This window comes from Poromitra crassiceps, assembly GCF_964638095.1.
Source record: "Poromitra crassiceps genome assembly, chromosome: 1".
NCBI classification, from domain to species: Eukaryota; Metazoa; Chordata; class Actinopteri; order Beryciformes; family Melamphaidae; genus Poromitra; species Poromitra crassiceps.
In genome coordinates this window covers 78,244,452-78,529,451 of record NC_139623.1, presented here as the reverse complement: position 1 = coordinate 78,529,451, position 285,000 = coordinate 78,244,452, and the positions used below count along the sequence as shown (strand labels likewise).

Genomic DNA, 285,000 nt, shown 5'->3' with positions numbered 1-285,000 from the left:
AACGCTCAACCTAAGCTCAACCTACGCTGAACCCACAAGTTTCATTTGTTAACAGGCGAGGCCGTTCACACCACCCACGCGCGTCATGCTGAAGCCACGCTCACACCTTGCTCAAGCGATCGTTCAGGATTCAGTCCTTTTTTCCAAGCGTGACGCGTGAAGCTTGAAGCTGCCATGCATGAAGTGAATGGAGGGGGGAGGGGGCCGGTGGAGCAGCTCCAAGCCCTGAGGAAAGGAGAGTGTCTGGTGTGAACGGTTAGGCTGAGGAAAGGAGAGTGTCTGGTGTGAACGGTTAGGCTGAGGAAAGGAGAGTGTCTGGTGTGAACGGTTAGGCTGAGGAAAGGAGAGTGTCTGGTGTGAACGGTTAGGCTGAGGAAAGGAGAGTGTCTGGTGTGAACGGTTAGGCTGAGGAAAGGAGAGTGTCTGGTGTGAACGGTTAGGCTGAGGAAAGGAGAGTGTCTGGTGTGAACGGTTAGGCTGAGGAAAGGAGAGTATCTGGTGTGAACGGTTAGACCTGAGGTCACGTTCAGCGCGAGTCAAGCGTCAGTTCTGGTGTGAACAAAGGCTTACTCGAACAAAGTTGACTTGCCCACACCTCTGAATATTCTGTGTGTGTGTGTGTGTGTGTGTGTGTGTGTGTGTGTGTGTGTGTGTGTGTGTGTGTGTGTGTGTGCGTGTGTGCGTGCGTGCATGTGTGTGCGTGCGCATGCATTAGATGAGGTGATGTCGACAGACCAGAGCCTGCTGAAGTACATCCTGGAGAACCACATCTTGAAGCTCAAAGTCACACTGAGCGAACTCTACAATGGACAGCTGCTGGAGACGCTGGCTGGCAACCTGCTCAGAGTCTTCATTTATCGCACTGTGAGTTTATATGTGTGTGTGTGTGTGTTCATGTGTGAATGTCTTCCTAATAGGGATGCACCGATATGAAAATTTGGGCCGATACCGATACCGATTAACATTGCTGTTATGGCCGATAACCGCTATTTACAGATGTCGATTATGATCTGTATAAAAACACATTTCTTTGATCATTTGAAAAAGTAATGCATTTCTTTATTTCCCAAAAATGTGGAAAAGCCCATAGATTTGCCACATTGTTTCCTCTCAATCCTCTTACTTCACAGAGTCAAAGAGATATATATATATATATATATATATATATATATATATATATATATATATATATATATATATATATATATATATATATATATATACTGTATATACTATATATATATATAGTCAAGAGGGGACAGATAGAAATAAGGGCTGAGAGAAAGACACTGGAGTGGGTCGGTTTCCATAGAAGTCTGAAAGCCATTAGTGAGCCCCTTACCGAGTAGTTAACATGATTTTGCTGTCTTTCAACTGTAAACAAACACAATAAAAATGCGAATGAGTTCAGTTCTTGGCCAATGCAACGTGTTGCATGTTACAATCAGCTGGGTTTCATCCCCCCCAGAAACGTTTTTTTGTTCCACTCCATTAATCACAATCAAGTGTGTGTGACTGTCCCCCACCCTTCAGCTAAATAGTTGCCAGATTTGTGACAATTAGATCTTTGACTAGAATATGAACGCTCTCCCTTCTCCAGGCTGTGTGCATAGAAAATGCATGTATGGTGCGTGGCAGTAAGGAAGGAAGCAACGGAGCTCTGCATCTCATGAAATCCCTGATAAAACCAGCGCAGCAAACAATCTACGAGATTCTGATGGCCGAAGGACGCTTCAAGTGAGAACTGACATCTTTTTTAAATTTATTTTTCTTTCGTTTAGAATTATTTTTCTGCTATTGCTGTTTTTTTTACATTGCCATTCATTCATTCATTCATTCATTGTTGCTTTCCTGACTGTGAAGTTTTGTGTGATATATTGCATATTGCAAGTTAAAACAATAATAATATAACAATAATAATATAACAATTTACAATATAATATAATACAAGATATTGAATATCAGATAGTCTCCCATTCTGTGATTGTAGAAGTAGCATCAGGGTATCCAATCCCGGACCAGCATACCACATATACGTGTATATATATATATATATATATATATATATATATATATATATATATATATATATTGCTAAGATAATCATGTTTGCTCGTTTCTGTCTCTATGTCACAATCATATATTAATATCTTTCATCCTGTACTGTTTTCGCTGAGGTTTCTCACAAGTTAACATTCCTCCAGTTGTCTTTTTGAAAGTTTAATATCTTAACTTGTAATTATGATAGATGATGATAGAGCACCTATTTTTGAGATTCAAAATTCATATCCAAGTCCGGACACTTACTTTCATCCATCTTGGTATATTCATATACTTGATATTAAGACTTTATTGATCCTTCCTGTACTTTTTTTTCCCCAAATATTTTTTATTGTTTTTTTTCAAACAGACAAAAAACTCACAAAACGTAAACCCCCCTTTCCCACATGGAGAGACAAAAATAAAATAAAATAAAAGACAAAACAAAACAAAACAGCAACATATAACTGATGACCACTACCTCACACAGTTCCCATCACCACCCTATTATAGAAACATAAAAAAGTAGACAGAATATAATTTTACTCTATTGCGACTCAAAATAATTTAAAAATGGTTGCCAGACTTTAAAAAACTTTTGCACAGACCCTCGAATTGAGTATTTCAACTTGTCAAGTTTTAGATGAGTCATCACTTCTCCAACCCATTGTTTCTGTAGGAGGTATAACCTTCCTGTACCTTTACAATGTTATTGATCCTCATAAGAATTGCAGGCTGCACTCAAAGCTGTTATTTTTCAATTGATCAGCCAATATAAATTCTCTACAATAAATAACTGTTGCCCAAAGTGGGGTTTAAGGCTTCCCACTTCTTATTCGTGACTAAGTTCATAACTTGTTCATACAGTGTTTTATGTACTTAAATGTGTATATATATTTATTAAATTTGATACCTAGCTTCTGATATATGTATGAATTTATGTTACTTAACGTTCGGTTAGGAACACAGGAAATGTGAGTGACCGAGTGTCACGGAGTTGAATACAGTGTTGGAATTGGTACTCCTTGAAGCACTTCATGTTGGCTTCATGTCATGTGATTGTTGGTTTTTCTTGTGTTTTTCTAACTGTAGGATCTTCTTGTCCTTGATGGAGAGTGCAGGACTGACTGAGCTGCTGAGGCAGGAAGGCTCCTACACTGTCTTCGCACCAACAGACGATGCCTTTGAGGGCCTCAGTGAAGAGGATTTATCTCTGCTCACCAGTCAGTACTCCACCCCCAAACCCTTTGGCTGCTAAAGGGTTTGGGTGCTAAAGTTCAGCATATTGCCACATTCCTTTCAACTATCTACTTTTAGAAGAACCAGAGAGAAATAATGAATGTTGGCGATTAATATCAAGCAAGTTGCTCTAATATTAAGTGATCTAAAGCAGGGAGGAGAATGGAATAATTGAAGAAGTCAAGCTCTTGTGTAAATGAGGTTTGCCTTGTGTGTTGTCCTTGATAGGTGATGTGAACGCTCTGAGGACCATTTTGCTGTACCACTTTAGCAATGGCATCTTCATCAATGGCGGATTGGAAGGAGGAGTCACCAATTTGCTCAAAACCCTCCAGGGCAACAACCTGCAAGTGATGTCTGTATGTACAATCAGCCATGTGCATTTGAGTGGACAGAGAGATGCCTGCAATTTAGAATTGTTGCATCTTGAGTAGCCTACATGTTGCATCCTGAGTAAGGGGCATGGTCACAATTATAGACACCAATGTTCACAACCCAGTTTGCTAGCTCGTAATATTAATATTAAGTTTAGTTTAGTTTTATTAGGATCCCCATTAGCTGCAGCAAATGAGACAGCTATTCTTACTGGGCTCTGACAAAATGTGCCCACAAGGACACGGTTCTATTGAAAGCAACAAGTTTACAACCCTTCTCTGGAGGTTCTCAATGGGCAATTCAGGAAATTCAGCAAATTACTAAGTGCAGACGAGATGGGGAAAGTGACCAAAAATGGACACCAACAAATAAATTACAACATTTATTATATAAATTATTATAACACCCTAGATTATAACACATCACAAAATAACTCCTGCAATGCTTTAAATCCACACATTAACACAGTAACAGTGTAGGAGACGTTTTTGTTTTCTTGTGTTCAGACATAGGTTTATAGATGTTATTTATTTACCTTGACAGTTTCGACGAGTCAACTCTCGTCTTCTTCAGAAGCAGTCGCACTGACAGCTGGGTATGACATCTATAAACCTATGTCTGAACACAAGAAAACAAAAACGTCTATGTAAAAATTAAGACATGATGAACATCATTGAACTAACAGTGTAGGAGTATGGATTTTAAGAGGATATACTCTATTATATTTATGTATTTTTAAATGCCCAAACATAAACGTGCACGTCTTGAATGCATGCAAAACAGCCTTTTTCTTGGAGCCCCCATAGACCAATATTGTAATCATATTGTAATCAATATTGTTATCATTCCCCACCCTCTCATTTAATCAATAGCATCAAAGAGTCACTGCAAATCTATTTCAATAATGAGAGACTAGTAGAAAGTATAACAAGCTTTAATGATACAAGAAATTAATTTTGGCGTATGACTCCATGATATGATGACGCTCTCCTGAGAGGATGAGAGGGCGTCGTCAGTGAAGAATAGGATAGGAAATCCCCCATAGGGAATTCTTCAATCAGGAGTCATGACGATGGTGGTGGTCAGGGGAGGAGGTGGGGCGAAAACAACTGCTTCAGCGATGATGATCAGCAACTGAGAATGACACATGGCACATACACAGCACATAGCAAACAGAGTACAAAACATGAACCCTGATATACTACGCTGATTAGGTGATTGGGATCAGCTGGAGAGGAATACCTTGGGCTGATTGGTTATTGCCACATGTGTGGTAAACTGTGAATGGGTGAGGAGACAGCATCAGAGAAAGGGGGCGAGCCTAACAATGAATGGGTTATACAACCTCAAAGAAAGGGGGCGCGCACTGTGATATGACGTGAACTGGGCGTTGGCTGTTAAGTAGTCTTCATTATTGAAAATAGTCCAAGACATCATTACTTCTAAGCTGATAGTAAGGCCAAACCTAATTAGACAGCGTTTTGTATCAGGACTCCCTTAATGGGCACAGGAAGGCTGGCTGGAGATTGTATACACTGATATGGAGAGGAAACAGGGCATCTAGGTTTCTATTGGAAGAGGGAGATGACTAGAACAGTGGTTTTCAAAGTGGGGGCCGCCAGGGGGCAGTTATACTTTGTTAATACTACACTATAATAAATAACGAATATAATATATGTCTTATTATATTTTACAACTATATTTAGTGTTGTGTTCAATATAATTGAATCCTTTCCTTACACATAAAAATCATATTTGCCCTGTCCATCTGTCTAATTGCCTGCCAGTCAGTCATCATCACATTCATTGTCATTTCCCCCTGGTGTGGGTACAGTAGTCTGACCCTGGAACAATGTTTATAATGGAAAACAGAAAATAAAGGATTTGAGATACAAACACACGCTGCACACTGCCTCGCTCAGCTGGTTCTGCTTGTGGGCTATCGGCATGGCGGGCTGTCGGCACATAGACGGGGCAACGCCTTGGCATGGAAACGTTTGAAAACCCCTGGACTAGAATACAGTGCTTCATGGAGAAGACATGATGGTGGCAGAAAGTAACGTGGCTGAATCTGGTGGGCGAGAAAAGGGAGGAGGCGGAAAACCCAGGAGGGGGAAAAAACAATCCCTTAATGAGCACGTCCACCTCCAGTGAGCTGCATGCAGACATTCCAATTACAGGAAATTAAATACCATGGATGGAATTCCCAGACTTCACCTCCATCTGGAAACCCTATTTACACCCTCACCTCAAAACTCATCATGTCAAACCATTTTATAAAACGTAAATGCATTGCTTGCCATTGAGTATAATGATTATGATCACGGTCTCGCATATGCAGTTGTTTTCAATAAGCGCTCTTATCAGTGATAAAATCTTCAGACAGTACTGTAGACATCACAGTAAAAAATTGTAAAGTACCCTACATTTCTTGATAAAAATCTGTATTTGTTTTGTGGTCATTCCCAGGTAAACAACTCTATCCATGTGAACTCTGTGGATGTGCCAGATCATGACCGGATGGCGACAAATGGTGTTGTCCATGTGGTGAAGAACATCCTCTATCCTGGGGGTGAGAACAGCATACAGTACCATCCACTTGTGTCATGAAAACACCATGGAAATATTACACTGATTATGGATATTACTTGCAGACCTTCCTGTGGGCCGCCAGAACCTGCTGGTGCTCCTGAAGAAGTTGATTAAGTACATCCAGATAAAGGTAAAGGAAAAGCAAGATATACGATATGGGTGGATAGTAGGGCTGTGAATCTTCACTGGCCTCACGATTCAATTCGATTACGATTCAATCAATCAATCAATCAATCAATCAATCATTTATTTCACTCTAGACCACAATTGTGGTGTGGAGTACATTACATGAAACATAAACAATATTGTTGTGCATGGTAAACAGTTCACAGCAGGGATACAAAACATAATGTGTAAACACAAATGTATACATATACATATAGCTTATAACTTAAGAGGAAACAAAACAAAACAAAAAGGAGACAATTATTTGAAAAGAGGTAATGCAGAAATCAAAAAGGCACCAAGTTTATATAGTAACTTTTGCTTGCATGTTTGGAATAAAAGTATACATTTGGCCATGGATGGGTGGTTAACATAGAATTTAGGCAATAGCTTTTTTCTAGCTTCATCAATAGTTTGGTTTTTACATTAAAAAATTACATGGAATTCGTCTCCTAGGAAGTCTCCAGTACACACATTACAAAACCGTTTGCTCCTCTCTAGACCTTTGTATCTACCTATTATCTTTGGTATTCTGTTGTTGGAGAGTCTAAGGTTACATAACGCTTGACGAGATTTCACATTTTCACAAAATAAGTACTTTTCGAACTTGAAAACCTCCTTAATTTCACAATAAAAGTCACATGAAGACATACTCTGAAGCTCCCAGTGCCAGGTCTGAAGAAACTGGTCTTTTAGCCTCTGCTCGACAAGCGTCTTAAGCCATTTGATATTATCACACTTCTGTTCCAGCCAGATGTAGGAGAGACCGCAATCATGTAGTGTTTGTTGCACAGATGTTATCCATGGTGCAATATATTTGCCCGAAACAGACAGATTAAATAAACAATTGTACATACTCCTACTAAGTTTGGTTTCTTTACCATTTAGGAGGCTCCCCCAGTAGCCAATCATTCTTTTTTTAATGTCAATGTACAGTGGGTATCTTCCCAATTCACCGTAGACCATGTTAGAGCAGGTTGACATTTTGACCTTCAAAGTGTACTTAAGGAATTTCAAGTGTAGCTTTTCCAAAACAGCTACTTTATCAGAACCCCACACTTCACAAGCATACAACATGACCGGTGTGACAAGTCTGTCAAAGAGTTCTAGTCTAATGTCTATTGGCAGGTCAAACTTTCTACATTTGCACATTAGGGCATACATAGCTTTAGACGCCCTTTTATAGAGATCTTCAATGGCTTTTTTAAAAGAACCGTTGTGATTGAACACGACACCTAGATATTTGAAGCTATGGACAGCTTCTAGTTCCTGTCCCTCACAGGAACTAATCGTAGAGGGCTACGATTTGATTTGATTGCGATTATCGATCACTTTTTTCCGCAATACATGATTTATTTTTTCTCACTTTCTTTTTTCTCACTGTGTGGCTACTTTTAAAATAAAAGTGCATTTGGAATTGCATTGTATTATGATCCATAATTAAAATAAACAACTGCATGTACTGTACTTCCATTATATTTTATTTGATTATTAAAAAAATAAAGAATAAAAATAATAATAATCGATTTTTGACATTTGTGAATCGATGCAGAATCGTGCACGTCCGCATCGCGATGCATCTTATAATCGATTATTTTTGACACCCCTAGTGGATAGGATACAGAACAAAAAACTTTCTTCTTTCTTTCTTTCTTTCTTTCTTTCTTTCTTTTTTTTCTGATTGTGCTTTTGTTATCCCAACCTTCCTTCTTCTATAGTTTGTGTCCGGATTTTCTTATGCTGAGATCCCACTCACCTTCATCAGTAAGTGTCCTCACTGCCACTGTCCTCATTTGAGTTTCAAATAGAATATGTGCAAAAAGTTGAATGAAACAAATTGCTTTATTTTACAGAGAGGACCATCACCACCACCACAATCCATCATCATCATATTGTCGAAACAGGTCAGAGCACTATTATTATTTACCTGATAGAAGTCAAGTTCTCTTCATTATATGCTTCATATCTCATCAGACCTCTTTGTCATTAATGGTCATCATTTAGAAGACATGATTAACTGTTGAAAGTAATTGTTCTTTGTTCAATAATGAGGCCGTGGCCCCTTCAGTGAAATCCAACCTGAAGCCACATGCACATTGTATGCATTTTTTTATCACTCTGCGGCATCTCCCAGAGTCCTTCTGCTTTGTTCCTATGATTATGCACTCTCAATTATTGTTTGGGCCCACTTGGCTCCCCGACATTTTTTAATCAGGTCCTTTGGTGATGAGGTAATGACCCTGTCACAGCAGAGCATGGCTCGAGACCACGGAGGACTGTTGGATGCGGTTCGTACGGTTGGGTCTGGTCCAGTGGGCCAAATAAATGGCAGCATGTCTTGAAGTATTGGGTAACATGGGGGAGATGAAGTTCCATTGTTCTGAGGTGATTAGGCACATACACACAGACTGTAAGGCAATGGTTGTCAACCGGCGGGTCTGGAGGATCATTTGGTTCTGCAGGCTGACATTAGCAGGACCTTTTCTCAATTCAAGCGCTTCTTGGTAACCACTGAACATTGTTGAAGAGGCCATTGTTGATGGAAGAGGCTAAAATTAATTGTAGATGTGGTACAGCTATATATACAAATTTCAATTGGAAGAATAAAACCTGAAAATTAGTGATAAATAATTACCCATGTGACCATAAAAGCATATGGCAGCACACACACTCACCTTTTACACATGCATAGACACACATATAAATATCACATCTTTCTTCCAGTTAAGATAATAAAACTGAATAATTAATCATCCAGATCATTAAAGTCCTTGAGGAAATAGTTCAAGTTAAGATAGGAAAAATAGGGGAGAAATGGGGCCAAATTTGAACAAATATATTTTATGCAGTTTTGCAGGCTGAGGTGACACATGATATTCATAACTATATTCAACTACGCAAACAAACCAGCTATCAAGCCTAAATCATCACACCAACATTTCTCATTTACTTCAAATGCCCTGAGAGAGGAACACGAGTCTGGCAGTGATTAGCGGACTAAGGCCACGCGTCTCGAGACCTCAGGCTCTATTCCATACTCTCACACAAGACTAAAAAAGAAAACAAATAATGTCTTTGGCTGAAGTTCTGGCAGGTTACATTTGATTCAGAAGATTTGTATGGTTATCAGGGACAACATTGTATAAAATTGGATACATTCCTGTCCGACAGACTTTGATGCTTCAGAAACAAATGAAGGAGAACATTAAATCTATGCTGTGTGCTCTGGGCTGTGGAGCATAACACCAGCAGTTATTAAAACCTTTCCTTTTCAGTGATAGAATCATTGAACATCGTACACACACATCATTGTTACTTGCTCAGTATGCTTGAAGTTATTTCAACTGGACACCTGCCACCTCCTATTCGGATACGTGAGAGTGTATTAAAACTAATCTTTCTTCATATCGTTCTTACAGGAAGTTTCAGTGGTTTTCTCATGTTACACTTCCCCTCTCCCGCTCAACAGTTCCTGCAATCACAAAGGTGACCAGAGTCATTGAAGGAGAACCAACCATCACCAAGGTAACTAGGGTCATCGAGGCCGAACCCACCATCACCAAGGTGACCAGGGTCATCGAGGGGGAGCCATCCTTCACCACAGTAACAAGAGTCATCGAAACAGAACCAGTAGTCACTAAGGTGGTCATTGAAGGGGAGCCCATCATCACCAAGGTGACCAGAGTCATCGAGGGAGAGCCTTCCATCACCAAGGTGACCAGAGTCATCGAGGGAGAGCCTTCCATCACCAAGGTGACCAGAGTCATCGAGGGAGAGTCTTCCATCACCAAGGTGACCAGAGTCATCGAGGGAGAGCCTTCCATCACCAAGGTGACCAGAGTCATCGAGGGAGAGCCATCCATCACCAAGGTTACAAGAGTTATTGAGAGTAAGTTCATGAACATCTGGACAAAGTCTGACAATTTTGTGTAGAAAAAGTATCCAGTATTTAGAAAGATGGATAAGATCAGTGTTGGGGAAGTTACTGAAGATTAGTAATTAGTTACTAGTTACTTCTGTCACAAAGTAATTAGTTAGATTCCAAGTTTACCGCAAAAAGTAGTGGAATTACAGTAATGCGTTACTTTTGTTTGTTCATGTAGAGCTACAGTGGCAGTTGAGACATCAGCCAGGAAGTGGTATTGTCGTCCAGTTCAATAAGCCTGCTGAATCCATGTGGTGGTTTTAAGATTGGGCACTCATTGAGGATGTGTTCTACAGTCTGTGGTTCCCCGCATTCACAAATAAGAAAATATCAATAGCAGAAGCTCCAATCTTATGTAGATACTGTTGGGTCTTAGCAACTCCTGAGTGAAGTCTGTTGAGGTTGACCCAGGCCAGGCATTCCGTGGTATAGGTTGCTCCCAGGAGGCTTGCTTGTGGGAGAGACCATGTATGCATGTTCTCAGAGTAGATGTTGAGCTGGTGGCGAGCTGGGATGATCGGTGCAGATCTGGTGTAGCTCTGGTTTAGTTGAATTCGTCAGGCTCGTCAAATTCGTAGCAGGGCCACCATGTGGCGTTACTGGATGCTTCAGTTCGGTCTTCTCTTCACGCATACTTGGAAAGAGATTTGATGACATGACATGTCTGTTTATTTATTTATTTATTTAGAAGTTTATTTCAGGGACAACGCACAAAAAACATTAATCTCAGGAGAGAAAAGATGCATTGCACTAGATTATAGCTTTTGCTATTTTACATCTCTATCTATCTTACATTTACTATCTATTACAGCACATGGAGAGTTGGGCGCAGATGCATTTAAGAAGATTGTGGATCAAGGTCAGTATCTATCAACACGTTTATTGAGATAAAGGGCATGGTAGTCTAGATCCAAGCACTTTCATGCGTCTTCTGAGGGGACATTCACACCAAAAGCGTTTTTTTTTCAGTCAGAACGCTATGAAAATCATGTTGAGAGCGCTTCCATTGTGCACAAAACAGCGCACGGAGCGGGTTTTTTTGTACTCCGTTTTGTTTTCCCCTGCAGTCGCGTGCAGTACAGATAGCAGCACAACGACCACAAGGACGGTAGCCAGCTGGTTTTGTCTGTTTGATGTTGTTCAGTGTCAACATGAAAGCCAGATTATTGCCAATTCTGGCAGCAGCGGAGGTCGAGGATCCCTTGGGAGGAGAAAAGGTAGGAGGAGTGGAAAAGACGAGCAGCGCGCTTTTCCTCTAATGTTCAACTTCTTTCAGCTTAAAAACGGCCATAGCGCTCCTCCAAAAACAAAAGACGCCAACAGCGCTAAACGCCAGGTGTGTTCAGTAAAAGAGGAGCACGTTTAGCGCGTCCTTACATAGAGAATGAATTGCAGAAAGACGCTGGCAGCTCCAAAAGCGCTTTGGGTGTGAATGTCCCCTAACGCAGTGGTTCTCAACTGGTGTAGCCTCAGGACCCACTATTTTCCTTGTCATGAAGTCGCGACCCAAATTTCAGATTTTTTTTTAAACCACTCAAATTTATTGCACAAAAAATAGCGCATTAATTTAATACACGATGGGCTCTATTCTCCCACAGGCCATCGGCGCTATTACGGGCCTTAACCGCAAAAAAACGTGCCTTGCGCCTGTTTCGGCAAGATAGCAATAGGCTTTAGGCTGCCAAATGCGCTTTAGGCCGAATGGGCGTGGCGCAGTCCCAAAGTGGGCGTGTCGGCGCTAAATACCAGCCTAGTCATATCTTGGGAGCTGGCCTACATTTAGCGCTTTGCGCTTTTCAAAAGCAGGCCTATTCTTTGCCTTCACTGCTTCTTCTCTGTCACCCTTCTCTCTCTCTCTCTCTGAGTTCCCAGCATGCATTGTGTTTCTTCATTTCGCTACTAAATAGCCACCAAATGAGCCAAAATAGATATAAAAGGTAGTTCTAAATTAATGTGTAATGGTAACACAGCCTGCCATTGTCAACATTTCAATATTGGACCAAATAAAACCTCGAAATGAAAACACCACCCTATGTGAAACATATATGTCCTCCTGGGCATAATATATATACCCCTTGTCGAGTTAACGTGATTTAGAGAAGTAACAGCGGAACGCGCTTCGGAACGCGCTTCTAATGGCATCTGCTATACTGTGATGTCCGTCCAATAACTTGGCCCTATTTCACATTTAGTTTTACAATAAAAACACATTTATGCAATGACTTGACATAATGTAGGGTATATTTATGTGCATCATCCTTCCTGCAGCAGGCGAGAGAAAATGATATCTTTCTGGACAAACTTTCACCAATCTAATAGGCTATATTTTTCTAGCTGATGCATAGAACATTATTTTCACTTTGATCTTGCTATAGTGTAGCGTATTTACATGCTTGCAGTATTGAAACTGCAGTTAGATTGGTTTGAGAAGCATAATAATATGGAATAATAGCCTATAATGCAGACAGACAGGCTGGATGAAGGGAGGGGGGGGGGGGGGGGGGCAGAGCGTTTGGCTTTCGTCTGGTTTTGCGGGATCACTGGAATTGGAGCTAAAAAGGCAAGCGTGCGATTCGTTTATTGCACTTATCCAATGAGCATGACGGTGCATAATTTTACGCCTAAAAGGCGTGGTTGTAATGCTTTGGGCTGCATCTAGCGCCAGCACGACGATATCAAGTGCGCCTTTCCACGCCCACTGCTTTGATCTGCGCCTGCCGCTCGGCCTAGAAACTGCGCCGATGCAACGATAGGGGCCATAGCCTTCATGCACTGTTATAAACCTCAAATGAACAAAAAAGTGCAACAGAAGTGCAACTAGGGCTAAAAACCAATTGAAACAAGGCAGACTTGAATTACAGGCCTATATGTTTTTAAATTTAAACAAGTCAAACTGGTCATGCTCAGAAAGTCTTATTTGAACTGTATGAAATATGAAATAAAAGGCAGACTTCTCTTTAATTACATGCCTATATGTTTTTAAACAAGTTAATAATAATGATAATAATTATAAAACAAGTTAACCTGGTCATGCTAATCCAGTTTCAATAGTCTGAATGTAACTAATATGAAATAAAAAGGAATCACAGACAGGCTATATGCTTTTTAGTTAAACTGGTCATAAATTTTAATTAAACTGGGGCCATGCTAATCCAGTTTCAATCATCTGAATTTAACTAAAATTAAATATGAAATGAAAAGGCAGACTTCTCTTGAATTACAGGCAGAGCATATGCTTCAGATTGTTAAACAAGTAAAACTGGTCAGGCTAATCCAGTTTCAATAATCTGAATTTAACTCAAATGAAATATAAAAAAATAAAAAAATAAAATTGGCCAATGTCCGCGACCCAATCAAAACGGCCCCGCGGTCGCGACCCACCAGTTGAGAAACGCTGCCCTAACGCCTCTTTTAACAATGTTCACCATGGATAATTGAGCGTCCCATTTCACCTCATTTCCTTGGTGATCATCAATCAGTCATCAGACATATCATTTTCATGGTGTGAACCATTTGAGTTGAGGTTTAGCCCTAATTCATTTTCAACGCATTATTAATCAATCTGGTGGACCACTGCAGCTATGACTTCTCATATCCCTTATTGAAATGTTATGTAGCTTTGTTGCACAAAGCACAGAGCAAGTCCAGCACAAAACTGTTCTAGAGATTTCATTCAATACTGGTACATGCCATGTGATTACCAGGATCATTGTTGCACCAGGTCTGTGCATAGGACCGATTGTATAACTCCACATGTTTTTGCGATTCCCTGCAACTCATCATCATACGATCTCTGTTTGATTCCAACCATGTGTGGGTCATACTAGAGGTGACCAAGGTTAAGGAGCTTCTGGAGAGCGAGGTTCAGATTCTCCGGGAGGAGCAGATCAAGCAAATCGTAGAGGGAGGTTGGTTGGCGAAAACAAAATTCAACGAGTTTGAAAATTGAATGGCATGAGCATGCAGCACACCATAAGTTGCCTTGAGCACCCATGACCTCAAATTACTCAAAGGTGCAGCCAATATCATTCATACATTTAGTTTAAGTATTTGAACAATTATTCATTGGTTCGATACATGTTTCCATATTAGCCCATAAAAAAACAAAACAAAAAAAGATACAATAAGACAAATTATGGATGATATTCACCTCACCGCTGGCTGTTGATGACTTGCACGTGTTGGAAACCTTGGATTGAATAAGCAAAGGCAGATTCACCCAAGCAGATCTTCATTAACCTCAATTAGTGCCTGTTTGGACTCATCTAAAGATGAAAAGAAATGTAAAACATCCGAGTTAACCTGAAAGAAATTCTGAATTCCACAAACCATGCCGCAAGGGTGTATCTGCCAATACTGCATCAGACAATTTATTATCTTTACAACCCTGACTGTCCCTTGTTTTTCTCCAAACAGTCAAATGTTATGTCTACCATATTTTCAGCGCACTGCATACATGCCTGCCAGTCAGGTCTATGAAGTAGGATAATGGCAGAAAAACTGCTGCATTAGTGACAATCACAAATCATCAGTAATAACATGCTGTAATAACTGGAGAGTCGGATATGTTTTACACAGAGAGCACACTGTTCCTTGGGTTCATGCAAACTATTAGGACATGTCTTGGCGAACCTCCATTAAAAATATCACAAACTCGTTCTGGTTTACGATGTTTGTACTAGCGCAGTAACTATGCTATGCAGGAAGGAGCTCGATTTTTTACAGTCCAACCTAGACACACATAACTACTGCCCCATATCAGATGACGCCAAGTTGGCAGCTTAAGTTTCTATATGTAGATGTTGTTCTGCCTCGCATGGTGCACCATGAGGATTTGGATGTCTGTACATCTCCCCATTTATTCATCTGCCGTCATCTTTTTGTTCCCCTGTCTAGTTTAGCTCTGAGTGTGTGTGTGTGTGTGTGTGTGTGTGTGTGTAGATGTGTGTGTGTGTGTGTGTGTGTGTGTGTGTGTGTGTGTGTGTGTGTGTGTGTGTGTGTGTGTGTGTGTGTGTGTGTGTGCGCGTGCGTGCAGTGTGCAAATTCTAACGTGGCATTTGGGGGAGCCCAACTCAGCCCAGTGGGTGGATGGCTGGTGTGGGTGCAGGGGCAGTGGGTGGATGGCTGGTGTGGGTGCGGGGGCAGTGGGTGGATGGCTGGTGTGGGTGCGGGGGCAGGTGAGCTTCGCACATCGACGCGTTAACCGACTTGATTTGTGCTCGATGTGTGGGAGAAGGCAAAGAATGCACTCTCTTTTTCTCTCTAGTTGAGCTGAGCACCCCATGCCACACCTGTATTTTGCACCCTGTGCATGTGTGAGTGTGTGTGTACTGTACATCATACTGTATCTGAGCTTGTTTGTGGTGGCGGTGGCGGAGGAGGTGAAGGCGGGGTGTATGTACCTGTCAGTCTGTCCGTCTGTCAGTCAGTACATGTTGCTAAGTCGTTAAATGACTCTCAACGCCCTTCTCCGCTGCCGCTCTAAAGGTGGAGCCGGATTCGCCACGGCGATCGAGCCTCTGGTCATTGAGGGTATGGCCTCCTTACATGAATTCTTTATACCCAGCAGGTATTTGTGTCAAATGTTTCTTTCATTTCCTCCTTGAAATGATCATGTGAACCCTGATGATGAGGTAGAATTACGTTAAACATCCATTCAGATAATTCATTTGAATGGATAGTTCATATTAATGTATGCCAGACAAGTGGTTACTTCAAGGTGGAAAAGACAGAGTGGTGCATTTTCAAAGTGATCTAACTGAAACTCCATACATGGTCAAGTATGTGAGGGTATTTTGTATCTAATTGTTTTGTTTTGCATGTTCAGGGCCAGACTTCTCTAAGATCACCACCATCCATGGTAACCCAAATCTGATTGATGCTGAATCAGAGAGAATCGCCCAACTCATTAAAGGTGAATACTGACTATAGATATTTATGGTTTCTATTTATTTCAAGTTACTTCAATAATTGTTCATCAGCTAAGGATTATGTTGCACATAAAGCAATATTCCACTTAGTTTTAATGCGGGTTATTCAGCACTTGACCCCCATAAAAAACTGAATATGAACTAATCACCAAGATCAGATGCAGCTGGACAATTTTGTAGCATTAAGATTTTTACTTCCCATTAATTTTAATGAGGCCACAAAAAGTAGACTGAAAACAGACACATTGTGAACAGCTTCATTGACAGATCCCACTGCTGTGAGTTTCAGAGTTTCCAATGCTTTTAGAACATAATTTCTTAAAATTGCATGTTTATTGATAATAGGGAACATAGTGGGTTGTAGGCGTGGGCGATATGGCCCTAAAATAATATCACGATATTTCAAGGTATTTCTGCGATAAGGATATCCTTGATTTTGACAAAATACTGAATGATATTTTATTATTAATTTCAAGAACATACAATTGCAACAAAATAAGTGTTTTATATGTTAGCATAAACACAACAGTTTGCCTTCAAATATTACTGTGGTTTGTTGTACATGCTCTTTTGGAATAAACCACTTCCACAATGAAGTCACTCCCCTTTCTGGAATTACCCCCTCCACCATGGAGCTGCTTTCACTTTCAGCCCTGCTTGTTGCTGTGCACAAGTTATGCACATACCGTACATCGCAGTGTAACGGTGTGACATCATTACATCAAGTCGGAATTTTGCCATTATCACAATATGATTTTTTGACAATATGAATATGAATTGTACCGGTATTATCATGAACGATATGATATGGCACACCCCTAGTGAGTTGATACCATTTAGGAGAGAAAGTGGCTGTTTAGGAGACCAGATTAACTTTTATTTTATATATAAAAAAAAAAAGATGTAAACCTAGAATAGAAATGCAAAATAACAACAGCACCCAGGACTGCTTTGTTATGTTAAAAGTGGAATCTGAATCTGTTTAATCTGTTCACAAACGTTTTAAATGTCAGTTTCCAGCATTTCCCCCCCAGGTTGCATCATATCTTGGTGATTAGTTTATATTCTGGTTTTCATGATGATCATTTCAACTAAGTTGAATATTGCTTTAAACTGAAATAAGTACTTCTCTACCCTTTACATTTGCCTCTACTGACAAACCTCCAGGTGTGCAACGGTGTGTGTGTGTGTGTGTGTGCGTGTGTGTGTGTGTGTGTGTGTGTGTGCGTGCGTGTGTGTGTGTGATTGTGTGCGTGTTCAAATAGAGTGACTGAATGTGTCTCTCCTCTTTATTTCACAGAGGGAGGTAGACGTGCCCCAGTCAAGAGAGCTCCAGGTAAGAGCACAGGTGGATGATGACACATTCATCAACGCCGCTGTTGAGACAGCCAAATGAAAACAGCCTGCCAAAAACCACATCATCACTGCCGGAAAATATGCTGCTATAGTCCAAGTCAACTATCTAAACTGCAAACTGTTATCATTGGATTAGCCTTCACTCTCACACGCTCTTTCCATTCTTTGACTCATTCGACATCCTTTACCTTTCTTATGCGTCTCCCTTTTTCCTTAAAGCAGCTACGAGCAAGATTTTCGATTGTTATTAAACAGTCTAAATTTAATATCGATGCATCACATCTTACCTGTAATAGTAGACGAGACCAACGCAGAGTAGTCTCGCTTGAACCCTGAGTGAATCTGCCAGTGTTAGTCTGTCTGTGGCCAGGGCAGATCACGAAGTGAAATGAAACAGTTTGCAGCAGCCACTTCGGCCATAACCACAAAATAACTTCCAAAAAACCTGTTAGAATATAACGAGAGATGTTCGCGAGAGTTCTCCTTGTTTATGGTCTGTTGCTAGGCAGAGCGAAACGGCGGAAGGCAGGCAGCTGCCGTGAACCGTTTCGTTTCACTTCCAGGTTTATCCGGCCTGCCAGTAGACAGATAGAGAGAGAGAGCCCCCTGGTGATGCGAGGTTAGACAGACTCTATAATCATCAAGCGAGCAATCTCCGATTCACACGGCTTTGGTCTCAGCTACTATAAGTAAGATGTGATGCATCAATATTGTAATTATACTGTTTAATAACAATCGAAAATCTTGCTCGTAGCTGCTTTAACTTTCGTATGTATCTACTTCACCGACGATTCCCTTCATTCCCCTTCATCTCCTCTTCCACAGCTGGTATCAGGAGTAGATCAAGGCTGGTGAGGCGCCACAACAAGCGAAAGGAGTGAACCCAAACCGGAGAAAACTGAATGGATCACCAGTTCTCCTGGTAGAGGACTGCATGGAGGATCGGGGAAAAAACTGTGGACCAATTAGGGACAGACAAAACCAATCTAGCTATTTCTTTCTCCAAGTCACCAATAAGAATGAGTGCTTACTATTCCTTCTGGGCCATATGTGATAGGCATGATGTGTGTGTGTGTGTGTGTGTGTGTGTGTGTGTGTGTGTGTGTGTGTGTGTGTGTGTGTGTGTGTGTGTGTGTGTGTGTGTGTGTGTGTGTGTGTGTGTCTTTTTTTAGCATTGCGATGAAATTAGAAGTACCCTATGTAAGTAATGTATGCAAGGAAAATTATGAACTTTTTTACTGTGGTGTAGATGGGGTGAAAGTGTGAGATATATTCTACAATGGAGATTTGTTTTGTTTGTTTGTTTGTTTGTTTGTTTGTTTGTTTGTTTGTTTGTTTGTTTGTTTTTTGATGGCTTGGGAAGATTTCTGTATGCTTTCTATGGTGCTGGCATTCTGTACAACGGATGCATCTTAATGTATAAGACAAAAGAAAAAGAATGTAACAATGTTTTGCTCCCATTAAATACTGTACCTCTCTGTAAATTTTCAAATTATAATTAAAATATACAAACCATTTTTATTAATTTTTCAATAATGGCTTACAGCTTCCATGTTTGTTATTAAGACCAAAATGTGTTGATGATGCTGTTGAATGTGAGCCTGTCCTTGTACAACCATGCCTGACAACCATTATACTTGTTTTTACCTCTATGTTTTAGAGGCAACAAGTGGTCAATAAATGTTCAAGTAAAATGTGTATGGTGCAGTCTGAATACTCTTTTCCTTTACCGCGTTTTCCATGACATAGATCTCACATTGTAGACTCACATTGCTTAACATTGACATTCTAAATCAGCTATACAGTAGGGAATCTAAAGTAAACTCTAAGAACTAACTCTGTAATCAAAAAGTAACATCCTCATCAGTTGTAAAGCGCTGCCACAGAATCTTCTTCAAGTGCCACTTATAGACCTTGGAACCAAACCAAACCCCTGGAAATTCATTATGATTAAAATGTAGAGAGAGAGAGAGAAAAAAATCCAGTGTGCAACATTAACATCTGTTACAGAGCAAAGCATCCACTATCATCTCATATCTCCTCACTTAAGAGCACAAAAGCAGATGCGCTTCAGAGGACATTCAGCCCCATGACATCATCGAACAGATTTTTTCTTTGACCCGAAATTTATTTTTTCCGTATGATCCATGAATCGAAGCACAAATGATGGTCTCGACCTAGTTTCAAGATGAAGACCAGACACGCTGCCTCACGCCACACGTAATCTAGTGACATAGCGACCTCATCATCACATGTAATCCTAGCGTGACGACAAGTGCAGTAATCCCAGCGTGACGTTCGCGTGACGCACTTGCCTAGGTGACGCCGTTAATGTCGTCAGTGCAGTAATCCCAGCGTGACGTCCGCGTGAAGCACTTGCCTAGGTGACGGCGTTAATGTCGTCAGTGGCGAGGCTATGACGCGGCAGTATTTATAGCCACGCCGGGCGCACCACCGTCCTTGTTCCCTGTCCTCTAGCCGCTGCACTAAGCTGATCCAATTCCTTCTCTGGAAGCCGCGTTTCACTTCTCAAGCTGCCCATTCCTCCAGATCCTGCTATCAAGCCATCCGCATTCACGAGACCTTCCTCCAGATTCCGCTACCAAGCCATCCGCATTCACGAGACCACTCTCCTGCATCATGTCGAGCTGCGAAGACGAAGACTTTGAGGCGCAGTACCAATTCGAGCTCGAGGCATCCATCCGACGAGGACTTGCCCGTCGAACCATGCATGCCCGGGCACGGGCTGCAACAGGCAAGCGGACGGCAGCAGGCTTCGGCAGCACCAAACGCATCTCAGACGGGGGACCTCATCGCCAAGAGCAGGCAAGCGGGGCCGGCGCGCAGCAGAGGTAGGGCGCGCGGCCGAGGAAAGAAAGCAATCGGTGCCAAGTCACGAGGACAAGTAACAGCAGCCATGTAATCCTCATTTTCAAGTCTCATCCATCCGCGGCCCTGTTCTTTCGGGCCATCAAGCAACTCAGTCTCCAAGCGTCAGCTGTTCGGATCCTGCTAATCAAGCCATCGTAAAGCGCAGGTCCTGCTCGATCATCGATCATCGTTCTCAGCACGTCCACGCTCGAGGCAGGCGCAGTCCCACGACGCGGTCGGGGAATTCGGCTCCCACGATTAAACGCTATTCCAGCCGGGACGGCTTGCAGCATCGTCAGAGCGCAGGGAACGCCCGCGGAGCGCGTCCCGGACAGCAGTCGAGCGCAACGGTAATGTAATCACCTATTAAATTCATAACAGTGTCATATAATTTTAGCAACCAAATCTTAATTTTAAATCATTTCGGCGTGCTTCAAAAACAATCTAACCATTCCCTGCGGTCCGCACGTCGGGCGCAAAGGAAACGAGCTGGGCATAAGTAGCAATGCATTCATCATAGTGAATGAATGATCTCTCGACAATCTCCATGAACCGGTCGTTATATCCTCGCCTACAGCTAAAGAAAGACGGCGGAGCTACATTAAATGTCTCTTCATCCAATAACGCGAAATTAAATAACCTGGTGCATTCGAGAGCAAAATGAAGAGGCTAAATCTATGGAGAACTACACACATCTCTAACGTGTTAAATAATTAGGCCTAAACAATTCATATTAAATGTATTCACACATCGTGCTCAAATTGCATTTATTGCGACAATTTACAATAGCTAATAGCCAGCCAGAATCATTGCAAATGGATGTTCAAAGCATCAGTTAGCAATAGCAGTCAGTTAATCAATGCCTAATGACAGCCAGATTCCGTTTTAAACTTTAAAAACGTTTCCCTTTCTCCGAGTCGATGCTCCAGTCATCCAGCCAAATTAACAGAAGCCGTGCTGCTCATTGAATATACTCATTAAATGGCAAACCAAGTGAGGTCACAGTAGCCCACGATTTGGATATTTAACCGTGCGGCGGGGCGATGCCCATCATCGGTAGCCTATACGGCTCCACATAATAGGCCTACTCTCATTCCACGGTAACAATGCTGCAAGTTTAAAATATCCGTTCAGCGACTATTGGCGTCCAGGCTTCTCCAGGCATCGCCGGGCCGTCATCACCGTGCGTCACCGCATCCTTGCATCATTCATAATAATAATGCTTGGCGTTGGGGCGTTAGTTCATGCATGCCACAATGGCTAATATTTGAACGTGCTATCCTGCTGGCCAAGATTTCCAGAGTTCAAGTGCTAAATAGCCTAAGCATCATTGATTCATTCCGTCGCGTAAGCAGGACCGGTCACAAGTGGCACTTTAAAAGGCCTACACGGGATCATCCCCCGCTGCTGCGCGGATTTGCCTTTGCCATGCTGCTTAAGGTGGTTGCGTTTTTGGAACGTCCGTTTGAAGACGATGGATTTGGTTCCGGCTTCGTCACCGGCCATGACTCTGCATTCAGCTTAATCAGAGATGTGACTTGATTTCGGCCTAGACAGTGGCAATGGATTTGATTTCCAGTTTCGTCGACAGCGAGACTAAGCATTCAGCTTAGTCAGAGACAATGAATTTAATTTCTACCCCCCTCAGCTGTATTGTGTTGCAAGGACCAGAACTGAATGAGTGGGCAGAGCTAAATGCGAATGCACCATGTGACTAGGTCTGCCCTGAGCTGGATATTACGGGCCAATAATTTGTGGGGATGGTCCCGTGTAGGCCTTTTGAAGTGCCACTTGTGACCGGTCCTGCTTACGCGATGGAATGAATCAATGATGCTTAGGCTATTTAGCACTTGAACTCTGGAAATCTTGGCCAGCAGGATAGCACGTTCAAATATTAGCCAATGTGGCATGCATGAACTAACGCCCCAACGGGGGGGGGTTCTTCCAAAGGCAGTGGTTCGCCGGGGCTTGACCAAAGCAGTTCGCCGGCTTGGATCAGTCCTCCGCTCTGTTCGAGATTTTTCCCATAGTGGTCGCTTGCCACCTGTGGGGACGCTCCTGGGCGAGGAAACGCATAGCCGTCAAATGCGATAACGCGGCGGCAGTGGCCATAGTCAACAAAGGACGCTCCTCCTCCCCCGACATCATGCCTTTCGTCCGGCGGCTGACTTGGCTCGCGGTCACCCATAATTTTATCATCGTTGCTCATCACCTCCCCGGGCACTCTAACATCCTTGCTGACCACCTTTCTCGTTTTAATTTTCAGGCATTCCGCAACCTCCATCCGGCAGCCGACCCGTCTCCAATGCCGCTTCCCCCATTCTCGGCTCTCACCCTCTCATGAGTCCGGACCCACGTCCTAGGCCCCCGGCAATCCCTCACGATCCCCGCCTCACCCAGCTACTCCACGCCGCTCAGTCCTACATCAGGGGGGGGCTGGCCAGCTCCACAGCCAGAGCCTACGACGGCGCCTGGCGGTCGTTTGCTTTTTTCTGTGCCTCGGTCAATCTCCCCGTTCTCCCAATCCTGATCCCCAACGTATGCGCCTTCATAACGTTCTGCGTATCCGTCCGCCACCTCCGTCCCCCCTACGTCCCCCCTACGTCCGTAGCATGGTGGCAGGGATCCAATTCCACGCCAGGCGCTACGACCCTGAATTTCCCAGTCTATTTTCCGTCCCCGTTATAAAAGCTCTGCTAAAGGGCATCGCCAAAGCCTTCCCGACCGCCCCCGACTCTAGGCGTCCCATAACTCTCCCCGTGCTACGGCAGCTTCTAGGGCGCACGAGAGACGGCTGTTTCTCTCCCCTGCAAGATTCACTCCTAGAATGCGTGTTCTTGTTAGCCTTTTACGGGTTCCTCCGCGTCGGCGAGTTCACATGCCCGGCGTCGTTCGACCCCTCCCGGGACGTGACCCGGTCCGACCTAAGCTTTCACCCCGATCATTATAGTCTCTCCCTTAAGCACACCAAGGCGGGCAGAGCCTGCTCCATTATCGTTGCCCACAACGATTCCCCCTTCTGCCCCTTTGTCTCCATGGCCCGCTACATAGAGATTCGACCCCAGACCGGCCCGTGGGCAGAGCTAAATGCGAATGCACCATGTGACTAGGTCTGCCCTGAGCTGGATATTACGGGCCAATAATTTGTGGGGATGATCCCGTGTAGGCCTTTTAAAGTCCTTACGCGACGGAATGAATCAATGGTGCTTAGGCTATTTAGCACTTGAACTCTGGAAATCTTGGCCAGCAGGATAGCACGTTCAAATATTAGCCATTGTGGCATGCATGAACTAACGCCCCAACGCCCCTGGGTGCCGAGCAGCCCGCAGTCAGTTTGGGGGGGGTTCAACGCCGAACTATGCCAACGCCGAATTATGCCGGACTGGTCGATCGTCCCGCGCCCGCGCATCGCGGCGGCCTCGCCCGGTCGATGGTTTCCGTAAGTCGCCGTGCTGCCAAGCCAACCGGTCGGTGACAAGCGTCGCCTTCCGCCCAGCGCCCGCTGTATCGCGAGGCGAGCAGACCGGTTGGCCTTTCAGGTTTCTCTCTTTTTGGGGGGTTCCCTATTCTAGCCCGGGCAGATGCCCTCCCGCCTCAAGAAGAGAGGCATCTTGCCACGGAGTCACTACGCCAAAGAATCAGTTGCCATGCTGCCACGCCATCAGAATTAATGCCATACCGCTTCAGGCCATGAATCTCATCGCCATGCAATACTTTAATAAAGCTTGCTGATTAACCTTACCCTCTGGTCTCTCATGATTGAAATGATGGTCTCGACCTAGTTTCAAGATGAAGACCAGACACGCTGCCACACGCCGGGGGGGGGGTTCAACGGCGAACTATGCCAACGCCGAATTATGCCGGACTGGTCGATCATCCCCCGCCCGCGCATCGCGGCGGCCTCGCCCGGTCGATGGTTTCCGTAAGTCGCCGTGCTGCCGAGCCAACCGGTCGGCGACAAGCGTCGCCTTCCGCCCAGTGCCCGCTGTATCGCGAGGCGAGCAGACCGGTTGGCCTTTCAGGTTTCTCTCTTTTGGGGGGTTCTCTATTCTAGCCCGAGCAGATGCCCTCCCGCCTCAAGAAGAGAGGCATCTTGCCACGGAGTCACTACGCCAAAGAATCAGTTGCCATGCTGCCACGCCATCAGAATTAATGCCATACCGCTTCAGGCCATGAATCTTATCGCCATGCCATACTTTAATAAAGCTTGCTGATTAACCTTACCCTCTGGTCTCTCATGATTGAAATGATGGTCTCGACCTAGTTTCAAGATGAAGACCAGACACGCTGCCTCACGCCACACGTAATCTAGTGACATAGCGACCTCATCATCACATGTAATCCTAGCGTGACGACAAGTGCAGTAATCCCAGCGTGACGTTCGCGTGACGCACTTGCCTAGGTGACGCCGTTAATGTCGTCAGTGCAGTAATCCCAGCGTGACGTCCGTGTGACGCACTTGCCTAGGTGACGGCGTTAATGTCGTCAGTGCCGAGGCTATGACGCGGCAGTATTTATAGCCACGCCGGGCGCACCACCGTCCTTGTTCCCTGTCCTCTAGCCGCTGCACTAAGCTGATCCAATTCCTTCTCTGGAAGCCGCGTTTCACCCCACCCACGTCCCCAGTCCACCACCAATGTATTGACTCCCGAAGAATCCCCTACGGGGGGGGGGGGGTTCTCTATTCTAGCCCGAGCAGATGCCCTCCCGCCTCAAGAAGAGAGGCATCTTGCCACGGAGTCACTACGCCAAAGAATCAGTTGCCATGCTGCCACGCCATCAGAATTAATGCCATACCGCTTCAGGCCATGAATCTTATCGGCATGCCATACTTTAATAAAGCTTGCTGATTAACCTTACCCTCTGGTCTCTCATTGTCACGGTCAGATACAAAATTGGACCCAAAAGCACGACCAAGAGGCAAGGTGTTACAATCCGACTCTTTACTGAAGTCAAACAAAGCAGAGAACAAAACAGGACAGGATAGCTGGATGTGACTGGCATGAACGACAATTACAATCTGGCAGAGAAGCAGTGGAATGGGCCTGTAGATATGCTGGGGAGCTGATTAGGGAATGAGGAGCAGGTGAGTGGGATAATTAACAGCCAGGTGAAACTACTGAGGGGAAGACAGGCAGGTGGGAGTGGCCGGGTCTGAAATGACAGCAGAGTTAGAACAGAAACAATAATAAATGAATGTCTGAATGCAAAACATCATAACAGAAAATAATTATTAATTCCAAAACCATGACACTCATGATTGAAACGGCTATAAATGTGTTTCTGTGTGCTCACAGGAGTTTTCAAAAGTTCCACAGAGTTTTATCAATGTGTTTCTGTGTGCTCAAAAGAGTTTTCAAAAGTTTTTCAGAAGCATTATCAGATTTTATGAGGAATGCATGCTGTAAAAGAGCAGCACAATCTTTATCTCAGATGTAAACCCTCAGCATACTGTATTGTTTACCCTGGGCTATACCTGCTTTATGGTTATTGCATGTTATCCAAACCATAAAGTGTACAAGGACAGGTGAACAGACTGCAAGGCCAAGCAGATGAATCCAGACACTACCTTTCCAACATCAGTATACATGCAGTATTCACCTATATGAGATCCCTCCTCTCATCTCATTAATCTCCTGCTATTTAGCCCAAACCTACTCTTGATCCATTAGCTACTGTAATCACACACGACACACACCTTCAAGAATGTTTCCACAGAGATTTGCTCACCATACTGGAGATTAATTTATTGATTTTATTGACAGTTTCGACAGGTCAGATGTCATTTTAAAGTAAGCATGTTTAAATGTGTATGTAAAAATAGCCAACTTTGAGAGGTTATATAACATGTACAACGCACTATATTTAGTGTAGCACATGTGGCATTTGTTTGTCACTAGACTCCCATATATTTACTGACATGAGATGTTCCTCCCGAGTAGCCAGTGAACATGGGAGAGTGGGCTAGAAATGTTGGGATAGCATTTTGAGTGTGGGTCTGTTCTGTTGCAATATCATTCAAATGATCCACGGCAGCTCATCCAGGGCAGCAGCAGCTGAAGGGAGTAGAACAGTGATATTCAACTTGTGGCCCGCGATGGAATTGCAAAAAAAAATAAAAAATAAAAAAACTTAAACCTACAATCCGCTACAGAAAAATGTATATTGTTTGTTTATTAACTGGCCGTGGCCCCTGGCCTTCTATCATTTCACGAATGTGGCCCCCAGGGAAAGCAAGTTGAGTATCCCTGGAGTAGAAGTTTAACACAAGGAATAACTGCACTAAAGCAGGCTTAACGTCAGAGAGAGCCGCTAACAAGACAAGAGGAGCACGATAGCAAATGTTAGCTCATGTGTGTGGTCAGTCATGCAGGGTAGGAGTAAAAAGTAGATCCAGGGAAGGATGGGGCTGTAGTTCAATATCTCTCTCTCTCCAACACACACACACACACACACACACACACACACACACACACAAAATCATGGATATTAGCAGACACACATCGGTAACACTTTACTTGGATAGTCCGTCTACAGATAGTCTACAGAGTATTAGTAACGTTTCAACAGCTTATTAGTCTACTGTATTACAATAATTTGCAATTACAGTAGCTTATGATGTCGGTCCAAGCTGCTGCTACACACAATACTCTGCATCTCGAGTCATTGAGGTGTTGATTCTTCATGTTGTATTTTTGCTCCTGTCAGTGATACTTAACTCACCCTTTACCTCTTCGCCCGATCCTGAGATTTGTGACAAACATGAGCTGTGGCTATTCACAAGGTTCATGGTGAGACAGCTGGGCGCTTCCATGACACCCTCCCTCCCTGTTTCCAGCTGCCGGGTGCCTGTTTCCGCCCAAGATCGTTCATAGCGAAACTGAAAATAACGTACCAGTATGTCTTGTAATGGAGCCCCCCAGCACAATAATTTCACATGTGCATAATTGTACAACGGAGTGACAATATCTTGAATCTTGAAAGAGAGAGACAGCTAAAGCTCCGTTCAATGACCAAATATAAGAGTTCCGATTTGGACGTTTAGCCTTCAAAATAAAAGCGGCCGCTATGCAACCACATACTATTTGTAACGCCCAGGCCACGGTGTGGCCTGCTATACTATGTGTGTAATTTCTGAGGAGTTAAACTCAGTGGACCTTTAGTAGAGAAAGGAGTTTTGTTATGTTTATTCCTTGTATCTCTGTCTTGTCCCCACCTGTTGTCCATGTTCCCTTGTTAGTCTGCCTTAATTCCTCCCACCTGTTGCCTATGTGTCTCGTTAGTCTGCCCCATTATCTGAGTTCTCCCCAGCAATCAGTTCTCCCGTTTTGCCCCCTGTGTTCCTACCTCACCAGCTGTCCCTCATGTTCCTGATGATTCCTTTGTTTATATATTGTCTCAGTCTGTGTGTTGTCCTTGTCGACTCATTGTCTATCTGTCTCCGGTTTGGTATGTATCACCCTATCCTAGTGCTCTTTGTATTTTGACATTTGGTCCTGAGTATAGCCTAGCCTCTGGCTAGTGGATTTTGTTATTTTGTATTTTTGAAGTTTTCAGTAAAGACTGTTTTGCTCCAACAAAACTTGCCTGCCTTGCCTGCATTACCTTGCCTGCTGCCTTCTCCTCTTCTGCATTTGGGTCCACACACTACACCATCTAACCGAACCTGACACTATTTTTTTAGCAATTTCGGCTAAAATAAGCCCGGGGGTATGTCTCCTGGTCGCTGCACTTGCGCCTCCTCTGGTCAGTCGGGGCGCCTGTTCGGGGTGGAAGGCTGGGAATAGCGTGATCCTCCCATGTGCTACGTCCTACCGGTGAAGCTCCCCGCTGTCATGGGAAACGCAACTGTGCATGTGTCGGAGGAAGTATGGTGCTAGTCTCGGCTCTCCCCAGATCGGCAGAGGGGGGAGCAGCGACGGGGCAGCAGGGGGAAAATGGACGGGGGGCAAGGGCGTCAATTCAGTATGGCAAGATATGGCAGCTGCCATACCTTGGCTTCTGGCCCCAAAAAAATGCACTAATTAATGATCCTCCTGTCCTCTCACCTGACAGCCCCCGACGCAGCACGTCGGTTAAATATGTCATGTCGAGTCCTGAACATGTTTTTATTATGTTATATTATTCATTACCTGTTGTTGGTATTGTGTGGAATGATGTTTTATTATGGAGCAAGCCTCCCGAAGTGATTATTAATGCCTGCGTTTATATTGAGGTTAAGCTAAGATGGTTAACTACAACAGGAAGTGTGGATTTTCACAATAAAAGCCTCGCTAGTAAAACGTGAGTTATAAATGACCAGTAGCTAATATGTTTGTGGAAACATGTTAAGTGAATAGCATTTATTTCTGGCTCTGTAATAGTAAGGGGAGTATAATTGTAGCCATTTGATTTCACCCTGTTATAATTAATGTTATGGATCAGTAATAATGAAGCCTGCGTTAGTTAATTCAAGACATGATGTCATAGGCTACACCCCAGCTGTACCAGCTGACAGCCTGTTTGGTTCATCTTTTAACCATTCTCCAATCAGTCATTCTCACATCAAGGCGGTCCGTTTAAATATGGCAGCCTCTCACTCACTGATCTGTTCTCCACCTTGCTGATCATTTGCGGCTGCTGGCAACGCTTTGCCCCCTCCACCCCAGCCTCCACCTTTTAGATCAAATGCTATCATGTTTTGTAGCTCTGGAGTCTGCATGGCTCAAAAAATGAACATGTTTCCATGTCTTGCTTTTAGGCTCCCTCTTTTACTCTCTATGGCACACATGGGCAAAATACGGCCCGCGGGCCGCATGCGGCCCTCGGGTGCCATCTGTGTGGCCCGCCATGGAATTGATTTTTTTTTTTTTTACAGTGCACCTGAACGCAACACGCAAGATACCCGCTGAATAAGTGTCCAAATGTTCATGTCATTCTGGCCAATACTCCACTTCTGTTATAGCATTTCAGTCTGGAATATGGAATATGTTTCAATAATCTTAAGGCTACATTGAAGTAGAAATTTAAATAATTAAAGGTCCCATTCCGTGCAAAAGCTGTTTTTACTTGTAAATGCATATATACTGCTGTCAGCCCTCCCTGTAATGAGTGGTCACAAGCTCAGAACTGCCACAGTTGGATTTGTCCCTATCCAGCTTCCCCCTGCAGTCTCCTCCAAGCCACACCCCCAAACGCTTCGTTTGCCCAGAGGGGAATTGGGACGTCACGAGCTTCCTCACGCATACTGCGCGGGTCTCTCTCACACAAGCTACCTGCACCATTTTGTCTATAGCCACAAAATTAACACTTCTAGCTGGAGCGACGCCAACTGTACGTGATCCAGCAACTGCGGAGGTGCATTCGGTAAGTCTAGGCATTTTGAGATGTCCTCTTTAGCGTAGCAACGTTAAGTTAACGATAGCGTTAGTTGTAGACACAACCTAGCGTGCTGGTCCACAGACGCTAATCTGATTGGCCGCTGGGAGCCTGGGGCGGGCTCTCCCTCAGCGGCCAATGGGAACTGTTAGTTCTGAATATATTATAGAAACAGAGCATTCTTGGGACGAGGAAGGGACAACTCCGTCACGACAAACGGGGTTGCTATATTTTTGACAAATTAATCCAGAATCATGTTTTATGGACCAGAGACACACGTTTTTAAGAGGTTACAGCTGCACGAATTGGGACCTTTAACTCATTGGTTTTGGATGTATTTAGCTTCAAGAGTGCATTTTTGTTTGTGTGAGAATCCCGGGCCACTTAGCGCGTCATCATTCCGAAACCACGCCCAAGACGGGGGAAAACGGAAACCCCCCCTCCAATCCTGGCGTTCTCCTATGTCACGTGCATGGTCGGGTCTTGCACAGAAAGATCGTATATACAGAAGATGAACACTCCAACTTACTTCATTGACAGCAACATCCACATTTTTCTTCTCGCCAATTCTCAATGGCTTCCTTGTTTTCCTCGGGAGTACAAAAAAACTTTAACTGGCGATTTTAGACAACAAACATGAGGATGTATATTCCAGACGCCGTTGGCGCCAAGTACAATTTATATCTGATCTGTTCTGGTCCAGATGGGTAAAAGAATATCTACCCCTCATGCAAGAGAGGCAGAAATGGAATAGAATCAAACAAAACTTTGTACAAGGAGATATTGTATTAATAGCAGATACAAATGCTCCGCGTGGCTCATGGATAATGGCAAGAGTCACTAACACAACACTAACACACTGACAGAAGAGGAATGGTGAGGAGTGTGAAGCTTCAGACGAGGACGGTGCCACGTCTATGTGCCGACAGGCCGCAGTGCCGACAGGTCGCAATGCCGATAGCCCACAAGCAGAACCAGCTGAGCGAGGCGGCGTGCAGTGTGTCGGTGGAGCTAACCTCTCCCAGCCCCCACGCCAAACCTAACCTCCCCCCATGCCTAAACCTAACCTCCCCCAGACCCTAACCCAAAACCTAACCTCTCCCACCCCCACGCCTAAACCTAAGGTCGGCATTGCGGGTGGTCGGCATAGCGGGTGGACCCCACGAGGACCAATGTCCTAGAGAGGCCTGTCAGCAAGATCTGTCTACTGGTTCCAGCCAGCAACCAAGATCTTGTTTAGATATTCACACCCTCACGCCAGACATGACATTTTCTAGAATTTTTGTTGGCTCTGTTTTTTAAGTTAAATATTGTTATTAGCACAGCCTTTTTTCTTTGTTTAATTAGGCTACCTCACAATGTCACCTGCTACAATATATCATTCGCCATCACCAATTCCATCATCATCTACAAGAAACGACAACAAACTGTGAGTAAACATTTAACGAATAAGAAGAAACGTGTTGGAACATGTTTTAAAGCGTCTAAAACGAAGCAGCATGTGAAGTTGGCTGCTACACTTACCTTCTATTATTACATTCTCCATCTTTCATTATAATATCCATATTCTTTCCTATTACCAGACATCTTTTTAATCATGGCATACTCGGTCTAAGGGCATGGTCCTACCTAGTGAGTCACAAAACCTCCTCCAAAAGTTTCTTTTAACTTACTATATTCCTAACTATAGCCTACTTGCTTTCTTTTATACTCAATTAGATTCAGAAAATTATGTTTTCTTCAATATTTTAAATGCCTTATTTCTACTTTTAATTGCATCAGTGCATTCTTGCGTCCACCATGGAACTATCTTTTTCATTTACTACTGTTTCTTTTCGGTATCGATTTCTGTATTGAGGTCATCAATAGCCTGGTCTATATTTATTTCCTTTAATTTCGCATCAGTTAACAATCACTATTTGTCCCAATCTTCTACACCGTTAAAACTATAAGTTCATTGAGAACCTTTAGGGTTCTTCAGCTCGCCACTGTGGAGGAACATCTTGCTTTGAGGAACCTTCAAGAAAAGGCTCTTCGAAGAACCCATTATTGGGGTTACTTGAGGAACCCTTTGAAGTGCTGTGAGGAACCCTTAGATTTGCTGCTGTAGTAATGAAATAATGGCATTAAATTATAATTATTATTATTATTATTAATTATTATTATTATTATTATAAGAAAAATAAATAAATAATAATGATGATGATGATGAAGATGAAGCAACGGCTATCTTTAAGCAAGGTTGTATTTATTTGTATTGTATCCCCCCAAATTACATAGAGACTTTTGAAAAGTTCAGCAGTAATGATTTGAGGTTGAGCATTTATAATTTTCAAATTCAATAAATATACAGCAATAAATACAATAACAATTATACAACATCAATAAACACATTCCACACCCATCCGCCCAAGCCCCAACCCACACACACTACAAAATGGATGTCACATCCAATATGGCATCCATTGGGGCTGGTTACCAGGCTAGCAGAATAGTCAACAGTTGTTTTCTATAACACACAGAGGCGTCTGGTGTAGAGATGAATCACTCGCCTGCCACCACGGGGCCATGGAGACCCAGATTAAATTCCCAGCAATGGTACTTCCGGATTGATCAGACTTTAGACACAATTGGCCGTGTCTGCGGGTGGGAAGCCGGTGGGGTATGAGTCCTGGTCGCTGCACTGGTGCCTCCTCTGGTTGGTCGGGGCACATACCTGATTTGGCACGCCTCCAATTTGCACCTGTTTTTTTTGCACAGTGAGGGGACGTCTACCCACCGAGACAATTATATCATTTTAAACAGTTACATTTCTGTATAAATTATTACAATATGCTCCGTGAGGTGGGGACAGCGCAAATTGGAACACTTGGAACGCAAATTGACACTTGCGCAAGGCGGACTGCTATCGTCCCTGCAGGGAAGATAGTGTAGTCAAAATCCACTATAGCATAAAAGGCACGTGTTAAAGCCCCATTCAGCAACTTTTCCCAGTTTTGCTATTGGAGAAACTGCGCCCTCTGCGTGCAACAGTATATCGATATCGATATCGCCGTTCAAAGTCAACAAAACACAGCGCCAGAGAGCTCTATGTACATGTTGTGACATCGGGTACTCACCACGTGATGAAATAATAATCCATAGTTACGTGAAACGTCATTTTCTTAGCAAATCCGCATCGAGTTACTTCCTTGTTTCCAGGAACACAACGCTCCCGCTGTACAGCGCATGCGCGCATCTTGCCTCCGGGACGCAGGCACCAAACTGCTTAGTCCCAGGAGAGGCCTTTGGAGGGCGGTGTGTGACCAATAGAGGTGACATTCTCCCTGTTACAAGTCACTCTACCATCCTCAATGACTAAAAAGCTGTTATATTAAGGGGAAAAAGTGACTGATTGGGGCTTTAAGGCAAGCAAACCAGTACGAAAGCACAAAAAAGCAAAAAGCAAAAATCGCTCGTACCAAGATAGGGTCCCATAATATTACATTTATTCTGCCTTTTGTATGCGGCCTTCAAATCTAGTTTGGTGGGACTCTGGCCCCGATCTTGACTTGTGTTTGTCAGGTTTGATATCGGTATGGATATAAATACCCATATCAATGTTGTTGGGGGTGTCTACTCTGTGTGTGTGTGTGTGTGTGTGTGTGTGTGTGTGTGTGTGTGTGTGTGTGTGTGTGTGTGTGTGTGTGTGTGTGTGTGTGTGTGTGTGTGTGTGTGAGTAAAATAGCAACGTTTTTGGACCAACATTGCTTACAATTTCGGCTCCGAAATTGGAAAATGGTAACGTACATTTCTACAGGGGTGGGCGTGGTTTACGGAGATTTTCCGTTTCTAACCCCTCCCCCTACCCTAACCCTAAAATCTCAGAACGTTACCATTTTACAATTTTGGAGCCGGAATTGTAACATAGCAACGTTGGTCCAAAACGTTGCTATTTTACAATTATCTGTGAGACTGTGTTGCTGGACAGACAGCCAGACAGACCCCGCCCGTCCGTCCGCCTATAGGCAATTTTATAATAAGGAGGATAATTTCTGCGAGAATCTCTCTCTCTCTCTCTCTCTCTCTCTGTCGCCCTGTCTCTCAATCAAAATGTGGGACATGGTCTCAATACGTGGGACATGGGAAAAGGCATGAGAACGCTGTGCAGTCTGCTCCAATCCCTCACAAAGTGGGGATCTATCTGGTCAGTAGTCACCCTACCTGCAGCTACCCTGCGTGTGAATCTCAACCCATAGCAGGCAGGCTATTTGTACTGATACTTGTGCTTAAATTAACCCACTCATATTCTGGTTTATTTCAAGAAAAACATTTTGGCTAGTGGAAATTCTAATTGGCAGGTAACTTTAAAATCTAGCAGCCATATTGGCAGGTGGTCAAAAAAGTTAATTTAAAGCCCTGAGAGCAGGTGGTGACATAGGAGTGAGTGAGAAAAGCATCAAATATTGGTGCTTAAGACTGAATAATGACATCACAACTGTTAATTTAAAATTAGTTATTGCTCTAAACCTGGCTTCAAATGCACCAAATTTTTCGCGCTGGCGCCGTTCGGCCCTCAGCAAAACCTGGTAGCGAGGAATTTCTTTTGTGGCCCTCTCTATCATCAAAGTTGCCCATCCATGGGTTACGGCATGACAATATTTGTTCGGCCCCTGGCAACAATCTGGGTTTCTCATGTGGCCCCCCATGAAAAATAGATGCCCACCCCTGCTCTATGGTTTAAATGTATCTGGTGTAGAGGATCGAATTCACAATGATGGACGGTGCCCTTTAACACTGGGTTGTGGGAGGTGGTTATATATAGGAGGAGTTGTACCTGGTGGAGGGTGGTGGCTCAGGTATAGCCAAGCTAAGCTCTGTGTCCTGCACCTCCAAAGTGGTGACCCTGACTGTTTTCGTCGGTTACGAAGACGCTGTAAGCGTAACGCTGTAAAGTGGGCGATCATGCCAGAGGGAGACGAGGCTCCAGCCGTTGTTTATGCGGTGTCGCTCAAGCTGCCAGAGTTTTGGGAGTCCTCAGCTGCAGCATGGTTCGTGCAGGCGGAAGCCCAGTACGCGGTTGGGGCGGTATATGAACAGTGGGTGGGCGGTGCCTGGCAGCCGCTCGCCTTTTTCAGCCGCCAATTGCGTAGTAACGAGAGGAAGTATAGTACTTTCGACAGGGAGCTCCTTGGCCTTTTTCTCGGCATCTGCCACTTCCATTTCCTGTTGGAGGGACGCCGTTTCACTGCATTTGTGGACCACAAGCCACTGACATTTGCCATGGCCAAGGCTGCCGAGCCGTGGTCGGGGCGCCAGCAGCGGCAACTTTCTGCCATTTCGGAATTTACAAAAGACATCCGGCATGTGGCTGGTAAGGACAACCTCGTTGCCGACTGCCTCTCTAGGGCAGTGGTACAGACTGTCCATCTGGGTCTCGACTACGTTGCTATGGCTGCAGACCAGGCCGAGGATAAGGGGGTGCAGGCTTATCGGACAGTGGATACGAGCCTGCAGTTGAAAGATGTGGCGTTCGACGACAGAGGCACAGCGCTACTCTGTGATGTCTCCATGGGTCAAGTCCGGCCTATGGTTCCCAGCAGCTGGCGGCCACGGTGTTCGACGCCATCCTTAGCCTTTCACACCCCGGAGTGGAGGCGTCAACGAGGTTGGTGGGGGCCAAGTTCGTATGGCATGGCCTAAGGAAGGACGTCAGAAGCTGGGCTGCTGCCTGTGTGGCATGCCAGCGCTCGAAAGTGCAACGCCATGTAAAAGCCCCCCTGGCGCCATTCACGGTGCCTGAGAGACGCTTTGATCATGTTAATGTGGATCTGGTGGGCCCTTTACCCCCTTCCCATGGTTTTACTCACCTCCTCACCATGGTGGACAGGACCACCAGGTGGCCGGAAGTCGTTCCACTGTCATCAACAACAACTGCTGATGTGGCCCGAGCATTCATGGGGTCCTGGGTTGCCCGGTTTGGCACGCCATCGGACCTCACCTCAGACCGGGGTGCACAGTTTACGTCTGAGCTGTGGGGCGCGATTGCAGCGGGCCTGGGGGTGAAGCTTCACCGCACAACGGCGTATCACCCGGAGGCTAATGGGACCCGTGGGTCCTGCTGGGCCTGCGGACGGCCCCCAAGGAAGACCTTCAGTCCTCATGATTGACGGTGATGTGTGAAGAGCCCCCATCCATACTGTGTGATTGACACGTGATGTGTGGGATGATGCCACGCCCACACTGTCATTAAATCAACTGATGATGTCACAAATCACTTGCGCACACAGCCATTGTGATACCTGCAGTGATGTCATAAATCCTTAGGCCTACTTATGCACAGAGCAATTGTGACATGTCACCTTGATGACATCACTCACATCAGTGAACATCAGTGACATTTGATTGACAGGTGACATGTGGGAAGAAGCCCCCGTCCACACTGCCCACACAGTATTCCAAAATCACCGATGATGTCACAAATCACTTACCCAGAGAGCCATTGTGATATCATCAGTGATGTCATAAAATCCTTTTCTACTTAATATGCATGATTCTTGCATAATTGACTGCTGATTGACATGGTATTGATGAAGAGAGACGTGCGTCGTAACCGTACAGTGAGTCTGCACACATCAAACCTGACGTACCGAAGTTTATTACAGTAGATCCAACGTTGCACAGTGTGGCCACCAATAAACATAAGATTTCTAAAATCTCACAGTCTGTTGGCGGCTTAAGACTGGTGTCACATTGTGATGTCACATCGTGAGACGCAGATGATGTTAACCTCGCGTCACCAGGCTCTCTCTCTAGGCAGCCTAACCTCGCCAGTCGCTACGAGTAAAAAGCATTGACATACCAAACAAAGTATTCAAAGAAGTAGTTGAAGAAACTTGTCGGATCCATAACATAACGTCTGAACGGAACGCAAGAATTGAGTGGAATATTTCCCTGGAGCACAGCACTTTGGTTCCGGGTCTTCCAACCATAGCCGGAAGACTATCATCATCCAGGCTAGATGATGTCACAATCATTCTTTTCCAAGAAAAGTCGCTATTGGCTGCTCAGAAAGTCGCTAGATGATGTCACACACTTATTTGCATATCAAATTATGCAACAACAACAAAAACACGCCTTGGCGAAGTCGCCGTTATAATCATTGACTGTATGGTCGTAATATTAAAGTCGAGCTGAACCCAAAAATGACTTTTAGTTTATTTTAGTTCAAATACCTGGGTATGCAGTGCACCTATTTAATAATGTATGCAAAGAAAATCACAACAATCAAATTTCTTTAGTTTTTCACACTTTTTCACATCAAAAGTTCATTTTTCAAGATTTCATTGATAACAGTAATTAAATGTACAATTTGCTGACGTCACCTAGTACTATCAAATTTCTACCCCCTTTCAACCAATCATATCACGACATGCAGCTGTCAATCAAATCTTCATTTGCGGATAATTTTCTCTTCCAAATGAAGTAGAAATTGGCGCCTAGTGCCTGTCATCTGGCAGAATTCCTATCCCATAAACTAACTACTAACTTGGCCAATTGTTAGAAACATGAACAAAAAACAAAAACTATAATCTCTAAGAATGCAAAGAAATGTAACTGGCTCGTTAAAACGCGCATTCCAGGTTATATCGTATTTACAGCAGCGATAATGGCGCGCGCATCCGAGAGCTTGGTCGTCAGGGGTCGCACTTCGGAGATTCCAGGCCGACGTGCTGCACTCTCCGCTCGGCAACACGAAGGCAGCTGGCTGCCTGCGGCTGGCTGAGCTCCACTCGGCCACTAACCTCCCGTCAAAAGGCTCTTCTCGAGGGGAGCGCCACAACACACTGAATCCCACTCGATTTGGAGGCGGAACACGCCAGGATTGGCCAAAACCCAATCCAGTCCCCAGAATTGTCAAATAAAATCATCGACATGATACTATGACCCGCCTCTCAACCTGTCGTCTTAGACAAACTATGTTTTCAGTCTGAAACGGACTCATAGCACGTGACGAACGGGTTCAGTTAGACTTTAAGCGCTGACTCCGCCCGCCTGGGCCAGATTCGGCATACGCTGTAAATTACAAGTAGGCTAAACTCTATCCTGCTGCTCTCTCAGTGGAGGGGAGAAGGGAGAGGAGGAGCTGCACTGAAGCGCTCTGTTTATCAGACAGGCAGAGAGAAGGGTAGAGAGAAAGAGAGAAAAACCGGCAGCACACACCCCAATTTATCCACCTTATTTCTAGCTGCCATGATGATGCCTTACGTGAAATATGGGTGCTTCTTCCGGTGTAATCCTCCCAGCCCTCTCCCCCCGTTATGTTGCTGACACCGACACAAGATACTGTAGCCCGTCTGCATCTAATGATGCTTCAAAGCTGCAGGCGAAGGGAGCCAATCACGTCCAGCTTGGCCAAACATCTCAACGATAAATATCCCGAGTTGTTCAAAGAGCAATAGGTTAGCGGATGTGATAGATAGCATTATTACATTCCCTCAAATAAGTCATCAAACGAGTCACTTTGTGACTTCGTTTGATGAGGAAATGCTCTGAGTACGAGCGCCGCAGATCTCTCCCAACAAGTAACGAAGCAGCTGCAACAATCAGTCATGTTCTAGACCGGACCTTGCACCCATAATTATTTTACAACGGGGCATTCAAAAATACGGTGGATAAGCAAAATCTGTTGCGATTCAACTGGAAATAAATAGGATAAAGAAATAAAGTCAACAGGCGTCTGAAAAGTAGCGAAATAATGTTGGTTGGCAACACTGCGTCTATTATTATCTTCAATATTCAAGATTTGTCCGTGAGATAATTTCCATGTAAAATGCCAATGTAAAAGTCCATGTAGATCACTTTACAGATGATGTCACAATGTATATGACATCATCTGTGATATCATAAAGCTGCAGAGGCTATAAGTAGGACCGGTAGTTTGTCTAAATATATTAATATTAATGGCACAAGGGACATGGCACAACAGTGCAGGGCTGCCATTAGGACCTCCGCCGTCTGCAGGTGACTGGGCGATGGACGCAGACCCAATCAAAGTTTTCGGGGGGCTTCCGCCAGATGCAAGTGAAATGGGAGACTGCGGGCACTTGCTACTACTTCACTTGCGCAAACGACGCCGGCTACTCGAGCTACTCGACCAACTCGAGCAACTCCCTGGAGCATGGGACCTGGACAGCATCCGTGAATTGTTGGCACTTACTGATGACATCACTGATGACATCGCAATTGCTAGAGTGAGATCACTGATTACATCAATGTGTGGGTCGTGTGTGTATTGTCGACAACGGTCGCGGCGGCGTTGCCCTATTATAGAGGAGTTGTGGTGTGTGCATCCCTTCGGGTATGGACTAGATGCAAGACACTGATGAGCCATTTTGTCACATAATTAAGCAATATAGCATGAGAGCTAGTGTGTTGTGGCAGGTGTGTTGTGGCAACAACACACCTGCGGCCTCGTGGGATAACAACTGATCAGCGGGATATATGCCACAACACACGCTGCTCGACTGCTATATTGCTTTTATAAAACGGTTTCCAAGTATGATAATATAAATATAATAATAATACTATAAGTCCAACTGGCATGGTATTCTGATCGAGTCAGTTGAAACACTACTGTAAGGCGGGACCTCTAGCAAGAAGATAGACATGCGGGTGATTTGATTGGATCGTTCTGGAGACTGAAGTTGACATTGGCCAATCCTGGCGCTTGCTGAGAAGCTGAGAGCTTTCTGGAAAGCCCGACAGGCAGCTCGAGCGCAGCGCTGCATTCTCAGCGCTTGCTGAGAAGCTGAGTGCTTTCTGCAAAGCCCGACACCAACTAACGTTACGGGGTTAAATGCGGGGTTAACAGCCTTTTTTTTGCAAAGAAGACATTAGCCCGCATCTATTCTTGTACAAAACATAATTTTCTGCGAAGTATTAGTAAAGTTATAAGCAAAGATCGATTCACAAGGATCTGACAGCTGTCTCCGCCATTTGTTTTTTTTGAGGTAACCAAAGGCTTTTTAGTAAGAGAGTTGCCATGGCAACCAATAGGTTATTGGATTTATACAATGGCTGTGAACCAATCAGATTGCTTGATTTGAGAGAGCCGTTTTATAATGGTTTGTAACATTTATTCAATTTCACACAATGCCACAAACAGAAATCAGCAGTGCAGAGCATTGCCCTTTCGACAATAGCCAGTGTTACCTTGGTTATAATCTCGAGACAGACTTTCGACTTGCATCGAAAATCTGTCGGCACGCTCCGTCAAAAGGGGTGCAGCAGCGCACCCACGCATGCTGCGCTTTACCCGATCAAAATGAAGTGAACGTGACCGGTGTGTTGTCAAAACTTACTATTTTCAGTGTATAGCAAGTTGCTACTAGCAACGAGCTAGAGTTGTTATTGTTGTTTCATAGCGATGGACGGATTTGAGAGCGACACGCAGGGAGCGGAAAATATATCCATTAATGAGCAGAGCCGGTTGGAGCCAATGGCAGAGCTTGCAGGAAGCGGAAAGGGATATTCTATAGGCCGACCGTGCCTCTTGAGTTCCTGTTGCACCACATTGAAACGGGGCTGCCCCCAGAGGTTAGAGATAAAAATATATATAATTTTTTTTTGTTTAACCGATGGGTATATTAAGATAAGACCTGACCATAACCATCAATGTTTGCTCCTTTTCGCACTCATTATTAGCAGGTAGAAGCAGTTGTCACGGGCAATGCCCACCTTGGTTAAAGACACTTGAGTAAAAATACTCTTTGATCCCCCAAATGGCACACACACACACACACAACAGGCCGGAGTCAGGTATTTATAAAAAGATATATACTTTATTACAAAAATTAACAATTAGAAACAGCATGATAAATAATACATTCTTATACAGTTTCCCTCCTAAAGAACCCACTGATCAGACACTAGAGTGGTAGCCCCCGCCACTAGGGCACTGTAGTTCAGGTGAGAGTTAACCCCTCCCTCTCCCTATGGCCAAGAGTATTAATGGTGAAAGGCAATCACTGCAAAGGGTCACGGGGTGACAGCACACGGCACACTTATGAAAAACTCACAGCAAGGTCTGCAAAGACCAAAATGTACTCACAGCAAATCTAAGAAAACCACTACAGGGTGGGTAAGGATTTCACACAATACAACTAAGGAAATCACTATGGGAATGTTTCTTCCAAAACACACTGAAAACACACTGGGACTCTATTAGCCTCTATTGATTAAAGGGGAAAACTGCTAATAAAACTGAGCGAGTGCTACTGGCCGGCTGCAATACACATAGAGCTTCACAGTAGAGAGCTGCAAACCCGAGGGTACCCTCGCGGGCCCCTCGGGCCTGCCAATACGGGCCAAGGCCGGGCTCGTTTTTTCTTTTTTTTTTATTAATAGGTCCGGGCCGGGCCGGGGTCGGGCCGTTTTTCAATAATTAAATAAAATAACGTTGTATTACTCGCTTGATTTTACACAGCAGAGCAGTCACACAAAGAGGAGGAGCGCACACTGCACAGACACTCGCCTAGCCACAGCCACACACACACCCTCACCGTGACGTTAGTCTGCCACTCCGTCAGCGTAAAAAACAACAACAAAACAAGCCGCGTGTGTCCGTGTCCGTGTCGTGAGAGAGAAATAAGATCGATGGACATAAAACAAAGTTTGCGAGGGGAGAGTTAAACAGTCCCCACTGCAGTAGGGAAAGCTCATTTCAACCTGTTCAAAATGAACCCATCTACCATACATTGTGAGGACACTAATGTGACGTTATTCAATGCAGCTATAAACGGTAAGTCTGCTGTTTTAATTTCGATATGCTTGAGTGACATAATGTTTCAGTTTGTGGGCATTGTTGCTGTTGGCAATTAAACGATCTAACGTCCTCTTTCTCGAGACGTGTGGATTTTGATAGGCCACGGTAGCATGTGTGAGAGGGGGAGAGAGAGACAGAGAGAAAGCTGCAGTGTTTGTCTTTATAGGCAACACAGTCTAGCAACGTTTTGGACTAACGAGTTCAGCGGCGCGGCAGCATGCACAGAGAGGGAGAGAGAGATGTGTCGTCATATCGTGATATTGATGTCGGGCCTCGCAACGGGCTCGGGCCAATTAATTTCATGACTCATCCGGGCCGGGTCGGGCACGGGCCTGCATGTCACGGGCCGGGGAGGGCTCGGGCCGAGATTTCAGGCCCGCGCAGCTCTCTACTTCACAGTGCTCAAATGGTAGTTGGACTGTACAAGATTAAAGATTTGAGGTCCGCTCTCGGTCGGAGGCGTCCGGCCGAGAGAATTAAAAACGGTTTGTCCACCTCACACCTTCCCAATGGCCACAGTCTGATACAAGCGTTCAGTCCAGCAAAAGCGTCCTTGGTGACGTGAGGTGGGTCCACTGGTCACGGGGGAAGACACTTGGCCTGCGCAGTCCGTTCGATCCGGCTCAGGCACTGACGGGACACAGCAAAGCTTGAATCAATAAAAAAGCACTTTTCAACAGGGGGAACACAAGTAGGCTACTATAGGCAGACGGCCATTCAACTTTCCTTTTCACAGGAAATAGCGAGCGTTGTATGTAGGCTATGTTGGTGGGTCCGATGATCCACAGGTCCGAGTCTGCGGGCTCTCTTGACTCCCAATCAGGCGACGATGACGGGTCCGGGGGCAGCGCGGGTCCAGCTGACGAAACACAACACACAGGTATCAGTGGCTGATTACAATAAGGTAGCAGACTCACTCACACAGCGATGGCAGGCGTCCTACTTTCCTTTATCAGGAAATTAGCGGGCGTTGTATGTTGTGCTCTCGCGGTTCAGCTTCTCTCCACTGGCCGGTCAGGTGTCGATCGGGCCCTCGCCTCGTCCATCTGCCAGAGGTCTGCTCTCTCCCGTCCGTCCAGTGCCTTTCTGCTCGGCCTCTCCAAACACCAGGTTTAAATCCTGCCGTGTCGCCGCCACCAGCCAATCAGCTGGCCAGCTCAGCACACAGCGGGTGTGCCCACTGCAATCAGCTGATGTGCGGCACCTTGCCCACTGCAATCAGCTGACGCGCTGCACCTGGGAACAATCTTGTGACACTCTTTTCCTCCCCCCCCCCCAGTCCTTCCAAACCCAGCCCATGTAAACTCAAGTCACTGCCCACATTACAGGTAAACAATCCCACAGTCAATTCACATCATAAATCAGAATGATAACACAGAAGCAGGAGCCCTATTGGCGACACAGTCAATTACATTTTATTTTTTGGCAACATGTAAAACCACTTTGGTACCTCAAAAAAGTCTCACCTACTTTTTCCAATGAGTGTTCTAGTCGGGAAAGAAGACAAGTTGGCATGCAGGTTCGTCTACTGCAGAGAGATCTGTAGCGTTAGTGTCCTCTGACTCTGCTGCTGCACAAACCACCGGTGTGTTTTTGGCTGCGTCCCCCGCTGTTATTAACGTCATTGTTTCGGCTGCATCATCTTCATCATCGTCTGTCTCTCCACTGTACACCACCAATACAGGTGCGGGAACGGGTGCACTACAAGCCGCACTTGTTGAGGGGGAGGGCGACGAGTCATCTTCTTCCTCGTCAATGCGACGTTTCTTGCCTTTGTGGAAAAAGCTTAAAAGCGAGCTGTTTCATGTCTGCTTGATTTGGCGCTGCGGCTGCATTTGTTTATTGTAGACAGCATAGCTAGTTTCCCATGATGCTCTGGGGCACAGAGGCATAGCAGACAGTCGGACACTTACGCATGACAGGCTGTGCATGACAGCTGATGTGTTTTGCAGACAAAAAACAAGAATTTAATTTAATTTCCCCCCCCCTTTCTTTTTGGGTGTGCCAGCTGCCTGTGTGGGTGGCACTGGCACACCCAGGCACACCCGTAGCTACGCCATTTAGCGCCTAAGGCCAGGGGGAAGATAGAGCCCATGATCTGCTAAAACCAAAAGCATAGCCATAATCATTCTTTAAAGAAATAAGGATAGAGGAGACACTGTGTCAGCAGTATTTCACAAATCCCCATCAGTCACATCATGCTTGTTAGACAGTTTAGCAGATTGATGAGAATGGATGATGCTTTCTCTCTCCAACAGAATTTTGCATCACTGAAGTATGACTATGGTCTCTGAGCCACAACAGACAGCAACACGTGCGGAGCAGACCCGGATTTGTCGTGCGGACCAGTGGATCCATTTGTAGATCTGGCCAGTAGTTCCTCTATAGAGAAAAGCAATTACTGTGATGTGTGTGTCTGCTGTGGAGAGAATGATGTCACGCCTCACAGATGCCCTTTGGGAACCCAAGCCAAAGAGGAAGGCTGTGTGTGTGTGTGTGTGTGTGTGTGTGTGTGTGTGTGTGTGTGTGTGTGTGTGTGTGTGTGTGTGTGTGTGTGTGTGTGTGTGTGTGTGTGTGTGTGTGTGTGTGTGTGTGTGTTGAGTGATGAAAAAGGGGTACATGCTGCAAGTGCATGCATGTTCCGTGAACAGAAGAGGTATGGAGCAACATGTGGCTTTGTACAATGTTTGACTTTCCCTTCACTAAGCTACCAATGTACACACACACACACACACACACACACACACACACACACACACACACACACACACACACACACACACACACACACACACGCATAGACACACACATAAGTCTTAAGATGAAAACACTTTTGATTTTGACATATTTTAGAAAACATTGACTATTTGCTTAGTACTACTTAATATAGCTTATGAACATTTCAGTCTAGTTTGTTTGTTTCTATTCCACTTTTCCAACTTATTCATTTAATAGACTAATATGACCAGCAGTCACTCGATTTACAGCAGCCCTGGTCGCCAAGGCAAACGATGAGTAGACAAAAACAGAGAGCAAATCATTTTCAATAAAGCCCATTACAGCAAAGTCACTAAATAAATCTGTCCAGGATGTGTTTTTACACTGACCCATGACTTGATACAGCCCAGATCCCGGGTCAGTATTGGCTGCAGTTTGTTTCCACTTTTCAGAGTGTTTCTGAGCAAAGACGCCTGACTGAAATTCAAAATTAGAGATGTGATGGAGGGAGACAAGGTTTGCATGCATGTACACTGATATTGATTTGTTCAGGTGGGCGTTGTTTTAGGTGGCTAAATTACATTTTAGTTCATGGCCCCCTGTACTAGAGAGACAGAGCTGTGGAGGCTGTTGCTTCAGAGTGCAGGGTCTCGATAGATGGTGCGCTCAGCGTCCAGAACACTGTATTTCAGTTAGTGTATGGAACTAGCTGATAGGACCCCACTTCAAACAAACCCAACTATCCCTTTAAACAAAACCTAACTGAAATGTCTTTGTTAAGAATGGGAAAGGATATTCTCGTCGTTATCAGTAATACCGTAAATCCTCTAATAGTGGCCTCTATTCCATTAAAGGCCTCTACTCTAATAATGGCCGGGGCCACGGTCTGCATGGGCAAATAAAGGCCTCCCTCCAATACAGGCCTCTCTGATTTGTTTTGTTGCCACAGGGTGTATTTTCACTGTGAGGTCACTGTGAAGCTGAATCTGATTCTTATTGACTGTGCTGAAAACTGGCCAGTCTGCCATTTGTTTTGTTGACATTGGGCACATTTACCCGGCTATGTTGATAATACCTGTGGTATTCCAGTTTACTGATCTGATCGTTATTAAGACAACTTATCGTAACTGTGAAGTAAATTTATTTGCTTTGTGTTTGGTTTTCTGCAATATTTTGCAATAAAAGTCAGGAAATTAAAGGAGTATGTCCATGAGAGTTTAATATTAAGAAATAAATGCCTCTACTCTAATATAGGCCTCGCTCCAACAAAGGCCCGGGGCTCTCTGCGGCTCAGTAAATAAAGGCCCCGGTCACTATTAGCAGGCCTCGTCTGCTCTATGACATCACTGATGACATCATCACGGATTACCTCACTGATGACAATTAGGGCAATCACCTAATTAAATAATCCGGCTCTGTCAGGTCACCTTAGGGCTCCTTAGGGCAATTAATCAACCCTAATCGCATAGATCACACGTAAAACGGCATAGCTGTGGCCAAACACAGAAACAAACAGTGGACAGAGCCCACATACTCAATTTTATATATAGATAGATAGATAGATAGATAGATAGATAGATAGATGAAGGCATGTGCACTATCTCCCTGTAGTCAACCTAGCCTTGACTACTCTCTAACACAGAACATGCACTGTGACATCATCCAACATGCACAGTGATATCATCCAGTACCAGCCGTGATCACAGTCATTTTTCCATCAGCAAAGAATAAGGGGATGCAACATGAGGGAGGGAAGGAGGGATGGGATAGGAGGCCACAAAGGGAGGAAGGCCGCGTGCTTACTGTCACAATTGCTGATACTGCTGACGAGATGGAGACGTTTACAGCACCTGTTTTATGTATCCGTGAGGCTGCTCCTCCAGCGGATGTTGGGGTGTCTGACCCCCGATGTCTGGACTCGTGGATACAATCCTCAGGGCTGAAACCATGTGCAGTCTAGGGAGGGGTGCTGGATGTAACATTTTCGCGGAGAGCAGACCCTGAGAACTAGATGGGTGTCACAGGAGATCAGTGTGTGAGATGCCTTAAGAAGGGTTTTGTTGACTTTCAGAAGTGCACATCTATATTCTGTAGCCAAAGCCAAGGGAACGAAAAGTGTTGTCGTTACAGCACAATGGAAATACTGTGTCAAATGTTGTTAAGTTTGGAAGTGTCCGCAGAAGTAAAACTTAGGGGGGGAAAGAATGTTTTCACGTTGCTATTTCAACAGAAAGACAAAAACAGACGATCGGATTAAAATTAGATCCTTATTTGTGTAAACAGAATGATTTAGATTTATCGGTTTGGCCCGTTTCACTGTGTCATTAAATCACGATTAACACTTCGGAAACTAGTTTTTTCCACTTTTTTCCCCTCCATCCTGGTTCTTGTAACTCATTCTTTTTTCAACTAAGACAACATCGCTGTAGGTCATTGGCCGCCATTTAGTTCAGGCCTTTTCATACTGGTGTAAGGGTCAATTATTAACTTCTTTTACTATTCCCATTTTTCCAGTAACTGGCCAGATGTGCGACTGACCAATTAACAAAATGAATAGACTATACTAGCAAATTACAATGACGAAAAATAGTAGGAACATTGGAGTGGGTGAACTGTGCTGTTTTTCTTGGAATAACTACGGGATAAGTCTCAAATCTTGCCTAACTTACAGTGGCTTTGTTTTCAACACTAAATAAATAAGCATTTCCATCCATTTGAAGCATTGCATCGGTTATTATGTCATGAATGTATATACAAGAAAGTCGATCACTGCTTTCAACAGTTATAACTTGGCAATGACTGCAGGTCTGGAGAACACATTGTGAAAAGAAGGAAGTGTATGAGAGATGAGAACTATAACACTGACCACCGTGGATAATCCTTTATGTAGGCCTATCTACATCTGCTATATACACAATAAAACTGCATTGTGACTGACATAACTGGATGTTTTGATGCGAATGGTGATTACACACATACATACAGTACATACACACATACATGCACGCACACGCACGAACACATGCATGCATGCACAAACACACACACACACACATACACACACACACATGTATATATATATATATATATATATACTGTATAAGAAATAACGTGAATAGAATATAAGTATTTATAGGAGGTCACCACATACAAGACAACCACACACCCACTTCCTTTCTCTTCTCGTTCTTCTTGAATGTTAAACTTAATGCGGTTCCAGGCCTCATAAATCACTTAAGCTCATTCATATCTTGGAACAGTTTCACAGATCTTCTCTCATCATCAGTAAGCTTATGAGTCCCAAGCAGTGTATAACTCCAAATGATAAGTGAAATGTAATTTAGCTTGTAGTTGGATTTACCAGGATAACCTCACTCATCTTATGAATCAAAACCACATGAGCTTAGGCTTTACCAAAGACGGTTTCCAGCCATTGATTGTCTCAAGGCATCTGTTTTGAAACTGGGTTTAATACACAAAACTCTTTCATATCCTCCTATTTTGTGAAATCATAGGTCTTTCCTGCCATTTTTAAGATTTGTGCTCATTAGCATTCATTTTGACTTTAATGATGATACAATGTGGAGCAACATGAATCGAAGGAATAACAAGCAGAAAGTTTCCATACATGTACTCATGACATCTTGATTACTTTTCTATACTGATAGTGGTGATTAAAATAAATAAATAAAAATAATCAAGAAATAAAACATAAAGAAAAAAGGGAAAAAACAAAAAACAAAAACAACAACAACAACAACATTGCATTGTTTTTTGTGAACTACAACAGATTTGCTGCAATCTGGTCTTGTCGTTCACTTCAACAAGCATTATTTTGTATAATAGCATGGCAAGATTCCTGTGAGGGTAAAGGAATTTGGTGGTTATTGTGCTCTCTTATCCAGTGGAAATTCTACCTAATAGCCTCACTAGAAAATGTCAGCTGTGATATTCCAGCTTCCAGCATATCTGGTGCACCATGCAGGTACGTGTTTTACAAGTTACATTTTGGACAGGGGCTTCTGAATCTGGGCAGGAAAAGCTGAAGGGTGTGTGAATTTAACGTAGTGCCATTTTATGCAGAGCCAAGTGACGGGGTCATACAGCATTATTCATCAATTCCAAAGGGTAAGGTGAAAGTTGCAGCCCAAGTCCATAAAGATTTTAGTACTGTGAAGATCTTGATAAATAACACCTAGTTACAATGTTTCTGCTCAAGTGGAGACCAGGATAGTAAACTGTGCAGAAAATCCATCATTACATGAGTGATTGCAACAAAAGACGTGGGGCTCCATCTTCCCAAAAGCGCTAATTTAGCGTTTGCGCTCGTTTAACGCTGTGTGCAATGTAAATTGGGGGCGGACACAAGCGCATGCCTGTGATAATTGTACTGGGCATTGGCTGCCACAAGCCAAAGCAGGCGTTCCAGCGCTAAAATGTGGTGATAGATGGCATTATGCTATCGTCAGCAGCGCGCAATTACTTTGCACTAAGAGCTTTGAAAAGGACCTCTTACGCGCAAATACCTCTCTGCGCTGGGTGCGGTGCACAGAGATTACGGCTGCGCTCCCAGCGCAGAGAGGTATTTGCGCAGTGGAAAGTGGAATTCCGTTTGGATATGTCATTACGCACAGCCTTGCCATGGCAAGACATCAAATTATGCTGCTAAAATTGGGTATTAGCAGATAATTCAGTGAGGCAATCAACTATAACTCACTGAGAAACTTTTATCACATCGCAAAGAGGGAAATTAATTGAGAAAACTTGTTGGACAATGGACATAGGCTATTTACCTTCATAAGCCGGAGGGTCGTTGGCACCACAGACGATCTGTCAATAAGCTCTCTCTGTCCTCGCATGAGTGAGTACACTCTATTTCGCATGGAGAGAATTACAGCATATTGCATGCCTCGCGCAAACAACCATTGCGAGAGGGGAATCTGATTGGTTTTGATTGACGTAATGCCCAGCCTTGCCTGGCCACGCCTGTGAATAATTCTGGTAGTTAAGACCGCCCAAATCCCGTTTGCGCAGGCATTTTGGGGCGCAGATGATTTTGACACAGCTCTAATGTGCGCTTGCGACACCTGCCGTGAACCTTTTCGCATCCCGGCCGAGAATTGCATCCCCAACATATTTCGGGGCTGTTTTAACTTAGAAATCAGGGAGGTCACGTCTACCAGACAATGATATCACTTTTAAACAGTTACATTTCTGTATAAATGATTACAAGTATGCTCCCGTGAGGTGGGGATGCTTTTTTTTGCTGATTGGCGGGGGAGCAAAACTCGGCAGAACACCTGGCGGACGGCGCAAGGCGGAATGCTATCTTCCCTGCCTTAAGGCAAGCGCAAACAGGTGCGCAAGGCGCTATTAGGGGATAGCGCCTGTCGGAAGATAGAGGCCATGGGCTCCATTTAAATAAATCACAATTTATTTGAACTTTGTTCCTACTCCCTAGTGCTACTTTTACCTAAACCTCAGACTGACTTCATGTTCAAGACGGTCGAGGTCGTGGTCATTTCACAAATTTCTGTGAGAAATGACCATGACCTCTTAACACCACATTCCATGGTGGGGTCATGGAATGTGTTAGAATTAAGGGAAAATGTTCCCCCAGCATCTCCAGCACAGACACCAGCTCTTCCTCGTTTGGCTCGCGGCTACTTGCCCGGTTCGGCCCGGTAACGTGTCGGATGTCGCGGTAATGAATCACCGGTGACGTTTAGGCATGCAAGCCGTACAACTTGGTTGGGTTTAGGCAACAAAAGCTACTTTTAGTTGGGTTTAGGCACGTAAAACAATGGCTGGATTTAGGCAACAAAAGCAACTTGGTTGAGCTAGGGTTATGATTTGGGCCGGGTTTCGTAGCTACCAGGTATCTCGTGACGAGAAAGTTGCAAGTCAGGAACACTACGGGCTCTATTCTCCCCATAGCCTTAAATTTGCGGTTATGGTTGCTCGCAGCGCTATTAGTGGGTGTGATCACGCGCATTCCCTAATTTTTCCTTGACGCTAAATGCCAGAATGCGCGGCTCTAACCATTTAACCATGCCTTTTTAAGCGTAGAATTATTCACAAGTGTTGGTTTGGTGATCTCCAGTAAACCAATCACATTCTTCCCTTCCAAGCTCCGATCCATGAACGGAGCGACTCCAGTCCGGTCAGAAAAGCCCTAAAGCCCCCGCGACCAAAGCGCTCTGAGCTCCCCCCCTCCCTCTCTGCCCACTTTCATCCCTGTCTGTCTCGATATGCTCGTGGTACGCTTTACGCCAAGTGTGTTTTTTTGCGTTTAAGGCCAGTTTAGTGCCTAAGGCCAGGGGGAGAATAGAGCCCTAAGAGTCCTCCACTCCCGCTCCTAGTCCTACTTTTACCTAAACCTCAGACTGACTTTACATTCAAGACGGTCCAACAGTCTAGGTCGTGGTCATTTCATAAATTTCTGTGAGATCAGGTTGGTTACACTCGTGAGAATTTTCTTTGACATAAAACTGATTTTGCGCTCCATACTTCTCTTATGTGGATGTGAAATTACAAAATTACAATGGAGGATAATGTTTGGACTGCCTTCATAAATTCAAGGGTATTTTATGACGATTAACATGTCCAGATATATTTTGCATTCTGAAATGGGGGGGACCATGGGACCATGCAGTCCTTGCATTTAACTATGCATTCACACAGCTACACTGAGGTACAGTATAGCATAGCATATGTGGAATTTATTGAGTTTAGCCAATACAAAGGAACATTTTGGCTACCATGATAGTGAGTGACAGTTACTGGAGCATAGCAATATACTGGAGTGAATCTCTTCTTCATTGGGTGACTGATGTGGCTAAATTAGCGTTTAAGGCCTGGTGCAGCGATAATAGTGGGCGTGGTCAGGCGCATTCCCTAATTTGTCCTTGTCGGAAAAGCCGGCGCTAACCATTTAACCGTGCCGATCTGCAGTAAACCAGTCAGTCTTCCCTTTCAAGCTCCGATTCCACGGAGCGATCCAGTCCGGTCAGAAAAGCCCGACCAAAGTGCTCTGAGCTCTCCCCCCCCCCTCTTTCATCCCTGTCTGTCTCCATATGTTCCTCAAACAAATCTCAAATTTTAGTTTAAATACAGCAAGCATGTAAATACGCTACACCAGTGGTTCCCAACCGGTGGTACGCGTACCGTAGGTGGTACTTGCGACCCCTGCTGGTGGTACTTGGAAGGCTCTGTGAAAATTAAAAAAAAAAAAAAAAAAAAAAAAAAAAAAAAATTAAGTTTTTGTGCAAAATCCATGGTGGTCATTAGTAGTAGTTTTCAAACATGTGAAAGTGAAATAATAATAATAATTATTAATATTATTGGCAGTGTTTCTCAAGGTAGGTGGTACTTGCGCCCCCCCTGCTGGTGGTACTTGATCCCTGGAATCCCAATGTTTAAATTATGAAGTGGATCAAAACGGGAGGGAATCGTAAAAGAGCTGTAGTAGAGGAGAGCAGCAACAATGAAGCACAAGGAGGTGAAGACAGCAGTCAACCCAGCACAAGTGCAGCTGCTGCAGGTTGCACATAGGCTGCAGGTTGGAATAAATTTGCCTCCTGCGTGAACTGTGCATAGCTGAATACAGGCCCGTAGCTACCATTGAGGACACCGAGGTCATGACCTCGGTATTTTCCACACCAAATTTTTTTTTTTTTTTTTTTTTTTTTAAATAGCCCTGGTCCCCAGATCTATTAATCTGTCATTGATGTTTTAATGCGACAGTTGATCGGAAATGCAACAATTTGCTTCCTCTCTGTGTGCTATAGAAGAGAGATAACTCACAACATTCAGATTTTGCATTGAGGCTAGATTGGGGCTAGACTTTGGGGACAGTTCTATTGAAGTGAATGGGTAAGTAACTCCCCTGTAAGTGATGTTTGTGTAGATGGGCCATTGTATTTAATTGAGCAGTATTCTGCCATGTGACCTGTATGCAGAATATAAATTATATCATATGGGGAGACATTTATTTTTTGTATCATTTTAAAGCAACAGCACAGTAAAGAGGATATTAATCTAACATGATGTATGTAGTTCTTTATAGATCTAGCCTCTTCATTTTGCTCTCAAAGTGCACCAGATTGAAGCATTTTACTTTAAAATGGACAAAATTTTCTATCCGGGGGTGCACAGCCCCCCCTGGTCCCCCCACGCCGCGCTAAAATGACCTCGGTATTTCTCAAACTCTGGCTACGGGCCTGGCTGAATAGACTGTATTTTAACGTCGGTCATATGGTGGTACTTGGAGAGCCAACTACTTTCTCAGGTGGTACTTGGTGTAAAAAGGTTGGGAACCACTGCGCTACACTATAGCAAGATCAAAGTGAGAAGAATGTTCTAAACGCATCGGCTAGAAAAATATAGCCTATCCCTGGATTTCATGATGAGATTAGATTGGTGAAAGTTTGGACAGAATCATTGCATCGTTTTCTCTCACTGCCTTTTTCTTCTCCCCCACTGCACAGGTAGGATGATGCAACAGCCTCTGAATGACAGGGGCTCAAAACTACGGTATAACAACTTTTTTTTCATGGGTCATTGTGCCTGCCTAGTGCCTACATATAAATTAGTGTGGCCTTTCTTCCAAAATAGTGATGGTTCTGTCATTCTGTGGTGTAGCCTACATTTCAGATTTGATGCTTGCAGTGCAGTGCGCTACAGGGGCAGAAATTGACGTGTGAGAGAGAGGGAGAGAGGGAGTGAGAGAGAGAGAGGGGAGAGAGAGTGAGATAGCGGCAGAAAGAGTGATTGAATAAGGCCGTGGGTGCATCCCCGGGGCCGGCGCATTGAATAAGGCCTGGTTTTGAAAAGTGCTAACCGCAAAATTAACGCCAGTTGGGAAGATCGCTTTAGGCTGGTATTTAAGGCCGAAACGCCCATTCTGGCCTATTCTGGCACTGTGCCACGCCTCTTCAGCGTAAAGCGCATTTCGGGGCCTAAAAACACGACGATTGATGGTCATTTTGTGTTTCTTCCATTTTCAAATAATCGCACCAACAGTTGTCTCCTTCTCACCAAGCTGCTTGCCAATGGTCTTGTAGCCCATTCCAGCCTTGTGCAGGTCTACAATCGTGTCCCTGACGTCCTTAGACAGCTTTTTGGTCTTGCCTATGGTGGAGAGGTTGGAATCTGATTGATTGATTCTGTGGACGGGTGTCTTGCAAAGAAGAGTGGACCAAAATCCCTCCTGAGATGTGTGCAAACCTGGTGACCAACTACAAGAAACATCTGACCTCTGTGCTTTCCAACAAGGGTTTCTCCACCAAGTACTAAGTCATGTTTTGCTAGGGGATCAAATACTTATTTCACACAATCAAATGCAAATCTATTTTTATCTTTTATATAATGTGATTTTTTTTTTTACATATATATTCTGTCTCTCACTGTACGCCCACCATTACAATTCTAGATTGTTCATTTCTTTGTAAGTGGGCAAACTTACAAAATCGGCAAGGGATCGAATAATCAGTTTGTTTAACTTAATTCAGTGTTGTTTGATCTTTCTCTTTCTCTTTCCTCTGCAGCACAGGAGCCTGAACACAGCCAACGTAGAAAGCAGCAGTACAATAACAGCAGTCAGAAACACCAACAATACATCTAAATTGTAGTATGAGTACCACGGCATCCTATAAGCTTCTGTACGCAGGTGAGGAGCCCCTTTATGGCGCATCACATACTCCAACCAGAAGATGGCGTGTTCCATCGGTGGTATTGGCTGGTCCTTGTGCAAACGGGACAATCTTTGCATATTCTGTCTGTAGCTGTCTTGGGTGAGCACTTCTTTCAGACCTTGCTCAAAGCTGTGCCCGTTAACATCAGCTAGCTCTATGATCTTTGCACCTCCTCTCTCCTGCAGGCGTAGAAGGTTGTCATACTGGTCGAAGAACAAGGGTATACCAAGCACTGGGACCCCGTGGTAAATGGCTTCCTGGACCCCATTAGTTCCTCCATGAGCTACAAACACTTTGATCTGTGGGTGGCCCAAAAGGTCCTTCTGGGGCATCCAGTTCACTAACAGGGTGTTGTTTCCCAAAGCAGATGGGCGTTCACCAATGTGCCTCCATATCACCTGTTCAAAAAATTAACACAATCATTGCAAATTTATATATCCACTCCAGCAGATGTGCAATACATGTGCATTGATGTTGTCACCTTAAACATAACTGAAGACAGTAGCTTCAAAGTTAAGCATTCACAGATCGAACCATTTTGAATTTCAGGTTTTGAGTTTTTATGGGTAGAGATGTGGGACATAGCATTTGGAGGAGTTTGATTTGACAGATGAAAAGTGGGCGTGTCTGGGACGACGGACTGACTGTTGAGAGACAAGTCGAGTGCCATGCCCTGCAGTGTCTCAGAGCAGAGGGAGACAGCAGTCCACTAAATGTATTTTATCGGACAAATCTGAAACCTGCAGTCACGTTTCAATAACAGTCTATGTTACAAACACAATATAATGTAAGTAGTGCTGTGGACTGCATGCTCGCTGACTGGCTCACTGTGCCCAGCCAATGGCCCAGCCCCAGAGCAGACGACCGGCCGGCGGTTCCCTCCGGGCAGAGAGGCGCTTCCTAGCCAAGGGAGTCTTAGGCAGGCCACGAGTCATGGTAAACAGCGATATTCCTGGAATGCGAGTTAACAAACCAATTTCATGTCCTTTACATTAAACAAAGGCATTACCGTTTGTTTTGCTAAATTATATTAACATTGAGTGCGTTTACATGCAAACAATAAACGGATAACTGAGAATAATCAGTTTTTGGCAATAATCTGATTTCTGCGTTTACATGCACTTTAATAATCCGACAATAGGAAAAACCCGGGTTTGCTGCCTCTCTCTCCTGCAACGTGTACATGCGCAGATGTATAAACCCGAAAGAAAGCTGGTTATGCTGTATACATGCAGAGAGAAGACCGATTATTGGCCAGAAACCTAGGTGTGTTTATCGGTTTTCTCTTAACCCGTTTATGACTATAAACGGATAAAGCTTATCGGTGTATGCAGTTTACATGACCACTTGAATAATCAGGTAACTCCAGAAATCCGTTAATAAACAGTTTATTGTGTGCATGTAAACGCACTTATGGGCTACCAAGCAACTTTTGCCCATGCAGGCACTGGCAGCCATGTCGCAAGCATTCCTGCTGGGAATCTTCTTCGAGCCATGAAGATTGATTGACAGCTGTCATGACATTATATTATTGGTTGAAATTGGTTAGTACAACCTGGGGCCCCTTTTTTACACATGTTAAAAAGTTGGAGTTTACTGCCATTCCAGAGTAACAGTCTTTCATGCACAGATGGTGGGTTTGGAATGTATCATTCTGTATCATGTAAATTTAGTATAGATTTTTTCTTTTCTTTTCTTCATGGTGACCAATATGTACGTTTTGTGTTGTTTGTTTGTGTTGGTGTTGTTTTTTATGTTTCTGTCACTGGATTGTGCAAGATTTCGTTCTTCTGCATACTATATTTGACACAATATCAAAGCGTGACAAATGACCTTTTGAACACCTGTATGTTGTTGAAAAACTAATAAACAAATCTGAGAAAAAAAAAAGAAATTGGTTAGTACGAGCTGATGTAAGCACACTGTAGATTTTGTTTTATATAAAGAAAACATGGTTGTATTTTGATATAAAAAATAAATTAAATTTTTGTGACTTTTTTCTGCATAAATTGTTAATGACTAGGAATGTGATCTAAAATAGTTGAAAAAAAATCCTTTTTCATTTCAGCTCGACTTTACTCACTGAACAATTGTTACCTTCTGGGGCATCTTGGCAAAGACACTGGCGATGTCATCTGCAACATCACTGGGCAAAGCGTTGACAAGAGTACCCAGAGTCATGATGATCACCCCATGCTCCCCAGCACTCTGAACAAACTCCTCCAGGTCTGCTGGAAGGGCTTGGGCCGGCTTGCACTGGAACCCCCCTATGTAGACCACATTCGGCATTGTGGGTCGAGGGAAGTCAAACACAAAGTCAGACCTGAACAGCCAAATGTCTGTTTCCTGAAGAAGCGATACGACGTCACATCCGCCCTCAAAGTACTTGTCACAGAGGGCATCATAACTTGGCCCCACTATGAACTTCTGCTGGAAGACTATAATGCTGTGGAAAAGCACATTCTGAACCCTCTGGATGAAATTCATCTTGTCCGTGAAGCCAGATCCTGGCACAGGGATGTAAGAGAGTGGTGAGGGGGCAATCGCAAAGTGGCCTTCCCCACTGGTGATCCAGCGAACATTGAGTACCAAGGGTAGTTTGAGATACTTGGCGAGTACAACCCCCGCTGCTATGGCTGGGTCAGTGAGAAGCAAATCATACTGGGCATCCATTAAGTTCTTTATCATATTTTCATCATCAAGGATTTGAGCAAGCATATCACAGGTGAGTGAATGGGCCTCAGAGATCATAGTGAAGAAGTCCTTTGTGAGTTTGAAGAATGTAAGCGCTGAAGCGCGTTCTCTTTGTGCCTGAGAAAGAAGAAATAAATGAATGGATGATTAAATTGGGATTCATTGCTTCGCTGCTTTAGTGATGTATGTATGTATGTATGTGATTTAGTATGTGAGTAAATATTGAATGGTGACCCACTGATTATTTGGCAGCTGTTTATGATCCATCAAACCATGACATACCTCCATGTGTTTTTGTAGGAACACATCAAAAAAGTTCTCAAAAGCAACTTCCTGCGGGATGGTGATGATGGTATAGAGCGGAGATTCCTCTGGGATGTACCAACTGCTGGAGGCCCTTATCACAGTGATGCTGTGTCCCCGGGCGTGGAGTTCTTCAATCAGGATCTTCATGTTGATCCAGTGGCTCCCATCTATGGGGAACACCAGGACCTTCGCTCCATCACACGGTGGTGTGAGTAACAAGGATATCAGACACACACTGAGGAATGTGAATATTCCACACACCCTGTGCGACGGCATGGAGCCTAAAGTGTGAGATAGACAAATGATGGCATTTTAAGCACTCTTCAAGTTTAAGATAAAACCTATAAGAAATCTATGCATAACACATTTTTATTATTAGGTCTATGTTATGGTTGAATACAATATACTACAATATACAATAAAAATAACATACCCAAAATTAGCTTCGCAATGATAAGGCCTAGTTGGTCTCCTTTGATAGGTAAGAAGCTAAGGAATATGAATCAATTGTAAGTAGACCTCTATCCATTATGAATTAATTTATTTATTTGGTGATAAACCATTTCAGAGTCTATCCAATAAAGGGGAAAAAAAAGTTTTTTATCCTCGCCTATAATAATCTAAATTGCAAAGGCAAAATCACCATTAAAACAAAGAAGATTTGATGAAAATACACATTTTAAGATAATATACTACATGTTCTCCATGTTTTGGCCATGTTTACTGTTTACATGTTGACTGTTTACTGGGAGTTTTACTTCAAAACACCATATAGCCATATTACAAATAACATAAATGAATGAATGAATGAATGAATGAATGAATGAATGAATGAATGAATGAATGAATGAATGGTTTATTTTCGGTCATAGGTTATAATGAACCACAAACAAAATGTAACAATTTGTGTAAATATACAGCAAGAGAACATCATCATACATGTACATATCAAACCATTTCACACGAATACAATTTATACAATCAATGACCAAAAAAGGAATAGGCTGAAGCCAAGGCTTATTTTTTGCCTATCCTGTATAATCCATTAGAAAAACCCAGAATATCTGCAGCAAAATAAAGAATAGAAATAAAAAGACAGAATTTACTGTAAATTATAATCCTGAATTATTTTACTTTTTAAGGCTTTTTTAAACCTCAACAATGATGTACACAATTTCAAATCATCACAAAGGCTATTCCATAGTTTAACTCCCAAAACTGAAACACATCGAGATCACCCCAAAAACATTGAAATGGTAATAAACACAATGAATACTGAATTGACCAATATTCATATACTGTACGACTGAAGAGCTCAATGCAATTCATATTCATACAGGCAGATGAATGGAGAATGGTGGGGTCCTCGGTGTTATATCACCTATCCTGGTTTCGTCTCAGTAAGAGGAATCGAATGGCATAATCATATGCCATAGCGCACGACAGGTTATTATGGTTATTATATCACAGCTAAGGAGTGTTGTTCGCCTGACGCAAAACGGAGGGCCAGACATTGCCCCTTAGCTGTCGGGCCCCTTAGCCCTTTAGCTGCTCTTATGCAGTCACACCAGTGCAATTATCATGTTATTTTGCAATGGCTTCCAATGTAACTCAGCCAATAAGAACTGAAGACCGGCTAAAATACTTCATTTACTTCATCATACCAAAAGATCTCAACAGATATGCCACAATGTGACAATGTGCTTCCATTTCACTTACCCATGCTTTAGCGTGGTGACAGTTGCACAACTTGACAGGAGATTGGCTGCTAGTCCATCTGAAGAATTCCTCACATATTTGAGTTCAAAGTCAAACTCCACTCTTTCTGACAGCTGAACGGTCAATGTCACATGATGAGTTACACACGTGTCACATGAGTCTGTGACGCTGCTGTTCAGAGAGCAGAATGCCCTGCAAATCAGAACCAATGCAATTACCTTTAATTACTTCTTTCTATTCCATATTTTGTCAGATTTCACGTAATGTCATATCTATTTTTAGATGCTAGAAGCTGTGTAGCAAATTAATGTGAATGTGTTTGTCGAATAACCTCTTCCAAGCAAGGTTTGTGCTGACATCATAGGAACCTGTGGCTGTGACCTCTTTCACCAGATTATTAGAGAGAATTATGTGCTGTTAACCCATAAGTGCCCAGATATTTCCAAAGGTTTCATGCTTAAACTCAATCGCTGTCCCCGTCTCTTTCATTGGCCAGCCTGACCCGTGGCCATTCCCTAGAATGAATTAGGCTAATAGCCTATAGGCTACTTAGATTTTAAACCTTGTACAACATGTTTTGGCAATACTAGGCTACTTGAACATGGTCATGTCAAAAGAGAAAAGGGGGAGGAGATATCCATTCATTCATTCCATAATGATTAAGTGACCTCACTGACGGTATGCTCAATGTATATAAACCTTTTCCTTTTCCTTTTCCTTTGCATGTGTGTGTGTGTGTGTGTGTGTGTGTGTGTGTGTGTGTGTGTGTGTGTGTGTGTGTGTGTGTGTGTGTGGATTGTCTGAATTGTCTAACCCAGTGATAGTCAACTCGCGGCGCAGGGGCCAGATGTGGCCCGCAATAGGGTGCCTAGTGGCCCCCTGACCATTTAGACTAACCCATTATATTTGATTTGTTTCCCTATTTCTGCACACTGTGGTGCCAAAACAATCATGGAATTGTATACATTTGGGATGGCTACAAAGCTCTTGTGAATCCAAAGAGCCAAATCACATTAATGTGTGATGAAATATGGCCTCATAGTAACCATTTCAAAATGTGATAATACAATTTCTTTGACTTGACCTTATAGCCTACTGTATAAAATGCCCTATTGTGAGCTCTAGGATAATCACAGCCTTGTTAAACTCTCTAGTCTAGACCCAGAATGTACATACATAAAATTGTATGGGATGTCCAGGTACATTGAAGTGTGTTTTTCTGAGCTATTTTCAGAAAATAGTGCTCGTCATCCAATCGTCAACACTGTCAAAAATTGCACAAATCTCCCATTCTCAAAAGTTGTTACACAGCATCACGTTTTTAGCCCCCAAGGTCATGAGGTGGTGTTTTGGGGAGATTGTAACTAATGCACTTTATTATTTTAGTTAAAGTAGTCACAGTGTTTCTTATTCTCTAGCCTCTGCATTTTGCTCTCAAAGTGCACCAGATTGATTCATTTTTACTTTAAAATGTAAAAAAAAATCTCCCGAGGGGGCATGCCCCCGGACCCCTCTAGGGGGGCTGCGGTCCAGGATATATCAAAATCTCACTCCAGCCAGATAGCCAAAGTTGCACTTTGAGAACAGTTATATTGAAGTGAATGGGGCAGGCATGGAAGTCCCACTATAAACCATCTTACAGTATCTGTGTTGTTTCACCTTTGATTGAAAAATGCTTACCGGTAATTGCTTCCACAGATTGCAAAATTTGAACGATGTGATGTGAGTGTTTGTACTTACGGCCATGACACACGCACACACACGCACACACACACACACACACACACACACACACACACACACTTCTTATTACTCATTGACAGAGAAAGACGGGACAAATGTGAAATATGGATTTTCTCATTTCCCATGCACTCTCTACGTAATCTGCAAGTAGAGATGTTTCGCTCAAAAACAATTGCATCATATTTTGATAACTGTCCTTGGCAAATCAATTTCCCCATGAAGCTTACTCAAAATAAAGCCTTTCCATCTGTATAATTATGAAGTGCTTGCAATTCAACTGGAGGAGGACAAAATCCTATGACAATTTCTTCCATGACAAATTACATCATTTGGTGTTTATTGTTGATGGTGGGGCGGGCGGATAGGTAGTGTCCCGGACTCTCAACTTTAACATTGTGAAAGCGCCAGTTCAAGCCCCAACATAACCAGTTTTTAACCCTGTTTTAACCGTTTTTAACCCCGACCCAAATCATAACCCTAACCATAGTTAAAAGTTCCATCTACAGTGCTGGCTTTAATTGTTACATCACAATTAAATACAACCCCTGGTATAGATAGAGCAAAGAAGAGCAAAGTACTGGTGGTGGAAAACCATTATTAGGCGCACAGTCAAGTTTACAGCAAGTCACCAAAGTACCAAATGGGTCAAAGTGAGAAAAAAACCTATGTGTGTTCAACAATAATGCCACTTCATCAACTGGATGTTGGTGAAGTGAAGCAGTTGCTGAAGTGGCATTATTGTTGACATAGGCTTTATTTCTGTGATGCTGCATGCATCACAGAAATAAAGCCCAATGATTTGCTCTTTAGATGCCAATTAGGCAATTAGGCATATAAAGCCGTCCATCCAGACCAGCCAGGACATAACTCTATGAGAGTGTGTTCAAATTGGTGCAGGACCAGCTATACTAATCCATTGTCGTAAAACGTCTTTTGAAAATGTGCATAATGTACTTATTGCAAGTGACTAAATGACATAATGTATTATGTAATGTAATATTCCCCAATGGCTTTGAGTTCATTGATGTTTAGCTTGCCCTTTAGGGGGTTGAGTGGGCCTATAACAGGAAACTGCAGCCCACCAGCTTTTCATGTAGTTTGCTGTGTCCTTATTTTTCCCAGTTGCTTCCTTTATTTTGGCAGTTGAGTCCCAGATACAACAAAGAATGAGAAAACCATGTATGGGGATAATACAGTTAATCTGTAATATAATGTAATCTACAGTAATACAGTTCCACAGTATTAAGATGCGAATTCAGCCAGTATCGCATCAAACAACTGAGCTTTCCTGGCAATCATCGCAAAACAACATTAAAATACTAACCTACTCACAACCGAGTTTACCGTGTTCTGTCACGTCATAGACATCTTATGTAATTTCTTAGTGCTCGACAAATAAAATTTGTCATTGCAATATGGAAAGGGTTATTTTTGTTACAGTCTGCACAAGCCATTTTCATTTTTCAGCATACTGTAGGTCTGGACAGGATAATGACTGTGTGGAAACCCTGGGATGTCTGACTCATGCAGCAGTGAGGGGTCTCTATGCACACAATGAGAAAACAGCCTGAAACCACATGTGCTTAGATTCGAAGAGCACAAGGGCAAATGAATGAGATTTTTGTCACCTGCCATTTGTGTGCGTGTGTGTGTGGGTGTGAGAGTGAGCGCCCGCGCGCGAGAGAGAGCGTGTGTGTGTGTGTGTGCACGCGAGCGTGTGTCTGTGTGTGTGTGTGTGTGTGCACGCACGCGTGTGCCCGCGAGTGTGTGTGTGTGTGTGTGTAGCCACTTCTTAACATGCAGTGGAATCTGTATTATAACCAGCTCCTAGCCGGTTGGCCTGCATGTTAAACAACAATTAGCCGGCCTACACGCACTCCCGCGAGTCCGTATCATATTCATCTCGGTCCCCGGTATAGGATCCGCATTAGCGCAAAATGCTGCTGTGTAACTCTGGCAGCTCATGATCCAGATCATCTAGCTGTTATGTGAGTGGGCGCGTGGTGGCACTTTACAAACCATTAATGTCCCATCATTATTTTCATGAATGGACGTAGCGTTAGTTACGTGGCTGGATTATTTGGAAGACAGCCAAATTAGGTGAGTAAACAACTAAAAGTTGAATCCCCCATCTGCCAGTTTAAAAATGCAACAAGAGAGATGATAGCCTACTAGAGTTGCGCGATCTTGACCTCAGTCAGATCGTCAATCGCCACCCTTTGACATCGCCAATACATGATGTCATCGCGCAAGCACATGACTATATATTATATGGATGTTAACGTCCATATTAATTAGCTTCAGCTGCGCTCTTGCTGTAGGCTACTTTGCTAACTTAGCATCGATGCTAGCGGGACTTACCCAGCTATCGTCATTGCCTGCTTTTACTGCTGCTTGCTGGTAATAATCCCATCATTCCTATGTCAGAAAAAGTCTCCAGATTTGTCGCTGACGTTAGTCTCTTCTGAGAAGTTTTCTCGAGTTGGATGCAGCCAAGTCTATTGTGTGAGGCAGCCATTTGAGGCAGGCAGTGTTGTGTGACTGTGAGCGTCCACACTGCGGAGAAGAGCTGACTGACTGACAGCCTATATCGAGACAATAAGATCATAAGACAATCTAGCCACATTTTGTCCAGTGAATTTGCTCTGATGCCCTCAGGCCGGCGCTACTATGCGCCCCCTAGGAGAACGAAGTCTTTCTTTCCTTCAGCTGTCCGGCTGTTAAACACAGACAGTAGTCATTTTAAATGAATGCCTTCATACAGTATGAGCGCACAACAGGCTGTACGTATCCTGTCTGTGACCAACAGGTTAGGCTTGCTCATACATATATATATACTTTATTTCTTATACATGTTCTCATGTCTTTACATATAGAAATATATGTATACTTTTTTATTTCTTGTTCATGTTTATATGAGTCTGATCTGTTATCTCTGACATTATTTATTTGTTTATTTGTTTGTTTATGTCATGTCATGCTGTTACGTTACGTCCTGTCATGTCTGAAGTTTGTAGCTCACTGTGAGCTTTGAAGGTATTGGGTAGGCTGTGAAACTGAATTGCCCTTCTGGGATTAATAAAAGTTGTCTGAAGTCTGAAGTCTGAAGTCTGAATAGGCCTAGCCTAACTTTTGTGGGGAGAAATAAATTTAAAACTAGTCAGATATGACTTGAATGCCACTTGTAAAATAAATCACCCAAAGTGATTGACGACGGTGCGACCACTATTTTGACTGCGCTCATTTTTGGCACAATGCCACCCCTCGTTATTGCCTGAATGGTTGGAATGGACCCTCTGTTAAAACGGCATGTTTTAACAGAGGGCATGTTTTAACAGGAGTTTGGTTACAAATTCGCTAAAGCTGTTCCCTATCACATTTCTTGTTATCGATACATGCTACCGCTTAAGCTATCATCTGCCTCCACCGTCCAGTTTTGCGCAGGGATCTAAGCGCAGAGACATGTGTAGGCGTGGCCCAGGCGTGTCCGTGGGCCTCTAGGGCCCTATCTTCCCACAGGACTTAGGCGCAAAAACTGGCGTTAAACGCAAAAAAAACTTGCCTTGCGCCTGCCTCGGGAAGATAGCAACATGGTTTTATGCCCCGAAATGCGCTTTACGCCAAAGAGGCGTGGCGCAGTGCCAGAATAGGCCAGAATGGGCGTTTCGGCCTTAAATACCGGTCTAACGATACGTCCATGTCATCATCCTCCAGGTCCACATCTGAACAGTACTCCTCTTCCTCCGCCTCTTGCACTCGCTCGTCCTCCCGTCCTCCTTCCCCAGGGGGCGGCGTGTTCAGGGCAGCAGGGAGAACCCCACCGGCAGCGATCTCCACCTCCGCTTTCTGCTCAGCAACCGTGGGGGGTGTGTAGCAGCTAGGCTGGGCCGGCTCCTCCGGCGGTAACCCCTCTCGCTCACCCGGAGACACGAGCGTTACTCTCCCGACTGTAACAGCGCTGCAGATGTCTCTCTCCACCGTGGGGGGTGCAGAGCGACTAGGCTCCTCCGGCGTTAGCAACACCCGTCCATCTGGACAAGCAGTCCACACTCTCCTGACCTGAATGCCCGGCTCTGCACTGCTCCACTGCTCCGCCGCTTGTTGCTCAGGCTGCTCCACTGCTCCGCTACTCCGCTGCTCCTCTGCCTGTTGCTCCGGCTGCTCCCCCGGCTGTGTGTCTCTTCCAGCGTTCACACTCTTAGTGCAGTCTCTGGCTAAATGCTGAGGCGAACGGCACGTCCAACAAAGTCTCACCTGTCCGCCGCCTGCACGTCTCTCCTCTCCCGCTGTTCTCCAGTCCCCGACAGCTTCTTGACACTCTCTGGCTATGTGTCCCAAGGCACCGCATGCCCAGCAGGCTCCCTGCTGTCCCCAGTACCTTTGCTCCGCATACCCGGTCCGTCTCCCGGGACCGCTTCGGCACCACCTCGCCACGTGGCCCGGTTCTCCACAGGTCCAACACTCTCTTTGCGGCTCCTCCGTCCGCTTCTCTCCGTGCTGCGCGACCTCCCATAGCAGCTCCATAAGCCCCTCTGCCCAGGCCGGCGTCGCCTCCAACAGCCGTCTGACCTCCTTCAACACCCGGGCTTCCATGCCCGCCAGCATCGAGCCGAACGTCAGTATAAGGGGAGCCAGCACAAGCTCCTTCTCCCCGTTCAGCAACGGCCATTCTCCGTCGCGCACCATCGCACGTGGTCTTTGTAACAGTTAGCACACGCAGCTAGCCTGCTACCGCTAGGTCGCTCGAGCCGTCAGCCGTCGATTCCAACTTTTCCTCCGCCGTTCCTCCTCACTCTCTCCCCTCTCGACCGAATCAGAGGCGCCACCGCTTCACTTGCTGACACCAATGTAATAATGTCAGGAACCAGGCGAAGTGTTGGTACAGGCTTCTTTATTAACAGGCTCAGGCAGCTCCTAGCAGTTAGCTTCTCAGCTAGCTCTATCCATACACCCGCTCTAGTTCCCTCGCATAACTAGACTGACAACACACACACATTTCCCCACCGACAAAATGGCCGCGTCCCGCTCAACCAATCCCCAGCGAGCTAGCCACCCCACATGACTCCATGTCTCCTTCAGGTGCGTTACACTATTCCCAGCCGCGTTCAAGTGCGGTGGGACACCCTCTACAACACCCCCAGCGAACCAACCCAACACTCAGACAATCACATGTTTACTGACAACCCCACATCGCTACAATACCGTCGCTATGTTCCGAGCGTAAACAGAGGTTTGGGCGTTGCCCGTTCCAAAATAGGCGTTCCAGCGCAATGTGTTAGAAAAAGGGGCCTTGTGTGCTCTCAATTTTACCGCCACCAAATAGCTGGTCTTAGCGCAAAAAAAAACACTACGCCAGGTGTACGCCTGAGCGCAGACAGCAGGCGCGGACTGCACCAACGGGCGCTTCGGGCAGATGCCCGGTGGCCTGGCCTGGCATGGCCTGCAATTTATTTTTTATTTTTTGCAGGCCAGGCCACTCACTGAACAGCAGGCCAGTATGTATAAGTGTTCCAAGTTGTGCAGATTGCAGGCAGGCAGGCTGCAGGCCAGGCAGGGAGTAATGAGTTAACTTTTCAGTCAGAAGCTGCTGAGACCCCAGCATGGGTGGGTGGGGCTTGCTGTTCAATGGTGCCAAAATGGAGAAGAAAAGAGGTGCAGAGAGGTGGAAAGCAAGGAGCCTATGTTGTGTATTGGCCTAAACTACAATATCAGTCGTAGACAATTGTCTATTGCCTCTAGAATATTCGAGAGAAATTAAATTAACACTAATTTGTATATATTTATTTATGTATGTATTTATTTATGTATTTATTTATGTATGTATTTATGTATTTATGTATTTATGTATTTATGTATTTATGTATTTATGTATTTATGTATTTATTTATATTAGGCTATATAAAAATCCCATTGGTCAAATGTAAACAGTAGTGGCTAAACTGAAAGTATGGGTTGGATTGCTTTTGGCGTTTTCTTCACAAAAGTGGAGAAGGAGGCAGAAGCAGCACTAGCACTGCAGCAGGGGCTCCTGCAGAGCTAGAGGTGTTGTTGAACTTATCAGAATCAGGAACCTTCAGGTAGGCAACAATTTCAGAGCGTAAAGTGAAACATGTAGGCTATATGCTTATTGCTTTAACATTAATGTGCTTTATGGGATTATCAGTACTGCACAATACAGTTTAAAGTGGAGATTAAGCAGTTTGATTTTTTTATTTGCATTTAACCTCACAGACAAGCCAAGACAGGACATTGCACTCTTCCTTAAATTAAGTTTGCTGTGAAGCTTTTGTACATAGGCATGTTTTTGTATTTACGTCTTCATATTATACTTGCAGTTATCTAGGCAATGTTGAATTCTATTAGTGAACAAATAGGTAACATGTATTATCACGTTAGCATTATATTCACCAAATCTCGCTTCAAACGGCCCACATCACCACGTGATGAAATATTAATCCATAGTTATGTGAAACATCGTTTCCGGAGTAAATCCCCACACCAAGTTACTTCCTTCATCGCGTGGTGAGTACCCAAAGCACAACATGTATTTTGGCGCTATCAGATGTGTGTTTTTGGTTATTTTGAACGGGTGTACCATTGGCGTGCATTCTATGGCGATACTTGCTAACTTCACGACTGTAGCTCACTGTATACTGCTCGGACAATGACGGTAAAGGCATGGTGTACCTTGGTTAGGTGGGGGGGATATGGCAAATGAGCAAAACTCCCGAAAAAGTGGCATATCCCTTTAAGCATCTTTACAGCCTGGTCCAAAACATGGTTTTGGTCTATATAGCTCATTTCACTTTTTCAAAACAACTGTAGTTTTTTTTAATATTATATATAGGCTATAACTGGCCCGTTTGGAGTAAAATAGACGCTAGAAAAGGGAGTGATTGACAGATCGCCTGTCCAGTGATCGCGCAGCTTGCCGATCACGGCCCAATAGCAGGCGGAGCTGCGGCTCTGGGAAACCCCTCATCTCACGTGAGCTGCGCAAGGACCCCAAGATGGCGACAGACAACACTTTGCAGCAAAACGTGACTCAAAAAAATGGTGGATGGGTTTGTCCATATTATTTAGGTCAGTGGTACTGATGGGAGTCCCTTGGACTATATTGAAGCAATAGTTCACATTTTTTAAAGTCTAGCCCCATGCTACTTACCAATGATGATGTGGATTGGTAGTTCTTGATTGACTGAATGAACAACATACCTAGTTTTGTAATAATGTCTTGGACTATTTTCAATAATGAAGACTACTTAACAACTAACATGTAATATCACATGTATCATCATGTAATATCACAGTGCACGCCTTCTTTCTATGAGGTTGTATAACCCATTCATTGTTAGGCTCGCCCCCTTTCTCTGATGCAGTCTCCTCACCCATGCACAGTTTGCCACACATGTGGCAATAACCAATCAGCCCAAGCTATTCTTCTCCAGCTGATCCCAGCTGTGTATGTGCCATATGTCATTCTCAGTTGCTGATCATCATCCTGAAGCAGTTTTTGCCCCACCTCCTCCCCTGACCACCACCATCGTCATGACTCCAGATTGAAGAATTCCCTATGGGGGATTTCCTATCCTATTCTTCACTGACGACGCCCTCTCAGCATCTCAGGAGAGCATCATCATATCATGGAGTCATACGCCAAAATTAATTTGTTGTATCATTAAAGCTTGTTAAACTTTCTACTAGTCTCTCATGATTGAAATGCCTGTACAACAAGAACAGAATCAGTAGTAAGTGGAGAGCTTTGAATTTTAGGGTCCTTCTCTCTCAAAGGTCAAATAAAAGCTAACAGCTATTATCATATCACCTTACCTGCATGCTTTTACACATTCCCCCGTTCACTTTTTCCACTGTCAGCTTGAAAGGGAGCAGGTATACACTTGCCAATTGACTCTCTCAATAGTGACCGTGACCATGTGTGTGTGTGTGTGTGTGTGTGTGCGCGCGCGTGCGTGCGTGTGTGTGTGGGGGAAGGGGGGGGGGGGGGGGGGGGGGGGAGTGAGTGTTGTGATACAGTATAGCTGTTCAAGTTCCTGTTGGGTTGAGTTCGCCTATTTCAGTGTGTGTTAGCAGGATCTTTCAGCTGGCAGAAGAACACTGAAAAACACACGTTACTGCAATAGAGGGAATGCACCGACGCCACGCCCCCTCCCGAACACGCCCCCTCAGCCGGACTGAGCAGCACTGAGTGTCAAATTTCCAAAACAAACGTGGCTTCTGCCAGGGGTAGTAGCGAAACCACGGCTAATATAAACGATTATCTGCTTAAAATAAAGGCAGTTGGACTCGAATGTGACCCTTACAGCTTGCCAAAGAACCAGTGGTCCATGGACGTAGACATGTGGCCAGGAATAGGGTTTCCTGACATTTATATGTACTTAATATCGACGCCGGGGAAATACACAAACCAAAGCATGAAAGCATACAAGAGCCTGGACGTAGCGTGGTCGTACTTCAAGGCTGGATTTGTTGGCGACATTAAAGTAACGAGGACAGCAATGGATATTCTGGTTGTATGTGGAGAGGTACATATTTATTTTATTACAACTTTTATTAAGAAAAATATAGCATACGCTGTCCCTAGCTTTGTTCAGAGTGAACACTATCACTCATGTAACGTTATATCTGTGCAGTTAGAACACAGCCAGAGAATGAATGAGCCCTCATTGAAACCCTGGATAGCTGCAGAGAAGACCGGGACCGTTTCATTAGCTTTCGGCAGCCTGTAAAAAGATACCTCCGACGCCTTGTTGAATCTATTTTTACAGTCAATGGCACAACAGCACTTTACCATTTTCGTTGTTTTCTCGCGGAAGCTGAACGCTAAACACCGTGACCCGGCGGCGCCACCTGGCTTGTTTAGACGTTTTGACACTCACTGCAGCTGAGTGGGCGTACCCGCACTGACTGTCGCGTCCGTGACGTCACGTGCATTCCCTCTATAGACACATCGATGAAGTCGCTCTCCTGTGCCAACCTGCTCCAGAGAGAAACATACTGAACACATACACTCACAATTTCAGTGGTGCAGGTTTTTAAGTAAATACAGTACGTCTTTCAACATTCTGTCTGAACCTGTCTGTCTGAATAAAACAGAAATTGAAGAGTAGAAACTGCCCTTGGCTGCCTTCGGTTTGGTTACTCCAGGTTCCTTTAATCACATGCTCACAGACACACACACACACACACACACACACACACACACACACACACACACACACACAAAGACCTTGTATTTGTCTAGCTTTCCATGCGCAGCCTGAATTAAAGAACAGATAGGTTTTCAGACACAAATCCTGCAGTAAATCACAAGGTCCTACTGAACCTACTGCCTTTGATTACTGCTCTCTTTGTTTCAGGTGCTTGGTTCAACTATGGCCTCGCTCTCTCACTTCAAACAGCCTAGACCAGAATGTCTAGGCTGTGTAAGTGCTTTTCCCCCTCAATTATTCAATAGATTATTATATAGTTATTACCGGTATATGTATTAATTTTGCCTAGACCTGAAAGTCTTGTCCTTTAATGTTGTGCAAGTTACTTTAAAAATGTAATATACTACTATACTACTAGTTACTTTCATTTGAAAGTAATAAGTAACTTTACAATATTACTTTCTGTGTAAAGTAACTCGTTACATTACTTTGACCAAAACAACAGCAGCAGCAGAATGACATTGCTGCCCCAGAACCATCCCGAAAAAATGATTTCAACCGCCTTAAAGTCAGTGTAAAGAATCCAAAATTCGAAATTTGATTATTTTCCTTTGTTATTGTCATCTGTAGTGGTTATTTGCATAAAAACACACAATTTGATTATTGTATCTTTTTTAAATATGTGCTTTGATTTAATCAAACGTAACTCAATTTGTAACTTGAGTTACTTGACAAAGTAACGGGACTATTGGGAAATAAATGGACAAATACACAAAATTGACTTTCAAATGATTTCATGTAATAGTCTTGTCCTTTAATGTTATTGCAATGTAGCAAGCCACACAATGGGTATGAAGCTTCATTTATTTGAAATGTGTGTTTATTATCCATATTGGATAACTTGATTACAAAAAATGTGAACATAACAACAAAGGAGATTGCATGAGACAACATGACATCTTCAGGCTCACCACTAACAACAAGCAAATAAGATATCTTCTTCATCTCTTTCTCTCTCTCTCTCTCACACACACACACACACACACACACACACACACACACACACACACACACACACACACACACACACACACACACACACACACACACACACACACACACACACACACACACACACACACACACACACACACATACATTGTGGCCAGCATCTTGCACTTCCCCTGCTGTTGCTGTCTGCTGTTGGAAATGTGTTATCAGTCAACTGAACGGTGAAGATGGGGTGGAAACAAAGCTTGCGTCAACCAGTCAACAGCCTATGTGATCCATCAGACAGCTGTAAACAGCGTGGCTTATAGGAGTACCCCCACAGTAATGACCCCACACAGTCAAACATAGTGCTTTCCTGATTTGTTTATGGTCAGAAAAGAGCAGAAGTACTGATATTCAGCAATATTTCTGTTTATCTTGGCTCAATGAAGTACGTTTGACTAAAACAATGCACCACGATATTTACATTACCTACAAATGCATATAACATTTGACTATAGTTCCTTTTCATTGTGTATTTTCACTATTTCTTGAACTAAACTAACCCTGGAAAGGGTACTCCTTTCTGTGCAGTAAAAACAATCCAATTGTCTGAGAGCGATCAAACACTCCTCAAAGGGTTAATGATTGAATTTGGTCTGATTGTTAGACATCACTGGACATGCTTTTGGTGTGTTCCCTTTATAGACCCCTGGCACGTGTATGCACAAATGCAATGCACGTGTGAATGCAAGCGCTTATTTTTCCATCCATATTGCTCAATCTGTCTTCCATGCTGGATATGGATAATGTCACTGTAGCATTGACAGCTCTCTGGAGAGGACAGTCACACGTGCACGTGCATGTACGTGCGTGCGTACGCACATACACACACACACGACACGCATACACACACACACACACACACACACACACACACACACACACACACACACACACACACACACACACACACACACACACACACACACATAATTTGGTTGTGGTTTGTGACCTGACATCTGATTCTGTATGTAGATCAGATGTGCTCTATATTATTTCTTAAGCATTAAGTGAGAGTGAGAGAATAGTGTTTACGTGGTTTTCTCTCTATGATTGCTGTGGGAAATAAATCTCTGCCAGCTGGCTTTCGACTTAAACAGATGGAGTACCGTATATATACCGGTAATCATTTAATATTCTTTTTCACAGATTCAGTGCATATTCTAATTAGCTAAAACGTGTTGAGGACAAGATAGTGATATACCAGGATAACATAACGTTGCCTGTACAAAAAGCTTTATGAGACTGAGCCTTGGACAACTAGCTCTGGTGTCACCAGTTCCGTCTCGTTGTGACCTTGTCCTTCGGTAGCTCTGTGAGACTTTATGATTCCCTGCTTTTCCTGCTGTCGTGTCTGAATCCCCCTCTCCACTAACAAGTGTTCCTGTGCTAAATCAATAGTGATGGATTTACACATTCTAGATTTAGACAACAATAAGCTCAGGGTAATCCTAAAAAAACTTGTGACTTAAAGTAGACAATAAACAATCCTCAGCAACAGTCAAGCTGCAGAGCATTGTGTTATTGATTTGTCTTTTTACAAAAGCCCATTGAAAGAAAGCAATTGAGCAAATTGCTATTTTGTTAAAGCATGATCTTCACAGACAATGCCGCTCTCTATGGCCAATGTTTGTTGGCTAACAAACAGCATGCAGGGGAAGAGGAAAGGGGAAGTGGGGTGTGCGTAATTCCTCATGGGAGTAACTTTTGCTCTTGCTGTGCAGTTCCACTTGGTTGAAACACTTTAATCACATACTAGCTTTAGAAAATAATGAAGCCTGAATTTAAAAGCATGCAGCTCTCCAGCTGTCGAACCTGATCAAACCATGAACTTTGCACCATGCATTCAACACAACGGTGAGATGTGTGGATTGTTATGATTACTCTACATCCAACTGTTTGTTCCCAGTTTGATGAGGATGATAAAGATCCTTGTGAAATAGTCCTCACATCTCCCTTGTGCCACCATTCCGTTTTAGTGGGTTAGTTGTGTTTGAATGTGCGGCATAAGCTGTTTGAATGTGTTTGTTATGGTGGGACAGACTTTGGACTGTTCAGAGCGTTCAGTTCAAGTTCAGTACAGTTCAACTTTATTATGATCCCAGAGGGCATATAGTTTTGCAGGCCAAAAGCAGCACAGTTAACAGCCCAAACAACAATACAAACAGTTACTGTAAAAGACATCAAACACACATCAAACATCATATAAAAGTCGTAATCAAACACACAACACAGGGGGTTGTGGTTTAGGGTAAAATAAAGTGCATTACAGTAAAGCAATACTAGTGGCTGGCTATCTATTTTTATACCTGTTGGTTTGTTTTAATCCTCGCTGGGTGGTCAGCATCAAGAAGGATCACTTTCTGCAGGGCTTGTCTCTTGAATATTTCGGGCAGACCAGCCTGACTGACTCTAACCTTGCTGCAGTGCTTCATCCGACTATAAGAGCCATTTTACTTTTCATACTTAGATTTCTGAACCAATAAATCATAGAAAAACACAATAGTGACTGAATAAAGGATTTGTGAATCACAAAACATGGTCATTACAGATGCAGTCACCTTGAATTGATGGCAGATCCTTGACTGGTCCCTGACAGGGCCCATCCAGAGATAAAAAAGAAACTTATAACTATTTAAAGTCATGTTTTTAAGATGTATATAAAATACTCGATTTTGAATAATAATTTGTGTCTGAGGGTTTTTCCCATTTAGAGAAGTTAAATTATCTTGTTAAAATGATTTTCCCTCCTTTTGCCTGATTAAAAATTCCAAAGCAACCAATCAGGGTTAGAACATAATTAGCCAATCACAGCATACAAACAAGGGCTTTAACTGCTTAATACTGGACAGGGATTGGCTCCAGTATTCGCGATGTCACGAATCATGCTTGTTGAAAATCCCCTTTTCAGTGAGCTCATATAACTTTCTACTTTCAGCAGATGATTGTGGAAACAGCCTTCTAGTGTCAAACTCTGCACAGACATCATTCTGCACAGTGAACCTCAAACAGCCAATAGGAACAAGAAGAAAAACATATTTTTGACTTCAGCGGGACTTTAAACCAATTCAACCTCTTAATAAACCTGAGATGTCCCTAGTTTCTCTAAAGCAATGTTCGTTAGGTGTAAGTGTAACAAAGTTCAGTTGGCATGGCAGCCAACTGGGATCCAGCTGGGATGCAACAATTCAAGGCGGCTTTTAGCAGATTTTAGCAAGACAAACAATCAAATCTGCTCTTGTCTATGTGTCCCCCCCCCCCCCCTTTTTTTGTTTTTGTTTTTGCTCCAAGAGAAATGTTTTATGGACACTCACAATTCAGTAGATGACTGGTTGGCTTGGTTCCAGGCTTAAAACTCATTATATAAGCATTTTTCAAAATGTCTATGGAGAACATGAATGGGGAATTATCTTCCGGACCGGCAGACATCACGGAAAGTCACGTGACTGTTGAGCTATTAATAATTAAAAAATATCTCAAATTGAAAATGTGTCATTTTGATTGGATTGACTGCCCAAGGACAGGAAAGTGATAGAGAATCGGGATTCAAGTGGTGGTATAGGTGGAGTGGCTAGGGGATATGGGTGTGTGTGGGGGAGGGGAAAAGGGCCATAGGGGGATTGGCTAGGGGGGCTGTGGGGGGTGAGGGTGGTGCCATAAAGCTAGTCTCTTAAAACAGACTGTCTCATCTACATCCGGCGAATGCAGCTATATACAGTCTGTACGTTACACCCCCAGAACATGCACAAGGAAGTTGGGAAAAAAAACCTTCAGACTGGAAGGAAGTTCGACAAAATCCGACCAATCACAACACGTGTGTCCACGGAAAAAATTCTGATTGGACTAATGAGCGGAAGACCCGCCTTAAAAAAATTCTGATTGGACTAATGAGCGGAAGACCCGCCTTTCTGCTTCCCATTCCGGTTGGTGCATGATTCTCCCTCACGAAGTACAGACGGTATGGCGGAAGCATTTGAAAATTGCGGAAGCCAACTCGTCTGTTCTAAGAGACTACCATAAAGCTGAATCATTTCCAGAGCAGGGCCACTAAACTGGAGTCAACAATATCAATAGTAACATTATAACAAGTCCATAAAGTAATGGCCTTGACACCTTTAGTCTGTCGGAGGTCCTCCACCATGATGAACTGCTGAGTTGTCTGTTGCCCAGCCTCAGTCCGAGAACCATAAACTAAACTACATGTGCTCTGAACTCCTCCGCCCCCGGTCCCGGAAATCCCACTCAGACCTAGTTTCTGTCCAGCAAGCACTCTGCTGAGGGCGTAATTACATCTCCAGTCCCTGTAATCCTGGGCCCATACCTGTACCCTCCACCCTGTGTCATTCATATCATGGCCCAGACCTGTACCCTCCACCCTGTGTTGTTCATATCATAACTAACCCTGGGCCCAGACCTGTACCCTCCACCCTGTGTTGTTCATATCATAACTAATCCTGGGCCCAGACCTGTACCCTCCACCCTGAGTCGTTCATATCATAACTAATCCTGGGCCCAGACCTGTACCCTCCACCCTGTGTTGTTCATATCATAACTAACCCTGGGCCCAGACCTGTACCCTCCACCCTGTGTTGTTCATATCATAACTAACCCTGGGCCCAGACCTGTACCCTCCACCCTGTGTTGTTCATATCATAACTAACCCTGGGCCCAGACCTGTACCCTCCACCCTGTGTTGTTCATATCATAACTAACCCTGGGCCCAGACCTGTACCCTCCATCCTGTGTCGTTCATATCATAACTAACCCTGGGCCCAGACCTGTACCCTCCACCCTGTGTTGTTCATATCATAACTAACCCTGGGCCCAGACCTGTACCCTCCACCCTGTGTTGTTCATATCATAACTAACCCTGGGCCCAGACCTGTACCCTCCATCCTGTGTCGTTCATATCATAACTAACCCTGGGCCCAGACCTGTACCCTCCACCCTGTGTTGTTCATATCATAACTAACCCTGGGCCCAGACCTGTACCCTCCATCCTGTGTCGTTCATATCATAACTAATCCTGGGCCCAGACCTGTACCCTCCATCCTGTGTCCTTCATATCATACCTAATGCTGGGCAACCCTTCAGCCGGAGGCAGAACTCGCCATCTTTGGCTGCATCTTTGAGTCCTCTCTGAACTTCCCTACAGCTGTGCAACAGTCTCTGACACAAGGGACAACTGTTGCAAGAAAAACTCATTCTGAAGGAATGGAAGTCCTCCTCTTCACCTTCTTTCCAACTGTGGTTGGCGGACATGACCTCTGTTATACGGATGGAGGACCAACTCACTTAAAATGTTTTCAACCATTTGGGACGCGTTTCTAGCCTCCCTCGATGAGGTTAGGGGTGACGGGTGACTCGCCTGGCTGGCTTCTCATGGACCCCTTGCATGGGATCCCGGACACAATATCTCTCACAAGCACATAAGCACCTTATGCAGCCGGTAATCACGTTGTAATATTGAATGTCGATAATATATGTATGTTTGTTTGTTTCTTCTTCTTCTTCTTTTCTTTTCCTGTGTCTGAGCGTGTTTCGTTTGTCATGTTTCTGGACTGTTCTGAATTTTTTTTATATAATATATATATATATATTTTTTTTTAACTAACCCTGGGCCCAGACCTGTACCCTCCATCCCGTGTCGTTCATATCATAACTTGGACATTAGTCAAAGCCTTTTAACTTTCCAGCTCCCGGCTTCAGCCAAATATCTGTCTCCTCTTCGATATGAATCCCAACTCCTTCCACAGATGAATAAAACACTCCTGTAATCACAGAACCATGTCGGAGAAAATGAATACATAATGCGAAATGTGCAAAAAAGGTATCAGTCTAGTCATTCTCAAATTATTTTCCAGACAGTCCACACAACCTGGGCCCAAGAAACAGATGTTAGCCTAGTCATAATCAGCCCCACACACCCCCCCGAACCCCACACCCACCCCCCACACCCCACCACACACACACACACAGAAACCAGTATTTTTTTTACCTCTTCATTCTCTAACCTTGTGAGGCAGCTGGATTCGCACAAGATCATGCGATCACGATCACACAACAAATCCATCTTGCCACGCTCCAATCTATTGGTCTGAATCACCAGTGGTTCACACCAATCAGCATCCAGAGGCAGTTACGGGCGCGCTTTGGTCTGACGCCAGCGGGTGCAAACCCATGATAGACGTTATAGATAGATGGTTCCTGCCCTTTAAAACGGTTTCCCCAGTGACTCGTTTGCAGATGGTTATGTGAAAACAAACCATCTGGCAAGTCAGGTTATTCATTCTCTTACAACATGTCCTCCAACCAGAGATGGCCAGTATTTTAAATACATATATTTAAAATACGTATTTAAAATACATTTGTGTATTTTGTAATTTGTATTTGGCTGGACCGAGGAAAATAAGATGTCATTTGTATCAAAATACTTTCAGACCTTGTATTTTGTGTATTTTAAATACATAAAATAAAAAAATGTAATGGAATTTTATTCTCAAATTGACACATTTTTGACATTGACACAGGTTTAAACTGTGGAATAAAAAAAGGCAATGTGACATGTCACTTCTACTCCGCCTCTGATTGGCTTACCCTCAGAACAATCTCAACCACAAATCAGAGGCAGAGTAGGGTGGATTTTGAGTCAGACTTCACATGACTTCTTTGCCTAAACTAGTTGTAGCGCTCCTACCCCGTAGTCATAGTAGAGAGGGCAGGGCCCTTGAGTTCTTTGTATATAATGTATATATGTATTTATATTAACCCTGAATCAATTCAGTTTTAATTATCTTGGACTTATTTTAAGCAACACACACAATCAGTTTTAAACCAAATATTGTATCCTCATGGAATGAAATTGGTTTTATCTTCACTTTTAACGAGGGATAAATGCATCAATATGTCAGTTTTCTCTAATAGAAAATATTCCCTCTTAGCAGGTAAGTAGAAACATAAACTCAGTAAATCACACAACGCAGGTTTATAAAAATAGTAATCAATTATTTAGTTAGTGATTTGTTGGATATAAATATAAACAAAATAGATATTCAAATAAACCTTGGTTTTCAAACAATTCAAGTTTCTCTTCTTTTCAGGTAAACAGGTAAGTTTCAGGTAAGTTTCCACATTTCTTTTTGTATTAACATAAATGCCATATAACTTCCAAATAATAGATTCAAGTGAAAAACAGTTTACCAAATCAAAATGTTACTACAGTTCTCAAATATTACTGTTTGTTGGCCCACATACACACCTAGATGCACTCTGTGCAATACTAAGCCGGCACTATAAACCCCAAATAAAATTAGTTTAACCAAACAAACGTTGCAGGCCTGTTTGGGTAATTATCCAAAGAAAAACGTCCTCTTCACTCTTTAGAGCTAAAGGGAAGATATTCCTAGAACTAGGGTTACGCTTGTAACCTCCGTTACTCACTCAGTCCCGCGAATTGGCACAGCTCCGGGAGTTTGGCACAGTTCCAAGACGGTTCCAACGGTTCGCAACTGGCTACGATACAGGCAAGAGGAAAAGCTTGCTTCTTGGCTTACAGAACGAGATGAGAGGGCTTGCTTCTGGTAGCTGCTTGGTCAGCACGAACTCCAACGTTGCCAGAGGAAATTGAGCTTCCACAGGTGGCTCAACCGCTATCTGGTGTGTCCGACTGTCCGTGTTGTAGCGTCGGCGTATGTCTGCTGTGTTAACAGAGCGCTCCACGCTGATAGCCGTCTTTAGCTAGTTTAGCCAACTAGCTTGCTAATTGACTGGAGAATAACTCTCAGTAACTTCTAGCCGAAGTTATCTAGATATCCGCCAGACTCACTCACAGTTTACCTCCCGAGTAGTAGGTCGCTAAACTGGTAAACTATAAGACTATGAGGAAAACCGTGGGTTACGTTTTCTAAATGTTTCTTTATATCTGGCTACTAGTAAGCTAATTCACCATCATCTCACGTTGTTCTCCTTTTTCCTCCCCCCACCACTTCCTCCTTCCGTTCCACTGAACCCTCAACCTTGCTCCGGATTGGCCATTCTTCTTCATAGGTAAGTAAACAAACTTTTAAACATGTCATACATATTTTGATAACAATGAATATTTTAACCATTTCAACATAGTGCAATATAATACAACTGTTATTTTGGCAACATGAATAGATTATTTCAAACGTACAACTGTACCCAAAATAATAGCTTATTAACCCAAAACACTTTTTCAACTGGGTTACACCCTCCCCCTTCTAAATGTCTGTATGTCCTCATAAGACACAAAAAAAACTTAGGGTGTTAGAGAGTGTATGGCTTGTTTCGCTCTAAGTATGTCCAATCTTAATGACAATACCTCGGTGTACAATGGTTAGAGGCTGGTCTCCGGACCTACCCGGCTCATCATACGTAAGCCGGACTGTTGGCTTTACAGCTCTCTTTGCTCTTGGCTCAGGTCTGACTCTCACATTGTCTTTGGGCACCTTGACTGCCTCTTCCTCTTGGTCAGACTCTGGATCAGGTTCATCCTCCGGGACTGAATCCTGAGCTGTATCCTCTTCTCTCATACTGCGGTGCTCCTCTTCCAAACTATCATCCTCTGATGAGCTATCCTCAGCAGGATTTCCATCTGACTGTTCAGAAGAATCTCTGTCATCTTGGATGATTGCTGGCGGTCTGTCAGTATCTTTTCTCCTTTGTAGGATCTCTTCCAGGTGAGTACTGTAGGGTTTCTGAGGTCCGTAATACTCCATGTCTGAAGACGAGTCTGTAAACTCTTGTAACTCTTGAGGAGTTTCGTGAGTCTCAGGTACGACTTTCTTTGATCTTTTGTGTGTCTCAGCTCTGGTTCTCGGTTTGACAGGTGAGTTATCCTCTGCATCCATGGTCGGCATTCTCACGAACTGTCCAATCGGCAGGAGATGATCACGGTGCAGAGTCTTGACTCCTCCTCTCCCATCTTCAGGTTTCACTTTGTATACAGGAAGGTTGGGCTTTTTTCCCATCACAATGTAGGGGATTGGACTCCACCGACTCTCCAGTTTGTGCTTCCCTTTCAATCCTAAGTTCCGGAGCAACACTCGGTCTCCGATATCCAATGACTGGAAGCCGACTCGTTTATCATATGACCTCTTGTTTCTTTGATGTGTCTTATCGGCAGCTTCAGAGGCAAGCTTGTATGCTCTCTGCAAGTCTTCTTTCAGCTTGGCTACGTAGCGTGAATGGCTACCTTCATCTTTGCCATCAGGAGAGGTTCCAAAGCACACGTCTACGGGAAGCCTGGCTTCTCTGCCGAACATTAAGAAATAGGGTGAGTACCCTGTAGCATCGCACTTGGTACTGTTGTATGCGTGAACCAAGTATCCAACATGTTTGCTCCACTGCCGTTTCTTCTCACAGCCCAGAGTCCCTAGCATGGAAAGCAAAGTTCGGTTGAACCTTTCTGGCTGTGGATCCCCCTGTGGGTGATACGGAGTGGTGCGTGACTTCCGGATCCCCATCATCTTCAAGAGCTCTTTGATCAAATGACTCTCAAAATCTCGCCCCTGGTTTGAATGGATCCTCGCAGGCAGGCCATAATGGATGAAATACTTGTCAACCAGGATCTTCGCTACAGTCTGTGCTTTCTGGTTCCTGGTTGGGAAAGCCTGAGCATAGCGTGTGAAATGATCAGTGACCACTAACACGTTGCTTATGCCTGAGGAAGCTGGCTCTATGGATAGAAAATCCATGCATACCAGATCCATCGGTCCACTGCTCACAATCTGGTGTAACGGAGCTGCTCTCTGACAAGGGGTCTTTCGAGTGATGCATTCTCCGCAGTTCTTTACGTACTGTTCTGTATCAAAGGCCAGTTTAGGCCAGAAGAATCTGCTCCTCAGCAGGTCGGTCGTTCTCTCTACGCCCAGGTGTCCTAAGTCATCGTGTGTGGACTTCAACACGACTTCTCGGAACTCCCTTGGTAGGACGAGCTGAGTGACTTCTTCTCCAGAGGGTCGCTTACTCAGACGATGGAGTAGCCCATCTTTCATCATCAGCTTCCCCATCTCTTTTTTCATGCGAGACAGTTCTGGGCTGGCTTGAGTCTCTTCAGGCCATCTGCCATGCTTTATGGCTTGGATAGCAGATCCGATGACTGCATCATCTTCCTGAGCTTTAATCAGTTGTTGCTTTGACATTTGTCCCAACGACTTCAACTCAAAGAGTGTGGGGAATGCATAGATGTCGGGCACACAGTCAGGAGAGGCTCCTAACTGATCCACATATCTCGGTGGACTGATCAAGGATCCAGGGATGCAGATTCGTTTACAGATGGATCTCACACCAGCCTGTGGTATGGTCTCCCATTCCTCTATGCTCTCATCAGGCATGTTTCTTGAGAGCAGGTCGGCATCTATGTTTTGTCTGCCGGGTCGGTACTTGACATCAAACTCATAGGTGGATAAGGCAGAAAGCCACCGGTGCCCTACTGCACTAAGCTTTGCAGTTGAGAGCACGTACGTAAGCGGGTTGTTGTCGGTACGTACAGTGAATCTTGCCCCGTAGAGATAATCATGGAATTTATCCATGACGGCCCACTTAAGGGACAGAAACTCCAACTGATGGATTGCGTAGTTTCTCTCAGGTGGTTTCAGCTTCCTGCTTGCGAAGGCAACCGGCCTCAGACCCTCCGTATGCTCCTGATAGAGGACAGCACCAAGCCCCTTCAAGCTGGCGTCAACATGCAGGATGTAGGGCTTGTTGGGATCTGCAAATGCCAACACAGGTGCATGGGTGAGGCAGTGAATGATCTGATGGAACGCCTCGGTGCAGGACTTGTCCCATCTCTCACCAAAGGGCTCAGACTCCTTCAGGTATGTCTTTGTATTGTCTTTTTCATGTTTCTTACCCCGCTGAGTTGGGGCGTAGCCTTTTGTGAGTTCACTCAATGGTCTGACGATGGATGAGTAGTTGGCTACAAATCGGCGGTAGTAGCCACAAAATCCCAAGAAGGATTGCAGGGTCTTCAGGTGTGTGGGCTGTGGCCAATCTGTGACTGCCTCAATCTTGGTTGGGTCAGGCGAGACTCCCTCGGCCGACACAATGTGTCCTAGGTACTTCACCTTTGGCAGGCAGAATTGACACTTGTCGAATGAGATCTTCAGTCCAACCTCTGCAAGACGATCGAGGACTTTGAGGAGTCTCTCCTCATGCTCTTCCAAAGTTCGGCCAAACACGATCAGGTCGTCGAGGTATACGAGGACCTGGAGCAGGTTCATATCGCCCACCGCCTTCTCCATTAATCTTTGGAATGTCGCTGGAGCTCCAGTTATTCCTTGCGGCATCCTTTCGAACTGGTAGAAGCCCAGTGGACAGATGAATGCCGTCTTTTCCTTATCATCTTCGGCCATGGCTATTTGGTAATAGCCGCTCCGCAGGTCGAGTACGGAGAACCATTTGCTCCCTGTCATTGAGTCCAGCACATCGTCGATGCAAGGTGTTGTATACTGATCAGGGATCATCCGACTGTTCAGAAATCTGTAGTCAATACACATCCTTATGGTTCCGTTCTTTTTTCTAACGATCACGATTGGGGATGCGTAGGGGCTACGAGATCCTTTGATGATCCCCGCATGCAAAAGTTCTTGGAGGTGCTTTCTTACATCTTCGAGATCTGCAGGAGCCAGACGACGAGAGCGCTCCCGGAAAGGCCGTGAATCTGTCAAACGGATCGTGTGCTCTACTTCTTTGGCTAATCCGACATCCCATTCATGCAGGGAGAACACCTGTGACCTTGTGGATAGCTTTTGACGAAGTCGTTCTTTCCACTCCTCTGAGACAGGTGAGTCTCCAAAGTTGATCAGGTCAGCATCAAACTCGGGTGCAGATGTCTTGGAAGTAGTGAGAGTGGTGACTGCGTCGGTCAGGTACATATGTCCGATAATGGTCCCTACTGGTATGATTGTCTCTGTCAGGGACTCATTCTGGACCAAGATTCTGAAATTGTTGACGTTCACTTTCTCGCTGGGCACTACCATAGGCTGAAGTAGTACACCAGCTGGGAGTGGAACTGCAAGGGATGAGTCAACCATCAGGATTTCTTTGTCGACTTGGTGCTTGAACTCGACTTTGCAGTCTGCACTACAGTCACCACCAGGAGGTAGAATCAGGGGGCCTGGGCCTTGCCATGTCACCCAGCCAACATCATCATCCTCCTCTTCTATGGCTGTTGCAGTGTCTTTACATGGTAGCTGTGTATCTCTGTAACATGCTTGTATTCCCAGTGTCTGGGTGATGTCAATGCCACTCTCTTTACAATGCTGCACAAGACGTCGGACATGACTGGCATTAGTCCCCACAATGATTGGAGTCTGGTCTGCAGTTCGAGGGCTGGGGCAGATGAGAGCGAGGACTGCCACAATCTTGTCAGCCCCTGCAACTTTTGCCGGATACTCAAGATCCACCACAACATAACCACGGTAGGGGTAGCTGAGGTCAGATTCACTTAGTCCCCAGAGGGCTAAACCAGACACTGGACGAATTTGGACATCAGAGAGATGAGTTTGATACCAAGACTCAAAGATAATGGTCACCTGAGAGCCACTATCGAACAAGGCATTACAAGAGTGTCCATTCACTTTCAACGGTACAATGCTGGGTGGGCCAATCAAACCTTCAGGGATGCCTGCAGGCTCTGGTGTGGTAACAGAACTTTTCTTGACACCACAGTTAACTTCACTGGCTGTAGCATCACCAGACTGCTTGTCTTTTAGCACCTTCAAAGCCTGGATTAGCTTCCTGATAACCTTGCCTTGATTCTCAGGGTTATGGCACTTTCCAGCAAAATGTCCGCTCTCTCCACACCGATAGCAGAAATTCTCCTCTGAACTTTTCGGTGCTCTTTTGAAGGAGTTGGAGGCCTGTTTAGATGCCTCCATGGTCGAAACTGCCACTGCAGCATCTGACTCAGTCGTCTTGTTGCTAATTTTCTGTTTCAGTCTTTTCACTTGTTTCTTCAAGGCAGACAGCTCAGAGTCTTGGCGGTTCTCAGGCCCAGATGGTGTACTCACGGGTGCAGCTTCACTGTAATCTTCCTTGAAGTGGGTTGGTTTGGTCACTACTGCTGCAACCATTGACTTTAGCTCTTTTATTTCAGTTTTTAAGTTCTGGATCTCAGCTTGCTTCACGTCCACTTCCTGTTTTGCATGTACTTGGTGTACTGAGGTATGCTTCTTCCTAGATGCTTCATATTCCTCTTCAGCACGAATTTCACTCAAGAGCTGCAGAAAGTTTGGTGGCGCTGTCTTCCTTTCTCGCAAGCGCAGCTGGATCAGCATCAAGTCTGAGGCAATAGCACCCCTCAGCAGTTGCTCCAATCGGGCTTTATCCACGCAGCTAGCAGGAAGGCCACCTCTCTGTAACACCTTAGACAGAGACCGTTGTAGACGTCTGAGGAAATCAGATAGCTTTTCTCCGGGTTGCTGTTGCATCAGACGGAAAGCGAAATAGAGATCATCCCCTGACTCTGCACTCCCAAAAGCACTTTCAAGGGCTTTCAAGCACTCATCAGGGCTGGTGTCAGGGTTGATGTCACACACTGCTTTTACTATTTCCAGCGCTGGCCCTTTCAAGCTTCCCATCAATCTTCGTCTTTTCTCTCTGTCAGAGCAGTCGGTCTCCTCCACCATAAGCCATGCTTGTTCAAGCCAATGGTCAAATGGTTCCTCACCTGCTGGAGTCGGCAGGGCTCCTGAGAATGTGCGTAGTCGACAATGACTCCCACCATCTGATGAAGGTTTTGTTGTCTTGTCCAACAAATCACCGACAGCACGTAGGATGGACTCAGTGGAGCTAGTGGGCAGGTGTGCACTGGGGAATAATGATTTAAGGTCCTCCATAGTTTTTCCTTCAGCCTCCAGCAGCCCTTTTAATTTATTGTTGAAATCTTCAGCAGCTGCCGGTGCTTCTCCTACAGTGATGATAGGCCACGCCTCTTGACCATCAGTAGACAAGGCATCAGGAGGAACACTCTCTTCCTTAATTGTCTCTTTGCATTCACACAAGACCATCCGACGGTTTAGTCTTGCACTGAAATTCCTTCCCCGCACACGCACTCTTCCCAAGCATTTTATTGTTTGAAGGGTTTCTTCAATTTTGGTGTTCTCCACTTCTTCAGGGACGATGATCATCAGCACATGAGCCTCATCCAAACCCTCGCCACGGCACCAGCTCTTCAGCTCTGACGCTAGTTCAGCCCGGTCCATTTTAATACTGTTTGTGTGTTAGATTCTTAAATAATTTATGCTAATTAGTAATCCAAGACTATCCCAGCGGTGCCTCCATTTTATGTAGCGCTCCTACCCTGTAGTCATAGTAGAGAGGGCAGGGCCCTTGAGTTCTTTGTATATAATGTATATATGTATTTATATTAACCCTGAATCAATTCAGTTTTAATTATCTTGGACTTATTTTAAGCAACACACACAATCAGTTTTAAACCAAATATTGTATCCTCATGGAATGAAATTGGTTTTATCTTCACTTTTAACGAGGGATAAATGCATCAATATGTCAGTTTTCTCTAATAGAAAATATTCCCTCTTAGCAGGTAAGTAGAAACATAAACTCAGTAAATCACACAACTCAGGTTTATAAAAATAGTAATCAATTATTTAGTTAGTGATTTGTTGGATATAAATATAAACAAAATAGATATTCAAATAAACCTTGGTTTTCAAACAATTCAAGTTTCTCTTCTTTTCAGGTAAACAGGTAAGTTTCAGGTAAGTTTCCACATTTCTTTTTGTATTAACATAAATGCCATATAACTTCCAAATAATAGATTCAAGTGAAAAACAGTTTACCAAATCAAAATTACTACAGTTCTCAAATATTACTATTTGTGGGCCCACATACACACCTAGATGCACTCTGTGCAATACTAAGCCGGCACTATAAACCCCAAATAAAATGAGTTTAACCAAACAAACGTTGCAGGCCTGTTTGGGTAATTATCCAAAGAAAAACGTCCTCTTCACTCTTTAGAGCTAAAGGGAAGATATTCCTGGAACTAGGGTTACGCTCGTAACCTCCGTTACTCACTCAGTCCCGCGAATTGGCACAGTTCCAGATTTCAACGAGCTCCGGGAGTTTGGCACAGTTCCAAGATTTGCGCGAACGGTTCGCAACTGGCTACGATACAGGCAAGAGGAAAAGCTTGCTTCTTGGCTTACAGAACGAGATGAGAGGGCTTGCTTCTGGTAGCTGCTTGGTCAGCACGAACTCCAACGTTGCCAGAGGAAATTGAGCTTCCACAGGTGGCTCAACCGCTATCTGGTGTGTCCGACTGTCCGTGTTGTAGCGTCGGCGTATGTCTGCTGTGTTAACAGAGCGCTCCACGCTGAAAGCCGTCTTTAGCTAGTTTAGCCAACTAGCTTGCTAATTGACTGGAGAATAACTCTCAGTAACTTCTAGCCGAAGTTATCTAGATATCCGCCAGACTCACTCACAGTTTACCTCCCGAGTAGTAGGTCGCTAAACTGGTAAACTATAAGACTATGAGGAAAACCGTGGGTTACGTTTTCTAAATGTTTCTTTATATCTGGCTACTAGTAAGCTAATTCACCATCATCTCACGTTGTTCTCCTTTTTCCTCCCCCCACCACTTCCTCCTTCCGTTCCACTGAACCCTCAACCTTGCTCCGGATTGGCCATTCTTCTTCATAGGTAAGTAAACAAACTTTTAAACATATGTCATACATATTTTGATAACAATGAATATTTTAACCATTTCAACATAGTGCAATATAATACAACTGTTATTTTGGCAACATGAATAGATTATTTCAAACGTACAACTGTACCCAAAATAATAGCTTATTAACCCAAAACACTTTTTCAACTGGGTTACATAGTAATGAAGCCTTGTGTTGGTGGAAATTCCCCCAGAGATAAATTACTAATATAAATGTGATGATTCGATATTGCATGCACTGGCCTATCTGCAAATTAAACGGTTTACTGCATATTCAAACCAGTGTATCATATTAGAGAGACACAACTAATAGAATCTGGCTAAGTGGGTGGCGGTGTGTGTGGTGTGGGAGTGGCGACAGTGTGGGTCACGATTGTGATGTCATGATGTGACTTGAGCAATTGTTGTGATGTCATCAGTGATGTTACTCGAGCAACTGTGATAGTATGAGCCAATGGCGCACAGTTGCACGATAGCACCTAGGTGGGTGGTCTGTCTGTCTGTCAGTCACGATTTTGAGAGCCCGTGGAGTAGGCGATTTCCATAACTGCAGCCATGGCACATCATCTCCAGAGTCTCCACCTATACTGTTATGATGTCAGATATCTATGGCTAAACTTGAAGTTAACATGTACAAATGCTGCCTGTAAGTCAAAAGCCCTCACAGAAGGTGATTAACAGCTGAAGTGAGGGAGAAATTAGCTGTGCTGAATAACAGCTAAAACTGAAATGGAAAAACTGTAGTGTGTTAGGGTACACAAAGGAGAATACTGTCACAGAGGACTAAAGAGACGATTTACCATCTAAAGAAACCAGAAAATTTCACATTTGAGAAGCTGGAATCAGAGAATTAGGACATTTCTCCTGAAAGAAATGGCTCAAAATGATTAATAGATTATCAAAATAGGCAATTAATGTAATATTTAGCAATTAATCGATGAATTGACTAATCATTGCAGCTCTTTATCAGCTTTTATAAAATGTATTTTTATGTATTTTTAAATTACAAAATACGTATTTGTATTTCAAATACATTTTTCAGACCAGTGCTAGAGGACACTTAACGTTGAAACGTGATGTCAGGTCATATTCAGCTGCTTGTACAAACGACATCATAGGTCGTATCCAGTTGGAGGTCAGGCTGTCTCTTACATGTTTTCCTTTTGCTCTGAGGGAAGGGTGTCTTTAGGTAGGACATGCTGTGGGATTACAGACACATAAACGTCACATTTGGATCCAATAGCATAGTATTTTGCTAAGTGGAAGTATTGTTTTGATTTGCAGATGGGTTGGGATTAAGGATCACTTATGATTCAAAGGGATTGAGTTTCATTGGGAAAACCCCTGCCTTCTCTCCTTCTTTGCTTTCAAATCTACAGTGAGGTTCAGTTTGGATCTTTATGGCACTGAGCGCTCATGTGTGGCTTTGGAAGACTTAGTGGAAACACTGAATGTGACTATGTAACCTGTGTACAGTACACATGTGTGTCTGTATGAGTGTTTGTTTGTCTGCAGGCATGTGTTTACTGCAAGGGCACATGGCCTATCATTTGATCTGGTGATGTTCAGGCACCGGGCAAAGTATTGTTAGGCCAGTCAGTGCCAACATCATGTCTACTATACATTCACTTATAGTCAATGCATTATAATATAAATAACACCCCCACCACCCCCCCTCTTTCTTATTTTTGGTCCAATGTTGGATTCGGGTCTGTTTTTATAGAAACCCACCACACACTCTAGGAAACAGGACAAAGATGTAAAATACCCCAAACTAATGGTGGTAGTTTATGTGTCTACAGTATAGCCTATCTTCTGTGTGCCAATGTACACACACACACACACACACACACACACACACACACACACACACACACACACACACACACACACACACACTGGTGTACATACACAAGCACACATACACACACTAAGATCCTTCATACACAACATATTTATGAGCTCAAGGCTCAGCTTAGACCAACCCAGTGGAGCAGACAGCAGCTAAAGAGAAGGGGAGTGAGCTGCTGAGGAGAAGGTGATGGACACACACTGGCCCTCTTCCCTGACACACAACCAGACTGTGGAGGTATCACCTTATCTTATCCACAGACACACACCAGACTGTGGAGGTATCACCTTATCTTATCCACAGCCGGTTGACTCCCTTTAGTTTCAGACAACATACATCAATCAGCATTACTAATGGAGCAGCGCAGGCTTCTGTTTTTCCTGTCACAACACTGTTCTTGTCTTCTGGCTCTGATCATCCAGTAAAATTTCAAAAAAGTTCACTCCTCCAACATAAATCACCCATTTGCTAAGTGGTGATATCCTACATCCTACACACACTGTGTTAACCTCTGTCTCTGTCTTGTCACCAGCTAGTCTATATATCTGGGTGTATCTTTACTACACCAATATATTTCCCCCTTAACACATTCACTGCCAGCCGTTTTTTTTTTTACTGTAGGTAGCTTCTGCCAGAGGGTTTTTTTGAGGATTCTGGCTCATTTTACAAGAGCCGAGGATTATTTTCTGCTTGGACTTTGTGAACACAAAGTTCACAAAAGTACTAATAGAATGTGTGCTTTCTCTGTCTAAAAGAGTTAGTTTGTAGAGTTAGTAGTTATGTAGATATTAGCCGTTGAGTACAGCATGGTTTCAGCGTCTGAGACTGAAAGCTGAGATAATCGCAGTTTTGTGAAATTCAATCAAACAGGCAGAACAGTCACTTTAACCATTTATTTTTGGCATCAGTGAGAGATCAGACATCTAAACAATATAGTTCTGAACGCCCTCTCCTTCAAACTCCTCCCTCCGTGGGCGTGTCTGGTGGCTTTCAGCAGCGTTTGTCACAAGCGAGTTTCTACTGCCTGTCTGAGCAGTGAGCAGCCTCCCTCCCTGGCGGCCCCCTCGTCGGCAAGTCTGGATGGGGCTCACTCGTTTCTTGGGTTTGAGAGCTTTGATGAAGCTTTGTGCGATTCTAGGCTTTATGCTGCGTGTTTCAAAGTGTGTTTTCCACCCAGTCTATTTTTGGAACTCCCCACCGTTGTGCGCCCGTGTGCACCAATTTCAGCAATATAGCCAAAGAGTCAGCTGCATTCCACATACTCTAACTAGTACACAGGCTTTTCAACAGAACATAAACTGTTAAAGTAACACTTATTGAGCTTTCTGGCCATCTATTCAGTGTTTGTGGTCGAACAGTCTGAGGCTGCAGCCCACAATCTGAGAAAGTATGGGAATTTATTACAATTACAATTGTTTCTGCTTGTCTGGAATATTACTCTGTCTACTACAGTGCAAGGCACTGATGCTGCGGCAATGACGCTGCGCCAATGACGCTGCGCCAATGACGCTGCGCCAATGACGCTCCATTCAATCAGGCATCGCCATTGAGCCCCTGTGCTGCCTCCGGCTTGGTCGGACATCCATACCATGGGTCCATACAGGCACAATGGCCATGTCTGCGGGTGGGAAGCTGGAGATTACGGGTATGTGTCCTGGTAGCTCTGCACTAGTGCCTCCTCTGGTCGGTCTGGCCTGTTCGGTGGGGAGGGGAACTGGGGGGAATAGGGTGATCCTCCCACGCACTGCGTCCTGCATGGTGAAACACCTCGCTGTCAGGTGAAAAGAAGCGGCTGGCGACTGCACATGTATCAGAGGAAGCATGTGCAAGTCTACAACTCTCCCCAGATCGGCAGATATATAACACGGAGTACAATTGGGGAGAAAATGGGAGGGGAGCATCTGGGAGAAAAGAAAAAAAAAAAAAACAGGCATCACTAGTCATTGCACAATGCACACACATGCGCGCACGCACGCGCACACACACACACACACACACACACACACACACACACACAGTCACTCTCACACACACACACACACACACACACACACACACACACACACACACACAGTCACTGACACACACACACACAGGATAATGTACAGCCCTTCCTCTTTCTGTCTTTTGTGAGGTATCCTCTGCTTCAGCTTTTCCAGCATCCCGTCTACCTGACAGTTTTGTTGAGTGGCTTTGAGGTTAGGAATTTACCATTAATCCCTCTCCTCAGTGTTAGGTCCACAATAACAGCATTTGATGGACAGCTCTTGAGGTGCCTCCAGAGGACTGGTTTGAAATGTCTGACAAACTATTCACAACATCCAACCCTGCCACTCCCCAAAATCCTGGAGACCGGCATCATCTGGCACTGGCAGCCACACCCATGCTTAAGCAATATTACATGAGAGGGTGTACTTTACCGTGGTTATTGGCACGACGGTGATGTGGCAGGACCGAGGCTTCGGCCGAGGTCCGTACGCGTCACTGAAGTAAAGTGACGATAATAACGTTTGAAACGGACACATCTATTTACGTTTGAAAATGGAGTATAAATGAGCCATTAGCCTACTACATACCACAAAAGTTTAATAATGAAATGTTTTCGATCCTATACGTGGATCTTCGTCAGGTCAAAATCTTTGAAAAATGTGTGCAGACGTTACCGCCTTTTTTGATTTACAGTTTTCTGATAGCCTTGCAGTTGCACCTATGTGATGTGCATATTTCACTCTCCTTCACCATGATTAGAGACTGTGCCAGTGACGTCACTTTTCCACAATCAAAGTGTCGGAGAAACCAAACATTTGACCATAATATTCACCCGAACCATAACCAACGTTTATCCTAATATGCCTAACCCCAATTCAGTGGCACCCATTTCCCTGTTGCTATAGCTTTAAATGCAGCTTGATGCACATACTGTAGTGCCCCATTCTCTCCCAATATCAACAGGAGTAGTGCTACTTTTACCCTACATGCGTGCACCTTGTCACTGCCAATCTGATTCTGGGCAAGGTGCCAGCTGGTAACTGGCCAAGGCACTATATACCTCCACCTCTACTATGATGACAGCAACTTTCGTTTTTCCAAGACTTTGTTTAGAGAGAGACCGAACATGCAATGGATGACTTATCTTTCCCTTTGAGGGCGGATGACTGTGATGCAAAGTGGATCAAAACAATGGTTGCAGGGGTGGAATGTTTCCGATTCAGTAGGCTATGTTCTGCTGACCAGGTCCAGATCTTCTGGACTTAACTGTCTAGCTGCATAAATCAAAATACAGCTCATTTGATCCATCCTCTCGATAGGTATACTTTCCCATCAGGACTTTGTGGTTTTTGAAAATGGATCCATAAATAAAGTTTATATTATCAGATGATACTGTTCTTCCGTAGGCCTAGTATAAGCTCTGCCATTGGTACCGACCAGTTCAGTCAGCAGCGGAAGAAAATCCCTTTCCGCTGCCTGCAAGCTCTGCCATTGGCTCCGACCCACTCTGACTGACCAGCTGCGACCATTTATGGATTTCCTTTCCACTCTCTCTGTGTCAAATCTGTCTATCTCAAATGCCTCTGCCGCTCTGCATGTCGAATCTGTCGATCTCAAATGACTGCGCCGCTGTGACACAACAACATCAACAAAGGTTGTTGATTACCTGGTTGTAAAGGTAAACAGAGCCCCCCCCCCCCCCCCCCCGCTACGCCAGAGTGGAGGTATTAGCAGCCAGGCAAGCGAGACTACCATAAGCCTATACCGTTTTCTTCATTAATATATTTATTTAACCTTTAATTTACCAGGTTGGCTCATTGAGATGCAAGGGAGACCTGATCAAAGAAATGGCAGTGGCAGCAGCAATGTCACAACATACAAAAATACATCTTTTTTTATATAAATTAGATACAAAAATACATAATCAGTCACATTAGAAAAATAGTGGAATCAGGGCAGGAATCGAGCCCAAGCCTGCATTAAAAATGACAAAAAAAAGACAAAAAATGATCTCGCTCTCACTCAGAGTGGAGTTTAGTCCAGGACTAGACACTGATACTTTACAGTATGTATACTGTATATACAAATATATAGTGCCCTATTATCTTCAAGCCACTTCTTCTGTATTAAATTGCGCCAAAAGGGAAGAAACACAGGAGTGATAAAGAGAGTGGACGTCATAGGCTGGACTCAAACACACGGCACACACCCCGGCCTCCCTGAGAAACTACTGATCCTTATGAGAGTGAGTCCGATCCCATTGGAAGTGACGTTGACAAAATACTCCGCACACTCCAGCGGCCCTGGTGGCCGCCACATGGGCATGACCTGACTCCACTGGAGATAATCTCATGCATGTGAGCTACATATTTGTGGCTCATGAGGGTATGAAGGCTAATTCATTCCTGTGTGTAATATGGTGACCTTGTGCTCTTTTTGGATTTGATTTAGGGTACGTCACTGAAGTAGCTAAACTGCTTCCTGAACCTTTGATGGCACACATGGCTTGTACATTTTGTTGCAATATAACTCGAGCTCAAAGTTGTACATTCAGAGATAGCTACTGTATTTTGACATTAACTGACTGTCACGTTAGTAAAAGTTCACTAAATCTGACCCTATATTTACACTCATTCGATTTAGTTATTATTTAAGATTGAATGCAGCAATTGTATCCAGAGTGGTTACCATACTTTGAATCATGTATGTAAAATGTTTTAGCAGTGTGCTGCAAAATCTAACAATATCATCTAGGGGAAACCTGTGGTGTAAGTATGAAGTTTTGATTGTTCTTGAGGCATCTGTCAGACACACAGATAGATAGACGCCACCATGATAACACCCGCGGATACCCCGCATAGCATGGTTGTGGACTGGAACACACTGTGAATACTTTGTTTCATTATGGTCTAGCTTGGAGTGACTTTTGATTTTGGGTATGGTACTGATGTAGATTAACTATTTCCTGAACCTTTGATAACACAACCAAAGTGCTGCCTGCGGCTCCTGGTGCTGTTGTGCTGGCAGTGGTTCCAGACAGTACCAGTGGTACTGGTGTTTCCCCCCAGATTTCCAAGGTCCAGGGCCGCGGGAAGTAGGGGTGCTGCAGGTGCTGCAGCACCCCCTAGATTTTTTCCAATTTTTTCCAATTTTCTTTTTTTTTTTTTTTTTACAAATGTAATTAACACATTCACTGCCAGCCGTTTTTTTTTTTTTACTGTAGGTAGGTTCTGCCAGAGGGTTTTTTTGAGGATTCTGGCTCATCTTTCATCAAGACCCGAGGATTCTTTTCTGCTAAGATTTTGTGAACACACAATATCTCAAAAGAACTAATAGAATGTGTGCTTTCTCTGTCTAAAAGAGTTAGTTTGTAGAGTTAGTAGTTATGTAAGCATTAGCAGTTGAATACAGCATGGTTTCAGCGTCTGAAAAATTATTCAGAGATAAACGGCTTTTTGTGAAATTCGATAGAACAGTCACTTTAACCATTCATTTTTGGCATCAGTAAGACGTCAGACATCTAAACAATAGTTTTGAACAGTAATTTCCTCCATAACAGCAGGAAACCCCCCTCTGCTTCCAACTCCTCCCTCCGTGTGTGTTCTTCTTGGCTGCAGCGGCCGTGTCACAAGCTCGTTGCTGCTGCTGCTGTAACCTCGCGTCACCAGTCTCACTGCTTTGCTGCTGCTGTGCCTGTCTGCGCGGCCGCTCTTTGAGGAAGTCTGGATGGACTCGCTCGTTTCTTGGAGTTTTGGTTGAGAGCTTTGATGAAGCTTTTGCGATTCTGGTCATATTTATGCTGCGTGTTTCAAAGTGTGTTCCACCCGTAATCTATTATGCAAATTTGCAATCCCGCACCGCCAGCAATCAGCGCGAAAACGAAAGCGTTTTCGCCAATCCATTTTCATGAGAATGGCTTCGAGGAAGCTCATGAAAATGCTTGCCTTCCTCTAGTCAGGAGAGCACTGTCGCCACTTAGTGGGTCGGTGGAATGGGTTGTAAACGTTCGGTGGTTCCAATAATTATATAAGAGATGTAAAAGGGTTAGATGCACATCCCACGGTCAAAAAAAAAAAAAACATTTTTTTGACGGAGTAATACGTCATTGGCAGTGAACCGTTGGATTTTTTTTGACGGAGTAATACGTCGTTGGCAGTGAACGTGTTAAAAATATTTTGCAGTGCACTATGTTCCTTTCTTGTTTAAGAATGTTTCGGGAAATGAAAATGTAGCCTATTTAAATAGAATTATCAACAATAACAATCAAGGAAGTTACATGCTTGTAGGCTAGAGAAGAAGAAGAAGCGCGCATGCACGCACATGTGTTGAACCAACCAACAACCAATACGAATTGTTTAATCTGGCAATAAAGAAATGTGAACTTGACATGCTATTTTAATAGCCTACTCAAAAATGCACCTCCCACTATACAGCAAAGAGAGGAGTCAATGTTTCTTGATATATGCCATTCAGATCAGAATAATTAGTCTAGTCATTAAGTTTGCTGATAATATTTCTATCATGTTAAGTCTGTGTCATGTTAACTGGTGTATTAAGAGCAAATAGGGAGATATAGAGCATTATCATCATGCTATATATCTCCCTCTTTGCTCTGAATGAGTGAGAAAAGGAGAAAACACTGAATAATTACATCACAACAGTATCATAATGTTAATTTAAAATGAGATATTCCTCTAAATATGGCAAAAAATGTAAAAAAAAAACTTCCACTTTTTTTTCGGCGGGGCCCGCAAGAGTCCCTTCCTCCCAGCACCCCCTGCTTAAAATGACTTCCAGCGGCCCTGCCAAGGTCGACGGAGCCTTGCTGCCCTTGGGAGATCTTCCATCTTGGCTGTGCCAAACTTTGGACTGCTGTGTGTGATCCATCTAGGGATATAGATTCTGAGCTTAGACCATGAGTAGTTTTATGGATTTTTGCCAGAATGCTCAATATGCTAGATCGAGTCTCTAAAGCTGTTTCTAAACATGCAGTGAACTAACCCTACTCATAATAGTCAAATGCTCTCTAAAATACCCTGTTTACCTAATGTTATGTTGTTAAATGATGATTCCTCTATCAATATGTCTGGTAAAACCAAGCAAATATTTTTTTCTGGCCTTACAGCTGCAAAGAAGATTCTGGTAATGAGATGGAAACCACCTCATGTCCTTAAAGTAGATCAGTGGATGTCTTTATTTCATAGTACTCTTGTTTTAGAATCATCTATAGCAAGGGTAAATGGTGCAAAAAGGGAAACAATTGAAGCTCTTATAGATGCAATCGAATTAGTAAAACGATATAGCCTACGTCGAGTGGTGTAAAGTGTATCATATTGTATAGCGTGCTTGCATGCAGGTGTATATCTACATTGTATATGTGATTGTATGTATGCTCTTTTATATGTTTTGGTGTGTACAGGAGATGGTGAATGGGGAAGGGGAATGAAAGCAGCCAACATGTCAATGTGAATGTTTATGTCTATAATGTCATAATAAAAATTTGGTCATAAAAAAAAAATAATAGTCAAATGCGATGCATGTTTAGAACCAAGTCTCCATTTTGAGCATACTCCCGCGACTCCGGCACATATACCATCTAGGCCATAGTCTAAAAGCTCCACATCGCTGTACCTGCGACTCTTGTTTAGCAGGTCACAGTTTATGGTCCGGCAGCGGGCAGACGGGAGGGGGCGTTGATGACGTGCTAATCGAGCACATACAAACCATTACCACCTGTGCTATTTAATAATTTCATGAGCGGACGTAGTTACGTAGCCTAAAGTTTAATCGTTTCTTTTCCTCCATCTGCCAGTTTGAAAATTTAACAAGGAGATGATGGGCTACTGGGCGAGGGTCACAATTTGTTAAATCTAGAACTTGGGTGTCAAATGATGATAAATTCTGTGATGACAATTCAACATTATCGGTTTGCCGACACGGATCAAAGACCCTCCTGGGGAGCCTAGAGGACCCTCGCGGAGCTGGTTAGACCAGGAAGGGATCATTAGAATCCACTGAAGAAACACTCTAACTGGGAAGCATCAAATCTGATGTAATACACTCGATCATAGCTCCAAACTTAATCCGGGCATTCACAATCCACTCCAATTTTCCTATTTAACTTTCGAAGCTTTGTTTGTTTGTTTTTCCTTCAGTCTATATTGAGCATTTGCATGCCCCTGTCTCTGGCCCTCCCTTCTTCTCTGGCTATTGCCTATATTTCTGGTTTTAAGTGTGATTCCCATTGGTTACTATTGTGCAAAGTGATGTAAGGCAAGTAGGCCATAGCACAGCAGGCCAGGCCAGACTCTGACTGCTGGGTATCATTTCTCACCTGCTCTGAATGATGAAACAGAAGAGGAACAATCAGCCCACAATGAGAAAACAATTAAAGTGCATGGAGGTCTGGTCCTACATTCTCAGCTTTCACCTTATTCATCTACCTATGCAGTCCAAACCACAGAAATGATGTGAGCTTTCCATACCAAATTTCAAGCTGAAAGAGAGGCCGTCATATCTGTATTACCTGATCAGCCCGTGACGTCAGTCATGACGTCAGTCATCGTCAGTTCATCCTAGTATCTATTCACCTTATTCACCACGCCCACTTTTTCTCTCTTCCGCGTTCAACGCAAACGTATTTGTTCTTCCGGTTCAGCGCTAGTTGCCTTCTGTGGCTTCTGTGGTTAGCCACTAGTTAGTTATGTTATATGGCAGTAAAATGCCACTGAATGACCAAATTGATAATAACTTTTAACCATTTTGAGTAACACTGTTTCCATACGGATCACCAGCGTTAGTTTGTTGTTTATAACGTGGCTATATTCATAACGTTTCTATCTCGGATGCGTTATTTCGAATCGCACATAGGTTACGCTAGTGGGTTTCAGGACGCAACAGCCTCGACTCCACTAACGTCATCTTAAGAGCACAATATTCCTGGAATGCAAGTTTAACTAAACAGTTACATATCCTCTGCATTCTACATAAAATTAAGATATTACGGGTTGTTTTATTTTGCATGTTACATACGTATTGGCCAAGATATGTTAGTTTATTGGCGGAGTAATTCTGCCAGTTTAGATGCGGAGTGTGCGCAGCCATCTTGCCTGCGGAGTTTTTGGCAAGTCAAAACGGAAATACTATTACGGAATGACGTAATGCGGAAGCGTCCATGTGTGGGCAAAGAATAAGGTGAATAGCGAGGGTTCTACGTCCCCCCCCACTCTGGCGGATCATAGCAGCAGCTGGCATCGCGGCATTCCCCCTGAAACCATCCTCTGAAGCCGTCATTTCACACTATATCCGCAGACCGAATCAGCATTCCAGTTGTCATTACCCGTGGATCATTCAGCGCTCATTACTCCACTCCTAGCATGTCAGATTCCGAGCAAGAGCAGTCCATGGACAGCGACGTGGGTTTCAGCGAGACATGATCCGACGACACTGACGAAGCGGCCGTGCCACAGGCCGGTGATTCCAACGAGGCCATGGTGGGAAGGCCCGGCGCGCGCTCCCGTGGCAGGGGGCCTGCGATGGCCCGTGGAAGAAGAACAGAAAAGGAAGGCCCGCGCAGCTGCCAGCGAGCCGGAGGGAGAGGCCGATCGGCTCGGTGCGGACGCACGCGTGGCCGTGGACGAAGACCAGAGGAGGAAGCCGCCCAGAGAACCGGGAGCGATTTTTTTATTTTTTTTTCTCCCCATGATGGCGAAGGCTAGGCGAAGGCATGACCCGCCCCTCTCTGCCTCTGATTGGCTGACTGCACTCGGCTGCTCTCGCCTGCTTCCCAGGCGAGCCAGAAGTCATCTCAAACGAGCCAGGATGCTCGCACCTCCCTGGATGCCCGTCCGAGGGCTCTGGAAAACCCCTCCGCCCCATCCCCCCGCCTTGGCCCCAGCCCGGCCGGCTCAGCAGCTGACCCCTCACTCGTTCTCCCCTATGCAGCAGGCCGACATGTTCCCCACCACCCAACCCGCCCAGATCAATTCCCTGTCGTCCTCTCGCCTAAAGAGGAGCGCCATCTTACAATGGAGTCATACGCCAAAGTACTTGCCATGCATGCCACTTGCTAAATAAAGTCTCTTGTTAAACCTTACCGACCGGTCTCATGATTGAATCACACCGCTTGGGATTGAGAAAACCAGTGTATAAATGGCCTCTGTTGGGAAAGTGACACATGACTTTTAAATTACGGTAGTCACATCTTGAGCTTTTCAGAAGGTGGGTGAATGTTTCTTACTCCAAACACTTCAAACTAGGAGAGGTATATTTTATATGCCATTACACAAAGGATCAGATTAACAGGCGTCCACGTTGAAGTATGGCTTTTAATGCTAAAAGAAAGGATTTGCAAGGGGATATGCTACTTGAATTTAGAAAGTTCTTACCTTCTAAATAGATCAGCGTCTTTAAACATCAGTTTTTCACTTATGGAGCAATCAATCTTTGTAAAAAAAAAACTAATTGCAGACATCTATGCGGAAAGTTCTGCTGATGGACCATCATGAATTTCTCATTTGTCTTCCTCCAGCTATAATTCTGAGTTGTCTTTTTGTGCCAAATCGTCTCATTTTTCTATAGCCATTATCAAAAATAAATTTGACAATGATATATTGAAGTAAATATCCGACGCTTAAGGGCTTTATTATATAATCACCTTTAACCAGTACAATAGGCTACTCTTGGTTTGCATAAAGGATAATATAACGTTGTGCTCTGTGTTTGAGCTCTGTCATCATATTGGTGCTGACTAAACACTGACAATGACAGCCCATTTATGAGTTTACAGAGAAACACAAACAAACAGTCATACATCAGAAAGCATAATACTCCATCCACGTCAGCCTCACTTTTGTTGTTGGTACTGTTGCTACGCTCACTGGCATTTTTGGCCAGTGAGGTTATGTGAGAGTAGAGGTAAAGTGCAGAGAGTTCAAAGTTTATTTACTGTGCAAACAGAGCTTTCTCATTATCCCAGAAGTGTTCACTGTTTGATGTAGTGTGCACTGTGCCACACAAAATAAACAGACGTCACACACACACACACACACACACACACACACACACACACACACACGCACACACACACACACGTGCACACACACACACACACAGTGTCAGGTGGAGTTTAGTCTGACAATTTTGTGCACACAGGATAGTTACTTGTTTGTTTGTTTGTTTGTCATGTTTATTTCGAATATGTATGTAAACAAAACAGAGACAATATACGGGGCCTTCAAAATGACACGTTAACAAGTTGATTGAAATAGTATTATGAAATAAAGATGATGGGGTAACAAACGTAGACATATTCGAAAAGGAGTGAGAAGAAGTATAACGTATTAACAATACTTAGGTTAAAGGAACACTCCGCCCATTTTCAACCAGCTTTGTATCATTAGAACATCAGTAGTATATCAGAAAACTGTAAACGGTTTTGAAGTCTGTCATTTAATTTGACAGTTATTGAGTGTTAAAGTGTGGACCAGTGACATCACTGGTCCACACTAACTCAAATTAATAACTCATTAACTCAAATCAACTCTCAATAACTGTCAAACTATTCATCATTCATCTAGTTTGACAGTTATTGAGAGTTGATTTGAGTTAATGAGTTATTCATTTGAGTTAGTGTGGACCAGTGATGTCACTGGTCCACACTTTAACACTCAATAACTGTAAAATTAAATGACAGACTTCAAAACCGTTTACAGTTTTCTGATATACTACTGATGTTCTAATGATACAAAGCTGGTTGAAAATGGGCGGAGTGTTCCTTTAAGTTAATTAAGTACAGCCTAGTAGTTTCCGTGGGCGGCGCGTGGGCGGTGCGCAGGCGGCGATATTTGACAATTTAGTTGGAACTCAGTCAAACTTAACGTTAGTTTTCATTGTGAATTAGAAAATGGTCAGGGGGCCACTCTGCACACTATCGTGGGCTGCATCTGGCCCCCGGGCCACAAGTTGAGTATCACTGCCAATCGTGATATTTCCCGAATATCGTGATATTTCCGAAAATTGGCCCAAGCCTACTCCTACTCGTCTGACATCCCCCCCGTGGCAGCATTTTGATATTTCCTACACATAAGAATTACAATAGTCTAGCCGAGCGGTAATAAAAGCATGAATAACTCTCTCGCAAGTTTCAGCAACTGAACTAATCTGTTTACTTTGAAGAGCTGTCAAAAATCACACCGTTCACGATTCTTAAGAAAAGATTGCTTGCCAGAAGCAAGGGCCAAGAGTACCAACAGAGTCATCCAATAGGTCAGGTCGACCAAACAAGATTGACAATTAATCCATCCGAGGTTTAATACATTTTATTCAACAAAGGCAATGCGGCATTGAATCTTTACTTTTTGTTTTTAAAGGCCGGTCGATTTGAATATCATCAGCAAAACAATGAAAAGGAATATTCTTAAAAAGAGTCGAATAGTTTCACAGCTAACCCTTTGTAAAGTTAGCTGAGGTATTTTCACTGGCCAACCATGACTATACCATTGAGGTTTTAAAACAGGGATGCAACCACACACACACACACACACACACACACACACACACACACACACACACACACACACACACACACACACACACACACACACACACACACACACACACACGTAAATGTCATGTCTGAGCCAGCCCTCCTCTCTCACACAATGTGAAACCTGGGAAGATTTATGTTTGGCAGCAGGAAAGCAGTTACTTTTGAAAGGTCGGACTGCTAATGCAGTGTCACTGAGTTCGAGTGACAGAGAAAACTAAGAGCGAAAGACAACGATGGGAACTTGAGGATTACTCTAATGAACTCCATAACAATCTATCATGTTTTCTCTGAGACACGGCTCTTTCACACCGGCCTTGAAAGCCGAAAAATGCACGGAAAATAGGATTAGCGCCTCCGATGTGAAAGTCGTGAATGCGCTTTGGTGGACAATTGTTTCACGCCTTTTGTCCCGCGACGGGAGGTAGTAACAGCGCCGGGTTACCTGGCAACCCGCCTCCACTTGAAAGGTCGTCGCAGCGAGCCGGAAAAGGTGCGAATGGTCTGCTCATTCATAAAAAAATGACAGGGGAAATCACCTCATGTGATCAAGAAAGTGCAGTAGTGAAAGTAAAAAAAGTAGCCTATACAATCATGACTGCAGGGACGCCAGGAGGAATGCTCCGTGCGGTTAGGCTTTATGCTCAAACGATGTTGACATTAGTTAACGTTAAGTAGTCATGTGCATTTATAGCCTATACTATTCCCCCGACGAACGTTATGCAGACTGCAGCTGTTTGATATGCGGGCGGTCGTGTATCGTTCCAATTTTAGTAGGACACCATATCGATCTGCCCGCCCACCATGCGAGTGCACCTATCCTCCCTGCTCAGCGGACTAGGAGGGAAGTCTTGTTGAATGAATTCGTTCATCATACAGTAGCCTAGGCTACACTAACCTATGAAAATATTAATTTGGGCTAGGAGGAGCAGGAAATCCCTCCGCTCGCCTTTCAATGCGGGAGCAGGGGATTTCACCTGAAAGTACAGAGCAGCACGGTAATGTGGCCGTGCTGCTTGGCTCGTGTGAAAGCAATTTCTGTGGCGAGGCGGCTGGCTTTACGGGACTCCTAAACAGCAATTTTTGCGCGATCTGTGTATGAAAGAGCCTACTGGGGAATGCCCCTGTCCAAGTGTGTGTGTGTGTGTGTGTGTGTGTGTGTGTGTGTGTGTGTGTGTGTGTGTGTGTGTGTGTGTGTGTGTGTGTGTGTGTGTGTGTGTGTGTGTGTGTGTGTGTGTGTGTGTGTGTGTGTGTGTGTATGTGCGTGTGTGGGTGTGTGTGTGTGTGTGTGTGTGCGCGTGTGTGTGTGTGTGGGGGGCTGCATCGTGCGTGCTAGCATGTGTTTCTCAGATTAAAGTCATATTATTTGAATGGGAATCAAACGCCACTATAAGGTATCACCATCAATCATTGTAATGGATATTTGATTCTTTGCAACGTCGAGCACTACACACACTGTCTCATGGCCACACATTGCAAAGTGTAAAAGAAAATCTAGAAAAGAAACTGTAAAAGAACATAAACCATGACAGAGATGAGGAATAATTAGCCTACTGTCAAACTGGGGAGAAGCTGGGTGGTGTACTTGAGTAATCGTGCGCATCTACAACTCTGCCAAACGATGGTGATCTACAGAGCAATTTAAACACAATAGAAAAATGCCGATGCTTTGAGCTATTGTCATCATTGAAACTTGGCACTGGTGCTCGCTTGTTTAGTCCTAGGATCAACAAGGAAGCTGCTGCAGTTAGCTAGCTAGCAAAAAAAAATGTTACAGTAACATTAATTAACAGTACAGTAATGTTACAGTGCTCGTCTAATATACCCAAAGAGTTTGTATATTGTATTGAAATGACTCTGCAGAATATAGCGTAGCTAAACTAACAATGGGGGAAACCTGGGCAGAAGAATTCACCAGTTTGCCAGTTTGCCTCGGTCCTGACCCACTCCACCGAGTTGGCTGCTTCTGGTCTGGCATTGTGATATGCAACGGCCATTTCCTCGGTTGAAGAAAAAAAACGTGTCCAATGAGCGCCGACTCGGGGGACAAACGATTAGCCAATCACAATCAGTGTTAGTAAACAGAGCAATGTTGTCAAGTTGTTGTCAATTGTGCCGGACCTAACAACAATGGCGACCACTAGACAAGATAGACGCTGATATCGAAGCTGTTTTAAATCGATTAACAGAACCAGTTACTTTGAAATCCGAACAAGCCTCTGCTTGGGAAATGTTATATTTTTTTGCAATTTCCTCACTGGATTATATTTACGTGGATATGTTGGTCTCTATTAGAGACCAACATATAGAGACAGATATAGAGACCAACATATCCACGTAAATATAATCCAGTGACTCTCTATGATTGATTGGTTAGGGAAAATTGATTCGCCATGGGGGAATTCCCAAAGTAAAAGCTAAAACAATAATCTATTAACTAAAACTAAGGAAAAATCTACCACAACACAAACTACATTAAACAAAAGGTGTATCAGTGAGGAGGGAGAGAGACTGAATGGCCTGAAGGTCTTCTTAATGCACCGGGCCCAGGTGCACCCAATCAGCCTCACAACCCCAACACGAGGCTTCAGCAAAACAGGGCCAGGAGAGTGGGAGGGTCGGCACACTTCACCGAAAGTGTATGAAACCCATGATCAAAATAGTCATATATTCTGTCATTGTGTTACTTATGTTTGGAATTCTAGTGAAAATTGCCCTTTTTGCTGGGGACCCCCCGGAACCCCCCTCCTCAAGGAACCCTGGGGGTCCTCGGACCCCACTTTGAGAACTACTGCTCTATAGGGGGCAAGCAAAATTGAGACATTTCTCCTATGGGGGACTAGCAGAGTAAACAAGTTGATGCAATACACACCATCAGAGCTGCATCACAGTTCAAAAGAATCCACTACTTTTTCCTCCTTCTTTCTGCATTTGCATCCTCCCTGTACTGTACCTCTCTTCTTCTCTATGGCAATTGTCCCATTGGGTCCACTAGGTCCTGCATGACAAGGCAACAAGATAAACATGTCAATCATAGAAGACCAGGCCAAAGCAGACTGGGCCAGGCCAAATCCTCTGACTGTTTGACACTATTACTCACCGGGACTGAAAGATGAAATGGGAGAGGATCACATCACAGTCAACTCTTTGATATCACATCAGTCTGTCCATCTGTGTGTTGCTTATTGTCTTGAACTGACCTTTATTTCCAAGTTAGCGATGAAGCAAGATTGTTCCAGGGTAGATCCTTCTGTGGAAGTGGAACATTTCCTTTGGCACCATATGCCAGTAGGCTACACACTGCAGTTTTCATTTTCAGTTGTCTACCTGGTCCTATGTGATGCGAGAGTTCTGGAAGTGAAAAATGAGAGTGCCAAAAACGGCAGTTCCTCAAATGGCCACTTGAGGCTGGCTCCGAAAGTGAGTCATTCACCATAGACTCCCATGTTAAAATGACTGACTTTACAGCAGAAATGAACATGTTTACAGCATGGTAAAAAAAAGAGAGAGAGAGAGAGAGAGAGAGAGAGAGAGAGAGAGAGAGAGAGAAAAGTTTTGGTCTCTACTCTCTAGCTAAGCTATGCTATTAGGATGAAGTTTTGACCTCACTAGAAGTTTTGACCTCACTAGTAAGGGAAGTTTAAGTATTTTTGCTATCTCTCCATAACTTTCGGGCTTGTGTGCCTATCGATCCTATATATATATATATATATATATTAGGGCTGTCAAACGATTAATTTTCTTAATCGTGATTAATCGTGTGATTAACTATAGTTAATCGCATCTTTGTATCGCATGTTTAAAATGAATTTAGATATTAATAATTCTTACCAGTGTGTCGTGATTGGGAATCAAATGAATGCAAACAAATGTACTTTGTGATCTTGAATTTTAGATTTATTTTCAATTCAATAGAAGTGCAATGTAGACAGGAGGTCACAAAATGTCTACAAAATGCATCTTGAATAGAAAATAAATGCACAATAATTGTAAACGCTCCAGAACCGATACTTCCGGCGGCGGCGCTGTGGAGCAGTCGAAACCCAAAATGACACAGGCGAAGAAGGCTGTATCTGAGCTAAAAACTTTGGCACTTCCATGTGAATAATGGCTCGGTATTGGAAACTGTGTATTGATAACGTGTATATCGCGTGAAGCCATTGGAGCCGACCTCCCAGTGGTTAGAGGACCCGCGCATCCGAGACTCTGAAGGAAGAATGAGTGATGAGTGAGTCTCGCGCTAGCTAGCTGGCTGCTAGCTGGCCGCTAGCTACTTTAGGTGATCGCTCGCCTCAAACTCGAAAACGAGCCATTTAAAAGCGTATTGCTGTCGTTCTCTGCCATGCCTGCCTGCACAAGCAGGAGACAGGAAACCGAACGGCTTGACTACAAGTACGGGTGCAACGAAGGGACAAAATAGCGGCATGCGATTAACGCCATTAAAAAAAGAATAACGCGTTATGATCGGCCTGCATTAACGCGCGATTGACGCGTTAACGCTGACAGCCCTAATATATATATATATATATATATATATATATATATATATATATATATATATATATATATATATATATACAGTGTATATATATATATATGAAATGATAAAAGTGATGAAAACATTCACACCGACTTGATTAACATATATATATATGAAAACATTCTGATGTTCAGTCTGGGATGCAGCTCCAACCCTCCAGACAGCTGCTTTGCTTATCGTTATAACTCCGACGCTGGGACGCTGGTGACTTGATTGTTGCAGCTTGCGCATTTCGACGAGGAAATGCCAGCTGCAACTATCGTATATCATTATCAAAAACTTCGATGTGCAGAGGCGAAAGCAGGATGGAAAAACAGGAGTCAAAGTCAGCTGTGAGGTCTCAGCAATAAGTTTATTGATGAACCAGCAATCTGAAAAAAGTAGGACAGGATTTGTGCCTGCAGGTCCACAAAACCGAGATAGAATCTGTTGAACTAGCTTTTTGCCCCTAGTTTTATGCCCTTCACTGAACTCTCCTCCTCCTCCTCTATCTTACCTCACTTCCTGCTAACTTCAGCCAATCAGATATCTCCTCCCCAGGTGAACAACAGTTCAGGGGTGAGTGCAGTTCTGTGTGTCATCTGTTCCTCAAACCTTTTCCCGGTCAATTGCCCTGCCATATATTTCTCCCCACGACGTTTATTACTCTTAATCTGTTGCACACCTGTTTAGAAGTTGTCCATTCTGGCCTTTCTAAACAACATCCCTCCTGCCGACCCTGGTCGAGCAGATCACCTGGCTGCTATCTGTCTTCCCAACTCTCAAACCAAGCGTGCATGTGAGTGCACGTTGCTGTGTGTGTACTAGGTTTTGTCCTATTCCCCCATAAGTGTGTATGACACCGTGCCCTGTTAACCTGTGTTACCTGCTTTGTGTGTAATTATATGACTTTAGGGCTCCCGCCAGCTGTCTGACCTCCTCTCAGTCATATACATCTCTCACTAGCCTTCAAGCCTGTTCTTCACCTAAACTAGTGCCTGTTCTCTCTCTTATGATCCCTCTCCATATAGGTATAGTATAACAAAACTACAGTTTTCTATATATATATACTACACAACAATACGCCCTGTCACACCTGAAGCGCTCTGTTTCTGTGTCCCTGCCACCGACACAATTCCTCCACGAGGCATTGGCTTGTTTGCAGTGTTGCCAGATACCGGTATATATGGTGAGTTTCAACCCTTATTTGGTGCTCCAAAGGGCCACAAACCTGGCAACCACACAGTTTGTTTGACACCGCAGTGAGGGAATGCTTTTGACATGATTGTATTATTTCTATCAGCTGCGAGCCGCCAATGAAAGAGTCTAGAGCCGCCATCGTCTCGCGAGCCGCGCAAAGAGGATCTAGGCTCTATAACATCCGCAAAATCCGTCCATTCCTCACAAGAGAAGCGACACAACTCCTGGTTCAGTCACTGGTCATTTCCAGGCTGGACTACTGCAATGCCCTTCTAGCTGGCTTACCTACCTCTGCTATTCAACCACTCCAGCTCATTCAGAATGCTGCAGCTCGCCTGGTGTTCAATCAACCCAAATTTTCCCACGTCAGCCCTCTCTTCCATGACCTCCATTGGCTTCCCATTTCTTCACATATCAAATTCAAAACACTAGTACTAGCCTACAGAGCAGTACACCAGACAGCCCCTCCATACTTACAATCTATGGTCAGCTTCCAGCCCTCACACCGCTCCCTTCGCCCCTCCACTAGTGCTGGACGCCTCGCCCCTCCACCACTACGTGTACTCAGTAGTCGCTTGTCCCCTTCGGGACTTTTCTTGTCCCTGGCACCGAAATGGTGGAACGAACTCCCTCCCTCGGTCAGGACGGCCGAAACTCTGCCCATCTTTCGAAAAAGACTAAAAACACACCTTTTCGGATTTCCTTCTTGAACGGACCTCTTTTGTGATCCTGTCACTGCTCTGTTTTATTGTTTATATTGTTCTATTTTTGCTGGTCTCTGACTTTGTATTGTTGTTGTTTTTTATTGTAAATAACTTGTTGTATGTCGCTTTGGATAAAGGCGTCTGCTAAATGAAATAATGTAATAAAGTAAAATATGGATAGCCTACATTTTACCTTATTCATTCAAAATGATTTGTTCGTTCTTTTTTGACCAGCGCTAGACCTCACACTTTTCACAGTCCTCCTCCTCACATTTTCATCATCCCAGAAACACACGTTAACAACGGCGCAATCCTGAGGTCGTTCAGGCTACGTGAGACACTTAAATCACATTGTGTTCAAAGTTACCCGGCTCACTTGAAATTCAGTCAGAATCTAGAGCTCACTCTAAGCTTTCCATTCTCCAGTTTCTGTTTCTTTCCTGCCAGTGATTAAAGGTAATTCATTGTTTACTCGAGTCAAATTACTCAATTTGCAAATAATGGAACACACTTTCCATGCAGGGTAGCAGACAATGACTTTGACAGTGAGTGTATTCTGCGTGTGTGTGTGTGTGTGTGTGTGTGTGTGTGTGTGTGTGTATGTGTGTGTGTGTGTGTGTGTGTGTGTGTGTGCGTGTGTGCGTGCGATGCGTCCGAATGTCTATGCGTATGCGCGCACATGCATGTGTGCATGCACGGTTCTTTGTGTGTCAGGCCATCATTTCAACACTGTGTTCTGCCTGAAGGGTTCTTCATTATTCCAGAGAAGTGAGTTAGAGGGTAATCTAACACTAATACCAAAACACATTTAAAAACCAATAACCACATTTTGGCTTCCACCTCCATCACCCTGGGAAGAGCACATAGTGCAGCCAAGGCTATCACTTTGGAAAGGTACATGAAAAATAATAGCCAACCATAAAACCAAATAAGACAGAGTAGATTAAATTTATGGTCACGTAAGAGTTGGCCCATGGTTCTGATCTCCTGGTTTCACTGATGATTGGCTGGCTGCACTTCTACCCACATTAACTCCGAGGGCATTTATAGTGTGATTTCGCCTAGCCTTGATTAAAGGTATTAAGCTTTAGAACTGACTTGGAGCAGCCAATACCAAAAGGATCAAGAGTGGAATAGTCATCCGTTTCAAAAAAGAAAATCTTGTCTCAAATACAGACCTATGTAACATGTAGCCAACAGCTAATAGAATACAGCAAATTTCCCCTGGTCATATTTGGTCACCAGATACTATAATAACATAGATATAATGATTGTGATTCAGTATTACACAGCACACACCTCCTTTACATTCTCAACCTGATCCACATCCCAATACAGTAAATCATCACTTTTGGGAGTGATGTAGTCAGAGTGGTTTTACAGAGCAGAGACTTATGGAGTCTGGGTGAGAGGAGAGGCTGAGCTTCCAGCAGAAAACACTAAAAACCCTGCTGCTGAAGTCTGGAAGTCTGACAGGGGTTCCGACCATCGGTGTGATGAGGGAGCTCTCCTCTCATATCCTTCAAACAGCATTCGAACATTACATTTCAATATGGCTCTTTGATCTGTGTAGCAGTATTAGTAGGATCATATTATGGTTTCAGTATTTCACGCTGGTGAGGCAAACACATTTCTTTTGTAGTTTGTATACAATCGGTCAGTGAGAAGGGTGAAAAGGGGTTATAGTACAGCGCATACTGTAAGCTCCCCAAAATCCTATTGTGCACTTTTTGAAAGAAACATGACATTTCTCACATAGTGAGGGAATGCCATAAGGTTTATTTTCAGATGTGGAGGGAAGTCAGATTTGAGCTCAAATCCAAGGTGGCTGCTGTTCCCCTTGGTCTAATGTACAAATGTGCTATGTGCTTATAAAACTTGCACTTCTTCAAAAAAGCATGACATTTCTCATGTAGTGAGTGAATACCATAAGGTTTATTGTCAGATGTGGAGGGAAGTCAGATTTGGCCTCAAATCCAAGATGGCCACCATTCCTCCCTAGTGTTCAAATGTGCTCATAACATGATCAAAGTTTCACAAATCTGAAAGCATTACTTGTGGCTCATTTCCACCACATATAACAGCACAGTACAGCTCTACTCGATCTGGTCTTACTCTGCTCTACTTGATATAGACTCTGTTTCCATAGCAAATTTACTCGCCTCTGCTCACATCTGGTCGTCATAGCGACCGCATATCTGCCCTCCGCCCATAGCCGAAGTAGGCTATAATGTATAACGTTAAAATTAAATCCATACACAGAACTTTTAAACTGATTATGAAATACTGGTGCCTCTAAATGACCTACAGTGTACATGGGCAAATGTGACAATCGGCTAGGAGAATGGATATCACTTTGTTTGCGAGACGAGCTGTGCGGGGCGGTGTTGATACCAGCGGTGGAAATGGGCCATTGGTGAGAGTCTGGGTCCCCTGGGTCACCAGATTTGAAAGGTCTAAGTGTAATGGTCTTTGAACTGGACCTGGTTTTATGTGGTCTAGATGGGGCAAAAACAATGAAATCTTCCATTTTTTCCATTTTCACAGATAGGATAAATGTTTCGCAAATCTCAACGTGTTTCTTGGTGAGAGTGTAGGGCGATCTTGGTAATCTAGCCCAGATTTGAAAGGTCTAAGTGTAATGATCTTTGAACTGGACCTGGTTTTATGTGGTCTAGATGGGGGGAAACAATGAAATCTCAATGAAATCACCTATTATTTTAGTTTTCACAAATGGGATAAAGGTTTCACAAATCAGATAGTGAGTGAATACCATAAGGTTTATTTTCAGATGTGAAGGAAAGGGAAATGGTGGCCATCTTGGAATTTTGGTCAAATCTGACTTAGCTCCACATCTGAAAATAAACCTTATGGTATTCACTCACTGTGAGAAATTTCACATTTCTTTTTTTACGTTTACGTTTGACGTTTATTGGATTTTTTAGTGTTTACTTCATTGTGGTTTTAATTGAGAATTCAAATACCCATCTTGTGTAATCATAATTACAAACATAATTACTGCATAATAATAATACAGTAAGTGGAGGTGGAACACTTACAAACACATTATTTGAAGTATCTGTCTGATTATAATACACCATGCTTGACTAAGGAAGATGAAGACTAAATATACAAAGTGACTAGCTGCAGTACAATGTCTTTTATTTTGGACTCAATGGAAGCTGCACATTCAGGATATAACATGAAAAGGGATGAACAATGAACAATGAACAATGAACAATGAACTACAATGTATCATGATGGGCCTATTTCAAAGAAAATAGAATACAAAGGAGTCCATACAAATTCATACGTCCAGAATAGGGATAAAAAGTAATTTATCAATGAAAAGGGTGCATAAAGGTGGGAATTCCCTTGTTGGTACATACAACTGTTACTGTAAATAAATTAGTCTATGAAGGCTTAAAACACAAGTTCACATTTTGAACAGGTTTTTAGGAGACAGTTCACTGTTTCAAAATGTTCAATCTCTGATACTACAGTATCCTCCCATGCAGGGGCAGTTCTAGGCCTTTTTTGGGTGGGCTTTAGCCCACCCAAAAATAGTCAGCCCACCCAAAAAAAAAAAAAAAAAAATCTCTCCAAATCCATTAGTAGCAGTTTCTGTTAAAATGATCTTTATTTATTATTTATTTTTGCTTTAAAACTATTTTTTAATTTTCTGCTTAAAGTTCATGAAAAAAGTGGCATTCTTGTTTTTTCCCCACAATAATTTCATAATACCATTTGTAATGCCACCGTTGTAGTGCTGTTGTTCAAAATTAAAGTACATTTTCTCAGATTTATTGGTGTCTTTCTAGTCACACAATTTACTATCAGTGTTTCCCATACACTGATCTATTTGTGGTGGTACACCCTACATAGATTTTGACCCCCACAAATACTGCCACATATTAATTTCAACTAGTTGACTGCAAACTCCTGCTTTAGTGCTTACAGTATATTATTATCTTGTCGGAATATTATTCCAGCCAATAAGTTAGGAAGTTCCCTTTTGATTTAATTTTACTTTTGTTTTGCCTACAAAGCAAAATGTTACTTTACTTGAAACTCCCCTGAAGTGATTTTGGTATTATTTATGCAAATATAAAAGGAATTTCCGCACACTTGAATCTGTACAGATTTCACATTTATTATGATAAGCTTTCGGTCGACAAGACCTTCATCAGAGGTATTATTTATGCAAGCATAATTCTACCATATAGTAACCTGTATGCAGAATATATATAGTATATATAGGGAAACAATTATTTTTTCATCACTGTAAAACCACAGAACGGTAAAGAAGATATTGATGTGTATAGTTCTTCATAGATCTAGTCTCTTCATTTTGATCTCAAAGTGCGCCAGTTTGATCCATTTTTACTTGAAACTGTACAAAATTTTCTTAGGGCCCCCTAGGGGTTCAGTGGTCCATGACCTTTGGGTGGGCTGAGCCCACCCAAAGCTCTGATGCTAAAACCGCCCCTGCTCCCATGTTATAAGAGGGTTAGTCCATGTGATTTTTTTCTTTATTTTTTTCTGGGTGTTCTGGTGTTCCAGTAGAAGAGATGGAGAGAGAGAGAGAGAGAGAGAGAGAGAGACAGAGAGAGAGACAGAGAGAGAGAGAGAGAAAGAGAGAAAGAGAGAGATCATTGTGCATTGTCGAAGCATTACATGTTGAAGTTAAGTCATACTGTAAGTCAGAGGCTGCAGCACCAGGTTACTATCATTTGTATTCAGGCAGGGGGCATTTCAGATAGGCTATGTAACTCTTCAACCTGTCAGCAGCTGAAAAAGGAAAAGGAATTTAAATGTTTCTCTCATGACAAATGTTGCAACAAAAGCAGCCTCTGAAAGGCCCTGATTCAGAGGGTGTCAATTGCTCCATGCATTTTGGCATCACAACATGTTTGACAGTGAGGATTTAATGGCGAAAGACATTAAGAAAGCACAGCCCAACGATCTGTGCCACGGTATCCTTACAGGCCCATGTCCGGATGTGCGCTGTTTGCCAGCTAAACTTACTGATGAAGTAGAAACTAAACGCAATCAAAGACTCCATACTTTAATCTGCATTCTACGACATGAGTTTCCGCTCACCTTGACATTAACGGGGACTGTTTTCTCGACACGTTAACACAAGAAATTCTACGAGACTATTAGACGACCGCATTGTTTTCCTTGTTATTAACACGACAACACTTTCCATTCTGCTGAATTGGAGGCGGCTGTTGTACAAGAAGCATGTGCCTCCAACGTCCACCTAATCCCCTCCGACAATCGCAGTAGGAAAGTGGGCAGGGCAGTAGGAAAGTGGGCGGGGTGACGGAGTCAACTTGTCACTGCATTGGAAAGCAGAGGACATGTGTTCATTCACTGGCTCGCTGTGTGTTGCTCTTGGCTAAGACCTCAGGCTATGTAGTCCCGTCAGGCTGGCCCTGTCTGAAATCATTCCTGGCTCCCTCCCTCCCTCCCTCTCTCTCTCTCTCTCTCTCTCTCTCCCTCTCTCTCTCTCAAACGCGCACACACACACACACACACACACAAACACACACATCTTGGCTCCATTTTCCAGTCATGTGTATGAAAAGCTGCAATGTGTTGATACAAAGCCCATGCAGAGATAGTCTACGACGTCTACAGAGGAAGTGTCATCCTTTGATTTTCATGACTCTGATTTAAACCAATATCTTATAATGATTTAACGGCTAAATCCTCTTCTAACATACGTGGGTTGGCTTTTTACAAAAGGTGACTTTCAAAGAGATGTATCTGTGAGGCCATTTACACCTGGCAGGTGTAAATGGCCTCTGTGTGCCATACACAGAGGAGAGAAGGCATGAGTCATATCTTCTCAGAATAGCACTTCTAATGAGAGAGTTAGACACTTGAGTTGATAACCTGGCTTCAGCCATGTCTCCACTCTGTTGGGTCTGGCTTTCCCCCAGAAGAACACCCTCAGCGATTAAGGTTTGTACTTGTTTTTTTTAACTGCAATTCATCACAGCCCCAAGTTATCAGCAGCGTCTGAAATCTTTGAGCTGTGCTCCAAACATTTTCTTTCATAATTGGTTTTGGAGGACTTTTTCTTCCAACGCCAAAAGATTAATTTTCCTGCCCTGGGGTAAAGTACAATTGAGTTTGCCTACACTTGCGTATTCCAGCTTTTTCTCTCATTCTTTTTCAATTTGATGTCATTGGTTTCATAAATCAGCTCACTGAATTTATTGCAGGGGGGAATCCTATCCTGACTCTCAGTCGCTTTGTGTTGTGCGTGCACACTTTGGTTACTTACTGATTTAAATTTGATTTCGATTAATTAATTGATTTCGATTTAAATTAGTCGCAAAACAACGATTTATCATGTATTTTCTGCATTCATCCACTCTAAATCACTTGTGGTTCTTGACGCTGGATGAGAAAGATATATCCTTTATAAACTTGACATTGGATTATCTCCGGTTGTGCCCACTTATCATCCAAGCCTTCTCTGAAACTAAATCAACAGATGAACAACAGATGGTTTTTCCGTAAATTGCTTACTTCTTATTTGTTGTAACACCTGGTTTTCTCTGTCATTCACATGCAGGGGGAAAAATAAGTTAAAGCCAGTGGAATTCCCATCCTTTCCTCTTCTCTTTGTTTTTACACGGTTCACTCCTTTATACCTTTATCACTCCATTTCCTTCCACCCTTCCCACAGGATGTGTATGACTCAGACTGATGTTTGGAACAACTCATTCTCCTCACATTTACTGTCATTTTGATGAGGCTGTGGGACAAGAAACAGATCTGCAAAGCGCTCGACAGAGGAGTTGATGATTATAGCTAAGTGATTGTTGTAGCTCATCTCTTTACAGATTCACTTCTTCCACTCCTTATTTTGCTGTTGACAGTGTTGTTCCTTGTGTCCATGACACTGCGACTGGACCAAATGGAGATGGCTCTGTAAGTGGAGGCGATTCAAGCAACCTTCGACTCTCTCTCTCTCTCTCTCTCTCTCTCTCTCTCTCTCTCTCTCTCTCTCTCTCTCTCTCTCTCTCTCTCTCTCCCCTCCCTCCCTCTGAAGCTCCATGGTCACCAATGAAATGTGAGCAGTATTTAAAAGACCTTCCTGCATCTGTTTTTGCTTGATGGCTTGTATGTGTCTGTGAGCATGTGTGTGTTTACATGTGTTGTATTGCTTTTGTGTGTGCACTATGGTTGGATGTTGATGCAGCATGTAAGCCTTGGCTTATTTCGGGATGTATTTAACAGGTTCTTTCATCTGCACCCAGAGGAGGATGCTTTCCAGTTGCTGCTGGACTCCTGGCCAGGCGAGAGGCCAACTCCAACTGCTCCAACCCAAACACCCGTCCAGCTGCTTATCTCAGAGGAAAACAGGAGCTGTGTGTGTGCGTGTGTGCGCTCGTGTGTGTGCGCGCGTGCGTGCGCACATGTTTCTGTGTGCGCGCGTACGTTCGTGTGTGTGTGGGTAGGTGCGTGTGTGTGTGTGTGTGTGTGTGTGTGTGTGTGTGTGTTTCCATTTGTCTGCCCTTGTGTTTGGAACAGAGGAGACGGAGAGATACTAACCGAGTGATACTGACCAGTCATGCTGCTTGCCTCTGTGTGCATTTAAACACACGCAAGTGTCTGCACTCAACATGTTTGAATTTAAAAGTGTTTTGCACCAAAGCCTCTAGAGGCAGCACAACCAGGCTGAGAGAGAAAAGTCACATGTGTGTCCCCCCCCCCTCCTGACAAAGATCATTAACACATCAGCTCTGTGTTAGCAGCAGGGGAAACATGCCGATGCTGAACAGAGTCCAGAGTAAACCTCCAGAGACACAGTGAACTGCCCACAAAGAGGTTTACTGGAATACAGTTTAAGAGCAAGTCAGACAGGGGAGGATTGCCTACTTAACAAAGAGCAATTTTAACTTGTTGACTTGATTATTGGCTGAGGAGGCAGTGGGCAGGAGTGGAGTGTGGCAGGTTAGGAAGCCTGTTTCCTATCCTCTCTGGAAACAAGCAGGCTTGGATGTCAAGGTGGAGAAGGCCCAGTTTGTCCATGCCCTTGCAGTCGGGGGACGCAGTACCGGGGGGATAGCCTTACCGCTAAATGGTTGATCTTGCTAAGGGCGTGTCACAGGATGGAAGTGCCCTATTTCACCGCGCCTCTAGCCAGTGGCAATCGTTTGCCATCGTACCGCTGCACGTTTTTCAACAAGGTAGGGGTTGACCCCTGCACGCTCCCTTCGTCCCCAGTAGAAGCGGGTTGCGCAGCCACAAAGACGGTGTTGAAAACCTCTTCGTGCGGATATGAGCTTTGACGATGGTGGATCGTCATCCCGGTATTGCAGATCCGACGTCGTCCTGGGAGAAGCCGTGTCATAGTTCAATCGGGGACCCCCAGCTGGCATTGGGCAACGGTCCCTCAAAGCACTGCGTCCTCCTCTTCATCATCCCCACATTTGTCCTTGTCGGTGGACATGGAGAGGCGGACATGGCAGAGACTATACCCTGGGTGAACTTGACAGAAGCTGCACAGTGCACATGCACCGTGACATCCCACAGCCTGTTGGGCATATGGTTAAGTCTGAGGCACATCGAGCAGACTGTGTGAGGGTCCTCGCTTGCTAGGGTGTTGTCGCACGCAGCAGGCGCAACAACCGTCTCCAGAACCTCCAGACGGGGCACAATCCATCCTAGCTTGCGGTATATGGAGGATATAGGATCCAGCTGTTCGGTAATAGCTCGACCAAGCTTTTCCAAACCAGGAACAATAAGCTAGCTGAGTCCAACTATTATTTGCTTTTTCAAACAAAAGGTGACATGCACACAAGCTAACCCGGAAAAGCTTTGCAGCTAACCCAGTGTGAGACAGCTTTTCAGCTAACTCAATAGTTGCAGGGCTAACCGAAAGCCCAAGCTAGCAAAGCGAAGCATGGAGGCTAAGAAAGGCTAGCAGTGAGTGAGAACCCCGGGTACCGTCCTTACGGAGAGTAGCCACGAGGATGAAATCGCCGAGTCCGGTTCCACAAATAGGAGCAATGGAGGCATAGAGACGAAGCAAGATAAGGCGGCTCCAGGTGAGTTGCCAACTAGCATCTGGCAATGGAAATAATCCTTCTGTACACAGCTAGCTAGCACCTGGCACGAGCAGTGAGATATGCTTCTAGGGCAAGATGAATGAAATAATGACACGTCACCGTCACTCTTGTGCTGTGATTTTTATAGTCACCACCCGGGCGTAGTGAGAAAGGACCTCTGAGGGAGGTCAGGCGAGACACCCATTCCGCGAGACGCTGAGCTAATATTATCAAATAGAACATCAATATTAATAGTATTTTTTTATCACTCCACTGGCCCGTTCTTACCCTAAATGCCCTTTGACAAATCAAACAGACCATTAAAACCAGCGGGATGAAGAGTGGTGTGGTAAGACAACTGTGAATTGCTTTTGATTGGGGAAAAACAGACAGTGAAAATAAACAGGGAGACGCAAAGGCAAGCCAGGCCCTCTGTACACAGTAAATTAATCAAAGCTGTTGTTTGTTATTGTTCCACAGAGAAAATACTTCCAAGAGTATAGTAACCATGCCGGCCCGTAACCGCACCATGCCGCCGGCCCACTAAAATCCAACAGTGTTTGTTAGTTTGGACAGCAGCAACCGCTCACTCTGCTCTTCCTGACCCTCACTGCCTCCGCTCACCACGCTGTCCCTCCTGCTGTTGTGGAGATGCTGTCCAAAGGTGACGTACTCTCTCGCTCATCCAGCAGCTTGTGTGCGTGTCTCTGGGAGTGAATCACCCGGCTTTGGAACAGAAAGTGCTGGACTCTCTGGCACAGTAAACTGCCATGAAGCAAAGGATTTCCAGGGAGTCATAAGGTTGCATAAGTCAAATGCCGACAAGACAATGGCTACCAAGCTATAACAAGTAAAGTAGGGGGGGGGGGGGGGAGTGTGCAGCTGTCAATGCTTCAGGTCTTAAATTCAAGTTTCCTTGTCTTTAGTGATCTCTCAAGTGTTGCTCAATGTAATTTCAGATGGTTGTGCTTATCGAAAGATGAGAAGCAGGGAAGCTAATTATGTCTTTGGCTCAACTAAAGGACTGAAGACCTGCATTGGTGTTTTTGTGGCATCAAACCTACCTCTGTCTGTCTGTAACAAACCCTGTCATCTTTCACTAACCTGATCTGGCTCACTAACCTGATCTGGCTCTAGACATGCAGGACATGCAGGTTTTAAGATGGATCCAGCTGTGACCTCAAAGTATGACATGATTGATAATGATGATTCCCATCCCAAATCCCTCTGACCGACCGGACACTACAGTAATGCAGAGAAGTTTGGAATTCTTGAGAGCCTTTGGGGAGGGGGAGGATCTCCCTCCCCCCCCCCCCCCCCCCTCTCTCTCTCTCTCTCTCTCTCCTGTCTGTGTATATGACAGAGATGGGGACTTGGACTTGAGACTTGGACTTGAGTCGCACTTAAGTCACACACACAGTGACTTGAGACTTGTCCTTAAAGACTTGAGACTTGACTTAGACTTGAGATTAGGGACTCGTGAACAATCTGTATTTTTGTGTGTATTAACATGATGGGAAAGGTCTAATAATAATTTCAATTAATCAATGATGATACTGTATGCTAATAGATAAAGGAGTGAGGATAATACAGTACATGCTTTGAATTAATTCGTTTTCGCTATGCAGTGTTCTAAGCAGACCGGATGGCATCCGGCAGATGATATAGAACGGTCATTCGTAAGAGACTTGAGACTTGCCTTGGACTTGTGACCAAAGACTTGACACCTGACTTGGACTTGCAAAAAAATGACTGTGTGAATGAGCATCTCTGGTGTATGGATGAGGGCAGTGTAGACCTTGTGTAGAACAACTGTTGCTGCTGAAGTGACATACAAAAAACGTAATTATTTCATTATATGTTTGGAGATTGTCAAGGGAACGAAGGCCTTTGAACTCAGAGTTATATAATTGAAAACAGCCTTTAGAAACATTTGTTTCCTCAATGTCAGCCTAGATAAATAGTTACTGTAAAATCAACAAAAGCAGTATTTTCACTCTCTCAGTCTAACGGTCGAACAATTCTGCTTGAATACACAATTTGAAGCATTCACTTGACAACCATGATTTTATATGTGGGTAAGAAGTGATTGGCTGTGTTTGGTTTAGCAAATGCTCCATATAAAATAAAGTTGGAAACTTGATGAAAAAACTGACGTTTTGCTTTTCCATCTGCGAATAATTGTTTTCAGAACCAAAAGATGTCTTTCAGAAGAACCAAATGCATTCAGTATCAGCCAGCTCAGTGGGTCTCTGCTCCCCTGTCTGTGAATTTTGCCCAAATAAATCATGAGGTTCTACAGAATTGTAATCTCAACCGGAGAGAATAGCTCATTGTTTTTAACAATAGGCTGATTCACAAGCTTGCAGTGTGCAGAGTCCAGATATGTGGATACCCCTAGGGACTAGACAACAACTGGACCCAGTAAACTTAAGAGCAGAGTACTGGCCCTCTGCACTACATACCTACAGTACATAGTAGCTCAGGTTTCCCCACACTGATTCACTCATAAAGCAACAGAACATGCCTGATGACTGGTTCAATCAGGAGAGACCAGTGACCAGTGAGACCTGTGAATGAGAGAGCAGCAGCCAGTTATAGAGAGCCACAGGGATGACATTTTTGTAGTCGGAACGCAGAAGTCCCGGACTTCATGGTTCTTCACTGTTTCTGCCTATGGGATTTTTGAATGGGTTTTTGGCGCGATGCTTCAAATAAGGTCTGGGCAACGCAAGCTTAATCAAATGCGAACCAGTGTTCAGCGGGATAATCTTCACACATGAGGACCACTTTCATGAGTTTTGAAGCGTAAATGCGAGCCCTAGAAGTAAAAAGCTCGTGCTAAACTAATCCAGAACTACACACAGTGTCGCATAGGCTTCCACGTCACGTCACTACTCAACCTGGAGTGTTGTTGATGTGTGCGCTGCTGTGCACTGATTACCCTGGGCTGAACCAGGTGAGGGAAAGAGAATTTCCGTGTTATTATTTCCGTGTTATTATTTGAATTGACGTCTAAAGACGTCAATTCAAATAATAACGTAGACGTCAATTGCGTTTTTTGACGGTGGGACGTGGATTAAAGCCTGATGCATCTCCTGTAAAAGTATGGGGGATTTTGAAGGTGTATAAGCTATTTTACGGACCCATTAGGTGGCGACAGTGCTCTCCAGATTAGAGAAAGGTGAGGAAAAACAGCAGAAGAAGCCGTGATGAAAGGGAAACCGATGCATGCTGGAGCCAGAGCCGTATAGATTGCTCTGGCTGGAGCTAACGTTAGCTGCGAACAGCAGCCAATCCGCTCCCACAACTGAGCCCCTCTGTCTCTGCTGCGATAGTTTCTCCACACGATTAGCCGCCAGAAAAGGAGCACTCGACACCGAAAAGCCAAACCATTCTCAGCGGGGACTGCTGAGAATGGTTTGGCTTTTCGGTGTCGCGCTGGGGCGCACAAAAACGGCGGAGTGCTCCGAAAATAGACGCTGGGTGCAGCGCACGGGGGTGAGTTTCTCCCAGCTCCAGCATGCAGGCTGTGTGTTAGTGTGGGGGTGAGTTTCTCCCAGCTCCGGCATGCAGGCTGTGTGTTAGTGTGGGGATGAGTTTATCCCAGCTCCAGCATGCAGAGATTCGTCGCCTGACGCAGGTAGCAGAGATTCGAGCAGAGCCACCAGAGACACTCCCACGGAGGAGGAGTTTGCAGTTGAGGGGGGTGGGGCACGCAGGGCACCACACAACACCGACCCAGACAGCAGGCTCGATGGACAGATTGGCAAACATAAGCTGGAATACCTGATGCCCACCAGCAGTAAATCAAGACCAGCAAGAAGGTGTAGGGTCTGCGCACGCAGGGGCCAGCGCTGCTGGTTGCAGCTAAAAAATATTATTTTGCCATCAAAATTCCTTTTTTTTGCTGTTTTATTGAAGGAAATTACTGTTCAGATGTTTTAGGTGTCACATCATCAGAAAATATTAGCTTCAGAGTCAGTGATGTGCTTGAAATGCTTCATTTCACAAAAGGCTCATTATCTCAGGTTCTAGTTTGAAACATCTGTTTTTGGTGAAACCAACCTCTGTAATACTGCTGATAACTAAAGAACGGAAAATGATACCAATAAACTTTTTTTTTCTGATGATACAAGAGAGTCTCATCGTTTTTGGGCGTGTTCGGTGTTTACATAGTAATATCACACAATATTCTGTGGGTCTTGAGAAATCACTGAAAACGCTCTGAAAGGGCTGGCACTGGGAGCGTCCGTTTTCCAGAAATGGCTGGCAGCCAATGAGTTAAGAGGACAACAGCCATGTGATTGGCTTACAATGGGGGGTGAAAAGCAATGTGATAGGCATACAATGGAGGTGTGTTCTGAGAGGTGATGTGACGCTATGCTATTGGTTAAAAGAGACCAGGAGGCAAACAGCTGATTATTCAATGAAGCCCGGAAGTTGACAGGGTATTTTGAGCGTGCGAGCAGATTTGAAGGGGTGGAGAAGTAAGAAGTGAACTGAGGAAGTGTAAAGCGCAGATTATAGTCTTCCTTTACTGAACCTCCGTTAGAACTTCATTTTACACAGGATCACCAGGTCTTTTTAAAAATCTATTGTCTTGGCCGAACAAGTTAATTATTGAATGTTCTGAACTATTTGAGTTTTAAGAGTGGCGGCTTATCAAGGTTTTGTGGTGATGCCATCTTACAAAAAAAGCGATTTGGGATTTTATTAGAGCAGAGAGGGACCGTAGAGCAGCAGCAGAAGCAAATATAGATATAGATGGATGAGAATCATGAGGAATACCCTAACTGTACTGAACCGTGATGCTCACTCCGTTCAGGAATGATAGAACGGAGATACAAATCGGAATTGGCTTATCAGGTGGGCTGCTGCTATTGTCAGCACTGTAGAGTTTCTGTCAGTATCTGTCAATCCCACCACAGTGTGTATGTGTGTGTGTGTGTGTGTGTGTGTGTATGTCTGACTCTGCCTATATTCTGCCTATATTTCTGGATTTCTCTCCTGTGTACACACTCATAAGCATGCAGTATGTGTGCTTGTATGCTTGTAACACACAGTGTCACACACACACACACACACACACACACACACACACACACTGCAAACCATTTCATAATCCACTGGCACCTCCTTAGTGTCATGTCATGGCTCATCTCTGTCTGTGCTGCCACTGGGTGTGCTTGTTTCTTTCACTCACACTGGAAAAGCTGCTGCGCTCCCCGTGGCAAAGCACAAATCATCAGTACATCTGGAGAAAGTCCCTCTGCATCCACTCAACAAACCAACGTGCCTCCTATTATTTCTGAAAATCATTTTTTGATGTTGAGCGATTTATCACACCTCAACACTTTCTGGATTTGAAAGCCTCCAGCAGTTTAAAAAATGTTAGTGCAGTTATATACTAGTGAATGAATGAATAAATTTATTTGGTGATAAAATAAAATAAAATAACACAACAGTACATATAGTAATGAAAGAACAGACAATATATCAATCACCGAGGATAAAAGTAGTATAATAGTAGCAGCGATTAAATAATTAAATAAATTGTAATTATATTTAGTATATTAAAATTCTATTCTTATTCCATAATTTATGATATGTTTATGTACAATTGGAATATTGACAAGTACAAACTGTACTAAAGATGAGAAAAGTTCATATCCTAGATGAGAACAAACAAAATTATCTCTGATATTTTAACTTAAATAATAGTGTTAGAGAAAATTGTATCAGACTCACACACTATAGTTCAGTGATAGAGAATAGAATTCTATTCTTTACATCCGCTAAATGTATATGTAAATGTATATCACAGCTTATCTAATACCAAATTAATTGAAGCCTTGAGTCCAGGACTGTTTAACATAAAAGTATATTTAATACAATATTCTCTGCAATATGCATATTGACAGAGGGCATGAATCTCAATGTACACATTCTGATCGATGTACAGAGTCAATTATTCAGCAAATGGCTGACAGTGTACCATATGCTTTATACCATGAGGAGGAGGAAAAGGCAGAGAGGAGGGGGTGATGGGGTGATGACTTGACTTGGAGCCTACAGGGCTGCCTGTCTGACTGAGAGACTGTTATCAATTGTTATGGGACTTGATGCACTGTCCAAGGTTTCAGCAATTGGAGCAGTCCCTGCTATGGGTGAAATGGGGTGAAATGTCATGGGCCAATGCAAAGGGACTAATGACTCATAGCATTAATTATGTGTATGCAAATAGCTTATTGGGAAATGCCAATGGAACTTATATTTTTCTCCAACAATCCACCCAATTGTTATGTTCATCAACTATAACAATAAAATAACAAAATTTAAGTTCACTATTCAATATAATGCTTGTATCTGTACTTAATTGTGGGCCAGGGCTGGGCAGGGGGGGTTTTGAAAACATAGGAAACATTAAACACTTGAAAAAACACAGAATTTTTGATCAATATGCAGTCCAGCGCAGTCTCAGCTCATATCACAGCATCTCCATTATCTATTGGAAAGAGAAAACAGATTTTAGTGATATAATGACAAAATTACATCACCACTGCGGCTATAATATATAGGAGTGGGCCTACTAATCTTAACTCTATATGGTTCAATGCAAATAGTCTAATTAATATCATTATATAATGCATTGAACTTAATATTCAGTGTGTTCCAAATCACACTTAAATCTTTTCCACTATTGTAAAAGAAACTTCTTATATACCGGTACATGTATGTATATATATATTTTCCAGCTTCACTTTATTCAAACCTTCCTGTAAAAGGAATCATGTCTTTAAGTAAAATATTTTCAAAGTATTCACAACAGGAACAATATTTTCAAAGTATTCACAACAACAACAATATTTCTCATCTTATGTGATGACTCTAGTTCATTCATTTATTTGTTTGTTCCTGGTGCTGTTGTTATTGTTGTTATTAAACTATTTAATAGCCCAACTCCATGCAGTGGTTTAATTTCTTTTTAGAACTATTTTATTCTATTTCTAGTTTTAATATTGGTTTGTTTGGAATAGGAACTGAAACTTTCTAAAATGCAAAACATTCATAACATTGATTAATCATTTCCATTAAAACATAATCACAGTATCATATAACTGATTATTCTTAAAATGATACTTTAAAACATTATTTAATATTGAAAATAGAAAGAATTTTCTTTATTCTACAAAAAACTAGGTCAAGTAGACCTCTTGAACTGTGGATCAAAGTACTCAAAGTACAGATTTATGCTGGTGTTGAAGGTTTCCTGTGACGTACAACCTGCAAATGTAAACATTATATTTCACAATGTGCCTGTATTTTAGACAAAATAACTTCATTACAAGTTATTAGTACAACAAGTACGTACGGTAGATAATGTTTTGAGATACTCTGTGAGTACATATTCAATTGTTTACTTTATAATTTGTTTGCAATGAACCTCATACACAAGATGGCTCCTTGAGTCTGCCTTTCAAGTTTACAGATTTCGTGGACTTGTCTTGAGTGGGCTGGATGAATTCCCAAAAAAAACTGCTTTAAGAGCTAGCTTATTGGGGTGGGTCAGTCCCCAGACTGAGGCAAAACAACAATACTCTAAACGCAAACTCAAGTGTAATCTCGTCCTCAGAGGCCATTGACTTATTTATAGATACTTTTGAAAACATCTCACCCGTACTTAAGTGTAAATTTTGCTTATGTGTAAATCAAACCAAAAGTTAAATGTTGGTATGCCCACTTAATTTTATTTCTCATCCACCCAATTGGTGGTTGATAATTGTGCATTTTTCTGTTTAAGAAAATACTTCAGATTCAGATTATCGTACACAGGAAACTCTTATCCATCACCACACATTCTATTATGATTTATTTACAAAATAATAATCAACAGTCTATTTATTATTGATTGGTTCAAATTTGCTTACTGCACTTTAAATAATGCAGAGCTTACTTCACTCTATTGATTCATAACAAACAAAACATTCAATCACTTTGCTCTCTCAGGGTGTGTTAACACAATCAGCCTGGAGATGTCGCCATAGACTAGCTTGGCGTCGTATTCCAAATTGTTTTCGCTAGGCTAATGTTTTGGCTAAGTTGTTTTGGCTATGCTTAACCTTGTTGGAAAACTGACTGTTCCAAGGGAACATAAACAAATTATTTCATTTCAGCCTTTTATATTCCAAAACATTTTTTTCTTTTCTTTTTTTCTTACACATGTTGATCTGATCACAGCATCTGTGTGCTCAAAGGTTTGGGGATTGAACCTGGGGCTTATTACGACATTGAATTGCATAATGACCACTTTCCCTGCAGTTGTAGCATTTCCGGTTGCCTTTATAACGAGTGTGGTTTCGAGGCACATGCATGGTGTACTGATATGGGGAACTTCCTGAATTGTCTATGCATACTGGCATGTGGTCAGCTGATATAGAATGCTGAACCATCTGATGTGGCAAATGATTTGGGTCTGTTTGTATGTTCACAGGTATCTGCTTGGCCATATTTAAAACACTTTGTTCGGTACCTGTGTCAAATTTTACGGGCTCATCTCCATACTGTCTGATAACCATCTCAAGCTGTCTAATTGTCTCTCTGGCTCCTTCACACTCCGGCCTTCTACAAGGCCCTTCAGCGTCCATTCTCAGAGAGCAGACAGTGTCTTATCTTATTTGCTTTAATTACACAGGTGCAGAGCCGTTGTTTTGATCAATTGTTGCGTGTCTCTCTCTCTCGTAATCACTCCCTTTGGCAAAAAGCAAAGCACTGATTCCTCTATTTACTGTGGATGTCGCATTCATTTAATGTCTCATTGATTCACATTCAACTCTTTATATTTCAGTCTTGCATTATCTATGCACAAGGGTGTTAAAATTGCTTACTTCATTGAGAGAGAGAGAGAGAGAGAGAGCTAGTGTTTTTGTTTATCACTTACTTGTGATCTTGAGGTGTCCGTGTGTGTAAAGTAATTTTCAACACTTTACCTTTTAGTCGATGTGGGGTCTCTGGTGACAGAGGGACGGTTGTTCTCCTGTTGACCAGTTCCGTCCGTGTGTGGGGTATCTGGAATTTACAAATTTGGTGACAGATCAATTTGTTCGATGGACAATTGATTCTGTATTTTGGGATTGGCTAAAATACACTTTTTGCAAACTTCCTGTTCAACTCCTTTAAAATAGGCTTCTTAAGAAATTGTTTTGTTTTACAGTGAAACAGCTGCTTATTTTTGTTTGTTTGTTTGTTACATGCTTGTTACACATTGTAGGTATTTCAAAAACATCTCAACCATATTGGTTATACAACTATGATTGCTTCCCAGTCTCGCTCGGTGCTCAATATCTCTGGCCGATCCTAGCCAGCGCGCCATGGGGCTACACACACCCCTCGAGTGAGTGGTATGTTATGGGGAGATCTTTTGGTTTTATTTAGTATGTCGTGTGGTTCTTAAAGACCGTATCAAGCATATGCCTAGAATCACCGCAGTTTCCCACTGGACTATAATAGTCGCTGCTAATGCAGCCTTATGGCCTTTTTAGGCAATATGTGATAACACTTCTCAGGCTCTCTTGCTGTGCAGCTTAACACTGGACCATCCTGGTCACTGCAAAATACAGCCGGTCAAGAGAGTTTGTAATGGTCCTGAGGTCATCTGTATTATTTACATTGGGGCGTCCCCCCTTTGTCTCAAGAAGCCCACAAAATACTAACTTAGGTTAATATATCAACCATACATATTTACAGTTATATACAATGTCATTTTGACACACCCACAACATGCAAACATTTCAGATTCTTTTAGATATCAGACGACAGCTTCAGTAATGAATTATGAAATTAATTCAGACTTACCCGCTCTCGTAGATATCCTGTTCGTGACACGCCAATTGATAGAGAATAGAATTCTATTCTTTACATCCGCTAAATGTATATGTAAATGTATATCACAGCTTATCTAATACCAAATTAATTGAAGCCTTGAGTCCAGGACTGTTTAACATAAAAGTATATTTAATACAATATTCTCTGCAATATGCATATTGACAGAGGGCATGAATCTCAATGTACACATTCTGATCGATGTACAGAGTCAATTATTCAGCAAATGGCTGACAGTGTACCATATGCTTTATACCATGAGGAGGAGGAAAAGGCAGAGAGGAGGGGGTGATGGGGTGATGACTTGACTTGGAGCCTACAGGGCTGCCTGTCTGACTGAGAGACTGTTATCAATTGTTATGGGACTTGATGCACTGTCCAAGGTTTCAGCAATTGGAGCAGTCCCTGCTATGGGTGAAATGGGGTGAAATGTCATGGGCCAATGCAAAGGGACTAATGACTCATAGCATTAATTATGTGTATGCAAATAGCTTATTGGGAAATGCCAATGGAACTTATATTTTTCTCCAACATTCAGTATCCCCGGGAGTCTCACATCCTGTCCATGATCCTGTGACCCCATGTTTCTTAAGCTGAATCTCTTACTTTAGTGTCTGCTGTATCAATAGTGTCGTGTTCTCCTTCAGTCTGAATGTGTGATTGACAGTTCAGAGGGGAAGTGGACCAGCAGCACTCAGACTATGGGGGCGTGCATTACCTTAATGTGCGCTGAGTCATCACTACACTAACACCATTAATGATCCACTTGCTCATGTGTTAAGCTGTTTTAACTTTGAATGAGCTGGGAAAAGAGCACACTGACACACACACACACACACACACACACACACACGATACACAATATCTGTACATTTATAGACAGCTGTGTGAAATAATTAATAATTAACATGTAGCATACACCTACAGTAAACAGTCCACCACCCCCACAAGTAGTAAAGTTCAGTTAAATTAATTAATATTAAGCCATACAGGAATCCCATCCACACTAAATGTATTTTCCTAAGTATCAGTGTGGTGATGATCTGTGTATTTGCCAAAGTGTGTGTTAAAAAATGCAGACTCAACGCACTGAATTCAATCACCTCAGAGTCTCCTCCATAAGCCAGTGCCCAAATTCAGTACAACTCATTTTGTGTTACATGGATATATAATATTTATCTTTATCTTTATCTTTATTGTTTATTGAAGCAGGGACAGTACACAATAAATATATTGCACCAGAGATAGCTAAAAGCTAATTTGCATCTGGGCACACAGAGTCCTGTGCGCACACAGTACATATCAAATACAGCAATTAAAGGAAAATCCTAATGTCTAAACTATCAAGATACATGACAAAAAACTGATACTATTAGCAAGATACTACATATACAATGCAATGCGCATAACAGTAAAATAGAACACATAGAGGTAGATAGCAATCCACTAAAATCACACATTGGCAAATGAGGTAGTGGTAAAAAATAAATGTCATAGCACAGAAAGAAACAGTATAATAGTGTATAATAAAAGGCTGGAATTATTATTTCTCGGGAGAATGTTTCACAGACTCTATTTTTTCCATCTTTCATGATCTTCCCAGTAGTAACGATCACACTGTTCCATTTTGGCTTTAGATACACAGCGTTGAGGTTTCTCATCCAGAACATCCAGTTCATATGGGTATAGCTCACTTCAGGTCTCCTGCCTACAGCAACATTACAGCAGCCACAGCAGGGCAGAGCAGTTTGTAATGTTTAAAACAACAGGATCATTTGTTTGACATGACAGCTATAGACCAGCCACACAGAAGAAAATAAATAAACTCAAACCATGAGGAACCACACTCGCTTATGTGTCCAGCTATGCTATGCCACTGCCGACATGACATCAGTGTCAGGTCACTGTTCCATATTGTGACATCAAATCCAACCATGTGCCTCTGCAATATAGTACACATGCATGCAAGCACGCACGCGCACACGCGCGCACACACACACACACACACACACACACACACACACACACACACACACACACACACACACACACACACACACACACACACACACACACACACACACACACACACACACACACACACACACACACACACACACACACACACACACACACACACACATGTGCCCACACACAAAAATAGACAATCTGAGTTTCCCTGAGGTTTTTGACTCTGGATACACTTATGAAAACCTAGAGTGTTTACATTACAATCAAAAGCTTGTTTACGTTGGTCCCCCATGCAGACAGTAAATCAGTGCTGGCTGTTTGCCACCTCCACCTTGACGTAGCACACATTAGAGGGGACGAGTAATTGATTGCAGGTTCTAATTTGGAGAAGAGCTTAGCTGAAATCTTTACATCCTGGATCTTACTCAGCAAACTGGCAGCGATGCAAGAATCAGGTTTTGGGTTAGAAATTATGTTTTGTGGGGGGTACGGTGGTGCAGTGGTAAGCGCTGTCGCCTCACAGCTCGAAGGTCCTGGGTTCGATTCCCACCTGGGATGCTGTGAACGCTGAAGGAATGCGCGCCCGTCCGCATGTCCTCGAGTGCCCACCACCCGGGTGGGGTCGTCAAAAGGACCTTTCTGTGTGGAGTTTGCATGTTCTCCCCGTGCCTCCCGGGGGTTTCCTTCATATAGGAACCCCTTCACCAAAACATGCAATATCCTGGTTGCTGATGTGCTGCCTCCTCTGGTCGTTAGGGGCGCCTGTTCGGAGGGAGGGGAACTCGTTGGAATAGCGTGATCCTCCCACGTGCTATGTCCTACCGGTGAAGCTTCCCCTGTCAGGGGAAAAGAAGCAGCTGGCTAACTGCCCATGTCTCGGAGGAAGCATGGAGCCAGTTTTTGGCTCTCCCCAGATCGGCAGAGGGTGGAGCAGCAACCAGGATAAATAAATTAAAAATTAGCACTAATGGGGGATAAAAATTGAATAAAAAATCGGGGGGGGGGGGGGGGGAAATTATGTTTTGTTATTTTTTGATTTGTACAGATTCATGCTATTACATTTCTTACATTGTGGTGCATATTGATGCACTCATACTTCAGTTTTCCCCCCTGTCACTCTGATTTGTCCAGGGCCACACCATCTAATGATTAAATTATTTGTGCAAGCATTAAGCAGACATAGTCAACATGTAGTACTGTAGCTATAATCAAATGTATCCTAAAACCTGTTTCAAGTATTCTGTTCTGTAGTATTCTTTTCTGATTTTTATGAGGATACTGGTTTCAATTAAACAAAAACATTAAACAAAACTGATCTTAGATATGATCTTTTTGTGCATGATAGCTTAAAGAAAAGAAGTCGCACACTCAAAATCTCCTCTGCTGTGTTTTAATGGGTTACACCAACATGTTTCCTGTTTGCATGATAGCTTGCCAAACATTCCCCTCAACAGGAGAGAGTTTTTTCGTGGACTCGCACCTGGACTCATCATCACAATCATCATCATCATCATCATGATCGTAATGGACTTCACCTCATTCATAATAAACATCCTTACAATTATGTCCTCAGATTTATTTATCTTGACAAAATAACAAGCTTAGTATGGAAGAATGTAATAATAATGTACTTTTCTAAATGCAGATACCACACTTGTCAGCAATGTTTTCATGCATTTTGGTCTCCAAAACGATTACGTCTTCCCTCAATTATGGCTCCCTTCAATACCATGACCAACTCTCCAGCTGTTCAATATTACATGCTCGCTCATTCCAAGTTCCAACCAGGCACAGTCCTCACTCGCTGGCCAGGGGACCAGGCACAGTGCTCACTGGCTGGCTGGGGGACCAGGCACAGTCCTCACTCGCTGGCCAGGGGACCATGCACAGTGCTCACTGGCTGGCTGGGGGACCAGGCACAGTGCTCACTGGCTGGTCCGGGGGACCAGGCACAGTGCTCAATGGCCGGTCCGGGGGACCAGGCACAGTGCTCACTGGCTGGTCCGGGGGACCAGGCACAGTCCTCACTGGCTGGCCGGGGGACCAGGCACAGTGCTCACTCGCTGGCCCAGGGGACCAGGCACAGTGCTCACTCGCTGGCCGCGGGACCAGGCACAGTCCTCACTCGCTGGTCGGGGGACCAGGCACAGTCCTCACTGGCTGGCTGGGGGACCAGGCACAGTGCTCACTGGCTGGCCGGGGGCCCAGGCACAGTGCTCACTGGCTGGTCTGGGGGACCAGGCACAGTGCTCACTGGCCGGTCCGGGGGACCAGGCACAGTGCTCACTGGCTGGTCCGGGGGACCAGGCACAGTGCTCACTGGCTGGCCGGGGGACCAGGCACAGTCCTCACTGGCTGGCCGGGGGACCAGGCACAGTGCTCACTCGCTCGCCCGGGGGACCAGGCACAGTGCTCACTCGCTGGCCGGGGGACCAGGCACAGTCCTCACTGGCTGGCCGGGGGACCAGGTGGTAGCCTAGGTAAACCCAGCCCCCACGTGACCTGCTCTCTCAGTTCCCAGTCACTAGCACATAGTGACTGAGAACAGGTCTGAGAGCAGGTCACGTGGGGGATGGGTTTACCCAGGCTACAGCAGTGGTGCCTGGGAGCAATGTCCTGGCGGGAAACTGGACAGAGTGTAAGGCTTCAGCTGCCAGCAAACTCATTTCTGTGGTTCTTTCTCTCTTGCACATAAACAGACACACACCAATAGGTTGATTGTGGAAATCAGGCAGAAGAGAAGGAAATGTGATGCCTCATTTCTGCTCAAATGACCTGCCTAAAAAAGCAGGCTGGGATTTGACTGGATGGAGACATTTCCATTATTGATGCAATCCAAACTCATTTAATTTGACCAATGCACAAGTGAGTGCATGCACTGGACTGTCGTCCCCCCACACACGACACCCATAGGTTATTTGTACATGCAGCATATTACGACCTAGGTTTTAAAGTGAAGCGACCTCTAGCAGTCATGTAAATAACGGTAATCTGGTGTCTCGGGCAGGTCTCAGGTGTCTCATCATCATCATACATCATGGCCAAGAGAGGGAGGACTGACCCACACATTTCACTGAACATGGTAGCCCTCGAAGTCCAATAAGTTTGTGTTATTTAATTTTATTTGGTTATGTTTTTTTAATTAATCGTGCCAACTCATATGCAACTAAGTTAGTTTAGTTTGATATTTTAGTTATACTTTTAATTAATACCTTGAACCCAACTTTTTTAAAGTGTGTGCGTGTGCGTGTGTGTGTGTGTGTGTGTGTGTGTGTGTGTGTGTCTGTGTGTGTGTGTGTCTGTGTGTGTGTGTGTCTGTGTGTGTGTCTGTGTTTAGTTGGTCAGGTGTGTTATAGCCCTGTTTAAAACCAGCTTGTGATATTCAGTTCCATGGTGTAACGGGTGTGCCTGGCCTGCCACTTCACAGTCTGGCTGGATGCACATTCGTTAACGTCTAGTATGATCTGTGTTGTGTTCTGTGGCTGTATATGTACCCAATTTGGGAACAGTTGCTCTTGGTTTGTGAGATACAGGTACTTAATGTTGCTATAGTGCCCCCTATAGACGAAATGACAATTTTATTTTTAACAGCTCAGACTCCATACGTGCACACCTGGACCAAGTTTGGTTCCCATCGAACAATGTGGTCCGGAGTTAACTAGGCCCCACCCACAAAACTTTGTTAGTCGATTATATCGCAAGGGTGCGGTCTTTCAAAAAAAACGTGTGATAGGTTTTGTGCAGGACAGTCCACACATGCTGTCTGATGTGGTTTGGTGAAGATCGGGCAAACTTTTAAGGAGAAATAGTGAAAAACCGCTTTTGGAGAAAATTCAAAATGGCAGATTCGGAATGACCCAAGGAATGCAGGGAAAAAATAACTTTGATTGTAGACGCTACGGTTCAAAAGTAATTTACCAAAAGGTAAAGAGGGCTGTTATAGCGCCACCTAGTGGTCAACTACTGTAATTTATCCACCCATAGTAAAGAGTGACTCTGTGACAGCGTTGCCAGACGTACGATAATTATCGTATTTGTACGATAATTTTGACCTCTGTACGATGTACGATCAATAATCCCAAAATCCCCCAAATGTACGATAATTTCATCATTTTGTGACATTTAGACGAATCCTACGTCTATCACTCTATCTGTTTATACAATCATCTCTTCAAACAACATATTTGCAGCCAATACGTGCAGGGTGTTTTGTTGTTGTTGCAACGCAGGCTGAGATCACAGTGTTGAAAGATCATGCCAAGTCCAAAAAGTAGCCTGTGATCAGCCGCAGTCCCCCCGACTTTGGCGCGCCGAAGGCGCGCCGCGCTGGGGAGGGGGCGTACGATAATTTCACTCCAAAAACGATAATTTTGACCCTCTGGTACGATAATTCAACATTTGCCATCTGGCAACACTGCTCTGTGAACCTACTTATCAAGTTTGGTAGCTGCAGGTCTTACGGTTTCGGAGCTACAGCTAATATAATGCCATAGATTTTGAAACCTCATTGAAATAGGCCCCGCCCACAAGACTTTGGAAGTCGATTATAATATCGCAACGGTGATGAATGAATGACACCAGAGCTCTACATGTTCACAACCAAGTGCATACTGTTTGTATTGTCTAAAAACCAAAATAATTAGCGCGGACTGAGGGAGTCGCAACAGTGACGTCAAAAACACCGGGCTTCTTAAAGTGACAGCACAGGTCTGAGCACTCAGTTGGATAAAACTATGAAACACAACTTGAACATAACAAAACAAATATTCTTCAACATTGATAAGGATTTGGTGATGTTTCAAACACAAAAATAAAGATATAATTTTAAACTTACAATGGCAACAATCCATTTCATTGTTCAGGAACCAATTTTTTGTCTCTCTTCCATGGCCCTAACCCATGTCCTTTAAGAATGATTTTAATTTTTTACTTTTATAGTAAATCACAACAGTTTTAACTTCTCACACAAGTTCATGGTAATAACAGCATTCGTTCCCGCAGGTGACACATAAGACAGAGAAACATCACAGAAGTCCAGGGCCAAGGTGGTTGAGGAAGGCCTGGAAATAGCTGTGTGCAGACATTACTGCAAGGCTTAAATCACTATCGTGTTGAAATGTAGGTCTACCCATTGGGAGAAAGGTGAAGAAAGCTGGATCAGGATGGAGGAGGTGGACACAGGAGGGGCAAGGGACAAGGACATGGGAGGGGAGGACACAGGCAGACTCAGGGAGGTGGGGGAGCAAACAAGAGGACTCGTGGAGGAATGAGAGGAATAGGACACAGGAGGAGCCAGGGAGGTGAACACAGGAGGAGCCAGGGAGGTGAACACAGGAGGAGCCAGGGAGGTGGACACAGGAGGAGCCAGGAAGGTAGACAGGAGGAGCCAGGAAGGTGGACACAGGAGGAGCCAGGAAGGTGGACACAGGAGGAGCCAGGGAGGTGGACACAGGATGAGCCAGGGAGGTGGATACAGGAGGGGCCTGGGAGGTGGGCACAGGAGGAGCCAGGGAGGTACCCACAGGAGGAGCCAGGGAAGTGAACACAGGAGGAGTCAGGAAGGTGGAGACAGGAGGAGCCAAGGGGGTGCACACAGGAGGAGCCAGGGAGTTGGACACAGGAGCCAGGGAGGTGGAGACAGGAGGAGCCAAGGGGGTGCACACAGGAGGAGCCAGGGAGTTGGACACAGGAGCCAGGGAGGTGGACACAGGAGGAGCCAGGGAAGGTACCCACAGGAGGAGCCAGGGAGTTGGACACAGGAGCCAGGGAGGTGGACACAGGAGGAGCCAGGGAGGTACCCACAGGAGGAGCCAGGGAGGTGGACACAGGAGGAGTCAGGAAGGTGGACAGAGGAGGTGCCAAGGGGGTGGACACAGGAGCAGCCAGGGAGTTGGACACAGGAGCCAGGGAGGTGCCAGGGAAGTGGACACAGGGCCAGGGAGATGAACACAGGAGTCAGAGAGTTGGACACAGGAGCCAGGGAGATGGACACAGGAGTCAGAGAGTTGGACACAGGGCCAGGGAGATGAACACAGGAGGAGTCAGAGAGTTGGACACAGGAGCCAGGGAGATGAACACAGGAGGAGTCAGGGAGGTGGCCACAGGAGGAGCCAAGGATGTGTACACAAGAGGAGCAACGGTGGTGTTTGGTTTTGGAGTCTCCTCCATCCTGGTTGCTGGTAAAAAAAGTCCCCCAACATGGTCTAATGGTGGAGTCTCAGTCTGTATAGACACTGCATGAAATAGGCCACGCCCATCACGGGGGAAAAGCTTGTGGGCTGCGCAGACAACAAATGTAAAAAATCGCCAGTTAAAGTTTTTTTGTACTCCCGAGGAAAACACGGAAGCCATTGAGAATTGGCGAGAAGAAAAATGTGGATGTTGCTGTCAATGAAGTAAGTTGGAGTGTTCATCTTCCGTATATACGATCTTTTTGTGCAACACCCGACCATGCACGCGACATAGGAGAATGCCAGGATTGGACGGGAGTGTGTGTTTCCCCCCGTTTTGGGCGTGGGTTCTGAATGATGATGCGGTCCGCAGTGTCTCTATGGTCTCTCAAGCCAGACTGTCTATTCTACATTCTGTGAATGGATCATATATCTGTACTTCATGCCCACAGAGCCTGGTCAAAGGAAGCTGGGGGGGGGGGACCCTTCAGACCGGAAGAAGTTCGAACCGATGCAGGTGATTGGAGAAATACGAGCGGATGTCATTTCTCAATCACCTGCCTTTAGGCAGGACATCCGGGACATCCTCCCATCATTGCTCATTATTTCCTCTCAATTTCCCTTTCTGCTTTGTCCGAGTTGTCCCTGCTTGAAGTACAGAGGGGTAGGCGGAAGCATTTGAAAATTGCGGGAGCCAACTGTCTGTTTTAAGATATTGCAAGATATTGTGTGCTGGAAGGATCCTCACTGTTTGGTGTTGGAGTCTCCCCCATTCTGGTTGCTGGTTCAACTGCCGTCACTTTTGGGAAGAAGAAAATGTGATGTGGATCTTTGCATAAGTAGTTGCAAACAACACGAATATCAAAATGTATTTAAGCTGCACAAAGAAATACCTGATGATACCTAAAATGACCAAGTAGGCCTATACCCCACCAAATACAGTTACAGTTCATACAATAAGCTCATATTATTATAGTATGATGCAGAGCTGAAAGGATTCTTATGTTGTACTGTTCACAAACAAACATGTTAACAACTTAACTTTTTTACTTTGCTTTGTCATGCAAATTGTTGGTCAAGCTTAATGTGTTTGTATTTTTTCTTTTTAAATTCAATTTCAAGTCAATCCAGGATTCTAAAATATAGCATGCACATTTGTCTAGGATACTTTATCATTAAGAAGACTTTCATGAAGCCTCTTTATTGTGAAAAGGGCATCGTTGCAATGTGTCGATTTGCCATGGACAGAAGCATTCAGCTGAAAAAACATTTGTAGTAGGCTACTCCTGGCAAGGAGGATGACTGGATGTCGCTCTAAGGGGCCCTTTAACACGAGGACAGTTTCTGGAAGCGTTTCCTTCACACCTTTTCCTTCACACCTTCTCCCTGTTTACATGAGCGCTGTTGAATTTTTAAAACGCAGTAATGTACATGCCAGGTCGCTAGGTGGCAGTGTGTCACCTTATTCTTTGCCCATACAAGGACGCTTCTGCATGACATCATTTCGTAATCGTCTTTCCGGTTTTAAACACGGAAGTAGAGTACGCCTACCGCAGTCATTTAGACTTGCCAAAAAGCTGTTTTCAAGCTAAAAAAAAACAACCCCAAACTGTTTTAAAGTTTTAATATTTGTCGGGTGAGAACGTAACATATATGTGACCAGTTTATCAGAATAACGCCTATTGTAAATCTTTAACGAGCAGCGAGGACCGGGAGCGCTGACTGTGCTGACACCAGTCGGACTAGCTATCTGTCAAACCCTACTGATGTAACGCTAACTAGTTAGGCTACTGTCAGTGAGAAAACACTGTCAACGTGCTTTTGTAACTAACGTTAAATGCCGACCGGGTACAGCCATCGGCTCCTCGCAGCAGTAACGTTATGAACATGTAACTGAAGTTGGCCGCAGTGTAGCTTAATTCTGGATGTTGAACGTAATCGCGTGTGTCGCGTGTGCAGGCACGTCAGAGTTCCTGAAATGAGCCGTGTCAAAGCGATTACATGGAGCGCTCAGCGGGGAGCGTCACCAAGAATTCCACTCTGGAGGGTGGTTTCAAAATGTGTCGTTTCCTAAGCGGAAATTTGCCGTCGCCGTCTAAAAGGGAGGCACTAACGATAAAATAATTCCCCATCACCATAGGAAACCGTCCTCGTGTGAAGTGCCCCTAAGACTTGCCACTTGTGGAGCTGGAACAGGCACAGCGGTCCTTGAGAGGGTTCCAGTGACATTGAGTGCACAGGGTCTCCAGCAAATTGATGAATTGTTCAACTTCAATTTACAAGAAGTTAACACAATTAGAGAATGTAGAAGAATTCATGTTTTGATCATAGTTTCACTGTTATCTCTTTACCTATAATTCAGCTCATCAAATGGGGGTCTGTGGCCTGTGTAGTCTATAGGTCCTTGATATGAAAATCGTTGATGATGGTCTATGGGTGGGAGGAGTTGTTGCAGAGAGAGAGAGAGAGAGAGAGAGAGAGAGAGAGAGAGAGAGAGAGAGAGAGAGAGAGAGAGATGCCACATGAAACCCCATCCTCTGTGAAGAGGCTTGTAAATGCATACATTTGGAAAAGTGACCCTGTGCAAGCCCAGTCATGTATGGGCTTTTAGCTCTCGCAATGAAGGTGTGTGTGTGTATGTGTGTGTGTGTGTGTGTGTGTGTGCACGCGCGCGCGCGCGCATGCGTGCGTGTGTGTGTGTGAGAGAGAGAGAGAGAGAGAGAGAGAGAGAGAGTGTGCAGGTGAGGACTGGTCTTGCCTGAACCCCACCCTTTCCGCCCTCATAAAGGAACAACTTATGGTGTGAGACATTGACGTTGAAAGAAAACTCAGCCGGCCAGACAGCCCAAGAGAATAAACAAAAACACTCATTGATGATGGCTGCTTAAACCAATACAGCTTAAACAATGTTCATGTAACGCTTCTGCATTTCTATCAGCCTTGAAATAAATCACATGCATAAAGGTTCCTAAACTCTTGCTCATCATATCAAGAGGACCTTGTGCTTCTTTGCTACCTTAAATCTATAAGCCTATAGCTTCATAGAAATAGAGATATGCTTTTCATTTCTTTTGCTGGTCCAAAACATTACAGGGCCACATTGTTGCCATCTCCATATTCAGAAATGGAAATATAGTATATCATGTGGCCTAATAAATTCCTACAAATCCACTGAATCCATTTCATGATCTTTATTGCTGTTGCTGGATTGTCTGACTGTGGCATTGCATTCAGCCTAATATTAATTCACTATCCTGCTCTTCCCCCTGCTGTACAATGATGGGACTTCAGCCTACAGGTTTGTATTATCCCCATGCAGCATTTGCAGCAGTCAGCCTTATTGCCAATGGGAAGTCAGATTGTATTAATTTGTTTCCATCTTCTCTCAATTTCACTGAATCTCTATCCTCCAGGTGTGCATGTTTTCATGGGTATATGAATTTGATTTTGTATTTTCTCATTGATTCAAATGGCCCCATTGGACAAGTTTTTAGTTACAATGCCTACTGCCCCCATTCAATTGATTGGAAAGCCTTTCAATTATGATAACAATAACTAGCTGCAACTGTTGTAACTGCACATGCTTTTTGTCAGCATCTATCTATACTATTATGACGATAGCGTCTGTCTGTCTCTCTGTCCTTCGCGTATCTCCAGAACGGTTGGTCGGATCGACTTGAAACTCGGGGGGTGCGCTGATGGCGACCCGACGGAGGGCGGTGCCCTGTTTCCATGCGATTCGGACGCGAAACACGTTCGATATTTGAATATTTGTCTTCAGTTCTGCTCCTTCAGCCCTAAGACCCAGCTTTAAAGGGGGACTAACCCCCCAGATATGTATCAGAACAGTGATTTGAAAATACCTATGGAAAAAACCAAGAAATGACATATGCTCTTGTCTATACTAAACTCTTTGGCTGTGTTCAAGTCAAGATTTTTTTTCGGAAATCGACGCCATTACAGTTTGCCTACCGCCTCAAAAATAATTTATTTGAGAGGGGCAATATCTTTATAAATATCAACAACTAGGCAACGCTGGTGGTCTGTATGGAAACAGCGTTGCTTAAAATGGTTGAAAGTTATATCAATTTGGTAATTCAGTGGCGAACTAGAAATTTAATTATTTTTCTGCATGTATCTCTATGGCAGCGTATCTAACTACGTTAGGAGAGCAAAGTGAGGCGAGGCTCGTTTACCGCAGCACACCGCACAATAGGACAAACCCAATGCGAGATGTAACACAATGCAAGATTTCTCCACGTAATTCCCTCGTCTAACTAGAGATAAACCGCGCAATGAAATCCGTTTTTAATTTGCGTTTTGGGGCTTTTTGTGATTCTTGTTAAAAGTTACAGCACCTCTGATTTTTCCTCTCAGGGCGCAGGAGGCAGCGCAGGGCAGAGCTCTTCCTCCTCAGTCAGCCCATCAGTCTGTCCAAACTCAATACCGATATAATCTCAGTAGGAGGGATGCAGGGAAATATATGATAGTAGCCGATGTGTTTAGAGAAGCTTTGTCACGTTGTCACGTCGTAGTATAGCGTTATATTTTACATGTGCGCTAAACTGCCATGAGATTTGTTTGCGGAAATGTCAGACAGTGCTCTCTCGGCCAGAGGCAGAGAGAGCACTGTCTGCTGCTGCTGCGCGCGCCCCCGGAGCTTGGGGGCTCGTGCATGAGGATAAAGGCCTGACTGGCCTGGAGACAGTGCTTCCAACTCGGACTGATAATATAAACATCATCATTCGAGCTTATCCAGGTAAGATATTAATAAAGTAATGACACATTCAGCGGGAAACTAACTATAATTAAGACATGTGCCAACTTCGACGACATTTGGTTCAGTATTTTAAGAGCAAACTTCCTGAAAAGTTGCTGTTTTGGAGATTTATAAAAGGTTGGGAATGATTTTACAGCAACACAATGCAATGTCCTTCCTTTTATGATTATAGTGGCGTTTATTGATAGACAGTATTATGTTACATAGGAGTTGGTAGGAAAATAACAGGCGATTGTAATAAATTAACAGGTCAAGTGACATCATGGGAATAGGCTTGGAGTTGTGAGGAGCCGAAAGGGTACAGGGGGAGTAGGGGAGTAACTATCTTGAAATCCCATAGTCTTTGGGGACCTGACGTAACCTGACGTCAGGTTGTACCAAATCTCCCATTCATTTGAGGGCAAAAAAAAGCAGTGTTCGACCCTTAGAGGGCGCTTATGCCAGGTATGCTGCTGAAAAATGATACAAATGGTAAAATGGCAACAGTTTGGTGTCAAATGTGGAAATTTTGACCAGAATTCTTCACACATCACCCCCAAAGTCATATACTGTATATTGGTTAAAAGCTGAAAAAAGTGTTTTGGGGGTTAGTTACACTTTAAGTAGGGTCGTTGACGAGTCGTTGACAGTAGTGAGAAAAGTAAATGTAGCGTCGTTGACAGTGAATGGCCCCCATTCACTCTCAAGACCCTCTGTTTACTTTGATGTGAGTAAATGAGGGGGGGCCGGTCAGTCTCCCTCCTCAGGTACCAATTAAACAAGGCCAGGTCGAAACCTGGCATAGGCCCGTGTGCTGCTAATTTGAGTGGGAAGAGGGAGAGGATTTGCTAGTGTAACAGACTGTTCTGTATCTGTTAATGTCTACTCTTATTGTGAAGTCCGGAAGAGGAAGTGGACTGTTGGTTCACTCTCTCTCTCTCGAGAAGAGGAAGAATAGAAGAATTAACAACCTTCAAGTCCCTGCCAGCAGCCTTCAAATCTCCAGACTTCGAGTCCTTATATGTAAAATGTGATGTATGTAATAATTCGGCATACAATACATAGCCTACACCATTCAGCATGCATTTCGATATTTCAAACTTTCAGAATGTTCCTCCTAATTATTCCGATGTTTCCCAGGCGTTATTTTGATCAACATTGTGTTATAGCTAGCTAGCACAATACATAGCCTACCTACACCATTCAGCATGTATTTCGATATTTCAAACTTTAAGAATGTTCCTCCTAAGACCAGCTTCGAGGTGCATTACCGCCACCTACCGGACTGCAGAGAGGTGCAGGACCCGCGTGCAAAGACGTGCAAAGAGGTGAGCAAAGTAATTCCCGACAAACGGGAATCTAAGGCCCTGTGTGTTCTCCACACACGGGCCAAAAATGTCTGGCAAAGAGGGCAGCATGAAATTAGCAGAGAATGGTGTATTTGTAAGCTGAATAAGCAGCATTAATATTCGCTGAATTCCGTGCAATTTGGCATAGCGCCACCTACTGGCAACACAAAAAGCGCTTTATCTCATCCATTCATCTGATCGACTTCAAACTTCAAACTCGGGGAGTGTGCTTAGGGGGACTCAACGGAGTGCAGGAAGCTGAATTCCATGCAATTTGGCATAGCGCCACCTACTGGCAACACAAAAAGCGGTTTATCTCGATAGCCATTCATCTGATCGACTTCAAACTTGGTAAGTGTGCTGCTGGGAACCTGACATAGAGCAGTGCAGAATTTTGTGCAATTCGGCACAGCGCCACCTACTGGCAACACAAAAAGTGGTTTATCTTGAGAACCGTTCATCCGATTGACTTGGGGAGTGCGCTGCTCGGACCCCGATGGAGTGTGGTGCCGCATTTCATGCAATTTGGACTTATTCCAGGACTGTCTGTATGTCTGTCATTCGGGTATCTTGAGAACCATTTGTCGGATCGACTTCAAACTTGCGCTTAGGGGGATCTGACAGAGTGCAGTGTGCGGTGGGGAAGCGCCCACGGGGTGGTGCATGGGGGAACGGGCACTGCATTAGTCTATACTATAATGCCGGCATCGTCTGTCTGTCTTTCTCTCTCTCTCTCTCTCTCTCTCTCTGTCTCTCTAGCCGTTTTCCCACATGCGTACCGGAAAATTACCTGTAAGTCAATATCGGACATTTCCCTTCACACCTCTCCTCTGGCATGTGGGAATCTATCAGCGAAATTGCCTGTATGTGGGGGGGGGGGGGGCGGCACTGCAGAGCGGGTGGGGAGTGACGTGTCGGCAAAACTCTGAATGGTGAAATAAGTTTGCTTGTTTATCCGTTCACCTGCATCGCGTTGAAGCACTTTTTACAGACAGGGCTTGCCTTGGCTGTCGGCAACGTAAGCAAAATACTTCCACTTTCGCTTCGTGCATTTGCTTAGTCCCTGTCGGGCTGTGACTTGGAGGAGGACGGACTGTGGCCAGAGAGCGAGCAGAGAGGAGAGGGGGAAATCAGCACAGCACACCCACACATGAAGCTGACATAGGCTACTGCTCTTATTATCACAAGATCATTTCGCCAGTTTGCTTTAATGTGCGCGAATGATTAGATTATGCCCGCTGGAACATTAAGCAACATGTGTACACCTCGCCCATGAGAGTGTTGCGGAAAATGACTGCACCCGTTTCTCACTAGTATCCGCTAAAGCGCATACCGCTCTTCTGACAGGCTAGAAAGTGGTGAAATCTCCGCGACGACGGGGTCGCGCTTATACCGGCACGGTGCCTTTCTCACATGCAGGCATTAGACCACCTACCGGTCATTTTGCGGTACAAAGCGCATGTGGGAAAAGGGCTTCTGTCTCTCTGTCCTTCGCGTATCTCAAGAACCGTTGGTCGGATCGAATTCAAACTCTGGGAGTGTGCTCAGGGGGACCTGACGAAGTACTCCGTGCAGTGTTTTCGTGCAATTAGAAATTTTTCAATATTTGAACATTTGTGTTCAATTCTGTGCTCCTTCAAGCTCCAGCTGAGTTACCCAGGCTACCAGCTGAGCTCTGTGATAGTAAGTGAGAAAAGTAAACACAGCTGTAAGTAGGGTCGTTGAGAGTGAATGGTCGAGAATGAGGGGGGTAAAGTAAACATTGGAGAGAGGGCAGCATGAAAGGAACACATGTGTTTGTAAGCTGAATAAGCAGCATTCAAGTCTGTCATGAATAAAATCAAGGGGAAATAATCAGTAGAGCTCAGTGATCTTAGTTAAGTGAGATTTCGAAGAGATTTTTACGTGGCTATAATCAGAGATGGGCAGTATTTTAAATACATGTATTTCAAATATGTATTTCAAATACATTCGTGTATTTTGCGATTTGTATTTGGCTGGACCGAGAAAAATAAGATGTAATTTGTATCAAAATACTTTCAGACCTTGTATTTTGTGTATTTTAAATACATAAAATACTTTTTTCTTTAATGTTATGTCATTTTATTCTAAAATGTACACAGTTTTAACATTGACACAGGTTTATGGAGAAAAATAACGCAATGTGACATGTCACTTCTACTCCACCTCTGATTGGCTTACCCTCAGAACAAACTCAACCACAAATCAGAGGCAGAGTAGGGTGGGTCTTGAGTCAGATTTCACATCACTTCTTCGTCTAAACTAGTATGAAGCCTTGTATTGGTGGAAATCCCCCCAGAGATAAATTACTAATGTTAATTGATGATTAGATATTGCATGCACTGGCCTATCTGCAAATTAAATGGTTTACTTCATATTCAAACCAGTGTATTAGAGAGACAAAATTGGCTAAGTGGGTGGTGGTGTGTGTGGCGGCAGTGTGGGTCACGATTGTGATGTCATCAGTGATATCATCAGTGATGTCACTCGAGCAATTGTGATGTCATCAGTGATGTCACTTGAGCATCGCACAACTGTGATGTCACTCAGGCAGTTGTGATGTCATCAGTGATGTCACTTGAGCAACTCTGATGTAGTATGAGCCGATGGCGCACATTTGCACGATGGCGCCTAGGTAGGTGGGCAGTGTCTGTCAGTCAGTCACGATTTTGAGAGCCCGTGGAGCCGGTGATTTCCATAACTGCAGCCATGGCGCATCATCTCCAGCGATACTGTTATGATGTCAGATATCTATGGCTAAACATGATCAAAGTTCCAAAACTTAAGGTTAACATGTGGAAATGCTTGCCTGTAAGTCAAAAGCCCTCACAGAAGGTGAAGGCAGAAATTAGCTGTGCTGAAAAACAGCTAAAACTGAAATGGAAGAACTGTAGTGTGTTAGAGGGTACACAAAGGAGAATACTGTCACAGAGGACTAAAGAGACGATTTACCATCTAAAGAAACCAGAGAATTTCACATTTGAGAAGCTGGAATCAGAGAATTAGGACATTTTTCCTTAAATAAATGGCTCAAAATTGATTAATAGATCATCAAAATAGGCAATTAATGTAATATTTGGCAATAAATCGATGAATTGACTAATTGTTGCAGCTCTTCATCAGTTTTTATAAAATCTATTTTTATGTATTTTCAAATACCTATTTGTATTTCAAATACATTTTTCAGACCAGTATTTTGTATTTGTATCATGATACTTTTTTTGACCAAGTATTTGTAATTTGTATCAAAATACTTTATGATGTATTTTCGCCCATCTCTGGCTATAATGGTAGGCTATAATGAGTCATGCATTCAGAAATAATATCCTCTAGGTAGGGCCACGCCGCTTCCGGGAACCCCCATCCTGTGTAAGTAGGGTTCCCAGAGTAAAACCTGGCCATTCCACCACTGCTTATAGATAGCATCATCTGCTGCATGCCATCGAGAACTGTTGGTCGGATCGACTTCAAACTTTGGGAGTGTGTCCTATTTTTGTGCAATTGGGCATAGCGCCACCTACTGGCAACACAAAAAGTGGTTTGTCTTGAGAACTGTTCATCCGATTCAGACTTGAATCTTGGCGGGTGCGTTGCTGGGAACCGGAGAAATTGCAGTGGTAAACTTTGTGCAATTCAACCAATAAGATCACAGCTTTCACGTATCTTGAGGACTGTCCGTCCAATCGACTTATGTATGTCTGTCCTTCGTGTATCTCGAGAACTGTCAGATCGACTTCAAACTTTGGGAGTGCACTTAGGGGAACCTGACTGAATGCAGTGTGGGGGGGGAGCGCCGGATGTAAACTTAAGGGCAATAACATGCTTGAATCTGTTGCACTTACTGAACTGAGGCAGCTGTTTCAGCAGTCAGCTAACCTCGTGTCACCAGGCTCTCTCTCAAAGGGGAAGAGCTAAATTAGTCTTCTGAGATCCGCCAGATCTAGTGCCAGATCCGGCGGATCTCACCGCCTGTATCTGGCAATTTGTTTCAGATTCTTGCTACAGTGTTATTGTTATATTGTGTTATTTGGTTTTAGTTATTTTATTTTTGTGGATTAGCTACATAGCTACAGTAGATAACTCGCGTCACATTTATTTACTACCACTCTAGTTCTGATACCAGTTGGAGCACACTATCACTAATTGGCCATTTAGTCAGGCCTTGCTCACAGAGGTGGCATGCAGCATCTCCTCTCTCTCCCCAGAGGGCTTTCATAGTCCACTTCCCTGCCTGATTCCAACTCCACTCAGGTGTGCTCCATCAGTAACGAATCTGTTCACTCATTTTGGCATTGGCAATTAGCAATTTTCTTGTACCATTTGGTCTGCCTTAAAGGGATAGTTCACATTTTTTAAAGTCTAATTACCCTATTTGCTACTTAGCAGTGATGATGTTGATTGGTGAGCTCTTTCTCAGCACAATCCATGCTGTTCCTCAAGCCTCAGTCAGCTTGTGCATACAGCAGCGTGACCCCTACTGACCTTGCTTTCGTTTTTGTCCAAATTTCCAGAGCTATGAGGAACAGGATGGATTGTGCTGAGAAAGAACTCTACCAATCAACATCATAATTGATAAGTGGTAAGTAAGGCTAGAGTAAAAAAAACAACAACTATTCCTTTACTTACCTAATTAAAAAATCTGATACTCATACAGAGATATCGGTACATGAAGGTTTGCTCATTTATGTGTAAGATGATGCCTCTGTTTTCAGAGCGGAATTGTTTTTTGGAGCACAGACCGTTTCCGTATATGCCGGACCTGCAACTGCTGTTTCCGCTTTTTACCTAGCAGTCAGCCATCTGATTAGTCTTTGATTGTTCGTACAATGCAGTATACTGCTGAATAGGGCTTTTTAGCCTTTGATCGATATCTGCAACCCACATCTGTAAGAGATTCTCAGATAGGTTACCCTATCTCTATTCTCTCAAATGTTTTGCTTTTTTTGGCATGGTAATTTTCTGTCAAATTGAAAATTGTAATCATAGTTTAGGGCTCAACAGTTAATGGTGAAGCCGTGTCTAGATCTGTTTGACTATAAAGGAGTATTTGCATCAGTTCATGAGCAGTTGCAAACTGCTGTGCAGAATACCTCAGAATGCAAACTGCTACACATGGAGGGGGTGGGATGTACAGTAGAGTCAAAAGTTCTAAGATGTCAGTTTTTTTTTACATTTTCATTGTGTAATTTCACACTTTTTGCCTTTTAGTAAGCTCATTGATTAGATAACTGATTTGAAAAAATCTGCCTCTTCGATGAGACCCAAAAGCTCCCACAAATCACGACTTTCTCTCCCCCCCGAGCACAACCAGCTCTGCAACAACTGGGGACACAATATATGGACACTATACCCCCCTCCCCATTATATGTAACTTTAAATGACTTGCACTTTGCACTTTATAATTTATAATTTGAGATTTTCTGTTTGTGCCATCTTCTGCTATTGATGTGATCGCTGCACTACATTGCACTAAGTAAAATTCTTCGTTTGTAATCCGATTACTCACTATGGCTATTAAAATGACTATAGAAGGAACATGTTGGTGTAGAATTGAAGAATTGTTGCTTTGAATAAAATGTTAGTTATGAACATGTTATGAACATTGATAGTCATGAAACAGGCAGCAGGCACCTTCTTTGACTCCGCCCACGCTCTTTGGCTCCGCCCACCACTGCCCAAACCGGAAGTTTAGCTGTTGTTGTCACACTGGAAGAAAATGGCTGCTGCTTGACTTTTTTTCAATGAAGACACATTTCAATTTCATTTCGTTTCCTTGCATTGGAGTTACAGTCGACCGCTATGCAATCTGAAAGGCAAGTCCGTCCTATTGGTTAAGATTGACGTCGCTGCAACGGTTTGTGTCAAAGATGACAAATAGTGTAGATGATAACTTGCAGCTTGCCAGGAACAGGCTAGCATGCTAACGTTAGCCATGTTAGCCACCATCAGGCATCAGCGAGCTTGTTGCTGTGTTTAGCCACTCGCCTGCCTCTGCTCACTATCGTCTGAGTTGACTAACGACGGTACCCAGATTTGCATGTTGTGCACTTTTATTCTATTGAAACCTACGGAATGTCTCCAAACGGTTAAACAACTGACATGAAAGTGTTTAGCTGGAGAGCCCAGTTAGCTGTCTGTGTCTGGCACCTGAGTGAGTGCAGCTCTCCTCTTGTCTGTCATTACTGTAATGTCCTCCTAACAACTTAACACCGAGGACATGCGTGTTCATATGGTGTTCATGTATATGCCGATTGCTGTGTCTTTGTGCTGCTTGTGACAATTATGTGCCGTGTTCGGGTGCAGGGTGTGAATGGTCACTTTAGGAAGGTGACAGTGTGGGGCAGACAGGACGCATCGTCTACCGTCACTCGCCTTGCAACTGGCGGGGTGGACCACAATGGTAAGCTGCATTTCTGTTAGGTCGTTTTATTACACGTATGCATTGCTAGCCTGAACATGCACACTGATATTGTGTTTACACCAGATTACATTATTTAACTTCAACCCTGAGTGACCAATACATTCCATATTCATTTGTCTGCCCATTGGAGCTTGACCTGTGTTTAAATGGATTATTATTTTCACTCATAGCAACAAGTTTTGGAGTATGCATTGGATCGAGCCGAGGTAAGGGGCTGTTCAATATTTTGTGTGTGTATTTGAAAGGAAAAAGTGTGTGTGTGTCTGACACCACACTGATTATGCATATTAATTGTGATATTCATGTATGTACTACCTATTCCATCATGCATTAACACAGTGTATTATCTGTTATGCAGTACATTGTTGAAAGTGCTCGACAACGACCAGCCAAAAGAAGAATCTCATCCGGTGGGAGGAAGAGTTTGTATCAGAAGCTCTATGAGCTGTACATAGAGGAATGTGAGAACGAGCCAGAGTTAAAGGTTTGTATTGTTAGACTTGATCTCAGTTATACATGTGTATTTATGCACTTGCATTAGAACCTTGTCCATCCCAGTGTACTGTCTGGAATGAGTGTTTTTTGGAAGAATATAATGTTTGGGATGCTAAACTTTGTTAATTATTGGGACCAGAGCCTATTCACACCATGAAACATGCATGCAGTTTATCTGATACCGTGAGGACATTGTAAAGATTGCTTTCAAATTATGTTCAGAAAATCTAATTTCAGCAATTGGAGCAATATCTTACACTTTTTTTTTAAACATTATTACTGTTTGTTTCTTTTTGTGACTTGGAAGTTCTAAGTTCAAAATGAGGTTCCACTGCTTCAATTCCACTGCTTCAATTGCTTTCTTCTGTCTGCTTTTTGTTTTGCCTTCCTGAAGAATTTAAGGAGAAATGTGAATCTACTGGAGAAGCTGGTGTCTCAGGAGTCCGTATCATGTCTGGTGGTCAACCTGTACCCTGGGAATGAAGGCTACTCTCTAATGCTCAGGGGCAAGAATGGATCTGGTGAGAGAACTCAATCAGTTACCTGTACCTGCTTTTTTAATTAAGCCTTTTTTAGTAAATAAGCAAGTGAACTTTCAGCAACGTAATCCCCTTAAATACACGGTAGGCCTATCTGAGACAGATAAGGCAATTTGTCAAGTGTGGGGAAAAACACCACTTCATTTAAACAAAAAATGTATTTGAGTTTTAGAGCAGCAACAGTAAACATCAGGATTTGGTGTCAATCCCTCAGAAGCAAAGAAGGTGTTCTTCTTTTCTGTGTGTACCAGAACCATCTCATCTGTTATACATGTTTTTTTCCTTCATACTTTCTAGACTCTGAAACTATCCGTCTGCCATATGAAGAAGAACCATCTCACCTGTTATACATGTTTTTTTCCTTCATACTTTCTAGACTCTGAAACTATCCGTCTGCCATATGAAGAAGAACCATCTCACCTGTTATACATGTTTTTTTTCCTTCATACTTTCTAGACTCTGAAACTATCCGTCTGTCATATGAAGAAGAACCATCTCACCTGTTATACATGTTTTTTTTCCTTCATACTTTCTAGACTCTGAAACTATCTGTCTGCCATATGAAGAAGAACCATCTCACCTGTTATACATGTTTTTTTTCCTTCATACTTTCTAGACTCTGAAACTATCCGTCTGCCATATGAAGAAGAACCATCTCATCTGTTATACATGTTTTTTTCCTTCATACTTTCTAGACTCTGAAACTATCCGTCTGTCATATGAAGAAGAACCATCTCACCTGTTATACATGTTTTTTTTCCTTCATACTTTCTAGACTCTGAAACTATCTGTCTGCCATATGAAGAAGAACCATCTCACCTGTTATACATGTTTTTTTTCCTTCATACTTTCTAGACTCTGAAACTATCTGTCTGCCATATGAAGAAGAACCATCTCATCTGTTATACATGTTTTTTTCCTTCATACTTTCTAGACTCTGAAACTATCTGTCTGCCATATGAAGAAGAACCATCTCACCTGTTATACATGTTTTTTTTCCTTCATACTTTCTAGACTCTGAAACTATCTGTCTGCCATATGAAGAAGAACCATCTCACCTGTTATACATGTTTTTTTTCCTTCATACTTTCTAGACTCTGAAACTATCTGTCTGCCATATGAAGAAGAACCATCTCACCTGTTATACATGTTTTTTTTCCTTCATACTTTCTAGACTCTGAAACTATCTGTCTGCCATATGAAGAAGAACCATCTCATCTGTTATACATGTTTTTTTCCTTCATACTTTCTAGACTCTGAAACTATCCGTCTGTCATATGAAGAAGAACCATCTCACCTGTTATACATGTTTTTTTCCTTCATACTTTCTAGACTCTGAAACTATCTGTCTGCCATATGAAGAAGAACCATCTCACCTGTTATACATGTTTTTTTCCTTCATACTTTCTAGACTCTGAAACTATCCGTCTGTCATATGAAGACGAACCATCTCATCTGTTATACATGTTTTTTTTCCTTCATACTTTCTAGACTCTGAAACTATCCGTCTGTCATATGAAGAAGAACCATCTCACCTGTTATACATGTTTTTTTTCCTTCATACTTTCTAGACTCTGAAACTATCCGTCTGCCATATGAAGAAGGAGAACTGCTGGAGTACCTGGATGCTGAGGAATTGCCACCTATTCTGGTGGATCTGTTGGAGAAGTCGCAGGTGTGTATGCTTATCCGCACACACACAATTATACATACACACACTTGCATAGTTAATTTAATAGTTTTTTAAATGTATTTCACTGCATCAGAAACCAAATTTAATTGAAAGTTATACAAATGTGCTTACAGTGATGCAAGTACCCTACAGCTCAGGCAAAGGCTTCAGACATGTTTCATATTTGCATTTCATATACGTATCTAAAAAAACAACAGCATAACTTGCACTTTTCTTTTCCCCCCATTGGTGGCTGTGGTTAAGACTGTGCAAGATTCCCACGCATGGCTTACATAGTTTTTCAATGTCATCTCCTAGACGATTCTTTTTTTTTGTCTGTCTGTGTTGGTTAATATCTGGTATGCACGTTGTGTCCCAGGTGAACATCTTCCACTGTGGCTGTGTGATAGTAGAAGTGAGAGATTACAGGCAGTCTGGCAATTCCAAGATGCCCACCTATCAGAGCAGACACATCCTGCTACGGCCAACCATGCAGGTAAAGCACCAGACAATCCATCAGGAAACAACATACAAGTGGAAACACATCTGTGGATTACTGGCATAACTGCATAGTAGTAGCAATAGTAGTTTCAAATCATTCTTTTAGCATCTGGGTTCAAATGCATGGTACCAGGTGGGCGGGGTTTACCACATCAAGAAAATTCAGATAATGTCAGGAGTTGGCAGTCACAGAAAAGTATATCAAATTGACCTGCAAATACTTGACTACAGTTGTCTAAACTCTGTGACAGTGCATTGTCCTATGTGGGAAAACCCCACTCAAGTAGGCTAAAACAAACCATAAGAAAAAGTATTTGCAAATACCGTAAATTCCGGACTATAAGCGCGGCTTTTCCCCCGTTTTTTGGCCCTGCGGCTTATATAACGGTGCGGCTTATCTATGGATTTTTTCAGAAAAAAAGAAAAAAAAATACAAATAAAATCTCTCTTTTTTAGCACTCTTTCTAACTATAAATCCACTTCTGTTTTAATTTCCTCTCTTGCCCTCTTTTCACCACACCGCGGACACTGTGTGCACTGTAAAAATAAACAAAGGTGGTGTTGTGTTATGTTGTTTTGTTGAAATGTTACGGTAATACGGTAAATGGGAGCTTCCTCAAACAGCCATCTCTTTCCCGACAATCCCCTCTGTGCGTGACCCCTTACATATGGTAATTACGGTAAGCAAACGGCCACTCGGTGACCTCCAAAAACGATGGATTTTACAGGTTACACAGCTTCATCAGCACATTTTATGTGCATTGCTTTGCTGCTTGTTTTTTCGATTATTTTTTAGTAAAGCACATTGAATTGCCTTTGTGTATGAAAGACTTGACATCATTGGCGGAAATCAACCGGTTACTCCTACCGGTTCAAAGTTCATCAGCAGCCCGGAATCACAACAAGACGAGCAGTAGAAGCAACTCTCTCTCACTTACCATGGGGAAGGTACGCAGAAATTCACACGACGCAGAACTACTGTGTGCCAACAACTCCCTCCCGACTACCAGGAGAAAATCACAAACTTCGGCGAATTCACACAAAGGAAGATCAAGGAATATTCCATCGAACCGGAGCAGATCATAAATATGGATGAAGTGCCTTTGACGTTCGACCTGCCACTCACTCGGACTGTTAACAAGAAAGGTGAATCGTCGATCACATTGAGAACCACTGGGCACGAGAGAACGAATTTCACTTGTGTTCTGGCCTGCTCTGCATCTGGAGTAAAGCTGCCGCCAATGGTGATTTTTAAGCGGATTACGATGCCGAAAGAGAAAATTGCCAGTGGGATATGCCTCAGAGTCAACAAGAAAGGGTGGATGATGGAAAGTGTCATGAAGGAGTGGCTGGCTGAGTGCTACGTCAAGCGCCCTGGAGGATTCTTTCACCAAAAAAAAGCTTTGCTCGTTCTCGACAGCATGAGGGCTCATATAACAGATTCCGTGAAAGCAGCCATCAAGACCACAAACTCCATTCCAGCTGTGATTCCTGGGGGCACAACGAAGCATCTGCAGCCACTTGACATCAGTGTCAATCGTGCGTTCAAAGTGGCACTACGCGTTCAGTGGGAGGCGTGGATGACGAGCGGCGATAAATCATTCACCAAAACTGGTCGCATGCGAAAAGCAACTTTCGCTCAAGTTTGCCAGTGGATCCTGACAGCGTGGAGGAGTGTGAAAACATCCACGATCACCAACGGGTTCCGAAAGGCTGGACTGCTGCGTGATGATGACGCCGGCACAGCTGGGCGCCTTCAGAGGCTGTTCGATTCCGACACCGACAGTGACGAAGAGGAGTTCCTTGGTTTTGAGAGTGACAACGAAGGAGAGAGGAGAGTGGTTGACGAAGCCACCCTGAACCTGTTCGTTTCCGACACTGAAGTTGAGGACTTTGCTGGTTTCAGTACGGAGGAAGAAGAGGAAGACGAGGATTAGTGACTTGACTTTGACTCTGACTCTGTTTTTGACGCTGCACCTTCACCTAAAAGATGAAGACAAGGATTACGGTACCTGGTTTGATTGTTGACAGCACCTTATTATATTATTGTTTTCCAGTTAATTTGTTTACTGCACCTTACCTTAACCTTTTGAGAATTGTTTTATTGTTTACAGCACATTATCCTTTTGAGGATTGTTTTATTGTTTACAGCACATTATCCTTTTGAGGATTGTTTTATTATTATTATTATTGTTTTATTTTTTATATTTATTTTGTTGAAATGTTAATAAATGGGAGCTTCTTATAGTAGCCTACCGTAATGCAGATTTTGTTGAAATGTTAATAAATGGGAGCTTCCCCAAACAGCCATCTCTTTCCCAACATTCCTCTCTGTGCACGAACCCTTACATATGGTAATTAAACATCAAAACACCCGCAGCTTATAGTCCGGTGCGGCTTATATATGTAAAAAACAGTCAATTTTGCTGCTGCGGCTTATATACCGGTGCGCCTTATAGTCCGGAATTTACGGTACTATTTAAAGTCCCTGGAAACCAAAATCCACAAAAACCTTCTAACTATTCAATTTAGGGTCTTATGTGAGTAATTGTGTGCCTCAGAAAGTAGGAGACATTACTTTCAACCAAAAGCCCCAAAATCGCCACTTTTCTACAAGGTCTGGATTTCCACTTCCTCATTGAAGAGAGCGGTGCGCGCGGTGCTAAACTGAATGATCTTATCACGTCATAAGATTTGGCCAATCACAGCGCTCGCTCAGTGTCTGTCTGTCTCCCTCCCGCCAGAGCCGTACCTCCCGCTCTGTGTGCCTGTGTATGCTGCCTGCTCTCTCTCTCTCTCACTGTCACACGCACGCGCACACACACACACACACACACACACACACACACTCCATCTCTTTTTCCTTCTCTCTGTCTCCTCTCTCTCTCCGTTTCCCTCCCTCCCTCTCTCTCTCGCTCTCTCTGTCTCGGAGGAGCTGCAGTCCTGGCTGCACGCTAGAGAGCTGCGCGGGCCTGAAATTTCGGCCCGAGCCCTCCCCGGCCCGTGACATGCAGACCCGTGCCCGGTCCGGCCCGGAGGAGTTATAAAATTAATTGGCCCGAGCCCGTTGCGAGGCCCGAAGCCAATATTACGATATAATGACACATCTCTCTCCCTCTCTGTTCCGCGTGCTGCGTCGCCGCGCGGCCGTCCTGCGCAGCCTCTCTCTCTGTCTGTCTCTCTATTTGACTCTCTCTCTCTCTGTGTTCGGGAGCTGTCCGCTCGCTGTACATGGACGGACACGGCACAAACGGCTTGTTTCTCTCGCTATCTCTCTTTGGGAGCCGTCTACAGCTACTAAGGTCACGTGAGGGTCTGTGTGTGACTGTGTGGCTGGGGGAGTGTCTGTGCACTCCTCCTCTTTGTCTGACTGTGCTCTGCTGTGTCAAATCAAGCGAGTACGTTAATACAACATTATTTAATTGAATTATTGAAACGGCCCGACCCCGGCCCGGCCCGGCCCGGACCTATTACCGTAATTAAAAATAAATAAAAAACAAGCCCGACCTCGGCCCGTTTTGGTCGGCCCGAGGGCCCCGCGAGGGTACCCTCGGGTTTGCAGCTCTCTACTGCACGCACACACAGGGGTGTCACACACACACACACACACACACACAGTAGCGCTGTGCAATCGCAGCGGCAGTCTCTCATCCTCTCTGTCATGCAACGAGCGAACACACACACACACACACACACACTCCATCTCTCTTTCCTTCTCTCTCTCTCTGTTTCCCTCCCAACCTCTCTCTCTCGCTCTCTCTCTCTCGGAGGAGCTGCAGTCCTGGCTGCACGCACACACACGGGACACGCCCACACAGTCCACGGGAGAAAAGAGAGTCTAAAATCTAATTGATTCTCATGACTTTTGTCATGACTGTCAAACCTAAATTCATATACTTTGCGACGTTCATCATCGTTCAAATTTGGCTGGTGGCTTATTAACATAGGTTCCTGTGATGTGATGAACTCAAAATGCTAAATAATAAAAAAAAATATTTCTGGTTTCCAGAGAATTCCAGTTGGAATTAAAACATCAAAGAGTCAATCAATTGACCGCCATAAGAAGGCCAAGTTGTTCATATGTGTTGTTTCCTCTGCAGACTCTTATCTGTGATGTCCATGCTATGACCACTGACCACCACAAATGGACACAGGTAAAGTGGCCTGTGTATTATCTCAATTAGAAACAAAATGCCAAGTCTCATCTCCTTTGACTCTTCTCTATCCAGACATGACTCTCTCTCTCTCTCTCTCTCAATTCAACCCTCATCCTGATTTCACACAGCTCGTAACATTTAGTTGCATATATGCATATATATACAAAATAATATAGATGTGGTGGATATTTAATTGTTGTGCCCACATGGGCTGCCTGGCAACACACTCCTATTGCAATTCAAACTTTGTCATATCTGCAAACTATATTGACTTCTAGCTCTAATCATGTTTTCATCATCATCATCAAAGTCAAAGACATGTATGTTGGGCTTAATACTCCTGTCAAAGACATGTATGTTGGGCTTAATACTCCTGTCAAAGACATGTATGTTGGGCTTAATACTCCTGTCAAAGACATGTATGTTGGGCTTAATACTCCTGTCAAAGACATGTATGTTGGGCTTAATACTCCTGTCAAAGACATGTATGTTGGGCTTAATACTCCTGTCAAAGACATGTATGTTGGGCTTAATACTCCTGTCAAAGACATGTATGTTGGGCTTAATACTCCTGTCAAAGACATGTATGTTGGGCTTAATACTCCTGTCAAAGACATGTATGTTGGGCTTAATACTCCTGTCAAAGACATATATGTTGGGCTTAATACTCCTGTCAAAGACATGTATGTTGGGCTTAATACTCCTGTCAAAGACATGTATGTTGGGCTTAATACTCCTGTCAAAGACATGTATGTTGGGCTTAATACTCCTGTCAAAGACATATATGTTGGGCTTAATACTCCTGTCAAAGACATGTATGTTGGGCTTAATACTCCTGTCAAAGACATGTATGTTGGGCTTAATACTCCTGTCAAAGACATGTATGTTGGGCTTAATACTCCTGTCAAAGACATGTATGTTGGGCTTAATACTCCTGTCAAAGACATGTATGTTGGGCTTAATACTCCTGTCAAAGACATGTATGTTGGGCTTAATACTCCTGTCAAAGACATGTATGTTGGGCTTAATACCCCTGTCAAAGACATGTATGTTGGGCTTAATACTCCTGTCAAAGACATGTATGCTGGGCTTAATACTCCTGTCAAAGACATGTATGTTGGGCTTAATACTCCTGTCAAAGACATGTATGTTGGGCTTAATACTCCTGTCAAAGACATGTATGTTGGGCTTAATACTCCTGTCAAAGACATGTATGTTGGGCTTAATACTCCTGTCAAAGACATGTATGTTGGGCTTAATACTCCTGTCAAAGACATGTATGCTGGGCTTAATACTCCTGTCAAAGACATGTATGTTGGGCTTAATACTCCTGTCAAAGACATGTATGCTGGGCTTAATACTCCTGTCAAAGACATGTATGTTGGGCTTAATACTCCTGTCAAAGACATGTATGTTGGGCTTAATACTCCTGTCAAAGACATATATGTTGGGCTTAATACTCCTGTTAAAGACATGTATGTTGGGCTTAATACTCCTGTCAAAGACATGTATGCTCGGCTTAACACTCCTGTCAAAGACATGTATGCTCGGCTTAATACTCCTGTCAAAGACATATATGTTGGGCTTAATACTCCTGTCAAAGACATGTATGCTCGGCTTAATACTCCTGTCAAAGACATATATGTTGGGCTTAATACTCCTGTCAAAGACATGTATGTTGGGCTTAATACTCCTGTCAAAGACATATATGTTGGGCTTAATACTCCTGTCAAAGACATGTATGTTGGGCTTAATACTCCTGTCAAAGACATATATGTTGGGCTTAATACTCCTGTCAAAGACATATATGTTGGGCTTAATACTCCTGTCAAAGACATGTATGCTCGGCTTAATACTCCTGTCAAAGACATATATGCTCGGCTTAATACTCCTGTCAAAGACATATATGTTGGGCTTAATACTCCTGTCAGTGCCTCTGAGCAAGGCACTGGCAATGGAAGTGGAGTTGGTCACGGCTGAGATGAGTTGCGCCCCTCAGTCCTCAGAGAGCCGTGTAAAGTCCCACAATGGAGAACAATCCAATAGAGCAAAAGGCAGTTGGGCTCATCTGACGATGACCTACCGGTAATCTATCTAAAGTAAAGCATGTCTTTTGGCTCAATAGAATATAAAATGAATTTTCAGTTTTTCCTACAAAGTCTTTCTCTGGTGTTTTATTTTAACTTACCCTCTGCCTTAGCTAATGGCAGATTACCTGACCCTTAACTGTGCACTACTACAATATTATCTTGTCAAAGCCTTGACTCTCATTGGCCTCAGCCACCTTCCACTGGCATTGTCTAAACTAAAGTGTGTTATCTCTGCTGCAGGATGACAAATTGCAGTTGGAGAGTCAGTTGATTCTGGCCACCGCCGAGCCACTCTGTCTGGACCCCTCCATCTCTGTCAGCTGCACCGCCAACCGCCTGCTATACAACAAACAGAAAATGAACACTCGCTCTATGAAACGGTATTAGACACACAAGCACTCACTCACAAGTATGCTTCCCACGGGTCCTTTAAATCCTTGAAAGTTTGTGAATTGGTGGGGGGGGACGATGTATAAAATGTTTTTGAAAATAGACATGGGTCATTGAAAATGCTTGAATTTAGGGGTTTCTCAAAAATCCCATATCGGTCGGGCTCTAGTACAACGTCCACATCATTTTGAGCCAGGAAAAACCCTGGAATGAATGAAGAAAAATCAGGAGTGACTTAGCTCTTCAACTCGTAAATAAGGCTGTCTCTATCGCTCAACTTACACAATACCACACATTGTTTTGCTGTGCTGTGTTAGAGAAGGCAAGAGACCACATATAGTCTCAAACTATGCCGTGTTTGGTCTTTGAATTTGGGCAATCGGGCCTTGAAAGTCCTTGAATTTGATGTTGAAGAAGGTGTGGGAACCCTGCCCAAGGTCAGGGGTCAATTCACTTTCAGTTCAATCAATTCAAATATGTATACATTCCACTACTATAATTGGAGAGTGGTTTGTGTGTCCCACCATGGAGGAGAGGAGAGGAGAGGAGAGGAGAGGAGAGGAGAGGAGAGGAGAGGAGAGGATACAAGGGGGGAGAGATGAGAGGATGGGAGACGAGGAGAAGAAATGAGAGGAAGAGGTTATAAATTCTAGTAGTTGTAATTGTATAAATATGTAGAAAAAACAGTTGAGAATGAATGGTCTATCATTGTGAAAGGAAAAATGAAATGAATGAATCAGAAGAAGGAAATTGAGCCTATAGCCTTGAGCTTGCGCATGCTTGTGCTGTGATGTCATATCCTGCGCTGAGCCGTGTGTGTGTGTGTGTGTTCTAGGTGTTTTAAGAGGCACTCTCGGGCGGCCCTGAACAGGCAGCAGGAGCTGTCCCACCTGCCCATGCCTCCACAGCTCCGGCTCTATGACTACCTACAGAGGAGGAAGGAGAGGAAACCTGCCCCTGTAATAGACCTCAAGATCTCCAAGATTGGAAACGTCAGTAACCCACAGACAGACAATCATATAGACAGTTTTAACTTGACAACAATAACAACCGTCACAACCCACCTGAATATCCGGTTTACTTCCTGTATGAGCGCAGGCTGATATTCGGCTCATATTAAATGTTAACATTAGGCCGTGTCTCCAACAGACACAGTAACAAAGGTAGCCTATTTCGGTCTTTATGTCTTGTAGTAGTTAGTAGTAGTTGTTGTTGTTGATAGTTGCCATAACTAATAATAACTAATAATGGACGGCACGGTGGCTCAGTGGTTAACACTGTTGCCTCACAGCAAGAAGGTCCCGGGTTCGAACCCCGGTCCGTCCCAGGTCCTTTCTGTGTGGAGTTTGCATGTTCTCCCCGTGTCCGTGTGGGTTTTCTCCGGGGGCTCCGGTTTCCTCCCACCATCAAGAAAGACATGTATGTTAGGGTTAATACTCCTGTCAGTGCCCCTGGCCAAGGTACTGGCAAAAGAACTGGAGTTGGTCCCCGGGCGCTGCACAGTGGCTGCCCACTGCTCCTAGTTCTAGGAAGGTTCCTAGTAGAGGATGGGTCAAATGCAGAGGATGAATTTCCCCAAGGGGATAAAATAAATGATAACTTAACTTAACTTAACTTAACTTAACAACCACCCCTGTCGGAAAGACGTGCACACGCTGGGTAGGAAGCGTTGTTGCCCCGGAGCTAGCCTGAGAGGCTAATAAAAGCTACATGTTACAGAGTAAGCTGACTATCAGTACGTTATTGCACGCATAGACCTCTCTTTACATTTAAACGTTTACATAGCAAAAATAGAAGTAGGCTATGTCAGTGTTTTCCCCTGAATAGCTGAGAAAGTGGACACTGTAAATAGTTAGCACTGTGAAGCTGATACAATTCAGGTGGTGGTAATGCAACATTTAAGGATGCCAACCGCCATAAAACACAGAAGAAGAAGCTGAGAAAAAGGAAGTGCTGTGGGGTTGCAGCTGGTGAAAACCGTCTATACACACATCTGCCTCATTTAAAATGTTAGGTCAGGGCAATGCTGTGATGATGCTCTCTCACTTGTTTTTGTTCATACCTCTCTTTGTTTTCCTTGTCTTCCTGTCTTCCTCTCTCTCTCTCCCTTCCGTGGCTGTCCTCACCTGCAGTGTGTTGACATGTGGAAACAAAACAACTGCCAGCTAAGTGTACCGAAGGAAATCGATGTAAGTAGCTCAGTACTCTTCTGTGCACACACACGTTCACACATCCCACACGGCGTCAAATAAACCCTGCTAAACTCACAGTCATCACATAAGGGCAAAACAACCCAGACAGATTTCCTTGTGTGTTCTAGGTGGAGAAGTATGCAGTGGTTGAGAAATCGCTGCAGTTGGAGGACTCTCAGCCCACTGTGATCTGGCCTGCTGAGGTAAATCTGGCAGCATGAACACATGCTCTTTAGGTGCACATCCATCATCACCGGTGATCCATATGGGCAGCAGTGGTAGCCTCAAGGGTAGAGAAGCGAGCGTGTGACTGGAAGGTCGTCGGTTCAAATCCCTGGGACCGGCAGGATAAATCTGGGTGGGGAAAAGTGAAAAGACAGTGCATTACCACCACTGAGGTGCCCTTGAGCAAGGCCCTTAACTCCAACCACTCAGTGGACTGTTCAGTGAGGAATAGGGCTGGGTATCGTTCAACATTTTTCAATATCGATACCGTTTCGATACTTTGATTTCGATACCGGTTCCTGAACGATACTTTTTTCGATACCAATTTTTAGAAAAATCCATTTGAACAAAAATAAAACTGCATTACACATTGACAATTATGATACAAATCTTTCAGGGTTTTTCTTTTTCAAGTTTTACAGCAGAAAAAAATAAATCCTACTGTATTTAACATAACTTTAAAGTCCCTGGAAACCAGAAATATTTTTTTTTATTATTTAGCATTTTGAGTTCATCACATCACATGAACCTATGTTAATAAGCCACCAGCCAAAATTGAACGATGATGAACGTCGCAAAGTATATAAATTTAGGTTTGACAGTCATGGCAAAAGTCATGAGAATCAATTAGATTTTAGAGTGTATTTTCTCCCGCGGACTGTGTGGGCGTGTCCCGTCTGTAGCAGGTCTCCTCCTCACAAGCCCTTTTCCCACATGCGCTTTGTACCGCAAAATGACCGGAACGTGGTCTAATGCCTGCATGTGAGAAAGGCGCCGTGCCGGTATAAGCGCGACCCCGTCATCGCCGACATTTCACCAGTTTCGAGCCAGTCAGAAGAGCGGTATGCTCTTAAGGGGACGCAAGTGGAAACGGGTCCAATCATTTTCTGCGACAGCGGTCCTTCAATCATGGGCGAGGAGTAGCCTACACACGTTGCTTAATGTTCCAGCGGGCATAATCTAATCATTCGCGCACATTAAAGCAAACTGGCGAAATTATCTTGTGATAGCCTAATAAGAGCAGTATGTCAGCTTGCTGATTTCCGAAGGCAACCCCGGACACATCAAACGAAGCCAGTCTGTAAAAAGTGCTTCAACGCGACGCAGGTGAACGGATAAACATCGAACCAGCAACTATTTCTCTCAGACACGGATCCCAACTTCTTCAAAGTGCATCATCTAATCATTCGCGCACATCAAAGCAAACTACTTTCACATTTCGCTTCGTGCATTTGCTTTCTCTACATATACATACAAGCGTTGAGCAGCTTGCAAGCCTTTCTCGCTGTGTCTGTCCGTGGCTGCTGCTCTCGAGCAGAGAGGGGAGGGGGTAAATCGGCTGTGTTTATTACGCTGGCGGCTTGACGCTGCTCTTAAGTCAAACGAGTGTGATTTATTGTGTGACAACTGACAAGCGAACTTATTTCGAGTTTTGCCGACCCCCCAAATAAGCTCCCCCCGCCCCCCCAACATACAGGCAAATTCACTGATAGATTCCCACATGCACGAGCCGAAGTGTGAAGGGAAATGTCCGATATTGACTTACAGGTAATTTTCCGGTACGCATGTGGGAAAACGGCTAGAGAGAGAGAGGGAAAGAGAGATGGAATGTGTGTGTGTGTGTGTGTGTGTGTGTGTGTGTGTGTGTGTGTGTGTGTGTGTGTGTGTGTTCGCGCGTTGGCGCGTTGCTCGGCGCATAGCCTACTGACAGAGAGGAAGAGATCTCCGCCGCTGCGAGTGCACAGCGCTACTGTGTGTGTCAGTGTGTGTGTGTGCGCGCGTGTGTGTGATTCGATTAAATCTTATGACGTGATAAGATCATGCATTTTAGCACTGCGCACACCGCTCTCTTCAATGAGGAAATGGAAATCCAGACCTTGTAGAAAAGTGTCGATTTTTGAGGTTAGGGTTGAAAGTAATGTCAACTACTTTCTGAGGCACACAATTACTCGCATAAGACCCTAAATTTAATAGTTAGAAGGTTTTTGTGGATTTTGGTTTCCAGGGACTATAAGTTGTCTAAACTTATTGCCGTCCCTACAAAAAATATTGGAGTACTACGAAGGAAAGAAATGTAAAACAAATAAATCAGTGCAATAGTTTTCAGTGCAAAACGGAGAGTTGCAAATCAGTGTTTAATGCTCACTGATGCAACAGAACGCTATCCTTGTCCAAACTGATGAGATGGCTCCACTTCATGCATGGAAGACAATAGTTGAGCATTGACTAGCCTATCAATATAGCCTTAATGGCACAAAGTGAATCCCATTTATATTCAACAAACTATCATGACATCAGCATTTGTTAACGAGTTGCAAAAAATACATAATGGGTGATAACTGCCCGCTTGCACATAACTTAACGCTAATTAATTAAACATCTAATGCTAGCATTGCAGATCAGTGTTTAATGCTCACTGCTGCAACAGAACGTCATTCTTGTCAAATCTGACGAGATGGCTCCACTTCATGCATGGAAGACAATAGTTGAGCATTGACTAGCCTATCAATATAGCCTTAATGGCACAAAGTGAATCGCATTTACATTCAACAAACTATCATGACATCAGCGTTTGTTAACGAGTTGCTAAAAATACACAATGCCGCTTGCGCATAACGTTACGGCGGCAGTTAATTAAACGATCTAATGCTAGCTACAACTCACAGCCAGATGCATGGATTTGTCAGACTGAGGGATCTGATAACCGCTAACATCAACAACAACTTGCGGTAAGCTGACCCACCTCTCGATTATTTCTCTTGTCTGTGGAAACCAGTCCTTGTTGTTTATGTTTCTTTCCCTGCTTTTCATCATCTTCGCCATATGGTACTCCAGGATAGGACTAGCTTGAGTGGCTAACGCTAGTTCCACTTCTTGTATACTGTCTGCGCCCCGCACGCTGCCTGCCTCACAACAAACACACAACGGCTGAAGTGGGCGTAACTTTTCCTGCATGCCTCTACATGACAGCCAATCACCGTATTAAAGCGTGGTGTGAAGGCATGTTGCATGTGTTCCCCCCGTGGCCCTAGGGGTGGCCAGGAGGGTGTGGTGCGGATAAATCCTGTCCTGTAGTTATAAAACCAGAGAGACACGTTGTTTGGCTTGTTTCAGCTTTGCCGCAGGATTTATTCTACCAACGGTACACAATATGTTTTTTTCACAGTGTCATTTTCTTGATCATGACTTTAAACTAATGACATTGACAAATGACTTTGACTTGACTTCAGACTTTGACTTCAGAGATATAACCATGAATGCTCTATAACAGTTCAAAACACACAATGTGAATACTTGTCACTTTTCCATTCAATAAACCATTCGGTCTTATACTCATGAAAATACATTCAGTATTAATATAAACATTGTATCAAAAATGAATATCTATAATCTGTAATGTCTGTAATAGTTTCTATTTAAATTTTGAAATGTCCCTTTAAATAAAATATCAAAAATAATAAAGTACTTAGCAGTAAACTCTTCAATTAGATTCAATATAAAATAACATTCACACTCTAGAAAAAGAATACAAAAAGTGCAGCAATCCTGTCATCCCAACTAAACCCATAATGCATCCATCACAGTAACTTGTTAAAAGTACGGAATGCTCCTTTAATGAGCAAAGTCTCAGTGTGCACTTCAAGCAATGGTGTGTGAAACCTAACAGCTACTGTAGCAGCATCTAGCATGTAGCTCAGCACTAACTCCTCAGGTCCGCTTAGCTTAGCACATTAGCATTCAGTTCCTGACCAGACACAAACACAACACAGTCCCCACTACCACTACTTCGACTGGAACTGACACACTACCAAGACAAGCAACATGCTTAGCTATGAAATAACGTTGTGCTTTACATTTATGGAGGAATCTAAACCCACCTGTAGTTATAAAACCAGAGAGACACGTTGTTTGGCTTGTTTCAGCTTTGCCGCAGGATTTATTCTACGGCGATGTCTCCGTGTAGTTTTGATGACCTCTCAAGCGCTAGGCGCCCTCTAGTGACCTAATGAGTTACGTAAGCTAGATGACAGAAAGTAAAATGAAATGACAATGCAATGACATTTCCTTTGCTTATCAAACAAACAAAAATTAAGGGGTGTCTGTTTTTATGTTTTTAACTTCACATTCTAATAATGCAAATAACATTAACTTTATACTCAATGCATTGTTTGATCTCTTTTTAACCCATTTTATACTACTATTTATACTACTACTATAAGCTATAATTACGTTTTTACCCCATTACACACTCCCCCGTTTTCTTTTTGAATGTCTCCTGACATTTGTCTGTCTTTTAGAGGTGGTCTTTCAATATACGTATGTATAGAAGTTGTATGGATAAGGGTGGGGAATCTGGGGATATATTGGGTATGGGAATGGAAACATGTTATGAAGACTAGGGGCAGGCTGGTTGGGCAGTAGCATGTTCACCCCTGCATTCCATTGCTGAAATGATGGTTGTCCCAGTGTGCTGTAGGTGAACCTCTCTTTAGGCCTTGCCGCCCGCTGCGATCTCCTGAGCCCCTCTGCCTCACCTCGGCTCTCCTCTGCCTCAACTCGGTTTTCCTCCACTTCTTGAACTCCATTCTGAGTCTCTCCTTCGTCCTGAGCGTTCTCCGCTTGATCGTTCTCTGCTTCCATCCTGACAGGGAAGAATTCATTGGCTGAGGCCCGGAGCCGTGGCTGGGTTGGAGGATTCTGCAGGTTTCCGGCTGTGTTTTGGCTGTTGAGATCTTGTCACCATTCTGTAGCATGGGATCTGGAAGTTATGGTCGTATGTAAACTCCTCTTCTTCAGAGCTGTCTGTAGATGGATCATTGACTTCTGGAACTGTATGTTTCTGTTTTCTTTTCTGCAGTGTTCTGTGGGAAGGTCCTCTTCCAGGGGCAGTTCATTCACTGGCATGAGCAGATTTCTGTGGAGCACACGCAGAGTTTTGGGGCCTTTTTCGGACTGCACCTTGTAGACGGGTCCTTCTCCAACTCTCTCCACAACTCGGTGTACTACTTGCTCCCAGTAGGCACGCAACTTCCCTGGACCGCCTCTCTCCAACAGATTTCTTACCAGTACACGGTCACCTGTAGAGCTGGGTATTGGTTCAAATTTCAAGAATCGATTCGATTCCGATTCACAAGGTTGCGAATCGATTAATTTCGATTCGATTCGATTCGATTCGATCAATTTTCAATATTGGATTTGGTTAGTGATACCAAAACGTGGTTTTTGAGCTGTACCCTGAATTACATGACTGTCCAGTTATGTAACACAGGGGTTTCCAACCAGCCAAGTAGATACATGGGGGAAAAAAGTTGCAGACCTGTTGTCAATTTTAATGGTTTTAGTTACACATATATTTACTCACCACGTGGTGACAAAGGGTAAATAACAGCCTTTTCATCTGTCAATAAAGACACTTTCACAATTATGCACAGTGATTTGATTTCAGCCTATATAATTTCTAAAAGTAGATATTAATAATGATCAAACATTTCCATTCTTGTAGCCTACAGTATTTATGTTTTTGTTTCAACTACAAACATAATTAAACGTCAACTTGAAACTATGTTTCAACTACCACACACAGCACAATATTTTAGCCTGTAAAAAAAAAATTTAATTAATTAATTAAAAAAAAAATCGATCTCTGGACATATGAATCGATAATCGAGGATTAAAATGAAAATCGATTAAAAATCGGAGAATCGATTTTTTTAACCCAGCCCTAGTCACCTGGCTGAAGAGCAATGCCCCTGACACCTCTGTCGTACTGTTTCTTGCCTTTTAATGAGGACTTCTCACTGTTGTTGGCAGCTATTTCGTATGCAGAGCGCATTCTCTTTGCCCATTTCTGTGCATATGTTTGTCTGTCAGATGTTCCAGACTCTCTTGGGTGGGAACAGTAGGTCGACAGGTAACCGTGGACTTCGGCCATACAGAAGGAAAAATGGCGAGAAGCCATTTGCATCATGTCTCGTGCAATTATAGGCATGCACGACGTGAGACAGGTGATCCTTCCACTGACTCTTTTTATCCTCTGCTAGAGTCCGAAGCATCTGTAGAAGAGTCCGGTTCAGCCTCTCTACGGGGTTGCCTTGAGGGTGATAAGGCGTAGTCCGAGAATGAGCGATTCCAGCAAGTTGTTGTAGCCTACTGAATATTGTTGTTCTCGAACTCCCTTCCCTGATAGTGGTGAAGCTTCTCAGGGTATCCAAAGCGAGGAATGAAGTCCTGAAATATCTTATCAGCTGCTGTCTTGCCAGATTTATTCCTCGTTGGATACGCCTGAGCGAAGCGGGTGAAGTGGTCGACAATAACCAAGATGTACTCATAGCCCTGGCTCTGCTCCAGATGGAGATAGTCGATGCAGAGCAGTTCGAATGGAGCACTGGTGGTTATGTGTCCCATCGGGGCTCTCTGTGGCACATTCGGGCGTTTCTGTTTGATACAAGTGCATCTTTTGGTCACATAGTCCTCTATGTCATCTTGCATGTAGGGCCAATAGAACCTCTCTCGGGCCAGATGGGTGACCTTATCTGCACCTACATGGCCCATGTCATTGTGCAGGGTCTTCAGCACCTTGAGTTTCAGTTTTTCAGGGAGGACTAACTGTCTATGTTGTTCAGTCTGTCGATACAGAATCCCGTCCTCCACGATGAGCTTGTTCCACTCATAGAGTAGTCTTCTTGTCTGTCTTTCCATGTGTCGTTTGTCTTGTTCATTTGGAGTCCAGTTTCTTAGTTTTAAAGATATGATCTCTTTAATAGCTGGATCCTCCTGTTGAGCTGTTGCAATGTTTTCAGGAGTGACACAGGAAACACTGTTCAGTGGTACAGCGTCTTCACCCCCACTTTCGAGCTGCAATGCTGCTACCCAAGGCACGTCATTTTCCTGTGCTGCCTTGCTGCCATTCTATACTGCAGACACAACATCAGGCGTCATGGACTCAGTATGCTCTCTCATTCCTTCCTGAAGACTGAGAGGATACCTTGACAGTGTGTCTGCATCTGTGTTCATCTTTCCGGGCCTGTACTTTATATCAAAGTGAAAGTCAGCCAATTCACCGACCCATCTGTGCCCGACAGCATTGAGTCTGGCTGTGCTGAGAACATACGTTAGCGGATTGTTGTCCATGTACACTGTAAAGGTTGGTGCGTAGTACAGGTAGTCACGGAATTTGTCACAGATTGCCCACTTGAGTGCCAAGAACTCTAATTTTCCGGAGTGGAGATGGTAATTTCTCTCGGCAGGTGTTAGAGTTCTCGAGCCATAGGCGACCACACGCAGCTTGTTGTCTTGCCGTTGGTACAACACGGCACCAAGGCCCTCATTGGACGCATCGGTATGCAACACAAATGGGAGGTCAAAATTAGGAAAGGCCAAGATGGGAGGGTGAATCAGCATATCCACCAGTTTTTCCACCACACTCTGGTGCTCTGCTCTCCAGGTGATGGGCGTTTTGGTCGAAAGCTGTCCTCTGTCTCCTTTCTTGGCTCTACCTCTGTTTGTCTGAGGTTTGATGTTATTTTTGTCAGTCTCAGCAGGTTTATGTAGGAGCTCAAACAAGGGCCTCGCCAGCCGGGAAAAATCTTGGATATATGAGCGGTAATATCCAAGAAACCCCAGCAGCGAGTGGAGCTCTCCGACTGTGCGAGGTGTTCTTTCTTTCAAGGCCACAACAGCTTTCAAGTCCTCTGGATCGAGCTTGACCCCTTCTCCTGACACTAGACGGCCAAGGTAGCGCACCTCTTTCTTGAATAACTCGCACTTAGCTGGACGGAGTTTTATTCCGTGTGTTCTCATGCGACAGAGCACTTGTCTGAGATGTTTCAGGTGGTCTTCAAAGGTGACAGAGTAACAGAGCACGTCATCGAGGTAGGGTGCACAGCATTAATCTCTGATGTCTTCTAACACGCCCTCCATACATCGCTGAAATGCTGCAGGTGCGTTGGTTAATCCAAATGGAATCCGTATCCATTCATATAACCCCCACGGTGTACTGAAGGCTGTCAGGTGTCTGGACTCTTTGCTCACGAACGCTTGATCATACGCGCTTCCTTGATCAAGTATGGAGAACCATGTGTTGCCCCCCAAACTGTCAAGCAAGTCTTGGATTCATGGCAGTGGATGACGATCTGGGATGGTTTTCTGGTTGAGACCTCTGAAATCCACACACAGACGCAAACTCAGCCTCCTGTTGCTGCTCATCAAGATGTTCCAAAGTGACAGGAGGGTACCATTTTTCATTTGGGTGTGACTTTGTTGAGCTATCAACATCAGGTATCTCATCTGCACCACTAGATTGTCTAATCTGGGCGGAGCACAGTTGAGTGTCACTGGTAGCAGTGTTTGGTGAATGCTGGGGATTTGAACCAAATTGTACTGGCTTAGTGTCCATGATTTCCTCTATACAGCCTAAGATAGATCTTTGGGGCAGGAAAATGTCATGTTTTGTGGGATTGTGGACTGGGATCCTCACTGCTTTGGAGAAACCTGTGGGAACATCCACGAGTGCAGGAAACATGTCTAGTCCCTCTGGCAGAACACCCCACATGTCCGGTTCAAATACCATTGTCCCTCCCGCTGGCCAGGACCTGATATGACATTTCACTTGACAGATTTGACCACTTGGAATTGTGAGCCCTTTTTTTTCCAACTTTGACGGTGATGCTCAAAGACTCCGTTTTGGTGCTCAAAGACTCGGTTGGAGTCTCACTGACAACTGAGACGAGCGTTTCAGCTGTGTTTGGCTTGAGTTTCATTGTCTCTGCTAGTAAGTCACTTAAACTGACACTCCCTGGGTCTTCGAGACTTTCCAAGATGATCTCCTCGATCACGTTGAACCCAAGCAATAAGCCACTTACACAGCGCTGACTCACAAGCATGGGTGCCTGTATGGCTAAGCGTCCATATTTTGCACTTTTGATCTCGACCAGTATCTCTACCCACCCTTCAAAAGGTAGGTCAGTCCCATTTGCAGCAGTAACTCGGAGTGTGTTATCTGGAAGGAGATTGTCCAAGGACTGAATTGTCACATGTGGTAGGTGTGTTTCAATCCATGACTTTTCAAGGATGGTTACCTGTGCTCCACTATCGAGTAGCATATCAGTCTTCACACCATTAAGATAACATGTTAGCATGCATCTCCTACCAATCAGTTTTGCCTCACGACTTCCTCTTCTTACTCTAGGTTTTGTTGATGTTTTGCGACTGGTTAGAGTTTCATTTTCCAGACATGCTACTATGACAGGGGACTCTGGTTCGTTTGAGGTCACTGGTGGTCCCCCCCCAGCGGCCTCCTCCAGTTTCCCGAGGGCTTGCTCTTGAGTAGGCAGCCAACAGCTCTGTGACCCTCTTGGCCACACTTAAAGCAGTGGGTGCAGCTGACAATCCCTTCGGCTATGCATTTCTGGCATCTCCCCTTAGGCACTAGTGTTGGTTGTACATGTGTTGGTTGTACATGTGTTGGTTGGATGAGTCGTACAGGCTCTGGGCCGCTTACAGCAGGGTTGAGGGCTTTTTCCAGACTTTTCGTGAGGGCTGAGACTTGAGCTGTGAGTTCGTGGATAGCCATACGGTTGGCTGAAACTTCTGCTTGGGTCTGCAGAGCACTGGCTGGGGTCTCAGCTGGAGTCTGGGGTGTTTTTTGTTTCCCTCCCTGTTGTGTGGCATTAACCGTGACAGTTTTGTTTTTATTAGTCTGACCAAGGCGTGTCTGTCTCTCAACCTCCTCACTGACTGACTTTGTCATTATCTCTAAGATGAAATCTTCAGTGATGCTCATGTTGACTATGTGAGGTTTAAGGTCTCGCCTTACGTAAGTGTACTTTTCGTTTAAGCCCTGATACAATGAGTGAAGGAACACTCCTTGGACTAATTTACTGTCATACTGAAACTCAGATTCGCTCTGCTGTGAAGCGAACAGGACACGCTGTTTTAACCCCATTAAACGGTACATGAACTGGTGTGGCATTTCTTTATCCTGTTGTTTCGCATGGCTAAGCTCCTGAAACAATTCGGCACTACTTTTATCTCTTAAGTGTGCTCTGAGAAACCGTTTAAGCTCGGCTACAGTCAATCCATCTTTGGTACTTAGCACCAGGAGGGTGTGGTGCGGATAAATCCTGTCCTGTAGTTATAAAACCAGAGAGACACGTTGTTTGGCTTGTTTCAGCTTTGCCGCAGGATTTATTCTACCAACGGTACACAATATGTTTTTTTCACAGTATCATTTTCTTGATCATGACTTTAAACTAATGACATTGACAAATGACTTTGACTTGACTTGAGACTTTGACTTCAGAGATATAACCATGAATGCTCTATAACAGTTCAAAACACACAATGTAAATACTTGTCACTTTTCCATTCAATAAACCATTCGGTCTTATACTCATGAAAATACATTCAGTATTAATATAAACATTGTATCAAAAATTAATATCTATAATCTGTAATGTCTGTAATAGTTTCTATTTAAATTTTGAAATGTCCCTTTAAATAAAATATCAAAAATAATAAAGTACTTAGCAGTAAACTCTTCAATTAGATTCAATATAAAATAACATTCACACTCTAGAAAAAGAATACAAAAAGTGCAGTAATCCTGTCATCCCAACTAAACCCATAATGCATCCATCACAGTAACTTGTTAAAAGTACGGAATGCTCCTTTAACTCATTGAGTGCCAGCCACTTTTGGAGAACGGACGCTCCCAGTGCCAGAGTTTCAGAGCGTTTTCAGTGATTTCTCGAGGCCCACAGAATATTGTGTGATATTACTATGTAAACACCGAACACGCACAAAGAACGATGAGACTCTATTGTATCAGCAGCAAAAAAAAGTTTATTGATATCATTTTCCGTTCTTTAGTTATCAGCCAGAGAAGATAGGTCAAAAACAGCAAAAACAGGCGTTTCCATCTAGAAGCTGAGATATTGAGCCTATTGTGAAATGAAGCATTTCAAGCAAATCACTGACTCTGAAACTAATATTTTCTGACCTGAAACATCTGAACAGTAATTTCCTTCAATAAACAGCACCCACACCCCCCTCAACTCCAAACTCCTCCTCCGTGGGAGTGTCTCTGGTGGCTCTGCTCGCTGTGCTGGCTGCTGCGTGTGTCAGGCGAGTCTCTGCTGCCTGCTATGGCAGGCTCTGCTGCCTCACGGATCCACGTTCAGATGGCAGCCGCTCGTCGGGGGAGTCTGGATGGGGCTCGCGTTCGTCTGCGTTTCTGGGGTTTCGGTTGTGAGCTGGGATGAAGCTGCGTCCGATTATAGGCTTTCTGCTGCGCGTTTCAAAGTGCGCTGCACCCAGTCTTTTTTCGGAGCGCTCAGCCTTGTGCGCCGGCTCCCAGCGCGACACTGAAAAGCCAAACCATTCTCATGAGAATGGTTTGGCTTTGGTTTTATTTTCTGGCGGCTAATCGTGTGGAGAAGCTATGCAGCAGAGACAGAGACATTTGTGGGAGCGGATTGACTGCTGTTCGCAGCTAACGTTGGCTCCAGGCAGCCAGAGCAATCTGTGCATCTCTGGCTCATGCATCGGTTTCTCTTTCATCACGGGGCTTTTTCTGCTTTTTCTTCCTCAACTTTCTCTAATCTGGAGAGCACTGTCGCCACCTAATGGGTCCGTAAAATAGGTTATACACCTTCAATAGCTACAATATTTTTACAGGAGATGCACGAGGCTTTGATCCACGTCCCACCGTCAAAAAACGCAATTGACGACTTTAGTCGTCATTGGCACTGAACGTTACTTTTTGAATTGACGACTTTAGTCGTCATTGGCACTCAATGAGTTAATGAGCAAAGTCTCAGTGTGCACTTCAAGCAATTGTGTGTGAAACCTAACAGCTACTGTAGCAGCATCTAGCATGTAGCTCAGCACTAACTCCTCAGGTCCGCTTAGCTTAGTACATTAGCATTCAGTTCCTGACCAGACACAAACACAACACAGTCCCCACTACCACTACTTCGACTGGAACTGACACACTACCAAGACAAGCAACATGCTTAGCTACGAAATAACGTTGTGCTTTACATTTATGGAGGAATCTAAACCCAGCTGTAGTTATAAAACCAGAGAGACACGTTGTTTGGCTTGTTTCAGCTTTGCCGCAGGATTTATTCTACGGCGATGTCTCCGTGTAGTTTTGATGACCTCTCAAACGCTAGGCGCCCTCTAGTGACCTAATGAGTTACGTAAGCTAGATGACAGAAAGTAAAATGAAATGACAATTCCTTTGCTTATCAAACAAACAAAAATTAAGGGGTGTCTGTTTTTATGTTTTTAACTTCACATTCTAATAATGCAAATAACATTAACTTTATACTCAATGCATTGTTTGATCTCTTTTTAACCCATTTTATACTACTATTTATACTACTACTATAAGCTATAATTACGTTTTTACCCCATTACACATGCTTATAGGCTCAATGACGCTGGTTTGTTTTGGTATCGAAAATTGGTATCGATTGACAAGGGAGGTTTCGATACCCCTTAGTATCGATGCTTTCATTGATGCAATAATAATGCACAGATTTTTTGCATTTGTACTGAAAAATGCATTTTTTGCATTCCTAAAAAATGAGAACAAGATGCGCTTTAAGTGGATCCACACCATCAGACAGATTCCTTTCACTTGACCCGCTGTGATATTGTGCTGAATATTAAGCTGCAGTAGATGTGGAACAGGGCTCCAAATTTCATGCATGCTTCTGATTTTCTGAAACGAAAACATTAGGCTGTTGGGGATTTGTTCTGCATGTCCTAAAAAGCCCTTTTTGTTTTTGTTCGCACAGGAGGTTGTCGATGACTACACGTTTGAGTGTGAGGTGGGGGGCCAGGCCCAGAGGACCAAGGTGTCCATCTTCCAGGCTATGGGAGACCCACTGGTGTATGGCAAGATCTACTGTGCCAAAGAACCAAAAGCAGAGGAGGACAGCACAGACCTAAAGCTCATACACCCGCCGTAAGGAGAGAGACACTGTCTGTGTGTGTGTGTGTGTGTGTGTGTGTGTGTGTGTGTGTGTGTGTGTGTGTGTGTGTGTGTGTGTGTGTGTGCCTGCGTCCATGCTCAACTAAACTCTTGAGTTCACTGTATTTTTTCTCGCTCGTCGACAGGTTCCTCATAGGCTCAAAGATAGATGCAGACCGGTAAGTCACTTTGTTTGCATTTGTTTCGATTCGTGGCACTTCAATCTTATCACCAATATTATTAAGGGATATGCAATCTTTCAGAATATCGTGTATATTTTTTACATTTCTTTTTTTTATAGTTTTCTTACTCAGTACAAAGGAGTGTACGAGAGGGATGTAAAGTGTGAGGTGAAGATGTCCCATAACTCGGGCAGTGTGGGACAGGCGCCTCCCTCCCCCAGCAAAGATAACCAGGTGAGTCCGGCCTCACTTGGACCAGGATGTGAGTCCAGGTTGTGCTGCAAGACTTTTGCATAGCAGCGAATTCACTCCTCAACCCCAAGCTACAGAGCTGCTACGGACTCAGCCGAGATAGGGGGCCTGCAGCTCCCCATGTCTAATATCGCCAAGCTGCTGTTTTAGCTTGATGAAACAAAGATTGAAATGTTATTCTCTTTTATTAGTGCGTCAAAACTACAACATTTTCTCTCTCTGTGTTATCGCTAATCAACACGTCTACTGTCAAGTGGGTAGGCGTCGTCTCATTGCCACTACCTTGCAGTTATTGTCCCTGTTAGTATTGTTGATCTCAGTTAGCTCTTGGCTTTGCTAGTCAGTACAGACTGTGGACTATATTGTGTTAAAAGTTTAAAAATTAAAAGGACGCCGGCTCAAGTAGCCAGTTGGAAATGCCAAATTAATTAATTAATTATATAAAATAGCCCAATATTGTGTGACCAGTGATGTTGCCATAAGCTACAACTTAACACATTCACTGCCAGCCGTTTTTTCAATACTGTAGGTAGGTTCTGCCAAGGTTTTTTTTTGAGGATTCTGGCTCATCTTTCAAGAGCCGAGGATTCTTTTCTGCTAAGATTTTGTGAACACAAATTATCTCAAAAGAACTAATAGAATGTGTGCTTTCTCTGTCTAAAAGAGTTAGTTTGTAGAGTTAGTAGTTATGTAGGCATTAGCAGTAGAATACAGCATGGTTTCAGCGTCTGAAAATTTATGCTGAGATAAATGGCTTTTTGTGAAATTCGATAGAACAGTCACTTTAACCATTTATTTTTGGCGTAAGACGTCAGACATCTAAACAATAGTTTTGAACAGTAATTTCCTCCATAGCAGCAGGAAACCCCCCTCTCCTTCAAACTCCTCCCTCCGTGTGTGTTCTCCTCTCTCCGTGGCTGCAGCGGTACAAGTGAGGCTCTGCCTGTCTGTGCTGCCTGGCTGCTGGCGGCTGCTCTTTGGGCGAGTCTGCATGAGTCGTTTCGGTTGTGAGCTCAGCTGGAATGAAGCTGCGTGCGATTGTGGGCTTTCTGCTGGTGTTTCAAAGTGTGTTGCACGCATAATCTATTATGCAAATTTGCAATCCCCCACCGCCAGCTCCCAGCGCGATAATGCGCGAAAGCGAAAGCGTTTTCGCCAATCCATTTTACAGTATGAGAATGGTTTCCTCGCGCGTTCCCCTGCAGTTTTGGCTCTGCTTTTTCTAGTCTGGAGAGCACTGTCGCCACTTAGTGGGTCGGTGGAATGGGTTGTACACGTTCGGTGGCTCCCATATTTTTATAGGAGACGTGGGGGGCGTTGATCCACGTCCCACCGTCACCGTTTTTTTTTTTTTGACGACTTGACTCGTCAATGGCAGTCAACCGTTGGATTTTTTTTGACGAGTCAACTCGCCAATGGCAGTGAACGTGTTAAATATAGACTTAAATATTATATATTTTTGCCCCGCTGTTATGTTGAGTGGTTGGGGGGGGAAAAAAGAAAAAAATGTAACTGCCATGCGCACACTGCAGCTGTGCAGCATCCCGCAGGCCGCAGCCGACAGCGCTCTGCAGCCGACAGCGCTTTGGCTTGACACAAGAGACCGAAATGTCAATGCAGACATCCCTCGGCCAGTTCTTTTTATGTAATGATGGTCCAGAACAAGATCCAACCAGCCATGAGAAGCCGCCACAGCAAGGAAAAGTTAGGTTGATAAGAATCGCAAGTTGGCTTTGCACATGTAGCGGAGCGCTGATCATGAAGAAACTGCCGCAAGCGTATTGCGAGAATGCGCGCAGCGACAGAGAGGTAATCTGCAAGTTGTAAAGCTTATTATTATGTCCGTTAATTTAGCCACTAATGTCAACATCATTTCAGCATAAATAACGAACCTCAATTGATTGGCCATGGAGTATTTAATGGGCAGCTTTCATTTATTTGTCTGAACGACTTTATGGAGCATCATGTCAAAGCTCACAACACGCAACAAGGGATTTCGTTCTCAGATGTAGGCTACAGGTAACACAAGGCTAATATTCTTACCTTTGCCCTTCAGTTTAAAGTAAAGCAAATATTCTCATGTTGTGAAGTAGGCTATAAGTCCGTTCTGAAAGCGAGTTGGATGCCCGCGTGTCAACCAGCTGCAGTCGTCATCGTTGTCAATATAGACCCGCTTCAGAAAATATAGGCTATAAAGTTTGACTGACTGCACGTCTCATCTCTGGCTTGTTGCAGGTAGGCAACTTCTTAATTTAGATTATCTTTCAAGTTATTTAATTTCACGTTCTTGGATGCAAAGAGACATTTAATGTAGGCCCGCCAGTGTCTTTCTTTAGGCTTAATTAAACGGGAATATATGACAAACTCAGTTCACAAAGTTTGTGATGAGTTCATTCACTATAATAAAATACATTTGTTGGACGATAATAGGATGGATAATAGCTTTTGTGTGTTGTGTTTTATTGTTTAATCTTAATGGGTCTGCAAACCCCAACGAATTAATTAATTAAATAAGGAGCGGTGTGCAGCTCGCTCCCTTTGCACTCGCAAGCGCACACCGCAGTGAATGGTTAGATAATTAATTATTTGGAAATCAAAAAATTATTTAAAATTAAGATTTCGTTTGCTAAAAATTATACAATAATATGTTATGTATTTAAGAAATGATTAGGCTACATCTATCTTTTTTCAATAGGCTACATTTTGACTGGGCCGGTAAATATTCTATAAGGCGGGAATTCTGGAATGTCGCCGGCTCCATTGGCCGGCCAGAAAAAAATCCTAGCGGAATCCCTGTTATAGAGTACCACATAGGGCTGCACGATATGAGGAAAAGATGCGATGTGCGATAACACTGTTCAATATTGCGATGACGATATGATCGGCGATAAAAAAAAAACTAACCATAAATAAACAAATATTAAAGGGTAGGCTATATATTAGCTACAGTAGCATGTCTTTCTGCTTTAAAAGATACACAGCTAACATAGACCCCAAACATTGAATAGCCTATGTCTATTAAATAAAGAAATTTATCAATTATTTATATTCAAACATGCTTTTATTGAACATATTGCACTTAAATAGGGGCGCACAAGGCTCAAACTCAGAAAATCTCTACATTCAAGAAATGTTAGCTTCCCCTGTCAGGTGAAAAGAAGCGGCTGGCTAACTGCCCATGTCTCGGAGGAAGCATGGAGCCAGTTTCGGCTCTCCCCAGATCGGCAGAGGGTGGAGCAGCAACCAGGAGGGGGGTGGGGGGGGGGGGCTGAATAAATTTTAAACGCCGTGGCCTGAAGTAAAAAAAATTTTTTTTTTCTACAGTTGAATGTTGGAGCTTCACTGCAGAATAATATATGTGATTAGGGTTGCGAGGGTGCGATGTCAACCAAATAGCCACTGCGGTGTTATTTATGAATTACTTAATTGATTAGATTATTTGTTTATTTAGACGGGACAGTGCAAAATTAATGGACACAAAGAACATAATCAGAGTGTAAAAATTGCCGGATTTAGCACGAGACTCGAGCACGAGGCTCGAACACGTTGCACATGGCACGAGGCTAATTTCCATCCGTAGTCCCCAAAACAAACAGGACATACGTGGACATACCTACATACAATACAATACACACAAACAATACATACTGTACATACATATGCAGCCGGCAGTAATGGTTTCTAAATATACTCAGATTTGCAACATGAAACATGAAACATTATTACTGTTTTGAACGAGTAACAAGGCACACTTCAATATTATACAGGTACAATCCATTTGTTGAAAAAAGTACAGGGATTAGAGTCCGAAACTACTCCAATACTGACGGCTGGGTTAAAAAAAAAAGGGGGGGGGGGTGTTAGTTAGGGCAGCGGGAGCTGATAGAGACGGTCGGACAGCTGATCTCTGCATGAGAGACACCAGTGGATAGGCTACTACTACAGCACAGTCAAGCGGCTGAAGCAGGCTATCACAACCAGCAACATTGAAAGGCACAAAACAAGTAACGTTAACGATACAGATCCTGGCCAACAACGTGTGTGTTGCTGACAGAAAACAGGCAGAATTACTGGCGGATAACGTTAGTTATCGCGTGGCTTTTGAACCTAACATTACGTTATTGGAGAGCGAGAAACACAGCAGCATGGATCTAATGGAAGTGACTTCATGGAAACAGGCGAGTTGAATTCACAGTTGAAGACTGGTTCATTACTCACATTGGGTTGAAAACAGAAAAGAATGTGAAAGTATCGTCTTTTTCAACATTTTCACAACACAAATGACTTCTGCTCCTCATCTAGTCCACCTCCCCGCCGCTCTACCATGCTTCTCTGAACTGCACCTGGGGATAGGGTGCGCTTGTTCAACAACGCCTGCACCCCCCCCCCCCCCCCCGAGCGTCACGTTGAGTGGAGTTGGCCTTTTTTAATGATTAAATCTGCAAATTTGTAATTCAAACGGGTAATTAATCACGATGGTCCGCTGTAGAAGGCTCAGAGGTCCGCCTCCCCTCCACTCTACTGCTTCTCTAACATACTAGGGTGCGCTTGTTTAACATCGCCCGCACATCCCCGGCGCATCACGTTGAGCAGTTTGCCTTTTTTATTATTCAATCTGCAAATGTTTAATTCAATCAGGTAATTAAAATCAAATAAAAAACGATTGTCGAATGTAGAACGTTCAGTGGTCGATGGAGGTTAGCAACCATAATGTGCAGAGTAAAATCCCATAGCTTTTTCCCCTTACAAACCAACATGGCGGCGATTTGCGGTACTCTATAAGAAAACTAACTGGATGATATGTGTTTCCCCTGGCACCCTGAACTAGCAATTGCCTCTGCTGTTGTGGTTTTTCTAATCAGTGTTGGTAAAGAAATGTACATTTTAGCATGATTGATACGGTGTGTCGGTGGGTAACAGATTGGTTTTATTGTCATCTGCAGGGTGATGGTTTTTCTGCACTAGTCCAGACGTCTGTGTTGGGGAAAGGGGTGAAGCACCGGCCCCCTCCAATCAAGCTGCCTTCAGGATCGGGCAGCAGCTCCTCAGGTAGAACTGCTGCATGGCTCTCTGAACGCCCCATCTGTACATGTTCATCTCTGCTGATCTGAAGAGAAGAAATCCAGCTCAGGCAATATGCAGCGACCCTGCATAACTCTCCAGACAGCGTTGGCATTGTGGTAGAAAACAGACAGAAACAGAGACAGGGGAATTTGATATAATTCACCTCATGCTTGACCCAAAGGAAAAATCCACCCTAAAACACTTTTAAGCTGTTGGAGAAACAGCTGTTGGTAATGTAACTTTCATTTCTGGTCCTATTTTGTTGTTGTTTTGTGGTGTATTTTTCTTATTAAATAGCTAAATGTAGTAACATGTCTAGATATTTCACCGAAACGTAGAACTTTAGATGCCATTACAAGGCAAACATTTCATAGCACATTCACATATACAAGCTTCAGTGTGAATTTCCTCCCAAACCGAATTGACCCAGATGCCAGATCAGCATACTGTAATATTCCTGCGGTAGTGTCTGTCTGTGTGAAATGCGAACAAGAAGTGTCTCAACTCCTCTCTGCTCATCAGGTAATCCATATAGCTCCCAAACCACCAGTGGTCTACTCAAGTGTCCTACGCCCCCTCCAGCCAAAAGCCAGTCTCTGAACAGGAAGCACTCCCTGGAGCTGGGCCAGGTGGGCCTGCTGTCCCCGGCCTCCCTCTCAGCCATGGGCTCCACGCAGAGTAAGTACAGCCAGCTGCTTAGCACGCAGAGTAAGTACTGCCAGCTGCTTAGCACGCAGAGTAAGTACAGCCAGCTGTTTAGCACGCAGAGTAAATACAGCCAGCTGTTTACCACGCAGAGTAAGTACAGCCAGCTGCTTAGCACGCAGAGTAAGTACTGCCAGCTGCTTAGTACAGCCAGCTGCTTACCACGCAGAGTGAGTACAGCCAGCTGCTTACCACGCAGAGTGAGTACTGCCAGCTGCTTAGCACGCAGAGTAAGTACAGCCAGCTGTTTACCACGCAGAGTAAGTACAGCCAGCTGCTTAGCACGCAGAGTAAGTACAGCCAGCTGTTTACCACGCAGAGTAAGTACAGCCAGCTGCTTACCACGCAGAGTGAGTACAGCCAGCTGCTTACCACGCAGAGTGAGTACAGCCAGCTGTTTACCACGCAGAGGGAGTACAGCCAGCTGCTTACCACGCAGAGTAAGTACAGCCAGCTGTTTACCACGCAGAGTAAGTACAGCCAGCTGCTTACCACGCAGAGTAAGTACAGCCAGCTGCTTACCACGCAGAGTAAGTACAGCCAGCTGCTTACCACGCAGACTGAGTACAGCCAGCTGCTTACCACGCAGACGAAGTACAGCCAGCTGCTTACCACGCAGAGTGAGTACAGCCAGCTGCTTAGCACGTAGAGTGAGCACAGCCAGTGCTTACCACGCAGAGTGAGTACAGCCAGCTGCTTAGTATAGCCAGCTGCTTACCATGCAGAGTAAGTACAGCCAGCTGCTTAGTACAGCCAGCTGCTTAACATGCAGACTGAGTACAGCCAGCTGCTTACCATGCAGAGTGAGTACAGCCAGCTGCTTACCATGCAGAATAAGTACAGCCAGCTGCTTACCACGCAGAGTGAGTACAGCCAGCTGCTTACCACGCAGAGTAAGTACAGCCAGCTGCTTACCATGCAGAGTGAGTACAGCCAGCTGCTTACCATGCAGAGTGAGTACAGCCAGCTGCTTACCACGCAGAGTAAGTACAGCCAGCTGCTTACCATGCAGAGTGAGTACAGCCAGCTGCTTACCACGCAGAGTAAGTACAGCCAGCTGCTTACCATGCAGAGTGAGTACAGCCAGCTGCTTACCACGCAGAGTAAGTACAGCCAGCTGCTTACCATGCAGAGTGAGTACAGCCAGCTGCTTACCACGCAGAGTAGGTACAGCCAGCTGCTTACCATGCAGAGTGAGTACAGCCAGCTGCTTACCACGCAGAGTAAGTACAGCCAGCTGCTTACCATGCAGAGTGAGTACAGCCAGCTGCTTACCACGCAGAGTAAGTACAGCCAGCTGCTTACCATGCAGAGTGAGTACAGCCAGCTGTTTAGTACAGCCAGCTGCTTACCACTAACGGCTTGACTCATTGCTTTCCTCAGGTGCCCTCACAGCGCTAAGGATGAGTTGTATTGGAACGTCTTGCATCAGCTCTTCAAGGCTCCTAAGTTTCCCATATCTGGAACTTCTCTTGACAAATTGTGGAAAATGACTTAAATGACTGTGACAATGTCCAGGTTTTTAAAAGAAATGTGGAAAACAAAAGACATGAAAGTGTGATGAAATGTCTGGAAACTGAACCAATGCACGGCCAGTTGCACCACAAGCACTTTTATCTGTGGTATTTCGTTCATCCCAACTAAAACCAGCTGTTGAGCAAATTGTCCGTTTGAATCGCATTGCACTTTATTTTGCCCAAAGGCTGCACTGAAGAACACTGTTGTTTTGTCAGCTAAAAGGTTGACATTTTGGCTTGACTTATGAGCTTCATAGTTTAATTTCAAAATTGTATTCGAGGATAAACCTTTGTCGAGGAGGTCCTAAAAAATAGTCAAATTACATTGTGAGGATTTGAAAGCCGCCTCCTGAACGCCAACTGTGTGTGAGAGCGAGATATTTTTAGCAATGAATAAATAATATGTTCTAAGATAAAAGCTGGATTCCTGGAACACTGTTTGGAGCTACAATGAAACAAAAATGAAATGGAAAAACAAAGGATTCCTCTAGCAATAAACTTTCTGTGTACTGTTTAATGTGTCTGTCTCTGTTCTAACCCACTTCCACCTCCACCTCTGCAGGATCGGGGACCCCCAAGCCATCCACCCCCACCAACACGCCCTGCTCCACCCCGCACCCATCCGACTCCCTCAGCGCTCCCCTCTCTGTGACCCCCACCCCTTCGGACCCCCCCATGGTGCAGACCCAATCGCAACCCACCCTCCTCGCCCCCTTTGCCCAGCAGCAGCTGGCTCTAGGCCAGCCCTTACCCGTCATGACCATCCCCCTGCCCCCCATGGGTACATCCATCACCACGGGCACCACCTCGTCGCAGGTCATGGCCAACCCCGCGGGCCTCAACTTCATCAATGTGGTGGGATCTGTGTGGTAAGTTATCCACCATAATCCTTTAGTGCCACTTACAGTATCCTGTGTAGGAACGGGATGATACCCTTATCTCACAATATGATTTGGTACGCGATAGAGGGTTCAGGATTCCATACATACTGTATATGACGGGGGTGGCCAAACTACGGCCGCGCGGTTCAACTGCGGCCAGCTGCCCATTTTTAAGTGGCCCGCCATGAATATAGCAATTTTTTGTGTGTGTGTGTGCTAAAAACGTTTTTCCGTTTTACAGTTTAAAACGGAAAAATGAGAAAATGGAAACAGAAAAAAAACGGGGGGGGAACTGAAATGGAAAAACAAAACATATTTCGTTTTTTCCATTTAAAACCATTGAAAATGGGTTATACATGAGTACCCTGACCTGGCCTTTTTTTTTTTTTTTTTTTACATTTTTAATACTGAATGTTGGTGAAATTATCTCTGTCTTAACCTGTTGGCACAGGAAAAGAAAATTTGAAAACACAGAAATACCCATGTTAATAGGTGAGCACATCAATAAACTATGTGTCATATATTTATTTAGGTAGTAATTACATTTTTGATGGCACAAGGGTTTTCTCATTTTTCTCATTTTTCCTCCGCTTTAAGTGTAAACAGGTTGAAAACTGGGCTCTATACCACGAATGTTCTATAAGAAGATCCAGGATCTGAAACCAGATCAGCTCGATTGTAGTTAACTTGTACTACGAACCTCGTTTGCCACTCGTTAACTCGAAACAGGTTTTTCTAATCAAGCTGAGAGCTCGTGCACATGAAAATGCCCGTGCACTGGAGCTCGTGACCGCAAAAGAGGCGTGGTTTTTAACAACTGCCAATCACAATGCAATATTGACTGCTCCAACTCTGACAGGGCCAGACACGCCTATTTCCTCATTGAATGAAACCGCAAATAAAAATCTGCGTTGGATATTATTAGTCTGTTCCCGAATGACTGTCTAAAGTGACCACTTTTATCCACACCAGTAATTTCTTTGAAGAGCGGTTTCTACCTCCACGTAGGCTATCTACAGCAGCTCAATTCACCCTCTCAATAAACTCAAAACCGGCATGTCTTTTGTGGAAGCAATGTGTAATCTATCTCAGTCCAAAATCCGTATGTATAGACCATTTAGGCTCAATGAATAATAATGATCTCATGATGTGTTTAGTCGCACTGATTGAATAATTCCTATAGGCTAATCAATAAAAAAAAGAATGATAATAAAATAAAAAAATGCTTCTGAACTGAATCGACACGGTACGTGCGGGCATAGATTTCATTTATAAAAAATAGCCTATTTTGTGGTCACATATATAGGCTATTGTCAGCAGAGTCGCATATCTCCATATTTCATATAATGATGCTGGAAATATGAAGTTCAATCACATCATACAGGCCAAAAGCAACACAGTTGCAGCTGCAAAATGCAGGAGTAGCCTAGATATGAATCATCTTAATATGGGATCGCCTGTGTGCAAGTGATCCCATATTAAATTGCTTAGATGTAGTAGGCTATTCTAGCATGTAGGCTATGACCATTTCAATTCCAACCCAACGTCAGTCTCAGCTCCGTGGCGCACACGGCACCGTGCGCTTTGGAGACGTTTATGTAACCTTTTTATGCCGGTTTAGTGATATTTCGCCACTCACTATTCAGCTGCAATCAATCAGCGGGGTCAAACAACGTATCTAGGCTACTTGAGAGCACAAAAATGAATATATAAAAACATATTCCAAAGTGGTAAGTAGGGCTTAATTAAAATGTAGCCTGCAACAAGTGCAAGGCTTTAGTCCTTGATTAATTCAACATTACAATTCGTGCTCCTTCCTCGATGGGAAACTCGTCCAGAAAGGGGTTGGCCATTTTTCCAAACTGCTGATTCGATTGGTTCGTGGGCGGTGTATTTAAAGTCTAATCTTATCCTTGCAACTTAACCTGCTGCGGACCAGGTTAAGTGTGAAGCATAAGTTGCTATGGAAATTTATGTCGGTAAGAAGTTACCTCGCTAAACCACTAATCGAGCTTCGTGGTACAGGGCTCTGCTGTGCTAAATATTGTTTAGCCCGCGACTCCTTATATTTTTCTGTATGCAGCCCACAACCAAAAATGTTTGGCCACCCCTGATATGATATTGATATGATGTAGTCAGACTGTCCACTAGAATTATGTTTATTTCTGAGCCACAAGTCTTTCTAGCAATGGTGTTGGCTTGCCAGAATATAAACATTTTAAAAATGTCATTACAAAGTGCCAATAATATAATTTGCATAGAGAGCTCGAAATTGTGATGGTCTAGTCATCTACAACACTAAAATGGAGCTAATGTCACGATTCATTTTTCTGCCCCACGATACGTATTGTAATAACAGCGTGCAATATAATAGCACGCTGAGGAAGGGCTGCTGCCCGAAACATCCATCCCCCTGTGGCAATAAACATTTGTCAACTTGGAGTGCTGTCCTTCTCGTTTGATTTAGGCAACATTTTTGTATTGCGATATATTGAATTTCAACATATTTGAGGCCATTTATCACAACAGTATGAAGTCCTGCAGTCATATGTTAATGTTTCTCATGAGGACCTGTCTGTGTGTGTGCAGCAGTCCCCAGACCCTGATGAGTGGCTCCAATCCTATGCTGGGCCCAGGGCTTAACCTGAGTGGTATCCTGCCACCTGGAGGGCTGATGCCCACCATGCAGTCCACAGCACAGACCGGTAAGACATCTCAATTTGCACGTCCCCCTTATCCATTAGGGAAAGTATACATGGTTCCTATGGGCCTTTAAAATACAGTAAATTAATATTTAAAAAGAATCTTAAAGTTTAACACTGTAAAGTATCTGTATTTGTTTTTGTTTTCTGTTTCTTTTTTTTTCTCGATGTAATTTTAGCTATCTTATTTGTTAGTTCATTATGTATTTTGTGTTGAGTACTGACATTTAATAATTTTGCACTTGCAATTGTACTAATTTGTTTGTATGTTTGGACCCCAGGAAGACTAGCTGGTTGCTATGGCACCAGCTAATGGGGATCCTTAATAAAATCAAATCAAATCAAATCAAAATCATTGAACGATTCTGGATTTGTGAAAATTCAAACAAGGCCATAAAAATTTAACACAAATGGATGAACTTGAAAATACTTCAATTGTTATTAAATTATAGAGCAATAATTCAGCATATGACAGGCAGACACAAACATGCTACAGGGCAGCAGGGCGGTGTAGTGAGTAGGATGCCTGTCCTTAAAATGGACTACACAGGTTCAAGCCCCCATGTTGACGAGCATCCACCTTTCTGAAATGCCCTTGAGCAAGAAACTGAAACCCTACCAGCTCCAGGATTACTCTGCTATAGCTGACCCTGACCTCTGACCTCAGGAGTACTCTGCTGTAGCTGACCCTGACCTCTGACCTCAGGAGTACTCTGCTATAGCTGACCCTGACCTCAGGAGTACTCTGCTGTAGCTGACCCTGACCTCTAACCTCAGGAGTACTCTGCTGTAGCTGACCCTGACCTCTAACCTCAGGAGTACTCTGCTGTAGCTGACCCTGACCTCTGACTTCAGGAGTACTCTGCTGTAGCTGACCCTGACCTCTGACCTCAGGAGTACTCTGCTGTAGCTGACCCTGACCTCTAACCTCAGGAGTACTCTGCTGTAGCTGACCCTGACCTCTAACCTCAGGAGTACTCTGCTGTAGCTGACCCTGACCTCTAACCTCAGGAGTACTCTGCTGTAGCTGACCCTGACCTCTAACCTCAGGAGTACTCTGCTGTAGCTGACCCTGACCTCTAACCTCAGGAGTACTCTGCTGTAGCTGACCCTGACCTCCTTTTTGCATCGCATTATGCACCGATTTCGTGTAAGGGGTAGGATCAATCTTTTGCAGCCCGTCTGGAGCAGATAAGGGATCATTATTTTGCTCAAGAACACTTCAACAGGGATGAACACACATTAGCTGCAGGAATCAACCTGCCAACTTTACACTTGAGAGAGACACACAGTCTACCTATAGGCCCTTTTCACAGTAGCCATTTTGAGGTGGTAGAGCAGGAAGTAAAGCAGGTGTAACCAGTGAAATTAAAGAGGGCCCTGGCACTGGAACAACACCTACATGGAATGGAACCATCATTAATGGTTTTGGTTACACCTACTTTACTTTCTGCTTTACCACCTCAAAACGTCGCTGTGAAAAGGGTCTATAATAGAGATTCGTGGACGAGCTTTAATGCCATCCTAATCCGCATGTATAAACCATCCGCCCACCATCCATCCGAGCAAATTATTTCCTACTATTTATAGATCTGTGCCCACTGTGCAGTGTGCACCCAACATTTCACACCCGTATAATGCCTTTTAAATCAAGCAACGAGTCTCGCATTGGGGAGACGAACTTACTGTTTCTGCTGCTGTCCGTGCGATCGGTCCAGGTAAACTTCCACGCTGTTGCAGTCAGATTACATGTCCAGCACTTCGCTCGCCCTCATGTAGCCTACTAAGCTACTACTGGATAGCCTACTGGATAGCTGTAGCTGTAACTTTAGATCAAGACTGGATTGGCTTCATTGTACATGTCTTCTCTGCCATCAGCGGGGACTCCTGTTTGACGTTCTGGTGACATTATTCACCTTATATGGACCAAGAATGCGAGGCATCCCATCGACATTTACCTGCATGGCTATTTTTTACCACTGCCTTGGTCCTTTGGGGTCCTTTGCTTGATCCCAACATAGTCAGCTAATAAAGTGCCTGATGAAAAATGAAGCTTAAAATACGTTCATAGACTAGAGAATGTAATTAATATTAATTTCCCTCATCAGTGATACATCATTTCACCCGCCCGCAACACATCCGCTATTAATCAGAATGTTTATTTTTATGATCCGCCCCTCCCAGACGGCGGGATATCCGCGGTCAGCATAGTTATAACTGCAGCCCACGCATCTCTAGTCTATAAACACCAGTCAACCATGCTGACCACTTGGGGCTATAGTTAAGAAAATTAGCACTCATTGGAAAGTGTTGTTCCCATGTGCACTGTTCAATTATATAATTGTGACGTGTGTTTTAGGCAGTCCGTTTGGCCTGAACAGCAGTGCTGCGTTGAGACCACTGAACCTGTTGCAGGTATGACACCAGTTAGGCTGTAATATTGTTGGTGGCATGCATTGAATCTGTTGTTTGGCATAGAAGCCTCTGTCCTGAACCTGTGTTTGAATACTCTCGACTTCCTGTCTAGTCCTCACATCTTTCCCTGCATTCCCTACATTTAGTAAATGTCTTTATTAAAGCTGCTTCTAGGTCAATTATTTTGGGATGTGTTGTCCTGATGGTAAGGCCGGATATATTTTAGTTCAGGACAACCCTGACCGCATACTAACTCAAAATCAAGCATTTTTACTGTATCATTTTAGAGAATTTCATTTGTACCTTCAAATGGCTTCCTTTCTAAAACTTGGGGTGTTGTGAAAACGCATTGCTCCATCATTTCTGACAATATCTTAAATATTTGTGTTCAGGATAAGCCTGACTTAAGCCTGACTATACACTAACCCAAAATTCAAATGTAGGCTATGCATGACAGTATGAGTAAGCATGATCAGTCCGATCATGCTTACTGTCGGGCGTCGTCACCCCCCAAAGGCCCATTCTGAGGCAGCGAAACCCCTGCTTACTGTCAGCAGTAATACCATGAGCTGCAAAGGATCACTAGCAAAAGGCTTTGCTTCGAATCTGCTCTGTCCATCTTATTTGCAGATGATACCAACATTGTTGTCGCACATTCAGACTTTGGTTCCCTGATCAGAGAGGCCAATACAATTTTAGCATACACCTCAACCTTGGTTCCAGTAGACCCTTCTCACGGGGGCCATTTTGGGTCGAAAAGGCAGGGTAAACACAGGTGCAAGCAAAACACTAATGAGGCTTTCCCACTTCCATGATTGGAATTTGGAATTTTCTTCTTTACTTTCATTTCTTTTCTCGTTAAATCTTAATTTTATTTCATACTTGCTGATTTTGTTTCTACTTATGATGTTATAGTTACTCACAAGTAGAGGCCTTGTATAGGCCCTTGTGGGTCTCTTGCCTCTACTTTGCACATTTCTTTTTTTTTGTTATCTTGGTAACTTTCAGTATTTCTGTATGTTTTAATATGTGCTAAAAAAAATAAGGCTTTGCTTCAGTGAGGCCAAGGAAAAGTATCAGAGGTAGGAAAAGGGAACTGAACACAGCCAGGCACGGTTTGATGAATGATGAATTATTGTTGTACCGTCCCCTTTGTCGTCCCCCCACACATGATTGGTGCCTGGCTCAAAGTTCAAATTGTTTAAACTTTGACCTACTGAACGCTCTACCTCGCGATGAGAGAATAGAAGATCGCTTATCATGTGAAGGCAGCTTTAGTTGTATTATTCTGATAGTGGTAAATGGACTACCTACCCTGTGTTGTGTGATTGCTCTGATAATTCTCCCCCCTACTCTTGTCCCTCTTTCCCTCTGCCTCTCCTCTCTCAAACCCATCCTTCATCCCCTTTCTCTCCCTCTCTGTTACTCCCCCCACTTTCCGTTTGTTGGTGCGTGTGTGTGCGTTTGTTTGTTTGTGTGTTTGTGTGTGTGTGTGTGCGTTTGTTTGTTTGTGTGTTTGTGTGTGTGTGTGTGCTTGCATGCGTGCGTCGTTGACATCTCCAGATCCCCACTGGTCCTCTCATCTTCAACTCTCTGCAACAGCAGCAGCTGTCTCAGTTTTCCCCACAGCAGAGTCAGTCAGCCACTTCCAGCCCTCAGCAGCAGGGGGAAACGGTGAGACACACAATCACACATAAGTAAAAAAAAAACAGTGTATGGTAAAAACACAGGCTTGCACGTTCACACACACACACACACACACACACACACACACACACACACGTGCACACATTTATCTAGTGGGGGCAAGAATAATTCTATCTGTTTTTTTTCCCAGAACACAAATTTAATAGGGTCTATGTTTACAGTGACTGACATTTGTCTTCATAAAATATAGTGTGAGTGGCAGAACCCTTATGAGAGCTACAGTTATGACCACAACAGGGACAGGGTATGTTGAACCAGAATCAGAACCACATTTGACCCCTCTATATCTTATCTTGTACAGTGCCAGTGTATTTGTATTTGTATTTATTTAGCGCATATTAAAATAATCGGCATACAAAGACACCATCAAATGCAATTTAAATAAAAGAAAACATGCAAGGAGATTCCAAAAAGCCCTCAAGGGGCTTGACAAGACAAAATATCTTAGAGGCAAAAAAAAAGCTTAAAAACATAAATCAGAACACCCACACACACACACACACACACACACACACACACACACATAAGGACATCACAGTACAGAGATTAAAGCCCCATTCAGTAAGTTTTCCAACTGCGCCCTCTGCGTGCATTAGTATGTACAGTACATGTTGTGACATCGGGTACTCACCACGTGATGAAATAATAATCCATAGTTCCGTGAAACATCATTTTTGTAGCAAATCCGAATTGAGTTACTTCCTTGCTTTCATGCAGACAGCGCTTACGCTGTACAGCGCATGCGCACATCCTTTTCTTTTTTCTATTTTATTGACACTGGACGCTGACGGCAAACTGCTTAGTCCCAGTGCTGGCCAATGGAGGGCGGTGTGGGATAAATAAAGCCGAGAGTCTCCCTATTACAAGTCAATCTACCATGTCCTAAGACTAAAAAGATCTTATATTACAGTAAAAAATGTCAAAAATCTTACTGATTGGGGCTTTAAAACAAACAAAATAAGTAAAATGTTAGCAAAAAACAAAACAAAAAAGACAGAAATGCAAGTGGCAATTAATGTTGGGCTATTTATATAGCAACATATTTTTTGTATATTTTTTTAGCAACCTTCAGCAGTGTTGTAGTCAAGTCACTATATCTCGAGTCTGGAGTCCCCAGTGTTTGAGTCCAAGTCCGAGTCACCAAAGAAGAGTCTGAGCTGAGTCCTCATTACCTGAGTCGAGTCAGAGTCATTTTTTTTAGGTCACAAAGGCCATTGGGTGAAATAAGAGGATTATGGATTCTACAAAACTTGACTTTCCAATAAGAAAAACTGAAAAAAAGAATGCCATGAAAAACATAAATGATTCACTAAAGGCTCATTTACAGTATACTCTATTTTCATACGGAAATAAATGTGTCCGTTTCAAACGGTGTAATCGTCACTGCCCACATACTTCCATGCGTCTTTCACGTTGGTATCATGTTAAGCAATACATTCACCAGTGGGCAGTAGAGAGTCAAATGTGTGTGTGAGAGTGTGTGTGTGTGTGTGGTTCTGCATTTCAAGCTTTCAGAGGACGGACAGAATTTCGCACGGACAGAAGGAGTATAATTGGGCCTTTATTTAACAAATGAGAGAAGGAATACATGCGCATGGCAGAGTAGAAGCTCTACCATGAAGGGTATAAAACAATTTCTAAAGTGTTAGAAGTTCAAAGACACAGTACACTCCATCATGAGGAATTTGACTGTGGGAAACTCTGCTGATCGTCCAACCAAACCGGCAAGAACTGACATATCCAACAAGACACTGCAGGAGGACAAGTTGATACTGACATATCCAACAAGACACTGCAGGAGGACAAGTTGATACTGACATATCCAAGAAGACACTGCAGGAGGACAAGTTGATACTGACATATCCAAGAAGACACTGCAGGAGGACAAGTTGATACTGACATATCCAAGAAGACACTGTAGGAGGACAAGTTGATACTGACATATCCAAGAAGACACTGTAGGAGGACAAGTTGATACTGACATATCCAAGAAGACACTGTAGGAGGACAAGTTGATACTGACATATCCAAGAAGACACTGCAGAGGCACACGTTGATACTGACATATCCAAGAAGACACTGCAGGAGGACAAGTTGATACTGACATATCCAAGAAGACACTGCAGGAGGACAAGTTGATACTGACATATCCAAGAAGACACTGCAGGAGGACAAGTTGATACTGACATATCCAAGAAGACACTGCAGGAGGACAAGTTGATACTGACATATCCAAGAAGACACTGCAGGAGAAGGACAAGTTGATACTGACATATCCAAGAAGACACTGCAGGAGAAGGACAAGTTGATACTGACATATCCAAGAAGACACTGCAGGAGAAGGACAAGTTGATACTGACATATCCAAGAAGACACTGCAGGAGAAGGACAAGTTGATACTGACATATCCAAGAAGACACTGTAGGAGGACAAGTTGATACTGACATATCCAAGAAGACACTGCAGGAGAAGGACAAGTTGATACTACTGACATATCCAAGAAGACACTGCAGGAGAAGGACAAGTCGATACTGACATATCCAAGAAGACACTGCAGGACAAGGACAAGTTGATACTGACATATCCAAGAAGACACTGCAGGAGGACAAGTTGATACTGACATATCCAAGAAGACACTGCAGGAGGACAAGTTGATACTGACATATCCAAGAAGACACTGCAGGAGGACAAGTTGATACTGACATATCCAAGAAGACACTGCAGGAGAAGGACAAGTTGATACTGACATATCCAAGAAGACACTGCAGGAGAAGGACAAGTTGATACTGACATATCCAAGAAGGCACTGCAGGAGGACAAGTTGATACTGACATATCCAAGAAGACACTGCAGGAGAAGGACAAGTTGATACTGACATATCCAAGAAGACACTGTAGGAGGACAAGTTGATACTGACATATCCAAGAAGACACTGCAGGAGAAGGACAAGTTGATACTGACATATCCAAGAAGACACTGCAGGAGAAGGACAAGTCGATACTGACATATCCAAGAAGACACTGCAGGACAAGGACAAGTTGATACTGACATATCCAAGAAGACACTGCAGGAGGACAAGTTGATACTGACATATCCAAGAAGACACTGCAGGAGGACAAGTTGATACTGACATATCCAAGAAGACACTGTAGGAGGACAAGTTGATACTGACATATCCAAGAAGACACTGCAGGAGGACACGTTGATACTGACATATCCAACAAGACACTGTAGGAGATGGACACGTTGATACTGACATATCCAAAAAGACACTGTAGGAGGACAAGTTGATACTGACATATCCAAGAAGACACTGCAGGAGGACAAGTTGATACTGACATATCCAAGAAGACACTGTAGGAAGACACGTTGATACTGACATATCCAAGAAGACACTGTAGGACACGTTGATACTGACATATCCAAGAAGACACTGCAGAAGGACACGTTGATACTGACATATCCAAGAAGACACTGCAGGACAAGGACAAGTTGATACTGACATATCCAAGAAGACACTGCAGGAGAAGGACAAGTTGATACTGACATATCCAAGAAGACACTGCAGGAGAAGGACAAGTTGATACTGACATATCCAAGAAGACACTGCAGGACAAGGACACCACAAAATGCAAAAAAGAGGGCTGAAGACTTTCCGAAGGCACTGTATCTGGCTAAATAAATCTATTGTGGCGACTGTAGACAGGTGAGGGTGGAGAATGTGTGATGCGTCGTGCGATGAAGATCTCACTGTCTTGTGTTATCTGTGACAGGGTGACCCGGGGTCGGATCAAAGTTTAGGAAACCAACAGACGGCGGTCATCAACCTGGGAGTCGGAGGCTTCATGTCTCCACAGGCAGCAGGTACAACACAACACACAACGCACACACACCCCTCTCTCATACATTTCTCCTCCATTTGTTCTCCAGTCCAGTAATCTACCAAGCTGTACATACTCAAAGTGATACCATAGATGTCACTAACTAGTACTAATGAGATGAGTTTGACTAATGTGTTCGTTACTCCAGTTAGTAACCGGCGGTTACTGTACAGCAGGACTCATATAGTCTGTAACTAAACAATCCTTTGACTGAAAGTAAGCCATTGTTCTCTGCTCACTGGAGCATTCAACCACTGTCAGGAGAAACTCAACTTCCCCTTCTCTGCTACATTCTCCTCCCACCCCCACCCTTATTTCTTTCCCTCCTGCACTTGTCTCGTCTTCCTCTCCTTCTCTTGGACCCTCTGTCTACTCGTACCTTTCCGGTCCACTTCCCTCACATACTTCACTCAAAAACACTTACGCACCCACGGCTGCTTTTCTTTCCTTCTTCTTTCCTTTCCCGTTGGTGCTCCTTCTGTTCCTCTTATCACTTGCCCTTTTGACACTCAAACTACATTTCCACCCACACTCGCCCCTTTGACTCTACTCAAACTACATTTCCCCCTCGCTCCTATCCTCTCCCACACTCACCCTTTTGACTCTACTCAAACTACATTTCCCCCTCGCTCCTATCCTCTCTCACACTCACCCTTTTGACTCTACTCAAACTACATTTCCCCCCGCTCCTATCCTCTCCCACACTCTGCCTTCTTTGCCTGTCCACGCGCACTATCGTCATACCTCACTCCATACCTTCATCTACCTGTTCTTCCTCTCTGCCCTTCGCCTCCTTCTGGGGCTCCCCCCCACCCTCCTCTCTCACCCCCCTCCCCCTCAGTGCTGTCCCAGTTGGGCTGTGGGCTGGACGGGTCTGGGCCCCCGATGCCTTCTCCAAGGCTTCAGCAGCAGCACCAGCCACAGATCCAAGTAATACAGCAACTTTAACATCTATACACACACATACACATCTCTGTGGGACCCAACGACTGAGACATAGCCCTTCCTGGGATGCTCTACATCAGTGTTTCTCAAACAGTGGTCCTGCGACCACTGGTGGTCCGCGGGCGCCCCCTAGTGGTCCGCAAGTAGATTTATATGTTTTCCCTTTTTTTTACCTCCCACTATCCAATCAGAGAAATGTTACGTTTTCTGGGAAACGGAAGGTCAGATCGCGATGCTTGAGTGCCAGCCACTTTTGGAGAACGGACGCTCCCAGTGCCAGAGTTTCAGAGCGTTTTCAGTGATTTCTCGAGGCCCACAGAATATTGTGTGATATTACTATGTAAACACCGAACACGCACAAAGAACGAGGAGACTCTCTTCTATCATCTGCAAAAAAAAGTTTATTGATCCCATTTTCCGTTCTTTAGTTATGAGCCGGAGAAGATAGCTTGATTCAGCCAAAAACAACCATTTTTTTCTTGAAGCTGAGATAATGAGCCTTTTGTGAAATTAAACATTTCAAGCACATCATTGACTCTGAAGCTAATATTTTCTGATATAATGACACCTCAAAAATAATTTCCTTCAATAAAAGAGTGAAAACAAAGGAATTTTGTTTGGCCAAATAATATGTTTTAGCTGCAACCAGCAGCGCTGGCCCCTGCGTGCGCAGACCCTACACCTTCTTGGTGGTCTTGATTTACTGCTGGTGGGCATCAGATAGCCTATTCTAGCTTGTTTGCTCTCTATGCATCGAGCCTGCTGCTGCCTGGGTGTGTGTGTACTGTCAATGGTTGTATGTTGTGCGTGCCCCACCCCCCTCCTCCTCCTCCTCCGTGGTGGGAGGAGTCGTGTCTCTGCTGCGGTTTGCTCTGAGTTTGATCTGCACTGAAAAGTCCGCTGCCTGCATCCCCCCGCTTTTTTACAGCGTGTCCTCGGCTCCCAGCTGAGAATAATGTAACTTTTCAGAAAGACGCTGGTGTCGCCGTGTCGGCAACTAAATCATATGGATGGACTATCGCAGCGCACACGGATGGGGCTCAATTGTGGCAGCAGATGACTGCTGTTCACAGGCACAGCTAACGTTATGCTTCAAGCATATCGATGCGATTTCCGTATTCCGTTTCCTCATGACTTCTTCTCTCTTTTCTCCTGGCCTTTGTCTAATCGGGAGGGCACTGTCGCCACCTAAGGGTTCTGTAAAATAGGTTAGACACATTCAATAGCTCCCATATTGTAAGAGGCGATGTAAGAGGCTTAAGCCGTTTTCCCACATGCGTACCGGAAAATTACCTGTAAGTCAATATCGGACATTTCCCTTCACACCTCTCCTCTGGCATGTGGGAATCTATCAGCGAAATTGCCTGTATGTGGGGGGGGGGGGGGCGGATGGGGAGTGACGTGTCGGCAAAACTCCGAATGGTGAAATAAGTTTGCTTGTTTATCCGTTCACCTGCATCGCGTTGAAGCACTTTTTACAGACTGGCTTCATTTGATGTGTCCGGGCTTGCCTTGGCTGTCGGCAACGTTGCTTAGTCCTTGTCGGGCTGTGACTGAAGGAGGAGGAGGACTGTGGCCAGAGAGCGAGCAGGCAGCAGAGAGGAGAGAGGGGAAAATCAGCACACACACACATGAAGCTGACATAGGCTACTGCTCTTATTATCACAAGATCATTTCGCCCGTTTGCTTTAATGTGCGCTAATGATTAGATTATGCCCGCTGGAACATTAAGCAACGTGTGTACACCTCGCCCATGAGAGTGTCGCGCAGAATATGAAGATAGACTAAACCGGGGACAGATCATGACAGTGTTATGTACCTCTGCGCTGCTGCGTGAGACTAGAGCCGTCTGGAAGCGAGAGAGACCAGGAGGGAATTTATTTTGGGAAGATGCTCTGAACAATTTTGACGACGTGGAATGGAAGCGTCATTTTCGCATGTCCCGGTATTACGTGCTGAGTCTGGTCCGACCCGCACGCAAGATCACCCGGTGGCGAAAACCACTGGAAGCGCGTTTGCGACTGGCAATAGTCCTTTGGTGGTACGCAACACCAGGGGAATATCGAACAATCAGCTGTGTATTTGGTGTTGGACTGTCTACTGTGTGCAACCTGGTCCACGAAGTCACAGCCCACTGATAGCGGAAAATGACTGGACCCCTTTCTCACCTGTCTGTCTATCGCGGCATACCGCTCTTCTGACTAGCTAAAAACTGGTGAAATGGCCGCGACGACGGGGTCGCGCTTATACCGGCACGGCGCCTTTCCCACATGCAGCCATTTGACCACGTTCCGGTCATTTTGCGGTACAAAGCGCATGTGGGAAAAGGGCTTTAGATCGACATCCCCCCGTCAAAATATGAATTTGGAGTTATTGACGCCATTTGGCGTCGCTGGCAGCCTACGGTAAATTTCTCCTGACGCCATTTGGCGTCGCTGGCACTCAATGTGTTGCACTATATTTATTTTTTCACCCCGAATCCAACGCCACCAGCCCCGAGTCTCTAGGAGTTACGGTTGTGGAGATAGGTCCACTCTGCATGCAGGGCTACAGGAGAGAGACAGAGTAGGCAACAGCGGGGGGTTGGGAGTTCCAAGTTACTGACCAAACACTCTATTTCAGTGATTGCTGTCAGAATATAGAGCCATTTAACACTTATTTGAACACAAAAACATCACTGAATGCAACTTTAAGATGGCAACAGATAGCCTACCGTATTTGACTTTGGCAACATTGTGCATTTATTGAACTTGAAAAAACTTTCTTTGAACTTTGAATATATTTGAACTGAAAAGGAGAAATAAATGTAAAAATAAATGGTAAATGGACTAAAATAAATTGTATATATTTTATCTTGTTTTCATAATTGTGGGAAGCCAGAAATTTGATTAATTGTACAGCCTTAATGCTATTTGTCATTTAATTAGCCTGTAATTTGTCATTTACAGTTGAAGTAGTAGGCCTATTGTTTTTGAGGATGTTTTGGGAGTTAGGTGGTCCCTGAGTTTTTTTTTATTGGTTAAGTGGTCCTTGGTCTGAAAAAGTTTGAGAAACACTGCTCTACATGAAACTAGAATCAGCAGGCAACTCGTCATGTCTTCCTTTACCCTACAGGCAGGTGTATGCTCCTACAGGCAGGTGTATGCTCCTACAGGCAGGTGTCTGCTGCACAGTACATTCTGCCAGACATTTAGGCAGCTTTGCTTCATGCTCTGTATTATGATCCAAGAAAGACAGGAGTCTGTTTTTCTTTCTTTTATGCAAAAAGTCAAGTGTTTTCATCAGACCTGGGCTAAATGTCTCTTCAGTTTGAATAACGCTTTCCAACCATTTGCATTGCATCCATGTATTAGAACTATTTCATGTGCCCACTCCCCCCAAGAAGCAAACATAACATTTTAATGACTTGGAATAGAGTATTTTAAACCACTTTGAATTGACTTCTATAATAGACCCTTTTCACGGGGGGCCATTTTGTGTCGAAAAGGCAGAATAAACACAGGTGCAAGCAAAACACTAATGAGGGTTTCCAAATTCCAATCATGGAAGTTGGAAACTCTCATTAGTGTTTTGCTTGCACCTGTGTTTTACCCTGCCTTTTCGACACAAAATGGCCCCCGTGAGAAGGGTCTATGCTGTAGACATCCGTCTAAGAGTATCATGACGTTTCACTAACCTGAATAACGACTAGTCTCCTGAATTTCTAAAATAATAAGAAAAATAGTTGGAAGAACTTTTTTGTTTTGTATTTATCATTCCTCATCACATGGCATCCAAATAATATTCATACTCAGAATATATGGTTGATCTCCCCCCCACTCCACTTCAAATGGGCTGAAGCTATAGTCATCCCAGGTCTGATTTTGTTCAAACTCTTCCTTCACCATCTGCCTTCTGGTGTTGTTTTTGTGTTATAGACTCACCTTGCTGATGGAGGATCATGTTGTATGTTTGGTTAATACATTTGTTTGACACAGATCGCCGCAGTCCCGGTACTCTCAGCACCCCAGACACCAGAGCTTCTGGCACTTCCAATGGCAGTAACTAACATTGTGTTGCACTGGGAGTTGTGTTCTTACAAAGCATTCAACAACAGTATATCAGCACCTGCAATACTAGATCACTAGATACATGTTGCTCAGACGTTGCTCTGCAAACTGATAGATGACACATGGCAGCAGGGTCTCACAGTGTAAGATAGATGACACATGGCAGCAGGGTCTCACAGTGTCAGCATGTGATGCGTATGCTATGGTATCAGTGGAACTGACCTGCTGTTTTTGCCCAGTTGAAGTTGCTGACTTACTCCGAGCAGAAAGCACGGTTGCTAAGCTGCATGTCTGTTGTTGCCATGGTGACAGCGTGTCTCCTGAACAGCTATGACACCCGCAGGGGCGGTTGATGACTTAACGCCACTGGTGCTGCTTGACTGTATCCTGCCTCACTCCCCAACACAACTCCAACCCCCCCCATATCTATTTCTCTTCCTACCTTTCCCTTCCCTCTGCAACCCATTAACCCCTCTTCTGTTTCTCTTGAGTCTGTACACTTGCTCCTGTATGTCAGGCTTCAGTTCAGCTTCACTAACACACGCCATTCACAGACTTGTCTACACTAGGAGGAAGTAAGTAAGGAAGGAAGTCTGACCAACACTGGGTGCCAGACAGTGAATGATATTTTTACCAGGCAGCAGATGGCCCCACGCAAGCATATTTTGCACTGCTCAATAACTTAAGATCCACAAACGACAAGTGTTGCTCGTTAGTGTGCTGAAATTCCCTTCTGATGTTTTTTTTTGTTTTCTGTCTCTTTCCTCCCACTGGGCAGTTGCAATTCTTGCAGCACCAAATGCAGCAGCAGCAGCAGCAGCAAATGGCTATGGGAGCAGCAGCAGCTCCTCCGCGGCAACATACCGCCAACCAACCAAGAAGTAAGAGGAAGAGGAGCACGCCACAGCCCCTGCCCAAATCATGACAACAACACAATCACACTAAAAGCTCACGATCAGCTTTGACGAGGACACGAATGATCCATACTGTGCTCTTTGTCGCTCTCACTGTGGAGACCGCGCACACAAAAACGACGACTTTTTTCCTCCTTTTTCTAGCTGAGAAATGATGATTTGTATGTGATGATGGTTGTCAGGTTTTGGAGAAACCAAAACTGTGTTGTTTCACCATAGAGGATGGGAGTCTTTTTTTCTTTTCTTTTTTAGAGCAGGGAGCCCTACACTTAAAAGAACCTTGTTGATGTTTTTTGAGAAGAAACGGGAAAGGGGGGGGGGGGGGGGGGGGGGACGACGACGACAGGGTTCTCATAGGTAGGGGCTTCCACAATAACTTCCTCTTCTGGAAGACTTTCTGGTCAGAGGTTCGTGTTGATCGAGAGGATCATTAACGCACATTCTCAGAGGATTCCTCGTGAGCCTGCCTGATCCTCCGGTAGAAACTGCCCTTATGCACGGATCCACCAAATCCTCCACGTAACCATTACATGTGAAAAATGCAAATCTGACCTTGGGAGTAGTGCCTGGGGGGGAACAGCCCTCTATACCTCTCAAGTCTGTTGGAAGTCTTTACTCTATTAACAATCCTGGCACAGGGCTTTAAACTGAGGACTCAAGATCAACATGCAAGACAAAGTGTATCTGCTTTTGTACAGCACATTTTGAAAAGGCATTTCCTTTTAATTAGTTCAGGAGCCATGAAGCATATTCTTACGAGACATCGAGCGTGCGTGCGTGGGTGTGACACGTTTCTGGACACTTGAGGAATAATTTTTTATGCGGTCTTTGTCAGCAGTTTTATTGTTATTAAAAAAAAGAATATATATTGACAGTGGAAAATACAGCTTTTAGATAAACATGCTTGTTTTGTGGCTCTTTATTTTGTCGTCCGGATGCTCTGTGTGACTTGGTCGACGAGTTTGCGGATCTCTCTCTGCCGCACCGTGGCTCGACTGATGCATTCCTGCAGCTTCTCTCCTGACAGGGATGTCCCACCTGAGCCAGAGGGGAACAGGGCTTTAATGCTGTAATATTTTTTTATTCAACCTGAAAGAACAGTGTTAATTTCAAGGAGTCACTTGGTGTGGCTGCTAGTTCAACACACATTAAGGCTGTAAAAGATTCACTCACCCGCACACTAGGAGCTGTGATTCTTCCTGATTAAAGTTGATGTTTTTGTGTTCAAGTGTTAAATGGCTCTATATTCTGACAGCAATCACTGAAATAGTGTGTTTGGTCAGTGGCTTGAAACCCCCAACCCCCCCCCCCCCCCACTGTCCTCTTATCGCTCTCCTGTAGTCCTGCAGGGTGGGCGGACGTATCTATCGTATACAAAGCCATTTAACACTTATTTGAACACAAAAACATCGCTGAATGCAGCTTTAATCAGGAAATCCTGATTTTTCCACCTGAACCTTCGGTGTGTGTGTGAATGGGTGAATGTAGGCACATTGTACACAGCGCTTTGGATAAAAGCGCTATATAAATGCAGTCCATTTACCATGAACATGTGACTCGCATGAATCATGCAGATCTGTAATATAATGCGAACATGCTCTGCGCTCCATAGATTTTCCTGCTTTTTTTTTTTTTGTCCTTTGCCAATCACATGCCTGATGGATTCTGACCTGACCTCACATGCCTGATGATGGACTCTGACCTGACTATGATCCACATCAGATTGAATAAGCTGTATACACAGAGTTCATTAGTGTGCAGGCTTTCATCTTCTACAAAAGGTTAAGCTACTTCACTTCAGCCCAGGGGCCAAATGTATAAACCACGTGTACACATGGAAAGTGTGCTGCACCACTTTCCACACAGGTTTCCCAATTTATACAAATCCACGGGCCGTGAGAACGTGCACGTAAACATCTTAACATGAGTCTTCTGAGTCCATCTCTCACAACATGCACACTGTACAGTCTTCTGAGTCCATCTCTCACAACATGCACACTGTACACAGTCTTCTGAGTCCATCTCTCACAACATGCACACTGTACAGTCTTCTGAGTCCATCTCTCACAACATGCACACTGTACAGTCTCCTGAGTCCATCTCTCACAACATGCACACTGTACAGTCTGCATGTTGTGAGAGATGGACTCAGAAGACTGTACAGTCTTCTGAGTCCATCTCTCACAACATGCAGACTGTACAGTCTTCTGAGTCCATCTCTCACAACATGCAGACTGTACAGTCTCCTGAGTCCATCTCTCACACCATGCAGACTGTACAGTATTCTGAGTCCATCTCTCACAACATGCAGACTGTACAGTATTCTGAGTCCATCTCTCACACCATGCAGACTGTACAGTATTCTGAGTCCATCTCTCACAACATGCAGACTGTACAGTATTCTGAGTCCATTTCTCACACCATGCAGACTGTACAGTCTCCTGAGTCCATTTCTCACACCATGCAGACTGTACAGTCTTCTGAGTCCATATCTCACAACATGCACACTGTACAGTCTCCTGAGTCCATATCTCACACCATGCAGACTGTACAGTCTCCTGAGTCCATATCTCACAACATGCACACTGTACAGTCTCCTGAGTCCATCTCTCACACCATGCAGACTGTACGCAGTCTTCCGAGTCCCACTAGTGTGATGTGGCATAATGTGGGTGACATTTTATTTAGAGTTTTTTTTGGGCCTACACCGATTTCTACATCTAAATATACACAGTTTGATACATTTGGGCCCCAGGTATAGGTAAGACTGCCCCCTAGCTTTATCACAACTTGCTCCTCATCCACAAGTCAGACTCAAAATGGCTGGATTAATTTGCGGACCTGGTTTGTGGACATAGCAGAGCCGGTCTTCCTCGTCCGTCACCACGGTGAGGCGAGCGGTGGACAGGCTCTCCTCCTCGGCTGTGGGGTCCACAATCAGTATGGAGCTGCACAGAGGAGAGGGCAGGAGGGAGGCAAATAGTTTCATCCTAGGCTAAAGGACACTGCGTTCAAACACTGAGCATATCATTACCTACTGGAGATGTCTTGATCCACTTACTTGTCAAAGACACAGAAAGAGGCACCGACTGGATGGTTGTGAATCTGCAGCCCATTTCTCTTCTCGAAATTCACTTGTGGTCCGCAGGTCTCTGTGTTGATGGTGACTTCTGGAAGTCGTGCTGTGGGCAACAGAGAAACGATGAGGGGTATGTACCCAATCCTGATTACAAATCCTAGAGAACAAAGATGGGCAAATCTTGGTGGTGGTGTGGCCTATAAACACTAGTGAACTTGGGATGGAAATGATGTGTGGAAGAGGAATATAAGACTAATAAACAGAAACATACCTGCCTTTCCTAGAGACAATAGACATATATTTGATAACTCAAGATTTCAAAGAACCTAGGAGTTTTACATTTCTTTTGATACTGTGATAGTGTACGACTACTCTTCAGGGCAAAAATGTGATACACTATTATTGAATAACACCCAGGGGATGAAGTAAATGGTGCAGGTTTGCAGGTTCAACCCTTCTCGTCCACCCCCCTCTCCCTTCTCTCTGACACTGTGTACGTGTTTCGAGCCGCTCTCTCCATAGCGTGTCAAAGTCTCGCCAATGAGGAAATTAATTCTCCATTCATTTCCAGACTTTTCTTAAACTGTGCGTGCGCGTGAATGTACATGTTTTACCGGCTTTGAAACGTCCTCGAGACGAGATGCGCGCACTGTCTCTCTCTACGCCGGTGTTACTGTCTCTCTCTACGCCGGTGTTACTGTCTCTCTCTACGCCGGTGTTACTGTCTCTGTCTGTGCCGGTGTTACTGTCTCTGTCTGTGCCGACCGGTGAGCTGGGGGAGTGGCCTAGGCTAAGTCCACACACATCTCGCCCACACATCTCTCGCCCACATACACCCTGTGCTTAAACACACAGCGGCTGCACTGCTTAAAGGGGCATGGGTAAATGGGTAACATTTAGGAATGTGTCCGAAAAATATTTCTGTGTAAATTATAGCACCAGTGAACTCTTATTGATGCCGTCCTGTTATTCACTTACTGTTCTTCAGGGCAGCCAGCAGAGCGATGATACAAGCGTCCAATATGTTCCCGTCGTAGTCGAGACACATGATGTCACAGTACAGCACCCAGCAGAGCTAAAAGCAGGCAGAAAAGTCAGGACCTGTGACCCCGAATCATCAACCACAATCTGACACTTTATAAAGTACGGACTTACCTTTCCTCTTTCAATGCACAGGTCTTCTGTCTGGATCACATCAGAGCTACAGTGCAAAAAAAAATCTTAGATTAGTGAGAGACACTTTTGATGGTCCTTTGAGCTGAAAACGGTGAATAGATGCACAGTAGAGACGACAGCACTGTGAATAGATGTACAATAGATGCAGCCTTATTAGGTTTTTAAGGAACACTCACATTTCACGTAAACCAGGTTTTTTGTTTTCACAGCTTCTACCTACACACGATAGACATGGCTATAGCACCAGACAAGCTTTGGGCAGTCGTTTCACCTGGCCTTTACCTAGAACCAATGCCCTTAGGAAAGCGCTCATGTACAGAGCTGTGGCACTTTGGAATTGTCTCCCCCCATATCTCACTGTGCTCTCTAATAAGTTAACTTTTAAAAATAAGCTAAGAGAAGCTGTCTTGAGTCGAGAACTCAGATTAGGTCCGACATAACCTTCCTTGATTAACAGACCTGCTATTTGAGTGACTCATTTTGTTTATGACCTCACTTTTTTGATTAATTTGATTAACTAATCTGCTATTTGAGTATTATGTATCTGACCTGCTGTCAACTTCTTCTGTTTATGACCTCACTTTTTTTCATTAATTTGATTAACTGATCTGTTATTTGATTGTATGTTTGTATGTTGATGTGAACCCCAGGAAGAGTAGTCTCCACTAAAGTGAAGACTAATTATGGGGATCCTTTTAAACAATAAACAATAAACAGTAGAGACGACAGCACTGTGAATAGATGCACAGTCAAGACGACAGCACCTCTCGATGACGTCAGCGATGAACTGGCTGGCCGCCTGTGCCTGTTCCCCCGGCGGACCCGGCCTGAAGCGGGATGAACACAGAGGCGGCAGATCCACGTTCGGCACTGACAGGTAGAAAGAGTATTACAGCGTTACTTACTCCAGTACCAGTGCACTGACAGGTAGAAAGAGTATTACAGCGTTACTTACTCCAGTACCAGTGCACTGACAGGTAGAAAGAGTATTACAGCGTTACTTACTCCAGTACCAGTGCACTGACAGGTAGAAAGAGTATTACAGCGTTACTTACTCCAGTACCAGTGCACTGACAGGTAGAAAGAGTATTTACAGCGTTACTTACTCCAGTACCAGTGCACTGACAGGTAGAAAGAGTATTACAGCATTACTTACTCCAGTACCAGTGCACTGACAGGTAGAAAGAGTATTACAGCGTTACTCACTCCAGTACCAGTGCACTGACAGGTAGAAAGAGTATTACAGCGTTACTTACTCCAGTACCAGTGCACTGACAGGTAGAAAGAGTATTACAGCGTTACTTACTCCAGTACCAGTGCACTGACAGGTAGAAAGAGTATTACAGCGTTACTTACTCCAGTACCAGTGCACTGACAGGTAGAAAGAGTATTACAGCGTTACTTACTCCAGTACCAGTGCACTGACAGGTAGAAAGAGTATTACAGTGTTACTTACTCCAGTACCAGTGCACTGACAGGTAGAAAGAGTATTACAGCGTTACTTACTCCAGTACCAGTGCACTGACAGGTAGAAAGAGTATTACAGCGTTACTTACTCCAGTACCAGTGCACTTACCATGCTGATATTTGACTGAGATAGAGGTAAAATTGCTGGTTTGCTTTGTTTTAGTTTAGTGGTAATGCTTCCTTTTACAGTCCCCTATTTACCATTTAGCCAGTATACTGTATATACATGGTCAATTATTTCACTTTATTGTAGGATAAACGCCTTGAAATTAATAATCTCGTTTTCAAGGGGGTCCGTGAAACACAAATACATCTACAATACAATGATTGGGTAAGTACCAGTGGTAAATCAGTAGGATGGTATCCCCCCCCCCCCCCCCCCCCCCGATTTTTTATCCCATTTTTATCCCCCATTAGTGCTAATTTAATTGATTTATCCTGGTTGCTGCTCCACCCTCTGCCGATCTGGGGAGAGCCGAAACTGGCTCCATGCTTCCTCCGAGACATAGGCAGTTAGCCAGCCGCTTCTTTTCACCTGACAGGGGAAGCTTCACCGGTAGGACATAGCACGTGGGAGGTTCACGCTATTCCAACCAGTTCCCCTCCCTCCGAACAGGCGCCCTTAACGACCAGAGGAGGAACCACATTAGCAACCAGGATATTGCATGTTTTGGTGAAGGAGGTTCCTATATGAAGGAAACCCCCCGGGAGGCACGGGGAGAACATGCAAACTCCACACAGAAAGGCCCTTTTGACGACCCCACCTGGGCGGTGGGCACTCGAGGACATGCGGACGGGCAATCAGTAGGTATGATATTACCAGGCTCTGACCAGTTCCCTATGGAAGAGGAGATCAAGAGAAGAAGTAGGGATCGGATCAGCCACACACTCAGGAAAGTCACTGACAGCATCCATCTTAGATGGAACCCCCAAGGCACAAGAGAGGCTGGGCCAAGAACACCTGGCGCAGAGACCTCGAGACCGACTTCAAGCACAGCGGGCTGACATGGAAACAGCTGGAAAGGAAAGCCCAGGACACAAGACTCCGGCATGCTGTTGTCAACGGCCTATGCTCCATGAAAAAGGAGCAATAGGCATAAAAAGAAGAAGACCATATCCCTTGGAACTGGTTCTTCCCTTTTTCTTGCAATAAACACAAACTGTGTTGACTTGATTGGTAATAGTGGAGGTTCTTGTTAGTATTTCAGCTCTAGTGTCTTTGTATTTACCTACTTAATACCTACTATTGGTAATCCAAACAGGTTCATTTCGTCTATCTATTATTAACTATTACGTTTTCTTATGGAAAGACTGTTTTTTTTGTCATACCTTGACAGTTTCGACTGCTGCTTCCTGCAGTCTTCCTCAGAGACGTCACGTGATGTTGTTGTGACGTGCTGTATGGTACTATTAGTAACTAAACTAATTACCCAATACTATACTAATTTACCATATATTTAGCGGGTAAATATTTAGTAATTATGGGACTGTAAAAAGAAGCATTACAAGTTTAGGTAATTAGGATCCCCATTATGTGAGACACAGGAGAAACGCCTTGTCAGCCACTGAGGTCACACTAACATAAAGAAGCTTAGAGACACTCCACTCACTGATGACTTACCGATGTAGCCTTTACTTGGTGCTTCCACTGTCGGGTTTGTCAGCTCCTTTGGATGAAAAAACACAACAGGAATGGATCTGTCAGACCACAGCCCATTGTATATAACCATACATTTGACAAATGGAAAAAAAACAACGCTCTGGAGACTGAACTCAAATATACTGAAGGGACGCAGGAAGGAGGAGATTATAAAAGATATATTATCCAGACATACATAGAGGAGAATGACAACGGGGAGGTGTCCCCACTGGTGCTGTGGGATGCGTGCAAGGCCGTTATGCGGGGAAAAATAATCGCCAAATCAGCATACTTAAAAAAAATATTACAACAAAAACTAACTACACTACAATCAGATTTGAAAAGATTAGAGAGAGAACATAAAGATAGTATAGATGAAAACATAAACCGGGAAATCAAAAGGAAAAAAGCAGAGATAAATGACATTTATGCACAAGAGACCCAAAAGAAATTAATATTTATGAAACAAAGATATTATGAGGCTGGGAGTAAATCAATGAAACTGTTGGCTTATAGATTGAAAAAAGAACAGGCAAGAAATAATATCTACAAGATAAGAGACTCACAAACCAAATCAACAAAGTATAAGTATAAGAAACTATATACCCAACCAAAAATTGACAATAAAGTTCAGATCGATCAATTTCTGGGGAATCTGAATTTACCAAAAGTAACGGAGGAACAGAATAGGGGGTTAAAGGCGGTAATTACAGCAGAGGAAATAAATGCAGCGATCTCAAATCTCAAGGCCAACAAGTCCCCGGGCACGGATGGGTACACCTCGGAGTGGTACAAGGCACTTAGGGGTACTATAATTCCGATGTTAGAGAATACATTCAACTGGGTGTTGAAGGGGGGAGAAGTCCCATATTCCTGGAGGGAAGCCATCATCTCGGTGATCCCTAAGGAAGGAAAGGATAAAGCAGTATGTTCCAGCTACAGACCCATAAGTGTCCTTAATCAAGACTATAGACTGTTCACAGCTATCCTAGCCAGATGTTTAGAAAAAATATTACCGGACATAATCCATTTGGATCAGACAGGTTTCATAACACAGAGACAGACACAAGACAACATTAGACGTATATTGCATGTAATGCAAAATATAATTGAGAAGCGGGTAGAATCAGTGGTGGTGGGGATGGATGCGGAGAAAGCGTTCAACTCTGTTAGGTGGGATTTTTTGTATAGCGTATTAGAACGATTTGGTTTTCATGAAGGGTTTATAAAAACTATACAGGCTCTATACAATAGACCAACAGCTAGGATCAAGGTAAATGGGAGCATCTCAAAGTCTATCACGCTAGAACGTGGTTGCCGTCAAGGGTGCGCGGCTAGTCCCCTGCTCTTCGCGATTTTCTTGGAACCGCTGAGCCAATGGATTAAACAAAATGAAAACATAAAGGGTATAAACATGGAGGGGGGAGTACAGAAAATAGCATTGTTTGCAGATGATGTATTAATATATCTGTCTCAGCCGAATAAATCTATCCCAGCACTTATGTCGACCTTAGCAGACTATGGTATGCTATCAGGCTACAAGGTAAATGTACAAAAAACACAGGTTATCTCATTTAATTATAGGCCAGACCAAGCCATTAGAGAAAGATATGATATTAACTGGGAGTTGAAATCAATGAGATATCTGGGAATCAATTTGCCACAAGATCTAGGTCAACTAAAATCTGTTAACTATGACCCTCTGCTTGGTAAAATTAAAAATGATATTAGGAGATGGAATCTTATTCCATTTATGGGCATTAATGCCAGAGCAAAAGCGATTAAGATGAACATACTTCCTTTAAAATTCTTCTTTAAAATCAACACTTTTCTACAAGATTCTACAAGATACTTCCTCATTGAAGAGAGCAGTGCGCGAGGTGCTAAAATGCAGGAGCTTATGACGTCATAAGCTCTATATAACCTTTGTACACGTGCGCAATCCGCACCCACCCTCCTTTTGTCCGTTCTTTGCCCCCCCGCTATGCTTCTCTCTCTCTCTCTCTCTCTCTCTCTCTCTCTCTCTCTCTCTCTCTCTCTCTCTCTCTCTCTCTCTCTCTCTCTCTCTCTCTCTCTCTCTCTCCTCTCGTGTGAGAGAGAGCACAGAGAGAGACACAGCCTGGTGACGCGAGGTTACTCACACATACACACACACACACACGCTGTGCAGTCGCAGCAAGAGTCTCTCCCTCTCCGAGCAACGAACACACACACACGGTGTGTGTGTGTGTGTGTCGATCTCTCTTTCTCTCTTTCTCCGTTTCCCTCCCCCCCTCTCTCTTGCGCTCTCCGAGAGACAGAAATTTCCCTGCTGTAGACGGGGGACGCCCACACAGTCCGCGGGAGAAAATACACTCTAAAAAATAATCGATTCTCATTACTTTTGCCAGAATGTCAAACCTAAATTTATATACTTTGCGACGTTCATCATCGTTCAAATTTGGCTGGTGGCTTATTAACATAGGCTCCTGTGATGTGATGAACTCAAAATGCTAAATAATAATAAAATATTTCTGGTTTCCAGGGACTTTAAAAGCTTTCAAGAAGTGAAGGATCAATTTGGCTTGGCTAATCAGGACTTTTATAGATATTTGCAATTGAGACATTACATAGGACAAACAATGAGAGAGGGGAATCTAGATGGATCAGAATTGGGAATAATTAAGATGTTTACCTTGGCACATGAATCAAACTTGGGAAGAAAATTAATTTCGAATTTATATATGAGAGTGGAAGATTTGAAGGGCAGTGACACAATATATATAAAAGAGAAATATTGGGATGACAATGGAGGAATGGGAAGAGGTCTTTGAACAACAGTGGAAAACAACATGCTCCTCTTCTTGGAGAGAATATGGATGGAAAAATATCACAAGATATTTTTTAACTGCTGCACAGAAAAAATATCAAAACACAAGGTGCTGGAGAATGTGTGGAGCAGACCGAGCAGACCATTTCCATATATTCTGGGACTGCCCTATTCTAAAAGGTTACTGGCAAGAGTTAAAGAAATGTATGGATGAAATAACCAAAGTGAATCTTCCACTCTCATTTGAGGTATTGTACTTGGGGAAAGTAGACCAAGGGCTTGTGTGATTAGGAGACAAACATATATTTAGAATGATGTTAATTGCAAGTAAGAAAGCGATTACAAGGAAATGGCTGAAGGCCGAAGTGCCTAAGGTTGATGATTGGATTGAAGTAATGCATGATATATATGTGATGGAGAAGCTGACTTATGCTATCAGACTGCAACAGGATAAGTTTAAAGGAATCTGGGAAAATTGGATCGACTATATAGCACCAATTAGAGCAGACTTTGTATAGGAGACTGTGCAGGGCAAGGAATCCCTTAGTTCAAGGTTTAATAGCTACAGATATGTACATGTTATGATTTATTTTTGTATTTTTTGTTAATAAATGTAAAAAACAGAGTTGATATAGAGATGACTAAGTAGATGTGCGGAGAAGAGCATAAAGAAATGTGTGGTACCGAATACAACTGTCAATAAGCATACATGGGAATTGAGAGAGAGGGGGGAGTGGGGAAGGGAACGCAGGGGAATGATTGTATGTATGTACGTATGAACGATATAACATTATGTATGACACAAGAAAATAATAGTATGATGTAACAGATGCTCTGTATTCCATGCTGAAGAATAATAATAAAAAAAGAATTAAAAAAAGAAAAGAAAAAACACAACAGGGTCAGACATTTAGCTGCTACTGTGCTGAGTGTGGAGATAGTCTGGCCAAGCGAGACTAGACATGTATCTTCATCAAGGAAACTGTGTTTCATAAGGTTTCTAACTACTGTGTTTATCACTTACCGCTTTGATCCCACAGATGACTGTGGTGTTTCCAACCTTCACCAAGGCTGAGCCATCTGCTGTGGATATGGAGCCTGGGGGAGAGAGAGCCGTCACACAGAGAAATAATCCCATGTAGATTAACCCATTGATACCTGATGCAGCATTTGTGTGTATCCCTTTAAGACCGCGAACCGCATGACGCGGTTCGCGGTCTTAAAGGGATACACACACAAATGAGGGATATACACGCAAATGCTGCATCAGGTATCAATGGGTTAAAGATTAAAGAAAATGCACTTGTACATCATTCATATATACAGCCATCAGCATTTTGCCTTACCGATGTTCAGTGTTGTGGTTCTAAATTCTCCCAGTTCCCTTCCATCAGGTCGACAGTTTTCTTTCTGAACAGTTAAGATTCGTATATTAGACCAAGACCATGTTATGCTGCTGTTGACATTATGAATAATCAATCCGGATTAAGAAGAAGAATGTGTATCAACTCTGCCTTAACTTTAAATGAGTCACCACTTGTAGGACTCCAACACCTTCGTTCAGCTTTAATTGATCTTTTGTATTGTTTGAGAAATCGCTGTTTACGTTTGATGTTTTTATTCAGTCTTTATAATGGGACGCTATGGAGCCAGAAAAAATTAAGAAAAAGAAAAAGAAAGTCCGCACACTGCAGTTTCCAGCTCCCACTCCAAACTGCATCTATTTGTCCGGCAGCTGCCTTTTGGGTGGATGTGTGCACTCTACTTTCCTCTTCATTGACGCTATGGAGCCAGCCTTGAGTGTGTCTACCGCCAGCAGGCTGTACTTTTTACTCAATTCACACATTTTTAAACCGACAGTTCACACAACTTTAACACTACATACATAAATATATGCATACATTGGACCCTTTGCAGGGGTGTCAACTGTCAAACTCATTTTAGTTCAGGGGCCACACACACGACCCAATTTGGTCTCAAGGGATCAGATAATGAGAATCAATGCATGCATATTAATAACTTCGAAATAACATCTCCAGGTTTCTTTTAGTATAAAGAATTACAGGTACTGTATACATTTTAAGAACACGTGTTCACATAGGGTTAGCTCAGCTATGAGAGGCCTATCAAATAAAATATCAAATCTGCTGTATGTAACTGTGCATAATGATGCCATATTCTGCAGGTGTTGGGACCTGTTTGGACCTGCGCGTGTGCTGGGGGAGGGGGGTGTTCCCCATATAGGTGCGTTCCCCCACTTCTCCAGATAGCACTACACCTCTGCTGATGACATCCTCACTGACGACATCACATTTGCTCGAGTGACCATCACGCACAATTGCTCAACTTCGCATGTCATAGATATTATGACATCATCAGTGACATCACAATTGCTCGAGTGACCAAACTGATGACATCGAGTGCCTCACCCGCAGCTCGGCCTCCCTGCACTATAATTGCCACAATTGTGCACAATTGCTCAATTTTCGCATCACTGATATCACAATTGCTCGAGTGACCATCACTGATCACAGCATGGTGTGCTCGACTCAACGCACAGCTGCTCAACTTTGCATGTCATAGACATTGTGACATGCGAAGTTGGCTTGTTTGTTTTTGATTGTTTCTTTATTTTGTGTCACTGACCAGAAAGCTCCTGTGGTACTCGAGGGGCTCAGCAGTCCTGAAAGTGCAAAAGTAGGGGAAGAAGAGGAACCGAAAAGTGGTTATTAGGCATAAATAGGCATAAATCAATAATGACAGAGACCCAACCCAGTGCAGTCATTCAATGACGATCACATCATCACACAACCTCAGGCTGCAGCTCAGAAAAACAGAGCGAGGAGCTGTTTTTCTTGTTATTTTATCCAGATTGTCTCTGTCTACTCTACACTGTGATCAGATCGACGTCAACATGATAGTAAAGAAACGACTATACTTCTGGGTCAGTGGACCACCATGATCCACTGGACAGGACACAACTTCACAGGTGTTATTAAACGTAACGTGTCATATGGAGAAGCAATTGATTGTATCCCAGAAATCAAAGATAAATGGTAATCTAACATTATCGGATCATTTTACCCGCAGCTATATGGTGAAATTTACATAAAAATTTGTATTTTCATAAAGACAACCTTACTTGAAACCAACCGCCATGATGTTTTGATAAACCACGTGTGTTGAGCTTGCGACTATGCGTACCAAAGCGTACTACGGTAGCCGCAGATGGACAATTCTTGTCTGTAGAGTCGTGTAGAGTAGACTAGAGAGAGTGGCGTCAGCGGAGGACCAAAATGCAAGAATCATTAGCCAATGAACAGCCAGGAATGGGTCTCGCGCTACTTTTGCATGCTAAAATAAAGCAGATAATGTACAATTTGATTCATTTCAAGGGATGAAAAACCCTTTCAAAGTACAACACTGTCTATTTTGATGCAACTTGACAGTGCTGCTTTTTTTACTGAAGAGTTCCACTTTCTACTTCCTGGAAAAAAACTGGTCCATTGGAGTGAATGGAGATGTCGGAACTCTTCTATGGAGTAGACCATAGTAGACAAGTGCCTCTTTTGTTCTTCTTTTTCTTCTACTAGTGTTTTATGGCGGTTGGCAAACAACTTATGGTGCATTACCGCCACCTTCTGAAATGGAGTGTGGATCAGAATGGACTTCTAAGACACTATCTTCTATTTATTCCAGTTTCCTCTAAAAATAAAAATATAGCCCACATTCCCTGAATTCAACTGCAATCGTTCTTTTAAATCCAGCTTGATGCGATTGCTCTCCAATCTGTTCTTGAGAATCTGTCTTTCCTGTTGGTAGTACAAAGTGCCTTGTGCTCTCCTTGACTTATGTAACGCTACTAGCTTTTGTTTCTTTATTTCGTTTCCTTTTAGCTGTAGCTGTTCTCCATTTTGGCTTATGTTTATTTAAAAAAAAAGTTGTGTCTTATTTTGTTTTAATCACAATTACTTGGGAGAATGTTGTTACATGATTGATTCAATAAAAGAAAATACCTGCTAATGTTGTATTATAGGCTATTGTACTGCCCTAACATTTTGCTTATGACTTATAAGGAGAAATTGGGTTTGTCGTTTCTATATTATTACCGTTGTTTCTACCCTGTTTATATCGTGCATTCCTTTATAACTGGGGACTGGTAATCTTACGACTTCAAAGGTCATGAGCTGGGCGGTGACGTCATCAGAGCTGGTATGTCCCATTCCAAACTCGTAGGAGTCTCAGCAGCCCCAACCTCAAAAATCCAAGATGGCTGCGCCGCGCAACAACAGTAGTTCTAATCGTAGTAATGTTGTTTAGCACTTCTGTTTTGTTTGTGTCTCATTAAATCAGCTGTACACACAGCACTGCCTAACATATATCTGTGTGGACATGAGGCTGCAGTGTTTGTATGCGCAAATTGCCGCGAAATGCCATGTTGTTAATTTTATTGCTAACAATGGCTAACAATGGCTAGCCTGGCTAGCGACTTGGATCTGACCAATGAACAGTGAACTTCCCAGCTCAAGTTTTCTGCAAATGGAACGCTAACAAAACGGATGTGATGTCATTTAGCCTCCACATCCCAGTTATTTTGCGATAAAGGAACGCACCATTTATCCCACCTTCTCCTCATTACAGAATCGTTGCTAAAATGTTAATTTTTAACCAGTAGAGGGCAGTCTAATACAGGAAATCGAGGAAGAAAGGTCAATGCTAGAGTGGATCGGCCGGAGGACTGATGACTGATGATTGGTTGAGTTTACCATGGGGAGTCGTAATTGGTTGGAATTCGGGTCAGAGGCGGGGTTATGTCGCTCCGGCCGATCCACCCTAACGTCAACCGAACCGAGAAGAAACGCCTTGTTGTATTGCAGCAAGCGAGGACACAGGACAGCGGCAACCTGAATCTAGCCCAGCTGGACATAACGTTAGCTATTTCTACCAAAACATGGTGGATTTAGGTCGTATTATCATATCACAATGAATGCCAGAATGTATTGAATAGAAAACTATGCGTGGAAATACTTCAGCTAGCTTAGCTAACGTGAGCTAACAGAACTAGCTAGGCTGCAAAGAAACGATATAGCAAGCTAGCTTGTAGCACTGTGTACACATCAAAATCATGGACGAAGATGACACTTCAGCACCGGCGAGTAAAGACAAAGACTCGACTCTCCTGCTCACCAAGGACGGACAGAGGTACTATGTGAACAAGAGCGGCGTGGTCGACAGCAGAAATGTGATCACGCCCCTTGAATCCGAAAACAACGTCTTCTCGTACGACATGGACGACGCGGACGAGGAGAGCGACGTGCTGGACACGTCGGACCCCAGGGACAGCGCCGCGAGCCCCGAAGAGCTCAACGACGGGGACACCTCCGAGGGCGACAGCAACGCCCCCAAACAGTGCACCTACGACGGCTGCACGGAGACCACGACGCAGGTGGCCAAGCAGAGGAAACCGTGGATGTGCAAAAAGCACCGCAACAAGATGTACAAAGACAAGTACAAGAAGAAGAAGAGTGACCAGGCCATGTCCAGTGGGAAACTTGATGTAAGGTTTGACATTCTGAGTGAGAGCAGAAGTAGCTCAAGAGTTTGATGTAGGCTATACAGTATAATTATGCATGTTGTGGTAAAGTTGTGTGAACTGTCACAATTTTTTAAATGTAAACCACACGGCCAGGGCTAGAGTGAGCACTCAAGGCTGGCTCCATAGGGTTTCCCCTAGTAGGAGTAGCCCTCGTTAGTACACATTTCCAACATTTCATCGTGTATCAATATCATTTCTTAGTTTAATAGAGACTCTGTCTTCTGTCATTTTCCATCTAGAGTAGTCACCATCAGTTTATGAAAAACCAGTATTCTTCCCTAGAGACAGTCTTTGAGTATCCTATCAGATCATCTTATCATTCTGATAAGGATGGTCCAGCCTCCTGCAGCGGCGCATCACTATAAGACAGAGTTTAGATTCTCCGCTCTTTGCCTGACACTCTTTTATGTGCGGACATAGGCATTGCTCGCGAGCAATAAAAGAGTACAGATGGACATTTCCTTCACATAATCCCTCGCCTATGTGTCTTTGTGTTGGTCAGGAGAACTCGGAGGAGCGGCCTGTGTCTGTGAACAAACAGCGTCTTGGTGCCGTGGGGGACCGGCCGGCCAGACCCTCCCTGATAGAGCAGGTGCTCAACCAGAAGAGACTGGTAAGTCCAGAGACCCTCCCTGATAGAGCAGGTACTCAACCAGAAGAGCCTAGTAAGTCCCAGCTACTCTAATGGATTGATTGGTGCCATAGTGTAGGTTTGTGTCTGTTACCGATGGCTGTCCTTGTTCTCATTATCTTAGGGCTTTCTTTCTCTCACCTGGTAGAAGTCAAGTCAAGTTTTTTATACAGCCCTTTATCATAAGCATGGCTCAAACGGCTTTACATATCAGATGTCTTTTTCAACCGAAAGACCCACTGGCAGTTGGCAATGTAACTGACATTTTCTCCCCAATTGTACTTGGCCAATTTTTTTTTCCCCTGGTCACTGCCCCACCCCCTCTGCCTATCTGGGGAGAGCCGTAGACTAGCACCATGCTTCCTCCGACACATGTGCCGTTGCCAGCCGCTTCTTTTCACCTGACAGCGGGAGCTTCACCGGCAGGACGTGGCACGTTGGAGCATCATGCTATTCCCACCAGTTCCTTTCCGCCGACCAGGCGCCCCGACCGACCAGAGGAGGCGCCAGTCAGTTTAAACCAATTTTAGCACACAGTTTCATGTGACATTCTCTTCCTGACAAAGGCAGAAAGAAAGAACAGAATGCAGGATATTTACCAGCCACGACAGCGTCGGCTGGTATTGTTTTGACCTCGTGAGTCTTGTGCGTTTATGTCTGTGGACAGATTTTGTCAGCGCGATAGCATTAAAACCATGCAAGATGCCGTCAATTTTACAGGTGTGTAGTTGACATCAAAATTAAGGTTTCTGTAGGAGCCATTTTATGGTTTTCCTATTCCTGTTCAAAGTTGAGCACTAGGTGGCACCCTTGGGTCATTGGTTGCTTGGAGTCACCGGTTACTTAGGGAGGTGGCTAGCAATCATGCTCCAGGTGTGTTGCTAGACGGGGAAGCTATACAGTTTTTGACCGCCACCGTATGCCTCGGTTGGTGCTGTATGTGTATGGAATAATTGTTATGGTGAATGACACTGCATCGGTATGGATTCTTGCCTATCTATAGTTGAAGAGCATTAAACGGTGGGCACATTCATCAAATCAAGAAACTGGAGTCGGAATCTTATTTATGTTTACAGACACTGCTGTTGGCCGGCGCGTCAATTAGGTCACCGTCTATGTAGCCACCTCAGTGGCTTAAAGTTCTAGGCTTAGCCGCTACATTAAGTCAAAAACTTTGCTTTACGTCGGAGTTCAAGCCACGCATGCAGCAGTGTTAACGGCTGACGCTGTTGTAATTTCCAGTGGGGATTGTGCTGGAAATTAAGCTGATACACTATCTACCGGAGCCCTGGCCGCTACGCTATGCTTATGCTATGAGGAGAGGACGCCGATGGCTGTTAACCATTCTGTTAACGCGCTGTTACCGGGACACAGCCAGTTCATTTGCTTCATCTAACTACACCGAGAGGACGCCGAGATCTGCTAACGACGCCGATGATTGTTTCACGCTGTTCACTGGACCCAGCCAGCTCATCTGCTTCGTCTAGACACAGGAGGAGGCCTGCTATCCGGCTGCTACATCCAGCTATCGAGCCACACTTTTCTTCAATGTGCCGCCAGTGTGAGGACTTCGCTGGGAGCTGATCCATTCATCGTTCATCGCATCAAGGCGCCCAACTGGTACGTGTAGCGCTACACTTTATGGCCATTCATGTTTGAAGCTGTGCACAGTGTTTTTGTTTTTGCGGGGGGTAAAAAAGAAAATTCCAATGCATTGGTGATCAAATACATTTGACTTTGTGACTGTATTGCGTTCAAGCGCCCTTGGAAAACACACGCACACACCCACGCGCGCATAAAAAGCATGAGCATGCACGGTGAAGTTGTGGACAGGCCCATGGAGGCTATTGCGCAATCGGCTGTTTCTTTGCCAAACACGGCCACTACTAATGCGGACATACAGGTGGTTAAAGGAAAGCGCGTTGTTAAATTAACTCCAAAGGCATTGGCAGAAAAGGTTGAACGGTTGCAAAATGATAGGAAATCTAAGCTAAATAAGGCTACTAGGTTAAGAGAAAATATACAAGGCCTTATACAAGCAAATGTTGCAAACTCAGAGGTTCAATGTGCTCTGTGTGATCTTGTCAAATTGTGTGATGAAGCCAAAGGTATTCATGGTACTTTGATGGGTATGTTGCCTGAGGATGAAAAACAAAGGCATGACATTTGGTTCCAGGCAAAAATGATTAGCAACAATGCATGTGTTTCTGAGGTGGAAAAATGGTTGTCGTGGCATCAACATGAGTTGCAGGATGAAGATGATGATGATGATGGTGTTCTGCCACAGGACAGCATTTCAAATGTTGATAGCAAACATTTAAGTACAACTTCCTCTGCCAGGATCCAAGAAGAAGCGGAAAGCGCTGCACTGATTGCTCATATAGCAGCTTTAAAGGAAAAGCATGCTTTGGAGGAACAAGAGCAACAGTTGAAGAGGAGGAGAGAACAAGTCGAACTGGAGGCTAAGTTAGCTGCATCTACTGCTAAATTAACAGTCCTACAACAGGCCTCGGATGTGCAAAGGCGTGTCAGGGCACCATCAAATGCTATGAGCTCCTATCTGACTAGGAGCAGAAAGGCTGTCGCTTCAAACGTACTTAATCCCATGGCAACGGAGTACAAGCCTGTCAATTCCAACAAGCCCCAGCAAAGTAAGAATTGGTCACTGCCGGCTAATAAGCCCCCACCACCTGTTATGCTGGCTCTGGGAACTGTTACTGAAATGCAGAGTGGCCATCATGAGTTGCAAGTGAATGCATCATCACAAGTCCTGGCCTCCCCCTTGTTCAATGCACAGCCAGAAGAAAGGCAGCTTGGAGACATTTGCACTATAATGAAAAGGCAAAATGAAATAGCAGCAGCTATGGTCCAACAACAACGTTTAATGTTATTGCCGCCAAGACATATTCCCATATTCGACGGGGATCCTCTTCAATACATCTCCTTTAAGCGAGCATTTGAGCAAGGAGTGGAGGAAAAGGTCAGCACAGGTGATTGCCTGCATTACTTGGAACAGTTCACTAGAGGGCAGCCTAGGGAACTGGTGCGCAGCTGTCAGCATATGGCTCCCGAGCATGGCTATGTTCAAGCAAAGCAGTTGCTACAAGAACATTTTGGCAATCAATATCAGGTGGCCACTGCCTACATGGAAAGGGCGTTGGCGTGGCCTTCTGTACAATCTGAAGACGCCAATGCATTGCAAGCCTACGCCTTTTTTTTGCGTTCATGTTGCAATGTCATGGACTCTCTACAGTACATGCAGGAGTTGGACATGCCATGCAATATGAGGGCAGTCATGGCTAAGTTGCCATATAAGCTGAGAGAGCAATGGAGAAGTGCTGCACATGACATCTTGGGAACATCAAAATGCAGAGCTGTGTTCAAGGATCTGGTCACATTCATTGAGAGACACGTCCGCATCCTCTTAGACCCCTTATTTGGTGACATTCAGGACATGCCCTCTGGAACAACTAGTGCAAAGGCGGCCAATAGGATGAAGCCACAAGTAGGATATCGACTCAAAGGAAACAGCTTTGCCACCAGCATTGCACCTGTACACTCAGTTGAGAATTCCAGAGAGTCAACTTGTGTGTGCTGTGCTCAAGGTCACTTATTGGAGGAATGTCAACGTTTTAAAGGGAAGAGGCACAGGGATAAAATCAGCTTTTTAATGGAGAAGGAGCTTTGTTTCGGCTGTTTAGGTGTGGGGCACTGGAGTCGAGAGTGTGAGGAGCGTTCAACCTGCAGGATTTGTGGTCTAAGTCATCCTAGCGTGCTTCATGTTGACAAGATGGATAGAGCCGACATCACATCATCTCATGAAATCTGTGGTCATATAGGGGCCGGAAGGAATCACTGTCTTCTCTCCATTTTACCAGTCCAAGTCAAGTCCATCAACGGAGGCCAGATAATACATACATATGCATTTTTGGATCCTGGCAGCACATCCAGCTTCTGCTCAGAGCATCTTATGCGCAGGCTCAATCTTGCTGGCAGACAAACCCACATCCTTTTACAAACTATGGGACAGGAAAAAGTGGTGCCAGCTTATTCGGTGTCAGGCTTGGAAGTGTCTGGTTTGGAGAGCAACCTCTTTTATAGGCTGCCAGAGGTCCTCACTCAGCCAATAATGCCTGTAAACAAAGACAACATTCCGACTGAAGGAGATTTGGCAAAGTGGCCATACCTGTCAAAGGTAAGGATTCCCAGCATAATAGCTAATGTGGACCTGCTGATTGGAAGCAATGCTCCAAAGATGTTGGAACCTTGGGAGGTTGTTAACAGCCATGGGGAGGGCCCATATGCTATAAGAACAACATTGGGATGGGTCATAAACGGTCCTTCGCAAGGTAACAACAACAGCGTGGAAGCTGAGATACCTTCAGTAGTTGTCAACAGGATTTCGGTGTGTAGATTGGAGGAAATGCTGAGTCAGCAGTACAAGCATGACTTCAATGAGAGGAAGCAGAGGGTGGAGTGGACGACGATGGACCAGCCGGGCGTCTCCATCGCCGACACCAGCGACTCCTCCAGGTTCTCCCTCAACACCATCAACAAGGCCAAGGCGCTGGTGGAGATTTCCAAGGGGGACATGCAGGGAGCAGACGCCCTGGTGGAAGGAGAAGACTACCTCCAACTGTCTGAGGAAGAGGAGGATGAGGAGGACAAAATGTCCCTGGCTTCTGATCTAGATGATGAAGACATGGAAGAGGTGGAGCAGAGAGAGAAAGAGCTGGAGAAGAAGGCGGCGCCAAAGAAAGTAACATTCCAAGAGGAAGAGGAGGATGAAGGCGAGGAAAACGACTTGCTGGTGGAGCTAGAGGAAAAGGACGAGAAGAAAGAGCGAGACACCAGCCTGTGGTTCAGCAAGGGAATCTTCTCCAAGATCGACCTGGAGCAAGATGAAGAGAGCGAACTCCGGCAGACCGAGTGGCTCCAGAACAAGAAAACAGGTCAAAAAAGGAAGGCTGAGGAGGAGGAGCCTGCCCAGCCAGAGGAGGAAAAGGGAGGACCCTCAGGATTGCCTGATGAAGACGAAATCCAGGTTGTTCCTGTAGAAAGCACCAGTAAGCGAGCCAGGATCCTGGATGCAGAAGGTTTGGCCCTCGGCTGTCGGATCGCTACGTCCAAAAAGAGAGCCAGGGACCTGGTTCACGGCTCTTTCCACAAATTTGCGAGCTCTGAGGAACACTGTGACAAGTGGTTCGTGGACGACGAGCGGAAACACCGGAGGAAGCCGGTGCCGGTAACCAAGGAGATGGTGGAGGAGTTGAAGGTGAAGTGGAAGGAGAAGAGAGAAGTGACGTACGTCGTGTCTAAGAAGGGCGCCGGCAAGAAGGTGCGTCGTCCCGCCGGCATCAAGGGAGTGTTCAAGGTGGTGAACAGCCGCATGAAGAAAGACATGCAGGGGATGCAGAGGAAAGAATAACGCCGCAAAGGAGGCAAAAATGGAGCTAAAGGAGGAGAAACCTGAAACCCGGAGATATTGTTGGTATAATGGATCTTACAGCTCCACGAGGCTCCTGGCCGCTTGGAAAGGTTGTGGAGGCTTTCCATAATAAGAAAGGACTTGTGCGTTCAGTGCGCCCGCAGACAAAGTTTAATGTCATTGAAAGGCCCGTGATGAAACTTTGCCTGCTACATGAGATTGCTGGTTAACAAGTCCTCTGTATATCGAACATGTACTGTATGCTAACATTTTTGCTAAATTGCAGTTTTCTATGTGTCAGGTGGTTTATGGCTCCTTAATTGTATTTGTATGAATTGTTATGTCCATGTCATTACAATTAGGGGCCGGAGTGTAGGAGCCATTTTATGGTTTTCCTATTCCTGTTCAAAGTTGAGCACTAGGTGGCACCCTTGGGTCATTGGTTGCTTGGAGTCACCGGTTACTTAGGGAGGTGGCTAGCAATCATGCTCCAGGTGTGTTGCTAGACGGGGAAGCTATACAGTTTTTGACCGCCACCGTATGCCTCGGTTGGTGCTGTATGTGTATGGAATAATTGTTATGGTGAATGACACTGCATCGGTATGGATTCTTGCCTATCTATAGTTGAAGAGCATTAAACGGTGGGCACATTCATCAAATCAAGAAACTGGAGTCGGAATCTTATTTATGTTTACAGACACTGCTGTTGGCCGGCGCGTCAATTAGGTCACCGTCTATGTAGCCACCTCAGTGGCTTAAAGTTCTAGGCTTAGCCGCTACATTAAGTCAAAAACTTTGCTTTACGTCGGAGTTCAAGCCACGCATGCAGCAGTGTTAACGGCTGACGCTGTTGTAATTTCCAGTGGGGATTGTGCTGGAAATTAAGCTGATACACTATCTACCGGAGCCCTGGCCGCTACGCTATGCTTATGCTATGAGGAGAGGACGCCGATGGCTGTTAACCATTCTGTTAACGCGCTGTTACCGGGACACAGCCAGTTCATTTGCTTCATCTAACTACACCGAGAGGACGCCGAGATCTGCTAACGACGCCGATGATTGTTTCACGCTGTTCACTGGACCCAGCCAGCTCATCTGCTTCGTCTAGACACAGGAGGAGGCCTGCTATCCGGCTGCTACATCCAGCTATCGAGCCACACTTTTCTTCAATGTGCCGCCAGTGTGAGGACTTCGCTGGGAGCTGATCCATTCATCGTTCATCGCATCAAGGCGCCCAACTGGTACGTGTAGCGCTACACTTTATGGCCATTCATGTTTGAAGCTGTGCACAGTGTTTTTGTTTTTGCGGGGGGTAAAAAAGAAAATTCCAATGCATTGGTGATCAAATACATTTGACTTTGTGACTGTATTGCGTTCAAGCGCCCTTGGAAAACACACGCACACACCCACGCGCGCATAAAAAGCATGAGCATGCACGGTGAAGTTGTGGACAGGCCCATGGAGGCTATTGCGCAATCGGCTGTTTCTTTGCCAAACACGGCCACTACTAATGCGGACATACAGGTGGTTAAAGGAAAGCGCGTTGTTAAATTAACTCCAAAGGCATTGGCAGAAAAGGTTGAACGGTTGCAAAATGATAGGAAATCTAAGCTAAATAAGGCTACTAGGTTAAGAGAAAATATACAAGGCCTTATACAAGCAAATGTTGCAAACTCAGAGGTTCAATGTGCTCTGTGTGATCTTGTCAAATTGTGTGATGAAGCCAAAGGTATTCATGGTACTTTGATGGGTATGTTGCCTGAGGATGAAAAACAAAGGCATGACATTTGGTTCCAGGCAAAAATGATTAGCAACAATGCATGTGTTTCTGAGGTGGAAAAATGGTTGTCGTGGCATCAACATGAGTTGCAGGATGAAGATGATGATGATGATGGTGTTCTGCCACAGGACAGCATTTCAAATGTTGATAGCAAACATTTAAGTACAACTTCCTCTGCCAGGATCCAAGAAGAAGCGGAAAGCGCTGCACTGATTGCTCATATAGCAGCTTTAAAGGAAAAGCATGCTTTGGAGGAACAAGAGCAACAGTTGAAGAGGAGGAGAGAACAAGTCGAACTGGAGGCTAAGTTAGCTGCATCTACTGCTAAATTAACAGTCCTACAACAGGCCTCGGATGTGCAAAGGCGTGTCAGGGCACCATCAAATGCTATGAGCTCCTATCTGACTAGGAGCAGAAAGGCTGTCGCTTCAAACGTACTTAATCCCATGGCAACGGAGTACAAGCCTGTCAATTCCAACAAGCCCCAGCAAAGTAAGAATTGGTCACTGCCGGCTAATAAGCCCCCACCACCTGTTATGCTGGCTCTGGGAACTGTTACTGAAATGCAGAGTGGCCATCATGAGTTGCAAGTGAATGCATCATCACAAGTCCTGGCCTCCCCCTTGTTCAATGCACAGCCAGAAGAAAGGCAGCTTGGAGACATTTGCACTATAATGAAAAGGCAAAATGAAATAGCAGCAGCTATGGTCCAACAACAACGTTTAATGTTATTGCCGCCAAGACATATTCCCATATTCGACGGGGATCCTCTTCAATACATCTCCTTTAAGCGAGCATTTGAGCAAGGAGTGGAGGAAAAGGTCAGCACAGGTGATTGCCTGCATTACTTGGAACAGTTCACTAGAGGGCAGCCTAGGGAACTGGTGCGCAGCTGTCAGCATATGGCTCCCGAGCATGGCTATGTTCAAGCAAAGCAGTTGCTACAAGAACATTTTGGCAATCAATATCAGGTGGCCACTGCCTACATGGAAAGGGCGTTGGCGTGGCCTTCTGTACAATCTGAAGACGCCAATGCATTGCAAGCCTACGCCTTTTTTTTGCGTTCATGTTGCAATGTCATGGACTCTCTACAGTACATGCAGGAGTTGGACATGCCATGCAATATGAGGGCAGTCATGGCTAAGTTGCCATATAAGCTGAGAGAGCAATGGAGAAGTGCTGCACATGACATCTTGGGAACATCAAAATGCAGAGCTGTGTTCAAGGATCTGGTCACATTCATTGAGAGACACGTCCGCATCCTCTTAGACCCCTTATTTGGTGACATTCAGGACATGCCCTCTGGAACAACTAGTGCAAAGGCGGCCAATAGGATGAAGCCACAAGTAGGATATCGACTCAAAGGAAACAGCTTTGCCACCAGCATTGCACCTGTACACTCAGTTGAGAATTCCAGAGAGTCAACTTGTGTGTGCTGTGCTCAAGGTCACTTATTGGAGGAATGTCAACGTTTTAAAGGGAAGAGGCACAGGGATAAAATCAGCTTTTTAATGGAGAAGGAGCTTTGTTTCGGCTGTTTAGGTGTGGGGCACTGGAGTCGAGAGTGTGAGGAGCGTTCAACCTGCAGGATTTGTGGTCTAAGTCATCCTAGCGTGCTTCATGTTGACAAGATGGATAGAGCCGACATCACATCATCTCATGAAATCTGTGGTCATATAGGGGCCGGAAGGAATCACTGTCTTCTCTCCATTTTACCAGTCCAAGTCAAGTCCATCAACGGAGGCCAGATAATACATACATATGCATTTTTGGATCCTGGCAGCACATCCAGCTTCTGCTCAGAGCATCTTATGCGCAGGCTCAATCTTGCTGGCAGACAAACCCACATCCTTTTACAAACTATGGGACAGGAAAAAGTGGTGCCAGCTTATTCGGTGTCAGGCTTGGAAGTGTCTGGTTTGGAGAGCAACCTCTTTTATAGGCTGCCAGAGGTCCTCACTCAGCCAATAATGCCTGTAAACAAAGACAACATTCCGACTGAAGGAGATTTGGCAAAGTGGCCATACCTGTCAAAGGTAAGGATTCCCAGCATAATAGCTAATGTGGACCTGCTGATTGGAAGCAATGCTCCAAAGATGTTGGAACCTTGGGAGGTTGTTAACAGCCATGGGGAGGGCCCATATGCTATAAGAACAACATTGGGATGGGTCATAAACGGTCCTTCGCAAGGTAACAACAACAGCGTGGAAGCTGAGATACCTTCAGTAGTTGTCAACAGGATTTCGGTGTGTAGATTGGAGGAAATGCTGAGTCAGCAGTACAAGCATGACTTCAATGAGAGGAAGCAGAGGGTGGAGTGGACGACGATGGACCAGCCGGGCGTCTCCATCGCCGACACCAGCGACTCCTCCAGGTTCTCCCTCAACACCATCAACAAGGCCAAGGCGCTGGTGGAGATTTCCAAGGGGGACATGCAGGGAGCAGACGCCCTGGTGGAAGGAGAAGACTACCTCCAACTGTCTGAGGAAGAGGAGGATGAGGAGGACAAAATGTCCCTGGCTTCTGATCTAGATGATGAAGACATGGAAGAGGTGGAGCAGAGAGAGAAAGAGCTGGAGAAGAAGGCGGCGCCAAAGAAAGTAACATTCCAAGAGGAAGAGGAGGATGAAGGCGAGGAAAACGACTTGCTGGTGGAGCTAGAGGAAAAGGACGAGAAGAAAGAGCGAGACACCAGCCTGTGGTTCAGCAAGGGAATCTTCTCCAAGATCGACCTGGAGCAAGATGAAGAGAGCGAACTCCGGCAGACCGAGTGGCTCCAGAACAAGAAAACAGGTCAAAAAAGGAAGGCTGAGGAGGAGGAGCCTGCCCAGCCAGAGGAGGAAAAGGGAGGACCCTCAGGATTGCCTGATGAAGACGAAATCCAGGTTGTTCCTGTAGAAAGCACCAGTAAGCGAGCCAGGATCCTGGATGCAGAAGGTTTGGCCCTCGGCTGTCGGATCGCTACGTCCAAAAAGAGAGCCAGGGACCTGGTTCACGGCTCTTTCCACAAATTTGCGAGCTCTGAGGAACACTGTGACAAGTGGTTCGTGGACGACGAGCGGAAACACCGGAGGAAGCCGGTGCCGGTAACCAAGGAGATGGTGGAGGAGTTGAAGGTGAAGTGGAAGGAGAAGAGAGAAGTGACGTACGTCGTGTCTAAGAAGGGCGCCGGCAAGAAGGTGCGTCGTCCCGCCGGCATCAAGGGAGTGTTCAAGGTGGTGAACAGCCGCATGAAGAAAGACATGCAGGGGATGCAGAGGAAAGAATAACGCCGCAAAGGAGGCAAAAATGGAGCTAAAGGAGGAGAAACCTGAAACCCGGAGATATTGTTGGTATAATGGATCTTACAGCTCCACGAGGCTCCTGGCCGCTTGGAAAGGTTGTGGAGGCTTTCCATAATAAGAAAGGACTTGTGCGTTCAGTGCGCCCGCAGACAAAGTTTAATGTCATTGAAAGGCCCGTGATGAAACTTTGCCTGCTACATGAGATTGCTGGTTAACAAGTCCTCTGTATATCGAACATGTACTGTATGCTAACATTTTTGCTAAATTGCAGTTTTCTATGTGTCAGGTGGTTTATGGCTCCTTAATTGTATTTGTATGAATTGTTATGTCCATGTCATTACAATTAGGGGCCGGAGTGTAGGAGCCATTTTATGGTTTTCCTATTCCTGTTCAAAGTTGAGCACTAGGTGGCACCCTTGGGTCATTGGTTGCTTGGAGTCACCGGTTACTTAGGGAGGTGGCTAGCAATCATGCTCCAGGTGTGTTGCTAGACGGGGAAGCTATACAGTTTTTGACCGCCACCGTATGCCTCGGTTGGTGCTGTATGTGTATGGAATAATTGTTATGGTGAATGACACTGCATCGGTATGGATTCTTGCCTATCTATAGTTGAAGAGCATTAAACGGTGGGCACATTCATCAAATCAAGAAACTGGAGTCGGAATCTTATTTATGTTTACAGACACTGCTGTTGGCCGGCGCGTCAATTAGGTCACCGTCTATGTAGCCACCTCAGTGGCTTAAAGTTCTAGGCTTAGCCGCTACAGTTTCGAAAAGAGTTCGAAAATGGGCGTGATCCGAGCAAGGGTGCATCAAAACCATGCAAGATGCAGTCAGGAGGAAACTTTACAGGTGTGTAGTTGACATAAAATGAGAGAGAGAGAGAGTACTTTATTTATCCCCGGAGGGGAAAATTCTGGCGTCTCGCTGGCCAGCCTCCCCTCCCTTCCGTGAGAGGAGTCTGGCAGCAAGGAAACAGGCTGCAGGCATAAGCCCTCCCCCTTGCTCTACAGCTGCTCTCCCATTGGAAGCGTCGATTTCAGACTTCCGCTCCCCGCTTAAGAAGCTCTGTCATTGGCTCCGACCATGTCAATCAGAGCGGCTTCCGCTCCCTTCTCTGTGTGTTGCTGTAAATAGCCACCGCAGTGAAAACAACAACAACGCTAACTAACTAGCTGGAAAGCTAACGGCAGAAACGTACACGCTAGCTCGTTGCTACACGCTGAAAATGGCAAGTTGGATTGTTGGAAACTATTTTCCAAGGGCACTGCCGCTAAGCGCCGCCTATTGCGATTCTGGTGACCAGCACAGCCAGACTCCTTACGGAAGGGAGGGGAGGCTGGCCAGCGAGACTGGAGCAGCAGTAACATCAATGAGAGTAACACAACATAACTTGTATCAAAAACACACAGAGGTAGGTGTCGATGAGAAAAAATATATATACATACTTAAAAACAATATATACATATTTTACACAACTACTACTAACTGTCCACTGTGGAGCATATTATATTATAATACTATTATTACCATGACTGTACAAGTACAAAATACAAAATGTGCTATGTGGACTAAATGTGTACAGTGTACAACGTGCATTAGCAATGTAAGTTTAATAGAGACTTTATATGAAGGGAGGGGAGGAGAGAGGGAGGGCGAAGAGGAGTCTTCTCTCTCTGCATGTATGGGAGTTATGGTTATTGGAGGAGGAGTCTTCTCTCTCTGCATGTATGGGAGTTATGGTTATTGGAGGAGGAGTCTTCTCTCTCTGCATGTATGGGAGTTATGGTTATTGGAGGAGGAGTCTTCTCTCTCTGCATGTATGGGAGTTATGGTTATTGAGTGTGATCCAAGTAAGGGGGCCGCCCCCTCCCTAGCTCACATCTTCGTTTGAAGTTGCAGGCATCACGTCTGGTGTGATCCCAGCAAGATGGTCTCTAGTAATGTTTGCCTTTTCTTACATTTTTGTGTGTGTGTGTGTGTGTGTGTGTGTGTGTGCGTGCGTGCGCGTGCATGCGTGTGTGTTTGTGTGTCCCCCCCCCCACAGTCATTGCTCAGGAGTCCAGAGGTCATCGGCTTCCTGCAGCAGCAGCAGCATCTCCTGACCACTCAGAGTCACAGCCAATCACAGCAGGAGTTCCAGAGCTGCTAATGCCAGCCAAGTGCTTTCAGTACTTTACCTCTGTGTAGATTAACCAGTGAAGAAACACTGATAGGTAACCATGGTAACATTACACTGTCAACAACACCATTTCCCCCAGTCAGACAGCCATGCTGATGGAAGAATAGGGAAATGTTTTAACTATTTATGTGAAAAGCGTGGCGAGTCCTGTGCACTGTACTGGGGCGAGATGATCAAAGTATGGGTCTCTAACGTGAGCCTTTAAAGAAGGCTGACCATCTAATCAAGCTCTTTCTGGGGCTGATTAGGAATTAGAAATATCTAAATATCATTGATGCATTGATTGTTTGTAGTGTATTTCCATTTGAGTGAGGGGCTGTGCACACAGGACATGTGTATTACAGATCAGAACGCTTTGAACGTTTTCTTTTCCCCTGCCGTCGCCCAGGTAGGAGGAGTGACATTGACGAGCAGCGCGCTTCTCCTCCAAATGTTGAACTTTTTTCAGAGCACTCTGCCCAAAAACAATAGCCGCCAGGTGCGGTCCTTGAAAGAGGAGCACTCCTAGCGCGTTCTTACCGTAGAGAATGAATTGCAGAAAGGTGCTGGCTTCTCAAATACACACATGATCCTGTGTGAACAGCCCCTTACACTGTCTGGCCCAATTTGAATGTCAAAGGGATACCGCACTTTTTCGGGAGTTTAGCTCATTTGCCATTCCCCCCCCCCACATAACCAAGGTACACCATGCCTTTACCGTCACTGTCCGAGCAGTATACAGTGAGCTACAGTCGTGAAGTTAGTAAGTATCGCCTTAGTATGGAGGCCAATGGTACACCCGTTCAAAATAACCAAAAACACACATCTAATAGTGCCAAAATACATGTTGTGCTTTGGGTACTCACCACGAGATGAAATGACGTGAAACGTCATTTTCGGAGTAAATCCCCACACCGAGTTACTTCCTTGTTTGCCTGTAAAGAGCGCTTCCGCTGTACACAGCGCATGCGCTGTATGTCACGCATGCCTGGCGCCCATGTTTAGAAAGCAATTCCGGCTATGTATTTACCATTAAAAATATATATAATTTCTCTGCATTTGGATTCATATTTCATCTCGTGGTGAGTACCCAACTGGTACTCTGGAATGGTTTACCTGAGCCCATTAGGAACCAAAACGATTATTTAAACAAAACATAAAAGGCATTTTTAAAGAACACTGGAAGTAAATCTCTATATGCTGATATGCTCAGTTTGATTATGTACACTGCACCTTTTAAATGTGGGTATAGGTAATTATATGTTCTAGGTATTTGTTAGGAAATTAGGAAATTTTGTTGTAATTTTTGAAATATTTTGTATTTTCATTGAGTGTACTGTTATGGAGCTTTAAACTTCAGATTTTTGTATTATATTATTGTATTATGTTTCTGTTAATTGTATTACATTTTTTATGCTATGGACTCTTGGAAAAATAGTCCCAATTGGGCTAAAAGAGATCCAAATAAACAAACAAAACCCAAAGCACATGTATTTGGCGCTATTAGATGTGTGTTTTTGGTTATTTTGAACGGGTGTACCATTGGCCTCCATACTAAGGCGATACTTACTAACTTCACGACTGTAGCTCACTGTATACTGCTCGGACAGTGACGGTAAAGGGATGCTGTACCTTGGTTATGTGGGGGGGGGGGGGGGGTATGGCAGATGAGCTAAACCCCCGAAAAAGTGGCATATCCCTTTAAAGCCAGTGATTTTATCTGTATTTGTGTCTCTGTGGTACCGAGGCCATTGTGACTAGCTTCTAACCTACAAGGTTGGGATGTTTTATTTTATCAACCTTTCTTTATGGGGGCTTGTGAAAGTTTCTGGCAAACAATATCAATCAAGTCGATTTTACATCCAATTTTAGACTCCTGTGACTCACGTTTTGGCCTCACTTCCAAAAACTAAACAATCCAGTGAATATATATTGCCAGTTTACATGTGTGTTTTAGTTTCTTTTGTTGTGCTAATTTTTAAATTATGAAAAATTGGCTCGCCCAATTTAAATGAGTTACATAATAAACAAACATCTAGCTGTATTCCCAACCCGGTCTCACTCCCGGGGCGTCAAAATACACCAATTTGTCACGCCCCCCTCGCCGTCATTATTGCCAACGCGAAAGGTAATCTGCCGAAGAAGGACCATCTGGAGGTTGCCTCGCAGGGACTCCCTGTGGTCTTGAATGTAATAATCTTGAGGTTTAAGTACCGGTAGGTCAAAGTTGCACTACGGAGAAGGGGTGGGAGTGGCCGACCCGTTCGAGACCTGGTTCGAATCCTGACCCAAACCATAATCCCAATCAAGTTGCTATGTTGCCTAAACCTAACGGTTGTTTTACTTACCTTACCTAAACCTAGGGCTGGGCAATAATTCAATATTATCGTTTATGATCTTTCAGTGGAATCATATCTTGATGATATGAAGGTATTTTAATATCATGACACCTTTCTGATGTCTAAATTGATGATGAAAGCAAATTTTCCATATAGCCCAGGCCTACATCTCACATGTGTGGCTTTACTTACAAGTGAACATGTAGCCCACTTGTAGAAAATACAGACATATATCGTGTCAGCATTCAGCTCTATGCCAGAGGAAGTGGGCTGTAGCTCACCCAGATAAACATATGGATGTTGTGCAGAAGGTTGTTGGTTCAATCCTTACAGCAGACTCTGGCTTTGGAAATGTTCACATGTTGCATTCTGTTCCCGCGCCTGGGTGTGCAGCAGGGAACCGTGACAGGATCCACTTGAAAAGGTGGTCTGGGGAACGCTTTGGCGTGCCCGGAACGGAACACTTGCAAATGTGAACGGCAACCGTTCCAAACCACATAGACAACACACAGGCAAGGACACACTGCAGGCGTAGTTGATGAGTGCACTCCGTTCCATTCCAGAGCACGGAAGAAATGTTGTAATGTGAAAGCTGAGGGGCGGGGGGGGGCAATCGGGCGCGGAACGGAACGAAAGCAATTGTTTCCAGTGAGAAAGCACCGTAAAACTGACTGAGGCTCGAACCCACGACCTCAAAACTGTTGGGCAGTAATTGAACTCTGTGAGCCACTGGGTCACATAAGACAGGTTTTCTTAGAGCTTCAGTCTTTCATCTGCGTGTCCATTTTCATAAGTGTGACTCAGGCTCGAACCCACAACCTCAAAACTGTCATGCAGCTGTCAAACTCTGTGAGCCACCGAGTCTCACAAGGCCAAGTCATTTCTGTCAGAGCTTCTCAGTCTTCACTTGAGAAGTCCAAGCTTTCACTGAGGCTCAACCCCAAAACCCCCAAATTGTGGTGTGTGGCCATAGGTGTCATTTACAATGGGGACATGTCCCCACCACTTTTCAACACAAAGTGACACCCTTGTGTAGGCTACTCAGATGTCAAATGGTCTGACAGTAAATTCTGGAAATTTGAGTCTGGAAAAGTATGGGATTTTGAAATGTGTAGGAACCCTGGATTTTAAACACCCATTTATCTGCAGCTGTAGCACAGTCAGTACATTCTAACTATATCAGGGTATCCGCGGGATCTTGAGAAGTATTAAAAGTTGATAAATCAATTTAGGAAAAATTAAGGCCATTAAAAAGTATTAAAAAGTCTTAATCGCCATTTGAGAGGTATTGCATTTTGTAGCTATTGTGCTGACGGTGTTAAATGAGCATATGATATCATCTTACAGCGATCACAGACCCCTGAATTAAATCAAAATCGTATTGTGGCAGACTTTGTAATATCAGCAAATATTGTATTGTTGTCCAAAAAAATCTATATATCGTATTTTGATTAAACTTGTGATTTACACCCCCATCGCTGATGTGACGAAAGTGGCGTTGAGGTCTTAAAATATATTTTCTCAAGGTCTTAAAAAAGGTCTTAAAAGATATTGAATTTAACTTCTGGATTCCTACATATACCCTGTATATACAAAAAGAAATGTGGAAATTTGATGGCATGAAAAATAGTAAGCCATCGCTTGCTAGCCCTGTTTGGCTTTGTGTAGAAATGTTTTAACTGTTTCTTTGTTTTTAATTTGTTGTGCGTGTTCTTTGGCTGTGAATATGAAATTAAATTTATGCTGAACATGGTGGCATTTTTGAGGTTGTTGATAGCGCTCTGTGAAGATTTGTTCTAAAATAAAAACGGATGGTATTGATAGCTCTATGTAAAAAAAAACTATCTTCTAAATTGATAGATTTGCGAGAGAGAAAACTTTAATTGAACAAGTAAAAATCAATCGGTACATGAAGTCAAACAGGAAATACACAACACATACTAATAACGTAACATTTAATCACAAGTCTTTTAGTACCTACATGTACAGTAAATCCCATGTGTCCTTGTCTTGGACTGCAGTTAATATGTCCCAATAAATGCAGTATCATAGTTTTACTGAAATGAAACACTTGATCATTGGAACTACACAGGCCGTAAATTAGCAAAATGAAATTCAGGGCGTTGCAGCTGAGAGAACAAGACATGACAAAGCTGACAAAACTGCAAAAATTTTAGGACCGCTATAAATGTGTATGAGATGAGGAGAAGGAGTGGAGGACAGAAAACCTGGGAGTGGCAATACATACAGAATCTACGACTACCTGTGTGTAGGACTGAGACCACACGGGAAGAGACTACCTGTGTGTAGGACTGAGACCACATGCGTCGGGAAGAGACTACCTGTGTGTAGGACCCAAACCACACGGGAAGAGACTACCTGTGTGTAGGACCCAAACCACACGGGAAGAGACTACCTGTGTGTAGGACTAAGACCACACGGGAAGAGACTACCTGTGTGTAGGACTAAGACCACACGGGAAGAGACTACCTGTGTGTAGGACCCAAACCACACGGGAAGAGACTACCTGTGTGTAGGACCCAGACCACACGGGAAGAGACTACCTGTGTGTAGGACCCAAACCACACGGGAAGAGACTACCTGTGTGTAGGACTAAGACCACACGGGAAGACACTACCTGTGTGTAGGACCCAGACCACACGGGAAGAGTGTGTATGTGTTAGGACACTGAAGAGTGTGTATGTGTTAGGACACTGAAGAGTGTGTATGTGTTAGGACACTGAGGAGATCGGGTTGTGTGGGGAGCCCATCTGTGTGAGGACCTTGTCCAGCCACTGCAACGGCCCATGCAGGTGCACCTCAATCCAGCAGGGGGTGCTGGTCACATCCTGACGATGGTATTCCGCACCCCAACCCTAAAGGAAAGGGAACAACATTCAAAATCTCAACTATGCATGTTGGCAGCTCAGTTTATAACTCTAATCAATAGCTGCTAAGTGGATGTGTGTAGGTAACGGGAGGAGGCTGTATCATCATGTTGACATGCTCACATCACTGCAGGCGAGAGCCGTTATGAAAAGAACATCAGATTTACTGCAGAAAATCCACAGTAGAAATTCAACTCTTTGTATTTAGCCATGTGGGTATTTCATATGGGTGTAACATTACGCAGATTAATACCGAACTGTTTAGGTGCACGGCTTTAGGTTCAATATGCATTGCAAACCGAACAAATGTTTCACTCCTGAACAGTGCAAGTCTTCTACAAAATTGCCAACTAAAACTGAGACAAAAAAGACAAAATGTGTTACAAACATTGTCGTAAATTTAAATAAAAATGTAAAATACACAGTGAAAATAATAAAATAAATACAAATTAATTTAAAAATCAAGGAAGCTTCTCTGGCATTTCTACTTTTTTGCTGTATGGAAAACGTACTGAAGCGTGACATCACTGTACCGAACCGTGAATTTTGTGAACTGTTACACTCCTAGTATTTAATAGAAATGATAAGCTCTGCCATTGGCTCCGACTATTTCACTTGGAGCGAAGGGAAATCCCTTTCCGCTCCCTAAATAGTAAATGGCCTGCATTTATATAGCGCTTTTATCCAAAGCGCTTTACAATCAGTAGGTATACATTCACCCATTCATACACCGATGGTGGCAAGCTGCCACACAGGGTGCTGGCACACCATCAGGAGCAATTTGGGTTTCAGTATCTTGCCCAAGGACACTTCGACATGCAGACTGGAGGAGCCGGGAATCGAACCACCGACCTCTTTCATCCAAAGCGATTAGTGACGACCCGCTCTACCTCCTGAGCTACAGCCGCCCCCTGCATGTCACTCTCAAATGCCTTAGCCGCTGTGAAACAACAACACTAGCAAGCAAGCTACATGCTGCAAATGGCGAGTTTTGATGAAGATTTGGATTGTGCAATAAAGCAGGCCTGCTTGGTACTTTCGGTGGATGGTTGTAAAGATAACAGAGCCTTTTCCCCCGCTATACCAGAGTGAGAATATGAGGAGCCAGCCTCTCGAAATAGATAGTTTGGCAAGCAAGACTACAGGTCATCTAATCTAACCCCAAACCACACATTTGAAAGTTTAAGATTAACCCTACGCGTGCCCTCCACACGTTACCTTGACGAAGCTCATGCGGATGGTGCACATCTTGGTGAGCTCGTAGACCACCTCGAAGCCATGGTTGACGGACTGGGAGAGGAGCTGAGCGAACAGCTGGTTGTTGAAGATCTTGAGGCTGCAGCCGCTGGGGATCTTACACACCGTGGTGGCATGGAAGCCATGCTGGAAGTTACAGTTGCGGCTCTGGACAAAGATGCTGCTGTCGCTCAAGCACTCGGCGTACACCTCCCCACCCACATAGTACAGGTGCAAACCTGAGAGAAGAGGGGAGAGATAAAAAAAAAAAAAGACATTGTTACTCCTCTCTTGTGCTACGTCCTTCCAGCGAAACTCCTCACTGTCAGGTGAAAAGAAGCGGCTGGCGACTGCACATGTATCAGAGGAAGCATGTGCTAGTACAACTCTCTCCAGATCGGCAGTGGGCATGATGGAGCAACAACCGAGACAGGGATTTGGCGAAGTACAATTGGGGAGAAAACAGAAAAGGTTAAAAAAAAGAAGAAGCATAAAACAAATTATGCAAAAGAGATGCCATTATCACAAATAAAGCACAGAGGTACTCCATCCTACCTTTGCCTATGTGCCTGCGTGTGTGTTCTATGGTACCTTTGCCTAAGTGCCTGCGTGTGTGTTCTATGGTACCTTTGCCTATGTGCCTGCGTGTGTGTTCTATGGTACCTTTGCCTATGTGCCTGCGTGTGTGTTCTATGGTACCTTTGCCTAAGTGCCTGCGTGTGTGTTCTATGGTACCTTTGCCTATGTGCATGGGTGTGTGTTCTATGGTACCTTTGCCTATGTGCCTGCGTGTGTGTTCTATGGTACCTTTGCCTATGTGCCTGCGTGTGTGTTCTATGGTACCTTTGCCTATGTGCCTGCGTGTGTGTTCTATGGTACCTTTGCCTATGTGCCTGCGTGTGTGTTCTATGGTACCTTTGCCTATGTGCCTGCGTGTGTGTTCTATGGTACCTTTGCCTATGTGCCTGCGTGTGTGTTCTATGGTACCTTTGCCTATGTGCCTGCGTGTGTGTTCTATGGTACCTTTGCCTATGTGCCTGCGTGTGTGTTCTATGGTACCTTTGCCTATGTGCATGCGTGTGTGTTCTATGGTACCTTTGCCTATGTGCCTGCGTGTGTGTTCTATGGTACCTTTGCCTATGTGCCTGCGTGTGTGTTCTATGGTACCTTTGCCTATGTGCCTGCGTGTGTGTTCTATGGTACCTTTGCCTATGTGCCTGCGTGTGTGTTCTATGGTACCTTTGCCTATGTGCCTGCGTGTGTGTTCTATGGTACCTTTGCCTATGTGCATGCGTGTGTGTTCTATGGTACCTTTGCCTATGTGCCTGCGTGTGTATTCTATGGTACCTTTGCCTATGTGCATGCGTGTGTGTTCTATGGTACCTTTGCCTATGTGCATGCGTGTGTGTTCTATGGTACCTTTGCCTATGTGCCTGCGTGTGTGTTCTATGGTACCTTTGCCTATGTGCCTGCATGTGTGTTCTATGGTACCTTTGCCTATGTGCCTGCATGTGTGTTCTATGGTACCTTTGCCTATGTGCCTGCGTGTGTGATGCCATTATCACAAATAAACCACAGAGGTACTCCATCCTACCAAGGTAGAGGAGTCTCTTGCGCTTCAGCCCCCTCCACAGAGGGAGGTCGGTGCTCTCAGGACAGGACAGTGTAATAAATGGGTAAACCCAAGAAGGACCTGGAGCACTTGATTCACTGGAATACATTTAATTCACTTATAGGTGCAGACCAACGTTTCGACGCGGCAGCATCTTGACTCTGATGAAGACGCTGTCGTGTCGAAACGTTGGTCTGCACCTATAAGTGAATTACATTTATTCCAGTGAATCGAGTGCTCCAGGTCCTTCTTGGGTTTACCCATTTATTTCTGTTGTGAGTACTCCATCCTACCTTTGCCTATGTGCCTGCGTATGCGTTTACCACAGAGGTACTCCATCCTACCTTTGCCTATGTGCCTGCGTATGCGTTTACCACAGAGGTACTCCATCCTACCTTTGCCTATGTGCCTGCGTATGCGTTACCACAGAGGTACTCCATCCTACCTTTGCCTATGTGCCTGCGTGTGTGTTCGATGGTGGAGTTGCGGTTGACGTTGGACAACAAGCCGAGGCAGAAGCGGTTCTTGTTGTTGGAGGGGTCTGTGAAGCCGTCCACCAGGACGCTGCGGGACACGGCGTGGAACGTCTCTCCCACCCGGTTGTTGAGCTCATAGTAGGCTATGGAGCACCAGTACTCCGGCTCCTCGTAACACACCGGCCGTAAGTCTGCAACAGGGACACAAGGAAGGGACGAGCAGAGATGGGAAAAGTAGTTAATTGTGTAAAAAAAAGACTCCGGTAAAAGTAGAAGTACTGATTCAACTTGTTTACTCAAGTAAAAGTAAAAAGTACAGGCTCTGAAATGTACTCGAGTATAAAAGTAAAAACTATTTACTGTGCAAAGCTAATAGAAACATGTCATATTAATATGATTCAAATACTATTCAACTTAAAAGATCCCCTCTAAACATATTTTAAGATGCATAAAGTCTATACTTTGATTAATTTGTGTAAGTTTTTTCCATAGATAGTATAATAGATGGATTAAGTGAGCGTGACGTCACCCATTGGGTTTTGATGGAACAAAATGAGGCTTGAATCTCCCGCTTCCTGCTCATCGTTGATTGGTTGAATGGATTAATTCTACACGGAAGTATGGGGAGAGGGGGCGGGGGGGAGTTTCCGAATTTGTCTCACGGGCTTGAACTGACTGCCATCTTGTTGTTTGCTTCTGGTTGCTAGCTTGCTCGCTGGCTGGCTGGTTGCAGTGATGAAACGGTCCAGGAAAACAAATATAATAACTTTTAGCCCGAAGGTATGGGCGAGTAGGAGTCCAGCCAGCCGACCACCGTCTTGTCCGGGCCCTGGCCAAGAGACCATGGTGTGGTCTGAGCCTCCAGCCTGCTAGCTGCTGCTAAGCCTCCACAAGGTAAACTGCTATTATACTTATTATATCTCTGGGTAAACTCTAAACGTTATAACTGAGGTGGATTTGATCGCGCACTTGGTGCTCTGCTATGTTGGACTGTTTGAGTGATGCTCATGTTTGTAAGCTAACGCTAGCTCGATTAGCGATTGTGTGCTAACGTAAACATGTGAGCAAGGTGGCGAGTACCGTTGCTATACTGTAACTGAAATTTGGTGGCGTTAATGTTATAGTGATTAATATAACACAGTGTCGTTTGTTTCTTCAGGGGATGGCCTCCGGAGTACCATGGTGGAGCAGGAACAGCAAGACACAACGGAGGCACATTGTCCCCTGGTCAAATGATTTGTGAAAATTAATGCTACGTTTTAATTCCCATGTGCATGGCTCATTATATAATTTTCTGCTCTCCTGGGCTTATAATGGTAACATTAACATATTACTGTGAGAATATTGCTGATCATCAGTTGATCGTTCCATCAGCACCAATTTTCATTATCACCTTTTTTTATTAGTTTCTATTGGTTTATCTAAATTGAATCTGAACTTGTTCATCCTCCAATTCATTAGATAATTGTCAGTATCTATTTTTTCTGCCAGAGAGAGAGAAAACGATGATGCTCATTGGCACTGTGGAGCGGTGGGGTGACGGAAACTCTTTTTAATGCATGATTTTGAAAGGACAAAAGGTTAACAAAATAGATTAACCAGAGTATTTCTTGATAAAGAATTACAGTGTTATGGGTATATGATGCGATGGAGATTACAGCATGCATTGAATTCATTCAAATTAATTTGCAGAAACATTTATGCCATTCTTAAAATGAACAGACAACACCTGTTTGATATTCCCTTGAACGCACATTAAAAAATAACATTATTTAGGTGATTTATGTGAAAACTATGAGGTGAAAATGTATTTCTTTTTTTATGATCGATTCCAGATATGTGTTGGGTCCTCCACCACGTGATGGGTAAAGGGAGTCAGAGAGGGAATTGGATTGGTCTGATTTGTGTAACGCCCAGACTCTGGGGTCAGACCAATCTATGTGGCCCATAATTCTCGTTATAAACACACCCATTTAAAGCATTTGCACCGGCCGCAAACAGCAGGAGGGAGGGAGAACACGCCCACAATTTGCGCTGCGCGCAGCACTCAGCCCTCACTAAACAAGCGCAAATGCTAAATTACCGCTTTTTCGCCCCCCCTCCATTTTAGAATAATAGTAAAGACAGAAATCGAAAGAAAGAAAATCAAATTAGGGGCCAAAATATTCTTGAACAAATCAAAACGATCTTACAGTTTATTTTAGAATCAAAGGCAAAAGCTTTGGAAAGAAATTAATACATAGGCATTAACATTAAGGCATTAAGAAACAAACATTCAAGCATATAGCTTTTGATGAAAATGGCTATTGATAAACATATCAGGTGTGTCCAAACTTTTGACTGGTAGTGCACACTGCACATATACAGTACATGGTATTATATACATGGTATTATATACAGTATATCAGTGGTATACCTGGCTGTGTGAACACTTCACTTACCTCTATGGGGAGCGGAAAGTATGAGTTTGGTGGTATTTGGGGTGTTGCTGGGCTTCACATCTTCTTGAGGGGTGGGCGTCTCCATCATGCTGTACGGAGGTGGGGGAGTCTCTGCTGGAAAAGCACATGACAGAGCAGAGGAAGAGGATAGAAATGGAACTAGAAATACAACAGGTCAAGTTGCTGTCTACATTCATGTCTGTCCAGGCTCATAGTACTAATACCTTGAAACCCAAGCCCAGCCATTCAGCCTTATGACAAGTTTATGCAACTAGGCATCTCGCGCGCTACATGTGCTCGATTCCTAGGCTTGTCCGCTGTGTGTGACATCAGTGATGTCACAATGCACAATCAAGTGACATCACTGATGACATCACTTCCAGTTGAGTGACATAATAATCATTTGCTCCCTTTTACTGTAGTTATGATGATGATGATGATGTTTGGTGGTACCTTAACAACACGGCTAATCATTTTCGACATGGAAAATGGTCCTACCCCTAACACATAGCCATACCCACCCCTCCAACCTGTGGTAAAATTACTATACTAACATAATAAAGACCAATAAACTAGAATTTAAAAAGTATAAAATTATTATTTGTATCCTGGGTAAAGCTCATATATGATTCAAGATTCAAGATTCAAGATTCAATACTTTATTGCCATGTCAACACAGTTGATTGGAATTTGTTTCAGTGCAGCTCTAAAGAACAGACATAAAAACAGACATAACAAATCACAGATTCAGACACAAAAGAGAATAAAAAAGTGGAAAAAAACACTACATAAAATATGAGAGAGGCTGAAATAGATAAATAAAGTGCACAGTTTTACAAGCAGCATTTGTTCATAAAAGCAGTATCGAGCTGCCTATAAAGTGCAATTCAAGTTCAAGTTCAATTCAAGCCTACGGATTTAAGGTGCGATTTAAGGTGCGAATACAAAGAGGGTCAGAGTTCAGGAGGCGAACCGCCTCAGGATAAGTGCTGTTCCTGAGACGGGAGGTCCTGCACCTCAGAGACTGAAGCCTCCTACCTGAGGGCATGAGTTTAAAGAGAGAGCTAGCAGGGTGGGAGGGGTCGGCGATCACCCTCTGCATCTTGCGTTTGGTCCGTGTGGCATAGATGGAGGAAACGGATGGAAGGTCGTGGCCGGTGATTTTGGACGCTATGCGTACCACCCTTTCCAACCGTTTCCTCTCAAGGGCGGTAGTGTCGCCGTACCACACTGTGACTATGTGCCACGGGCACTGCACTATTTACTATAATGTCAGCTTGATTCTTTACCATAGCTCAAGTGTCAAATGTGTGTGTGTGTGTGTGTGTGTGTGTGTGTGTGTGTGTGTGTGTGTGTGTGTGTGTGTGTGTGTGTGTGTGTGTGTGTGTGCGTGACAGCTTGTGCAGACATCTCGATCTCTCCCAATACGTCGTTTGAGCATGAATGCCTCAGTCTCGTCCGACACTTTTCGTAAGACACACACTTGTGACACTTATCTAACCATAAAACAGCCTTAAACCTCCTGATCACAGGGCAGCGAACCACAGTATCTGAACCAGCTATTCTGGAAACATAATTGTTGAATTAGCCTACTCAGATATTCAAACAGAATATATCATTGTTGATAGTTCTATGAAATGCCTTCTGTAGCACTTATGACTTTGGCATTATTTTAGACAGCGATCTAAACTTTAACAGCCATATTAATCAATTAACAAGATCAGCCTTCTATCAATTAAAAAAAACAGATTATTTTTTTATCTAAACCAGACTCTGAGAAGTTAATTCATGCTTTTATAACAAGTAGACTAGACTATTGTAACGGTCTATTCACCGGCCTCCCTAACTCAGCTGTGAAGCGACTGCAGCTAATTCAAAATGCAGCTGCACGTGTCCTCACTGGGACAATTTTTTTTTAACATATCACACCTGTTCTCAAGTCTCTGCATTGGCTCCCCGTCCAAACCAGAATCGAGTTTAAAATCTTGCTACTTGTTTATAAAGCTTTAAATGACCTTGCACATCAGTATATCAAAGACATGCTAATATAATATATACAATCCAGCAAGATCTCTCAAATCCACAGACAGCGGCCTTTTAACCATCCATAGCAAGTCTAAAGCAGGGGAGGCTGCCTTTTGTATCTATGCCCCAAAGAGATGGAACACCCTGCCTGAGAACCTGAGAGGCCCCCACACTGAACACTTTTAAAAGCAGGTTAACAACAGTTTATGGCTAGGTTATTGGTTTCTTGGTGTGTGTGTGTGTGTGTGTGTGTGTGTGTGTGTGTGTGTGTGTGTGTGTGTGTGTGTGTGTGTGTGTGTGTGTGTGTGTGTGTGTGTGTGTGTGTGTGTGAGTGAGTGAGAGTGTGTGAGAGAGAGAGAGAGAGAGAGAGAGAGAGAGAGAGAGAGAGAGAACAGGGCACTCCTGAAAAAGATAGCATCACTCTCAGTGACACTCCACCTGTATAAATAAATAAAATAAAAAAAATTGCCAAAAATAATCCGGCCCCCATGAGGTCTCATTTGAACAAATCTGCTCCACTACCTACAGTAATACTAGAAATGAGTTTGTGTTTGTGTTCCTACCTGTTATGTGGTAAGGACTGCCGGGCTCTGCAGCGCTGTTGGGGGAGTTGGGGTAACTCTGCGAGGTGGGCGACTGGGCGAGGGAGGAGGAGGAGGGCGAGGAGGAGAAGGAGGAGCATGGCAGAGGAGGGAAGGAGTCTGGGTAGGTGGCATTCTGGGGCATCAGGGGCTCATTGTGCAAGGAGGCGTTCCTGAACTTGGCCAGCAAACTGTGCTGAGGGTTGAACTCGCTGTGGCGCGGGACCAACACAGGTGGCAGCACTGAGAGGGAGAGAGCAGGGGGAGGGGAAAGAGAAAGGGAGAGAGAGAGGAGAGGCAGAGAGATACTGTTAGAAAAGATCATATTACTGCAAATCTAGTTGGCTTGGGTACACTGTATCAGATCAGTCATCCTTGTTCTTAGCCTACTACAGTATATAGAAAATGAGAGGGGGGAGCAGTGGCTCTACTTGGAACCCCATGAAAGCTTTCACTATTTGTAAAATTACAACTCAACAGTGAACTTATTTATTCCTCTCAAAAACCAATTTGAATGTTTTTGGTGTGGATCTGGACAGGACACTAGACCCCATGTCTGTCAAACGGACTAGCATAATATCATAACCACCTAAGAGATGCATCTTGCTTAACTGGAACCACCAAAAACCTCCAACATTTAATTTGTTTAAAAAAGCTTTGAATGAAACATTGAGACTGGAACAGTGTACCTATGCCTTGATTAGGTTAAGGGGGACGTCTTTTTGAGAACGTAGGAACCTCTCATGGACCTCTGAATATACTCGTCCTCTCGTTTAGAATAATTGTTGTCTTGACCCTTGTCTATTGTTGTATACACTATTTGTGAGTCTATTTGACCGTTGTTATTATTTATTTATTTTATTTTTATTTATTTATTTATCGGATTTTGTTGTTTTTGTTTATGTTGTCTTTGTATTGTATTGCAAAAAAGGGTAACGCTTTAGAATACAGCCCGCAAATAAGCATGTAGTTATAGTATAACAACGGGGTTTAGGGCTGCAGTTATAGTCTAACTATGGGGTTTAAAGAGTGAATTAATACTTTAACTAGAGGGTAACAAGATCTGTACTTATGGTATAACAACGGGGTTTAAGGAGTGTAGTTATAGTATAACAACGGGGTTTAAGGAGTGTAGTTATAGTATAACTACGGGGTTTAAGGAGTGTAGTTATAGTCTAACTACGGGGTTTAAGCAGTGAAAAAATACTTTAACTAGAGGGTAACAAGATCTGTACTTGTAGTCTAACTACGGGGTCGCGGGCGGTATTATGAAGCAGGGGACCAATGTTTGTACTTATAGGCTAATTACGGGGTACCACACTGTACTTACAGGGTAACTACAGGGTTTAAGGAGTGTAGTTATAGTATAACTACGGGGTTTAAGGAGTGTAGTTATAGTATAACTACGGGTTTAAGGAGTGTAGTTATAGTATAACAATGGGGTTTAAGGAGTGTAGTTATAGTATAACAACAGGGTTTAAGGAGTGTAGTTATAGTATAACAACGGGGTTTAAGGAGTGTAGTTAGAGTATAACAACGGGGTTAAGGCGTGTAGTTAGAGTATAACAACGGGGTTTAAGGAGTGTAGTTAGAGTATAACAACGGGGTTTAAGGAGTGTAGTTAGAGTATAACAATGGGGTTTAAGAAGTGTAGTTAGAGTATAACAACGGGGTTTAAGGAGTGTAGTTATAGTATAACAACGGGGTTTAAGGAGTGTAGTTAGAGTATAACAACGGGGTTTAAGGAGTGTAGTTATAGTATAACAACGGGGTTTAAGGAGTGTAGTTAGAGTATAACAACGGGGTTTAAGGAGTGTAGTTATAGTATAACAACGGGGTTTAAGGAGTGTAGTTAGAGTATAACAACGGGGTTTAAGGAGTGTAGTTATAGTATAACAACGGGGTTTAAGGAGTGTAGTTAGAGTATAACAACGGGGTTTAAGGAGTGTAGTTATAGTATAACAACGGGGTTTAAGGAGTGTAGTTATAGTATAACAACAGGGTTTAAGGAGTGTAGTTAGAGTATAACAATGGGGTTTAAGGAGTGTAGTTAGAGTATAACAATGGGGTTTAAGAAGTGTAGTTAGAGTATAACAATGGGGTTTAAGGAGTGTAGTTAGAGTATAACAACGGGGTTTAAGGAGTGTAGTTATAGTATAACAACGGGGTTTAAGGAGTGTAGTTAGAGTATAACAACGGGGTTTAAGGAGTGTAGTTATAGTATAACAACGGGGTTTAAGGAGTGTAGTTAGAGTATAACAACGGGGTTTAAGGAGTGTTTTTAGAGTATAACAACAGGGTTTAAGGAGTGTAGTTATAGTATAACAACGGGGTTTAAGGAGTGTAGTTATAGTATAACAACGGGGTTTAAGGAGTGTAGTTAGAGTATAACAACGGGGTTTAAGGAGTGTAGTTAGAGTATAACAACAGGGTTTAAGGAGTGTAGTTAGAGTATAACTACGGGGTTCAAGGAGTGTAGTTAGAGTATAACTACGGGGTTTAAGGAGTGTAGTTATAGTATAACTACACTCCTTAGACTATAAGTACAGATCTTGTTACCCTCTAGTTAAAGTATTTTTTCACTCCTTAAACCCCGTTGTTATACTCTAACTACACTCCTTAAACCCCGTTGTTATACTCTAACTACACTCCTTAAACCCTGTTGTTATACTCTAACTACACTCCTTAAACCCCGTTGTTATACTCTAACTACACTCCTTAAACCCCGTTGTTATACTATAACTACACTCCTTAAACCCCGTTGTTATACTCTAACTACACTCCTTAAACCCCATTGTTATACTATAACTACACTCCTTAAACCCCGTTGTTACCCTGTAAGTACAGTGTGGTACCCCGTAATTAGCCTATAAGTACAAACATTGGTCCCCTGCTTCATAATACAGCCCGCGACCCCGTAGTTAGACTATAAGTACAGATCTTGTTACCCTCTAGTTAAAGTATTTTTTCACTCCTTAAACCCCGTAGTTAGACTATAACTACTAGGGCTGTGCCGATTCACTTATCTCCCGATTCGATACTATCACGATACTTGGGTGCCGATTCGATATATATTGCGATTCTTAAGTATTGCGATTCTACGATTATTGCGATTCGATATTACGATTTATTGCGATTTTTGTTTCTTTTTTTCTTTTCTTTTTTCAGTTTGTTTGCTTTTTTCCACTAGATTAGAACATGGGAAAAGTTGAATCATACATTAGAGACTGTATATTATATCATGAGTAGGGCTGGGCGATATAGTTAAAAACAGGGGCGGACTGGGATCATAATTCAGGCCGGGCATTAGATACCAAGCAGGCCAGGCCGATATGGGCCGACGCGCGTGAAATTTGGGCCGTTTGAAGCCCAATTTGGGCCGTTTGAAGCTCAATGTGGGTAGTTTGAAGCCCAATTTGGGCCGTTTGAAGCTCAATTTGGGTCGTTTGAAGCCCAATTTGGGCCGTTTGAAGCCCAATTTGGGCCAAGTCCAATTTTACAATGAGATGCACCCACTTTAACCCTGAAGTGTAATTATTACTTCAGACTAACTAATAAAGTAATAAAACCACTAGTAAACCAGTAGGCAGCGCCTGGCCTGCTGTTCAGTGAGTGGCCTGACTGCGGGCACCAAAAAAAAAAAAAAAAAAAAAAAAGTATTTTTTTTATTTTTTTTGCTTTTGCGATTATCGATTCTGGAATAAAAGATCGATTCAAAAAATCGTGACATTAAAAATCGCAATACTTAGGTGAATCGATTTTTTCTCCCACCCCTAATAACTACACTCCTTAAACCCCGTTGTTATACTATAACTACACTCCTTAAACCCCGTTGTTATACTATAACTACACTCCTTAAACCCCGTAGTTATACCATAAGTACAGATCTTGTTACCCTCTAGTTAAAGTATTAATTCACTCCTTAAACCCCGTAGTTAGACTATAACTACAGCCCTAAACCCCGTTGTTATACTATAACTACATGCTTATTTGTGGGCTGTATTCTAAAGCGTTACCCAAAAAAGATGAAAATATACAAATAAATAATTGAAGAAAAAAAAAACTTTTTTTTTTCTCTTTTTTCTTTTTTATGAATTTCCTTTGCAGCCCGCCCGTCCTGTAGTACCTGGTGTCTCCACACGCCTGTCGTGGTAGTACCTGGTGTCTCCACATGCCTGTAGTGGTAGTACCTGGTGTCTCCACACGCCTGTAGTGGTAGTACCTGGTGTCTCCACACGCCTGTAGTGGTAGTACCTGGTGTCTCCACACGCCTGTAGTGGTAGGGGTTGATGCAGATGTCCTTCTGCTTGGAGCCGAAGGCGAACTCGCAGCAGTCCAGGGCTTTGAGCTCATGGTGGGACTGCAGGTCCGGCCAGCGCCACACTCGGCAGTAGATGACGTGGGGCAGACCCTTCCTGTGGGACACCTGCAGCCTCCCGTCCAGCGACCGAGGGATTGTCACACACTTACCTGAGGAAGGTTAAAAAAATGGCTAAATTAAAGTGCATGCTTATCAATACTGGTCAGCAGAGGAGGCAAACTATACTGCACCTTTAAACTGATCAGATTCAGATTCGGATTAAGGACTGCACAACAAAGTCGGCAGAATTTGTTTTCGGTGCAGCATATTATAGCACAATAGCTACTGTGTCAACAGAAAAAACATGGACAGTACAGATATGAAAACAATACACACGTAGCATACAAATACAGGACATTCAACATGAACAGAAATTATGGATGGGGTATTGCTTCAGGAGTGGGTGGAGTTCAGTGACCTGATGGCAGTGGGGAAAAAGCTGTTTTTGAACCGGGTTGTTTTGGTGGAAATGAATCTATAGCGCCGGCCAGATGTTTGATTGTAACTAATGGGGCATTTCTTTTTGAGGCCATTTACACCTGGCATTAACATGTGTTTTCTGTCATCAGATTGCAATCAGATTGTGCTTTATCACTTGATAGCACAGGTGTAAACGCCCCCCAAGACACATTGAAGATGGATTGCAATCTGATCGGCCAAACCAGCCCCGGAGGTGGTCAGTGATGTATTGTGTACACATTGAACACGTGTCCTCTCAATCTGGATACAGCAACTGTATGCAGATTGAGAGGACACCCATTTTGGGTGATCAGATTGCAATCAGATTGCAATCTGATCACCAAAAACGCATGTTAACGCCAGGTGTAAATTAAATCATGCTAATGTGGTCAAGCACTATCTGATTGCAATCTGATGACTGAAAATGCATGTTAATGCCAGGTGTGAATCGCCTCTTTGAATTGGGAACTAGGAATATCCCAGTTGAGTGATGTCACACCCAAGTTTACCGCGTTCCATTAAAACACTCTGAGCTATGGTAGCACTAGTCTGACTGGGTTGAAGCAGCATGGTGGACTATAGCTCTCCCATTGGTGCCGACCATTTCAGTCGGTGCCGGATGGAAATCCCATTCCGCTCCCTGCAAGCTCTGCAATTGGCTCCGACCCGCTCTGACTGCGGCTGCGAACATTTTTGGATTTCCTTTCCACGCCCCCCGTGTCAAATCTGTATGCCTCTGATGCTGTACGTGTTGAATCTGCCGAGCTCAAATGCCTGCGCCGCTGCCTTTGAAACAATAACAACAGCAGTGCTATCCGCTAGCTCGTTGCTACACGCTGAAAACGATTGATGTGGAGCCAGCCAGACTCTCCCAGCCGCTTTGCTAGGAGAGTCTGGCAAGCGAGACCATGGTAGCGCTAGCTAGCCATTGTTAGCAATAAGAGTTGATAACAATGCGTTTCATGGTATTTTTGTGCATACAAACACTGTAGCAACATGTCCACAGAGAGAAGCTAGACAGAACTCTGTGTATGACTGATTTCATGAGACACAAATAAGACAGAAGTGCTAATAAACAGTTGCTTCAACGTCATCTACTGTTGAAGCACAGAGCTGCCATCTTGGATTTTGAGGTCAGGGCTGGGCTTCGTAAAACATCCGATCCCGTGAACTCACATTTGTTTTGTTCTGCAGGACTGTTTGGCCTCCAGCAGGGGGCGGGCCTTTTCACAAATGACAAAGTGCATGGGCCAATTATTGCAGAAAAACCGGTAGACTGAATAACAACAATTAAACAAGAACAGGAGTATGCAACAGCGGAGTTTCCTCGGTGGGAAAAGACGTTTTTGCCGTTCTTCTGAGTGGATTTGGATTTTGACTGTTTCCGACGCTGATTGGCTGAAGGACTGAATTTGACGATGCTGAATGGCTGAAGGAGTTGTCTGTCAAGGCAAGTACTCACACCCACTGTGGACTGCTTGGAGTCCAGACGGAACCGCAAAACAAAACAGAACGTGAGTTCACGAATCCGGAAGGTTATAACCAGGCTAGGCGAGGCTCCCCCGAGAACAGGGTAGGGAATCTGGGATTAGGTGACGTCACACCTAACCTTTGAACTGTGAGATTCCTAGTTCCCAGTACAAATGGAACGGGGCACTAGAGCTCAGCTCATCTTGGTGACTAGAGCTGAAATTATTCACCACCGTGAGGCACGGTGGATCAGTGGTTAGTACTGTGTCTGTTGCCTCACAGCAAGAAGGTCCAGGTTTCGAAACCCGGTCCGTCCCAGGTCCTTTCTGTGTGGAGTTTGCATGTTCTCCCCGTGTTTGTGTGGGGTTTCTCCGGGTGCTCCGGTTTCCTCCCACCATCAAAAGGCATGTATGTTAGGTTTAATACTCCTGTCAGTGCCCCTGACCAAGGCACATGGCAAAAGAACTGGAGTTGGTCCCCGGGCGCTGCACTGCGGCTGCCCACTGCTCCTAGTTCTAGGAAGGTTCCTAGTAGAGGATGGGTCAAATGCAGAGGATGAATTTCCCAATGCGGATAAATAAAGCATAACTTGAAGTGTTGGGAGGAAAATTCAACTTATGTGTTAACAGCTGAACTGGGGTCACCTCAGGGAATGTAAGGTTTCACCTTATTGTAACCTTTGTGCCATAACTGACTATGCCAGAGGTGTTGTTGTCAGAATGGCTCCTGGATGTCTCAGAGATGTCCATGGAAGGTCTAACTTAAGAAGAGATAACGTGTTGCTTTTACTCTACTTTGGTGGCCTGTTCTAATGTCAGCACATTCCGTACATAATGTAAAATACCAAATAGTGGCTGGTTACAGCTTCACAAAGGCTAAGATTATCTTGCTTTCCTCAATTTCATATCATTATATAATAACTACTTTCTCTTGTTTGGCTCCTGGTCAGACTAAAGTAAGCAATTAAGAATCACTTTGGACTCAGAGAACTTGTGATTTTTGACATGTTTTTGACTAGACTAAATAATTAATAAAAAAAAAAACACAGCCGTATTGGTGACACAAATGTGTTACAGTGGTGATTATACAAGTATCTATCATGTTATTGTCCACATTTAAACTACCGTATTTCTCTGACACTCTTATCCAGACCAGCTTACAATGAGTGACACTCAAGAACATTTTGACCACCATGCCACCTTTCAGCAAGACACATCTAGCCCTGTTCACAACCGCTCACAACCAAAATAGTGGAATAGTCTGAATTCTCAACTGTTAATTTGATTCACTATATTATATTAAGCCCACTACAAAATACCCACAATGCACTACAATTTCTAGTGAACAGCGAATGCACCCTACATTTTCTCCCAAATACTGTACCACAATGCAATGCGGTGATGTTTACATGTCCAGGAACCCCCAGGGGTCCTCAAGGGGGGTTCCAGGGGGTCGTCAGCAAAAAGGGTCATCATTTATTCTCACTATTACCATCAAAAGAAACAGAATGTATGATATATTTTGGTCATGGGTTTCATACAGGTTTTGTAATAAAACATCTAAAAGCAAAAATCTTATCGAATGGGGGACCCTGGGACAAAATCGTATCGAACGGGAGTCCGTGGTCCAATTTGTGTCCGTTTAGGGATCCTTGATGTGAAAAAGTTTGAGAACCCCTGCACTAATACCATAAACACTACAGGAGGAAGAGTGAGTGAGTGAATGAGTGAACCATCCCCGAACACGGCTATACTCACTGGGCTGACCAGGGCAGCTGAGGGCTCTCTCGAGCTCCTCCATGGCTCCCTTCTTCTTCTTCAGTTTCTTCACCAGAGAGTCCACAGCCTTCTCCGCCCACTTCTCCTCCTCGTCCCCTTGCTTCCAGCCCAGCAGGCGCTTCACCGCCGGGCTGGTGAAGGAGAACAGGGACGTGATGGAAGTGGTGGTGGAGGAGTTCATAATGAGACGGATGGGATGTGGGTGGGGTTAGCTGAGCCGATGGGTTCACGTGAGGACAGGAAGAGAGATAAGGATAGAGAGGTGGCGTGATGAGTCTTGTGTCTTTTTCTTCGTTTTATTCCACTGTGACTTCCCAGCACTGAGCGTTGGTGGACGAGTTGGACCACTGCCAGTGCAAAGCAGAGCAAACCCCTAAATCTGCTCTCTCTGCGTTGGCACAGAAGGGGATGTGTGGCAGCTCGGGGTCCAGATGAGCCTCCTGCAGGGAAGCTTATTCCTCACACAGCCAGACTTCCAGGTCAAGTTTCAATCATCTGGCAAGAGAAGTGAGAGAGAGAGAGCATTAGCTGCTAATTTAGCTGAAGCCAAGGCATGGCTGGGGAGACAATCCAGAGGTCAAGCAGCAAAGAAGACTTGGGATTGACTTGTTAGGGGGAACAAAGACCCAACAAGAAACTTGTTTTAAGTGACAGGCTGGTCTAGACTGATGACAACAGCCTGAATCAAATCTAGACCAAAACACCACAAAATAAAAATATCTTATTCAACACTTAGGTGGCGTATCTGCATGGCCCCTTTCTCTTCGTCAAATTGATTTTTTCTAAATAGCCTACTGAGCAACTATTATTCCCTATAAGGAGAGCAATCACAACATTAAAAAGTAGCAAAAAAAAAGTTAAAAACAAACAGAAAATGTTTGGTAGAGATCAGAGGATGGTGGCCATGCAGGCTCATTTTCTGGAATAACTGAGAATGAGGCATGTCCTTTCTAGGGCTTCTGTTTCTATGGTCATACCATACCACTAACGCCCAGGAGCCATACTGTCTGGCCAGAACACATCACAGGACAAGAGAGAGAGAGAGAGGGGGGGGGGGGGGGGGGGAGAGAGAGAGAGTTGTTTGCTTGTATTTCCGTTTGTGCATTCATCCAAAAAAGATTACTGGGAAAATATGCAGGGAACTATCCAACTATTTCTCAGGTATGAATCCCAGTCACAAATTCTACACACCCCATCCCGCTATAGTCCTTAATCTTCCTATAGGGAGTAGCCTATTAGGCTGTAGCCTATTTTTTTTTACCTATAGACTGGTGATGATAGGCTATGATATTCCATCCACTATGGTATCGTCTTGTATCCTTCTATTATAGCTCTTTTTATTGGGATTCTTGAAATTCTAGGTAGTTATTCCTCTGATGATGAATGTGGACAAGGCTACATTCTGTCTCCTGCTCATCAAAAATAATAATAGAAATGTAAACAACACTGCCTAGTTTTCCGCAGACAGACAGCTGAGTTTACAATGACAGCAAAAGCGCGCAAGCTCTGGTTTCCAATGCGGCATCAGTGCGCTGCTGCTTTTATGGAGCCTGGCGTCACCCAGTCTACAGGCTCAGATAGGCTAATTACCTAATGCTTTATCATCACCCCCCCCCCCCCCCCCCCCCCCCACCCCAAAGTAAACACGCCAGCTTCCTTTTACTACTACCATGAGTCCTATGTCGTATGTACATTTTGGGCTGCCCCCCCCACACACACACACACACGCACACACACGCACACACACCTCTTGACAAGTCCTGCATGCTCAAAAGGTAAACAAGCGCCGTCAGCCAAAACACATTCCTGTCAAAATCTCTTAAGTGTCATAATTAACAACTTTTATCTGAACGAGTATGGCACAAAGAGAGCACTGAGTGATTATTGTCTACAGTAGCCTATTTGTCTTGCCTGCCATAATATCGAATACTATTGATTACAAATCTATAATTAGCCCATTCTATAATTTCCCAATCGACCTCATAGAGTCTATATTTCCACATTATAAATCGCGAAGTTGCCCGTTAGTGAGCACTGAGCAGTTATTCATCCTATTTAATATACACATTAATAAAACATGCAATTGCAAAAAACACAGCAACACCAATACAGAAACAGCTAGGCTACTTAATTATGAAAATATAAATTAGCGTTAGTTGTTTTCTCACCTCTGATGTGATAACAAGTGTATAGCAGACAGCCGTGCGTGTGGAGGTTGTAGCCTGCCCTAGATCAGGATCAGACCAGCATACTGGAGCGCCGAAGGTGTGTGTGCGTGTGTGTGTGTGTGTGTGTGTGTGTGTGTGTGTGTGTGTGTGTGTGTGTGTGTGTGTGTGTGTGTGTGTGTGTGTGTGTGTGTGTGTGTGTGTGTGTGTGTGTGTGCGCGCGCGCGCGCGCGCGCGTGCGTGTGTCTGTGTGTGCGTGCGTGCGTGCGCGGGTTGGTGTGTGTTTGGGAGGACCAGTGTCAAGCCTGCCTGCTAGAATAAAAACAATACGTCCGGTTTAGATTTTTAAAAATAAAACACGTATAGCTACAAACCTGATTGTTTTTATTCATTTCAATCTATTTATATCATAGCCTAAGGTTATTTGATTAGCTAACGGAGGATCAAATGATCATTGACTGTTTAGTCTATATATGATATGATAGGCTATAATATGCAGGGGGTGGCGATCGAGGAACTTCAATGGCAAGCGCAAAATGCCCACACAATTATATTATGTTTACGAACGGTGCAATAAAATCAATATTAAAACAGCTTTGAAAGCAATGTGTGACTGACTGCATATCAGAAAGTTAGGGATCAGCAAAAAACGATAGTATCCAAAAATTGGCCAACCAACGCTTTTAATTTGAAGGCAGCACTAGCCTGCAGTAACTTCCGGTATTCCCACGGCTGCCTGTGGCTGACTTGACGCAGCGGATCCCGGAGCCTCCACTCCTCCAGCAGCCCCAGCCGAGCGCCACAGCCTCGGCGTCAGCCTGGCTGGAACCGCAGCGCCTGCATGCGAGATCCCTCCGCCTCCCCCCTGGAACTTTCCCAGAATTTCAGGATGTCAGGGATTCAGACCCAGGCAGCAGCTACAGTGCGTGGGCATGATGTGCAATCCCAAATCAGAGAAAAAGGCCGAGACAAACGGCCACACCTGTTGTTCCCTTTTCCAGTCTATAGCCTACTCTATTCTAATACATGGATTGACTGTGGTTCCATAACAAAAACTTTTTTACTTTAGTATAGCCTACTGTGTCCCCCTAAAATGTAGATGACTACAGTTATTTTTCTGGGTAGGCGTGAAATATGACGATAATGAGGGAAATAACTGGCTTGAGAGTCTGCTGCGCAACCATTGTATGCAATTGGCTGGTTGTTGTTGCAGCAGAGGTGAGCAGCCTGTGTACTGGGTGGGTGGGTGCGCATATTTTATTTTCAAAAGGTTTGTAAATCAATCATATCACATTCCGCTTATACAGCTATTCTAGCTCTCAGACGCGCATTTAGGGCTTGGAAATTCGTACCCAAGGGACTTGTAGTGTGTGTGCGTACTGCTGTGGTAGACTATTTATGGTATATATCCATTTCTACTATAGCCTACTCCTATTGGCACCTGAGCTCAAGTTTTACTTGATAGTTATTTTTCGTAACACATAGGCCTACAGGTGCGCACCTGTAGCATATCAAAAAGAAAAAGAATAAATGTGCAAATCTGCCTGCCCTTGGACTATCCATCATTACAACCTTCAGTTAAAACCTGCATTGAAATCAATCTTCAATAATAAAATAATACTAATAAAAATGCTATCTATTGCTGTGTGAGCCAGACTGGGGTCTTTTTCATTGCGGATGGATATGCGCCTTATTGTGAGTGCCGTGACTGGTCCAGTTAATGACGCAAGCCCGGCTGGCGACAGTGAGTCTACAAGTTTGACATTTTCACAGTTTACAGCAACTGCTGCGGAACGTAACAATACTCCCGACATCAAGTGAAACCACTAGAGGGATCCTTTCAAACCTCTTTTTAACACCAGGTGGATCACCAAAATGCACCACCCGGCCTGGCTAAGCTGCCGGTGGGCCACAAACAAGTGAGCTCCAGGGACCAGCAGGGGTCCTTGAAGAAGATACACGGGAAAAGCAGGAACAGTTTCAGACGCCCCCCCCCACCACACACACACTAGAAATGAGCATAACAAGAAAATAAGGTTGAATATTTAATTCTGTAACGAGTCATAACATTACTGCTCTAAGAGGGGTTCTAATCTTATCAAGGGGGGGGGGGGGTGGTATATAATCTGGCTATCTATTTAGGGGGCCTTGGTGTAACATAAAAAATTGGGAAACCTTGATTTAATCCACTAGCCTGCAGTGATTGTGTAGAGTCAGGGAGAGAGGCAAGGATCAATAGAATATCTTGAAATGCAAATCTTTAATTTCAACCTGTAAAAAAATTCTAATTTGCGTGCCCCATGATTCCTGATTCCAGACTCCCGGAATAGAAAAGCACAGGTATAGGATGTGACTTCCCTGGGCAGAGCAGCCAGACAGACAGGCAGACAGACACAAACAGGATGCGCTCCCCGGGGGGCTCTGCAAGGCCCCAGACATCCGCATTAGTGCGCGCCCCAGCCCTCACTGCCAGACCTCAGAATTGCAAAAGAAAACAGTACTCCCAACAGGAACGTCATTTATTGAGACCACAAGAACGCTTGCTGCTGCTGCTGCTGGACACGTTCCAGAAGATATCCGCAAAACAGCTGAGAGACAGGAAAAGGCATCCGTTGGCCTATGAGCAACCTCGGTTTTACTGCTTTCGATAGATCCGGAAGTGAAGCCATCATAAGTTAATGGTTAAACGTGTGTGTGTGTGTGTGTGTGTGTGTGTGTGAAAGAGACAGGAAGAGGACGCTGTCTGGGAAGGTGCGAACACAAGTACCGCTATTTGTAGGTTAATAGCCTCATGATTATAAAGTCATATTATCATACAGGTTTGTTTTTGTTTATTTTGATTTACAATTCCCCCCACATGTTAATTTTACCTGCCAGAATCACAACATAAACAGATATCAGCTCCTCCACAATTCACTACATGTTTTTCTCAACTTAGAACTGATTAGCCACACAAAAAGTGGGTCACTTACTACTGTACATGGATCATTCAGACAAAGTATGTGCTGGAAACCATGGCAACAGGAATGTATGTGTAACCATGGCCACCACAAGCCATAGTCCACCTAACAGGCAGGAGGACGTAATGTAGACGTAATGTAGGACCGAAAGGAACTCTCAACTGTTGTTACTTCTCATCCAATGATAACATTTGGAGAGGAAATTAAGTGAAATGTTTTGTTGCTGTTGATTACAATGAATGACACAGTTGATAATCCCGATCCAATCGAAAGTTTTGGTGGCCACATCATAGGCTGTCTCTATGATACGAGGGCTCGTCTGATTGGCTAGTCAGTCTTGCGTGGCGACTCCAGCTTCCAGGCACGGGTGATGTAGCGCAGGCGAATGCAGACCAGGTCCCATCCCATCTGCAGCCAGCTCCACACCGGGACTAACTTGGATCCTGGCAGAGCAAATACACATCACACAGGCACTCAAATCCAAGAGAAGTTTTTATAGTAGGGATCCAGATGATGAAAATTTGCCTGTTTGCTGAAATTCCCTTCTGACAACCATGGAATAACTCGATTAGAAAAGCTGTGAACCTGAGCAAAAATAGATTAGGTGGATGGAGACTTTATTGATCATCATTAAAACAGTAAGACTGTAATAGAAATACGGGAAAAATAACAAGGAGAAAACAAAGACCATATGAGGAGTGTCATTCAAAAACGAGAAATAAAAAAATGACTGCTGACAGGAAAGTTAAACATAATGTGGGCTAGTATTAAACTTAGGAGTCATCTTAGACTATTTCTTATAAAATATTTTTTAGGACAGAATCATTCATGTTTTTCAAATACTGACATTCATGTAGGAAAAAAGGATTGGAATGCAACCCTTCATACATAATAGGGAATCTTTAAATCTGAATAAAACCAATAATGATTTAAAAAAGATTATAGATGCATATGCAAAAACTGAAGTTAATAAAATGCCAAATAAATATGAAGAACAAGTATAAGCAATGAAAATACGCTACTCTGGAACTTTTCCAATCACAGACTGACCCACCAGTGATATTTATAGATTTACAGATCATTGGATTGTGGATGGACAAACGTTTCCATATTCCATGAGAAACCTACCTTCTATTTCAGTCCAGTTGACGGCCACCTCTGCTATGGGGATTTTGAAACACTGGGCGATGTAGAGGAGCTCCACATCAAAGGCCCTGTGAGAGAAAATAGAAAAAGTGCGTAACAGGTGTTGAAAGACTCCATTAAAAGGACTTCAATCATCAGACAATATCAAACTTTCCAAAACACCCTGTGACTCCAGCATTCACAACACAGCAGGTTTATTGAACAGTACTATGGCACATGATAGCAGCGTACATGCTATCACATGCTATTATATATGGCCTGCATTTATATAGCGCCTTTATCCAAAGCACTTTACAATCAGTAGGTACATTCACCCATTCATACACCAATGGCGGCAGGCTACCATGCAGGGTGCTGGCACACCATCGGGAGCAATTTGGGGTTCAGTATCTTGCCCAAGGACACTTCGACATGCAGAGTGGAGGAGCCGGGAATCGAACCACCAACCTCTTTTATCCAAAGCGATTAGTGGACGACCCGCTCTACCTCCTGAGCTACAGCCGCCCCATATTATGTAATTATATTATGTAATTTAAATTATATAATTTAATTTAATTTAATTTAATATAACTTAATTTAATATAACATAATTATATTATGTAAATTTGCAAAAACAATGACAAATGGCCAACACATGTTACCAGAGCCTAAAGTGATGTTTTAAAATTGGTTACTTTGTCTCACTAGCACACAGAAAACCCAAAGTACCGTATTCATTTTATAATGATGTGAAACAGACAAAGGCAAGGAAATATTAGCATTTGTGAAGCTGTAACCAGCAAAAGTTTATACTCAATAAATGACTAAATCAAATTAGTTGATTCTGTCAACTAATCGATCAATCAGCTAATCGTTACAGCACTGCTTACCAGCGCTCAACATGGAGGGAAGAGAAGGTCTTGAGTGCGGCCTCACGGGTGAACAGCTTGAAGCCGCACTGCGTGTCTGCGATCCCCCTCACACAGAAGAACCAAACCAGGAAGTGAAAGCCGTACATCAGGAACGTACGGAAGAAAGATCGCTGCAACCGAGACAGAACAGTGATTTACATTGGCAAGTCCCATGCACATAAATGATAGCTTAGTTGTTGATTAGAAAGACAGACGCAGACACAGAAGCCCTTTTCAGACATGCATTGAACTCCCGAAGATATCCAGACATTACTTGGATGGGGTTTATGTGTGAACACAATTGTCTGTTGTGAGCAAACGGATTTTAACCACCCGCACCCCGAGAGCCATGTCAGTGTCGCTCGCAGAGCGGCCGATGTTTGAATACTACAGGATATTGTGCATTGGCGTGTTGAGTGTTACAGCTTACAAGCCAACGATTTGGTGCACTTGTGACAACAAGCATTGTCAGCATCGACTCTAGTGAAGTATAACCACACTTTTTTTGCCACTCACTACCAGGGTTCATACACATTTTGACCAATGGATTTCCATGACTTTTCCATGACTTTAAAGTTTAAACCAAATTTCCATGACCAAACATATTGTAAAGTCTCGGTGTATACATGAAAAAGTCAGTGAGTAAAAATATTCTATGTAATGTAACTACTAACAGATGACAATAATTGAAAAACTAACATGGTCATTTAGGACGGCACGGTGGATCAGTGGTTAGCACTAATGCCTCACAGCAAGAAGGTCCCGGGTTCGAACCCCGGTCCATCCCAGGTCCTTTCTGTGTGGAGTTTGCATGTTCTCCCCGTGTTCGTGTGGGTTTTCTCCGGGTGCTCCAGTTTCCTCCCACCATCAAATACATGTATGTTAGGATTAATACTCCTGTCAATGCCCCTGACCAAGGCAATGGCAAAAGAACTGGAGTTGGTCCCCGGGCGCTGCACTGTGGCTGCCCACTGCTCCTAGTTCTAGGGGGGTTCCTAGTAGACGATGGGTCAAATGCAGAGGATGAATTTCCCCATGGGGATAAATAAAGGATAACTTAACTTAACTTAGTACTAAAACACATTACTGACGACAACAAAGATCTTGAGTAGGGCTGGGCGATATGCACCAAAAATCATATCTCAGTATTTTTAGGCTGAATGGCGAAATATGATATACTGTATCTCGGTATTTTCTACAAAGTGGGCTAGATTTTCAATTGTAAATTGGGCTGGGCGATATGGACTCTTACAAAATATATTTACACAATGTGATTTTTGATAAATAATCATCAGTGAATAATGATATAATGAATAACGTTAAGTGGGTAAAGGCAAATAATAGAACAGCTAGAACAGTCTGGTAAGCTCAGAAAATGACTTCACTTTACTGCAGCCTTTAAAGAAAAGACGACTATGCAATATCACGATATTACCATAACAAAATCTAAGATGAGATCTATGTCTCATCTAGTCACAATATTGGCCAGACCTAACCTTGAGTGCCATGCAGAAACGCTGAGACACAATTTGCAGAAAAACATTATTAAAGTTGATTATCAATCTGCTTCTTTAAATGGTGTAGTGACGATAAATTACTTTGTTTGAGACACGCGCGCACACACATGCACCTCGCTGATGCTGTGTTGACTGACTGGCATTTATTATGGAGCCGACATTCTGGTTCACTGTGGATTTACTTTACGCTACCGTAGCTTGACTGTCAAAATCCCTTTACCTCGTATTTTGTTGAAACGTCCAAACTTGTTCTTTGCTGTGGTAAGGGGCGCTAACGTTAGTGTCGGTGGATGTCAATAAACTGACTGATTAGATGTATTGGGTTGCTTGCAACAGCAGCTGCGCTCTCATGCTTTTCCCCTTCACAGCAGCATTTTACAGCACAGATTGCATTTAGCACGTCGTCTGTCTTTCGCGAGCCAGAATTGGTACTTATCTTTTAAATGACACATATTGTTGAAGCTGCACTTCCCTGGCATGTGTCCGGCAGCATAGTACGACTTTGTTTGTTTATTTGCACATTTTAAAAGCAAACAGGTTAAACAGAAAATAAAATGTATATCGGCGATCAGCCATTTTTTTATATATATATATATATTTTTTTAATACAAATAAGCCCTATCACTAATCAGGCTTTCCAACTATATAAAATACAATGCCAATTGGTATTATTAACTCATTGAGTGCCAGCCACTTTTGGAGAACGGACCAGTGCCAGAGTTTCAGAGCGTTTTCAGTGATTTCTCGAGGCCCACAGAATATTGTGTGATATTACTATGTAAACACCGAACACGCCCAAAGAACGATGAGAGTCTATTGTATCATCAGCAAAAAAAAGTTTATTGATATCATTTTCCGTTCTTTAGTTATCAGCCGGAGAAGATAGGTTGATTTCAGCAAAAACAGACATTTCAGACTAGAAGATGAGATAATCCGCCTTTTGTGAAATGAAACATTTCAAGCACATCACTGACTCTGAAGCTAATATTTTCTGATGTAGTGACACCTCAAAAATAATTTCCTTCAATAAAAGAGCGAAAACAAAGGAATTTTGTTTGGCAAAATAATATTTTTTAGCTGCAACCAGCAGCGCTGGCCCCTGCTGCGCAGATCGTACACTTTCTTGCTGGTCTTGATTTACTGCTGGTGGGCATCAGATATTCTAGCTTGTGTTTGCCAACCAATCTGTCCATCGAGCCTGCTGTCTGGGTCTGTCTGGGTCGGTGTTGTATGCTGCCCTGCGTGCCCCACCCCCCTCGACTGCAAACCCCTCCTCCGTGGGTGTGTCTCTGGTGGCTCTGGTGGCTCTGTGCTGCGTTTGCTCTGCACTGAAAACCCAGCTTTTTCACAGCGTTCCGCGTGTATTTGTCACCGGCTCCCAGCGCTTCCAACTGAGAATAATAACAACTCCACAACTAATCATGTGAGGGGCTATCGCAGCGGAGACGGAGGGGCTCAATTGTGGCAGCAGATTGGCTGCTGCAGGCACAGCTAACGTTATGCTTCATGCATATCGATGCATACCGATGCGGTTTCCGTGTCCCCACGGCTGCTTCTCTGTTTTTTTCCTCACCTTTCTCTAATCTGGAGAGCACTGTCGCCACCTAATGGGTCTGTAAAATAGCTTTTACACATTCAACATCCACCATACTTTCACAGGAGATGCATCTGGCTTTGATCCACGTCCCACCGTCAAAAAACGCAATTGACGACAATCGTCGTCATTGGCACTCAACGTTACTATTTGAATTGACGACGATTGTCGTCATTGGCACTCAATGAGTTAAAGGGGAGAGATAATCGACCTAAAATAACGTTTCCAAACTTTCTTTGAGGAGTTTATATATCGGTGATCGGTGATCGGTAATCGGTGATCGGTCGGGCAGATATTTCCCATAGGCGATCGGCAATCGGTGATTGGTGCACCCCTAATAGAAACCCACTACGGGTTTATCTAGAAATCTCACCTAAAGACAAGAAATATACATAACAGCAAATGCAAGATAACAATAGTTAACTTGTATCAATTTTACATATTAGTTCGTATTTGTGAAAAAAGATTAGAACAAAAACAAAGACAAAAACAGCACTATGTTGAAAGGTTCAAGATGGATTCAAGATTTCAGGAGTATGTAGAAACTGGATCATTCAATGCAATTTCTATTCAATATTAGAATACATTTAAGTCTCTTTTTGTATAGAGATAAAGACAGAGAATCAGACAGTAGGTGCAAGTTCTTATTCCAAACTTTGGCTCCATGGTATTTTAACGAATACTGTCCCCTAGATGTATGATACATTGGTAGGTGAAGGTTATTACTTTGTCTAGTTGAATAGGAGTGAACTTGAGTTACAAATGAAGAATTTTTTACAACTTTCTGGCAAGTCAGTACCCATGTACTTCACTTTAAAAAGAAAGATATACAGTTGAAAAATGTTGATATCAAAAATGGACAGTATATTCCATTTTGAAAAGATGTAATATACATCTTAGCACTTTGCTAACTGCTAAGTGCTAACATTACCTCAGCTGCAGCCACAGGCAAATGTAGGCTGGCTGTAACTCACTGGATTCACTTCTCACACACAACAGAAACACAGCGACGGGTAACATTGCGTGCCGTGCCAAATTACACTATACTATTTTTATGCTCTGAACTCGGGGGTAAATGAACGTCATGAAAATATTTATTAAACAAATTTCCATGGCTTTTCCAAAACCTTGTCGGATTTTATTTCTTTTCCAAAACTTTTCCATGACCTGGAAATTGAATTTAAATTTCCATGATTTTTCATGACTGTACGAACCCTGCACTATGTGAGCGTCTGCTTGCTTGCAGTGTGTGTGTCTGCCCCATAGGCTCCGCTGAGACAGAGACAGAAAGACAGAGAGAGTGAGACAGATCTCTTTTCTGGATTGGAAATAGTGTGTGTGTGTGTGTGTGTGGGGGGGGGGGGGGGGGGACATATCATACAGGCAAACATATATCAGAGGCATGTCTTACAAAGTTGGGGAGACACTGAACACTGCGATTTCCGCAGCACACTTTACTACGTCATGGCCTACCCCCCATGCACTCTCTACTCAGCCGAACCACAAAGAGGATTTCCTCAAGTGTGAAAACAAATGACACAAAGAAATGCCTCTTGTATGAAAGGACAACTCCAGCGAATGACCGGACCTGATTCAACAGACATAGTCTAGAGTTCATGTCTGAAAGTGGCTATGGTCTACATAGTAATGTTGAGTGACAGACGAGCACAGACAGAAAGAGAGACACACAGTCAAGACGTTTTACCTCAGCGACTGATTCCTGCTCCAGATGAGCTCTGGAACCGCAGGAGATCGCCATGTTCTCCTAAACACACAGACAGGCATCTTTAGAGTGGTCAAAAACCTAACCGATTTCTATTACTACATCATACCTAGATGGCAACAAGTCAGAGGCAACCACAAACACAAAACAAAAATCCCTACCGGTTTAGGGTCAAGGCGGTGAAGGCCGGCCTCCACTTTCTCAATGTCGGCAAACTTTGTGGCTCCGTCAGCGTCTGCCATCAGGATGAGTTTCCCTCTGGAGCTCAGAGTTCCCTAAAAGAGAGAAAAACACAAACATTAAATCAACAGGAGGTGCGTTCATTGCATACGTTTGTATTAGACTCGTGGTGTTTTTGTGGCACGTTCAAATGTGTGTTTTGACAGCCAAGGGTCTCACCATCCTCACAGCTCCTCCTTTGCCTCTGTTCTTTACCAGCTTCAGGACGCGCACTTTGTCCGCACCGTACCTCCTCGTGTACTGCGAGGCAACCTGGGGAGGAAAGCACACGCTGTTCACACACACACAATAATACAAACCTTCTCATGGTATCTCAGTATGATGCCACTTTGAAACATTCAGCAGTGATCAAAAATGTATTTCTTGGAAGAATATCTGCACAAAAAAAGGTTTAAAAATATCACCTCTGTGGTTTTGTCTTTGCTGCCATCGTCAACCACGATGACCTCATAGGTAAACGAAGAGTGCTGTTTCTGCAGTGAGAAAATTAAAAGGAGAGATTTGATTCACAAAGGGCAGTTTTTAGTCCAATACTGCAACCTAGTGGACACTTTGAGGATAACTGGTACAGCCACAGAAGCTTGCTTTGCTCGCTGAAGAAGGTTAAGACAAAGCACTTCACTCATGAGGCCTTACTGTACATTTGCTTTCCACTGCTGCAAGCACTGACCTGTCTGGTCTCCAAGTAATCCATAGCTTCTTCCATCATCACAGGCACTGAAAAGACACACAAACACCCATATTAAGTTTCCATCATCACAGGCACTGAAAAGACACACAAACACCCATATTAAGTTTCCATCATCTAGTGCAGGTGTAGTGATAGTATCACTACACCTGCAGGTTTTAAATGCACCAAACTGGTATCTTTACACTGAATGCTTCACTAACCCTCAAAGTTAAAGTGCGGGTAATTCATCATTCAAGTAAACTGTACATGTATTAACATTAAGTGTTGTGGGGGGGGGGCATTTCCTTGGAAATCTTGATGGTAAAATATTTAATGTGTACCCTTCTCCAATCAATATTAAATGTATTTCATAGCTAAAGCCAATGTGCATTAAACATAATCTCTTATTATTTGTCAACAGTTTACATTCTATGAACGGTCTAATTTTCTGTAAAAGGGGCTGTGTTGGTTTCTGATGGCAGAGGTATGGCTCAGTGTTTGATCCACTGTATTCAGGAAGATGTTTGGTGCAAATTCAATGGTGAGTCCTGTAATTGTAGCATTATATATGTCCAGTCTGGTGCAAATAGCTATTTTCAAACAGACCAAACAACAGTTTTCTTGACCTAAAGTTAAGGACCGCTGAACATTAGAACACACACCAACCACAATGTTGATGGAGCTTCAGCAAGTCATATTACTCCACAAGTTGAAGTTACTATGCAGAAATCAGTGACACTCAGGTTGACACACATCACTCACTTCGGAGCTCCTCGTTATAGGCAGGGACCACCACAGAGAGCTCCCTGGAGTGGGGATCATGCAGGCTGGGGAAGAGCTCCTTCTCCCCGGTGGCAGTGATGAAGTATTTCTCCTTCTCATGACATGTCAGATCCACCATGCTGGCTGTGACGTGCGCTACTATTAACAGCTGAAAAAAGACCAATAAGGGTGTATAATGCTGTAGTTTAATCTTGCTTCACCATAGCATGTACTATATATTTTCAAGAGTTGTTTTTCACCCTGGGCTCAACTGAGCCAAAAAGGGAGCAGTTATTCTTTTAAAAGACAAAGTTTGACGAGAATCGCCAAGTCGCCTGGAAACAGAGTCCAGACACATGCACACTGGCATCACTTCGTCTTCTACAGACATTCTGCAATGCATTTTAGACAGCCCCCGAACGTGTGACAGTAAGGAAAGATAGTCAGAAAGATGGCAGATGTGACACATTGCTCAAATTGCCAACAACCTTTCAAAACAAATGCCCAAAAGGGTACAATCAGTGGAAACGTTTAACATGCATGCACTAGCCCAGAACCTCAATTTATTTTCCCAGCAGAGTCACCAAATTAATGATGCCAGTGCCCATGCGTCTGGAATCTGTTTCCAGGCAACTCTGCGATTCTCGTCAAACTTTGTCTTTTAAAAGAATAACCGCTCACTTTTTGGCGCAACTAGGCTTCCGATATAAGGTTGCCCCATGCGACGCTACCTGTGACTTCAAAGTGCAGAAATAAGGTGAGTTTAATGCCCGACACAGATTACCTAATGAAAATTGTCTGGTCCATACAAGGGCTCTTACTAACTGTAGTCAGGAGACGAAATTTAGAAGAGCCTGAGGGCTAGCTTGAGCTCAGGTTTCATACTGGAGATGCTGAAGCAGGCTAGCCTTGACATTAGTCCAGGACCAATCTGGGAAGCCATCTGTAAAAAAGAAAGTATATTTGCAAGTCGGAAGTCTGTCTCGAGAGATTAGTCCAGGACTAACCCACCTGCCTGCTTTGCAGGATGTTTAGCCATGACTTCCCAGGGTTAAGATTTGAATTGCAGTATAAACATGAGCTGACAAGTGCAGTCTGAAAGGGGGATAAGCCTAGCCAGAGATGGGCAGTATTTTAAATACATGTATTTAAAATAGGGATGTTCATTTTGAAAATTTTCCAAAATCGATAATCGGTGAGAATTAACGATCAATTATCGATTATCGATTTTATTAATACTTAGAAAATTTTCAATATTTTCAATTTTTTTTTTTTTTTTTTTTTTTTTTTTTAACAAAATGAATGCCTATGGCAGAAAATACGAAAGACAACGTGTTCTCCTCAATGAACTCTTTATTTCAATGTGTCTCCTCTCCAACACTGCTGTCCCCGGCGCATGCCGGTGTGAATTTCTCATGTTTAAAACAGTTTTGTTGGCACAAAGGCCCGTGCCCAGCCAGAAAACTAGAGACTATATGAAGCTCCACCTCACGTTAGTCGGCTGTGCAATGGAGTGGGGCGAGGAGGAACGAATTCCACCCAAACCTAGTCCAAAAAAAAAAAAAAAAAAAAAAAAAAACTTTTTTTTTTTTTTTTTTTTTAATAATTAAAAAATCGATCCAAATGCCACAGGATCGATTCCAATCCTTAACGATCGATTATCGATTTTCGATAATTGATGAACATCCCTAATTTAAAATACGTATTTAAAATACATTTGTGTATTTTGTAATTTGTATTTGGCTGGACCGAGAAAAATAAGATGTAATTTGTATCAAGATACTTTCAGACCTGGTATTTTGTGTATTTTAAATACGTACATAAAATACTTTTTTCTTTAATTTTATGTCATTCTATTCTCAAATTGACACATTCTTACCATTGACACAGGTTTAAACTGTGGAGGAAAGAAATGTGACATGTCACTTCTACTCTACCTCTGATCGGCTTACCCTCAGAACAAACAACCACAAATCAGAGGCAGAGTAGGGTGGGTCTTTGAGTCAGACTTCACATCACTTCTTCGTCTAGTATGAAGCCTTGTATTGGTGGAAATTCCCCCAGAGATAAATTACTAATATAAATTGATGATTAGATATTGCATGCACTGGCCTATCTGCAAATGAAATGGTTTACTGCATATTCAAACCAGTGTATCGTATTAGAAAGACACAACTAATTATCTTCTTAATTAAAATTGGAAAAGTGTGTGGCAGTGTGGGTCATGATTGTGATGTCATCAGTGATGTCACTCGATCAATAGTGATGTCACTCGAGCAACTATTTGCTCAACTGTGATGTCACTCAGGCAGTTGTGATGTCATCAGTGATGTCACTCGAGCAACTCTGATGTAGTATGAGCCGATGGCGCACATTTGCACGATGGCACCAAGGTGGGTGGGCGCCGGCGGTGTCTGTCTGTCTGTCTGTCAGTCATAATTTTGGGAGCCCGTGGAGCCGGCGATTTCCATAACTACAGCCATGGCACATCATCTCCAGGGATACTGTTATGATGTCAGATATCTAGGGCTAACATGGTCAAAGTTCGAAAACTTGAGGTTAACATGTAGAAATGCTGCCTGTATGTCAAAAACCCTCACAGAAGGTGATTAACAGCTGAAGAATTAGGACATTTTCCTTACAGAAACGGCTCAAAACGATGAATAGATGATCAAAATAGGCAATGAATGTAATATTTGGCAATGAATTGATGGATTGACTAATTGTTGCAGCTCTTTATCAGTTTTTATAAAATGTATTTTATGTATTTTCAAAATACAAAATACGTATTTCTATCTCAAATACATTTTTCGGACCAGTATTTTGTATTTGTATTGTGATACCTTTTTTGAGCAAGTATTTGTATCAAAATACTTTATGATGTATTTTCGCCCATCTCTGAGCCTAGGGTTAATGTACAGGGCGAAGCACACTTGCTCTAAACACAATGGGCTGGTTTCACAGACAGAGATTAAGCTTAACCTGGCCTAGACTAAGGACCTTTTCAATGGATATCTCAATTGAATTTTGTCTTTAGTCTATGACTAGGCTTAATCGAGAGATTTGTAATGAAAAAAACATCCACCCAAATTCATAGCATTCCATCAGCTCAGCAGTACACAGCCATCTTGGTGTGAAAGGTGATTGTAAACAAATGACAGCCACACCATGGTAATACTATGTACAGAGCAATCCACGGCCTCAAAAAGCAAGACATTGACAACCAGTGATTACAAGTGAGAAAGGCATACTATTATTAACGTTTTTGACAACTTATTCCATCATGAAGGCCTTTGCTAGATCACTTTACAGAGACAACACACCTGCCACAGCACAAACTGCAGCAGACTGGAAACAGAATACATTACCAGGAAAGGGGCTAAATCAAATAAAGAACTGTACTCACCACAATCAAACCTGCAGCTGCTAATGCAACCAAGCCTTGAACTAGTTCATAGAGGAAATCCATCCTCCATGCCCTGCGTGGCTGGATAGCTAGCTAGCTAACCAGCTAGTCCACTGTTGCTTCCTACGCCCTTCTGTGTTTTCCGTCTGGTGCACGTTGTTCAAACGTCCAAGGAGGAAAACGAACTGTTTTGAAAAGTTAAAGCATAGATAGAGCAACAGAAACCTTATATTTCCATTTCTCTGTGGGCAGCTCAGTGAGTTAACTCCACCTCCAATCACAACTCAACACACAACGTTAACGCGGAAGTGCCACCGGTTTTCTTCCACCACATCAAAGAACTTTTATGGAAAGAACTGAAAGCTCCATATTGCCCCATTGCAACATCAGCGCCCAGCAGCCTCCGCCATTTTTTATTTTTGGAAGCGTGACAGCGCCAAAAGAACCTCGCACAGGCTCGCAGTGGTCAGCTGCGGTAGCGCGGGCCCCTATAATCAGCCTCTCTAAACAGTAACTCAACGGGAGAACACTCTAAATTTCGTGGATTCACATCTTTTCTGGGCGTACTGTAAATCTTGATTGAAGTGGTGTAGTGCAGGGATGTAAAACAACAACCATATTGTGGAAACTAAGCAACATTTTTCGTTTTCTTTGTTTAGTTTTTTCAAGATAAATAGCCAATGCGGCTGTCGTCCACTCCGTCAGAAGTGCGTTGCCGTGGTTTTAACCTCGGGTCCTTTGCATTTACTATTTATCTTGAAAAAACTAAAAGAAAAAAACGAAAAATTTTGCTTAGTTTCCACAATATGGTTGTTGTTTTACATCCCTGCACTACACCACTTCAATCAAGATTTACAGTACGCCCAGAAAAGATGTGAATCCACGAAATTTAGAGTGTTCTCCCGTTGAGTTACTGTTTAGAGAGGCTGATTATAGGGGCCCGCGCTACCGCAGCTGACCACTGCGAGGCGCATTCTGTTTCCAAAAATGGCCGGAGTTTCGTCTCTTTCCTTCCATGCTCTTTGACCACATCATCAGTTTGATGCGGGAATGTTCGCGTGTATAGACTCACCGCCCTCTGGTGGATGGGGGTGGAAGTAATCATAGACTGAATATCTGGCAGAACTTCTGCCAGATTAAAAAAAAATAGTCTTCTGCCGCAGAAGACATTATTTTTTAAGCTTTGAGCTGTCAAGCAATGTATTAACTTTATTATTATTATTATTATTATTATTATTATTATTATTATTATTATTATTATTATTATTATTATTATTATTATTATTATTATTATTATTATTATTATTATTATTATTATTACAACCATCAGTTGGCTACATAATACATCTTGACTGTGCTGCCACACATGCCTGGATCATTGTGCCAGGGGCACTAACACAGGCAAACATGTTCTGTGGGCCGACCCAACTGCCAGAAACTACCCTGCCACCTGTACACACAGAGCACCTGCCCTGTTAAATAGCTACCCCATATAAGTGCCACACCATCCGTTTGGCAAACAATACCAACAAAATGCTCAATGTACAACTGTTGAAGATGGCTGAGATGCATTATTGGAAGTGAGTAACTAATACTAAGTAAGTAACTACACTTACATGCTAAGTAATAACTTTTTCAAATTTAGTAACTCACTTACAATTATTGAAATAGTCACTGGGCTAGTTATACTAGAAAATAGCAGACAACTTCAAAGGATAATCCGGTTCTGATCCTCAGGCCTAGTCGAGGGAGAGATGCCGCCTCCCTGCCCAGCAAAAAGGCTCCACAGGCTGCAGCAGGGCCGGCGCCAGGATGAAACGACTTAGGGGGCGGTTATAACTGGGGAGGGGGCTGATATTTTTACATAGTAAAACATAGGTTATATACCCGCTATGCCTATTTCTGGACTTTTTAACCATAATAACCTCTGAAAAGCACAATAACAACACAAGAAAGACTACGATTCAAAATCAAATAAAACATTTATTTCACAGCAGCAGATTAAGGCATTAATAGAGCTGAGCTTTGCATAACGTGAAATGCGGGACCTGTCTGGAGCACTCTGAACATATATGTCTATGAAAAGTCATAGAATAAACAATTGCTGCAAAAATCAACACCGGAATTCATTCTCAGCACACAAGGCCATTCGTATAAGATCACTTAAAAACTATTCTGTTGACACCTTTCGATCTCTACTGGACAAAGTAGACTGGTCCCCTATATTCAATTCCTGCGTTATTGATGATGCGTGGGGCATTTTTAAACGTTTATTTCTCCAAGTGGTAGACCTGGTAGCCCTACCTGGTAGGTACTTTAGGGGGCGCCACCATGGCACTAAAAGTTTTAGGCAAAGTAAATGCCAAAACCAGGTTTTTAGCCAGGAAGTCCAGACTGCTCAACAGGGAATGCCTGAAAATCCTAGCATCATGTTTAGTCCAGTGCCACCTTGACTATGCCATCAGTTCCTGGTACTGGGGCCTCAACAAAGCCCTGAAACAGAAACTTCAGGTGGCACAGAACAAACTGATTAGAGTAGTTCTGGGCCTTAACCACAGAAGCCACGTGGGGAAGGCTCAGTTTATTCATCTCCAGTGGTTACCAGTTGAGGACAGGGCCAGACAGCTTCAACTTACTATGGTACATAGGATTTTAAACAATAGAGCACCGGAATACTTTAACAATTATTTTAAGAAAATTGCACATGGACACAACACAAGAGCAAGTGTAGGAAATGTGGCCCTCCACAAGCATAAGACATTGACAGGTAGAGTATCTTTTATCTATTCCGGTGCTGTGGAGTGGAACAAACTGCCTCTCCCAATCAAAGAAACAGAAAGTAAGGTGGCTTTTAAAACAAAGGTTAAGAAACAGCTTTTTAGCAACCTGTCTGCATAACCTGCCATTTCTAATTGTGATGTATTGTGATGTGTTGCTGATTTGCTGATATTATTGTTTGTTTTTTATTGTTTTCGCTCTGACTGAAGTTGAGCACTTTTAGATATTGATATAGTATATGTTTTTTTTGTTATTTTAACCCTAACCCTAACCCATTTTTAATGTTGTATTCATCACTTGTATTGCACTTTACAGATGCCTGTCTCCACAGGGGACACTCGACACAACAGGGACAACGATGGAAATAAGTCCTGGACTTTTTCGTTTTATCCCTGACACCGCAGTATTTTGTCTCATGTATTGCATATTGTCTAATCAAATCAAATCAAATCAAATCAACAAAAACTAAACAAAATAATAGCCAGTCAGTGCCAGGTTCATTAAATTAAAGAAATAAAGTGATCAGATGTGTTGTCTCCGTCTTTCTGCCCTTGTGACAACCAAAGCGCTTCCCTGCCAATTCTGAAACAACAGAGCTATGTTTATAGGGGGTAGCCTACATTAACTTAAACGGATCAAATTTGATGAAGACTGTGCAGAAACAGTAGCTGAAACATGTCAGGTACAAACATTGCCTAACTGGCCTTTATAGATGAACTATTCTAAAAAATAAATAAAATAAAATAAAATAAAGTGAGCGGCAGAAAATTGAACTGAGGGTGCAAAGCCCCCTGGCGCCCCCTCGTGGCGCCGGGCCCGGGGTGCAGCCAGAGCCCCAGAGGCTAATGACTTTGAGTAGTCTTGTCTGTAAGCCTCCCCAATAAGTGAATGTTCAAGCATCCCATGCAGGTACAATCATAGATACAATTTTACAGGATGTCTTGTCCAACACTGTGCCACAGCAACACTAAAGTGTGTGGATTAATAAGACAATCAAAACAGACATTTAAAAGTAATGCAAAAGTTACTTTCACTAGTAACTAATTGCTTTGAAGTAACTAGTAACTTTGAAGCAATTAAATTATTTTTTGACAGAAGTAACTAGTAACTATAACTGATTACTAATTTTCAGTAACTTGCTCAACACTTGCTGAGATGGTATAGCCTGGCTCCAGACCTTCGAATCCACCCACTCCACGGAGTTTGAGTTTGGTAGAAGATGGAAATGAGTGTACCAATTACAATTCAGTCTGAATATCAGGCTAGAAATGATATACATTTGTATGATAGGGCAATATAAATGGGATTTTAGGGTCCTCGGTGGTCATGATGTGTCAGTATCAGTAAAGGAAAAGAAGTTCGCACACTGCAGGGCTCCAAATGTGAGTGTTGTATTTCAGCACCGGTGGTAACGTTTCAGGCAGCACCTTGCCCTTCCTCAACAGTATCAGTAATCCAGGCATACTGTACACTGGAGCCTTTCAAACCTGGCTAGCCTTTGATCCTGATCAGCCTATCCTATCCATAAAGTAGAATTGTCCCACTCTCCCCACCCACTATTACATTATTTATCAATATAATGAAATAGCATGGACAATATAGTCTAGCAGTGCACCCCTGAACTCGATATGAACATGATAATTAAGCTATAAGTTTAGAAACTTTAGATGTATATGTATGCTACATTAATCACATTGAAGATCTACCAACGACACAATTTGTTTGTTAAACATATTTTATTATTACTATTATTGATAGACCATTGTTGAACAGAGGTACAGGTATTGGTATTGCAACATGTTCTAATAATGTGGTGCAGTAGTTGTGTGAGAGCACTTTGGTAAACCACAAGTACTGTACCCATGTGCTGGAGAGTGTGGGTTTCAACAGCACCAGCACGACAAATTCATACCGAGATCAATATGGTGGCACATTACTGTATTTGTGTGATGATATTATGCTAAATACATAAACCTAAACACCACAGACAACTGTGAGGACTGCTCAGAGATCATCTGCAAAACGCTGAAAGAAAGTGATTCTGCATTTTTCTCACTCTTCCAACTTCTCTAATCTTCTCTTGCAACAGTTATTAGAATTCCCTTTATTGTCTGCTGCTGCTGCTGCTGCAAGGGAGGTGACATCATTCCCAGCATCTGACAAGAAGAAGAATATGCAGTTTGTTTCTTTGCTGACTGATTATTAGATAGTACATATGTATTGTATGTATGTAAATTTATGTATGCACGACCGATTGATTTGCTTACTGTTCTGATAGACCTACTACAAGTAAAGAAATATACTGTATTGTGAACTATCAAAATAAATCAAATTATGTTATTTACATAACATACAAACAAGACTTCATCACTAAACCGTTTTTTTTAATAGGCTACTGTATGTCTGTCATGCTTTCATCCGAATACATGAAGCTGTGAATGAGGTTTCAGATACACTTGTATATAGAGCTGAAATAAATTCCACGTTGCAATGTTGTTGCTTTTAATAGCGATGATTTCCAACAGTAGCCTACTGTGGTTGTCCATTGTCCATAATGACTTGACCTCTGACCTCTTTGACTGCAGCTAGACTCCAGCTCGCACCCAAAACATTTGCCACACTTAACTGTATCCAAGTGATACCCAGGCTAGATCAATAATGCATACCTTTACTGGTGGAAAAAATGTGGCTGAAATATGCCTTTTTAGTGTTGGGAAAAAATGTAAACAATGTTTCATATTTGTTGCACATGAGTATCACAAACCATCAAGAGTAATATGATCAAAGTTTGTGTGTGGGGGGGAGGGGGAATGACAGATGTTTCATTTGCTACACGCACCAAAATGCTGTCTTTTTGTATTTCCAAGTGGTTTGTGTCATGAATTTACCAGTTGAGGAAATGACCATGCGGTCTGTGTCACATGACAAGGCGGTCTGTGTCACATGACATGGCGGTCTGTGTCACATGGTCACATGACAAGGCGGTCTGTGTCACATGACAAGGCGGTCTGTGTCAAATGTAAACTGTAATAATGCAGTCCAACATGACAGAAAGGCATCACCACAAGTTCTTTCTTTGATCGTTCTGTTCTTTCCATTTTCTTTTGACATGCTGTTAACACATTTTGTAAGAAATAACACACTTTTCACTCTATCTCTCACTTTCTCACCATTTGTCACTGTTCATCAAGTCTAGCGTAGCCTACTGCCAAATTACATCTACTACACACATTTCCATTATTTTCCCTCTATCAAGCTCTTTTGACAAATCAACAAAAACATATCTGTTATGAAAAAGGGAAATACATATATAAAAAAAAATGCTGTGAATAAGCAATAAATAAATAAGGTTCAATAAAACATGAACATTTTGTCCATAGCCTGGTATTGCCCTGTGGAGCTGATCCACTGAAGTCGTTTCCATGTTGAGCCCGGATCATCACCGAAGGGGAAACAACACTATCACCCTTCCTCGCTCCTTGAGCTCTGTAACATGTGCTCAGATGAGAGAATGTAACATGTGCTCAGATGAGAGAATGTAACATGTGCTCAGATGAGAGAATGTAACATATGCTCAGATGAGAGAATGTAACATGTGCTCAGATGAGAGAATGTAACATGTGCTCAGATGAGAGAATGTAACATGTGCTCAGATGAGAGAATGTAACATGTGCTCAGATGAGAGAATGTAACATGTGCTCAGATGAGAGAATGTAACATGTGCTCAGATGAGAGAATGTAACATATGCTCAGACTTGAGCTCTGTAAAATGTGCTCAGATGAGAGCATGGCAAAAAATAAATAAATACCAAATGTTTTTGCCTCGTCCATCTTTTCCCTCTTCCTCCTGATCGTTACTTGTCATCTCTTGAGCCTTTCTCCCAACATCTCTCTACCGTCTAACCCCTCCCCCAGGTTTGAAAAGATTACTTCAAGGCAGCAGAATGTTCCTCTCCATCTCTATTATGCAGTTTATTTCAACAGCCCCCCCCCCAAAGCCCTGGATGGTGAGAGCCTGGGGAAGCTGACATGTCTTCCCCCTGCCACCTCCTCTCTATAAGGGAGAGCTGGGGGAGCGGACGGTGCTGGCTGAGCTGATGGAGATGTGGTCGGAGTCAGAGGGGAGGCTGGGGCTCGGGGAGGGGAGGGGCCAGGTAGAGAGTCAGGGGTCAGAGAGGGAGGGGCCAGGGGCAGGCCAGGGAGGCAGCTGGGGACGGCGGCGCCCTCACTGTCTTTCTCGTCGTGTGTCGTCGCTGTCATCACTGTCATCACTGTCGGCGTCACGGGAAGCCAAAGCAGTGACCTCACATCCGGGTGGCGTCCTCGTCGGAGAACCTGCCCCTCCTTATCAAGAGGGGTGGCCTGAACGGGGGCGGGATGAGAGACAGGACAACATCATGGTTAGATCCTCTGATAGGCTAGAGTTAGGACTATCAGAGTGTCTGATCCAATGGGGAAAGACACACACAACCAAAGTTAGGCAAAGGGGGCAGGTTAGCAAGCCTGTTGTTAGTAAAGCAGAGCAAGGGAGGAGGGGAGCATCAAATAAGCAACAGAATAAAACATTGAGATTCATGGCAACAAGCAAAGGCACGAGGTTATTGCTCTGGAAAGGCAGCAGGCACAAAGGATCAGCAAACAAAAAAAGTTGCGATGTAGATACTTTTTTGTTTGTTTGGGAAGGAAACAGATTTTATGCACAATATTTTCAACAGACACATTCACAGAGGTTTTCAGACACACATTCAGCAGGGTTTTCAGACACACATTCAGCAGGGTTTCCAGACACATTCAGCAGGGTTTCCAGACACATTCACCAAGGTTTTCAGACACACATTCACCAAGGTTTTCAGACACATTCAGCAGGGTTTTCAGACACATTCAGCAGGGTTTTCAGACACACATTCACCAAGGTTTTCAGACACATTCAGCAGGGTTTTCAGACACATTCAGCAGGGTTTTCAGACACATTCAGCAGGGTTTTCAGACACATTCAGCAGGGTTTTCAGACACATTCAGCAGGGTTTTCAGACACACATTCAGCAGGGTTTTCAGACACATTCAGCAGGGTTTTCAGACACATTCAGCAGGGTTTTCAGACACATTCAGCAGGGTTTTCAGACACATTCAGCAGGGTTTTCAGACACATTCAGCAGGGTTTTCAGACACACATTCACCAAGGTTTTCAGACACATTCAGCAGGGTTTTCAGACACATTCAGCAGGGTTTTCAGACACATTCAGCAGGGTTTTCAGACACATTCAGCAGGGTTTTCAGACACACATTCAGCAGGGTTTTCAGACACATTCAGCAGGGTTTTCAGACACATTCAGCAGGGTTTTCAGACACATTCAGCAGGGTTTTCAGACACATTCAGCAGGGTTTTCAGACACATTCAGCAGGGTTTTCAGACACATTCAGCAGGGTTTTCAGACACACATTCACCAAGGTTTTCAGACACACATTCAGCAGGGTTTTCAGACACATTCAGCAGGGTTTTCAGACACATTCACCAAGGTTTTCAGACAAACATTCAGCAGGGTTTTCAGACACACATTCAGCAGGGTTTTCAGACAAACATTCAGCAGGGTTTTCAGACACACATTCAGCAGGGTTTCACTGGCAAGAAACTTCACCCAAATCAACTCTCAGTAACTGTAAAAGGAAATGAATGTCTGCAAAACTGTTGATTGTTTTTGGATATGTGTGAGATAGTGTGCAAAATCAGCATTGTTTTTCATGGGAAGTGTCCCTTTAACAACAGAGGACAACAATGAGGCTAAGCCAGTCATGACAGAGAGGACATGGTGAATCTGTCACATGGTGGTCATGACAGAGAGGACATGATGAATCTGTCACATGGTGGTCATGACAGAGAGGACATGATGAAGCTGTCACATGGTGGTCATGACAGAGAGGACATGATGAAGCTGTCACATGGTGGTCATGACAGAGAGGACATGGTGAATCTGTCACATGGTGGTCATGACAGAGAGGACATGGTGAATCTGTCACATGGTGGTCATGACAGAGAGGACATGGTGAAGCTCTCACACATGGTGGTCATGACAGAGAGGACATGATGAAGCTGTCACACAGTGGTCATGACAGAGAGGACATGATGAATCTGTCACACAGTGGTCATGACAGAGAGGACATGATGAATCTGTCACATGGTGGTCATGACAGAGAGGACATGGTGAATCTGTCACATGGTGGTCATGACAGAGAGGACATGATGAAGCTGTCACACAGTGGTCATGACAGAGAGGACATGATGAATCTGTCACACAGTGGTCATGACAGAGAGGACATGATGAATCTGTCACATGGTGGTCATGACAGAGAGGACATGGTGAATCTGTCACATGGTGGTCATGACAGAGAGGACATGATAAATCTGTCACATGGTGGTCATGACAGAGAGAGGACATGGTGAAGCTGTCACATGGTGGTCATGACAGAGAGGACATGATAAATCTGTCACACAGTGGTCATGACAGAGAGGACATGGTGAATCTGTCACATGGTGGTCATGACAGAGAGGACATGGTGAAGCTCTCACACATGGTGGTCATGACAGAGAGGACATGGTGAATCTGTCACACAGTGGTCATGACAGAGAGGACATGGTCAATCTGTCACATGGTGGTCATGACAGAGAGGACATGATGAAGCTGTCACACAGTGGTCATGACAGAGAGGACATGATGAATCTGTCACACAGTGGTCATGACAGAGAGGACATGATGAATCTGTCACACAGTGGTCATGACAGAGAGGACATGATGAAGCTGTCACACAGTGGTCATGACAGAGAGGACATGGTGAATCTGTCACATGGTGGTCATGACAGAGAGGACATGGTGAATCTGTCACACAGTGGTCATGACAGAGAGGACATGGTGAATCTGTCACATGGTGGTCATGACAGAGAGGACATGGTGAATCTGTCACATGGTGGTCATGACAGAGAGGACATGATGAATCTGTCACACAGTGGTATGACAGAGAGGACATGATGAATCTGTCACACAGTGGTCATGACAAGAGAGGACATGATGAATCTGTCACACAGTGGTCATGACAGAGAGAGGACATGATGAATCTGTCACACAGTGGTCATGACAGAGAGGACATGATGAATCTGTCACACAGTGGTCATGACAGAGAGGACATGGTGAATCTGTCACACAGTGGTCATGACAGAGAGGACATGGTGAATCTGTCACATGGTGGTCATGACAGAGAGGACATGGTGAATCTGTCACATGGTGGTCATGACAGAGAGGACATGATGAATCTGTCACATGGTGGTCATGACAGAGAGGACATGGTGAATCTGTCACATGGTGGTCATGACAGAGAGGACATGGTGAATCTGTCACATGGTGGTCATGACAGAGAGGACATGGTGAATCTGTCACATGGTGGTCATGACAGAGAGGACATGGTGAATCTGTCACATGGTGGTCATGACAGAGAGAGGACATGGTGAATCTGTCACATGGTGGTCATGACAGAGAGGACATGGTGAATCTGTCACATGGTGGTCATGACAGAGAGGACATGGTGAATCTGTCACACAGTGGTCATGACAGAGAGGACATGGTGAATCTGTCACATGGTGGTCATGACAGAGAGGACATGGTGAATCTGTCACATGGTGGTCATGACAGAGAGGACATGATGAATCTGTCACACAGTGGTCATGACAGAGAGGACATGGTGAATCTGTCACATGGTGGTCATGACAGAGAGGACATGATGAATCTGTCACACAGTGGTCATGACAGAGAGGACATGATGAAGCTGTCACACAGTGGTCATGACAGAGAGGACATGGTGAATCTGTCACATGGTGGTCATGACAGAGAGGACATGATGAATCTGTCACATGGTGGTCATGACAGAGAGGACATGATGAATCTGTCACACAGTGGTCATGACAGAGAGGACATGATGAATCTGTCACATGGTGGTCATGACAGAGAGAGGACATGGTGAATCTGTCACATGGTGGTCATGACAGAGAGGACATGATGAAGCTGTCACACAGTGGTCATGACAGAGAGGACATGATGAAGCTGTCACATGGTGGTCATGACAGAGAGGACATGGTGAATCTGTCACATGGTGGTCATGACAGAGAGGACATGGTGAATCTGTCACATGGTGGTCATGACAGAGAGGACATGATGAAGCTGTCACATGGTGGTCATGACAGAGAGAGGACATGGTGAAGCTGTCACATGGTGGTCATGACAGAGAGGACATGGTGAAGCTGTCACATGGTGGTCATGACAGAGAGGACATGATGAAGCTGTCACATGGTGGTCATGACAGAGAGAGGACATGATGAATCTGTCACACAGTGGTCAAGACAGAGAGAGGACATGATGAATCTGTCACATGGTGGTCATGACAGAGAGGACATGATGAATCTGTCACACAGTGGTCATGACAGAGAGAGGACATGATGAATCTGTCACACAGTGGTCATGACAGAGAGGACATGGTGAATCTGTCACACAGTGGTCATGACAGAGTGAGGACATGGTGAATCTGTCACATGGTGGTCATGACAGAGAGGACATGGTGAATCTGTCACATGGTGGTCATGACAGAGAGGACATGGTGAAGCTGTCACATGGTGGTCATGACAGAGAGGACATGATGAATCTGTCACACAGTGGTCATGACAGAGAGGACATGATGAATCTGTCACACAGTGGTCATGACAGAGAGGACATGGTGAAGCTGTCACATGGTGGTCATGACAGAGAGGACATGGTGAATCTGTCACACATGGTGGTCATGACAGAGAGGACATGATGAAGCTGTCACATGGTGGTCATGACAGAGAGGACATGGTGAATCTGTCACACAGTGGTCATGACAGAGAGGACATGGTGAAGCTGTCACATGGTGGTCATGACAGAGAGGACATGGTGAATCTGTCACACATGGTGGTCATGACAGAGAGGACATGATGAAGCTGTCACATGGTGGTCATGACAGAGAGGACATGGTGAATCTGTCACATGGTGGTCATGACAGAGAGGACATGGTGAATCTGTCACACATGGTGGTCATGACAGAGAGGACATGGTGAAGCTGTCACATGGTGGTCATGACAGAGAGAGGACATGGTGAATCTGTCACATGGTGGTCATGACAGAGAGGACATGATGAAGCTGTCACATGGTGGTCATGACAGAGAGAGGACATGATGAAGCTGTCACATGGTGGTCATGACAGAGAGAGGACACGATGAAGCTGTCACATGGTGGTCATGACAGAGAGGACATGATGAAGCTGTCACATGGTGGTCATGACAGAGAGGACATGATGAATCTGTCACACAGTGGTCATGACAGAGAGGACATGATGAAGCTGTCACATGGTGGTCATGACAGAGAGGACATGATGAATCTGTCACACAGTGGTCATGACAGAGAGGACATGGTGAAGCTGTCACATGGTGGTCATGACAGAGAGAGGACATGGTGAATCTGTCACATGGTGGTCATGACAGAGAGAGGACATGGTGAATCTGTCACATGGTGGTCATGACAGAGAGAGGACATGATGAAGCTGTCACATGGTGGTCATGACAGAGAGAGGACATGATGAAGCTGTCACATGGTGGTCATGACAGAGAGAGGACATGGTGAATCTGTCACATGGTGGTCATGACAGAGAGAGGACATGGTGAAGCTGTCACATGGTGGTCATGACAGAGAGGACATGATGAAGCTGTCACATGGTGGTCATGACAGAGAGGACATGATGAAGCTGTCACACGGTGGTCATGACAGAGAGGACATGATGAAGCTGTCACATGGTGGTCATGACAGAGAGAGGACATGGTGAAGCTGTCACATGGTGGTCATGACAGAGAGGACATGATGAAGCTGTCACATGGTGGTCATGACAGAGAGAGGACATGGTGAATCTGTCACATGGTGGTCATGACAGAGAGGACATGATGAAGCTGTCACATGGTGGTCATGACAGAGAGGACATGATGAAGCTGTCACATGGTGGTCATGACAGAGAGAGGACATGATGAAGCTGTCACATGGTGGTCATGACAGAGAGAGGACATGGTGAATCTGTCACATGGTGGTCATGACAGAGTGAGGACATGGTGAAGCTGTCACATGGTGGTCATGACAGAGTGAGGACATGGTGAAGCTGTCACATGGTGGTCATGACAGAGTGAGGACATGGTGAAGCTGTCACACGGCAGGCACACAGCAGCAGCCAGGCAGGCAGTAGGTGGGCCAGCACACAGGGAGGTGAACACATACAATCCACAGAGGGCATTTGTTTTGATTTGGGTCTTGTTTGGGAAGTCTACTGTAACTGCGTGCATCTCTATGGAGACCTGCCGTACCTGATCCAGTACATGGCCTGGTGCTGGTAGAAATCCAACGACCCAGATCTCTGCATAGAAAAGCTGTCATCCAGCTGAACACAAAGAGAAACCAGCATATTCAGGCTATAAACCCAATACACTGTGTCACTGAAACTGATTCAATACACGGTGTCACTGAAACTGATTCAATACAGTGTGTCACTGAAACTGATTCAATACATTGTGTCACTGAAACTGATTCAATACATTGTGTCACTGAAACTGATTCAATACATTGTGTCACTGAAACTGATTCAATACACTGTGTCACTGAAACTGATTCAATACATTGTGTCACTGAAACTGATTCAATACACTGTGTCACTGAAACTGATTCAATACATTGTGTCACTGAAACTGATTCAATACATTGTGTCACTGAAACTGATTCACGCTATAAACCCAATACACTGTGTCACTGAAACTGATTCACGCTATAAACCCAATACATTGTGTCACTGAAACTGATTCAATACATTGTGTCACTGAAACTGATTCAGCATATTCAAGCTATAAACCCAATACACTGTGTCACTGAAACTGATTCGGGCCACTTTCACTTGGTGAGAACTAGCTAGAAAACTAAAGAATTCTCTATAAAGCAGTTACACATAACATAGCACTGTGTTCAAATTAATAACAGCCCGAGGTGAGAACCAATCATTTAGTACCCTCAGGGCCAGCCCAGTTGGATTATGGGCACTGTACTTCCCAGTGGAAATGACTTACTGAGATGACCGACACTCCAGCAGTGGTGTCGTTGACCTTAGGACTGGTGTTGAAGTGCTTCTTGATCTTCCCTGCTACCGACAGCTGGTGTTCATTCTCACACAGACCCTCATCCTGTAAAGAGAGAAGAGAGGAGGGAATACAACAAAGAAATGGGAGTCAATCTGAAATGTTGCAATTACTTCAAGCCAAATAATTGTTTAATTAATGCGAGGTCTGGAAGGGTGAATATAATTGATTTACAATGTACATACAGTGACCCATGGGTGCTCTAGCACCTGGAGGGCAGTGTATCTCTGATCCACCTCCACCTCCAGCATCGAGCGGATCAGCTCCTACAGCAGCAAACATAGGTGAGATAATGATTCAATGCATATTCAATGACTTTAAAGAAATTGCCAGCATCATTTGACTGATTCCACACACACACACACACACACACACACACACACACGCGCGCAGCCGCGCACGCACACACACACACACACACACACACACACACACACACACACACACACACACACACACACACACACACACACACACACAAGTAGCCCAAGGTCATTGTTCAATTTCTGAAAGTGCAGATTGTAAGCTTTCAAATGATGTGTGTTATTCTACATTTAAATAAATATGAAAATAGTTGAAGAAGATAATTATGCTTATTTGAACGTTCGTACTCCTAAAAGCAACATTCAGAGAAATCGCCCTGAAAGTTGGTGAACAAGTTTGGTTTGCGCTGAACAAGCTTAGTTTGCATTATATTATATTATATTATATTATATTAGTATTTAGTGATCCAAAAACTGCTGTTTTCTTGAGCGTTCCGGTGGCTCACTGAGTAGAGCGCGTACCATAAGGTTCAGTCCTTCCCACAGCGACTGGCTTTCAACTCCAGCCTGTGGTCATTTGCTACATGTCCTCAATTCACTCTCTCTCCCATACTTTCCTGTCGATCTCACTATATCTAAGAAAAAGTGGAATATGCCCGTCCCCAGAACGCCTCAAAAAAACTGGTGCTGGATCAAAAAACACTAAAATTAAAGAAAATAAATGTCCACCCACAGTATAATGCTGCCGTGTGCTTTAATGATCCCCTCCAACAACAAACAAACAATCCTTATCTCACCATATCTGTCTAATAAAGCATGACAATGCCAAAAATAAATAAAATCAAAATAATTATGTTTGTTAAATTGAATGCATTCTTCAACATCTAAACTTGTGTAATATGGAGAGAGAGAAAATTCCCCCAAATTACCTTTTATCTTGGTTTTTTTGCGATTTTATGGTTGCCTACATGTTACCCCCTTTCAGTAGTCTCTTAGAACAGACGAGTTGGCTCCCGCAATTTTCAAATGCTTCCGCCATACCGTCTGTACTTCGTGGGGGAGAATCATGCACCAACCGGAATGGGAAGTAGAAAGGCGGGTTTTCCGCTCATTAGTCCAATCAGAATCGCAGAAAGGCGGGTCATCCGCTCATTAGTCCAATCAGAATCCAATATGCCGCATTTTTCGTGGACACCCCTGTCGTGATTGGTCGGATTCCGTCGAACTTCTTTCCTGTCTGAAGGTTTTTTTCCCAACTTCCTTGTGCATGTTCTGGGGGTGTAACATACAGACTGTGTATAGCTGCATTCGCCGGATTTAGATGAGACAGTCTGTTTTAAGAGACTACCCTTTCAGCAGACCGTGTCACATACATCCACATAGACAAACAGATGTTCACCTTGGCTGTATCTGAGACATTGTCCCAGTACGGTCGAGGGAACTCTAGCTGCCCCATCAGTATCTGATCGAAAAGCACTTCTTGGTCCTCACTGCTCCTGCAGACACAACATTTGGATACACATGAATGCATCTACAGTTACACCAACAGACTCTACTGAGAAAGCATTGTTCATCAGAGAAAATGTGCATTATTACCACTAACCACAAGGGGGACTCACACACCACTGTCTGTGAGATATATACACTCGAGGTATGGCATGACCTTGCTCAGGGTGAGTGGGTGAGAACAGTGAGTGGTAGCAGTGGATAAGTGAGGTCACTGCAATGGTTAAGCAAAGTATGAGGGCAGATCTGCCTGCTGGCTTACCCACGGAAGGGCGGGAAACCACACAATAGGATGAAGGTGATGACTCCAGCTGCCCAGATGTCCACCTTAAGGCCATACCTGCACAAAGACAGAGACATTAGTTAAAGGCAGGGAGAAAGGCCACTTTAAGGTAGGGGTGTCACGATACACTAATTTCACGATACGATACGATACACGGTATTGGGTTCACGATAACGATACGATACGATATTTTAACAATATTCTTTTTAACAAAAGTAAATAATTTTTATGTATTTATTTATCATTTATTTAACCATGTGAGTCGCGTTGAAATCGAAACCTCTTTTCAAGGGAGCCCTGGGAAAATACTGGAAAAATAGTCTTTCATTTGAAATACACAAAATACAAAACAAATGCTGTTTTTGGAAATTGTTATTATAATAACGAGAAAACAACATGGAAGATAATGCTTCCCTTTCAATAGAATGTGTCACACTGTCACAAACTAAATGTTTGTTGCATGGTGAAAGAAAAATAAAGTATACAATCTATTTCTTAAATAACTCATGCTCAATGGTCCCTAAACTTATGTAATCTTATGTACCCCTTGAGCTGTTTTGCCATGCCAGTAGTAATCTACCCCCTCATTCATGCGTGTTGATTCTGCTAAATTTGTTCTATTATTATTCAGGAGCAAAACCCCCCCCCCCCCCCCCCCTTTTTTTTTTGACAATATCATTTCTTTCTGACGATATGCATATCGTGACGTTTCGATATCGCGATATATTGTGCGACGAAATATCGTGACACCCCTACTTTAAGGCCATACCTGCACAAAGACAGAGGCATTAGTTAAAGGCAAGGAGAACGGCCACTTTAAGGCCATGCCCGGCCAAATAAGAAAAGAAGATTTACTGTGTAACGGTAACTCCGGGTAACTCCGCTGGCTCCCTCTAGGGGAGAGCAGAGCAAGGAACTAACCATTCTACACTGAAACGGATATTGATGTGATGGGTGTGATATTGATGTGATACCACTCTCATAACATGTGTGTATCACTTAGGGTGTCGAGTCATAGTCTATTTTTTATTTGTCTTTATTGAATGTTTCAAAACTGCATGTTTAACTAAGAATAAGCCAATGATTATTTCCACCCACCACTTATTTAATTTGGTTACTTTCCTGTCAAAAGTTTGTAAGGAACAAAGCATGCGGGGCGAAATATGCAAATGTGTTTGTCCAATGCTCCAATGGCATTGCTCCCTGTCAGAACTTGCTTGGATCTCCTAGTAGCAAAAGTAAACGCATAAATTAATAGCAGATGACGTCAGGGTTTAGCAAACCCAGATTGCAATGCTGAGTGAGTGAGCTAGTCATTTAAAATGAGATATACCCATCTCCACCTTCCTTTCAGCTCTGGCTGATGGACATGGTCTCAGTTAGATGTATGTAGAGAGACTCGGCTAGGTTCCTGAGGGCCAACTCACTGAAGAAATGTTCAACTATCATGGAACCCGTTCCTGGCTTACTTTGACAAGGTTAAAAGCGACAAGTAACTTCTCTCATGGACCACTTGCGTGGTATACCATGCGCAACACCTCGTATAAGCATATAACATAAACACCTTATGTGGCTGGTACAGCAGCACCACATTTTGGTGTTGGAATGTTGATAATATATGAATGTTTTTTTTTCTTCTTCCTGTGTGCTTGTTTTTGTTCTTATGAATGAAAAATAAGCGAAAACCCCCTTCTTTCCCAAGGTCCACCCCCCTTGGAGTGGCGCCCAAGCTAATGAAATGCCCCCTCTGTAATTTGGGTCTGGTGCCGGGCCTGTTGACAACAATGCAGAAGAATGTTTTCTTCTTTTGTAACCAGCCTCACTGTTTACATTGCAGCACAACAAAAGATATGCATGACAGATAAATAGAGTACCGACGTATTTTTGTAGGCTTCCCAGAAATCGCCGCCATGCTGGTTCGTAAGGGGAAAAGTGAATGGAGGTCTTTCGTGCCCATGTATGGGATGTTTTGAAGCGTTTTCTGAAAATCGTGTTTATGCTTCAAAAGTCATAAAAGTGGTCTTGTTTGTGAAGATTATCTTGCTGAACACAAACTACGCTGTTTCATAAACTTTTGTTAAGCACAGATATTATTTCATGCATTTAACGGAAATCCCCATACTAAAATCTTATTGGCTTTTCCCCTTATGAACCAGCATGGCGGTGATTTGCTACTCACTCATATCTGCAGTACTCTATTGAACATTATACAACAGTTAGTTCCGGCCGGGCAATTTGATTGGACAAGAGGGATCCTACCAGTGCCAATATTTCATGATAATGCACTGGCGCTTCACTGTGTGTAGATCACTCCGCTTCACAGCTGCCCTAATCAACAAAATGCTTCACAGCTGTAGAATAGACAGTAGTAAAGTAGACAGCCTGCAGTTAATTAGGCTGATTAGGCTACATTTTCGACAAAGCAGAAAGCTGAGGGGACTATTTTTGTTTGGCGGAGGAATAAATAGAGAAATCATATATTTTCTCAGCTTTTTGTCATTTTTTTAATCAGCTTTGTTTAATAGAACTGTTGTATAAAAGCAATATCCCTTGAGGGGTCCTCAACCCAAGGAAGGCATACGTACATACCTGGTCTCTGCACATACAACCTTATAATCCTCGACCCAAGGAAGGCATACGTACATACCTGGTCTTTGCACATACAACCTTATAATCCTCAACCCAGGGAAGCCATACGTACATACCTGGTCTCTGCACATACAACCTTATAATCCTCGACCCAGGGAAGCCATACGTACATACCTGGTCTCTGCACATACAACCTTATAATCCTCGACCCAGGGAAGCCATACTTACATACCTGGTCTCTGCATATACAACCTTATAATCCTCGACCCAGAGAAGCCATACGTACATACCTGGTCTCTGCACATACAACCTTATAATCCTCAACCCAGGGAAGCCATACGTACATACCCGGTCTCTGTCCATACAACCTTATAATCCTCGACCCAGGGAAGCCATACGTACATACCTGGTCTCTGCACATACAACCTTATAATCCTCGACCCAGGGAAGCCATACGTACATACCTGGTCTCTGCACATACAACCTTATAATCCTCGACCCAGAGAAGCCATACGTACATACCTGGTCTCTGCACATACAACCTTATAATCCTCGACCCAGGGAAGCCATACGTACATACCTGGTCTCTGCACATACAACCTTAAAATCCTCGACCCAGGGAAGGCATACATACATACCTGGTCTCTGCACATACAACTTTATAATCCTTGACCCAGGGAAGCCATACGTACATACCTGGTCTCTGCACATACAACCTTATAATCCTCGACCCAGAGAAGCCATACGTACATACCTTGTCTCTGCACATACAACCTTATAATCCTCGACCCAGGGAAGCCATGGTCTCTGCACATACAACCATAAAATCCTCGACCCAGGGAAGGCATACGTACATACCTGGTCTCTGCACATACAACTTTATAATTCTCGACCCAGGGAAGCCATACGTACATACCTGGTCTCTGCACATACAACCTTATAATCCTCGACCCAGGGAAGCCATACGTACATACCTGGTCTCTGCACATACAACCTTATAATCCTCGACCCAGGGAAGCCATATGTACATACCTTGTCTCTGCACATACAACCTTATAATCCTTGACCCAGGGAAGCCATACGTACATACCTGGTCTCTGCACATACAACCTTAAAATCCTCGACCCAGGGAAGCCATGCGCACATACCTTGTCTCTGCACATACAACCTTAAAATCCTCGACCCA

General features: G+C 43.8%; 8 protein-coding genes across 12 annotated transcripts in view; 3 read left to right on the top strand and 5 right to left on the bottom strand.

The window, feature by feature from the left end:
• Window positions 1-19,320, top strand: part of LOC310778442 (periostin-like) — a 42,555-nt gene extending 23,235 nt beyond the window's left edge. The window contains exons 10-23 of one of the 2 annotated variants that reach the window (XM_083638873.1): window positions 716-864; window positions 1,601-1,737; window positions 3,133-3,263; window positions 3,508-3,638; window positions 6,124-6,226; window positions 6,309-6,376; window positions 8,130-8,175; window positions 8,265-8,315; window positions 9,881-10,300; window positions 11,148-11,195; window positions 15,824-15,868; window positions 16,164-16,250; window positions 17,567-17,602; window positions 18,448-19,320. In XM_083638873.1, the coding sequence (XP_083494999.1) occupies window positions 716-864; window positions 1,601-1,737; window positions 3,133-3,263; window positions 3,508-3,638; window positions 6,124-6,226; window positions 6,309-6,376; window positions 8,130-8,175; window positions 8,265-8,315; window positions 9,881-10,300; window positions 11,148-11,195; window positions 15,824-15,868; window positions 16,164-16,250; window positions 17,567-17,602; window positions 18,448-18,503 (1,508 nt within the window). In that variant the 3' untranslated portion in view covers window positions 18,504-19,320. The remainder of the gene's footprint in view (window positions 1-715; window positions 865-1,600; window positions 1,738-3,132; window positions 3,264-3,507; window positions 3,639-6,123; window positions 6,227-6,308; window positions 6,377-8,129; window positions 8,176-8,264; window positions 8,316-9,880; window positions 10,301-11,147; window positions 11,196-15,823; window positions 15,869-16,163; window positions 16,251-17,566; window positions 17,603-18,447) is intronic. The other variant, XM_083638874.1, reaches the window with a different exon arrangement.
• Window positions 19,321-53,882: 34,562 nt separating this feature from the next.
• On the bottom strand, window positions 53,883-57,345 carry ugt5d1 (UDP glucuronosyltransferase 5 family, polypeptide D1; the record flags this gene model as incomplete). The annotated part of the gene is made up of 3 exons (XM_083634445.1): window positions 53,883-54,467; window positions 56,167-56,880; window positions 57,046-57,345. 3 exons carry the CDS (start codon window positions 57,343-57,345, stop codon window positions 53,883-53,885), a joined length of 1,599 nt encoding a protein of 532 aa, XP_083490571.1.
• An 88,869-nt stretch (window positions 57,346-146,214) lies between these two features.
• Window positions 146,215-197,686, top strand: supt20 (SPT20 homolog, SAGA complex component). Of its 2 annotated transcripts, XM_083649677.1 has the most exons (24): window positions 146,215-146,321; window positions 146,812-146,908; window positions 147,100-147,135; window positions 147,288-147,413; window positions 147,819-147,945; window positions 149,535-149,638; window positions 150,015-150,131; window positions 154,237-154,290; window positions 156,624-156,763; window positions 157,609-157,765; window positions 158,906-158,962; window positions 159,094-159,168; window positions 171,997-172,166; window positions 172,319-172,351; window positions 172,474-172,588; window positions 177,550-177,655; window positions 178,193-178,348; window positions 180,455-180,761; window positions 183,363-183,478; window positions 185,835-185,890; window positions 187,454-187,564; window positions 191,371-191,461; window positions 192,320-192,408; window positions 197,251-197,686. In XM_083649677.1, the coding sequence occupies exons 2-24, from the start codon at window positions 146,906-146,908 to the stop codon at window positions 197,395-197,397; spliced, it is 2,493 nt and encodes an 830-aa protein (XP_083505803.1). In that variant the 5' UTR covers window positions 146,215-146,321; window positions 146,812-146,905; the 3' UTR covers window positions 197,398-197,686. The 2 variants fall into 2 exon arrangements, with proteins under 2 accessions (XP_083505803.1, XP_083505804.1); XM_083649678.1 differs by lacking the exon at window positions 192,320-192,408.
• A 53-nt stretch (window positions 197,687-197,739) lies between these two features.
• Window positions 197,740-210,745, bottom strand: exosc8 (exosome component 8). The gene is made up of 11 exons (XM_083644304.1): window positions 210,699-210,745; window positions 210,203-210,239; window positions 208,903-208,966; window positions 208,581-208,654; window positions 204,730-204,775; window positions 202,406-202,511; window positions 201,621-201,666; window positions 201,444-201,540; window positions 200,448-200,568; window positions 200,228-200,334; window positions 197,740-198,424 (listed from the first exon to the last, which is right to left on the bottom strand). Exons 1-11 carry the CDS (start codon window positions 210,713-210,715, stop codon window positions 198,306-198,308), a joined length of 834 nt encoding a protein of 277 aa, XP_083500430.1. The 5' UTR covers window positions 210,716-210,745; the 3' UTR covers window positions 197,740-198,305.
• A 1,698-nt stretch (window positions 210,746-212,443) lies between these two features.
• Window positions 212,444-230,517, top strand: rfxap (regulatory factor X-associated protein). Its single transcript, XM_083642856.1, has 3 exons — window positions 212,444-213,113; window positions 213,655-213,765; window positions 226,323-230,517. Exons 1-3 carry the CDS (start codon window positions 212,682-212,684, stop codon window positions 226,425-226,427), a joined length of 648 nt encoding a protein of 215 aa, XP_083498982.1. The 5' UTR covers window positions 212,444-212,681; the 3' UTR covers window positions 226,428-230,517.
• A 141-nt stretch (window positions 230,518-230,658) lies between these two features.
• On the bottom strand, window positions 230,659-250,390 carry smad9 (SMAD family member 9). 2 transcript variants are annotated; one of them, XM_083642790.1, is made up of 8 exons: window positions 250,270-250,390; window positions 248,081-248,596; window positions 244,289-244,504; window positions 240,017-240,277; window positions 237,429-237,542; window positions 234,957-235,178; window positions 232,882-233,138; window positions 230,659-231,651 (listed from the first exon to the last, which is right to left on the bottom strand). In XM_083642790.1, the coding sequence occupies exons 2-8, from the start codon at window positions 248,280-248,282 to the stop codon at window positions 231,508-231,510; spliced, it is 1,416 nt and encodes a 471-aa protein (XP_083498916.1). In that variant the 5' UTR covers window positions 248,283-248,596; window positions 250,270-250,390; the 3' UTR covers window positions 230,659-231,507. The 2 variants fall into 2 exon arrangements, with proteins under 2 accessions (XP_083498916.1, XP_083498917.1); XM_083642791.1 differs by having other exon boundaries at window positions 237,429-237,539.
• A 2,515-nt stretch (window positions 250,391-252,905) lies between these two features.
• alg5 (ALG5 dolichyl-phosphate beta-glucosyltransferase) lies at window positions 252,906-265,451 on the bottom strand. Its single transcript, XM_083633659.1, has 10 exons — window positions 265,175-265,451; window positions 261,769-261,937; window positions 261,007-261,053; window positions 260,741-260,809; window positions 260,496-260,588; window positions 260,258-260,371; window positions 260,079-260,138; window positions 255,242-255,393; window positions 254,355-254,440; window positions 252,906-253,669 (listed from the first exon to the last, which is right to left on the bottom strand). Exons 1-10 carry the CDS (start codon window positions 265,235-265,237, stop codon window positions 253,554-253,556), a joined length of 969 nt encoding a protein of 322 aa, XP_083489785.1. The 5' UTR covers window positions 265,238-265,451; the 3' UTR covers window positions 252,906-253,553.
• Window positions 265,452-272,256: 6,805 nt separating this feature from the next.
• The window catches only part of dclk1a (doublecortin-like kinase 1a), a gene marked incomplete at both ends in the record, with an annotated part of 262,817 nt that continues 250,073 nt past the window's right edge, over window positions 272,257-285,000 (bottom strand). For both annotated transcript variants that reach the window (XM_083642751.1, XM_083642752.1), the window contains 6 exons: window positions 272,257-272,314; window positions 278,355-278,428; window positions 279,105-279,218; window positions 279,359-279,439; window positions 280,836-280,932; window positions 281,205-281,282. In XM_083642751.1, coding sequence (XP_083498877.1) covers window positions 272,257-272,314; window positions 278,355-278,428; window positions 279,105-279,218; window positions 279,359-279,439; window positions 280,836-280,932; window positions 281,205-281,282 — 502 coding nt within the window. The remainder of the gene's footprint in view (window positions 272,315-278,354; window positions 278,429-279,104; window positions 279,219-279,358; window positions 279,440-280,835; window positions 280,933-281,204; window positions 281,283-285,000) is intronic.

Excerpts from the sequence above, each read along its gene's own strand:
- supt20 (XM_083649677.1), top strand. Across the intron at positions 172,352-172,473 it reads TCAAAGATAGATGCAGACCG|TTTTCTTACTCAGTACAAAG; the intron begins GTAAGTCACTTT and ends TTTTTTTTATAG. Across the intron at positions 180,762-183,362 it reads AATGTGGTGGGATCTGTGTG|CAGTCCCCAGACCCTGATGA; the intron begins GTAAGTTATCCA and ends GTGTGTGTGCAG.
- exosc8 (XM_083644304.1), bottom strand. Across the intron at positions 208,967-210,202 it reads AGTACCACAGGAGCTTTCTG|AAAGAAAACTGTCGACCTGA; the intron begins GTCAGTGACACA and ends TTAACTGTTCAG. Across the intron at positions 200,569-201,443 it reads GCTGGCTGCCCTGAAGAACA|CACGACTTCCAGAAGTCACC; the intron begins GTAAGTGAATAA and ends TGTTGCCCACAG.
- rfxap (XM_083642856.1), top strand. The coding sequence starts at position 212,682 with ATGGACGAAGATGACACTTCAGCACCGGCGAGTAAAGACAAAGACTCG. Across the intron at positions 213,114-213,654 it reads TGTCCAGTGGGAAACTTGAT|GAGAACTCGGAGGAGCGGCC; the intron begins GTAAGGTTTGAC and ends TGTGTTGGTCAG. Across the intron at positions 213,766-226,322 it reads TGCTCAACCAGAAGAGACTG|TCATTGCTCAGGAGTCCAGA; the intron begins GTAAGTCCAGAG and ends CCCCCCCCACAG.
- smad9 (XM_083642790.1), bottom strand. The coding sequence starts at position 248,282 with ATGAACTCCTCCACCACCACTTCCATCACGTCCCTGTTCTCCTTCACC. Across the intron at positions 235,179-237,428 it reads ACTTTCCGCTCCCCATAGAG|ACTTACGGCCGGTGTGTTAC; the intron begins GTAAGTGAAGTG and ends TCCCTGTTGCAG. Across the intron at positions 233,139-234,956 it reads ACGCAGGCACATAGGCAAAG|GTTTGCACCTGTACTATGTG; the intron begins GTAGGATGGAGT and ends CTCTTCTCTCAG.
- alg5 (XM_083633659.1), bottom strand. The coding sequence starts at position 265,237 with ATGGATTTCCTCTATGAACTAGTTCAAGGCTTGGTTGCATTAGCAGCT. Across the intron at positions 255,394-260,078 it reads AGCAGGAATCAGTCGCTGAG|CGATCTTTCTTCCGTACGTT; the intron begins GTAAAACGTCTT and ends TCTCGGTTGCAG. Across the intron at positions 253,670-254,354 it reads CAACTGGACTGAAATAGAAG|GATCCAAGTTAGTCCCGGTG; the intron begins GTAGGTTTCTCA and ends TTGCTCTGCCAG.